The sequence below is a fragment of the Indicator indicator genome, chromosome 19, assembly GCF_027791375.1.
Source record: "Indicator indicator isolate 239-I01 chromosome 19, UM_Iind_1.1, whole genome shotgun sequence".
NCBI lineage: Eukaryota > Metazoa > Chordata > Aves > Piciformes > Indicatoridae > Indicator > Indicator indicator.
Window position 1 is genome coordinate 11,220,439 of NC_072028.1, and position 275,993 is coordinate 11,496,431.

Genomic DNA, 275,993 nt, shown 5'->3' on the forward strand with positions numbered 1-275,993 from the left:
AGATTTCTTGTTTCATCACAAAGGCCTGAATTTTCCATTGAGGAGGGAATTCAGAGATCTGCCAGAGGGATTGTGTCTTGGTGGTGTTCAGATGTTGCTTTGTGATCCTTTTTCCGCTTCTTTTCACGCATGCAGCATCTCCCCAGCAGTTTCCCTTCTAGCACTTCACACCAGGCAGGGCTGTCTGATTATTCCTCATGACAGCTGTAAAGATGCCTGGATCCATGGCAGCCCTGCTGTAGAAAATCTCCTGTGAGGGGTGAGCTCTCATTGCAGATACCAAGCCAAATTTCTGTGGAGGTCTGTACAGATGTACTGAGGTGCAAGCTGTGGTCCAACTGGACCCAGGATGGAGGTTTATCCCTGGCTGTCCCCATCTCTTATCCAATCTATTTTGTACACTGAAAGTCTAATTACATAACATTTAATACTAGGGATTGCTAATTTGTGGGATCTAGAAAGAGCTCTGTAACAGCCAAATTAAATGTGCAGTTTTCTCCCATGCTCTGCTTCCTCCTGCCTTTTCATGTACGTCTCAGACTCACTTTGCTGAAGTTCCTGCAGATCCTGCCCTCCACAAACCTGTCTTCTCATCACTGGGCTGTGCTCCCTGTGTGCCTCCCAGCCCTGCTGTTCCAGGCAGTGCCAACACTTTTGTTGGGTCTTTTCCTTCTGAAGCTCAGTAAAAGCTGCCAACTCTCCCAGGAAGGTCCAGGAGCAGGATTACCAGGTAGAGGTAATAAGGTGGAGGAATGACAGGTTTTGTTGAAAGGACAGTGCAGTGTCACAGACCCTCTGGGACAGGAGCCAGCCATTTCATGAGGCTACACCAAGACCCAATGTGGTGGTATGTGAGTCTCTGAAACCTTTCTGGGCCTCAGTTTCCCCATGTAACAGACAGTTGTGGAATGTGTGTGCCCAATGGGCTGGCAGGGCTGTGCTCTGCAGCCCCCTGACCTCACTGAGAGTCCTCCACCTCACTGCTGCTGTCCAGGACACTGCTGCTGCTCTGAGCCACTGTGGCATGTGCCACCCACGACCTGCTTCAGGCATTTGCAAAGCCCCAGAGTTGCCACAGCCCCTCACACCAGGCACTGCTCCTCACCTAGACCTGGTGACAGCAGCACTGGGACCAGCTGGATGATCCAGCCCCGTCTGGGAACGCAAAGGCAGCAGCAAGCAGCTCTACTCCAGACCCCAGCCAGCCAGTCAGTAGGACTGTTCTCATGACAGATACCCAAAGGCAGATTTTCTTTTAATTAAATATGAAAACCTATAATGCAGTCAGCATGATGCCTCTTGGTTTGTTTATTTTTATACCCCATTTATTTGCTTTTGTTCTCAACATATGCTTTCATTATGAGGGAAATTTTTATACTGACCATCTGTGCATTACAATGAATTTCAGAGAGGACTGAAGGACTTGGGGAGCAGGATAGAGGTCAGTTGATTTTTTTTTTTTAATATCTGAGTGGAAATGGGTGTTGTTTACAGTTGTGGGATAGATGTGCCAGCTAGTCCTTTTTCTTAAAATAATACTGAAATTGCAAAGTTGGCATTTTTTAGCTGCTGCCTTTAAGTTTTAGAATTAGCAGGCTTCTGAGATTAGTGAAGTGTTTCATACCTCCTGTAGTTAATGTTTCACTTTCTGTCTCTGTGCTCAGAAGAAAAAAAATATTTATTGTTTCAGTAATATTCTGCATGCATTTTAATATTTTTCTCTGCAGCCTAAGGGCAAAAAGCATTTAATTTCCCCAGCACCAAAGGTGGTGCAGTTATCTGTGTGTTTGTGTGGCTTAACTGTGGTTCTGTACCCAGCCCAGTTTCAGGTGCTGGAGAAGGGGTTAGCTCTCCCCAGGTAGAGCACCGTAGGTGTTATGAACACAAGGAAGCATGCCAGCCCCTGTTGGTGTAGTACCCAGGCCTGTGCTTGTCTGCACAGGAAAGGATAGCTGCTCTCTCCAGTCTTCTCTGCTCAACCTGCATGGTTTCAAATCACAAAACATCTTGAATGTTTCTCTCTCTTCTGAGCGCGCACTGACAATGTGACCCCACAGCCTCCCTTTGTCACACACAGTCGTGGGTGATCTCGGTGCTTCTGTACCCCTGCACAGAAAGGGAAAGTGCTGCTGCCCAGCCCTCCCTGCTCTCAGCTAAGGAGTAGGTTTAGGAGCACCGTGGAAACATGGTTATCCTGCTCATGGAGCAGCAGCACGAGCAGCAAGGGCCAGCACAGAGGGGACCCACAGGACTGGCCCTGAGTCCAAGCTCTGTGAAGGGAGCTGTTTGGCCAGACTGCTGCAGCAGTCTCTTCCCATGTGTAGTGACTCCCTCAAGCTTTTGATTCCTCTGTGTCACCCAGCTGGTAACCCTCCTTCCTCTTTGCCTTGTTGTTTTTCCTTTTGACCATTTTCTGTGCTCGAAGGTCAAGGGTTTGCCCTGTGGAAAGACAAAGCTTAGCCAAGAATTGGGAGATTTAATCTAAGTTTCTCCAGAGAGCATGAACAATCACCTGGTGGATTCCCTTTTTCCTCCATGCTGCAGGTGCATTCCCAAAGCACTAAGTTGAGCTGAAGGACAGAGGTGTCTCAAGCATTGCTCTGCTCTGTAGCTGTCCTCAGGGCTCAGTGCTGGGATGCAGGCAGGGACAGATGTGCTCTGCTTACTGGAGAAACGTGCAGTCCTTTAGCAAGAACTGCACTGGATTCCTCTCTTAACAAAGAGTGTGTGCCTTTTCCATCCTTTCCTATCATTTTCCATCTTTTTCCAGGCCATTTGCCTATGTGATATCATGCACTGTGTGCTAAGCATGTGAATGTTTGAGCAGAGAGATGCTATCGATAGAGAGTTCTCCGCTGTTTCCCACCCGAATTAAAAGCAGGTTTCCCTTCTCCTCAGGCCAATGCCAGTGGGATTCCCTGCTCAGACTGAGTGATCTCCTTTCCCTTTGCTCTAGGCTCAGCACCCACAGCTCTCAGGCGTGCCCTTCACTGTGGCTGCAGCGATGCAATCAGGATTTGCTCCCCCAGGCTCTGGGGTACTGTGTGCTGAGTGGCTGCTCTGCCAGCTGCCCCTGCAGATACAGTGGGTCTGGCTGCAGTGGGGGTGTCTGTGCAGCACCAAGACTGGCTGCAGCAGCCCATGCTTAGCTCAGGGCATGGGTTGTTCACGTGCAGGAGACCCAGGAGAGCACAGGGAGGGCCTGTGCTCTGCAAAATCAGTGTGTTGTGATGGTCTGTGGTGCCCCACGTAGGTGGCCATGAGCAGAATGTGACGTGCCTGTGCAGGTACCTTTTGGACTTCAGGCACAGCACCTTTCTCCCAGGCAGGTGCTGGCTCCTGCCTGCACTGCTGCAAAGGGCTGGGTAAGCTTTGTGCAAGGTTCCTGTGCTGGGATTGTGCAGCTGAAGCCAAGGGAGGCAGAGACAATGTGCTTGAGATTCTGTCTGAGGGGAGTTTGGGGAGGGGGAGAGGGAAAAGGGCTGTTAGATCTATCGCTGGCAATTTAGATTCAGAGACATTTCATCTGCAGTTCCCTCAAGTGTTGAATTGAATAAAACCAGCAGCAGCGGTGGAAAAGAAGGTGGGGGAAGGGCTCTGAGCACTCTCAGCTAAACAAAAAGAGACAGGCAGCTCATAAAAAAAAAGAATTGCATCCTTGGGCTGAAATACAGATTCAGAAGGAAGGGAGGAGAAGGCGCGGCAGAGCCCGACGGGCGGCATGGAGGGCAGGTGCTGCCCAAGGCTCCCAGTGTTCCTGCAGCCTGAGCAGATCACAGGATTTACTGCTGGGTTTCATGATTTTCTGTGGGTTTTTTGAAGCTCCTGTTGTAGAATCAAGCAGGAAGAACAGAGTCCCAGGCTTTGTTTGTTGTTTAAAAAAATATCTACTTCACTTTCCAGTGCTTCAGGAGAAAAGTGCAAAAGTGAAACCCTCAAGGGTCAAAAATTCAGAAGAAAAAGTAACTTGGCACTTAGAATTTTGTAAACACTTGCGGTTTGGGGCCTGGCTCGTGGTTCCCAAATGCAGTCATAGGATGTCAGAACTGTGCTCATCATGAGGTGCTTCCATTTAGGAGGGAGTTGTTGCTGGTTTTGTCCTGGTCATGCATTACAGTGTTTGTTTTTCTCTGGGTCTGGCTTTCATTCCCCAGGCATCAGGTGAGGACAGCTTTCAGAGAGAGCCACTCAGCCCAGCTGAGCCTGAGAGGAGAGTGGCAGCCATTCGAGAGAATTAGATTACAGGAGGAAACAAATTCTTGGGTCTGTGTTCCTGTGTGTGAGTGGTGACACCACTGCCATGGTGGTGGCTTCCAGCAGCTTAAGGCGCAGCAAAGCATCAGGTGTCTCAAGGCTGCCCCTGCCCTTCCCTTGGGTTAGTCCTTCTACCACAGTACTGTCTGCAGTGCTGTGGCACAGGTCACAGCTAGTGGCACCTCTCTTCACTGCAGGTTTCTTAGACACTTTGGCCCATGGGGGACAGACCTCACACTTGGGTGTCTCTGGGGTGGCACCCTGCAGGTCCTGCTCCAAGGTGCTGCCCTTGCACCCTGCCATGATGGCAGTGCCTGCCCCATACTGCCAGAGGGAAGGGAGAGGAACTGTTCTGCTACAGGAACAGGCAGACTTCCCTCCTTCAGATTTCCCGGTCTCCATCTCACTCAGCTTGTGCTCCTCGCCAGCCAGGTCTCTTCCCTCCTACAGAAGAGGCAGTTACTTTTCACCCTGCTCAAGCTGTTGGCTCCTTCCACCTAGCCTGCAGTCACCCCAGGGCTATGGGCCCTGCTTTTGCCTCCAGCAAGCGTCACGTTGACTGTGGAGAGAGTAAGACTTTTCCTAAGGTGCTGCCTTACTGTTTGATCAGGTGCTGCAGCAGTTCAGTCCACTATAGCTGCACAAAAATCCTCCACATGGCCAGGCCAGCACAGCACTTCTGCAAATGCAGCACAGCAGCAGGACAGCTGTCAGCACTTACTCTGGCACAAGGCAGAGCTCTAACATGTTTACTAACTTGAGCTTACTGACATGTCCTAATCCTCTCCTCTTCCCCACTGTGGACACAGCACATGGGCAAGATTTGTTCCTGATCACAGCCCAGAATGTCCTTGTGTGTGTGACCTGTGGGCTGCCAGTAGGGCTACATGGCTCAAGCTTTCACCAGCCAGACCTTGAGGCAGTTGATGGGGTGCTGGGTTTTTACCCGGAGAATATCCAGGCCTGCTTTGAGTCTGTTAGCTATCAGTACAATGCCAGGAACTGTGTTGCACCAGCATTTCTAGCAGTACTGGGGGGACAACAAGAAAGCTGCTGGTACATAATCTCAGAGCAGGCACCAGGTGCTTGGGCAGGACCTGCTCATGCTGCTCAGGTCCCAACCCACTGGCTCAGAAACAGGTTGAAGTAGCTGGGTGGTCCTCTTGGAAGGTATTTCTTCCAAAATGTGTTCCTGCCTCAGGTAGAAAGGCCTTTTGTTTGCTGCCCCTCCTCTACTTTATTGATATCCTTGGCCCCTTGTACCACCTTAGTGACAGATCTTATGGCTTACATTTTTGCACAGCTGTGCTTCAGACCACACTTCCAGATGCTCATGCAGAGAGCACATGCCCACAGCCACGGCATGTGTCAGCTAGAGTGCCATGTTGGCCAGCATCACACATTGGCCAGCACACCATGCCAACCAGCATGCCGCATCAGCCAGTACACTCCCAGCACAGCATGCCCACACAGGGATGCTGGGCACCAGCACAGCACCAGGGTGTGAACAGATCCTGGTATGTGCAGCCTACAGAAGAAAGGGGTGGAGGAAGGCAGGTAGGAGGGCATGCATGCAGACACCTGGCTTGAGCCATTTCTCCATGCTTCACCCAGAGAAGCTGTTTGGGTGAACATCCTGTGAGTTGGTACCCACATATGATGTCTGGCCAGCACCATGTCAGCCAGCACCACCTGTGGTGCAGCTGGACAGCTTGGTTGAGTGCTGTGCTTACCTTACAATGTCCCCTGTCTTTGCTGGCACTGATGTGGAAGTGCAGGTGAAATACAAAGGCAAGAACAGGGCGAGGAGTCAGGACTTCTCAGGGCAGGCACCAATACCTTTCTTTCAAGTCATTTCAGCTGTAAAACAGGGGTCACGATTCTTATGTGCGTCATAAGGGTTTGGGAGCCTGATTAGCTGCAGCCTGTAAAAGACTGAAGCTGTCTTACTGTGAATCTAGGACCAGGGAGTAGAGATGTCTTACAGATGTGCATTATGCTGCCCTGATTTTATGCCTGTTATCGATCCGGCGGTTGCAAAGATACAGCCTGCCTGCTGTAGTGGTTGCATCCATTTTTAAGCACCGTTATTTTTCATGTTGTGGTCTTCCCCTACTTGGGGTGCTTCTCACTGCTCTCCTCAAAAATGTCCATTCTGGTCTGCATTTTGTGGCATGCCGTGCTCCCACATATGTGTGTGTACACCAGGGAGATGGAGAGGCAGTTTCAGCTACACTAAGCAATTAAACTCCGGTAGCTCGGGGATGAGCAGGAGGCCGTGATTTTCTTTTCCTTTGCAGTAATTGCCTCTGCAATCAGCTTTGATCACCCAAGAGCAGAGGAGATGAGTGCTGCAAGTTGACATCAGTGGTTTTAATATATCCATTTACATATACAGGAGCAGTGCAGCATACAGCTTTCCATAGCGCCTCTGACCTGAAACCATCGCCGCTCCATAGACACCTCATTTAATTTAATACTTCACCGCCACTGCGGAAGCCAGAGGATGGGGATGGGAGGGGGGATAATCAAGCCCTCACTCTCTTGCTCTCTGTGAATGTCTGTAGAAATGACATGAAAGTAATTGCTTTTGAAAAGCAAAGCAGAAATGGCACAATTGATTCCACTTAAATGAGAGGAGAAGGGGTGGGGGTGGGGGATGTTCACCCTAAACATGCCACCTTCTTCCCTGTTGCAAGCAAATCGCTTTGTGGGTCTGTGTGGGGATGAAGGAAAGGTGGGCTTGTCCCTGAATGGCACACAGGGGACAGAGGCGAGCTCAGACAGGCAGTGCTGCTTTGAGCAGGATACATCCTCTCAGATAACTCAGCCCCAAAGGCAGCTGCTGCTTCATGAAGCTATATGACATCTCCTGTTGTCACAGACGTTTCTGTGGCTGAGGAGCTGGTAGGGAGCCTCATTGCTTTGAAAATCACAGAATTATTCTGCCTCCAAAACCCACTCACCTGCCTGGTGGCTGGGGGAAGGGGTGTTTATCCTGCAAGCTGAGGAAGCATCAGTTCCTCCCCATCTCTCATGCATCCCAGATTATCCCTGTGGATAAAGCTTTGTGAGTCCGATGCTTTGGAAGCTATCCAGCCTGGTGCCTGCTGGTGGATGCCCACCCTTCCGCCAAGGGCCCTGGGCTTCCCCTGGAGCTACCTGGTGTGGGAGCTGGAAGCCAGCTGTACGGAGGTGCAGCCCTCCCGGATGTGCTCTGCCTGCCCTACAGCTGCACAACAACCCCCCCCCAAGCTGGGGGGCTGTAGAGAGGGGTTGTCCTTCTGCAGCCCAGTGCTGCAGGGTGGGCTGCAGGAAGGGAAGAGTGTTCTGTGGCTGCCAGCCCTCACTATTGCAGACCTGTGCTGTGGCTGTCCTGGGCAAGCATTGGCCATCTTGGGGTTTGTAGTACTCTTGGGTATAGTGCTGTCAGGTGGCAGCAGGCTCCCAGGGCCAACTGGGCAGAGTTATGTCCTTCCATGGATCTTAAATGTTGCTGCTGCTTGACCTCTCAGAGAGGAAGAACAAGCACTCCCTAGATGCTTCACTACTTTCTTGTCTCTTTGTTCTTCATCTCTGCATGGCAGCTAGCTGGTGTGTGTCCAGACTCCAGCCACAGCCAATGTCTGCCTTCACTGTTTTCCCAGCTGCCAGGAATTTCCCTGGCTGTCCATCAGCCTCTACCAGTGGGCAGAGGCGGCCAAGGACTGCTGTGGAAATGCTGTGCCTGTGAGAGCAAGGTGGCACCACAGTCCAGGAGATAAGGCTTGAGGCTCACAGTGTGGAGCTTGACAGCTTGGCCACAGCCTGGCAGCTGCAGACAGCAGAGAGGGAGAGGGACATAGAATCTTAGAATCATAGAATCCAATCTTAGAATCAGCCAGGTTGGAAGAGACCTCCAAGATCATCCAGTCCAACCTATCACCTAGCCCTATCCAATCAACTAGACTATGGCACTAATGTTTTGTCTGTGCTAGGCTGAATGAGGTGGTTGGTGAAATGTCCTCCATGCCCTAGTGCTTGTTCTGTTCTCTGGCAAACATAGCCAGAAACCACCACGTGGGAGTCTTGGGGATTCCTCCCAGCTTAGGAAGCTGCAGATAAGGTTGTTCCAAGGCAAAGCAAGGATCTGCAGAACATCTCCAGCACTCGATTCGACCCCTGCTCACATTGTGATGGAAGCCAGCTGTCACTGCCAGGAGAGCAAGTGCCATGCTGGAGTCTGGCTGTCCTCTGCCCGACACCCAAGCACATCCTTTGCTCATCAGAGCACACAGCGTTGGCTGCTGGAACACCCAGGCAGGTCCAGCTGCCACACAGAGCCAGTCCCTCACCATCCAGGAGCTCCTCAGTGCAGCTCCCTGCCCTCTGCTCCTCCACAGCCTCCATCCAGGTGTATTCCAGGGCCACATTCCCTGTGTTAAAGAGTGGGAAACTGAAAAGCAAGGAGGAGGAATGAAAAGCTCCATAAAGACAAAGGCAGCAGAGATCTGACACTGTATAAGGGGGCTCCTGGCTCAGCACAGAGGGAGTCTTGCCTATCACAGTGTGCAGGTGTGCCAGCAGGTATGCTGCAGATGTGCTCACGCTCGGATCCACTCCAAATCTAAAGGGCTTTGTCTTTTGGGGGCGTTTTGCTGGCCAGCTCGAACCTGTTGGAATGGGTTGTGTGTGTACAGAACACAGCTTGGAGAAACACAGGCCACTCTGCTCCTCACAATGTCTCCAATACATCTTTAATGTAGACATTAATGTCATTGTATGTTAATTACATGCAAATTGATTATTAATGTATTTATTGAATGTTGATGGCTGGGTGATAGTCTTCAGTAAATATGTTTTACTAATCAGTTAGCATTTAATTAATATCAAAAATCTCTCTAGGTTTAGTAAGACAGTGAGTGAGCATTAATTAAGCCCCTCAGTTCCTGCCTGTGTTGCAGGGTGTCCACAGTGCCACTGGCAGGGCTCAGCCATGCTCAGCAGTTCTGTGGGACATGGGCAGCCAGTGGGCCCAGGCAGCTGGGGCAGCAGCACTGCCCTAAGGATGGATGGGACACATGCCTGCAGGGGAGAAGTCTCTGGGAGATGCCATTCTTGGGGGAACCTTGCACACAGCACAACAGGTCTGAGACCAGAATCCTGAATGGGTCAGTGCTTGTGGGCTCTCAGGACTCTGCTCTTCCCATTTCTAGGAGGAGATGTATAACCTATATAGGACCTGCTGATGGGAGAAAAATATACTAGAGCTCTTCTAGAAATCTGTTCTTTGTATGTCCTGTCTTGTCCCCACAGCTCTGTACAGCAGCACAGGAACTGCTCTGATCCAGTCTCAGTGAGATGTCTGCAGTCTGTCCCATGCACATTACTTGGTTAGTGATTGCAAGAAGCCCTGGAGAGCCCCTTGCCCCATGGCCTAGGACTGCTCCCAGTCACTCCTGAGCAGGTAAAGCAGCATGCTGCTCTCACCTACAGCTGTTCTCACCTACAGTGATTACTTTTTTCTGCACAAAGGACCCTTGGTTATAGCAAAGCACTGCACAGCCTCTGGCCAGCAGTGCAGAGGATTTAATGCTGAGTTTACAAGACCAGGTAGACCAGTTCTTGACCTCTGTGGCCAGCCTTTTCTCTTTTCTCTGTCATGAGCAGGGCAGGAGCTGTGCAGGGCATTTGCCCCTACCTCACATTTTTGCACCCAAGGGCTGTGGCTCCTCTTGGCTGTCGGAAGAAGCCAAGGCAGCACCCCTGAGACTTTCATTGCAAGGCATGGGGTGAGTAGCCAAGGATGTGCTCCACCCAGGACTGCTGCAGCACCGTAAGCTCCAGCAGATCAATATTTCAGTCTTGTCATGGTAATTGCTCCTTGGTTGACATTCATGGTCCTTTCTGCTTCTTCCCTGTATAAACTTCTTACAGCTAAGAAGTGAAAACACTGAACCCTCAAAGCCTGCTCCTGTTTGGGCAGGACAAGTGGGGTGGACAACAAAGATGCAGGGTGCCAGAGCTCCCTTTCTCTTTGCTCCGTGGTCAGCAGGCACAGGGGAAATGACTAAAGGGGTCCATAGTGCAGGGTGAAGGAGCACAGAGCCTCAGCAACAGCCAGATCAGGAGCTGGCTATTTAGTTACAGTTAGAATAACTTTGGTTTTGCTCAGTTGCTCTTTGTCTCCCTCACCCAGACAGTCTGACACCCTCTCAGAGAGCAGAGGAGGCAGGTATCCTGGTGTGGCAGAGTCTCTGCCGTCCCTGAGTTGGACATATCGCTGCTGCCGCAGGCGTGCGTGTCAGATCACACCTACCATATTGGCTTCCTGTCCCCAGAACATCAGGTTTTTGCAGCTAATGTGTGCGGGGGGTGTCTCCTCCCGACAATCCCCACCCCCAGCAGCATCAGGCCTGTGCTGTTCGGGGTTTTGTTAAGCCGTTTAGTATTAATTGATTTTTTTTTTCCATTTTTTCTTTCTTTCCCTGGGCGGGTCAATAGCTGGATGCTCAAGAGCAGAGGATCTATCAACTGCAGACCAAGCAGAGGCAGAGGCAGGCAGAACTGGAGCAGAAATGCAGCCGGATCCAGCAGCTCAGCCAGGACCCAGAGGCCAGCCACCAGCTGCAGGAGGAGGCTCAGAAGCAGGTAGGAAAAGGTGCCAGTCCACTCTAGCTTGGCAGTCCAGGCTGGGAAGGGAACTGTTTTTAATGCATTCACAGCCATAGTGATCATCCACTGTTCTCATTTACATGGCAGCATAAGGAAGGGCTAAAGATGCAAAAGTGGAGTCCGTCAACTCCCAGTGAGGAGGGGAGAGTCCAGGGAACTGAGGAGACAGCTACGGCTCTGCTGGCTGTTGATTTGAGGGTGTGACTGCTGTAAGGCACAGGTGTCCTGGGTGTTGCTCCTGCTGCTGACCTGCTCGGAGAGACGCAAACAGGGTGGTGGGCAGAGGCAGTGCCTCCCAGGACAGAGCTGTCCAGGCTGGTGGTAGCAGTGACGTGTAGTGAGGCAGGAGATGAGGCTTGCTTGGATCTCTTCAGCTGGGCTGCTGTGGGTGAAATCCTCAGTTCGCTCCAAGACATGCATACAGTTAGGGTGGGAGCTCCCTCATTGCCCTGCAGAGCAGAAGCCTTCTGGGCAGCACTTGTGCCAGTCCACTCTGTGTCAGGTCTATGTGCCTCTGCCCTGCCACATCTCCTCTCTACCATCCCAGTGTTTCAGGAGCTGCAGGAGTCAGACTGTTTGCTCAGACAGCGTATCCCTTCTGCATGTTAATCTGGCTTGGGAGAATATGCCGCTCCCCTGGTTCCTCAGCCACAGGCTTCTGTGCCCCATGTCCACTTGGGCTCCTGTAGCCATGAGCAGATTTTGACCACATGTTGTCATTCAGATCCATATAGCAAAGAGATGAAGAGACCTGGTCCTGAAAAATCTCTGCAGCTACTGCTGCTGCACATAGCAGGTTTGCTTACTCAACTGTATCTGTCCTCCATTGCACCTACTTCTAATCTCTTTTGGCACCCCATAAGATAGAAACATAATATCTATTTTAATACCTTGATAGTTAAATATTCTCAGTATTCTGGAAGACTAAACCAGGTATTCTGGTCCCTGGAGTACCAGGTACCAGCATGCTGGACAGAGGAATGAGCTCAGCACAGCTGGTTCATCTGAGCAGCAGCTCAGAGGGCAGCATTTTAAAATCGAGGGGAGGATCTCCTCTTGTTAATCCAAGTGAAACCATTTTGTTTCACTCAATTTAGTGATGATGAATATGTTCATATGAGCACGACCATGTATAAACAATATCTATATTACATCACATATGGATATGATGCAATGATTATGCTCATTGCATTTGAAGGACAATAGCAGGATACTGTTCTGTTTACTGCCCAGCCATCCATTGTTCTCTGTGTGTGTGTGTAAAGAGACACAGGGTGAGGGCTGCGCTGCACACGGCGAGCTGCTTCCCGGCGGCTTGCTGGTGAGGGCTGGGTGTGGGAAGTTTGTGTGCCTTTGTCTGTGTGCATGCATGGGGAGGACAAGCGAAACTGCCAGTGTGGCAGTGCATACCTGAGTCTTGTCCTGTGTTTGTATGCAGGTGACTGTGTATTGATTTGTGCAAGGACAGCACAGCAGGACAGGAATCACACTTCTGTTTCTCCTTACAGCTACTCTGCGTTATTCCGTTCCCATCCCTCCATCCATCAATAACAAGTTCAGCTGAGCCTAGCTGCTTGGGTTTAGTGTGGAAGCAGCAGTGAAATCAGCCTTACTCTAAACTTTCTCTTTAAAAACTCCAAATTAAAGTGCTGAACATCAAGCCCTGTTTCATAAAATGTAACACTATTCTGGGTCGGAACAGTGTCCCAACCTGCCTCTGTGTTTGGCAGCAGCTTGTGCCAGTGCCTGGGAAAGAGCTCTTTTCTTCTGGGAAAAATATGAAGCTCATGATACTGCCACAATATGCTCACCCACCTTCTGCATGTGATGAAAGAGCTTCCTGAGCCCAAGCAGGAGTCTTTGTGTTTAACAGCTCTTGAGGAATTTTCCTCGTAACATGTCCAACTGTTTTTGCAACTCAGGTATCAGGCAGTTTCTTCAGTGTCTTCTAGCAGCAAGTTCCACTGTGCAACCATGTGTGGGGTGCAGAGCCACCTCCTTTTGTTTATTTTGAACCTGTCCCCTGACAGTTTCTGTTGTTTTATTGGAAGGGACTGTGAACAGTTACTCCTCAGTCACCTTCCCTGTGACACTTCATGTTTTATAGACCTCTGTCATGTTTCCTTTCCATCATCCTTCTTCCAGATAGAAGGGTCCCAATATTTTTGGGTTTTTTTTTTGAGTCACACAGAATTGCTGATAAATTTCCAGCTCTGGGGGCTTTGGGCTCCCATGACTGGCAGTCCCAGGATGCCTGTAGCAGGCTGCACATACCAGACGCCCTCTGCAAGGAATGTCATGTGTAATTTAGCACTGGGAGCATGAGTTATGGTCCTGCCCTTTAAGGAAAGGCTAGCAGCACAGCCCTGCCTGTCAGCTGAGTCCCTCACCTGATCATGAGCTCTCCTGGTGAATGAATCAGGACCTGGCATATCATTGTTTAATACAGCCCCCATGCTAATGTCTTTTTGAAATGAAACCGAGAAAGCTGTTAACCTCAGTTAGCCAGCTGTCCTCACCATGACCTGGATAAATCATCCTTGCAGGAGCTCTGAAGAACACCACTCTCACTGCTTTGGGGAATGGAGCTGGAAGGGAAGGACTGTGCTCCCAGCTTGTGCCAGAAAAGCTTCTCTGCACTGGGGCTGTGCAGCCAAAGGACTGTTCATGCCAGGGACCCTGCTCTAGGCCAGGTGTGAGGTCCTGGACACTTGAAAAGGCTGGAGAGTCCACTGGCATGCAAGCCACCAGAGCAGTCATGGGATTGTGCTGTGGTGGTTGTAGCTGGGAGAGGAGAAGGTGGATTTCCACAGCTTCTTCCACCACCCAGCCACCAGGCATGTCTTGCCATCCAGGCCCTGCTCATGACCACATGGTCTTCCTTCCATGTTTGCTCCTTTCAGATGGAGTTTCTCCAGGGCTGTTTCCTTCACCACATCTGAAGGCATCTAGCCTTCAGCTGCCTGCCTTTGTGGTGGGAAAGAATGTAAAGGGGACAATTTGATGGCTTCCCCAAGGAGATCTAGATCTACAGGGCATTTCTCTCTGCAAAGCTGTTTTGACTCTGGGAACTGTTATCTTTATGAAGGCCTCATCACTTTGTAGCTCATAGCTGCTGTCTCTGTGTGGCAGTGAGTTCCACCAGACAGGTTTTCTTTGTTGTTTCTGATCTGGTGTTTTGTTGGTGTTTTCTCCTGCATGACTGAAGAAAATCACACCACCAGCTGCATGTAAGAACAAAGCCATCTGTTCTCCATGTCCATGAAGGGACACACAAGAACTAATGGCTGTAGCCTGCATCAGGAAAGATTCAGGTTAGAAACAGTTTTCTGATGGGGAAGAGAACAAAACACATGAACAGGCTGCCAGGGGCCTGAGGATTCTGTGTCATAGGAGACCTTTAAGGACAGGACACTTGGAGGTTCCTCTGTCTCAGAACTGGAAGATCAGTCTCTTGAGGTTCTTGCCATCCTTGCTCATTTCCTAAATCTGTCCTTGCTTGTACCTTGAAATCCAGCTCTGCCTTCTTCAGAGTCCCACCATAATTTCCTTCAGTACTGATGTGATATCAGCATGCCATTTCCCAAGCTCATTCCCCTGTCTAACAAAGTGACTGCACTTGAGTCTAGGATGTGTGCTCGTCCTGCTGTGGTTCACCTGACCTCCACAAGACTTAGTCCCAGCTTTGTGTTTCAGATGGTGTCACATCTCCAGCAGTACTGGCTGCTGGGTAGCCCTGTTGGTTTGTGGGACCATTCTTCCACCTCAGTGTTCTGGTCCTGCAGGCTCGTTCACAGGAGAGGCTTGCTGGGGAGCACACACTAGTGTTTTCCCATGTAAATTCCTTACTTGTCTTCCTCATTAGTGATGTTCCTTCCGCTCTCTTCTCAGTGAACAGTGTTCTCTGTTCTGAGTGCTGTGGGCTGGAGGTCTCCATATGTGTACAGCTGACACCCTCTGAGCTGCTCCCTTCAGTCACACATCCAGCAATCTGCACTGCTTCAGCTGGAACTGGCAGGTGCTTGCTTGCTGAGCTGTACCCAGGAACTGGCATGTGGAGAGAGGGATGGATTTTACCCTTCTTACTACCTACTTATGTGGTCACAGGTTACCCAGTAGCCAGAACATGTGCTTTAACATATGCTGAAAGAACAAACAGGGCCTGAAGCCTGCCAGTGGGTGATGAAGGCTCTGATACCACCATCTGTATGACATGTGCTGCTGTGCCTCAGGCTTTGGCCTCGGCACTGCAGTTCCGCCCTTGGTGGTAAACATAAGAGTAGATGAGGCAGAGATGGGAGGGCTGATTTGCTATCAGAACGTTTGGATTCCATTTCCATTCTCAGTAGAGCAGCTGTGTGCAGTTTCTTACATGTGCTGCTTTGCAAATGAAATGTGCAGGATATGGCTATCAGACCACCTGGAGAGTAAGGTCAGCTTGATGCCATGTAGTCTTGTTGTGCAGGCAGTATGGAGGTTAGAGCCTGATGGAAAGGTCTCACCTCTGCTCCTCAGTGGCCGCAGTACACTGCTTTTGGCCTACTGCTTACTGAGTGCAGCCATGGAGAAGTGGGACTGTTTGGATATCAGTGGGTGATCCATCTGCTTCTCAGTAACCCACAGTGTAGTTCCTAGTGAGAAGTGCATCGCCCACCCATAGAGTCTCACGGCTGTCTGTTGAGTAGCAACTGTTAGCTCTAAGCAGCACCCAGGTGGCTTATTGGTGGGAAGGTGGAACGTGCAGAGACATAGGCCTTATACCATGTATCTTACACCATGACACAGAGCAGCTGGTGCAGACATCCCAGCACCATCAGCAGATAGACAAGGCTAGAAACACACACAGCCACAACAGCCAGTGGGAGCTGTAAGTGACAGCGACCTGTGTTACTTGTGTGGACACTGGTGAAGGAACCCTATCAGGTACATAGGTCTGGGGCCAGTTCTACAATGCAGATGTTAAAGAGGGAATAAAGAAAATAATAGAGCCTTGACTAAAATGGTCTGCAAGGCTGGTCTCCCTCCATGCAGCCTCTGAAGGAGCAGGCTTTGGGGCTGTGGAGAAACAGGCAGCCTCCAGGCTGTGAGGGTAATGCAGAGCCACAGCTGTTTGTATAGCTGCAGAGCCTTTAAGAGAGACTTGGGAAAACTAGCCAGGATTCCAATGAATATTTACAATTACACTGCTCCAAAGCTGAATCCAATCACAGCACTGCAGTATGCAGGCTTTGTGCATCAAAAGAAAATGAGAGGAAAGCAGGAAAGATGGAGTTGCCTTTGGAGAGACTTATAAACACAGATCTCTCTGCTTGTGGCAGAACTAAAATGGTTTATTTCTGATAGGAGCAATTTATTCTTCGGGCATTTTGCTTGATATTAGAAAGTGCCTGGCTGGTTTTTGAAGTGAGGGTCTTCAGTAGATGGTCTTTAATTCAGAATGAAGGAAAGGAATGGAAATTGTTGCAATCCATAATTCTGATATTGTGGTTGCAAACTGCAGAAATAGGGGAGCAGGGGTCCCTTTCACTCGCTGTCTTTTTGGTTGCCATGTGGAAGCAGACTGGGCAGAGCTCCCCTTGTTAAAACCATGCAACTAACATGACATTTGTCTGATTACCATGCTCTGCCACTGAACAGAGTAGTCTCACAGAGAAAGGAAAGGGAAACACTGGGTGAACATTCATTGCAGCTCAGTATTGTCCTCTTTTCCTAGTGGATGGTGTATGAAAACAGTGGTGTAGGGGAATCACTGCATGATACAAAGATGGAGGATTTGTTATTGCTAGATTGCTGCAGAGAGCTGTGTGCAGCAGAGTAGGAAGCATGTGACAAAGCAGAGGCACTGCCTGAATGACAACAGAACAGCACCAAGCAGCTCACCTCCAGGAGCTGCTGTGACAGTCTGCCCATAGTGCCCACTGAGCAGCTCTTCTACATAGTGCCAAGGGAAATCATCAGGGGTTCTCTGACTCATATCTCTTGTGTTTGCTGTTGGAAGAGATATAAGAAAAGGCTTGGCTAAAAGGCCACTCATATGGATGCTTTAAGAGGACTGACAATGTGTCCCATCAGTTCCATATACCAGGAGCTTTTATGGAACTCTGACACACTGGAGCAGTTGTAGAGGTTAGGTGGGAGAGGGGGCAGAAGCACAGGGCAGGCTGGGGACAGTATGGATCACATAACCAGCAGTTACACTTCATACTCTGACCCTGCATGCACAGGACATCAGTCACCAGAACTGCCAAAGCAGGGCTGCAGCAATGAATGCTGCCTGCTGTTGTAACATGCAGGGGCTGTGAATAATCTGCAGTCTTGGTGCAGTCCTACACCACCAAAACACCACTGCTCTTCATTAATTACAAGATTTAAGGTATACCCTTGCATTCCACCACTCAGACATTACCTAGCACAGTGGCAGCATGAGAGCTGAAAGAAGTCAGGTTAGGATTCACACTGCAGGAATGTGCAACTCCTTTGACGTGGTGAGCACTACACACACACCCCTGACCTGGGAAAGCGACATCTGAAGGGCTGGCCCCCTCCATCCCCAAGGCCCCAGCAGGCAGCATGCCTCCACCCCTGAGGAGAAGGCAGCATGTTGCTGATTTCAGACTGTGCTAATCCCTTTGTGTGTTTTGAAGATGATGCTGTTTCCTGGTGCATTTCACTTCGTGGCTGCAGAGATCCCTTCTGCTGGATGGCAATCTTAAAGGATGCTGATGGGAGGTCCCAGGAAGCTGGTCTCTGATCCGAGTCACACTGCTGGTGAAGGGAAGCACTTTGTCACATGCAGGCATGGCACAGGGTGCTCCCTGCAGCTTGGCACACACTGAAGTCGATAGCCCTCAGCAGGAACTTGCATTCAGTATTATACAGTCTAAGAGGCTTAAAATCGACTGTGAAGCTTCAGTATAGCTACAAACCCCCCTGTTTTCAGCTTCTCCACTGGGAGCTTGCTCCAGAAGGAAACAGTGCAATTTGGAGATTGATTCTTGGAATCTGGCTAGCACGTCTGTGCTGGGGCATTTGGAATCATGTTGTGTAATATGAAAAGCAGTCATTCATCTGATTCATTTCAAGTTGTCTTGCGGGAATGGCAGCTACCCAGACAAATTCCACATGAAGATGAGAAATGTGACAGAGAGCCCAGTCCTGTGTGCAGCAGAAATAACAGCACAGCTTTGCACCCACCAGGAAGCCACTGAGATCCATCTTGCTCTCTGCAGCTTATTGTAGGTTCTTATACCAGCTCCTGACAGACAGCAATTGCTGTGGCCAAAACCAGCACTCTAGCTGACCAAAGGAAGAGCAGTACAGTTACACTAATCTGGTAAACCCACAGCCTGCTGGAAAGCTACCCAAGAGTTGCTTGTGTTAGAAGCAGGTTAAAGCTCAAAGCAGCAAATGCAGTAGGAGCATGACTTGGCAGAGCAGTCTACAGGAGCTCAGGAACTGGAGTGCCTGTGAGAGTCTCCTTTTGCCCATACTGTGTACCTCTTTATGCTAGAATTGGCCAACGAGAGCTTCCTGAGTTCAGTGGTGTTGAGGGCAGACTTGAAGCAATGACCATGACAATACAGACAACTAGAGTCATGGCTGAGCCAACCTTCATTCTGCTGAAGGCAGCAAGCAAAGCTCCACAGTTCTCTCAAATCTCCCAACTGAGCAATCTGGGTGTATGCCAGGGGCCCACAGCAGTGTGTGGCTGTACAGCTCTGCCCATGTCTGCCAGCACTCCATCTCCTCACCACTCACCTCATGCTGTGGTGCAGTTGAATGCTCCCCAGGACAGGTCCCAGTTCTTCTCTTCCTAAGCCAGATACTCTTATTTCCATAGTGGGAACTGTGCAATAAGAATCACACTGCCTGGGACAACTGAGCAGGCTCAACCCTGTGTCCTCACCCAACCACACAGCCCTGAGAAGTTAAGAGCCATTGGTGGGCTCACAGTAATCAGAGTGGAGCCCAGAGGGGAGGAGTGCAAGCAGAGCTTCCCCAGACAGAGGAAGAATTTGCTCTGACTGCCAGAGCAATCTCTGGGGGGCTAGGCATCCAGGGCTGTGACTAGTACAATGTCAGAGATCAGTGCTAGAGGGCTGCCTCTCCCACATGTACCATGGCAAACACTTGTTATTCTGTGGCACAGCTGACTCCCCTAAGGAGGTCACTGGGCAGCCCCTAAGGCTCAAGGAGCCTCAGCGCTCTGCTTGCACACCCAGAAACCAGTGCCCTGTGCCTGTGCTGAGGTGCTCCCTAACTTTCAGAACACAAATTCCCTTGGACCCACCGTGGGCTGAGGTTGAGCTGCTGACACAACAGCAACCTGTTTGCTGGACATCCTGACAGCTTATCAGGGAGGGGCTCCTGCTATGGTTACCACCAGCTCTGCTTTAGCTAAGAGCAAGTGGTGTCTAAAAGCAGACTAGGCCATGACCACTCACCTGTATCCCAGCATGGCAGTGCAAAGGTAAGGGTGCTAGACCACCACGGCAAATTTGTAAGCTAGGGATTTTAGATACAGCTCCTTAGAGAAGAACAACAGGCTGATACTGAGGGCAAGATCAGTCCCTGCCTGGAAACTCGGAGCAGTGAAGAATGAAAGCTCTGCGACCAGCTGGAAGCCTGTCTAGCTCACTCATACCCACCACTGTCTCATCTCTGACAGTAGTCCAGAACTGCTGCCTTGGCCAGTGTAAAGAGGGTGCAGATACCACCGTGCTGCCCAGAACACTTCACTATCCTCCAATGATCCACAGCTCAGAGGCTTTGAAAGCAAAAATGGGGTCCTGGATTTAATCAGTGTAAGTGGATCTTTTCTCTCCCATTAAAATGTTTATTTTCTTTTTGAGAATGCATATAAACTTTGGGAGCCCACCATATCCTATGCAAAGCAGTCTGACACAACACAGGACATTAAAAAAACAGAACTATTATTTGTTTTGCAGTTGATAGCTGCTCATTTGTGGGGTGCTGCCAATTCTTGTATTGAAGGGACGATGAGAAATCATACTGCATACAATCCCTATATGCCAAATTTGATTTTATAATCCTCTTCAGTCACTTCTTTTCCAAGCTAAAGAGACTGTCTACTTTTTCCTCACATGGAAAATATTCTTTGTATTTGATCATCCTTGTTGCTCTTCTCTGAAATGCTTCCAAGTCCTTTTTTTCTTGAGCAGCAGACCAGAGGTGCATATGGTAATCACAGTGCAGCTTCCACTATGGATCTGTTCAGTGGCGTAACTGTGATCTGCTCTCCATTATTTTCTTAATAATTCTTAACAGTCACTTTGCCTTTTGGGCTGCTCCTGGGCACTGAGCAAACGTTTCCATAGAACCATCTCTCCATCTGTGTCTGGTTTTATCTAGTACAGCCCCAAGCCCTCACTCCTGAGGAGGGAATAGAGCTACAGCAGCTGGGACTGCAAGTGAAATCTTGTAAGAAAAGAAAGCGCAAAAGCCCCAGAACTTTAGCAGAGTTAAGACCACCTGGCTGTGCCTCATACCTTCCAGACCACAGAACCAACTGCTAAACATCTGAAAAACAAGAAATAATGAGTTAAGATCAGCCTCACAATACTGCAGCCCTATCCTCTTCCAGGCATATCTACCCTTGAGTCCCATCCCTGCCTGTGAGGCTGCAGAATACTATGGGAAGAGGTCAGGAGCCTGCCCTTTGCTGAAGCAAAACTTGAGGTCATATCAGGCAGAACTGCAATGAACAGCCCACATTTGCCTTGCACTTTGATACCAACCCCCCCTTAAACAAACACCCATACCTGCTACACGTGGCCACCCTTTCAACCTTGTTGCAAGGACTCCTTCCGAGATCCCACCTTCACTTACCATACCAAGCACAAAGGCCATTGTTATACAGGCCACAGGACCACCAGTGGCCCACGTGGCACAGGGACAGGTCCACATTCTTCAGCTGCCAGGTCAGTGCTGAAGAGCAGCCAGCTTTACTGCTCAAGAGTTCTGCCAGGTGGCTCCCAATAACCTTTCAGTATTCAGCACAAGCTCACCTAACCAGTGAATGCAGCTGGAGCCCCTGCAGATAAACGCTGACATTAAGTCACTATTGAAGAACAAAAATAATGGCCTGTTCTCCTAGTCCTTCTTCACGTTTTCTTTCTGTAGATTCACAGAGTGAGCAGGACCTGACCTTCTGTACCTGCAGTCAAGAAAATTTTACCACGTTACTGCTGAATTCAATACCTTGTTTGACAAAGGTAGCTTCGGAGGGCGCTCAACTGGACTTGAAGACATCAAGAGATGGCAAAAGCACTACTTCCTCCCTTGGCAGTCAATCTCTTTGCATCATTCCTACTAATTTTTTTTACCTCTGCCAGTGGGGCCAACAAAGCTTTCCATGCAGCAGCAGGATGGGACCAACTTTGTTTCTCCGTGGCTTTAAGCTTCATCTTTTCTGCGTCTTGGAATACTCCTTTCTTTTTGACCAGAGACTTAAGATCAACCATAAGGAAAGGAAGAATATGAATATCCTCTCTGCTTTTATTTCTGCATTCCCATGCCCACCCAATTGGTGAATGTTCTCACTGTGGTCCCCATCAGAAAAGCCTTTTTCCACTTACTGAGCTTACTCTGGTTTCTGCTTCCTCTCAACCTCCCTGTTTTCCTCTTATCTCTTCCCACATGCTGCTGCCACTGATGCTGGCTGGCGAGGAGGCCCTCAGCACCAGCACGCAAGTGCTGAGCAGGAGGCAGCCCCATTGGGTCTGCAGGGTCAGTCCCACACCTGCCTGTGCATTCTTGTCCTGGGTGGTAGTATTTAAACCCAAACAGACAGCCCTAGGCAGCCTGTGCCAGCTGACCCACCCTAGGCAACAGCTGAATCTGATAATCTCAAGAGGTGCTCTGTGCTTCTGTGCCCTTGAGCCTGTCCCATCTCTCCCCAAGCCCTGGGAGTTGGAAAGACAGCAGCCTCTGTATCCCCAGCAGAGTCCCCAGGCTTCATATGGCACCAGCATCTCCACCATCACGCCGGGGACAAGTCAAAGCACCTGGTGTTTTGAGTAATGGGTGAGTAATTGGCTTCTGTCAGACTGGGCTGGGTGGCTCCCACAGGCACCACTGACACTCTACTACAACTCTGAGATTTCAAAGGAACAAGTGGAGGACTTTCTTACAATGAGGGTGATGAAACACTAGCCCAGAGAGGTGGTAGAAGCCCCATCCCTGGAAACATTCCATACCAGGTTGGATGGGGCTCTAGTTCAAGATGTCCCTGCTCATTGAGGGGCTACATGACCTTTAAAGGCCCCTTCCAACACAAACCATCTGTATTTGGCTTGCACTCAGTCTGTGCTTGAAATGCAGCAGGGCAGGTTCCACCTTTTTTTTTTTTGCCACCATAGATTCCATCCCCCCCAGTTCTGTTTTTACACATCCAGGTCTTTCCCCCTTCTCTGGAGAGGACCCTCTCCCAAGAGCCACAATGTTTTTTTAATAAGTATTTTTTGAATAGCTGGCTGAGACCCTGGAAAGGATAATGAGATCATTTTCATTGTCAAATGCAAAGCCATGCACGACTTCCCTGTTTGCTATTTCTCCCCTGTAGACTCTGCCTATGCTCCTGATAATTTATGTTTGTTGATATTCCTCCCCAGCCAAACACATAGTGTGCCCTAGACAGTACCCAAATGTGATTAGACCACAGCTACTAGCTCCCTATGAACACAATTGGAAATTATCAGTACAGCCGCAGAGAAATAACCTTTAAGGCTTCATTAAAATTCCACCGACGCAAACTCTCTTTCTTTTTTCCCCCCTTTTATCAATCACGCACACCCCGCCTTTTTTTTTTTTTTTTTTCCTCATCTGCCCCTCGGGCTCGGGCAGCTCCTCCCGGGGCAGCACCGTCGGCTCGAAGAACGGCAGGACGAGGACGGATCTTGCCGCTGGGGCGGCTCCGGGCACCTTTGTTGTCTCAGAGCCCCCGCTTCGCCGTACGGCGAGAACAAAGGTGCCCGGAGCCGCCCCAGCAGCAGCGCGGCCCCGGCGGCTTTTGGGAGGAGCCGCAGCCGCCGCCATGCTGAGGGTCGCCGCCGCCGCCGCCGCCGCCATCTTGGAGGAGCAGCGAAGCGCGGGCTGAGGGCGACCCCTGCCGGGCGGCGGCACCAACAACACGAGAGGGCGAGAAATGCCGGGATCCGGAATCAAAGAATCGCTTGGGGTTGGAAAAGACCTTAACCGTCACCGAGTCCAGCCGTGAACCCGGCACTGCCGGGTCACCACTAAACCATGGCACTCAGCGCCACATCGACACGACTCTGAAACCCCTCCAGGGGTGAGGACTCCACGCTGGGCAGCCTGGTCCAGACCCTGACAACTCTTTTAGAGAATAAATTGTTCTTAATGGCCAACCTAAAGCTCCCCTGGCACAGTTTGAGGCCATTTTCTCGTGTTCCTGTTACATAGAGGATTCCAATTCCCCCCCTCACTCCAACCCCCCGCAGAAAGTTGTAGAGAGCAAGGTCTCCCCTGCACCTCCTTTTCTCCAGGCTAACCCCTGTTCCCTCAGCTGCTCCTCACAAGATTTGTGGTCTAGACCCTTCAGCTTCATGGCTATTTTTTGGTCATATTCCAGCACTTCCATGTCCCTCTCGTAGTGAGGGGCACAGGCGTCCTTTTTGCCTCCGTGAAGCTGCTTGGCTCCAGTATCCTCTATCCTATGCTGGTCTCTACTGCTCTTTAGTAGGATCATAGAACAAGTTGGGTTGGAAGGGACCTTTAAAGCTAATCTTTGCCCAACCCCCAGGGATGTCTTCCACCAGAGCAGGCTGCTCAGATATTTAGGGTTTGGGCTAAGGCTAGTGTTAGGACTAGGGATAGGTTTAGGGTTGGGGTTAGGTTTGTATTTAGGGATACAGTTTGGGTTAGGGGTAGGGTTAGGGATAAGATTAGGTGTGTAGGGCTAGGGCTAGGGCTTGTGCTGTGGGTGTGTTTGGTTGTTTGGTTTTTTTGGATTTTTTTAAGATTATTTTATCTCAGTTTTCTTGTACAAACAGCCTCGCTCTTGTCAGTCAGAGGGAGACTGCTCAGAAGCAATTTTGTTCTAGTTGCAAGTGTGTGTTTCTCAGGAAGGAGCTGAGCCACATGAGGATGAAGTCTGGTTAAGCTAAAAAGATGTAGCTATTTTTCCTGTGGTTAGAATTATTTTTAACACTAGTCATTTTTCACATGCAAGTATATTTCCCCTCATTCCATAACTGAGAAATAGTTGAAAGAAGGCTAATTGAACATTTGAATTAAATGCATCTTCACACAAGATCTCAGCATGGAGAATTTTAGCTGCAAAAATGAAGTGTCTCAGAGTTCAGTCCAAGTGTGACACAATCACATCCAAACTTTGTCTTACATGTTCACTGATGACACATGTCCTGCAGCATTCGGTCTACTCTGCAAAGAGTTAGCCAGTAATGCAAATGCTTTATTTCCAGTTTAAGTGCAGTCTGTTTCATCTTACGCTCACCACACTGAGAGAACTTTTGCCTGCTAGATCTAAGAGCCTTCTGTTATCATCTCTGCTCTCCACAAAACCACTTACACACAGATGCATGAGCAAATTATTCCTCGTTCTCCCCTCCACTAGTACCTGCACGCAGTATCCCTGAGTCTTGCATGCTGAGGCAGTGCCTGTGGCTCCTCTTGAGGCCCTTTCCACAGCTCTAACATCTCTCTGTACCATGACCCCTAGGAGTATCCAAGCCCCCACTGCCATCCAAAGACCACAGATCCTTGCTGAGACGTTCCTGTTGTTAACAATCGTGTTGACTCATGAGCCCACACCTTCCACAAGCCATTGATTAATCTCCAAAACCAGAACATCTTCCTCCAAGTCTGTTCTCCCAGGACAGGTCTTTGCACTGCTGGAGTATCTCTGCTTTGCTTCTGAAAGCAGGAGAGACCTGATGTCATCTGCCTGCACCTGGCCTACCACAGTATCCAGAGTCTCAGCAGTGGGGAAACACCTGCCTTGCAGTCTCCCCATCCATGTGCATGAATTCGTCATTAACAATTTAATCAGTTGTCTACACTTAGCCCATATCTGGGGATAAACCATAGCAGTTGCTCTATCAACCAGTGACCCCTCCCCAGCAGAGAAGGGATCAAGAAAAGGAGAGAAGACACATGGGTTGAAAAGAATGAAACAACAAAACTAATTCCAATGTCAATATAAAGTGTACAAAGGTATACTTAACCCAGCAAATGTACAGTGGTCACAATGAATGGGAAAGCAGTCCTCAGGAGCAGAAGGAAGAAGGAGAGCAGGGTCAGGAGAAGTCCAAACCAGCAGGAACTCAAACAGGAACTGATCCTCGGTAAACTTTCCCCTTTACAGTGAGTGGTTTATGGTATGAAGAACACCTGCAAGCTGGCCCCAAACTACTAATGGCCTGCAGCTGGTGCCTGGCCTATGGTTCTGTCTCAGCAAAACCAGGACATCAGCCATGTCTGTGTTTTCTACCATTAGGTAGGTAAAAATATTACTGTTTGCTCCAGCATAGGTGCTTACATTTGCAGGAGGAATTCACCATCAGCTGTGCTTGTTTTCATGCTGCAAGAGCTTGCTCACATTAAAGTGATCCCATATGAGTTTTTCTCTCTCTGTTTTTTTTCCTCTCCATCTGCTCAGTTGCAGTATATTGGGCAGTGGCATAGAGACCAAGCAGTCCGGGAACCACATGCAGAAGTGAGGCAGTGTTTGGTATATGGGAAAGCATGTGAACAAATGTGATGGCTCATATTTGGTGGGAAGGCAGAAGCTCCTGATCAAAGGTGCTTCCAGTAGAATGCTGCACTGGGAAACAAAACAAAACAAGCAAAACCACAACCAAACATTGCCCTGGTGGACTTGACCTGCACTGGTGTGGGTAGAAGTATGTGGTTAAAAGCAGACAGGATTCTGGGGGTGCATATGACTGGCACACACATTAAATACTGAAATGTGACAGCTGACACAGAGTGGCTGCGCAAAGGCATCCTGGGGAGGGGACAGTAGATAAAATGCTGTCAGAGAGAGGCAGGTTAAAATGCAGAAGACTTCTAAATTGTTAACCACTTTACATACTTGGAGAGTTCTCCTTTTAAAATACCATCCAAAACCATCAGGTGTATTACAAAGCTGGACCTCAGGACACAAGCATTGGACACATCTAGAACAGTGTGAAGTAAGAAAGCAATAAAGCCTGCCCTGCCGAGGGATTTTTTCTGTCTCCCTTATGCAAAAGCATGATTGCTGTTTTCCAAAAGGTGGCCATTTGGTGGGCTGCTAGGAAATAGTACCCAGTCCTGGAGGTGGCCAGCATCAGCTGACTGAGAAGCAGAACACCTGACAGGCCACACACAGCCCCTCAACCTACAGAAAGCTGCCCAGCAGCTTCAATGAGAGAGAGGTGGCATTTGCTCCGGGGCCACACTGACAGGTCACTCCAGATATCTTAGGATCATAGAATTGTTTCGGCTGGAAAAGCCTTCTAAGACCATCAAATCCAACAATCAACCCAGCACCACCATGGACATTAAACCATGTCCCTAAGTGCCATGTTCACGCATTTTTTTTAACACCTCCAGGGATGGTGACTCCATCACCTGCCTGGGCAGCCTGTTCCAATGCCTGGCCACCCTGTTCCAATGCCTGGCCACCCTTTCAGTAAAGAAAATTTTCCTAAACCCCAACCTAAACTTCCCCTGGCACTGTTACAGAGCTGAGCATAGGATGCTCTGACCTGCATTTTTGCGAGCTGTTTGTGTGGATGTTTGGAAGCGACCACCCCCCCCCCCACCTTGTGCACCACAGCTGGTTCTGCTGCAGCCATGGCTGGACATCTGGCTGAACAAAGAGCCATGAGTGTGTCCAACACACCACTGGTATGTGCAAATACAATGGCTGCTGCTGCACAGCTATTTATGCATTCACACAGTTACAAGCAAGACCTTAACTTATCTCTGCTTCGGCTTCCCTGTACAAAATGGGGATAATAACGCTTGCTCATTTCGCAGAAGGGCTCTGCAGTTCAGTTCATGAATATAAAGTAGATTGAGATCCTCTGGTGGAAGGTGCCAGAGGTGGACAAAGGGGTACTAATGGCACAAAGCTGAGCAAGTCCTAAGCAGTGGCTCACCCAGTTGCACTGTGTTTGCTAATCCAAGTGTGTAATCGGCAGATACACAGGCGACATGTTGGTTTGGGCTCTGTAATACACAGCGACTTCAAAGCACACTCTCGATACGAGCCCAGGCTCTCCAAGAGGGGCAGGCAGTGTCTGTGCAGGCGGCCACAAAGGACTAGCGATGCGCAGATGAATATGGAGAGCGGTGGGATAGTGAGAGCACGAGGTGGGTCAGTAGCTAAATACAAGCATGGTGCCGCTCCTTGAAACAGAAATCTCTCTCCTCCCTCCCCACCTCTGCCTGTCAGCTCTTCCAAATGAAGTCCCAGCTTTGTTTTCCTGATTTCCATTTTGTATCCTAAAATATTCACTCCGAGTTCCGCTTGACAGACGTCCCTAATCTAATCTCCATGTCTGCTTTCTAATTTTCGCAGTCAGGATAAAACAAATTGGCTGGCGTTAATTGCCTGTGCAGCGGCCTGGAGCTTTGAGCCGTGATTTACGAGCTCAGAGCAGGCGCTCTGCAACACATTTTTCTTAATTTATTTTTAATGAGTCTCTCAATTAATTTTCTTGGAAACATCTTAATGATGTTGGAGGCGGGTGTTAATGAGGTTTGTACCAGCGCCTCATTTTGCATATTTTAAAGTACTGAATGGCATCACAAGCAAGTGTCTAGGTCTAAACCAGAAAAAAACTTAAGGCTGGAGAGAGATACCCTCCTCAGCTGACACTGCTGTCTCAGCTCAGGCTCTCAAGCTGTACGGGCCTGCTGCTGACTTGCAGTGTCAGGAGGCTAAAGGTGGCCAAGCCCTCAGGGATGAGATGACTCTGGCACTGCAGGAGGGCCAAGGAGCCACAGTGGGACATGGCTGCTGGCTGGATGCTTCTCAAGTGATCTTACCAAAGGCTGAACTCAGTGCCTGGGCAGGCTGCAATTCTCCCTGACACCCCAGAGCTGGCATCCCCCACAACATGGGCACCTCCTTCCTGCTGGGACTGGTAGCTGTGGTGTGCTCCAGTGTGTCTCCGCTGGCTCACAGGGTCCCCAGTAATTGCATCAGCATGCGCCAGTGAGAGGCAGCAGCTGGATTGCCTTTGTTTCCTCTCCATACGTCAGTCTTCATTCAACTGGAGTGGAATCAAAAAGGATTCACTTTTGTTCCAGCCAGAACGTGGCAGCTGTTTAATTTCAATTAACGTGACACTGAAAAGAATAATATTACGGCAGTAATTAAAGTGAGACAACTCCCACCCCAGGACTGCATGATGCCAGCTTGCCCTGCAGAGCTGCAGAGTCCAATTTGGTCCCCTTGTCCTCCCTACAGTAGGAGCTGGAGCAGGGTTGAGCCCAACCAAGGGTAGGCACTGCTCACAGTCTCACAGCAGCCAGCCCCATGGCAACAGGTTCATCAGCACAGCAGCAGGAGTAGAGGACAGATATGGCAGTGGGTCAGGTGTGCACAGGCACCAATGGGCACCTCTAGACACACCAACCCAACACAGAGGCCTACTGCAGCTCCCTTGCTCCAGCAGCAGGCATCTGGGTCTGTGCAGCACAGCTCAGCATGGTGCACAGCAGTGCATGGCAAGAGTTGTCAGGCCGTAGAACAGGCTGACCAGGGCAGTGGTGGAGTCCCTGTCCCTGGAAGAGTTTCAAAGCCATGGAGATGCACTACTGAAGGACATGGTTCAGTGGTGACCTGGCAGTGCTAGGTTAATGGTTGGACTCAGTGATATTAAATGTCTTTTCCAGTCAAAATTCTGTGATTTCATGATCATGGCACATGCAATAACTAGCTGGCAGTGGGCATAACCCAGCGGCATGGCCAGGGCTGCTGCTGCAGTAAAAAGGGCAAACGAGGTGGCAAAGGTGGCTGCAAGTGAGCTGCACAACTGCAGATGTGTGTGTCCTGCTACAGGACAGCAGAGCTATATCAAGCCATGCCAAGCTGTGCCACCGTGTGCTGGGCAGAGCTGTGCCACAGAGCAGTGTGGGCTGCTCTGGGCTCCATCCCAGCATGAGTGAAATGTGCAGGGCCCTGCCAGGGAGAGCAACCACCTTTAATTAAAGCAGCAATAAGGCCGTGCTGGAGCACCAAAGAGGGCGGCAGTCCTGGAGGCTCTGTGCCCTGTGGAGGCTCTGTGCCCTGTGGAGGCTCTGTGCCCTGGCTGCCACTGCCAGAAGATTGAAATCTGCAGGGAAATTTTGTTCCCTCGCACTGTCAGAAATTAGAGCTAAATTCAATCATGTTCTGCACGGTGGGGGTTAAGTGGCCCTGCTTGCAGGACTGTTGGCGCTTCACCCGCTCCAACCTACCGCCTGTGGCTGCAGCCGCTGGTGGAGCAGGTCGCCATAGCAACCGATGATTTCTATTATGGTACATCTGTGTTCACCTTCTGGGCCCAGCTTGGCCTTGGAAATTTCCTGTTAGAACACATACCTGTGAGACTGCATTGAGCCTCCACAAGGGGGAGGACAGTACAGGGAGCCCCATGGCACAGGCAGATGCGTGCCCAGGACATCACTCTGCAGCCATGCACAAGGTAGTGCTGGCACCCAGAGCCCCACTCTGCTACCCTGGGGCACACAGGCTGCTGCCCTGCAGCCCCAGGCAGGATGGGCAGACTAACCACACACTGCCCAGAGCTGCCCCATCCACTCCCCCCACCTCAGTAGCCTGCGGTGCAAGGGTGAGCCAGCAGCCCCCCAGCTCAGGCACTGCAGACCCATTGCTCCAGTCAGCAAGCCCCTCTGCACGGGTGTGGTGTGTCCACACTGCTGCACACTTTCCTGCACTGGGATAGCCCTGCCTCTCTCTGGTCACCATCTCACATGGTCCTTTGGCAGCTCAGGAAATTGCACCCACACCTCCCAGCTGCAACAGGTGACCTGCAGCCCCACAGGACAGGGCAGGTCCCCTGTGGCCAGACATTGCTTGGAGGTCACTGCCTGTCATGACTGGACACTGACTCCTCCTACCAGCACCAGTCCATCCCCTGCACGCCGGCTGATTGATTTCCTGAAAGCCCTGGTGAAGGCTTCCTGCAGCGTTGCGCAGCAGGATTCCCCTCTGCAAAAGCTTCTTCCCCAGCAGATCGATGCTGCACGTGTGCCTGCCAGCCTGGGTTTCTGTCATGCCTAATGGCTGACAGCCAAGCTCATCCCCACCCCCAGAGCCCCTCATGACCTATGGGTGCTGTGCTGGGGCACCTTCAGCCTCCCCTGGAGCCCATGGCCTGTAGCCCTGCCAGGATGTCCCCTGCAGCAAGTTCCACCAGCAGTGACCTGTGCATGGTGTGCAGAGCAAAGGGGCCTCCCACCCCCAGCCACTGCTGTCACTCCGCTTGGGCAGCCCCAGGCCCAATGTGTTCACATTTACTGTAATGCACACAAGGGCAGAAGGTTTGTTTTGGGTTTGTTTTTTTTCTATTATTGATCCGGTACCTTAAGAGGGGGAAAAAAAATCTCCTCAGCTGTCTAAACACTATTGATCTGTGTTGGGAAGCCACATGGCCACAGAAGAGTGTGGGGAAAGTGAAATTTCATTTTCAACAACTCATTCCTGTTTTTTTACCCTTTGGACAGGGAGCAGCAGCCCCGGTCAATGTGGTCAATAGCTCCTCTGAGAGCTCAGGGCAGTTCAGGGGACAGCTCAAGGAGCTGCTGGCTGGCACAGCTGGCCCAGAGAAACAGTGCCAGCATGCACCCCTGCTGGCCTCACCAGCACCCACCTTAAGCTGCAGGCCTGCAGCATGTCCTGTGGCCAGCAATGGGGCCAAAGCATGATACAAGGAGGGCAGCACAGAGAGAAGGGGGTGCAAGGGCAGTGTGAGGCTGGCGACACTGAGCCATGGCATGAGGATGCTGCAAGGCTCACCACGTACTCTGGTGCAGGGTATACCAGTGGGGCAGGATGGGGCTTGCCAGATGCACCAGCACCAGGAGGTGCTCTCCAGTGAATGAGGTCACCAGGTTGTGATTCTGGGCACTGCTCCCAGAACACACTCGGGAGAAGTGTGCTGCACTCTGGCATGCTCTGACAACAGCAGGATGTGCAAGGAAAGGGAGCTCGTGCTGCTCAACATCAGCCAGCACGTGAAGGAGCAAATGTGAGTGGGAAGTCATACCAGAGCAGAGGAGCAGGTGGCTGTCTTCTCCTCACACCAACTCCCTCAGCTCCTGCTACTTTCAAGCAGCCAAATGAGAAACAAGGGCAGGAGATTCAGCAGCAAATCAAGCAGAGAACAGAGCTGACAGGCAAGAAGTACCTGGTGAACACAGGGAGCAGGGCTCAGCTCTCTGCACACAGCAGCTACTGCTGCCAGCAGAGGTGTGTGGGACAGAAGAACAACTGCTGGATTGCTCAAGGTCCTGCCAGGACAGCAGATGAGGATTGTCTCTGCACCACTGCATCACCTCATCTCCCCTGCCTTTCCTCCAGGCATCTTCAAGACACACTGAGCAGGATGCAGGAGGAAAGCAGGTATCTCACAGGCAGAACACAGAAGCAGGACAAGCAACTGGAGGTGAGATGAGTTCCTAGCACAGCTGAGCCAGAAACAGGTCTGGGCCTGAGACAGGGCCTGGGCCTATGGTCTTTTGTGCACAGGAACCACTGGGCACCTGCCCAGGGCATGGGTCGTAGACCTGCCTTTGTAGCAGTATAGGACAGGGACAGGCTGTCTTTGCCCTCTGTCAGTGTAATTCTGTACCTCATCTCAGGCTCCACAAAGCAACAACTCAACATGACCCTGCAGGGCTGCCTCCACTCAGGACTTGCCTCCAGAACAAGGAGCAGCACAAAACCAAGCAAGGATTAGACTGACAACCTTTAAACAAATAAATTCTTTGTGTTCTCTAGCAAAATCAGTGCCAAATGCCAAAGCCTTCCTGGGCCACAAGCTGTGGAGATCCTCACAGAATACACTGATCAGAGGAGCCGGGTGCTCTCCTAAGGCTCAGCTGCTCCTGGAAGTCTTTAAGCCTCAAAGCCATGGGCACTGCCTTCTCAGAGGCCAAAGCGGGCTGGGGTGCGTCGTGGCGTCAGTGGCTCCCCCTGCTCCTTCCGCCCTGGGGTGTAGATTTTAGTAGATCTGCCAGGAGGGGATAAGGGTGGTTAGTGGACAGCACAACCTTTCCCCGTACCAGAACACCCATGGGGAAGCTGGGGTCCTCCACACAGCTCACTGCTGTCATTAAGCAGGCAAGCCCTGGCCAGGCAGGGTCAGCACCCACCTTGCACTGCCCAGTGGGTTCCGTCGCTCCTGCTCCTCCCGGCGGGCACGGAGCTGCTCCTCAGCCAAAGCCATCTCCTCCTCCATGGCTGATACCTCCTCCTTGGCACGGCGGCGGTTCTCCTAGAGCAAGGCAGCAGCAGGTGAGGGACAGGCAGAGGGCTGGCCAGCAGCCGCACTCTCTGCAAGCCCACAGGCCTGTTCCCTCCATGCCAAAATACACAGACTGCACGAAAATGGGTATGCAGTGAGCGTGCTGTCTGCCAGCTCATCCTGGATAGGAGACTCACCTGCCGTGACTTGCCAGCATGTTTGATACTGTAGAACATGGGACCCAGCTCTGCCAGCCACTCTCCATCCACAGCAGTGACACACTGCATATACTCCTGCAGGGACAGAAGGAAAGATCAGGGTAGCAGGATAGCACTCTCAGGGCCTGGGCACCACTTAAAGAGCCATGGCAGCTCCCTCCCTTCCCCACTTGGTGATACTTCTCAGGCAGGAACTACATCCCTTCTGAACAATTCTTTGGAAGCTGCTATGGGCTGGACTGGGTGAGACTGCAAAGAGATTCAAACATGTCCCACATAAGCCAGGGAAAAACACTGGGAAATGGACAAATAAGAGTTGGTATAGATGAGAAAGACTGACAACTGCCCTTCTGATAGATCCTGGCACCACAGCAAAGCCTTCCCATCTCTCTCAGAACATTCCTCTTCTTGCTAGCCCTCAGATCAAGCTCACCTTGGTGGTCATGACCAGCTCATGATACACGATGTAGTCTGGTGTGTAGCCCATGCCAAACAGCGAGCTTGTAGGGTGCAGGTGGCAGGGCATGCCTGTGCGGATGTTCACATACTCCCCAATGCCCTGCAAAGAGAAGTGTGGTTGGTCCACCAGTTCCCAGAGTGGGTCTCTCAGCCCCCACCTAGCACAGAAACCTCTCACCTTCAGCTTTGCAGCTTGATGGAAATAGGCAGCACAGATGCACTTCCTGACGACATCCCAGTCAGTGCCACAGGATGCCAGGCTCATCCGCTGCTGCACCATGATGTCCTTCAGCTGGGCACGCACCTCCCGCACCTGCCAAGGTGTGTGACAGTTAGATCCCTCTCCCATGTGAGGCTCCCTCCCCAGCCTCCTTGCCACAACCTCACCTTCCGCATGGCCTTGGCATGGATGAAGTGCTGGTTGCACCACAGTGTGGAATAGTTGTTGTTCTTCCACTGCAGGTAAACGTTCAGGTAAGTCAGGTGATCACTCTCAGGAACAGCAAATTTCTCCCGCACTTGGTCACTCTCCTCCTCTCGTCCCTGAAGGGCAAGTGAAGAACAAACATAAGTTAGTCAGAGGGCAGGAGAAGGCTTCAGACTGCTGAAAGAGCAAACTGGTACCTTAGGCCGATAAAAGATGGCAGGCACAGACAACATGGAGACAATGAGCAAGATCTCAGAGCTGCAACCCATGTCGCAGGAGACAATGAGCATTTTAGAGAGTGCAGGATCCAGTGGGAACTCCACCATGAGACGTCCTGTTGAGGTCAGGCCCCCTGTAGGAACAGCAAAGGGGTCAGCAGCCAGGCAGGTCCCAGGCCCGTGGGCTTAACAGCTTGCCCCAGCAGCCAGTACCTGTGTTATCCAGGGCACCCAGGATCCACAGCTGGTACATGGAGTTCAGCATGTTGTCCTCAGGGGGTGGATCCATGAAGTGGAACTGCAGCAAGTCTTGCACACCCAAAGACTTGAGCAAAAGCACAACATTTGCAAGGTTGGTGCGCTGGATCTCGGGCACCGTGGTTGTCAGCAGCTCATTCTTGTAGGCACTCTGGGTGTAGAGCCTGGGGAACAGATGCCAAGAGCATGCTCCTCTCATTCCCCAACCCAGCCACGCAAGGCATAGGACCGCGACTCCACTCTTGGCCAGGCCTGCCAGCAGGATCTCAGGAGAAACCTCCACCCTGGCCAAAGAGTGGCCTTGCCAGCACATAAGGTGCTTGGACTGCAGCACCTCCCTGGGCACAGACCACTCTCACAGCAAAGCCTGCAGAAATCTGCCTTTGGCCTGGCTGTTATCCTCACAGCACTAAGGGCGAAACAGACACAAGTGAGCATGGACAAGGAAAGAAACCGGAACAGGTCCTGCCTTCTGCAGAGGCATGGGGTCCAAAAGAGAAGGCCTCAAGGCCTGTGTACTGCCCTCATGCCCCCAGAAGTTCAAGATAACAACAGCTCAGTGAGAAGAAAAATATGTACAACCTGATCAGAGCTGCAGATACAACAGGAAGAGGAACAGCAGTGATGTACCTACCTGAAGCAGTGGCCTGGGCCTGTTCGGCCAGCTCGGCCAGCCCTCTGGTTGGCATTGGCTTGACTGATGGGGTAGATCTGCAGCGCATCCATGCCTATACGGGGGTTGAAAACCTGCAGGGCACAAGAAAAGAAGAATGAAGTAAGAGGTTCTAGGTTACTGCCACAGAACTCCCTCAACCCAACCCCAGAGATCAGCACCAGCAAGTCTTGGCTTACCTTCAGCTTGCAGTAGCCAGAATCAATCACAAACATGATGCCATCCACTGTAAGTGAGGTCTCTGCAATGTTAGTGGCAACAATGCACTTCCTGACCCCATCCGGAGCCTGCAAGCACACCACACATCAGTCAAACCCATGGGCATGGGCCTCTGTACCACCAAGGAAGAGTGCAGAGCAGTAAGACAGAACCCAGAAGGGCAGCGGGGACTCTTGGGAAGGTGAGGAACATAAACATGCTTTCTCTTGGCCTCCAAAAAGCCAAGAGAACAAAAGGCACATCTGCACCACTCATGCTCAAGAGACTTCCCTGTACCAGCTTCCCTGCCCCACTCCTATCACAGAGCACACATCAGCACCTTCTGGAAGATCTTGGCCTGCAAGTCTGAGGGTAGCTGAGAATAGATAGGCAGGACAGCAAGAGCAGGTGCCTTCTCCAGCTCCTCAAGGTGCTCCACAATTTGCTCTGAGGTCACCTAGATACAAAGAGGGGTGTAAATATAAGATTAAAATGTCAAGGGGGTAGCGCAGTGCCTGCCCTCCTAGCTCACCTCTATGTCCTCCTGGCCAGGCATGAAGACAAGGATGTCTCCAGGAGCACCAGACAAATGGACCTGCAGGGCTTGCTTCACTGCAGCCTCCACATAATCCTCTTGTGGGGTCTGAAAGGCACAACCCATGTTACAGACACCAACAATCTCACTTGCCCTGTCCTGTGTGCAAGACTGCACATACATGGCTACTCCTCCTCTGTCCTTTGTCCACCAGAGCATACAGCACACCCAAGTCACAACCCCCTCCTGTCACAACAGAACTTCTCTCCGCAACATCGATGATACCTTGCTGAAAAGGATATCCACAGGGAAAGTGCGCCCAGGAATGTGGAAAATAGGAACGTTCCCAAAGAAGGATGCAAATTTATCTGCATCCATGGTGGCCGAGGTCACGACGAGTTTGAGATCTGAACGTCGTGCCACCACCTAGAAACGAGATTAAAGGAACAATAACGAGGGGGCATTTGGTCGTGGCTGCAGGCTGCTTCCATTAGCACTGAGACAGGAGCACAAGACAGAGCTTCCACTGTACTCTTAGAGGTAGAGGCCATCAGCATCAGGGAACAGAATGCACTGTGTTCTGTGCAGGTAAAACTCATCTACCTCGCTCCAGGAAGCCTTAATCCAGCAAAGATCTTTATACCTAGAGCTTCTGCCAGCAAGGCCTTAGCAGCACTTGGGCACTAGGGGAGATTTAACCCCTCAGAACAAGGGACCAAGATGTTGGAGCAGCGAGTGCAGAAACAGGTGTGGCAGCTCTGCTTCCCTCTCTCAGACCTGGTAGAGAAGGGCTGTTCCTCCAAATACTCTGCTTTACGACCAGCTCATGTGCCCCATGCTGCTGTCCCCAGGCTCAGGCTCTCACACACCTCCCGAAGCAGGCCAAAGAGCACATCGGTGTTGAGAGAGCGCTCGTGTGCCTCGTCCATGATGATGGCACTGTAGTTGTCCAGGTCAGCCTCTCGCAGTGACTCCCGCAGGAGGATCCCATCGGTCATGTATTTGATCACTGTGCTCTCAGACGTGCAGTCCTCAAAGCGGATGGCGTAGCCCACCTGGGAGAGCCGAGACACCAGCAAGTCTGCCAACAGTCCCAGGCACTCACTGCCCTCCAGCTGCACCCCTCAGCTCTGCCAGACTCACCTCCTCACCCAGCCGCACCCCCATCTCCTCACTGACACGCTTGGCCACCGACATGGCTGCCACTCTGCGGGGCTGGGTGCAGCCAATCATGCCATAGTCTGTGTAGCCATCCTCATGGAGGTACTGCGTCAGCTGGGTTGTCTTCCCACTCCCTGTCTCCCCCACCACAATCACAATGCTGTTGTCTCTGAAGAAAGGGAAAAAGTGTTTCTTCATGCATCACAAAGAAGGGCTTTTGCATTCACAGCCCTAGCTGGCCAAACAAGCATCATCCTCCTCAGGCAGAAGAGCTACCACTGAGCACACAAAGCAGTGGCCTGTTTCCTGGGGGCACAGCTTCAATGTGCTGCTTGTGTAGGAAGATTTCTCATATGGGTTGCTGGGAGGTAGGCTGGGGATATCCACTCTAGGACCAGCTTCCTGGCAGCCATACCTGAGGATGGAGAGCAGCTCCTGCTGCACAGCAAAGATGGGTAGATACTGTCTCTGCTCCAGAATTGATTTCTTCTTGGCAAACTCACTGCTGGCTTCACTTTTTTCTTTCATGTGTTCAGCAAACTTCTGCTCAGTCCTAAGGAAACACCAGAAGTCCTGAAGTTGCCTCTCCACACACTTTGCTATGCCTACAGTCCCCATCACCAGCTGAGCATGATTAATTCAAAGCAAGCTCCTACTTGTAATCCACTTTGCCATCTTCAGTCACCATCTCATCCTTCTCCTCTTCTTTCTTGATCCCCATAATGTCTCCCAGTTTTGTGCCTGCCAGCTCCCAGTGCTTATGCTGAGCCTGGAAGGGCAGAGAGCAGTTTAACTTTGCCGTAGCAAGAACTAACAAATAACTCTCCTCCAATTCAACTCCTAAGGCCCACAACAACTCAATGCTACAGTGCAGAATGCACACCCCATTCCTAAACCAAGTCCCATCTCCCAAGGGAGCTGGAGCAGAGCTTCTAGACGCTGCTCTGGATACATAGTGAATCACATCACAGCAGCTGCTTATGAGACAACTCAATGAGCTGGGCTTCCAGCATATCCCAGGTCTTAAAATACCAGCTGCTTACTGTCACATCTGCCAAGGGCTGTATTCCACACAGCCCAAAAACTGTGAGGCACCACCCACCCCCTGTAGAGCACAGCAGTGAACCAATGCATACCCTCTTACGCTCCTTCTGCTCCCTGTGCTTGCGCACCAACTGGCTACCTTTGCGGGCTATGATGGCCAAATCTGAGGTGGCATCTTTGACAGGGATGACTGGCTCTGGCTAGAGGAAAGAGGAATTGCTTCACTACAGAGAACTCACAAGTGTGGGGCTCTGTGTCATCAATGCCTTCATCCACAGACTCTACCTGCTTGGTGAAGACAATCCTTCCATCTAGGAAAGGGGGCACAAGGTTGTGAACCAAGAGATGCACTTTAGCAGAGTTATCTTCCTCAAAATCTTCGTCCACCTCAATCCGATGGACCACACCACTGGTCAGCATGCGATTCGTCTCCCAGCGCTCATTATCCTGCAGGAAATAATGCATCATAGAAAGCCCAGAAAACTCCATGGGAAGCTGGAGATCACACCAGATCAGGTGTGATCAAGCTCAGGTCTGAGCCCTGCACTGACAATAGGATGAAACTGATGATTCCAGACTCAGAAGCATGAACGTAAGGGAATAAAGTGTGATTGAAAGCAGCAGGGTATGGGAAACAGCCTGGGCATATGAAGCGCACAGTCAACAGGACTATCTCCAAGGAAACGCAGGACACACTTTCCACCAAGCCCCTGCCGCACTCAGAACACGCCAGGAAGCCTGGACATAATCCCACTCATGTGCTGAGGGCAGCAGCCCCCAGCATCCACTAGGCCAACAACAAACAGCACTATGAGCAACGCAGCTCACAGCCCAGAAGAATAGGAGTGCAGCCATCTACGTTTCTTCTGTCCTGGACATTGCGGCGCTCCACAGTCATCCTGACTGGATTCCACCCCAGGCAGGAGATGTGGCGCTGCGCTTTCCAGGGAACTTAACAGTTGCTCTCTGAAGTCCAGGCCAGGACACAGATTGCCCTTCCCCACCCAAGCAAGAGCTTGGCCTTCACTGCCAGCAAGCTGATCTCTGGAAGGGGAACAAAACTCATATGTTCAGAGAAGCTGAGCCCAACTCTCGCTCCTACCTCATTGATCTGCCGCCGCTGTGCTGAGATACGCTTCTGTCTCTGCTTGTGCAGGTGCTGCTCCCGCTTCTTCACGTACTCCTCAGAGGAGTAGGCCAGGGGGTTGTGAAACTCGTCATAGCCCTCATCCATCATGTACCAGTCCCGGTCAGCTTGCTGAGAGGGGAGAGGTGCAGCCCTGAGCTCTGCTATCCCTGCAGCCCAGGCTGGGCAGCCCCCAGAGCTCATGACTGGTGAGATGCTCCCCGGGCCAGGCCTTCCCACTACGCCTGGTCCAGCTGCTAAGAGGAGCCCTCTGGCCACCCAACTGCCCCACTGCTCCCACTGTCCCCTGCCCCTCCACAGTCTGGCCAGCTCAGCCCAGCAGCCCCAAGCCTGTTGCCCACTTCGCTACTCGGTCGCCTTCAGGCTCTCACCCGCTGGTCATCCTCCCACTGCTGCCGCTCTTCCTCTGTCTCAAAGGCAATGCCTTCCTCTCCGTCTCCTTGCCGTCCTGGACGGGGTGAGCCAGTCAGTTCAGGCACCAGCTCCACAAGAAATCCCACAGAGCCCAACCTCATACTGCACAGGAAACAGGGATTTTACCACAGCCCAGCCCAGGCTTCTCACCTCTCCCTCTGGATAGCCGTGGCGTGGACCCCAGGTGTCTCCGGTCATCAGCCCACTCATTGTACTTATACGAGGGAGTGGGCAATGGCGTCTTATCAGAGTACTTGCTCCTCACAGACCTGAGAACACAGCATGAGGGAAGAAATGGTGCCCACAGCCAGACACTACTTGTAGACACACCCTCCCCTTTCTGCAGCTCAGTAACTCACAGCCAAAGCCCCTGGCACCTATACCTTTCACGGTCTCTCCGGTCCGTGTCCCGGAGAGATGATGATCGGTGACTGCGCTCCGAGTCTCGATAGGAGGGCAAGGGTGAAGGAGATTCCCACTGTGAGCGGCGCACGCTGCTGCAGCCACTATCATCTTCCTCCCAGCTGGAGCGAGATGGTGTGGCTGCATCTGGCAGAGAAGATAGCATTTGATGTTCAGACAGTGACTCCAGGCACCTGGAACCACCTTACAGCTTCCAGCAGGAGTGCAGAGAGAGGGCACTCCTTTGCCTTTCCTCTAAGAGAAGGGGCTGACCCAGCAATTTCAAGAAAAACTGTCAAAGGACCACATTCCTGTCACACAAATCCAAACCAGACTCTACTACACAGGCACCAGACAGACTGGCACATATGCAGAGCTGGCTGATTGCTCCCAGACCCCAGTCAAGGTAGGACTTCTATACCTGTCCTAAGCACGATCCCGTTAGGTCTTACACCAGAACTCTATCAGGTCGCACTCCTACCTTTGGGACGATGTCTGGGGCTCTCTGGCTCACCCCTCCTGCTGCTCCGTTCCGATGAGCCATCTCTCTCTGATCTGCTGCTGTGACGACTTCTGTCCCTCTCCTCTGCAAAAAGGAAGTAAAATCAAGTGCCCAGTGCACAAACGAGCTTCCCAAGCAACAAACACAGCAAATGTCTACAAACAGACTGAGGGACAAGCGCAAACCCAAAGTAAGAAAAGTCACAAGGGTCTCTGAGCAGTTACCACGGTCCCGTTTACGGTCATGGTCCCGATCCCTGCTACGTTCCTTCTTTCGGTCCTTCTCCTCCTTGGAGGAAGCAAAGACACCATGTTCCCGACGTTCCCTTTCCCGCTGTCTACTGCGTTCCCAAAACTCCTCACTGACACCCCCTGTGTAGGAGGGTGTTTCCACATGGACAGAACGGTAATGCCTGGAAAGACGGAGCAGAAAGAAAGCAAGCTCTAAAGCACTGAGGAACAGCTGGGCCAGCGGCTGGCTTGTCGCATCCAACTCTCATTCTACCCTCAACTACAGCAGAAGCTTGAGCTTAAAAGTCCTAAGAGCTCACTAACCCTGCTGTTGCCCTCACACATGTACCCTTCTCAGCACCACTCACACCGACTGTGCTCACAATCCCCGCTCTGCCCATTTCCCCGGCTGGGATCGCGCCACGTGCCCCCACCTTCTCAGAAATCCCAGCAGATCCCACCTGTCCTTGCGAGTGCTCCTGCCGCTCCGGGCAGTCTCCTCCTCGTCGTCTTCTTCAGAGCTGCCCACCTCGTCACGGCCCTCCTCCCAATCCTTGTATGAAGAGACCCGGGACCGCTTCCCACCGGCCGCTTCCTCCTCGCGTTCCCGCCGCTTTTGGGCAGCCAACACGTCCAAGCCCAGCAAAGAAGCCCGTGGCGCCGGCGCCTTGAAAATGTGCTGCTCGGCGGCGGCGCTCCGGTTCCGCAGCACCAGACCACCGGCCTCGGCCTCCGGGCTCGTCCCAGCCAGCCGGTGCAGCGACTCCTCGCTTGCCGCCGCCGCCGCCGCCATCGCCGCCAGCCCTACTCGACCGTCAGCGGGCAGACAGGCTGCCCCGATCCCGCCGCCCCCGCCGCACTCCCGCAGCCCCACACCCGCTTGCAGTTGCCTCAGCGACGATACGCCGCCTCGCAGAACGCCGCCATGGCCGCCCCACAATGCCCCGCGAGAGGCCGCTCTAGCCACTCACACCATAGAGTCCAAGCTCGCCAGAGAAGACCTGCTGCCCGTCCGTCGGCGGACTTCCGGCGTGAGGAAGCCGCGGTATCACGTGCCTGCTGCACAAATTCCGGCCGTGGAGGGCGGTGCCGGAAGAGAGGGGCGGGGGGAGCAGCAGGGCACCCACAAACAGGGGCGAGAAGCCACGGCCGTCTCCAGAGACAGGGGAGGGGGGCACACAACAGCCCTAGCCGCCCCTGCAGACAAGGTCTGCTAGACATCCCCCAATAACGCCCTGCTGGGACCCACACGGACCGCACAGGCATACACCGCCTCCCCGAGAGGCTGGCACCCACTCACCACCCCCATCCCGACCGTGCGGTTCCCACAGTGCTGTGCACAGATAGAGCCTCCAGCCAGGTGTGGAGCAGTTTTATTTCTTAACGGCCCTGCCTCAGCCAGATGCCATTGTCTCCTTGACCCAGGACAGGACACGCTGTACATCCACGTACACGCTGTATTTGGAGGTCGTGCAGGTTTTGTCGTAGCTGAGGATGCCAGCTGCATACCAGGTGTCATCATCGGAGTCCTGCACGGCAAAGGCACCACCCGCATCCCCATAGCACGTGTCCTCCCGCAGCTCACTCATGCCCACACAGAAGGTGTCATTGCTGAGGATGGGCTGGACCCAGTAGGACCCATTCCGTGCCTCATAGTACTGACGGCACTTCTCCCCCTCTGCTACCGGCAGCATCACATATTTCAGCATCTTGGGAAAAGCAAAGGTGGCACCACGGCCCCAGCCTGAAACATAACCCACCCGCCCTGGGCGCACATAGTCCTTCTTGGCCAGGCAGATGGGCATCACCTCCTCTCCAAGGAGCACCTTCTGCTTGAGTTTCAACAGGGCCAGATCCACACTTTCTGGGTAGCTGGGGTGCAGCACCACACGCTCAATGTCCAAGGCAGGCTGTTCCTGGGTGCCCAGGAAAAGCTTCAGTGTCGGAGCAATCTCCTCTGGCTTGGCATCCTCTCTGTGGTTCAGGTAAACGTTCCTACCCGTGGTCAGCAGCCACTGGTCACTAATGAGTGTGGCCCCCGTGGTGAGGTTGTGGTGGGTGATCAGCCGGCCCTGCCAAGGGAAGCTGCCCTTTCGAGCCAGCAGGCCCCCAATGATCCGCTGCATCTGCGTGGGGGGGTTCTTGGGCTTCCCACACACTGCACAAAGCAGAGCAGGACCCTGATGAGTTCTCCAGGGCCAGCAGGTGCTGGGTACCTCCTGGCCTGCAGCAGCTCCAGGGAGCAGTACTGAAGACAGGGGGCTTGCAAGCAGTCCCAACAACCAAAGGGCTGCTCACAGCTTCCCATGTGCCCTGCCCCTCATGCTTTCCCACCCGCACTGCCCCTCAAAGCCCCAGCCCCTGCCGCCCTGCTCTCACCAGGCTCACAGACAGGCATCTCCTTGACAGCCTCAGGGCTCACCCACTCATTATTCTCATCACACTTGTATGTGCCTGTGGAGGGAAATCAGAGTCCACATGTCTGCCCTGCAGCCAGGCAGACACAGGGGTATGCAGCCACTCGTGCCTCTCAGGAGGATGGTGGGGGCTGCACTACCCAGCATAGGGCAGCCCGAAGCATCCCCTGGAGCCAGGACAAGCATGGGTGCTGTGCCCATGACATGCCTCACCATCACCAGAGTTGCTCAGCTTGTAGTATGGGTTGCAGTGGTACTTGATCAGGTGCTCCACATAGCCATGTTCAATCTCCACAGGCTTTGCACAACTCCATTCTGCAAGCAGATGATGCTCAGCTGGCCCAGAGTACTCAGCCCAAGATACCACCCCACTTCCAGCAGGTCCCTCCCCAGTCCTGCCTTCCCTGCCCCATGCCTGTTTCTTGCCAGGCTCCAGTGCTTCCACCCTTGCCCTGGAAGTACCGGTGGCAGTTGCAGTCTCCAGCACAGTCCAGGCTAGGCCAGTAATCAGCAGCACTACAGGTCTGTAGGGAAGAGAGAACACGCTCAGCAGTGGTCTCCCACCCGCTGCTCCTGCCTGTGGGTTCCACTTGGAACACTGCCCCATCTCATACCCAGCCCGGCGGTCTCCCTCCCCAGAAGGGCAGAACACCAACCTCACACCTCTAGGGCTGCCCCTTAGACACAGCCTGGAGAACTTGACTGGACCCTGTTGCCATGGAGGACAAGGCTGCAGCCCTGGGACCTGGAGTGCTTCCAGGTCCACCATGGGTCCTGCTGCAGCCCACAGCAGGGCCAGGTCACCAGCCAGACATGCAGGACAGACGCAGGACCAAGCACACGCAGGGTGCATCAGCATCACTCACCCCATGCTCGCAGTTTCCTCTCCTTACAGTAGCGTCCTTTTGCAGGTCGATGCTGGCCAGGGCTCCTTCCTCATGCCTTATATTGCCACCCCCCTGCCCCATGTCCTCCAGACCTCCTGACCCTGCTGTAAGCAGCCAGCACCTTTCCCAGCAGCAGGAGCACAAAAAGCCCCACCTGGCTCACAGCCAGCCTGGCAGCAGCTCCTGGGAAGCCTGCCAGTCCCTCTGGGAAGCTTTCTGCCAAGAGTTTCCCGGATTTTGCAGCTACAAACATACAGGGAGGGATCTGGCTGCTGACGCTGGTGCCCTGGCATTGCGACACCTGCTGAGATTTACTGAAAGCAGAGCCAGCCCCTTCCCCCTGCCTTGTGCCACCACCTAGAGTCATCCCCAAGTGGGCATCCAGCAGCCACCCCAGTGCTGGCAGTGGAAGCTGGGGTAGAGGAGCCAAGTTCCATCCCATGCCTAGCTCTGCCCAGAGCTTGGACACACCCTGCAAAGGTGGGGCACCATGGAGCTCAGCACCATCAGTGTCCCAACCAGTGCTAGCCTGGCTGGCTGAGGGCTGCATGTCCCATGCCAGCTCACTGAAGGCCCCAAGGGAATGTGGCCAAGCCAGGGTCCCCACCTCTTTCCACCCAGTGAGCTCCAGCCCCCAACCCTGGCAGCTCCTGGTCCCTTGGGCACATGTTGTTTGTCAGCAAAGGCAAGGGCCAGCCCAGCCTTACGGGAACTTGCAGCAGCAATCGCTGGCCAGTGCCCAGCTGGACGTGGGTGGTCAGCAGCAAGGGCACCAGCTACAGCACATGAGCCTGCTCCAACCAGTGGAGTCTCCTTCCAGCAGAAGCACAACCAAGGAGCAGCAGGAGAGGAGAGAGGCATCCACCCTCTTAACTACCCCAAGGTGCCAGTGTTGCAGTGAGGCCACCCCAAAACTGTCAGGAGTGTACGGGGCCAGCTCCAGCACTGAGCCATCAAAGCCTGGCCTGCTGGGGTCTTGCCAGTGCTCCTTGCCACTCAGACACTGCAGTCCCTCAGGCCCAGGAGAGATCTATGTGACTGGTCCCAGGCACATCAGAAGAGGGCCAACCCCTCCTGAGCAGGCTTCCCATCTCATGGGGTGCCCATACCCCTAAACAGTGCAGGGCTCAAGTGGTGTTCTGCTCAGTTCCCTCAGCAGCTGTGGTGTACACTGAGAGGAACAGGAAAACCCACACCATCAACAGTTGGCTTAGGAGATGGTGCCAGCAGCGGAATTTTGGCTTCTTTGATCACGGGGCAACTCTTACTGCACCCGACCTGCTGGACCAAGTTGGGTTGAATTTATCTAGAAAGGGTAAGAGGGTGCTGGCACTGGGGTTGGCAGGACTCATTGGGAGGGCTTTAAACTAGGTCTGAAGGGGGTGGGTGTGGAAACCAGTCTCCCTGGAAAGGAGGGAGGACCACACAAACTGGTGAAATCAGCAGCCCAGCTGAAGTGCATGTACACCAATGCACGCAGTATGGGCAACAAACAAGAGGAACTGGAACTCTTGGTTCACCAGGAGAACTATGATGTAGTTGCCATCACAGAAACGTGGTGGGACGATTCTCACAATTGGAGTACCGCACTGGGGGGTTATAAGCTCTTTAGGAGAGACAGGCAAGGGAGAAGAGGAGGAGGGGTGGCCCTGTATATTAGGGAATCTTTTGATGCCTCAGAACTCGAGGTTGCAGATGAAAGGATTGAATGCTTATGGGTTAAAATCAGAGGGAGGCCACACAAAACTGACATCCTGGTTGGAGTTGTTATAGACCACCCAACCAGGATGAGGAGGCCGATGAGATATTCTATCAGCAGCTGGAAGCTGTCTCAAGATCATCAGACCTTGTCCTTGTGGGGGACTTTAACCTACCAGACATCTGCTGGGAACTTAATTCAGCAGAGAGGAGACAGTCCAGAAGGTTCCTAGAGTGCATGGATGACAACTTCCTGATGCAGCTCTTAGGTGAAACTACCAGGGGTAAGGCTCTGCTTGATCTGCTGTTCTCAAATAGAGAAGGGCTGGTGGGAGATGTGATGGTTGGAGGCTGTCTAGGGTGCAGCGACCATGAGATAGTGGAGTTTTCAATATGCAGGGAAATAGGGAGGAGCAGTAACAGAACCCTCACTTTGGACTTTCGGAGGGCAAACTTCAGGTTGTTCAGGCAACTTATTCGGAAAGTTCCCTGGGTAACAGCCCTTAAGAAGAAAGGGGTCCAGGATGGTTGGACCTACTTCAAACAGGAGCTCCTAAAGGCACAGGAACTGGCAGTTCCCACATGCCGTAAGACGAGCCGGCGGGGAAGACGACCGGCCTGGATGAGCAAACAGCTCCTGAAGGATTTAAGGGAAAAAAAGAGGGTTTATCGCCTTTGGAAAGGGGGGGAGGCAACTAGTGATATGTTTAAGGATGTTGCTAGATCATGTAGAAGAAAAATTAGAGAGGCAAAAGCACAGTTAGAAATTAAACTGGCTGCTTCCGTGAAGGATAACAAAAAGCATTTTTATAAATATATTAATGCTAAAAAGAGGGGCAAGAGGAGCCTCCACTCTTTATTGGACGTGGAGGGTAACATTGTAACTAAGGATGAGGAGAAGGCTGAGATTCTAAATACCTTCTTTGCCTCCATTTTCAACAGTAAGGCAGGAGGACTTCAGGATAACTGGCCTCCTGAGCTGGTTGATGGGGTCAAGGAGCAGTGTTGTACTCCTGAAATCCATGTGGAATTAGTTCGAGACTTGTTGAGTCACTTGGATATTCACAAGTCCATGGGACCTGATGGGATTCATCCTAGGGTGCTGAAAGAGCTGGCAGATGAGCTGGCCAAGCCTCTCTCCATCATTTTCCACCAGTCCTGGCTCACTGGAGAGGTCCCAGAAGACTGGAAACTGGCCAATGTGACACCCATCCACAAGAAGGGACGGACAGAAGAACCTGGGAACTCCAGGCCTGTCAGCCTGACCTCAGTGCCAGGGAAAATCATGGAGCAGATTGTCTTGGGGGCAATCACTGCATACCTGAAGGATAGCCAAGGAATCAGGCCCAGCCAACATGGATTTAGGAAGGGCAGGTCCTGCCTCACCAACCTGATCTCCTTCTATGATCAGGTGACCAGCCTGGTGGACGTGGGAAAGGCTGTGGATGTAGTCTACCTGGACTTCAGCAAGGCCTTTGACACTGTCCCCCACAGCAAACTCCTGGCCAAGCTGTCAGCCTGTGGCTTGGACAGCAGCACTCTGCACTGGGTTAGGAACTGGCTGGAGGGCCGAGCCCAGAGAGTGGTGGTGAATGGTGCCACATCCAGCTGGCAGCCTGTCACTAGTGGTGTCCCCCAGGGATCAGTGCTGGGCCCCATCCTGTTCAATATCTTTATTGATGATCTGGATGAGGGGATTGAGTCCATCATCAGTAAATTTGCAGATGACACCGAGCTGGGAGCAGATGTTGATCTGTTAGAAGGTAGAAGGGCTCTGCAGAGGGACCTTGACAGGCTGGACAGATGGGCAGAGTCCAACAGGATGGCATTCAACAAATCCAAGTGCCGGGTGCTGCACTTTGGCCACAACAACCCCATGCAGAGCTACAGGCTGGGGTCAGAGTGGCTGGAGAGCAGCCAGGTGGAAAGGGACCTGGGGGTACTGGTTGACAGCCGCCTGAACATGAGCCAGCAGTGTGCCCAGGTGGCCAAGAGAGCCAATGGCATCCTGGCCTGCATCAGGCATAGTGTGGCCAGCAGGAGCAGGGAGGTCATTGTACCCCTGTACACAGCACTGGTTAGGCCACACCTTGAGTACTGTGTCCAGTTCTGGGCCCCTCAGTTTAGGAAAGATGTTGAATTGCTGGAGCATGTCCAGAGAAGGGCAACGAGGCTGGGGAGAGGCCTTGAGCACAAGCCCTATGAGGAGAGGCTGAGGGAGCTGGGACTGTTTAGCCTGGGGAAGAGAAGGCTCAGGGGTGACCTCATTGCTGTCTACAACTACCTGAAGGGAGGTTGTAGCCAGGAGGGGGTTGGTCTCTTCTCCCAGGCAACCAGCACCAGAACAAGAGGACACAGTCTCAAGCTGCGCCAGGGGAGGTTTAGGCTGGAGGTGAGGAGAAAGTTCTTCACAGAGAGAGTGGTTGGCCATTGGAATGTGCTGCCCAGGGAGGTGGTGGAGTCACCATCCCTGGAGGTGTTCAAGAGGGGATTAGACATGGCACTTGGTGCCATGGTTTAGATAGGCATGAGGTGTAGGGTGACAGGTTGGACTCGATGATCCTTGAGGTCTCTTCCAACCTTCTTGATTCTTCTTCTTCTTGATCTCTGGCCCAGCACCACCCATATTCATGCAACCACACTTGAAATACAGTCTGGAGCCCAGCACAGGGCACATCAGGGCTTGAGAGCTCAAATTCATGAACACACCAGCACTTGCAAAGATACTGTAGCACTTGATGACAACAGGGTGACATAGCACTGTCTCAGAGCAGCAGGTTTGTCCCTCAACAGGAGACTGCCATGCCCTGGCAGAGGGAAAAAGCAACACAATTTTGCCTCCGTGCCAACTCGTCAGCCTCAGTTTGCTCAGACAGAGGCACAGCCTGCAGGAGTGGTGGAAGCTGCCCCAGCCTGCCCATGGGACATGGACCACAGCCCAGACAGCAGGCTATGGCAGAAGAGGGCCATGCTTGAGGCCAAAGCTGCCAGGACTGCCATGGCACAGAGCACAGACCAGTGCTGTGGGACAAGGTGAAACCCAAACACACGCTCCCACAGACAAGACAGCCACCTCCAGACTGCGAGAGCAGACCCTCCCCAGGAAAATCACATCAAAATCTTGACCAGGCCAGATCAATTCCCTGTTAGAGCAGCAGTAGTCACCACACCAAAGGAGTCTCTAGGAACCAAAGAAGCTGGTGCAGGGGGCTGCAGAAACTAGGGAAGAGGCACATGACAGCCCTGATGTGAGCTGAGGGCCACTGAGAGCTGTCTCAGCAGTCCTGCTCCTCCTGTAAACAAGCCTGCTGAAGTGCTGGCACAGTCCTGCTCTGCAGGGTAGATTGTGAGAGGCTGAAGACGGAGCAACATCTCCAGGTCAAGCTGTGTTGCATAAGAAAAGCCCAAGATGTCCATAAAGTCTGGAGCAAAACTGCAATCAACGGCAGAGGCCCCAAAGACAAACCATCCTCCAAAAGCATGAATGAATAGGGCCTTTCTGTAACAAGCGACAGGGCACAGCTGCCTCCTAATATCTATGTACCAGCAGCAAAGCGAATAAATGGTGCCCAGCACCTCTCAAAGGCCCAGCTTCAGGAAAAGGTCTCTGTGAAGGGAGCTCTGATGAGCTTTGTGTGGATCCATCCCCAAGCCCAGCTACCCTGCAGCTTCTACCACCAGAAAAAATGCACTGACTGAGCTGATACTGCACAGCTAAGGAGAGCTGTGTCCCTCCAGCCTAAGGGGTGTCCCTGGACCAGCACAGAGGACACGGTAAGCTAAAAGTTTATTGACACTCAGGCAGGACCCAGGGCCTGCGGGTTGTTACAGGATCATGTGTGGAGAAGGGAGGGCAGGGAGTGCACAGCCTGCTGCAGGGCCTGCAGCGCAGAACTAAGCATCAGCCAGAGCTGGCAGCACAGGCTGCAGGATCCCTGGCAGCAGGCACGGCCAAGACACTGCTTGTCCCGCAGCTTTGGGCAGTAACAGCAGGGAAGGTGTGCTCTCTCCAGAAAGCGCTGCAGCAGGAGCCAGGGCACAGGACTGCTGCCCCCAAAAGGAGCCCTCCCCACCACCCAGCAGAGCCCGACCCAGCACTGGTGTCTGCTGGGGAGCCCAATCACAAGAAAGCCAAATTAAGGCCCTGCACAGCAGGACCAGTGTGGAGGCCACCACCCCTGCTGCACCCCACCACTGCGTCCCCAGCTTCACCCATCACTGACCCTTCTCACAGGCTTGGAGCAGGACCTCAGCTCAGTCCCAGCCTGACCAGCACTGGAAGTGTCAGTCTTGCCCTTGCTTGGCCGCAGTTTCTCCCAGCTAGACGTTGGTTTGTCAGCATGTCAGCACCGGTGATCTGCTCCAACCGCCTCCATAACGTTCCTGAACCCCTGCTCCCTAACCAGGGACAGTGTGATGGCACTGCTGGCCTGGCACTGCAGCACCATTGCTCGTGCATGAGCACGCAGCTCCCAGATCCATCCTGGGTCCAGGGCTCCCTGTGGAGGTGCCACGCCCCTCACTCACCTCAGCAGTTCCTCCAGTTCCCGCTTCACTGTCCCGACCACCAGTGGCCCATGGTACACAAGTGCTGTGTACATCTGCACAAGAGAGGCTCCAGCACGAATCTTCTCCAGGGCATCACGCCCACTGCTCACTCCACCCACCCCGATGATGGGCACCCGGCCTGCAGGCAGCCACAGGGTCAAGACAGCATGGGTGACAACCAGCACATGGCCCCAAGACCTGCTCTGCCCCTACCTTGGGTGAGGGCATACATCTCCCTGATGGTCTGGGTAGAGAGCTCCCGCAGGGGCTTTCCACTAAGGCCTCCAGCCTCCGTGCGCTGCCTGCTCTGGAGGCTGCTGGGCCGGCTCACAGTGGTGTTGCTGATGATCAGCCCATCCACACCTAGCTGAGGGGAGCAGCAGCATGAGGACACAGCTGACACCAGCAGGCCACCCTATCTCATCTCCAGGCTGCCATGCCAGGAACTCCAATGCCTCAACAACATGCCTGGGGACAGAGCAGCTGCCCCTCACTGGTTGGACTGTCCCCAAGGTCTGTGTGCACACACAGGTCCTTGCAGAGTCAGACCTATCCAAGACACTATGTCAACAGCTGTAGGTCCACCTATCCCTTCAGAGAAGTGACTTGTCAGGAGCGCTGTGGTCCTGCCTTGCGCTATGCCAGGTGAGCATAGCCAGGTGAGACTTACCAGCATAGCTCCTTGCCAGCCTGCCCTTCCCACCTCCTCACCTCGCAGACAACACTAGCAATGTCCTGCTTGTCCAGCACACTGAGGTCAGGGGCAATCTTCACCAGCACAGCTGGCTTGTGCTTGCAGGGCAGTGCGTCCCTCTCTGCCAGCACCTGCAGTGGCACATGCAGGGTCACAGAGAAGCACATGGGGAAAACCTCCTGCCCCAGACTGGGAAGACATGCACCCACTGCAACAGGCAGCACCGTGCAGGCCTTGCTCTCCCTGAAAGGCAATGCCAATGGAATGGGCACCGATGGCATAGGTCCTGGGCCAGAGGACCCACAGAGGACCACAGTGACTCCTAATGCCATGGGTTGGGTGACTTGCTAACCCCTTGCACTGGTCAGTGCCTCCCTGCTCAAGTGTCCTTTGTTGGAATATAGTGCCCCGGTGACTCCCTGTGATAGCAGCTGGTCAGGGGACATCTTGGTGGCTCTGCCTACCACTCCAGGAAGCCACCGTGGGCATGCGGTGCTGCAGCTGTGGTCCAGGATAGCTGTGATAGACACCCACCTTGGTCAGCAGTTCCTGCAGCTCAACCTTGCCCTGCAGGTCCCTCAACCCTGGGGTGTTTGGGCTGGACACGTTTACAACCAGATAGTCAGCCAAAGGGCCCAGCATCCGGACACCAGACACAAAGTCAGCTGCAGCATCAGTGGAGGTCTTGTTCTTGCCCAGGTTGATTCCAAGGGGCATCCCCGCTGAAAAATAGACATGGCTGAACCAGGGCAGCAAGACCAACTACTACCCAAGAGGCCAGGGTGCCTGACAAGGGAGACCACAGGACCAGCTAAAACTGAGATCATAGAATGGTCTGGGTTGGAAACGACTTCCAAAGGTCACCCAGTACAACCCCCCTGCAGTGAGCAGGGACATCCTCTACTAAATCAGGTTGCTCAGAGCCTGGTCAAGCCTGACCTTGAATATCTCCAGGGATGGGGCCTCAACTACCTTCCTGGGCAAACTCTTCCAGTGTTCCACCATCCTCATGGTAAAGAACTTGTTCCTAACATCCAATCTAAATCTGCTCTTCTCAACTTAAAACCATTGCCCCATATCATATCACTACAGGCCTTTGTAAACAGTCTCTCTCCAGCCTTCTTGTAGGTTCCTTTCAGGTAGTGAAAGACTGCTATTATGAGGTCTCTCCGAAGCCTGTTCTGGGAAGATGCAGCCCATGTGTTTCACAGAGGTGAGCCTGGGACTGGCCTGCTGCCACAGAACCATCCACATAGCTGCCCTGGTCAGCATCTCCCAGCACTGCAGCCTCCAGCCTAGCCACCTGGAGGAGGCTGTCCTTGGAAACCATCCAGCTGGGGCCCTCTTGGCTTTGCCTAGTCTCAGCAGACACATCGTGCCCCAAGCAGGAGGATCTATAACTGAGAAGATGTGCAAGGAGAAAGGTGCCTGGTCACAGTCCCAAGGGGATGAGGCTACCGCCCCAAGTGGGTTTTTGCTCTCCAGCTGTACCTCACTCTGGCCAGGGCCCTTCCATGCCAGGACACTACCATTACATACCTTTCCTGGCCTATAGCTACCTGGGAAACCCCTAAACCCACTCTGCAGACCCCAAGAGCAAAGGCTTGTAAGTTTGTCTCACCACCAGTGAGCCTGGACTGTGTCTCCTGGCGGGCCCGCAGCCTACACTCCACTGCAGCATGGCCGTGGCTGTTGAATCCATATCTGCGCCAGAACAGACAAGGTTCAGGGCTGGGTTAGCATCCACCAATCCCAAGAAGAACACAGGATAAACCAGAGGCAGGCAGCTTGTGCACCACCACAGGGGAGCCACCTTCAGATCCCACCTGTTAATGACTGCCTTGTCCTCCACTAGCCGGAAGACCCTGGGTCTCGGGTTCCCTTCCTGGGGTTTGGGTGTGACAGTCCCCACTTCCACAAAACCGAAGCCCATCTTGTACAGTCCGTCCACAGCCTCTCCGTGCTTGTCGAAGCCAGCCGCCAGGCCTACTGGGTTGCGGAACCGCTGCCCGAGGACTTGCACCTCCTGCGGGGCAGCGGCTGGATTACACATCGTCAGGCGAAAGCCAGAAAGGCCGGAGCCCACCACCAGGAGCCGCTACCAGGAGGGTCTCGCCCCAGCCCCCTCGTTCCACCCCCTCTGCCCTGCAGTGTGTCCTCACCGAATGCCTGCCCTGGGGACGCACAGCTCCCGCCAGCGCTGCCTCCTGCGCCCTGGCCTGGCCCAGGAGCCCCCCCCTAAACCCATGGCTCGCATGGACTGCAACAAGTCACGCTGTAACGCGAACCCTGTTCACCCCGCCGCCCCCTCCGGCCACTCCTGCCCTGGTCCCTGACCGCCCCACACACCGGTCCCTAACCGCCGCAGAGCCGCACCAGAGCGGGGCCGTCGGGACGGGCGGTCGGCAGCAGCCCTAGAGCAGCGGCGCGCAGGGCCAGGCGGTGGGCCACCTCTGGGGGGAGGACGCGGAGCGCGGGCATCATCGCCGTGTAGAGTCGCTCGTCGCCCGCAGCCAGCGCCGAGCCCAGCAGCAACCCACAGCCGCCTAGCGCCGCCGCCAGCGCCCTCAGTCGTCCCTGTGAGAGGTCGTCAGCAGCGCCCGCACAAGCACCCCACTCCCCATTACATACTAGTACCCCATCCAAATCCATCCCGGCCCCACACCCATCTCATCCCGGTACGCACTCCACACACCCATCCCGTACCTGCTCCCGCCCCGGTACAGCCCTTATCCCGCGTCCCGCCCCGGTACTGCCTGCTCTAGCAGAAGCTGGCACCAGCCCGGCCGTCCCCGTCACCCCGAGACACCCCCCGAGTCCCGCCGGCCGCTCACGCGCAGCACCGCCGCCATTTGCTCAGCCCGACACGTGTAGCGGCACTTCCGGGAGCCCGCCCCCGTGGTTGGTACACGCTGGACGCGGCCACCTAGTAGGGGGCGCAGTAGCACTCAAGGCGGGAGCGAAACGGCAAGGACGGCGCCTGGAGTGGGCCCACCCTAACTCTGCCCCGGGGACCCGGCCGGCAGAGCTCTAGGAGCTATCCTCAAGAGCCCAGGCCACAAGTGAGGCCCGAAACCCAGCAGGAACAGAGCTGTCCCCGCCACCCGTTTCCACACCCCGGGCACTCCCACAGCCGCACACCCCCAGTGACAGCGTGCCACTCTTGCTCGCAGGCCTCGACTTTATTAGGAACCAACTGTAAGCTACAAACCAACAGCTCCACAGAAAGGTTGTGTGAAAGGTTTCTGCACGGGTACAGACACAGAGCACCTCCCGTGAGTAGCGGGTCCAGCTGCCAGCACTCGATCAGAGGACAGCAAAGGTGCTACCTCAAATCCAGGGTCCCCTCCTATGCCTAGCGCCCAGCTGGAAGGCAGCCGGTGCACTCTGCCGCACAGCCAACACCTGCCCGGCTCGCACTGCTTAAACTGTACAGTGCTGCCCTTCTGTGAACAGGGCACAGACTCCCTGCCAAGAACACCAGGACAGCCATGGAGGACTCCCCAAACGAGAACCAAAGAGAACATTAGGCAAACCAGAACCAGAGAGAAGGAGATGGCAGAAGTACCAGCATCCTGCACACCCTCAAGGGGCAACACCATGCCTCCTCTGCCTCATATTCCCCACCACAGCCTCCATTAGTCAAAGGTCCTACAAAAGGGACTTAACCGTCCCCACCACACATGCCACAGAGCAGAGAATGGCAGTGTGCGGATGCTGCTGCCCTTAAGCCCACCAGGTCAGAGGAGAAAGCCCCATCCTGTCTCAGACACTATCTCTCCCTTCCATGTAGGAGGAGCACAGAGCCAGAAACAGCACCCAGATCAGTACAGCTTTCCTGTATAGCTACTCAGACTGGACAAGGCTATTCCCTGCTCCAGCCTTACAAGATTCCCTATGTCTCACTTCCTGGAGCAACAATGATCAGGAAAGTGGCAGCACTTGGTTTAAGTACAGCAGGAAGAGAGCTCAAAAAGAAGAGCGTGTTCATTTGAGGTTAATAGAGGAAACCAGTTTCAAGGGGAGTGTTTTTCAGAGAGAAGCAGCTGTCACAGGTCCTGCCCCACACACTGGGCTTACAGCCCAATTTTATGTTTTCTTCTTTAGCTCCTCAAATCTCCGAGAAAGATCATCAAAGTCAATGTCTTCAGAGGCAGAAGAGTTGGCACCAGCAGATGCTGTGGGCAGCGTGTCTGGCACAGATGGTAATTCAGGCAGCACAAAATTATCGATGGTATTGGGAGCTCCAGCTTTTGGTTTAGGAGAAGCTTCTGACTTGGGCCCAGGTCCTGTAATAAGAGAAGTATCATTTCACCTCACCATCACCACACTCTCACCAGGCTGAACAGCCACATGAAGAATGGTGGCTGTACCAAAAAGGCAGTACCAGTGTATCTGTCTGAACAGGACCAGTGGTCACACATCCCCCAGCTGCACACAGCATCAATGGGCAAAAGCACCACATTTCAAGGGTGCATCCATGGCAGATCTAGACTGCGACCCTATCTCATGGCTGCACCAGACAGTAGGAGATTCTCCTCCACTACCCATAGCCAGCAAGGGGTACGCTGTAGCTCCCAGAGGTCTACACTGTCTGGATTGCATCCTAGGGATTCAAAGTCCTGTTTTTCTCCATTCTGACACCTCCTGGAGACAGGTGCAGAATTACAAGCTGTCACATGGCTGCCAAAACTAAACATGCCACCAGATCCAGAGCAACCATGGCCCTATTTCCTTCTGCATGCACCACCAACACTCTCCACAGGACTCCATTAGACAGTCAGAAATCCTTGCTGGAGCTGGCAAGTGTCTACTTATTCCAAAATCCCTCTCCGAACGTATCAAGTGCTAGCAGTAACAAGTGATTTAGAACACACAGAGCAGGCTCACACTGGACAGGCAGACCTTTGTTATGATCCAGTCATGGATGCATGAAGCACTTTGTGAGCCTTTAGGCAGATGGACCAACAAGTAACAGCCATCTCTACTAGTCCTGTTCTGTTGTGCACAGCCTCTACACTGACATAAATACAAACCTATCCATCTTCTTAGCACCTGCTTCTTTCATTATGTTGCTGCAGAACAATATTATTTACAGTGTGTAAAACCATCACTTATAGCTGTTGCTTTCCTATTTTATTCTGCCTCAGACTAACACCTCATCAGCTGGTCTGATGACTCCAAAGTCTTCAGTTTCCCTGTGGATCTCCTTATTTTGAAAGGATACTCTCTAACTCCATGAGACTTCTCTCCAAACTCAAATCCTGCTCCCAAGATGTACCAAGTTCTATACCTCAGTTCCTCTATGGAAAGTTTCCTCCCAGGGACACCAGAATAACCACATCCCCTCTCCACTCTTGCTTCCCACACCTCCCCACACACTCACCCACCACTGGCGCAGAGGTATCCTTGTCAGCACTGGGCTCGTCGATCTGAAAAAGACTCTGTTATTACAGCTCTCTCTCCTACCAGGCACAGGCTCACAACCTGTGGAGGCACTGGGCCATAGCAACCATGCTCACACAGAGCAGTGCACACCCCACCCCTCCCCAAGAAGGCAGGCAAGGCAGGCAGCCCTGGCATCCAGTACGCTCAGAAGAATCTCTCTTCTCCCAGGTAAAGGCATCAGTGCTTCAACTTTCCTCCCCCTCCCTGTCAACCCAAGCAGCTTCACTGGCCATATTCTGGACCTGGGTAAACAGAGCACACCTGCTAGCAGGTCTGAAGTACTGCCCTCTTCATCACAGCTACTGCTTCCTTTCTTTCATAAACAACAGACAGGTCCTTGTGACCAGTAGCAAGGTTTGAAATGAGGCCACCTCGGGTCTCTGCCCAGCTGGGGAAAAGGCCTGCAGCACAGTCACTTGTATCAGTTTAGCTCCTCATCATTCCCTGTGGCTACAGTTGGTGACATCTATCCCCACCCACTAACAACTGCTGCATCTGCATCTCCTGCACTCAGGGGCTGCTGCGCAGCTTGTACAAAGTGCCAGCACACACTCATGCTTGGCTACACTCACCCCTACTCAGGATACTGAAAACCAAGCAGCACATCACCAAAAGCAAAATGGAAGGAATAATTATGAATGGAAGCAACATAGCCAAGCACAGAAAAGATTCAAGCCTCTCCTTCATTTTCCCTCAAGGCTAAGAAATGTCTGGGAAAGCAAAAGTGTTTCAATATATGTCATATGAGCGATAAACCTGTGCTCACTGCAAAAAACGAGGGTTTGTGGACTCCACTTGCCAACTGTTTATCACCATTTTAACAACACAGTAAAATAAATCCTGGCTTTCCTTTAGAGCCAATACACATAACTGAATGAGGAACTTCTCACAAGTCATACTGCAATCACATGATGATGATCTCATCACACAGAGTAGTTCACCACACCCACGAGCAATGCCAAGCACCACCCTGAAAGCTCCAAAGGTTGATGGCAGTGTGCTTTGCCTCTTCTGTGACTACCAAAGCACCCTTTTGAGCTTCCCCCCTGCTGCCTACAGACTCAGCTCAGGCACTTACAGACTCATATGTTGGAGGAGTTGCTGGAATTGGTGGTGGATGTATGTTACTGAAAGGCTGGTAGGTCCCCACCGGTAGGCCATTGAAGTTCTCCTGTACAGAGAGATTACAGCCATGCATCAGACTACTCACCTGAGAGAGTGACCATGGGACACAGCACACCTTTAGCTGCAATAAGAGTCAGAGAAAGCAGTAATACCATATAAATGCAGGCAAGTATAGAATCTGCTAAAGTTAATACTTTAGAAAAAAACTCTCAAGTATGAGGTTAGATACAGTCAGATGGAGCAACCAGACCCAGCTAACAGGACTGTGGGTTATTCTAATGAATAAGCAAGACTGAACACTTCACCTTTCAAAGCATCAGAAGTAGCAGGACTCCAGGCAATACCCTGCATTAATCAGACCCCAGCTACCTCCCCACTGCAGTATCACAAAACAGGAAGGAGGTCACTGGCTCACACTAGACTTTGCATTAGCCTTACTCATAACTCAGCAGTGCCTCAAACACCTAGATCTGGCACAAGTCCTCAGCATACTTATGCCAGGGCCAACAGGCAGCTGATGATCCTCAGCCCAGATTTTCTACAAAAACTGCAGCATTGTTTGGACCATATTAAGATTCCAAACATCCCACTGTTTGGCCACTCCCCTGTCTACACAGATATCCTGTAAGTGACTGAGCTTAGAGCACAGTGTTCTGTTCACCTCCCACCTCCACCCTCGCAACAAATCATCTCCAAGAGCCACTGGCCTGGAGCCCTTCACTTGCAGGCCTGAAGGTGGGGCACCTCCACATTCGTCTGTGCTGCTCCCATCCTACAAAACACCTCATTTCCTTGACTGAATCTTGGCACACTACCAGCCTACCAACTCCAAAGTGCAGCTCCAACCTCTGGCCAAGAGCCTGGCAGTCAGAGACTGCCTCAGGAGTTAAGTCTGGCCTCCTCTGTTCCCTGAAGGCAAAGGGGGATGGCTGGAGAACAGGAATAGGAACCTCCACACTCAACAAGCAACATGAAGCTTCAGCTGCATCACTCACAATTTCTACCCCAGTCTCACACCAACACAATGACCTTTTGAGACATCAAGCTGTGAGGTAGGGACACCCCCCAGGTAGCAGGCACAGGGCAAAGCACCACAGTCAGTCTTCCACTGAAAAAGGGAACACTCAAAGCAAAGGCACTTACCGGTCCCTTTGGAGGTGGATAAGAGAAAGGTGGATTTGGTGTTGGCATGGGCATAGGCATCATCACTGGCATGGGTACTAGTCCATCATGACCAAGCATCGGGGCTGTAAATCCACCACCTCCTCCCCCTCCAGGGCCACCCTTCTTCACATCATCTGTGAATCCCACATCAATCAGGTCTGCCTCTCCACCTGCAGGGGCTTCAGCCTGGAGAGGAGGGGAAGGATTCTGCTCACCGACACATCTCTGTTCTGATCATAGCCCTCTGAACTGCATTAGATGCATCATTTGTCACCAGACAAGATGCAATGTCACAGCCCTGTTGCTCTGGAAGCCCACACAGCACTAACAGGACATTTCAGCCACAGGAACACAGAAGGGAGCTCCAGGCTGGCAGGTGCTTCACTTACCATCACCACGGAGTCAGGCTCATAGGGTACATTGTAGTTCTTGGCAATCTCAATGAGGTACCTCTCCACTAGTATCTTGGGTGGTGCCTCCACACTCAGCTTGTGCATCAGCTGGAACACAGGAGTGCAGAGATTCAGCGGGACAGAGCTCAGCTGTGCGGCCCTATGTGCCAGGGCACTGTGGCAGGGAGCACCATGCAGCCCTGGAGAGGCCCTTCCTCCCAGCATGGCACTGCCATAGAGGAGGCTGCTGCAACCACAGCCAGGGCTGTAAGCACTCTGTCCCTTTCCTCCCACAGGCAGGGACTGCAGCACTCTGTTCCCATGCTCCATTGCAGGCAGGCCCCAGCAGCTCAGCTGGCCCACCCTACTCCACAATGAGCCACAGGCATCAGCCACTGGCCACAGGAAAAAAGGGCAGAGAGCCACAGCAGGCCTGTCCACTCTGCCAGCTCCACCAGTTCATTACCCTGTCATTGACTGTCCCGATCTGGTTTGTCCGGCACAGCTTCCCATACTCCTTGCTGTACTTGGCACACAGCTGGTCAGCAACCTGCAGCAGAAGAGAAACTCTGGGAACACGCACACCCTTGCTTTTCCCCATCACTCACTGCACAGCTCCTGTAGCCCCTACAGCTACCCCCTCCCCAGATCACCCTCGTTTCTGCCATAGAGACCCCTCAGCCAGTCCTGATGCTCCAGAGACACCTATACTGGGATGTCCATCTGCAGAGTCCAGAAACACACCCTCTGCATTAATGACACAAAGTGCTAGACAAAGGCTTCCACCAGCTTCTGGCAGTGCAACTCCTGCCCTGAATGTGTAACACCTTTCAAACAACCCTACTCACAATCTTCAACTCAGCCACTTCCGACTGGAGTCGTGGTGCAGCCCAGATCAGTGTAGATACTGCTTCTGCCAGGCCAGAGTCCAGCTCCCTGAGGACAACAGAAGACAATGCTATTTCCACACCAAGCACCTACACTTTGTTCTCCTCAATCTGCTTAGCATCCAAGTCCCCATCCTACACGCTGGGGTCCAGAGCCTTCCCTGCCTGGAGAAGAAAAGTTCTCTGGAGGCCCCAGGACACCGAGACAAGCACAGATGCCCTTCTGTACCCCACACCTCTCCCTAGGGAGTACACCTCTCTGAGCCCTGGGCCCTCTCCCACAGCACAACCTCTAGAACACAGCTTACTTCATGGACTGAATCAAGCCAAAGCGGGCTAGCAGCAGATCACAGTACAGCTCCAGGATCTCCATGGCCTCCACAAGGTAATCTTCACGGATGATGTGCTCCACACGAATCCTGGCACGTTCATCTTTCCCAGCTGCCAGATAATCTGCAATCTCCTTCCTTGCCTTCTGGGCCAGCTCAGCTACAGCAAACATCACCGAAGTCAATCACTCTGCTGACAGGGGCTGCTGCCTCTGCACCCACCCACAGCCCCTACCACAGACAAAGACATCATACTCCTCTCTCTCCTTTATGGAGCCTCTGCAGTGCAACACACTCAGCCACGGCTTGGTGGAGCCTCTGTGTCTACGTCCTAGCACAACAACTCACAGAAGAAAGGAGAGTGAGTGGGCTTTTAGCTGTTAGAAACACACCTACACCTTCAATTTTCCTGCACGAATCTTTTCGGACTCTGGGTAGGGCAGGACAGGACAGGACATTTGGGAAAGACCCCCACAGCCCCCAGGAAGTTCTCCTCCACACTGAGAGTACAGAAGGCCCAAGAGCCAAAACAGTATGTCTGTCCAGAGAGTCCACAACTACCACCCCATGCACCCTATAAACTGCACTGTAACCCTTGCCAGGAGACTAGACAAGAGGGCACATTCTGGCCAGTTCTGGGTACTTGCACACCAGGGCAGGCTGCAAGGAAGAGCAAAAGACTGACCCATGCTCATGACATTTAAGTACCACAACTCCAGAAAGACCTCCTCAAGCCTCCTGAGCCCCAAAAGCATCCTGGGTCACACCTGCCCCCTGAAATACTCACTCTTCTTTTTCTCCAGCAGTTTGAGGCGATTTATGACGAGGCGCAGGTTGACTCGCAAGCGCTCTGCCTTGAACCCAGAGCCCAACATGATAAACGCTCTGCAGGAAAAGAGGACAAGGTCACTGGAATCAAGGGCTGTTAGTCAGAACATCAGTCACTGTTTTTCCTGGGGAAGAACAGGAAGAAAAAAAAAATCCCCAAACAGCCAGACGCAGGCCTGCTATTCCTGAATCTGGTCATTTACAAATGACTGGACCTACAGCACTCACCATTCCCTTTCCCACTTTACAAACCTGCATCTGCCCAACACCAACAGGGAATAAAAACTTCCCAGATAAGACTGAATCTTAACCCCAGAAAAGACGTAAGACAGTCAAAAACTGGGACTACTCCACAAATAGGAACAGAGTTAGAAAACATAACATAAAGCAATAAGTTAAAGCTTAGGTCTATTCAATCCAGATAAGTAACATTAGCCACTGATGTGAATGCCAAAGTACAGTGAGGTTTTAAGAAACATTAAACAAACACCTACCAGCAGTGGTCTAGGAGAAGGTGATAGTGCCTCAGTTCAATAAGTTGAGCTTACTGAGACAGTGTTTTGAAGTTCCATTTAACTCTACATTTCTAAGAAGCTCAAGTGAACCCCCACCCTCACTGCAAATAGCACAGCTCCTGATGACATGTTTTCATTCCATTACTTCAGAAGGTGAGGGAAGTAAACCAATGCCTCAAGATGCCATCTGTGTCAAATATTACACAGTCAAATCTCCTCTTCTCTCTCTTACTTCATTGACAAAACTAATCTTTTTTTAAAAAAAATGTGAAGGCCATCTGCAAGAACCAAGCCAAACTCTATCCTGTTAATATGCAAGTTGTAAACCAGATGTATAATTAAGGACTGTACAAATTAAGGTTGTTAAAGTCCTGTCATCGGAAGGAAAAAGCTGCTGTAATTCCATATTCCCCACATTCTTCCTGCTCACTGAACACATGTTCTGGTGCTTCTCCAGTCTCTTATGAGCCAGTACAACCCTGGCTCAGTCCTTCAAAAAAAAAAAAAAAACAAAACACCTACCCAGGAAGACCTTTTATTATAATATTTTGTTATGCCAAGAACTGTGAATCAAAAAATGCTTTCTTAAGAGCCATCACATTAAATAGAAGGACCTTGGCTTGTACCTGAACGACAGACTGGAACAGACTTTTGGGCATTTGTTATACAAGTGTTTTACATAAGGTTTATCACTGTCTACAGTATGTCCACTTTATTTAGGTGATCTATTCCCACATCCAGACAGCTATTTCACTGACGCAGTGAACCAGCCAAGTTCAAAAGACATTGCTAGAGAAATACATATGCATGTCTGACGCCATAAAAAGTTCTGCGCTTCTGTAACTGGATCATACTCCTACAACATCAAAATAGCTATATAGTGCTGCGAGAAAGTCTCAGTACGAGTCTGTAAATGTACCGATTAGATAACTACTCTGATTAACAGTAGCCTGCTTTAACAGTTCAACTCAAAACACCGCCATCAAGCAGCTTCCAGCTCACCAGACATTCTTCCGCAGCCACCCTGCAGACACTCTGAAAAAACTTTTGTTGTCCCCACTCCCTGGTTCTCGACCGCGCTGCTGCAGAAAGACGGATCCAATTCTTCCGCCCCGTACCTCGCCCTCCCTCCCCGCCCTGCAGAAGAGCTGCTGCCCCGCGCAGCAGGGAGCCTGCGGCCAGGATGGGGTCCGGCTGCGCAAGCTACATCAGGGCTCGCCCGCGGTGCTGACCAGCGGCCAGGGCCAGTTCTGAAAAGCGGGCAGGATACCGCGGGATAGCTTCACCGATTCTGCTGCACTTTGACGAGGCTGAGGGGAAGAGACTTCCCCCGCCCCCAGCGCTGCCGTCCCCAACTACGAAGCGCCGTAGGAGTGTCCCACGGCGCGGACGTGACAGCCCTGGGCCTGCCCTCAACCCGACACTAGGAGCAAGGTACCCTCCTCACGACCAGCACCTTCATCAGCAGTGAGCTCGACCACCACACCACAGCCACACTCACCGGCCGCCCTTCCGCGCAGGCTTCAGGTACCCAAAATGGCGGGCCGAGGCCGCACCACCTCGCTGATGCGGAGGGATCCACGGGCCCGGCCCTCCCAGCTCCTTCCTGGGGTACGACTGAGCTGGTGCGGCAGCTAGGGCTGAAAAATCGCAGAGATCTCGTCCCGCACAGGCGCGGCAGAGTTCTGGGAAAGAAGCGTCAGCGGCATGAGCGAGGGGAGCGATGCTGAGGAACTAAATAATCCGGCGGAGGGATTCCTATCGAGTATACAGTGATTCAACTGAGTGTACAGTGGTCCAACCCATAGGCGCCCGCCCGGTACTCGTCCCCGGCGTGGAGGTTCCGGGAGCATGGCGTTCCGCGGAGGTTGCCCCTGCCCTTGCCGTGAGCCCCGCCTCCACAGAGACGGGACACGCTCGATTGAAGGCAGTGCGCAGAGCCGAAGGCAAGCGGAGAGGTCTCCGGTTTCTCGAGGGCCAGGCAGCAGCGGTGACGCCTCCATGACAGAAAGACGGGCGCCCGTAGCCCTGGTACTACGGTAGCGACCGCTCCGAGGCGGATGGTGGCCTGAGGTGGGGAAGCCCAGACGCCCCCGCTCTGCGGGGCTGTTCGTTTTTGAACGGATGCATGAGTTCTTAACGCACGTGGTGGTTTTGACAGTAATGGTAAAATCGTGATTTTTGACCTTGCAGGGTAAGCCAGACTCCGGTGAGCTCGGATATAGCGGGGACAGCCGCTTCCCGGCCCGGGCGCTGGGCTCGGAAGCGGTACGAATGAGAGCCTCCGGGCAGCCGGGCGCTGCCGGCCAGGACGGACCCATGGCTGACAGGTGAGACGCTGCGAGCAACCTGCAGTCGGACTCTGCCGGCAGGGCTCTGACAGCCGGCACGGTGCTGCCGCTGCCGGTCCGGGGCTTCCCGGGCCGTGCCGGGGGCTCCTGAGGCCGTGCCTGCGCCCGTGCCCGCGCCGCGCGTTCTGGCGGCGGCGCCATCTTGCCCGTCTGTCTGTCCGGCAGCCCTTTGTCTGTCTGCGGCTCCCCGGCGCCTGCAGCGGGACTGGGTAAGGCGAGCCGGGCCGGGCCCGTCCGCCGGAGGGGTCCCCGCGCTGGTTCCTCCGCCCGCGCGGGGCCGGACTGAGGTTGTCTGCCCAGGCTGGCTGTCCGGCTGCCGGGCTGCGTCCCACGGTGGTCCGGCAGCATCCTCTGGGGCGCGGGCTGGGTTCCGCCTTCCGTCCCGCTGCTAGAGTAGCGGCGTCCGTTTGTCTGTATATCCATCCTCTTTCGGGCTGGATCCCTCCTTCAGCCACCTCCCGTGTGCTGGGACCGCCGGCTGGATCCCTCAGAGGAGGCTGAGGGGATCCCCGTGTCCATCATTCCGAGGAGGCTGAGGGCATCCCTGTATCCGTCTGTCGGTGGGAGGCTGAGGGGGTCCTTGTGTCCGTCTGTCTGAAGAGGCTGACACGATCCCTGTGTCCTGCTTAGGGGTAAGTGGGTTCAGCTCCTCCTTTTGTCTGTTGGAGCAGGCTGTTGGAACTGATTCCATCCTCTGGCAGTCTGAGGATGAGGAGTTGACATTTCCCCTGCTTGTTAAGTTTGAGGGGGTCAGTGTGTCCCTACCTGTGTGAGACCAGGAGGTGCATCCTCCCCATGTGAGGTGGGGTGTCAGCGGTCCCTCCCTGTGTCCCCACTGCCTGTTCTGGCCCTGCCTGCCCCGGGAGGTCCTGGCAGCAGAGAGGATGAGCAGCACCACTGTTGTCTTCTCCATATGCCAATCTGTGGGGGCAGTGAGGCCTTTCCCTTCAAAGGATATCTGTCTGCTTGAGACCTGTCCTTGGCTGATCACACCATCCCATCAGCTGCTGCTGCTGTGTCTGGAGCTGTGACTGTGAGGTGCTTGGTTCCCTTGTCTGCCTGGGCTGGATTATCCAGTGTCTTATGCCAGTCTTCAGAGTGTGGTCTGGCCTTGTGTCCTGTTAGTCTCTCTCTGGGTGAGAGGGCAGAGATAAGGCAGGGTCTACACATTTGGTTAGGCTTTTGCCCTGTCAGCTGTGGGAATGGACAGGAGGGAGAAGGGTGTCTGGACTGGGATTGCAGTCATTAAGTGGGGCACTCTGAGTTTTCTATATACTGGGGACAGAATTGCTTATAACTTTGCCTGAGAACTGGATGAGACTGCCCATAGAGGGTGGTTTGTGAAATGCTCATGGATTGTATTGGGTGTTGGCACTGAATTCAGCTGAGGTGATGCAGAATGAGCCCTGTAGACAAAAGGGTGGAAAGTGACCAGTGACAGCCAGCTGCCTTTGGCCAGAGGCTCAGGGAGTACCAGTGGTGTGTGTGACAGGCTCTTCTCTTCTCAGGTGAGCCCTCTGCTGAGGGGACGAACACTGCCCCCAGGTCAGGGAAACATGTCCCGTCGGAAACAGACCACTCCTAACAAAGTTCACTGTGAGTATTCCGTTACACAGTATCGTGGAGTCATTGCCTTAACTGGATTGTTGTGGAGTGAGATGGGGAGGAGGGGGATGATGAAAAGGTGTAGTCTGTTGGGGAATGGTGGTTACTCATGTTTTGTCTTAGGGACTGTAAGAAGAGAAACTGAGCTCTGTGCATCAGGGGAGCTGGCTGTGTCCTGGCATGACAGGACAGGGATAGGCTTGACCAAACAACTAACACTGTAAAGGTAGGTGTGTATGTGCAGGGTCTGTGGGTGCACTTTGCATTCACACCATCAAAAGTGCAAGGTAGTGCACTAAGAAATGTGACTTTGGGGCTTTGGCCTGTTTTGGATAGCAAAAGAAGTTCTAGGTGAGGTGGTTTGTGTGTGTGGCTGAAAGCCAGGAAGTGTTGGGTTCTGATCTTTGCCCTACCACAGAGTCATCTAACTGGTCTTGGGCATGTAACTGAGGCTCAGTGTGCTTCAGTTTCCTACCAGATAACGTAAAGAAAGTCATTTGCACTTTCCTTGCAGGGAGTAGGTAGTGTCTAAGTCATGTACTGGACAGATAAATGCAGTCTATCAGATCATTCTTGAGCTGAGCTGACAGGACAGATCTCTGTTTCTCCATCATTGTCTAGACCCTGGCATTTGATAGTGACAGGGCTGAAGGTGCTGTACATCAGCACTTCGTGTGGGCAGGCTATAGCAAGGTGTTAGTGGAGCTGGGAGACGTGTGGATGTTTGGCTGCAAAGGGGAAACTGCACATGCACAGCTTCTGTCTGACGGATTGTAGCAGAGGGAAGTTGGGGGACTGAAGGTATGCCCTTGTTCATACCCAGCTCTGTGGCTGGAATTTGGTCTGAAACGAGGAAAACAAATTTCTGTTTCTGTAGACATGTGAAAGCAAGGCTGATGCGAGGGCCTTGGTATTGCTGAAGTGCCGTAGCTGTCATAGTATGAGATAGAGAACTGAATGCTGCAGCCCTAACACTGCCTCCCTTTGCTGATACTGCTGGCTTGCATGTCTCTCTCTACCTGTGCTGCCTCTTGTATAGGTACAGCAACAGGAAGCTATGCATGCTGTTCCCTGTACTAGGGGAAAACACACTGTGATACAGCCTAACACTCTGCACACTCACTGAGTGTACTGGGCAGAATTGCCTCTGTCTGGCACTTGAAAGCCCCATAGGCTGCTGGAGCTAGGCATGGGAGAGCTGACAAAGCTTTCCTTGGTGGCCAGCGTGGCTTTTGGCATCTGCACTGACTTGTGCTCTCCAATTCCTGCTTCTGGGTGCTGGGTTCAGCAGTGGCAGACTATAGCTTCGATTTGCTTGTTAGTACATCAATGACTTTGGAGCTGTCTTCCTCAGACAAACCTGGTATGTCCTGTGTTTTGTCCTATGATGCTAGTAACACATCTTGTGTCCTGATGCATTTGCTGCTGAGAGTGCTCAGATACTGCTGCTTGCTGTTCAGACTAGACTTAGATAAGGCATGCACTCAGGCTCACCTCTCCCCTGGTGTAGTCATGGTCTCTTGTGTGTGAAAACCAGGGAGTTCCACAGCTCTAAGGATGCAGGTAGAGTGTCTGTGCTGTTTAGGTGGGCTGTTTTCTGCACTCCACTGCTTGAGGGTTATGTTCTTCAGAAGCTTGTGATGTTTTACACAAAACTCTATATATTCAGCTGTGCACTGCTTTCACAGTGAACGTTCCTGGGGTTTATCTGCAGTACAAGTGATTGTATCTCCAGTTTTGGTCTCAGGGGAAGCTATCTGACAAACATGCTACTAGCAGGCATGAGGTTGAGGCTATGACATCTGGTGTGTCAGAGAGAGGAAATTCTGCGACCTGTTCACCTCCTTTACATGCAGTACATTGCTACACAACAACTATTCAACGGGAGCCATCAAGAGCTGCAAGTAGGAGCACAAGAAAATAAAGGGACCAAAAGACAGAAGAAACACGTCATTGGCAATGTCTCTACCTTGGGATGGAAAATCTTGTCTGTCTTATGATGAACACCACCAAATCATTGGGACTTCTCTGTCTATCTAGCCTGCTGTGTATCTGGAGGGCCCAGAAATGCCATGCAGTGCACTGACGAGGATAATCGAAGAGAGCATCAGCTCCAAGAACTGGGTGAGCCAGCAGAATGAGGAGTCAGGCTGAGACATAGCAGACATATTATTGAGACTTCTTCACAGGGACTGGAGTGGTTGGGAGGAGAGGAATAAATGGGACAGCAGGTATGCAGCTTTTAATGGAGTCGTCTGCAGCTGGGGTGTGATTTGGCAGGCCATGGGGCTGGGGAAGTGCTTTCTGGATTTGCATAAATACCACTGTGAATATCTAACTGGACAAGTTTGGGGGAGGACGGTGCCAACTTCTTCTTTGCATGGCCACTCCATATCATCTTCTTTCTTGGACTGACGAGGGCAAGTGACAGCTGTAGGTCTCCTCTCCATGGCTTGCTTGGTGCCACCTCTTTCCAGGGTTACTTTCCAGGCTTGGCATGGCCTTGTTTAACCTTGCTCTTGCAACAACGTTTGCTGTCCTCACTTAGCACAGAATCACTTTGGCATGCAGAGCGACTGGCTGGGAAGCTGTGTGGTTACAGGTCAAAACAGTTCTGAATGGAAGCTGATGCATAAGGAAATTCAAAATAATAAAGAAACTATGATAAAAATTGCGATTATCACCAAAAATCTCATTGTGCCTGATGGCCAGTCCTTCTACAGTTTTAACTGTAGTCATTTCCCCTTTGGCAGGGCTGCAGCACGATTGGCTCTTAATCTAATTTTGTTTTACCACATGGTTCATAAAAAACACTTGGACCTGACAAAGCAGTGACACTGGAATGTACTGGAATGTACATTGCCAATTCCACACTGAATAGAGAAATACATTGCAGTCTCGTTCTTCCTGTGGAGACACCTTAATTGGTTCAATTTGGTCTTTATTCTCTCCCAGAGTCTAAAGTATAAATGTCTAAAATCTCTAGGCAGTTCATCAGATCTCACACTCAAGCCCACCCGTTGCTGCACTGTCACCTCATCAGTTGTGGGCTGCTTTGGTGCTTGCCAAAAATCTGCTGCAGGTGTTAGCACGTGCTTCCGTTTTTTCCTCTCCCTGCTGTCCCATGAGCTGCTTTACTTTCTATTGCTTGTACCCTTTGCAAGTGGTGCTTATTTTAGGACTCTTGAGAACAGCTTTTGTTAGTTATACTCCTAGCTCTCTTTGTCTTGGTCCCAACATCCCGTTAATTGTCTTTCCTTCCCTCTCCCTCTGACATGCACACATTCTCTGCTCTTTGGTGTTCCTTGAATTCTGCCATCTCTGGTATTCCCAGTTTGAAGAGAAAGTATCTTCTAAGAAATAGCACCCAGCATTCAAAACCAAGCAGAAATGTTACTTGCATCAAAATTCTTGGTTCTTAAAGGGCTCTGTGGGCTGCTGTTGTTAACTCTTTCAATTGTGTTGTTTTTCATTTCAGTAACCACTACAGCAGTGTGGACAACCCAGAATAGCGATGGGGCAGGTGGACTAGATCCACAGTGGTGGAAAGACTTGCAGATTTCAGGTCCAGGAAAGGAACACAGAGAAGACCTACAGGAACAGGGACTTTAAATTGATGTGCAAGGAGGGAATGAAGTGGCTCATCTCTGGGAGGCCTTTCTGTTTAGGAAGGAAGACAGGGGAATGATGCAGTTTCTTTTGACCTTGCTTTATGGATTTTGGGCTGGGGGTTGTTTGTTTGTGTGTTTATTTTCCAGAACATCTGAGAGTTATCCTGCATTCATACAGTTCCAGAAGGGAAGGGCTCAGGAAAAAAATAATTTCTGGCTACCAAGTTGCTACACCGCCAGATCCTAGCAGTCATAACTGCCTGTTGCACAGTACCACAGGGTTGCCCCCCACCTCCACAACTGCTCACCTGGCATCCCAGTCATTTCCAAGATTATGGAGAGGAGAACTGGAGTGCAAAGCAGAGGCATTTGTACAATCTTTCTCTGTCCTGCATCTCCAGCTGTGTGTAAAGCAAATACAGTGACTTGTTTTGGTCAGCCTGCAGCCCTTTTGTATTTAATAAAGAAACTTCTGGAGAAGAGTCTGTGGATTCACTATTGAGCTTAAGATCCTTTACCCAATAGCCACAATCCTAAAGCTGCTCCCTGTCTTACTCCATTTCCAAACAAATGGAAGTGTATTGAAAGGGGTGGGAGTGTTAAGTGTCTGCATGTGAGCAAGTGTGGGCAGAAACAATGAAAGTATAACATTGTACCTGTCAAACATTAGAGCTCTAAAGCTTCATCGAGGTAGGACTGAGTCCATCAGTAGGTGAACAGGACACTCTTCCCTAAGTTCTTCTGGAGGCAATATTAGTTTAATACATTAAGAAATTCTGCATAAGCTGAAAACAGCTTTTTTAAAAGCTTATCCTTTCCAATCCTCTGATGGCTGTTTAGGTCCAGGCTAGTGGAGAATGCACAAGGTGTCATCTGCTAACAGCACTGGTTTGTTAACAGTTTGCATTTCTGGCTGCAAGCTGACGGTTCTCTGCCCTGCACTGAATCAATGCTGACTTGGTTCTGGTGTGCCATGTGGGAAGGCTGCTGGCAGACACAGTGGCTCTCTTGGTTGTTGTGACTGATGCCTGCGTTACTGACAGGAGTTCCCTCCTCAGTCACCTCTTGTAAAGGTCACAGCTTTTATAATCCTCCAAACTGTCTGCATAGTCTGCGTGCCTGAGCAGGAAGGAACCTGGAGGCCATTAGACCCCAGGCTGCCGCTCAGTGGAAACGCAAAGGGAAAGGTGGAAGAAAATAAACACCTCACTGCTTCCACTGGCAGCTGCAGTGGTGTTTGGGAATCCAGTTTGCTACTCTGTCACAGGTAGCATATCTCCCAGCACAGTTTTACATCTATCCTCTGTCATGCAGGTTTCCTCACTACACCACACTTTGTATTACAATACTTTTTTTTGCCTCTTGGCTCTTATCCTGGTGGTTTGTGGATATCTGCTCCTTGGAGAGGCACTGTCTGCTGCTCATACCATCTCTATCTCAGTCCCACCAATGTGGGGTTATGATCCAGACATAAAAGCAGCATTCCAGGTTACAAAAACCATTCAGTACTAGAATGGCCTAGTACTAGATGGGGGTACATATGTCACAGCAGTCATGGCAGTATCTGCTGCTTTCAGTGACAAATAGACCTGGGGTGTTCCTCAGCACCTCTTCAGCCCCCCATGGATGGTGTTCTGAAGCCTTCATTACAGAAATCTTTCTCACATTTCTGAAACAGAATGATAAATGCCTTCAAATGCTTTTGGAAACCTCCATGGGGATGTTGGGAACTAAAACTCTTCTCCCACAGTCTCGGTGAAACTTCTGAGTCTTTGAAATCTTCCATAAATTACTGCTTTTTATGGCACTGCTGGAAGTTGCGAGGTAAGCACCAGGAAGGCAGTGTGAGTATGAATATGGGGCAAAGCTGGCTGAAACTGTTCATCATATGGGAATGTACCTGTCCTAGTAACAGGACTGGTGTTCTCTCAAAGGTCAAGAATTCAATTCCCTGGTGATACTGATGTGGCCCAATGTAAATTTTCCTCTGAAGGCCAAGTTTTGACTTTTGCTTTATGTGAAAAAATGCACTGCGTCTTCCTTAGCATTTTTGCGTTTATGCTTTGAGTGGTTCTTGAGAGCTTACAAATCAGTTGATGGATTTAATCCAAAAGCTAGCCCACTGGGAACTTCAGCACCTTGAAGTTTATCCCAGTTTATCCACTGAGAGAGGTAAATCACAAGAACATCTGGAACAAAGTATTTTTTTTAATTTAATAGGAAAATTAATGGTTGCCTTTTATTGTTATTTTTGGAACCAAAAGTTCTCCTTAGCAATGATTGCTGTAAGAAGTGTTCTTTCAGAGAAGCACAAATAATTGCTTTTTTTTGATGTGTTGCCATCTCCTACTGAGCTGAGGTACTAGTGATCAGTGTCTTTCAACACAACAGACTGTAAGCTATTCTAAATAAACATCCATCTTTCTGAGTTCATTCCTTTAGCTTTCTGTTTGCAGCATATGAAGTGTTACTGAGATTTATTTTAGCCAGAGCCATCCCTGGACAAGGCAAAGTAGCAAAACAAGTTACCCACTATACAAGCAGAACACCAGCTCCAGCATAGATGCCTTCTTGAAGGGCAGCTTGTCCTCAGTCCTCCTGGGACAGAGGATGCCAAGGACAATCCCTGGTTTGAGTATCCCTGTGGAGCACAGATGAGGTGCCAGACCCTCGGGGAGGTATATTTTTGTGCAAGTTGCCTGTCAGAGCAGGGAACAGGACAATGATTTAGCAGAGCCATAGAGCACTACAGCTGAGCTGGGACACAGCCATAATCCCCGAGCAGCTACCCCCACTTAGAGCTGAGCTGTAGCTCTGCTGGCAGATAGCTTGGGAGCAGAGAAAGCCAGCTGGCTACATATGGCAGATAAATGGGATCTCACAGGGGTTTTTTTTTGTGGCTGGAGTGGCATGTAAAGAGTATGCAGAAAGCAGGCTGGTGCTGTATGTTTCCACTGGCATGACTGTTCTACACAAAGGGACTGGGCTAACATCATCAGATGCAAGCTGGTGTTGCATGGTAGGCAAGTAGAGAGGTTACTTAAGTGCATTTTGAGAAGTGACTTCAGAGGTTCTGCACAGTGCAGGTGAGAAGCCCCACACCTGTTGTGGTGGTGAAAGGAATGGAATGGCACCAGTCTGACTCTTTGTCCTTGTGGCTGCCAGGGGAGCAAGTCTTTGCAGGACTGGAGGAACAAGCCCGCCAAGCCATGATGAAGAACAACTTTTCTGGAGCTCTTGGGGACCAAAGGCCAGCCATTCATCCACTGCAAGACCCTGACTCCAGCAGCAGTGAGTTCTGCCCCTTCCAATAATGGCAAGGTAGTGAACTGGGGAGACCCTGACAAGGGGTGAGACTAAGTGATGCATGGCTTGTTGGGGGTATTCTGAGGACCTTCCTACCCATCTCGTCCTCTGGGTTAGCCCTTGGCTCCTGTGCAGGACTTTGCCAGCAAACAGCAAAAGCAGGGTTGCTCCTTAAGGGAAAGCAAACCTGGAGCCAAGGACCACCACAACACAGACTGGGCAATGACCTCACCACCAGGATGCAGTCCCAGCTTACCAGAGCAGGGTGGCAACAGCAGCAGCTCCAGCCAATGGTCTAGTGGTTGTCAAGCAAGGCAGGGTAACAGCCCAGACCCAAAGATTCTACAGCCTGAGTTTAAATGGAGCCTGTGGTCACAGAGGTTGGATAGAGAGTCCAGGTGATGCCAGCCATGACAACTAGGACCTGTGAGTGCCTTCAGGGTCCTGACACTTGGAATAACTGTTCTGTATGTTCCAGGTAGCAGTGATGAGGAAGAAACCACACAGGATGAAGTTTCTTCCCATACATCTGAAGAGGATGGCTCAATGGTGAAAGTGAAGAAAGAACTGGAGAATGCAGAACAACCTGTGGCTGAAACCCCAGTGATGAGGAAAAATGAGGCAAGTGTGTACCGGCTCTATCTTAGCCTCCCAGGGAGAGAGAAGGGTAATGTGTAACCACCTTCTCCCCCCATCATGGCTTCTTACCTTTTTCTACCTCCCACCTCCTCCAAAGAACATCTCCCAGCAGGAGGATAGGGTATGAAGGGCCCTTGGGCTGCCAGGAAGAGGAGATAGCAGGCATCAACTATCATTGTCCTGGCTGGCCAAGATGACTGTACAGAGTGTGTCCCCTTCCTTCTCTTCTGGTGCCTTTCTCTGACTGCCCCTTCCCTTCTGTTGCAGAGCAATCTTGCCTACTAGAACCATTGCACTAGCAAGAGCCTAGGTGCAAGCAGAGGCTAGGAGGCCTCTGGCTGTGCTCCTTGAGGTAGCCAGAGGTTTGCTCAGAGGCTACAATGAAGAACTTTTCAAACTGCAAGGACATGAACCAGCCCCAGCAGAACTGGGCACAGCACTTGATTTGGTCAAGGCTTGCCTGCAGGGTTGACTATATGCAAGGCCAGACAGGGTGGCTGTGTGCAGGGTCTATGTGCCTTACACCAAAGTGGCTTTTCCTCCCTGTAGGTGCCTGAGAGTTTGAATGCTGACTCTATGTTGGGGCTTTCACAGTGCCCTCTCTGCCAGCTGGAGTGTGGAAGCAGAGAGCAGCTCATTGCTCATGTATACCAGGTAAGAGAGGGTCTGAACAGTGGGAAATCTCTAGTCTGAAATCCCAAATCCAGAAACAACCCAAAGCACAGGACATCTTTGTTCTGGTCTTTGGAGTCACAGAACTAAGCTTCTAGCTAGGATGTGACTGAAGCTTACAGCAGTAAGCTGAGGGTCTCTTGGGGAAAGAATCAGCAAGGCACCAGTCTGCAAATGTGGAAAACAATACTCTATCCCTAGGCAGACTCTGCAAGCAGTTGCAGGTTGAGTCCAAGCAGTTCCTTGAGATTAAACATGAAAGCAATTTTTACATCATTCAGTGAGATAAGAAGCCTTCCTCTTAATCACTCAGTTCTTTATTTTGTACAGCGGTGAAGTGTTCTCATTCCAAGAGGCTCACCCGGATGGTTTGCTGTATCTGCTGAGCTTGCCTTGGACTGGGATGGTTTGCTGTATCTGCTGAGCTTGCCTTGGACTGGGCAGGGAGCTGGGCAGTTTGTAACTAACAACACAGTGGTTGTTTTACAGCACACAGCAGCTGTGGTGAGTGCCAAGAGCTACATGTGTCCTGTGTGTGGCAGAGCCCTGAGCTCACCGGGATCCCTTGGGCGACATCTCCTGATCCACTCAGAGGACCAGCTGTCAAACTGTGCAGTGTGTGGAGCACGCTTCACCAGCCATGCCACATTCAACAGGTCAGGGTCACCCTGGCTGGTGAGTGGGCCTAGGTACCCACATGAAAGATGAGGTTGAGTTGCCTTAAATGACACAGAAGGCATGGCTCTGGACCTGCTAAGGCCTGTGGGAGAGTTGTAAACACCCCCCATGAGATTCTCTTGAACCCTTTCTGCTTGCAGCTCTGCATCACCTGTGAAGATCTCCATGAGCTGTGCTGTTAAAAGAGCATTCCTTAGCACTGCAGAGAGATGGTACAGTGCAGAGAGCACTGGGGTCTCCAGTCACTGGAGAATAATCGGATGGTTCCCTTGCCCAGGAATCTCTTTAGAGTACTGCCCAGATGGGTTCAACATTTCCAGAGCAGGACTACAGGCAGAAATTGTGTCCTGCCTGGTGGAAGATCATCCAGTGACTGGTGTAATAGGGCTGAAAGAAGAAATCAAAAAATGATTATGAGGAGCAGCTTGCTGGGTAATTCCTGCTCTTTGCTCTTCCAACCCTGATACTGCTCTGGGCTATACTGATTCCTACTCCCAGATACTTCATTCCAGATACTTCATTTCAGATACTCAGACGTGTGTGAGCAGGAACGGTTAGCAGAGGCCTCTGTCATGAGCTGTAGTAGGGGCACTGTTCATTGCAGCCTCCTGGGTAGTCTGAGATGGGGACTCTGCTGTCCCACCAGGTCTCTGACTCTGCTCTCTCTTCTTTTCAGTGAGAAGCTGCCAGAGGTGCTCAGTGCAGATCGCCTGCCAGCACCACAGAGCGAGGGCTCCTCCAGTGTTGAGGGGAAAGACATTACCTTCCACCCGCCCGTGTACCCTGCGGGCATCCTCCTAGTGTGCAACAACTGTGCTGCGTATCGTAAGCTGCTGGAGGCACAGGCGCCTGGCATGCGAAAGTGGGCGCTGCGCCGGCAGAACGAGCCCTTGGAGGTGCGGCTGCAGCGCCTAGAGCGGGAACGCACAGCCAAGAAGAGCCGGCGCGACAATGAGACCCCTGAGGAGCGGGAAGTTCGGCGCATGCGGGATCGAGAAGCCAAGCGCCTGCAGCGCATGCAGGAGACAGACGAGCAGCGGGCGCGGCGCCTGCAGAGAGACCGTGAGGCCATGAGGCTGAAACGCGCGAACGAGACCCCGGAGAAGCGACAGGCACGGCTCATCCGGGAGCGAGAGGCCAAGAGGCTCAAGCGTCGCCTGGAGAAAATGGACATGATGCTCCGGGCACAGTTTGGCCAGGACCCCTCTGCCATGGCTGCCTTGGCAGCTGAAATGAACTTTTTCCAGCTGCCAGTGAGCAATGTGGAACTGGAGAGCCAGCTGCTGGGCAAAATGACTTTTGAGGAGCAGAGCAACACCACGCTGCATTAAGCTGCAGCCAAGGACTGTGCTACCACTGCTGCACCTGCCGTGGATACACTAGCAGGATTTGGCACTCAGGAGGCTGCTGTGGGTTAACTCTCCCTGACAGATGGTTCTGGTTTTCTCCTGAACATGGCAGGAGAACGGAGCTGTCTGCCACAGCAGGCCTGGTGGGAGCAGATTCTGAGGATGCAGTCTGCTCTAGGGGCCAAGTTACAGCCTGTGAGCAGGGGAAAATAAATTAATGTTCACGTTTATTTAGTGCCTTTCTTTACCTTTTGTGCTTTGTTCTGTTCTTGGACCCTTCCCCCTAAAGGGGTTTGGGCTGCTGCAATTCTGCTGTAGGTGAAAGCATACCTTACTAACAAGGAATCTTGTTTACTGCAGCTTGAATTAGAGAGCTGAGGACAACTCTGCCAGGACTAAATCCCTTAAAGTTTGTGCCCATAAAGAGGAAGCAAAGGAGGATGTCACATCCCTGGAAATGGCTCTGCACACTCTTTCTCTTAACACTATCATTATGTAATCATTTGTAGTAGCATTCACGGTAAAGCTAAGAGTAAACAGAGTTCCTGTTCTCAGATACCTGATATAAACACTAACAGACTGACTGAAGTAAGTCAACAAGCAAACAAAAAGTTTCCTGCTTTACTCATTAGTTAATGTTCACTTAAAGAGCATTTCAGGTTTGCAAGTGAAGAAGCTGATTGAATGGTAAACAGTAAGTCAGTAGGTCAGTTCAGTAACACTGTGTGGATTCGCTTTCCCCTTTATTCAGCAGTGGTGAGGCCACACCTGAAGTGCTGTGTCCAGTTCTGGGCTCCTCAGTACAACAGAGACATGAACATACTGGAGAGGGTCCAGCAAAGGGCCAGCAAGATCATTGGGAAAGGCTGAGAGAGCTGGAACTGCTCAGCCCAGAAAAGGCTTGAGGGAGGAGGAGACGATCTTACCATCTTATCAATCTGTATAAATATCTGAGGGGAGTGTAAAGAAGATGCAGACAGCCTGTTTTCAGTGTTGCCCAGTGACAGGACAAGAGACAGTGGGCACAAAGGGAGACACAGGAGGATCCTTCTGGAATGTCAGGAAAAACTTTACACTGTGTGGGTGATAGAGCACTGACATAGGTTACCCAGGGAAGTTATGGAGTCTCTCAATTTGGTGATATTCAAAAGCTGCCTGGACATAGCGCTGGGCCAATGGCTATAGGTGGTCCTGCTTCATCAGGGAGGGCTTGGACCAGATGACCTACATGAGGCCCTTTCCCACCTCAACTGTTCTGTGAGTCCATGACCTAACAGTAACCTGAGCTTGTTCAACTATTCCATGTAGCCAAATGCAACACTGCTCATCTGGGACTACAGATCCTCTGTGAGCAGCAGTGACTTTCAGTGGTCACTGCAAACAACACTGGAGGGTGAAATGGGGACCATTAGTAACCAGAACCACACAGGTAGAATAGAAAGTTGCTTTTGCTCCCACTCATCAGCAAAACCAATGAGAAGAACATGGAAGAGGAGTCAGCTAGGGAAGAGCCATGGAAAGCTACAAGAAGTCTGAAAAACCTGCCAGAGGGTAAGGAATTAGGAGCCTTTAGTCTGGTAAAGTCAATGTTGAGGGGGGAATTTCCAAGCCACCACACTGATTCAAGAGGTAGCCAAGACAAAAGGTCATCTTAGTCTGTGCCCATATGAAAAGGTTCCCACTGTTAATAGAAATCATTATGAAACTATGCCACTATGGAAATTAAACCTAGGCATATTTAAACTGGGAAAGGCAAAACACGAGCAGAGAGGGACTCACGGCAGGCAAAGGGGTGGTACACTCTCCATTATTTGGTTTCTTTAAGAATGACCATCTAAAAATGCATGCTGTAGCTTTGTGGTTTCCAAAGGTCAGCCCACCAAACACCGGTGTGCCATGCATCTGTGTCTTGTAGGCTGAACACCCCAGCTGCTTTCACAGCATTTCCAGTTGAGGTCTGCAGCACGGTTACAGGGTGGTCTGGATACACTGGGAACTGCTGTCTTCTCTCCAATGGCTGCTTCTCTGCATTAAGTCAGAAACAGTGACCATAAGACTCCTACTTGAGATCAGAAAAGTTAAAACAAGAAGCAAAACCTTTTGTCCAGGCTACTTAGAAACCTGCTTTTCCCCTCTTTTCTCAGATCAAAAAACTTTTGATTGAAGTCCCCAAAAGCCCCAGTTAATGCTTCAAAGGGCATCATGTTGCATTCTTTTTCACAGTTAACAAACTAACCTCAGTTCCACTCCTGTGGAAGCTTGCTACAAAAAGCATTTAATCTTCTCAACACTAATTTTCTTCACCTACCACTGTACCAACACCTTGTTTCCTCACCTTATGGAAGCTGTTTCAACACATTATTCATCACATATTGCTGACATCCAGAAGCCACCCTTTCCTCTCTCTCATTGGGAAATGGCACCAGATCTGGCAAGGATGTATTCACCCTATGTTCCCTGGATCTTTGAACTGATCTCTCACTTTTATTCTTACCTCTATTCTTTTTCATATTCGGACCAACAGAGTTTGCTGTTCTGTTTGGCCAGCAGAGATGTAGCTTCACTGTTTAATCTGCAGCTGAAACTTTCCCTGCAGTTTCACTGGCACCTGATCATCATTCCCAGGAATTCAAGAAAGACTATATAAAAGCAAAAGTATTTGAGGATGGAATTATGGCTTATAATCCACTTGTCAGCCTTTACCTTGCCCTTACCATGAGTTTCCTGATCACTATGTAAGACCAGAGAAGCCACATACTAATGATCACTGATGCTACAGACGACCAAGAAGTCTCAAACACCAAAGGAAAAGCTATTGGTTTATATATATATATATATATATAGATAGATAGATATATACTGTGTTTACAGAGTCAACAAGTTAAATGCAATATTCATAAGAGCATTAACAATAAAAATACAATCTGTGTGTAGCCAAGTACAGACTTAAAATGGTAAAACAGGAAAAAGGATCTCACCAAAAGTACAAATATACAGTACAAATTGATTTATTTAAAACAGTTACAAAAAAGCACAACAAAATAGAGATTATCCTTAGAATTATTAATGCTTTGTTAAAGATCAGGTAGGAGGAAGGGCAGGAACAAGGTTGGAGGGGAGCACCTGACTAGTTCTAAGGCTTTAGATACAATGCAGTTGGTTACATGTTAATACAGCCATTACATAACTGGGATTATAGTTGAGGGATCAGCACTTATCTACAAAGACCTCCTTGCCTTGGGGCAGCCCATGTTCCCCAGTGCCACATGCCTGTTTCTCTGCTTTGCATGGGCAGACCCTCCTCTGGAGCTAAGGTGCCAGGAAAGCAGAAAACAACTAGAATGGGGGGAAGGGAGGGGGGGGTGTTTGTGGGGTGAGTGGCAGCAGCCTTGAAGGACCTTTAGGGGCAAGTCTTGTCCTCCACAGACATATGTGGACCATGGAAGGGCCTTGACCATCAGCATTTTAAGCCATACATGGAACATGTCCTGGGCCAAACTGTGTACAGAATGTGCATTCATAGCCATCTGAGAAGCTTCTGCAAAGTTTCAGGCCCTAGGACAGTCTGAAAGACAAAGAGCAGTTGTGGGTAACACTAGGGAAAGGCACATGAACTGCTGCGGGCAGGAACTAGCATCTGGGCTACTCGAGCTGCTGTAGTTTCCTTTACAGTATTTTCTGAGTTACAAGGATTGTTGGTTCTCTAGGAGGGAAAGTGACTTCAAGTGTGGGATGGGGACAGGGGGCAGGGACACTTAATGTGAAAAGTGCATTATACTGGTGCACCTGCTGGAAAGGGGATGCAGAAGGGTCTCTGCAACTCTCCTGCTCTCCAGACAGAGCTTCCTCTGCATAGACTGGTAGTGATGAGCGCTTGTCGCTTGGAGCAAGTCTCATGTTCCTGGAGCAACAGTGTACATGCAGCCCAGAAAGAGGCCTGGCCTCTGCTAGGCAGCTGACCCACGGAATGCTTTGTGAAATGGGACAGGTGGCTACAGATACCCCTTATGGCATCCTACAGACTCCTGCCGCAGAGCGTGGGCTGGATAAGACCAAAACCAGGAGGCCTCCACCTCCAGGCAGGACAGACCACAGCTCTCCTCCCCTCCACAATAGCAGCAGGAAAACAGTACATTTCTCTGAGAAGCTGTCACGTCTCTGCCAGCAGAAAAGCCCAGATAACCATCTCATTCCACAACATCTCCTGGCTTTATCTCCTCCTTTTCCTGTAAACCTAAGAAATAAGACCCTCCCCCATGAGCTCGTTCATAGCTTTTCTGCCTGCAGCAGAGCCTGTCTCACACACTCCTTATCTCAGGTGAGCCTCAGTGCTCAGCACAACCACCACCACAGGTGCTGAGCACCAGATGAACCCAGTAAAACAGATTCAGTGATTAGGAGTCCTCTTAAGCTGGGCCAGAAGGCCAACAGTGGCCCCATCCTGCCTGCTGCCTTTGGTGCAAGCAGCCAGATGCCCAGATTCTTCACCTCAGTGCCCTACCATGAGATGTGCCCCAAACCACTGCATACGTAAGCGCTGGCAGCTGAAACATGCACACCAATGGGACTGATGGCGAGTCTGGGTAGAAGCACCAAGGTCAAATTCACCCTGGCTTGCTCCACAGAGCCCAGAACCACACTCAGCAGATGAGCAGCTAACCACAGTCCAGGCACCAGGTAAACAACAGGGTGAGCACCTTCACAGCTCTTCAGCTGCTTACAGTACAAAGTTATTTTAACCACACAGCAACTTGCCTTTTACATCAGCATCTGCCCTTTCAGGCCACTATTCAGTGCAGATGAGATCTAGGAGTAGTTACCAACACACACAAGATATGGCAGGCTCGCCAAATTCTCTGTAAAAGACAGACTTCTGTGTTCAAAGATGCACAAGGGGCTCTGCACCCTTCAGCTGCTCAGACCTTCCCTCTATGCATGCAACCAGCCTGTTAGATTCACGCACCATACATATGCAAGATCCCTTTCTTAGCTGCCTGCCACAGCTTTGAGTTCCTCTGCATGCACCACGTAAAGAACAGGCAAGACAACCTGCGCTCCTCTGCCTTCTGCCTGGTTATCCTGAGCATTAAGTACTAACCAACGGTAATTGAGGTCTTTGCGTAAGAGAGTGATGAACAGCAATGGTGAAACACAGAGGTGATGAGGACAGGCTACTGGGCCCAGACAGAACACTTTTACTGACAAACAGTGCCATGAAAATAGCATCTGCTCCCACAGCTGCTGCACCCAAGGAGACAGAATCTTCACGTGACAGCATCAGCATGACTTCACAAATTTCACATGCAGCTGGTGAGATTGGAAGCAGTGTGTCATCTGGGGGAAGCTACATGTGATACAGGCAGCATCCTCATCCTGGAGAAACCCCCGTGAGGCACAACAAGTGAAGGCATGAGTAGCATGTATCTCACCTAAGGCCTGAAGAAAAACTGTCCTGATGCAGGCATTTCAAAGGCAACAGAAATGGCTAGCAATGTGCTAGGAAAATAGGGCTGGGGCCTCGATGGAAGGGACATTCTGGAGACTCTCTAAATTTGCTTAATACCCAGGCAGAGCACCCCTGTCACACAGTCAACTAAAGACAGCCAAGTACAAGGACACATTCCTGGAGAGCATGCAGAACCGCCCTAAGACACCATCACTGCAAGCTGACTGAGTGACAGCGATGCTGAGGAGAGCTGCTGGCACAAAAGCCGTTCAGGGGAAGAGAGAAGCAGTGCCCTCACAGTCAGGCATGCTCAAAAGAAAACTTTAGGAAGGAGAAGGGAGATGGAAAAACGGTATGCTGAACATTGGGAGCAGAATCAGAACTCTAGTGGGGACCTGCACACTGAAACACTCCCAAAAGCCTGGTCCTAACACAGAGATGGGCACCTTAATAGAGGAAATACTTAACCCTACTTAAGTCAGTGAAGGCTCTTAGCCTCAACATAATAGTGACTATTTTTCATCCTAGCTAAGCAGCTAGAGTTGGTGTCATAACCAGAGAGGGCAAATTAGTGTAACTACAGGAGCCTTCACTTGAACGGAGTGTTATTACCGTAACGAGGTATTAATCTACATTTGTATTACATCTCACCATGATGAAGACTACTCTTGATCTTACTGTGTTGCTCTGCAGAGGAACTCCAAAATGAAGCACCAGAACTAACAGAAAACCACCTCAAAATACCCTGTGATGCTGTGATATTTTGAGTCCCTACATTAATCATACAACTGTACTCAGCAGAAACTTTGTACCTTGCCTGCACATGCACAACAGTTGTTTCTTGTCTAGAGCTTATTCAGGAAACTGCCTGCAGGCAAGAATTAGCCATCTGGAAATGCTGTTGTGTTTTTTTTTTTTTTATGATTTAATTACAAAATAGTCTCAGTCTTCTCACAGAAAAGGTGTATGTTTCCTATTCTTCCCTAGAGAATGCTGAATATATTTTACTCCAGCTTCAAAAAAAACCCAAACATCAAAATCCAACCAAAACTCCCAACATCATTCATCCATAGGCTAAGCCTCTGCAAAAGCTACAAGCCCAAGAGATCGTTTTTTTAAGGTATTAACATGGGAAGGAAGATTCAATTTGGTGGCAAATAATTAAATGTTTATAGCAGGAAACTGATGTATCCCATCCCAACTCGTCCCATCCCAAGTGCTTAAGTTCCGTATTCACCTACACCCAAACCCATCCTTTTGATCCTTCCTCTTGAATTTCTGTGATTCATTCAAATCCATACATTCTTTGCAAGAAGAAAGAGCAGTTGGATTCAGTGGAAGAGACATTAAACAGAACCACCAGAGAAGCATCTCCGTCCTGCCCTCAAGAGCTCCACCGGTGAACGGTCCTTTTAAAGTGCATGTGTGAAGAAAAGGGAAACTGGGAGTAGAGCCCCTTAAACTCCAGTGGGGACCCATCTCTCCCTATCATGAGAAAGGAGGAATAACATATTCAGCAATTTCATCTGCTACCCTAAGCCATATCTGCCCTCCTCGTCTCCCCACCTATCCTGAAATGCTTCTACCCTGCCCTGCAGGGAATCTGTTCCTCAGGGAGGTGTGAGAAAGCCCCAGCCTCCAACCTCTGGAATGCTCCCATCACAAACTCATGAGCACATCCCTGTTCCCTACCCCAGCTAGTCTGTTGCTGCTCCCTGAGGCACTGGAGCCCTCTTGATTCCCCAAGAGGAACTGGTCAGCCACTAAACTGGAATAAAGCCAGTCTTGCCAGTCAGAAAGCAGCCTTGCTGGTGAACCTGTCATGAAGTCTGTGCAATTTCTCCATCTGATGGTGAGGCTCACCTACAGGGGATGCCCTAACTCATAGCCTCAAAGGGATCACTTCCCTGCATTAGAACGCCCTTCGATAGACAGCTTGACCTCCTGGGGAATGAAAGAGGGACGGAGCAGAGAGGGTCGAGGCTCCTCTGCCTGCATGCTGTATCTTTGGAAGCCTGGGACTGTCCAGCTGTGCTGACTGCCAGTCTCAGGCTGAGAGGGTTCTGCATGAGAGCTCTGGACTGCACTGTCCCTATCTGTGTGGCTCTTCCTTTCAGCAGCTCTGTCAGATGGTTCTCTGGACACCAGAGCCATTCTTTCAGATCTCTCCCTAGTAGGTATCAGCTGATCTGTGAGAGGGTGGTTAGCCTGAGAAGCAGAGTTGCCATTCATGCTCTGTAAACTGATTGATATGCAGACATCACCCACCTGCAGCCTGTGACAGGGTAAAGCAAAGAGCTGAGCAGTCCGCCCTGGGCTACAGGAGGACCAGCCCTGGCCATACACAAAGAAGGGGTGCTCTGGTGGCACGTCAATGCTCACTTTACTTTGTTGCTCCCCAACCACAAAATGCAGAGTGACAAGCCCAGGCCACTGGCTTTCCTGAATATCCACCACAGTGCTGGAGTCGATCTTCAGGCCCCCGCTCACCTCCGCACTGCGAACAAAGTCTTGAGTCTGCAGGTCCTCTACCCGCTTCAGCTCCCCTGTTGCCAGCTGGATGATGGCTCCTTTCATGAAGTGAGAGGGCAAGTGTGAAGAGCTGGGTAGCTGTGACCGAGCCAAGTCCTTTTCAAGCATGCTTCCTCGAGCCTGTGCATCAGGGCTCCGCCTCACTAGGCCTTCTGAAGTAGAAAACCGGACGGGCTCAGATCCAACGGGAACCAGGACTGGCTTGCCGTTGGCTATCACCATTCCTTTGGTTAACTGTCTTTGTCTAACCGGCTCTTCAGGGGACATTACGTATGGACTCCTGGACTGGCTTTGCTCGGCAGCAGCCCTTTCCACTGCGTTCCTCAGCGCATCCTTTGACTCCCCCTGCTGATCAGGGACATTATGGCAAAGGTTTAAAGGGCTCGGGTCATCTTTCCTCTGGGCTGCCAAAACATGATAATCCTGAGATGCCAACACCCCTACCACCCTCTGAACCTCCAGATCAGCATCTGGGGTGCTTCTTTGAGCTGGCACAGAGACCTCTGTTCCCAGCGTCTGGTAACTTGAAAGGAATTGTCCATCAACCACACATCCCACTGCAGTCCCTGGCAGACACTCTTCAGCTTTACTGCTGGCAGAGTCCACAGCCTCGCTGGTCCTCCTCATCACACTATGCTCCAGGTGCCTCTGTCCACCATTAGCAGCAGCTACCTCTGAACTTAGCTGACTGTCTTGATGAGGAGACTCTGGGCTTCCTCCTGCTGTAGGTGTCTCATATGCTGAATACCCTGGTGGTAGCCGAGACATTTGATAATAAACAGGAATTCTACCTGGTGTAATATCTAATGGCTGCGTCCCAGCATGGTGCTGCATCTGGCCAGAAGGAGAGACTGCAGAAGCGGATTTGTTGAAGGTGTGGGTAGGAGAGGTAGTCTGGGGGGAAGGAGCGGCTTCTTCCGTGAAGAGAGAGGCATATGGCACGAAGTGGGGGACATGGGAGGCGGTGAGGTTGGTGGAAGGAGACAGGAGAGGACTAGGCAGGAAGCCAGGAGGGACAGCATAGGGCACTGTGTAATGCGAGCCGATGAACTGTAGGGATGTTGGAGGGATCTGCGCGTAGTGGATGGGAGGGTAAGGCACCCCCGGGTGCTGGATTATTGGTGAGGTCACATTGAAGGCAGGGGTCAGGGGGCTCACGTTCACCACAGGGTGTAGCCCCGTGGGGGAGAAGGTGGCAGGTGGCACTGCCACTTTGTAGAGCATCCCATATTGGTCCACCGTCAGCCCTGGCACTGCTTCTGTGGCCTCGCCAGGGCCATAGCGCAGCGCTGTGGGACCTAGCCCAGCTGTCCGAGCCCACTCGGGGCCCTCGCCTGAAGCCTGGGTACCCCCCGCCCGTCCCGCCTCGGTGCCGGAGCTGGCGGCGGGAAGTTCCCGCTTCTTTGGCGGGAGGCACTCCTGGCTGCGCTCGTGGCCCGCTCTCATGGTGCCCCGTGGTGTCCCGGCAGCCCCGGCCGCGACGCTCGTTCATGGGGGCACCCGCAGGGGCTGCCACACGCCGGCTCCCAGGTCCCCGCTGCCGGCCGCTGCCTCACCTGTACCAGGAACAGAGGGAGCCATGAGTGCCGGCCCCGCCACCGAACTAGGGACAGAGGGTCCCGGGAGCGCAGCGAGCCCCCAGGCCGCAGGAACAGAGGGAGCCCCGAGTCCCGGCACCGAGAGCGAGCAAGCAAGGCGACGGCCCCTGGCTCTCAGCCCAGGGGACGGAGGACGCGCGAGCCCGACCACCGGCCCCACCCCCGGCCCCAGAGCTCCGGCCGTACCGCACCCCGCCCCGCCCCGCCTCCGCGGGCCCGCCCGGTGCCCATCGCATCCCGCGGCTCACCCGCCATCGCCCGGCTCCTCCTCCGCGACCCCCATCGGCCCCGGCGCCGCCCGCGGCCGCCTCCGGCCCGACCCCTCCCAGCGCCGCGGCGCTCAGCGATGGCGTCACGCCCCGCGCGGAGGAAATGCCTCACTGACCGGCAGGGGGCGGAACGACGCGGCCCCCGGGGCTAACGTCACGGGATACCTGCAGCGCCGGTTGTCGTAGCAACCAGCCGCGCCCGCCCGGGCCCGATGGCGCCGCGCCTACCGCCCGCCCCGTGGCAACCTCAGCACCGCCGCCGGCGGGCACCGGGGACCCTTCTGGCGGAAAGCATGTCGCGATGGAGCGGCGGGACTTGCTCTATGGGGCGCAGGGCGGCGTTGCCAGGAGGACAGGCCTGCACCGAGATCTGGGCCCCGCTGGGCAGGACGCGGGAAAAGTGACGTCCTGCAGGTGAAAGACGTGCCCAGTCCCCAGTCGGAAGGGCGGTTCGTGAGGTTTTCGTCGTCTCACCCGCCTGAGATGGGCATTCCTGGCGTCTGGCTGGGAACACGGGACTCACGGCTGCCTGCTGGTTGTTCAGAGCTGGGCCTCCACTGCGCAACACTTTCCCGGCTGCTAGCAGATCCCCACAGTGTGCCATTTCTTGGCATTCATTGATTTTTAAGGCGACTAAAGATCCTGGAAAGTGCAGCGGGGACCGTCCCTGAGCCCCTTTCTCCAGTTCCCTCTTTCATTGTCGGACGCTAAGCCTCTCCTGCCCCTAAATCCAGAGCAGTGGGTCCGAGCAGCGGTGCCCCTATGCCCGCCCTACGTGTCCTTTCCGAGTGGTTCCCCCGTCCCAGTTAGAACGCAAGCCAGAGCTGCACCCCGCTCCGGCTACATGGCCTTGCCCACTGCAGGGCTGGTCTCGGAATAGTCTCCCCGCACACTTTCTACATCAGGTACTCTGCTTCGTTCCTGCTGCCTTATTAAAGGTACAGAGACGAGTCTGATGTGAGGAGAAGACCATGGCACTGTCCCCGGAGTCCCCAGTAAACGCTTAAAAACGGCAAGAAGTGGCAAGTTGAGAGTAATCTCACCGCTGCCGACAAGGGTGGCCTCTGTCCAGCAGCTGGGCCCTGCTCGCGAGCGACCTGCGCGCTCCAGGGGCCGCGGCGTGCTCCGTGAGGACCTCGCCCCGGCGCCGGCCACTCAGCGCAGCGGAACCCTGTTTGCGGGCGACGCGACCCGCCCGGCCTCTCCACGGAACAGCGCTCGCCGCGAGAGACCGCCCCGCGCGTGACGCCATCAGTGACTGCCACAGTGCACACGCATCACTGTTCGCAAGACTAGCATCTCGGGTGCTTCCGCCAAGAAAAGTAGTGCAAGTGGCCTTTTCTGTCTGCCACCGGTGGTGCCGCGCCGTCCCTCTGCTGGCTCTGCTGAGGCCGCCGCGGCCGTGCTCACCACCCGCGGCTGGTAGAAGCCAGGAGGCCGAGAGCAAGGTGCCGGCGAGCGGATCCCTCCGCCTGCGGTATCGGTGCTACGGCCGCGCTGCCGCCATTTTGAATGCCTGGCTCCTGCCGCTGCCGCTTCCTCCACTGCAGGGACCGGCCCGGTGAGTGGGGCCGTGGTGCCCGCCGTCCCAGTTTGCCTCCGCGCCGGGCGTTCGCCGCTCGTCTGATTCCTTTGCTACGTCGCCAGTCAGGCCGAGTCTCCGCTCCCGCGGCCCGTGAGGTCCCGACTGCTTGGGGCCTCCGCGTGCCTTCGCTTCTCTGCCCGCCGCCGAGCTCCGCGGCTTGGCTGCGGCCCGCGACAACGCCGCGGGCTCCTCTGCCGGCGAAGGCCACCCGATGCCCTCCTGCGGCCGTCGCCGGCGTGGCTAATCTCGGGCCACCTGCCCGTGCCGCCCTCCTTCGGCCGCGGCCTGCGCACCCCGCCTCGGCCTGGCGGCCCGGGCCCGTCCCGGACTCTGCCCCGCGCTGCCGGACTGGTCCGCTGCCTCCCCGGGCACAGGCAACACTTCGTACGTGCTTCTGTTATTACCCGCTGGAAAGGTGTTGCTGACAGGATTCTTTCTCAGCCCCTGTTACTGGTACTCGGGTGATCTTGTACCGCTTTCCTTGACGTGGAAAGCGTAGACCTGCTGGAGTCCTGTCAGTGCGAAGTGTAGCATGACTGTGTCCATGCTGGAGGCCTTTGGAGCCTAAGAAGTAGCTTGGAATTTTGCGTCCATCTTTCTTTTGGTATTTTATTGTGCGTGCTGCACATCTGCTCAGAGTGTTACAGTTAGTGTCTTTCTAATAATTACGGTGCCTGCGTGTTGACTGCATGGATTCTAATAGAAGCAAAATATCTATAAGCTCTGTCCAAAGGCATCTGTAATAAACTGCAGGTGTTGGTTTGAATTAGTGTTAGGCTACTTGTTGAGAATCAATTGGTAAAGACAGTTTCAAATCCTTTCCTCAAGATTGTTTGAATTGTCACTCTTAAGAGCTAGAAGACAAATTAGAAGGTGTGTTGTTTTATTTTTTAGAGTAAGCATTGTTCTTTAAGTTTAAAGGGAGAACAGTTGTGTGTTTTATTGTGTGGTAAATGATGATTAATGATGTATTTTAGTTTCTGATACCTGAAATGTTAATGGAACAGTACAGAACAGTGGAATACTTTTGGAAGGGTGTATATGTATGACCACTTTGGATCATATCGGCTTAAACAAAGTAAAATATATGTGTATATTCCTCTGTGTAGCATCCCTAGCATTTCACATTTAAAATTACAGAGATTTGTGTTTTCTTCTTCTCTTTTTCCTGTTCTGTTCTTATGTGATAGAGCATGACTGGTTTTGTGTGCCTGTTCCCTTCCCTTTCTATAAACTACACTTGTTATTTCTTCCTTTGTTTGCAAGGCCTGTACCATTGCCAAAATCTTTCTTTCACCTACTTGTGCACTCTGGTATTTGGCACAGGATATGAAAACTTTACTGGGTACTTCAGAGTTCAACGAAAGCAAGAGAATTTTTTTTTTCCTGAGGGGTTCAGTGTGAAGCCCTTGATTTGTCTGTGGTGGGGCAAAGTATTCAGAGTTGAGAAAGGGAAAGGAAGTCTGGGGTGATTGTATTGTGAAAGGATCCAACTTTTCTGTCTCCAGTGTGTAAGATAACTTCCAAATTTCGTGCTCTTTTTTCATGAAAAACAGTCTCTTATTTTTGTTAGTTTTGTTTGGTTTGGTTTTTTTTTTTTTTTTTTTTTTTGTTTGTTGGCTTGTTCTTGTTGTTCCTGTTTCTGCTGATCTGGTGTTGTTCCTGAAGGTAGTATGACAGAGGTCCTGCAGTGCTTTTGTTGCAGTGTCCCGGTGAGAGAGTAAGGGATAGAAAACTTTGCATTCCTGATAGCTCTTCTTTTGTACAGAGCTTTGCAATGGCATCATTATAAAATAAAATGAGATGGGCAAGTTTGTCAGGCACTAGTGTAAAAACATTGTGAACAGCAGCAAAGGAACTGAAGTTGTCCATAGGCATGCAGACAGGCTGCCCTGGTTAGTGCAGTTGAGGTTTGGAGAGCTGCCTTTCAGATTGTCAGGGCTCATAAAAATCTTAACTACTTCTGAAGCTGGTTCATTCAGTAAAGCTTCTTGTGTCTGTTCAGTGTGAATTCTTGTTTCTGTTTTTGAGTTAGCAATGTATGATGAGGAGGGTGTTAGGTCAGGAGATGAGTTGTTTGATTTCTTTGTCTTTTTTGTAATAACAGAGCAAACTTTCCTGACTGAAAGTGAAGTTAGTTTGTTGGTGGTGATACTCAGCTCTTCCCTGTGGAAAGGACCTTTGTAGCAGTATTGCTTCATTGGGCGGTGTTGCTTGATTGGATGAGGGTCCCAAAGTTAATAATTGAATGTATTGATGAGGCTGTAACTCAAAAAGCAGTTATAGTAGCATGAGTGCAAGTGAATCTGCTAATGTCACAAGGAGTAGTATTAGCTTTTATCTGCTGTTTGGCAGAGATGCTATAGGTAGAATCTAGGACCAGAGCTTCCTAGGACACAGCTGAAGTTACTTGTTAAGTTTATGTAATAATAAATGTAAAAAGGTGGCACCTTGTCTTTCATCTGGCATTAGTCAAGGTAAAGAAAGGTGTGGAGGCTTAAACTAGTAGCTATTTTTAATTCTTTCAAAACTTATTTTGCTTTAACTCTACAGGAAAGTGAACAGGAAGTAAAATAACCAGATTACCGTAAACACCAAAATTAGTTAGGAAACTAGAAGCAGGTGATAAATACAAAGGTAATGTGGGTCAGTGGTGATAGAAGTATAGAAACAAAAGCTGGGAAGTCTATAGTTCTGGTCTTGCCTATCACACTGATCAGCCCTGTAGATGTGCTAACACTTCTTCCAATGCTTCATTTGTTAGCTTAAAAAAACAACAGGAAATTAAAAAAAAGGGAACATCTTATTTTCTTTTTTTGGCAGGGGCTGAGGTTAATATCTGTAATGTTTGAAAGCTCAGCAGACCTTTTGATGCCAGTTCAGGAGTTGTTTGGTGTGTCTATGCTGTTGTGCAGTAATAGAAACATCCAAAGTGCTTGCCTGGTCTCACTGCTGTGGCTGGGCTGAAAGCAGAGAGACAGAGGCTGGAGGGCTTCAGACTGAGGTTCCCTAACAGCAGCAGTGGAACATCCTCTGCCATTGTCCTGTATCTCCTCTTCCTCTCAGCTTCTGAACAGCATGGCTTGCCTCTTGAATACTCTTGTGCTAAATAACTTGTCATCACTGCTTCTGAGACTATTTTTTAGCTCCTGTTTTGAGGCATTTTTCCTTGCTTGACCTCTTTTATTCTTTTTCTTGCCCCACACTGTCTTTTTAGATGCTTTTTAATATACTGTAATTTTGCAGTCTCTTGCTGCCTTAATTTCTTTGATATTCTGATGTTACTTTCATCTTCTCTGTGGTCTCAAATAGCTTTTTCTCAAGAGAGGTAATTTTTCTGGTTGGAATGTTGTATGGCTGGTTGCTTTGTCTCTTTTTTTGTGTTCCCTTTGCCCTTCTTTGCCCTTCTTGATGATGATAGTGCTCCTTGCTTAGATGTTTAATATTTTCTGTGTAAACATTGATAACATTAGACCATATACCGATATCCCTGCTTTTGTACACAGCTTCATCTCTATTTGCAGTGTGAATTTCTGCTTTTACTGCCATGTTTTTGTTCTAGTATCTGATAGAACTGTGAAGCCCACTGATAGTAGTATGGAGTCGAGGCCATCAGGATTTGTAGTGAACCACTGCAGCTATTCTTTTCTTGTAGTCCAGATGCATCTTTTGCTTTTGTGTACAGGAGGCTTGATTTGGTTGTAGGGTAGCAGGTAGGAGAGTTTTGCTGCTTATTTCAGTTGGGTGTTGGGTCAGGCTTTAATTGTGTAACTTCCCAAAAGCTATTTCTGCCTGAGGAATGTGATTACTTGTGCATGTGTTAGGGCGGGGCAACTTTTTTACTTTAGATGTATTTGAAAATGTTTAGGTCCTCACTCTTGGGTTGTTCACTATTTCTGAACTTGGTTCATCTTGCTGTTTACAGGAAGAGCTCTCACTGGGTATGTATCTTAGTTGAACTGAAAAATCAGTTTCCCTAAACAGTAAAGCCCTTCTGTGAATAATTCCATGAGCTTTGGTGGGGTTTATGTCTTAAAGTTTCCAGAATTTTAGGCTAAATAATAATGGAATTTAAAACCATGTATGTTAATTTATCCTAAACATGTTCTTAGGCAACTTTAAATTTCATTAATACATTTGAAGGAGTGGACTTGATTTTTATATTTTCTTATACACATTAGCATTCCTGAATAGTTTCTAGAGGGCAGAATCTCAGTTCAATTAGGTGTTTAATGACAGGAAGTCCTTTTGTCTTTACATTCAATTCCTGATAGAGTAATACACCTTGGTTGAAGCATTTAGGCATTTTGCAGGTGGGTTTTGGTACTATCAGGTGGTTCTTATAAAAGGTTATTAGGTGAATAATTATATTTGAATATGACTGTATTCTAAGAGAGACTTGTCGTAAAGTCCCTATACTTTTGACATAATGGTATGTTGAATAAAATCCTTAACTTTAAAACATAACAAGCTTAACATAAAAGGGGAGAAAATAGTGATTTAGAAGCATAATTTAGATGAAAGTAAAATGGTTTTTTTCTCTTGATTAATTTCTTTAATTTTTGGATAATTTGGATAATAGACATGGGTTGCATAAAGAAGGAATGCCCTTTTTTATTGCTTCAGGGAAGACTTCATGAATAGCAGAGAGAGGAGAATCCCTAAGCTAATACCTCTCACGTGATCTGGAGACTAGGAGATGAGCTGGAATTGTTTTTTTTAAAGGAACTTAGATGCCAGCCATCAGTGTCACTGGAACTAATCCAAGTGAGGTATAAAAATCTTTCAGAAGCTTTGATCTTGATGGTAGGTTACTCTGAGGATAGCCTTCAAAATGAGACAGGGAAACAGACTTGGTGAGGTGTGAGAATTCTGCATTCCATCCAGATGCTGTAAATATTAATTGGTAGGCTCTTACCAGGTATCCAGAGATCATCCATGATTTCTAGAGCTTGTTGTTAGCAAAGAAGTGGCAGAAGGACACTGCTGCTGCACACAAGGAAAGAGGTAACTGCTTGGAAAAATTACCTTCTTGTTAATGTGCAAAGAACAAAAACAAGTGCTTGTGAAAATGTTAACAAACCTTGAAGAACAGGACCTGCTACTTTGAAGGAATTTCTAAGCAGCATTTAATCAGCTAAACATCAGGTCTGTTACTACTAGATTACATAGTCGCCCTCCCTCTGTTAGTCATCTTGTGCAATAGATGCATTTTTGTCATGTAGAGTAGTCTGTAAAATTTAATTTTTCGTGACGATTTGCTATCTGATAGCTTTGTAGTTTTCACGTGAGGCTGACTTTCATAGTGTGGATTTCAAGATTCTGTCTCATTTCTAGATAAATAATATAGTCAAAATTAGATGATCACTTAAGTGTTTTAATCCCTCTGAGCTCTAAATGGTTTAATCCTATTTATTCTTTTCTTTTGTAATTATTTACTGTTCCTTTTGATTTAACTCTCACTTTTAATCTGTTTATTGATATGTAGCCATAATTCCTTCCTTTAGTAAAATGTTTAGTTGTACGTCAAGTCCCTATAAGATTTTAGTACTGTAACTAGCATCCTTGGCAGAGCTGTGCTATGGTTATGCTGCCTGTTATCCATATTTTATTTATATGATTAGGAAAATCATAAATACTTGCTAATAAATCATCTTCTAGGGCTTGCTGGAGCCTTTTTCTGTTTTGTGCTTTTTTGTAGAATCATAGAACCACCTGGTTGGAAATGACCCTAAAATCATCTAATCCAACCTCAACCTAACCTCTCCCTGTACATGACTGTTACACCACGTTCTTAAGATCCTCATCCAGTGCCAAGTACAGTGGCATGATCACTTCCCTGCTGCTGTGGCCAGTTTTCCTGATACAGGCTGGGATGCTGTTGGCCTTCTTGGCCAGCACACTGCTGGCTCACAATCAGTTGGCTGCTGACCAGTACCCCAAGTCCTTTTCTGCCAAGGTAGTTTCCAACCACTTTCCCCCAAGCCCATAGTGTTGCTGTTGTACCTGCAGAATCCCAGGGCAGTCAGTATTATCTGTGCTATATGTGTGGGAACTGAGCCAATGAGGTAGTCTTGAACTGATTTGCTGGTGATGATGTGGAGGCCATGTCTGACTGTTTTTCAGATGTGACAAAGTGTCTGAGGGATACAGCAAAAAGGAAAAACTGCTTAATACCTTTTTGAAGTTTTTTTTTTTTTTGTGCTATGTGTGTAAGCAGATTTTTTGATCTATTTTCCTGTCCACACTCTTCATCTCAATTGCATAGTTCATTTTCTCAGTACCTCAGCATGGAAGAGAAACATTTTTAGTTTTGAAATGTTCCAGTGACACCTAAAGAACCATGTGCCTGGAGCAGACTCCGTTTTGTTGTGCAGTATAAGAATATGACACATAGAATTCTAGGCTAAGCTTCTATTAACTGATAACCAATGTGTAAAGAAAACATATTCATAGGAAAAATATCTGCATTATTTACATCAATGCTTTATATAGAAAACTTTACTGGGATTCTCATGTTCAAATCTTTGAAAGACTACTCTCAAACTAAAATGCCACAAGAATACTTGGACCTAAGAGGTAAAATTAGTAATAAATTGCCAAGAGAAAGTGAGTTCATTAATATATCTGAAGGAACTCAAAAGTTGTAAATCTGTCACTATCTTAATCAATGCTTTATTTACAACAAGAGTAGATGGTAGTTTGTGTGATGCCAGTTCTCAGAAGGGCTCCCTGGGAGATGACCCAGGAACTGGGTGGCTCTTTGCAGGTTCCTAGAAATGAGTAAAGGTCATCTGGATTATAAAATTGTGAAAATTTTCATAAATCTTGGTAGAGCTCATAACTAACATTTTTTTTAATTGCATTAGAGCGCACATATTTTTTTAAGGGTGATCCTATAACTAGCCAAGGAAAAAAAAAAAGTGACCAGACTGATAGAAAATCTGTTTGCTTTTGTAATAGGAAATTATTATATTGAGCGGTGTTCTGTGAAACGGTGTCACTAAGCATGTTCCTAAAGCAGTCTGGAGAAGAGGGTTGATAATCAGGTGCCAGTTTCACCCTCAAGCTGTGATACCTAAGGAAGAATGCAGTAAGATGGTAAAATGAATTCTTTGCCAATAAATACAAAGCAGTGCCTGCACTGAAAAGAAATTGCTGCAAAAATACCCAGTGAGAGGCCCTAAGTAAGTTGTCACTTCAGCTGGAGGTCTTACAGCTTTCTGTAGGATCTTTATTAAAAAGGTCAACTCAACAGCAGCCAAACAGACAGAATGAGTTTGAACATTTTGAACTTTCTATCTAGATAGAAAAGGGGAAAAAAAAATCTGTGTGAACTCACTGTGCACTCATTGCTTGAATACATTTTATAGGTCTGCTCTTTGTTTAAAAAGAGAAAGGAAGTGGAATTCTGAGAGGTACAGAGTGATATCAAACAATTGTGCAGTGGCCTCATACAGGAAGAGATTAGAGAAGGACTCTGCTGACTAGAATGGGAGGTATCTGAGGGGGAGCTACAATTAAAGGCTGCAAGATCATAGGTGCTGTAAGATCAGTTAATAAGTGATGAGTACTTACTTTTCACTGTGTAAGACTCTCATTTAGTACCCCTTACTTGATCAGAGACCAAAAATAAATTTTTGTGGAATTTGTTAAACTGTGCAAATTGTTAGCATGGGTATGAATGGGAAAACGATTGGATGCTTTCACAAAGTGCTTAGATCGATCTGTAGATCTGTGGAGAGGTGTTGTGCAGGAAGATAGTCTGTGGTTCAGGAACTCCCTTGAGTTGCAGGAAGTCTGGGAAGCAGGGAAGATGCTGAGGGAGATGCATTTTATTCATTTCTTTCCCTGGTAAGAATGCACCTGGTACTTACCTTCCTGGGGCAGGTTACTGGTCAGCTTTATGCCTTACCTGGCATAACAGCTGCTGTCATCTGCAATTTCCCATTTGTTCCCTGTAGTACATAAATACAAGGGCAACAGATACTTGATCATGCAGTTTTCTGGTAATACTCTCACAATTTTATTTAAATTGTTTGGGTATATGCATATTGTGTCATGTGAACAGTCATACTTAATAGGAAATCAGGAATTACCCAAGGTATGTTACATTAAAGGTCTGTCAGCATTGTGAAAGTCTTTGGAATACCTCATAATAGATAGATCTTAATCTCTTCTGGAATGTGTCTGGATTTAAGTGTTCTCATGTTCAAGTTTTCTTTACACCTGCAGTACGTACTGCCTGCACTTAACTTGAAATGTCTGAAACCTAACAGTGAGATGAGATTTCTGCTCTATTAGCATGCAAAGGAATCTTAAAGTTGATGAAGGCAGAAATCAGAGAATTTCTTGGTAGTAAGAGAATGCTTTCTTGTGGAGGGGAAGAAAAGCTAACCCAATATATTGGGTATGAATTACTGTGCATGGAAATGCTAGAAAAGTGTATGCACAAAAAAGGAACCTCAAGGAATAAGCATGTGAAGTGATTTGTATGTGAGAGAGAGACGCACACTATTTTATGCAGATGGGTGCCAAGCCTGTTTTATGGGAAGGATTCAAGGTATATTTTTTTTTTAAAAAGCTGAATGATTTAATATTGGCAAAAAGGAGGAAAAAAAAAGCAGAGTATGGAATTACAGTTCAAGGACAGGAGTACTGAATGTTGGAAAATAAATCATAGCTTTGTCTTTTGCCCTTCGTGTTGTCCTCCATCAGAGCAGCTCTGAATTGTTCTGCCTTTATCAGGAGGTGTGTATGAGATACAACTGCTCTTAGGAAGTAGTTCAGATTGGACTGTGTCTAGTAATGGCCTCTTAGTGTGTTACAGTTAGATGAAAACAGGAGGTAGCCTCATAATTTCACTGTCATCTGATTATGAGTCTCTTGTTTTTATAATTCTTCCCAATTTTCCAGCAATGGCTTGTCAAAATCAGTCTAGAACCATGTGGCTTGTGTATGTAATAGGTAATTCCAAGCTTAAAAAATAGGGGCTTTAGGCATCTTGCAGAGTGCCCTTTCTGCATGTTTAGGTGGAGACACACGTTATGTTCACCTGCAAGCTAGCTCAAAGTATAGCAATGCCTGTTTCTAATGTTCTGGGAAGGCAAATGGGAGGTACAACGAATTCCTCTGTTTTTCAGATTTAGATTTAACCATGCTACTGAAGCAGTCTGCATTTTATTGATTCTTCTACTTGAAAAATTATAGAGTAAGAATTTTTAAAAATGGAAAAAGAAAAGGTTAAAGCATGGGACCATTGTGAAGCCTTTAGGTACAGTACAAGGTTTACAGCTCTCTTTCTTCTCACAGAGGATGCCAGCCCCCATCAGACTACGGGAGTTGATCCGGACCATCCGGACAGCAAGAACCCAGGCAGAAGAGCGTGAGATGATCCAGAAGGAGTGTGCTGCTATCCGGTCATCCTTCCGAGAGGAAGATAACACATACCGATGCAGAAACGTGGCAAAGTTACTCTATATGCATATGCTGGGATACCCTGCACATTTTGGACAGGTGGGTCAGAGCTGAGTGCTTGCTGTGCACATGCCAGTCAGCTTTGTGTGCTTTGGGCACATTGACTTGTTTGGAGCATTCCCAGCTGCAGTTTTGCTGTCTGCTCTTTGGGATGTACTGGGATCTTTCTTCATGTATGCTCTGAACATTCATTAGTTACTTTTTATTTTGTTAGTACTGTCTCTTATTTGGAGACATATTTTGTTATAAAACTTAGTTAGTCAGGTTTTGCAAGACTGCCCGCTCCTCTTAAACCACAGCCCATTACAAACAGTTATGTCTAGATGGGCTTAAAACATCCCTGTGGAGTTCTATGTCATGAAAATATCAAGTGCTTCAAACGAGGTTCTTTACCCTTTTTTTTCTAAAGCAATCTGATCTAGACAGATAAGAGCTAGTCTCTTCCTTGGAGTAAGGAATTGGTGTAACTTATTCCCCTTTTAGTGAGGTGACTTGGAGAATGCTGGTATGAGTTTTTTGTCTTGGCTGTTTTTGACACAGTTAAATTGTGGAAAAGGGAGACAGGAAGATGGGAGTTCTTGATATGTAAGATGTTCTTCAAGTTCAGTTTTGCTTAGAAGTCACTAATTGTCTTGTTAATAGTAATCTAGCCTAGGCCTTCCATAAAGCTAAATAAATTAATAAACTTGTATCCCTTAAAGTGGGTCCCTGCCTTGGAAGTCTATCCATTCTTAATTAGATTTTCCAATCCTGACATGACTTACTGAAACAGTCAACTCAAACCACTGAAATAAGATTCCAAATAGTCATGGTGTTAGGGAGCAAGTCTGGGCTGTGCTATTGCATGTAAAGTATGCATTCTGCTTCTACATCATTGGTTTCTTCTCTTGGGGTAATGGGGTGTTGCATAAGAGCAAATGAATTTTTGTGTTTTCCCATTTGTAACGCTTCACATGCCCAGACTTCCCAGTCTAAGAGAGAAACTTTCCATCACAAAAATTAAGCATCTAAGAGCTGTGAGAAACAGGAAAAGTTATACACATAAGTGTCATCTAGAATTTTTACATTTGACTCTGTTTGGAGCAAGTTTAATTTTTTTTTCCCTTGTTATTCAAGTATTTAATCCCATATATGGAAGTTTAGACCAGATACCTAATAATTAAGTTTGTGCTTTGGTCAGTAATAGCAAATTACCTCTTTGCTCTCGGTGGAAGAAGGCTAAAACAGACTATTTGTTATCTCCTGTTGCTGAGGTTGCTACAGTTCAAACAGAAGTATCTGTGCTGAGTATTTTGGGAACAGAGTACCTCACTCTGTGGCCTTGGTTTTCTGTAGTTACTAGCTGTTCTTTGAGGTAGGTGAGGAAGGCTGAGCAGGGGTTTTAACAAGTATTCTCCAAGTGAGTAAGCTGCAGACCTTTTTATGTCCTCAGTGCTTAACACTAGAAGGAATCTTTCAGAAAAAAAGTTCAAATACTGTGTAGTTGGAGTAATGCTTGCATGAGTGGGGGACCTGCTGAAGACACATGCTGTTCCAGCTGAGGAGTCTTGTAGACAGACAGTCCAGCATTGTAGACAAGAAATACATTTTTGAGATTGACAGGATAAATATGCTGGAAATATGTTTTGGTGAAAACAGAAAAGAGGCAGAGGCTGTGGTAGACAGTTTCTCTTAAATGTGTAAGCAGACATCTGACTTCAGCTAACAGTGTGAATGGGGTAATGAATAATAAAAGAGAATTTAGAGAAGGTATCGGAAGTAGTGAATGGTTCATCTCCTTCTTTCCAAGTCAGGAATCCTCAGCTTTGACTCAGGATACCTTGTACAGAAGTAGGAGCATAAATATCATATTTAGCTAGTGTATGTTAGATGCACTGGATGGCAGACTGGCTCTTCAGTGTGCATGAAGGCCGTGTGTGCAAGTTTAGAAGTTGTCAGGCAGCCTGGGAGAATGATGAAATAACTTTGTTATTGTCATTATTTCTACTTCTCCCCCCCCACCCCCCCAAAAAAAAAATCCTGTTGTTACGAGTGGCTATGTCAGTAAAAACTTGGGTAAGTTGTAGTTTGGCTATACACCTGTATCATACCTGGCTTTCCTAATGTATCTGTTACTGTACTGGTGTAGCAGATTTAATTGTTCATTTGAATGAAATGGATATAATGGTATCAAGATTTCTGCCACTAATTAGACCTAGTAAGAGCTTCAACTGATCATGTTTCTCAGTATTGGCATGTATTTGTATACAAGTGAAACAAGAACTCGTCAGTCTTTGACAGGGTAAATTTCAAACTCAAAAGTGCTAGAAATCTATCTTAGACTATCTGTTGCAGTCATTAGTTTCCTTCTGTTTTCTTGTAGTAGTTTGTCTTCTGCCTTTGTTGGCTCTTACAGTCTAGCTTAGATGTCATCTGTTCTGCATTGTGTTTTTGCAGAGTTGTGTAAGAAAGTGTCTTTTAAACCTGGGTAAGAAAATTGGTTCAGAGGTGCATTATTCTCTTGCAGAAAGCACTGGAAAGAGAAGAGTTCTTTATGTAGTGTTCTGTACCTTATCCCTGGTTGATCTTGCCCATCTATGCAGGTTATCCTTGTGGATGACTGATCTTATTGTTCAGAGGTGTTTCTTTATTCTAGTGTTCAGCCCCTTTAAACCTAGTAGACTGAGCTCGCTTTCTTTCAAACTTTTTTCTTAGCAGTTTGCCACCTTGCAATGGCTGACATTCTTATGTGATACTTTCTTAGTTGTCACATAGTTGAGTTGTATGTCCTGATGCTCTGCATCTGTGAGCACTTGGTAGTGTTCTAGACTGTAGCAAGCACCGTTGTTGTCACTTCAGCTTTCATTTTCTTACCAGTAACCTGTACAACTTTACCCTCCTGATGCGTATGCTTCTTGCATCTCACCTATGTCTGTTGCTTTGTTCAAGCTTCCTTGTAGCTAGGGATGATGAAAGACTTTTCATGACACCCAGTATTTTTGCCTCTGCATGCCCCCTCACTTCCTTCAAAACAGATCTGTTGCAAGCTTTGACCTCCACCTTTAAACTGACTGTATGCTTACTTGCTGCTCCAGCTAATTGTCAAGCAGGCTTACAGGGTGTATTTGAAAGGGATAGGTCCCTTACCTGGTTTGAGAAGACATTTTTGAAGTAGATAATTGATAAGTTACCTGTTAGACAAAAGTATTTTAGTGCATAATACTAATGCCAGAATATCTGTGGTTGATGGTTTTTCAGGTGTTTTTTGTTTTGTTCTTCTTGTTGGTTTTTTTTTTCAGTACGAAAGTGATAGTTTTAAGAAAAAAATTCTTAATCATCTGGGTGCAAGCAGCACCTGTGCAGGTTGTCTTGGGGATCTCCTTTATGCTGTTGAGCACAGTTGACATTTCTGTGTGGTGAAGGAAGCTTGTAGTGGTGACAGTGCATATGATCTTAGTCTAAATTCAGGTGTTTAGATAGTTAAGTTATGCTGCTCTGCAATCTCTGTCTCTGACTGTATCTAAGGTTTACCTGGCTAGCAAGTTAATTACAGACCATAAAAAAGAAATACTGGTTTTGACAACTTAACTTAACGTTGATCCTCTTCTGGTAGGTAAATGGACCCATTTAAGGCCTGGTTCCGAAGTTTTCAGTACATATCAAAAACTAAACATATCTAGATTTCCATATCTTTACTGTTTTGTTTTTAATGATGAATCTCTTGTCACTAAATACGTTACATTTTACTTTTGTGATCTGATATGAACCCACATACCTAGTATATCTGAGGTTATGGAATGCCAACAGTGTCTGGCTACTGGAAGATGCCAGAGCTGCTAATGACTCGTCTGCTGGCTTGGTGGATGCTTTGGACAGGTCTTTAATTTTCTTTGTTTTCTATATCACCAGAATGGGAGTAAAATACATTTTTTAAAATGCATTCTGAGAGACATAAGTAAACATGAAGATTGAAATTGTTTCTTCTCTAGTTAAGAAGCAATTTAAGCTAAATCTGTCTTTTTGTTCTTGTTGTTCTTTTTTCATTTTTTTCCAGTTGGAGTGCCTCAAGCTCATTGCCTCTCAGAAATTCACAGACAAGCGCATTGGGTATTTAGGTGCCATGTTGCTGCTGGATGAGAGACAGGATGTCCATCTTCTTATGACCAATTGCATCAAGAAGTAAGGGTACCACCTCTCTCTCCATCAACACATGCTTTGAGGTTTCAGGATCTGAAAGTACACTCCTGACAGTGGTATTTTGAGCACTTAAGCTTTTTTCCCCTTTGTGTTTAAAAAATTACTATCTTCAATTTGTTGTGTGCTGTTGATCATACAAGACTGTTCTAGTGTTGTGTTCTGTTGGATGATCCTGCTTAGCTTCCATAAAGGGAAGAGCATATAAAACTGCATTGGTCCTAAGAGGTGTATGTGCCAAATAACCCATTGTGTAACTGCTGTTACAGAATGGCAGTACATGTTTCTGGAGGTAATGTTAAGATAAATAAAATCAGGGAGATGACATGACCAAGTTGTTCAGCCAGTGCAGAAGACCTCCAATTGTTGTAAAGAACTTGCTTCTGTTTCTATAAGTTAGTTACGCTCCAGCTTGTAGTGGAAAAGAGCCAGGCCAGCAGTAATGCAGCATCAGTAAAGGTCCACGCGTCTTTTAAATATCATTGAATCGGGATGTTTCTATAACACTGTTAAAATGTAGGCTGGACTGACCAGCTGTGTCACAAAGTCGTATCTGTTGCTGCAGCCATGTTGTCCTGTTTGTTTGCTTGACTTCTGCTGATGAGCTCTGAAGAGTTTCAGACTTCAAGGATCAATGCTCTGTATCCTTCTTTCTTTTTAAGTTGGCCTAGCAGTCCTGATAAATGATTTTCCTTGGAAGCAAGGCAGCAACTTGGGATGTGCTGTCTGGCATTTTGCTGAAGTCAGACAAGAAGGGATGGGAAATAATCTCCCTTTTTTTTTGTCTATTTTTTAAACTTTTTCTGTCAGGAAAATGCTATTAAACTGGGGCTGGTTTACATTATAGTTTAGTAGATGGAGATTGGTGCATTTCTAACACCATTCCTTTTCTACAGGGATGTGAACAACTGGGCTCTAGTTGATTTATGCAGAGGACTTCTTAGTTGTGTGTGGTGTTAGAACATAAGTATTCCTCTTTAGTTAGACTTTGGCCTCAAAGTGCTTGGAAAGAAACTTGACAAAACTGCAAGCATCAGGATCAGCTGGACAGGAGCCTTGGACTTTGTGTCCAGGAGAGAAGACACATTTGGCTATTTTTCATTGAAATGCAGTATTTCTGAGAGTCTTCCATTAGAACCACCTTGCTAGGTTAATAACTCTATTGGTTGTTCATGCTAAAATGAGTTCTTGTGGTAGGGGTGTAATGAGTTTGAACTGCAAACGGGTCAGACTGAAGCTGAGCAAAACCGGTGGGCAGCTTCCCACCACCTCAGTGGGTTGTTTATTGATTTCTTCTTTGGCTTCTGTATCTGACACTTTGTCTTGATTTTATCTAGACATTAAGGTGCTTGATTTAGGTCATTGTCAATCTGACCTTTTTTTTTTTGATACAAAAAAAAAAAAAGAGCACCCTTGTGGAGCACATACTTGCTATACAGACAACTTCAAATAGCTGCTAAGATTTGTTAATAAGAAAAATAAAACCCCACAACCCATTTCATGGCATGCGCTGTCTGTTCCTTCATCTGCATGTTGCCATAGCTGCTTGGTGCTACAGCCAGAATACTGCCTTGTTTTTTCTGCACGCTGTGCACATTTACATACTTCTCATTTCCCCAGCTTTCCCACCATGCAGTCTGCAGCTCCCACCACCCAAACCAAGAAGCATATTTTCTGCTATCAACACTGAATCCTCTGGCAAAATTAGGGCAAAATAGTCTGACAGAAAAGTAGCACAGAAGTACATTTTATAGGCTGTGGTATTGCCATGTGGAAGCTTTATTGTCTTGTACTTAAGTAGAGTCTACTCTACTGTTAGGTGGTTTAACTTCTTACTGACTGCATGTCCCAACTTAGGCAAGTGAATAGTTAAGATTGCTGAGCAAAATTCCTGTGTGGATTATTTTCAAGGTATGCAAGTGGTGGGTTTTTTTATTCAGGATAGAGGAGATTTTTACACAGATTTTTGTGTAATGTTTGGTTTGTAAATACAGAAGCAAAATTCTGTCCTAGAACATGTTTCAACTGGGACAACCCACAGCATCAGTTCAGGAATGTATTTCTTGTTAGGTTCTTTGCTTCGTGTGGATTCCAAAATACAGCATTTTACTTCACTTCAGAAATTCTAATGGGGATTCTGTGGGGTTTTCCCTCTTCTCAGCTCAATCCTTACTTACTTACCTGTTAGTTTTAACCAAGTGTTTTGTCTTTATAATTGAGGATTCTAAGCAGAAATTGTAACAAACACTGTGGTAGATGCACTTAAAGCTGCTATTGCTTCTAAGTCATAGCTGAGAACCTAGGGGGTTCTTCTAGGCCATGCGTGCAGCTGGTTAGATGACTGTAGATATAGATGCCCTTTTTCCCTTGTATGTTCAGGTTCTCTGTGCATGCTGATTGGCTTTTTTTTGTTCTTTACAGTGACCTTAATCACAGCACGCAATATGTGCAGGGGCTGGCACTCTGCACTCTTGGCTGCATGGGCTCCTCAGAAATGTGCAGAGATCTTGCAGGAGAGGTGGAAAAGCTCCTCAAAACTTCAAACTCCTATCTTAGGAAGAAGGTACTTCAGGGAACTTTTGAATGCCTTGCTATGGATTAAAACTCAAGATTGATTGGATACCTGCTAATACCTGGAATTGTAGATGGCTTGGATCACACTGGCTGAGTATTTTCCCAGTGTGCAAGACAGATAGAGGTCAAAACTCCCTGTCCTACCTATGGCAGGAATATGTGTAAGCCTCTAAAAGACAGGCCTCCAACAGGTGAGGCAGTTGTTTCTATTTTATGCTCTCTACCTTAAGGTTACTGATGGTGATGTGAACACTTGCCCATTCGCAGACATTAACCCCAAAATTCTAGTCATCAGTTTTATTTCTATATCTTCTCAGGTAAGTCCAGATAAACTGTGATCATTGACAGTATAGGCTGATGTCTTAAGAGTTGAACCTATTTAATCTCTTCCATTGATGGTGATGACAGCAGTATGTAATGTAGAAAGGCTAAAGACTTAAAATGGGTCTCATTTCCATAGCATATTATAGCACCTGCAAAGTGTAATCACCCCTATTTTTTTAAATTTATTTCATTGCTAAGTCTTGAGGAGGGAGGAGTGAGAGTGAAATTTAGCAAGAGATGCTCTGTTACTTCTCTGTCTAGTGCCAGATCTAGAGATTGGAGAGAAAACACTGCTAAGAGGTATTGCTGTATTCTGGGAAGAGGCCCACTTGATGGTTGAGCAGCTACAAAGAATAGTGTGTCTTGTTGCTTCTGTAGCCTAGAAGCAGTGGGCAGGGTTTTTGCAGACCCATCACCTGCAAGAAAAAGTTATTTTGTGGGGAAGGAGATAATATTCAAGGGAAAGAAAATGAGCCATGGTATGACATAAATGTAATTGTTTGCTTCCAATGCATTATCCTCTCCCTAGCAACAGAAAGACAGACTGAAGTAGCCCTGTTAAAGGCAGGGCTGCTTTGCAGTTAACATAGGTTCTCAAGTGAGTAAGGTAAAAACCATTGTTAGTGGGAGCATTACTTTGTAGCTCAGTACGTTTCTCTTTCCCTCTTCACCTGTGATAGTTTTATTGAATTTTTCTGTGATGCTGTTTAGTGACACTTGTGATAGAGAGAAAAATGTATTGTAAACATTCCAGGCTTTTCTATATCATGAAATTTATGACAGTTCTCACTGTTCTGGATGTTCTCAAGACATGTATTGGTGTTGCTGCAGTGTGTACTAACAGAGCTGTTCTTTCTGTACAGGCAGCATTGTGTGCTGTTCACGTCATTAGAAAGGTGCCTGAACTCATGGAGATGTTCCTGCCAGCCACCAAAAACCTGCTGAATGAGAAGAACCATGGTAATGTCCAGGGCTCTACATGGCAAGACTGTGCCATTCTTTATGTGATGCTGTGCTTGCCACCTAAGATCTTTCTTTGGAAGGGACTTTCTGAGGTGTATTTGTATGGTTTGTTTCTTCCCATTTCTATGTGGTGAAAGCAAATGTCATTCAGAAGAAAGGGATTTGTATTACTCTGCTAGTCAGCAAGGTTTTTACATGGCATAGATGGTGAAAGGAACTTCTCACTATGTTTTGATACACTTCAGAGTGGGTGGAATGGGAAAGTTTGTGATTTTTATCCTATACACTGCCTAAAGGTACTCTAAAGTGCACTTCTTAAGGCTTTTGTTTGTGTGACTTCTGTTAGAATAGCACTAGAGGATTCTCTGAAATTGTTTTAGCAGGCATTCCCAGGTCTGAGAGATCTGAACTGCTGTTTTTCATCAGAACTACATCATAAAACAGATTCTCACTTTAGTGGTCTTTGCAAGTTTATTCTGTTTTAATGCATTTTATCGCACAACTCCTTCTAGAAGATTATTTAAAGATAAATATTAATGTAAGGCCTTGACTAATTTGTGTCTAGCCTAGTGCTCATTTCCCAAAGTATTAGTCCTGTGGCATATCTGCAGTGAATGTATGCCTTGGAAAATAAGTAGATATGCTAGGAGTTTTACAGTAGATATTTGCAGTGCTGGAAACATTTCATTTGCTGGGGTACTGAAATAGGAGAGAAGATTGGGATGGATGAGGATCCTGACACCTACAATGCAATTAACAGATACTGTCCTTCTAGGGTCTTAGGTTTTTATAGATTCATAGAATGGTTTGGAGAGGACCTTAAAGATCGAGTGCACCTGTTCCTGTTATCATCTGACTGTATATTTAGTATGCAAGTTTCTGCAGCAAAGTCCATTTTCTCTCCTTCTCTGGCCTTCAGTTGCAGCATTAAGATGTGAGCACAGTGCTAGCTGCCTTTCTTTGGGCATGGCTGAAAGCACAAATGTATTTTGTGATAGATACATGGGATTCAATAATAATTTTTAGAATATTTTTCTGTTGTTTCCTTAGGATCTTAGACACATGTTTGGAGGTATTGAAATTGTTACATGTAGACGCTTTTCTCTTTATTTTGCTCTCTCACCTTTAGGTGTTCTTCACACATCAGTTGTCCTCCTTACAGAGATGTGTGAAAGAAGCCCAGACATGCTTGCACACTTTAGAAAGGTAAGTGTGAACTGATAGTATTTCAGAGTATTAGTGGGTTTGTTTGTGGTGAGTTGGGGTTTCTTTACTTTTTGGCTTGTTGTTGTTTTTTTTTTTACCAACGCATTCTCTTAATCTCCCTAGTAAAACCAGTGTGCAGGTATTTTAATAAAATCCTTACAACTGTTTGGGTGAAGAATTCAATGATACTGTCTGCTTCTTATCCATTAGAAAAACAACAAACAAACCCACAAACTACTAAGTTAGCAATTTTGTGTTTATCTAACCCTAGTCCCCTTCAATAGGTGGGTTAGTTACAACACCAGTCTTAAGACTGCGCAGTATGAAACCCATCCTAAGGTTAGATTTAAAGTGTCCTTTTTGATGTTCCATTAGGGTTTTTTGTAGCTAATTGCATAGTGACTTTGGAATCACAAATGTGTTAAACATAGAGGCAAAGGTGAAAAAATCAAGCTTATACCAGCACTCAAATGCCTAAACTACAGCTGCACAATTTTGAAGCACAGGTCAAAAATACCAGTGGAAGTTGTAATTCTGTAGATACCTCATCTCTTGTGCACGCTGTATTATATCATTTTCCATCTTAAAAGTTTGAGAACCAACATCACTGTTCCTCCTCTGGTAAGGAATGTTTCCTTATCCCCCAACCCCAGCACATATTTCCTCATACTGTTTGTTATAATTTGCTGCACAGTAATATTGCTAGATGAAAAGCTACCGATAGAAGGGCATCTAAAAACCACATTGGTGGTCATTCATTCTTCTGGGGCAAAGAAGGATAAATTGAATAAAGCTGGTAGAACAGAACTGGATGGTTGTCCTCAGAAAAGTCTTAAAGGTGCTTATTTATTTGCATGCCCAGTTCACTGTTCTGCCTTGGCTTGTCTATATTGTTAGGGATTTCAAACAGTACTGTATCCTTTGATGCATATGTGCATTTTGGCCTGCATCTTCCTTTGCTCTGATTGTATGTGTCAAAGTAGGAATGGAAGTGAGGCTAGGGTCATCTTGGAGGTAGCCATCCCTGCTACTAATTGATCAGTTAAGATGATATTCATGGGAAAAGACAGGAGCTGAGCTCAAAAAATTTAGGTGCTAGGTACATTCTTATCTAGCTATCTTGTAGTTGTTTATGCTGTGAATGGTGTAACATGGATCCCTAATGCCTGCTTCGTCTGTTTTGTCCCTTTTGTCTGTTTGGAATCCTGCTCTGTGTTAGAATGAAAAGGTAAGAGTTAATTCTTCTAGACGGTGCATGCTTGCATTCAATCTGTAGATGTTTCTTTTGAGGCAGTGCCTCTTAATTACACATTTGTGATTGATGCCACATGCTTAGATGATTTGCACTTGTCTAATGCTTTTTGTGTGTTGGTCTTGTCTTGTCACTAAATCTCAATACCCCTGGCAGCCCTGAATCTCAGTTGTGGCCTTCTCCAAACATGAGCTTGCTTTCCTCAAGCTCTCTCGTGAGGAATACTTTATGGAATTTTTTTGTGCCTATGCAAATTGTAGCCCTGGACCTGAATCAGGGGACAACTTTAGGCAATCCTGACAGGGAGCAGGAGAGACTGTTACTTAGTCATGTGTAAGTGGCTCATTGTGTTGTAAAGAGCTACCGAGTACAGCTGCATTGATGGAACTTTTCATGGGTGTGATTTGATTACAGAGGATTGAGGGAGGGGGTCATAACCGATCTCCACGGCTGTAATGTTTCCCTTTGTTTGTCTTCAGTGCTGATCTCTCTTGCATGTTTGAAGGGCAAGGAAAATGATATTTAGGGCTCCAGGAATGCTCCAGCAGGTCACTCCACTTTGGTTTCTTCTTTAAGGCAGATAATGGGAAATTAATGGATCCTTTTGTTTATTTTATGAAATGCACATTTTCAGAGGAGTTTGTAAATTCCAAGGAGTGAAGGCAGGAATAACAAGAGGTGATAGGGAAACTCAGCTGGTTTTCTTGCTGTACTATACCACAGATATCCAGGACTTTAGTCCAGAAAGCATTGCCTATTTATTATGTCCACATGCAAATGTTGTGCTTTAAGTCACATTGTGCTTTTGACACCTGCTGCTGCTATCTATTCTAAATCTGACACACTGCCTTGGTTTGATGTTGTCAGAAGTGGCAACATTACAGTAAGGAATCTCTGATCTGGTCAAAGTTCAGCGTGAATGCAGTCCCTGACCCACAGAAGGCATCCTTGAATGCTGGAGCAGCCCATCTGAAGGACAGGAAAATGTATTAAGTCTTAAGGTTGAATTAGCTGGGAAGAGTTTTGTAGAGTATGCATGCATGGAGCAATTGTCATGCATAGAGCTGAGAGAAAGAATGATGCTGTCCTAGTGCTAGTCATGCTTCAGGAATGAGAAGTCCAGAGTGCAGGCATTGTAACACCTCACTCTAGTTTGTCGCCTCATCTCAGCCTGTATGTGGATTATTTTAATACCGGCACTGACAGGAGTAGGATAAACTTCTGTGGAAGGAATAAAGCTTGTAGAGATCTACATCTCTATGTTGTCATCCAGGAGTGATTTTTCTCTTACAGCTTAATGAAAATGAGTCCAATTTCTGTCTTTCAATCTGAAGATTTTTTTGTTAAATTTTATTTTTTAATAGGATATATTGGAAATGGGCTTCCATTTAATCTCCAAAACTGTTTTGTTACTCATAGTTGTAATGAAGGTTTTCAGAGAGAATTGGTGAGTCTGCTATAGCTTGTCTGCTGCAGTGATTGGCTTATTGCCACATTCTGCCCTGCACTCGTTAGTTGCTCAGCATGTGTGAGATACTACAGAGAAATTCCGTTATGGTTTCTGAGAGCTACCCTGATGAATGAAGTTCATGGCTAGAGGTGCCCAAGATGGAGGGAGTGACTCAAACTTTTGTAAATAGGTAGCTTTTCTTCCAAGTCGTGTACAGATCTTGAAAGATAACTCATGGATAGCTGTCTACTAGGATAACAGTGCCATAAGCACTCCTGAAAGTTTTCTTTCCTTGCAGAGTTGGAAAGAACAGTGCAAGTTGATATGATTTTGTGCTCCCAAATCTGACATAGTCATAGTGCTTCCATCAGTTTCTATGCTGTTGTGCAGAACCTTTCTACCAACAGTGAAACAAACAATTTGGCCAGGTTAATGTTGCTGTTCTTGCTGAGGCTTTTGGGATAAAGAGGAGGAGAATAGATGGTGGAGCTACTCACAAGGAAGAAGCACAACAACAGAGCCCTGAGGAAAGGCTGGATGGAAATTCATTCTCTGCCCTATTTAGGAAACTCATGGAGAGGAGGCAGATCACAAAGATCTTTTTCCTAGAAGCTAAGTTGTGGAGCGTGGAAGGAACTTGAATGAATTCTTAATGTACTTTGAAAGATCAAATCTCTTGGCTATGACTGATGCTTCTAAGGAAAGATACACTAAAAATGTACGTGATGTAAAGCCCCCAAGCTAAGTCGTGGAGTTACACCAGTTTAATAGTCTCAGCACATCCCCTTTTCATGAGGGAAGGAATTTAAGTTGATATTTTCTCTCAGGTCTCAACTGCCAAGCTCTGATAGAGTATTTTAAAGATACAGTATGGTGCTCAGGGCCGAGCTTAACTGTTTCTAGTTGTGCTCTAGCTAAGTTGTAGTTGCTCCTAGAACATCAGCTCTAGTTGTGTAGGTTGAACTTTGAGGAAGAATCCATAGACTGACTTGCTTTCAAATACAAGATTTGTTCTTGGACCTCTACTTCACAGTGTGGAAAAACAGCATCCTAACAGGAAACCTCTCTTCTTCACAGCTTGTTCCCCAATTAGTTCGTATTCTGAAGAACCTTATCATGTCTGGATATTCACCAGAGCATGATGTGTCTGGGATCAGTGACCCCTTTCTGCAGGTAAGAACTGATGCAAGCAGTGATTGATAGCTTTAATTCTAGTACTGTGTTTCAAGTCAGGTGTGATGAAGTGGTTACCTCAGGGCAGCTGTGCTGATTTTAAGATTTTTTTTTGTCCTTGTTAGAGCTGAATGTGCAAATGCTCTTCATCAACCTTAGCGAAAGACACCTGCCTTAGTTTAAACAGCATTTGTAGGGCCTTATGTGTAGTTGTGACAGAAAGGAAAAGGAGCAACTGGGATTGGTCTTGCAAGGCTGTGGATAGTGGGGGGAGTTCTTAACAGGTCTGGCTAATGGGGAGAAAACATAGCATAAGCCTCTTCTTGTTGGTAAAGGTCTTACTAAGGATAAGGGTTTTGCTTAGGCATGGAAATCAGCAGGTTGCTTTGCTTCTCTGGCACTCTTCAGGAAGTGTACTGGGCATTTCATGGCCCTTGTGTAAACCACTGCCATCCAATGAGCTTTTCTTTTCTTTTGTCAAATAGGTACGGATCCTGCGGTTACTAAGAATTCTAGGGCGAAATGATGATGATTCTAGTGAAGCAATGAATGATATACTTGCACAGGTGAGATCTGCAAGGTTGATGAGCAGCTTAAGTTTCCTCTTCTGGTTTCTTAATAATTTGGATTTAGCAGCACTTTTTAAGATACAGCTGCTTTCTCTGCTGGGTTGACTTTTGCTGCAGGAGACAAATGTTCATAGGTGTCATGGCTCGTTTGCTAGGTACTGGGTTGTTTCACTGCCTGTTCAGCAGAACAGCACAAAGGGGATCAGTTCTGGATGCCTTGGAGTAACTAACTTTGTCTCTTTTCTCCAGGTTGCCACTAATACAGAAACAAGTAAAAATGTGGGAAATGCCATTCTCTATGAAACTGTGCTGACTATTATGGACATAAAATCTGAGAGTGGACTAAGAGTAAGTTATGCTGTGGCCTTTTCTTTCTAGGCTTGTGTAGGGTGATTTCTGTGGAAGATGTGAAGCAAAGTTGTCACACACAAAGACAGCTCTGCAAATTGATGTACATAAGGCTAACCTCTTCAGAAAGTGGTGGTTGGTTGGTTGATCTGTTTGTTTGTTTGGTGGTGGTTTGTTGTTGTTGTTGGGTTTTTGTTTGTATTTAAGTAACACAAATAATAAAGAAAAACTTTCTGCAGCTTAGCTTTTCCTCTGCTTAGGCAGCTTCTAGAGCTGTTGATATTATGCTTTCTGCCGAAAGCTGCAGTGGTAGCTTTCAGATGTTGCCTTTAAAATTAATGTGAAACAATGAGGATGACCAAGAAGGCTTTTTTGATAACTGACCTTCCCTAACTCTTTCTGCAGGTCTTAGCCATTAACATCCTGGGCCGTTTCTTACTAAACAACGACAAAAATATTAGGTAAGTTGTATGACCTGTACTTGGCAACACTCAGTTTAAAATGTGTGAGGTGCAGTTACACAAAGATTATGCTGAAACACAGATTTCCAGCAGACCATACTTGGAAGTACCTTAGTGGGGTTAGTATGAATGTTTGCTTCTTTCTTGACGCATTCTTTTCTCTGTGAAAATCTTTACTGTGGCCCTGTCCATCTTAGTTGATGAGTTTGGATGTATGATCTAATTCTTAACATGTGGTGCCCTAATCTAGTCAAGTTATGTTTTAAAAACCTGTGAATATCCTGTCTTGTTGCAGCTGGTCTGTGGTGTATTCCAATCAAAGTTGGCACTGGAGATCTGACAGATTAGGCAAAGTCTGTCTGATTGTGTGCTGTTGTCAAAAGGAGGTTTGGTTGTGCCTTGGTCATTCTATATCTGGACATAGAATTGTTGCAAATGCTAGAATTAAATCCCATATCTAGGCATTTTGATTACAAGTTATAGTATAGGTAGAAGACTCTAGCCTTGGGAATTGCTACTCACACTAGTTGGAGTGTATGATCTGCAGAGGTCTAATCTTTAATTGCTTTGTCATTTTCAAAATCTACACAAAGACTGGGCAGCTGACATGAGCCTAAGAACTGGGACAGGTGCTTGTCCAGGCAGCAGGATATTGTTAGGTATGCTGCAGTTTAGTGTGGCAACTCACTTTGGGAGACAGGCCAGGCAGTCCTCTGGAAGATTTCCATTTGTTACTGAGTATGAGAGAACCCTATTCTGTTGCAAAATAAGACTAAGGGGTTTTGTGGGGGGAGTGTCTATGTATAGAATGAAATTCCTGCTGTCAGCTGTTTGTTATGATATGTCCTTGTTGCAGATATGTAGCTTTGACGTCGTTGTTGAAAACTGTGCAGACAGACCATAATGCAGTACAGCGGCATAGAAGCACTATAGTGGACTGCCTGAAGGATCTGGATGTCTCCATTAAAAGGTAATTGAAATATCAGTCACATAGACTCATGGTTGCCAGCCTATGGGAAATGAGCAGGGCACAAGCAAAAATGACACTAATCCTGGGGAGATGTCAGTGAGACTACTATTAATGTCTAGTGTGGTTCATACTTCAAAGAAGGTAATGAAAATGTGTAGCCACCTTCTTTGAGAAGATGCACTTAGGTTTTATGCATCTAGTATTGTGGTTGGCCTGAATTTTTCCAAAGTGGAGTCTCAGAGGAGATCAGACCGTGTGCTCTCAACAGAGGAGGGAAAGCCCCTTAAAGTATCCTTATCAAAACTACTCTGGCATGCTCCATACTGCTTTTCTTTCCCAGTTGAACAGGCAGTACTGTGGTGTCTTAAAGCTGTCCAAATAATGTGTTTTGGATTCAATTTGATTAAGCAGTGATAGAATTTAGACTTAACTTGATTGTTCACATAATTTAATTACAAACCATGGCCTGTTACGCATTCTTAGCGTTCATCTGTCATTTAAATGGCAGTATGTTGCTACTCTCGTGGGCAGTGGAAGAGCCTGCAATCGTACTGTTCACTGCAGGAAGACTTTTTTTCCTGATAGTCTAAACTCTGTTTCTTCTCATTATTTCATATGTTCCTTTTACTCATCGTAGTAACTTTCTCCTGTTTGTCAGACACTCCTAGTTGCTTTTGGATTGTTTAATCTCACTTTTACACAACTTACATGGAATACTGCTCTTCTAAGTTGTGTCTTTCAGACTGTCAGTTGCTTGCTCTTTCTTTCACAATTCGCTTCCCATCATTATTCTTTCTATAACTGATCTGAGCTCGGTGCAGTGTGTGACATGTTGTGTCTCGTGAAATCTGCCTGCAGGCCAAAATTTCAGTGAGCTCCTGTCACATCATGACTATACCTTTAAAATTGTTCAACTTTGTTTTTTCTGTCATGTGAAGTTGCTTTATGCCATCTTTGAATCCAGTCTAGATTTTTAACAGCATTGCTCAATCTATGTATAGAATAGGGAAGAAATTGGATCTGTCTTGCTAGGAAAATACAGGTAGGCTACAAACAGAGCTTCGTATCTGAGTGCAATTGGAGGATGAAGCCTTTGAGTGATCCATCAGCAGAGCATGATGTTGCCATGCTGACACTCTTGCTGCTGACAATGCACTTGTCTTCATTGGAGCAATATATTGACTGGATGTCACAGTCCCCAGGTTGTGAGTTTCAAGGGCTGAGACTTGAGGGAAGGACTTGATACCTGGTTTTATATCTGCAGAATGTCCTGTTCTCATCTTTTAACTATTGCAGGGAGTCTTTGGTCCATGCAGTATAATTCAGAATAGCTTTGCCATTTTAATTTGAGTCTTTTTATCTGGTCAAACTATATGATTAAGAACTGTGCCCAGAAATGTGCCATGTAGTATGACTGAAGGTAAGTAGTGTGTTTTGAGATAAATGCCTGCTATTAAGATTGCAGAGTACCTGTGTATTTATATATCCTGCAGTATTTCTATATCTGCTATAATGTTTAACTGGCAAGTTAAACATGAGAAACCTGTAACCAGGTACGGTTAGGTGTAAGGAGTTGGGAACTAATTGGAGGGATGATGATAATTTTAATGATAGTATAGGTCTTCAGTGAGCCACAGATCTGGGTAACAAAAGGTAAGAATTATGTATTTCCACTGTAACTCTGAAGACTTCTGTGTCTTCTAGGTCCCTGGGTATTAGTTTGGTAAAAGGCAAAATAACACATTTACGGTTCACAATTCTGTAAAAGTCCTCCTTATTGCAATAATATCCACGAAGATGTTGAAAAGAAGTGATGTCTAGATGTTCTCAGATTCTTGAGAACGAATAGCTTGGGCCCAATGCCATTGGATTGGGTATCATGCCTGGTGATAGTTGGTGATGTTTCATGTTCATTGGGAGGAAAGAAACCTGAGCAATCAGAAAAAATAACTGTCCATGTAGTGGTAGGTTAGCAAACTTGATCAAGATAGAATCAGTGGAACTGCTGATGGTTTGCTGCCAGTAAATAAATGATGACAGCATAATTTGTACATCTTAATGTCATGATTTTAATGAAAATTGCTGGAATTAAACACACCCTGAAGTCTGATCTATTTGAAGAAAGTATATGTTGCAAAATAGACTTTTTAGGCCTTCTGGCATAATTTTGAATGTAGTACAAGCAGTACTACAAGCAGTAGAACAGACAAAGTCCAGTGCTGTGAGGATCTTTCTTGTCTTCTAGTAGGCGATGTCAGTGGCAGGCATAGATTAAAGTTCCTGATAATACGAAGAATCCACAAATTGGAGTTTGGTTTCTGGATTACACCAAATGCTCATTTTTAAAGAAGAGTCCCAAGTTGTTCAGTAAGGCTGTTTTAATCCATAGTTACAGTGCATTTTAACATAACCGATTGCCAGCATTGTACAGAAACATCTGATGATGGTAGTCTGTGGCAGTTTGGGCTGGGTGCCCCCTGCCACTGCCGCATGAGATACACCTCTGGTGTCCTGGGTGCCCACCCACAGGGGTGGACACAGGAAACGATGTATTTCTACCCATAAATCCTGCACCCTATAAGGCCATCTGCAAAGTCATTCTCTTCCTCTTTCTTCCCTCTCTGCTCCCCTGGGAGATGTCCTCTCTTATCGGGTAATGCCGGGGGAGTATCCTCAAGGCCTCTTAGGCCTGTCTAGGCCTAATGCCAGGAGGAGAATGGAGGGGGGGGGCAGTCTCAGACCTGGCCAGCCTGAGACTTGCCTAGCAGCGGGAGGGGGAAGAAAGAGCCCTGGGGGGTTTGGGTTTACCCTCAGGTGGGAAGAAGGGAAGGATTGGGAAGCTTTGGGAATTCTGTGAGGGGTTCTGTACGCTTTGGGATACTCTTTGTCACTATGCTTTGTGGTTTGTAGTTCTCTGTAGCTTCACCAATTCGTTTTTCCATTTAAACTTTCCATCACTCTCCAATCCGTTTGTGTGAGTCTCATTCTTTTGTCCCTTTCGGGGGCAAGAGACGATCTGTCTGGCCCCAAACCAGCACATAGTCTTAATTCAAAAAATGTCAGAAGAGTGGAAGAGCTGTGCTAGAATCAACTACAGAAGCTTCATGTAGAAGGGCTAAGGATTATCTTCTTCTTGATGTATGTAACAAGGAATACCAAAGAGCCAGTTATCTCTGTAGTTGTGGTATCAGCTTGGGTAGAAGAAGGGAGGAATGGGTTCTGAGAAGAGCACTAGGGTAATTTTGAGTTATAGAAATCTTATGTAATTTATCTGACAGGATACAATAAAGCTTTTCAGTTAATGTTTTAAATCTCTATTGTACTTGAATCTTCAATATAGGGAGATTGAAACTGCTCTCTTTTGGATCCCTGAAGAGATCAAAACTGCTCTCTTTCCTGAAGTGGGAGAAAGCTTGTGGTAGCATGGATTACTTGCTGCAGTGTGTGTCAGAAATGACCAGCATGCCATTAGAAATATTTGAGACAGACTTTAATGCTGGTGGACTCTGGTTGCTGTAAGATATTTCTAGCCTTTAGGACATCTAGAGAAGTGTTTTTAGAACACCCCACACCAACACTGCTCCTTCTGAGGTTATTTTGGTGGGGTGGGTATTTATTGTCTGCCCATGAACAGGAGAATGCTGGTACATTCAATGTGAAGGCTGTTCTCACAGGGGTAATAAATGTTGCTGTCTTCTTAATTAAAAGGTAAGGGTGTTCTAGTAGCTGGACTTGGGTGTTGTTGGTTGTCTTTTTTTTACTTCATTAGGTGAAGATACTCTATTGGTTTTCTGTCTCTTGCCCTAGGCGTGCAATGGAACTGAGTTTCGCTCTTGTTAATGGGAACAATGTCCGTGGAATGATGAAGGAGTTGCTGTATTTCCTGGATTCCTGCGAACCAGAGTTCAAGGCAGACTGTGCATCTGGAATATTTCTCGCAGCAGAAAAGTATGGGGTCAACTTACTTGCTATTAAGTTTTGTACATCCTTGGAATTATGAGCACTTCGTGTGTTGTTCCTCTCCCTTCTGTCCCCCCAGGACAGAATATGTTGATCATCCCTTCTCTATTTGCTGATCTGTGTGTGGTTTGTCAGTTTCAACCTACTCTGGGGAACAGGATGCACTATCGTGTCCTGTATGCATAGTCCTCATATCACTAAACCACTCTGGTATATTTATTTCTGCTGGACTTTGGAACAGCTGTTGTTCTGACATCCTGGTCCTGCCTACCCCTCCACACACACAGATTTTTCTCTGTTTTGATTACAAGAGAGATGATCTCATTATTATTGGGCCATTGTAATCAGCAGCCTAACTTTGAGGTACTGTGTGTACAAGGTATGGCTGTGGTACCATATGCAGACTTGTATGTTCATTCAGTTTTCCAATGTCAACACTAATACAAAAAAAGTCTTAAGAACATGAAGTGTGTGGTGTTTTATGTGGGAGTGTTGTTTTGTGCATGTTTGGTTGATATGTCCCCCTCAGGAAGCTGGGCCATGAAGTAACTGAATAGGGAGGTTCAGATGATGACTGGTTTCTTGCTGATTTTGAAGGCCAGCAGTTACTGCTCTAACCTGTTTTTTTGTGGGTTTTTTTTGTTTTTTTTTTTTTTTGTTTTTTTTTTTTTCAGATATGCTCCTTCCAAACGCTGGCACATAGACACAATTATGAGAGTCTTAACAACAGTAAGTGAAACTGCCTCTGTGTGCTCTACAAAATTAAAAAACTGTTATATAAGGTTACTCAGCATCAAGTTGGAGATGGCTATAAAGGCTGGCAGTTAACAAATGCTACAGCAAGTGTCCTTAGGTAGCAGTGACCCAAGGCAGCCAGTCAGAAATACATAAATTCAGTAAATACGACTGAGTGGGGTTTAGAAGAAATGTGATTTCGGAAACACACAAGAATACAGAGTGTGTCAGAGTTCGACTGCAGTAATCACATTAAGCTCTTGTGCTGTCTGTGATTCCAGCATGCAGCACTTCCAGAGGAGAATGAGCACAGCCTTAAGTGACTTGCAAAAACAAGGTGAAACCATTTCATGGAGTTTTTCCAAGCTGAATTTGTCAAAGCTTTTTGATGAAGCTCTATCAATAGCCTTCTAGTGTCTCTTCTTTGGGTTTAATTATTACTCTTTACCTACATGAATTTCTTCATAATCATCACAGCTGAAGTGGAACTGAAGTAGTCTTTTGGCAGAGATCCTGATAACTTGGGTAGGCAATGTGTTCCCTGAGGTGAAAGAGTGGAAAGAGATTTACTTTATCAGTATGAGTGTTCAAATTTGAGAAGCTCATCAAGAAGTGAGTCTGGCTTGTACCCAGTTTTGCCACCCTGAAAGAGAGAAATGTAGATTCCTCTGAACTGAGAATTAATTTCCATTAGAAGATTGGCTGTGAGAATTGCTCTCAGATGACTTCCTTTAATAAAGTAACTTCCTTCTTTTGGCTGTCAGAGAAACCATTTATGAAGTTGTATTTGTGAGACTGCCTACTGCAGATTTACAGATAAATGTGCTTTCTAGTTTACCAGACTTAGGAGAACTAACACAGAAAGATGTCATTGTGGTGGTTGACCCTGGATGGACACCAGCTGCCAACCAAAGCTGCTGTATCATTCCCCTCCCTCAGTTGAACAAGACAGAGAAGATGTAACAAAAGACTCGGGGTGAAATAAGGACAGGAAGATCACTCACCAGCTACTGTCATGGGCAAAACTCAGCTTGGGAAAATTAGTTTATTACTAATGAAATGAGAGTGGGATAATGAGAACTAAAACCAAATCTTAAAACACCTTCCCCCCACTTTCTTTCTTCCCAGGGTCAGCCTCACTCACAATTCCTCTACTTCCTCCCCTGCAGCAGCACAGGGGGACAGGGAATGGGGGTTGTGGTCAGTTCATCACATGTTGCCTCTGCTGCTCCTTCCTCGGGGAAAACTTTTCCCCCTTTCCCCTTGCTCCAGTGTGAGGTCCCTCCTATATGGTGCAGTCCTTCAGGAACAGTGCTCCAGCATGGGTCACCCATGGGATTCAGAGGTCCTGTCAGGAGCCTGTTGCAGTGCAGGCTTCCTGGAGGGGTCACAGCCTCTTTTGGACTCCTCCTGCTCCAGCATGGAGTCCTTCATGGGCTGACCCCTGGCTCACTGTGGTGCCTGGAGCACCTCCTTCCCTCTCTTTCTTCACTGACTTTGTTGTCTGCAGTTTTCTCTTGCACATCAACCATGAGGCATTTGGGGGTGAGGAGGCTGACTTTTCCGTATAGATCAGATGGGTTTGTGAAGGATATCAGCAGATGTTGGGTGGTCCTGAGAAGCTGGATAGCAAAACCTAACAACAATTCTTTTTGCAGGCAGGAAGCTACGTTCGTGATGATGCTGTTCCTAATCTGATTCAGCTAATAACTAATAGTGTGGAGATGCATGCCTACACTGTGCAGAGACTCTACAAAGCCATCCTTGGTGATTATTCCCAGGTAATACCAAATGTGACCAGCCTCAGTTTCCTTGTTGTACTGCAATAAATGTTTACTAAGCATCTGAAGGTAAGTCAATGTGACACTGTCTTGCTTCAAGAGACAGTTTGCAGATGAGGCATGTCCTCTGTAAATTTAGGTTCTTTTTATTTTCTCTAATTCTCTTGTGGAGTTCTTTACTGAATTGAATATTCCTGTTTCTTCCGCTGTGGAGACCTTCCTTGGCTTGAAGGAGGGCTGAGCTTGTTCTGAGAAATAGTGGTGGTTTAATTTGTCATAGAGGCATCTGATTTTTTTTCTTCTAACAGCAACCCTTGGTGCAAGTGGCCTCCTGGTGCATAGGAGAGTATGGAGATCTTCTGGTGTCTGGTCAGTGTGAAGAGGAGGAACCAATACAGGTATAGCTTGGGAAAGAACAACTGTGTGCAAACTGAGGCTAGAGTTGCTTGATGCTGATTATGTTAGGGTAATGTTTTCAACTATTACCTAGCACTGGTGTCCCTTGATGGTGATGGACCCTGGGCAGGAATTGCCTTGCCATGCAACAGGCATGGGCTATGTAAACACCATGAAGAGTACAGCTGCACCTGACAAAGCAGTGGTTTCAGTGCTAACCTAGCTTGTGGGATATCTGCTAGGGCCTTGGCTGTCTGATTTGGTGATGAACCTGCTCTTCGATCCGTGGAACAGGAACTGTATTTTACAGCTAACACCATAAATCTTCACCTAGATGCAGCTGTCTCATGCACTCTAAATGTAGTGGTATACAGGCTCACGGAGTTGTGGAGGAGGTACAACATAGCCACTAAGCAAGAGACAGGTTTTTGTAGTGTGCCCTGGAAGACTTGCTGCAAAGCTTCTCTCTGTCTCAGCCTAACCTTTCTGTACTTTTCAGGTAACAGAAGATGAAGTTCTTGATATTTTAGAAAGCGTCCTGATATCTAATATGTCTGCATCTGTTACACGAGGCTATGCTCTCACTGCCATCATGAAGCTTTCCACAAGGTTCACCTGCACTGTCAAGTGAGTTCTTGTTGATGTTACATTGCAAACATGCTGGCATCACTTGTCTGCAGTAGAAGTATTCCTTGGTCATGTTCTTCTTCCATGGTTTATAAGAGTTGTTTTGTTGTTTGTTTGCTTTCATAGTCCTTTGCTTGCAGAGTGGAAAACTTCCACTGGTTCATACTGGTTTTCTCTGTAGTTTTCTGCTGTGTAGAGATTTAATCCATGTTGTTGTTGGCTGTTGATTGAAAACTCCTTTATGGGAAATTGAAGTCCTTACTGGTAGTAAACTATTCTTTCCAGTTTCTTTTTTGGATGATGGAGAGAAAAATAGCCTTGTTTCATGCAGATGGCTTCTCAGTGTGGGTAGTTAAGCTTTCTTACGATACACCCTGTGGTGGTATATTAATCACCTGCTCATGTTGTGAAGGGACAGTTCAAAAATGGGTGTTGGATAGACACTCCAGAAAAACAGGGTTGACTGCTGTTTTAAATGAGTTACACAGGACACCTGTTCAGCAGAGGCCAGATAGTGTCTTCTGGATGACACATGCTAATTCCTTCCTTACTGGTGCTAATTCCATGGTGTGTTTTGTTTACTTCTCCCTGCTCCCACACAGTCGCATCAAGAAGGTAGTTTCCATTTACGGCAGCAGCATCGATGTGGAGCTACAGCAGAGGGCAGTGGAATATAATGCACTTTTCAAGAAGTATGATCACATGAGGTAAGTGCTGATGGGGTTTGGTGTTTGAAAAGGATCATGATCATCTGCTTTGATCCCCTGTGTTCGACACTTTGTGTTTTGAGGGCTTGCTTTGGTGATTTTGGTAGGATTACAGAGAAGCTAGAATTCCTCCCTCATCTAAAGAGTTAGTGAGGGTTTTAAGAGCCTGACCTATCCTGGAAGATTGTTCTGTGATCAGAGGCTTTCTCTGGCCAAAATATTTGCCTTGCTTATGAGCTTGAACTTGACTAATTTTTACTTTAAGGTATTGTGTCTTGAATTTGCTAAATGATTAAGTATCTGCGTTAGCTTTTACCATGCTAGCGTTGCCATAGTCATTAGCTTCAGACTTATTTTAAAATACCCTTGCAATAAATGTGCAGAGATTGACCAATCTGACCTTCTAAGCTGTGCTCTGAACTTGAGGTAATTCTTCCAACTGTTAATACTTCTCATTTTTTTAGAAGACGTTTGAATTTACTGTGTCTTCTTGTGGTATCTATTTTAAAAGCTCAAATTCTGCACGCAAAGGCAGTTTTTCACTGAACTACACAGCATCCCTGTCTTACAATTTAGGAGCATGTTCTCTTCTTTACACCTTATGATTGAGAGATCCCCATTCAACATTGCTTTGCTCAAGTGATTGTTTCTTTATGAGACATTTAAAATCCCATATTTGTTTGCAGTAACTAAGCTGTAATTCTTTGCAGAGTAGTCATTAATCTGCTGTGTGCAATATTTAATTTTGATAAGTAGGAGTACCACAGATTCCATTCAGGGAGGATCATAAGATTGGAGGAGATGGTCTGGGGGTTAACTTCATCCACTCTTGAAATCTTTCCATAACGTTCCACTGAATTCAGGAGCGGCTGATTTAGACTCTAGATGAGAAGACAGAGAGGAAATGGATGCCACTGGACTGAATACTGCCTATATTTGTAGGAGCCTCCAAACATTGTTTCAAAGGCTCTTTGAAATCACTTTTTGCCATAGGTACCATGCTATTCAGTATGTGTGGCACACAATGCTCTTGTGTTTTCTTCTTTTCTCACCTGTGGAATCCATGGAGCAACTCAAATTGTTCATGGAAAAGTCATGTTAATGAGCATGGGCATGTGAAGCCTCATGAATGGAGAAAAATCTACCTTGACCATTCAGATGACAACATCTGGCAATCAGTTGTCTTTTGATCAGATCATAGTGTCTGCTGTTCATAGTTTTGGGAAGCACTGCATTTCAGAAAAACACATGTGAACTTCACTCAGTTTTTCAGCAGAGTATCTGTGTTTTTCTCCCTAGTATATTCATTACAATATAAAAGTCAATGTTTAATAATTTCTCCTCATTAGAACTTTGTTCATTGTCGGATTTTTGGCACTGGAACGCTTTTTCAGCCCAGGCAGTGTATAGACAGGGTAGCTTGCTGCTGTTCCATACAACACTTTGTGGCTTGATCTGGAAAGGTAATGGCCTTTCTTGTATTACAGACTAGTTCTTCCTGTACAAGTTTTCCTAGTTTTTTGCTCTGATGTCAGGATTCTGGATCCTGTGCCTCCTCTTGAGTCTCTGTATCAGTTCAGGAAGATACTCTCAAGGGATGAACTTAATCTGTTTGGAAACTTAATTTGGCTAAATGAGAATATGGTGATTGGTTTTCCCAATTTTGTCACCTGTTTTAAGCGGTTAACCCTTCTGTAAAGAGAAGTCAAATGAGCTGGCTCTTTAATTCAGCTGCATATGGAACAGAGTCCCATATCTGTGTTAATCCCCATTGTTCAATTATTTAATCTTTGCCTTGGGTTTGTTATCCTAGCCCCACAGTAGAAATTGTATCAAGTACTAGGGAAAAACAGGAGGCCAGAGGACTTGTTTGGCTTTCGGCTCTCAACTAGCGCATTTACACTGGCACAAAATGCCAGGGATTACTTCTGACTACCTCAAGCTGTCATGCAGTCTTACAGTTCCCCCTGCATTGGAGCTAAAAGGAAAAGGCAGGTTGCCCTGTCTATATAATCTCCTGAATGCCTGAGTATTTGGATTAGGATCCAGGAAGATGGCACAGTGTAACTATGTCAGCTTCTTTCAGGCCAGCCCTTCTTGAGAGAATGCCAGTAATGGAGAAAGTCACCACAAATGGCCCTACTGAGATTGTACAGACCAACGGAGAGACAGAGCCAGCAGTACTGGAAACCAAACCTCCACCCCCTGGATTGCAGCCTGCTAGCCAGGTAATGGAAACTGATCTAGGATAAGTTTCCACTGCCTGCCAGAATACACTACTAGCCACTTCCACTAGTAAGATGAGACCATCTCCCTCCCCCTCTCTGCCTCTTTGGTAGTTCTGGCCTGGTAATGATTGCATTGTCTCTGATAGTTCTAGTGTCAAGAACAGGGTCGTGGAACAGGTTGTTGTGGGGAGTCCAAGAGCAGAATGGGGGTAAAGCCATCTGTCCCCCAAACAGGCTCAGTATGCACAAACTCTAGCCTTCTCTATCTGTGGTCCCAACAGCAAGGAAACTAGATCTCTTGTGGGGCATGGGACCATATCCAGACTAAGAACCTCTCTGAGTGGTCAGCAGTACCTATTAGTCTTCAGTCCAAGAACAAGTAGATTTCATTACATTTGCAAGGGAATGTACCAGGATTTTGAATATGTAACTATTACTTCTACTCTCTAATTAGGCAAATGATTTGTTGGACTTGTTGGGGGGAAGTGATATAACACCTGTAATCCCCACTGCACCTACAAGCAAGCCAGCTTCTGCTGGTGGGGAGCTCCTTGACCTTCTGGGAGACCTCAACATAACAGGTGAGCAGGCTGCATCTCTTAAAAGTCTACATTCTCAGTCTTGGGATGAGATGAGGGGCTGACTAGTTCTTCAGTGTATATCAAGTCATAGTCTTCACCACTTACTCTCACCAAAATCCATATTAGCATACAAGTAGAACTCAGGGAATGAAGTCTGGTTGACTGGTGAGGCTTGAGCATTTTCATACTCCAGCCTGGGAACTCTCTGAGCCTTTACAGAGAGGACTGGGAGATGAGGAGTTCATTACATTAAATACCTGCTAGCTTAAGAGGATCCAGTCCTTGTTAGTGAAAGCAGAGGACGATGAATTGTAGAGTTTCACATAAAGAAATATGCAATAGTTGATCTTTGGAGAAGGAGTAATTACTTCTCATTTCATGACAGCTAAGTAATAATCCTTCAACATTTCTTGTAGGTTCTCCAGTATCTGCCCCTGCACCCCAGATAGCACAGCCTCCGTTCCTGCTTGATGGACTTTCATCACAGCCTCTCTTCAATGATATTGCTGCAGGTTAGGGGCATGTAAATCCTTAGCCCATGGTGCCACAGCACCCAACTAGAAGAGGAAAAAAGGGGTAGTAAATAAAGGGGGGAGTCGGAAGTTAAGTGTGGCACAGATAGCAGGAGGAGGGGATGTGTTTAATCATTGTAAGAGTTCATGTCTAGGGTAAAGTAAATGACATTCTATGATGCTGAGAGTGATGTCCAGTTTCTGTAGGTCATGCTGTTTTGTCTTCGACAGGAATCCCCTCAATTACTGCATACAACAAGAATGGGCTGAAGATTGACTTCACCTTTGAGAGGTCAAACACCAACCCCAGCATCACTGTAATCACGATACAGGCCTCCAACAGCACAGAGCTGGATATGACAGATTTCGTTTTCCAAGCTGCAGTACCAAAGGTAGAGCCACTTAGGGCAACTACAGTGATAGGTTGGGGGTCCACTGCAAATACTTCCTCATCAGTGCTTTCGTACAGACAGAAACTTGCAGCTTGGTAAACAAGGTTGAGCTGTCCATAGTTTGTCTTCATACTCAGTTTGGTCATCCCTTTCTGTTCTGAAAGTAAATGGCACAAATGCAATAGAACACCAGCTCCTTATCAGATTGGACTACTGCTTGGACAACATTTTGGTTTAAAATCACCACTGTCTGGGAGAGCTGCTAAACACACAGAAAAATATTGGGTTCAAAAGAAAAAAGTGAAGGCATGAATCTTTCCCTTTTTTCTTAGTTTCTAAGAAATATACCATGCTCTTTGCAGCTATGCATACATGAAAAAAAGTTTTTTGAACCTATTGTCTGCTTATAAAATTCAAGTGAGTTTCCACATGGTTATTAGTGATGGTCCTCTTCTGAGCAGTGAATTGCCTCCCTTTCCATTTAGCTGCAGCGCAGAATATGGGAGACAGGCATTGCCTTATTTCTGGTCGAGCAGACTGTTGAAGTGATTGGAGTGTTGAAGACTGGGAAAATACATTCATGTCTGGGATTTCACCTCCAGGAATCAGTCACGCTCTAGATTTAATTTTGATAAGTTTCATACCTGCTGTAGAAAGGAATGGGCCTCCTGAAGTTGCAGGTGTGCCGAGCAGTCTTGACTGTTCCCCTGCATGTGACACACAAAACAATGCATCACTGCTGATCTTGGAGCACTACAGTAAGCCCTTACTCCTTATGTTTGTGCTGCTTGTTTAGACAGGTGGTGGGCTGCTGAATATTTTGTTCTTTACATACAGGAAACTGAAGAGCTGATTATTCAGGGCCAGAAACTGAACTCTTAACTTGGTTTCTCTTGGTGCAAACAAATCAGTTTTTGTTCTGCTTGATTGAGCATCACATTGCTTCCTCTTTGCCCTTTTTTCAGACGTTCCAGCTGCAGCTTCTGTCTCCCAGCAGCAGTGTCATCCCTGCATTTAACTCGGGGACCATCACACAGGTCATTAAAGTCCTGAATCCACAAAAGGTGAGTGATTCCACGAGCAGTCATTAAAGATACTGTCTTAGGATCATGCATTTAGTGGTTAGTTAGGGATGCATCTCTGATGAGAAATAGGGAATGAGGTTGTTAATCATGTCTTTTTTACTGATAGTCATTTTGGTTAGGGTTAGGAAGAAGTTATATAAAAGATGGGAAGTCTTGGGGACAGGTTTGGCCTTCTCTTTGGTTGTACCACTAAAACAGCTTTGCTATCTTCTTGAATTTTTAATGTCTCTTGCTTTGAAGTAGTGACTGAACAAGGTTTTTAGATGGCTTTTTCTAGAGGGGCTCAACCCATTGTTTGTATGAGTTGTAAAAGTAATATCTGAAGGGCAAATATCTGGCCACATAAATATATTCAACGTTTGTGTCTGCTTTCTGCAGTGGTATTACTTGAAGTGTTTGTTACACGAAAAATAGCTTAATCCTTAACATTAACAAAATTGTTTCTTTTCTGGAGTGGTGTAATTTGTTTTTAATATGAAGAGTGTAGTTTTAAACAGTTGATGGAAAGAATCTTTAGGTGTGATTTAAGCATAATTCCATTTGCTTCAAAGCCTTCAGAGACTGGCTTCAAGATTGAGGTACAACAGACTTGAGGGGTGGGAGGGGTATGGTCCATGTCCTCTTTCAAGAGGCTTTGAAAGTATTCAGATGAAATCAGGAAAGAAAATAAAATTGAGATCACATATTTCTTCTGTTGTGGGACAACCTTAAGATCTGAAACCATCTTAAGATTTTCATAGATTAGCACTTCTGTACTGCTTTAGATCTTAAGTGTTCCTGCTGAGCTGATGTGCAAATTAGGGAAAATTCTTCAGTCTCAGCCCAAGATTTCACTGAAATGGCTGTCTTCTAGTGCATATTTTTTGTGGTTTCCAGGCATCTCCCAGGTCTGTGTAGTGTGTGCTCCCCTTGGCCAGTATTAAGGCACAGAAGCAATAATTCTTTGTCTTGTATGCATCTGGCAGGAATTTCTGTGATGCTGTTAAGCAGCTTTCAAAAATCACCTTTAAAGTTTGTTTCTGAACTTGTCAGGTGTAGGAGTTTTCCTGTAAGGTGCCAGAAGTCTGAGTAGATCCACCCCATACAGAACCCCTAAGGTGAAATACACCTAGCTAGTGGGATGCATTCTCATTGGCACACTGCAACTCCTACGAACGCTCCAGGGTACAGAGGTGCAAAGCAGTGTTTTACTGCCTGCTTTCCTTGCTTGCTGTTTTGTAACTCTTCCACCTCTGGTATTTGTGCATCTCTTACTGCCCTTTAGATTGCTGCTGCCTGAAAGTGCAGCTTTGCAAGAACTATCCATGAGATAGAACATTCCGGATAACTATACTAAGGGAGGCAACCTTGGGAAGCCTGGCTGTTTAGGAGGTAGCTGTTTGTCCTGTCAGTTTGTGAAAAAAGATCTGTTTGCCTGGACATGAACTGTCCTTATATCAGATTGAAAATGATGGAAGCAACACCAAACATAACAAAAACTGACAATGATATTATTAACCTATTAGTGATACAACTTTGGTGGTGGGAGCAGTTATTGTCCTCCTTTCTTCCTCCTGCTGTCCCTTTTGCATATTTCCCTGTAGGCCTGGGGAAAAGAGCCAGAAATAACTAACTTTTTGCTTTTAAGGTTTTTGGGAAACTTTTTTTTTTTGAGAGAGAGAGAGAACAGGGAACCTGGCGGGAGCACACTGTGCTTGAGCTATTATTAAGGGTCACCTAGTATCTGGATGTCAGCCAAATGACAGAGGGTAAAACAACTTCTGTGCTTCTGAGCTGTTCCATCATTTACTCACTCTGTTTCCAGTCTTCCTTAGGCTATTTCTTTCACAGTGCTACTAATATGGAAAATTGTACCTCTTTCTGCAAGCTGAAGTGCAGATCGCCAGCGTTTGGGTCTGCCTCCTGCTTTTTCCCATTGCTAACTGGGATTTCAAGGCAGTTATTTTTGTATTTAAGGATTTCAGTGCATGTGAGAACAGGACCAGTGCAGAGAGAAGTGTGGGTAGAAGCTGTGCTATAGCTTTTCTGAGAGGTTATACCTGATCTGAGAGTTACAGTGACCAATTGACATCCTACCAAATAAAGCATTTATCTGCAGCGTCGTAGTTTACCATGCACATCCTTCCAGCAAGCTCTTGTGAGAAACTGCAGAATCCCAGCATGGTTGGGGTTGGAAGGAACCTCTGGGGATCATCTAGTCCACCCTCCCTGCTAAAGCAGGTTTGCCTAGACCAGGAAAGGTCTATGTTTTGTATTCATGGAGTAAAGGAGGGGAGCTGTATGTGGAGGGGTGGTTGCTGACCCTTAATGGAGACCTGAATTTGTTTTGTGTTGTTGTTTTTTGTTTTTGCCTTTTCTCTTATAGCAACAACTACGTATGCGGATCAAGTTGACATATAATCACAAGGGCTCAGCAATGCAGGATCTAGCAGAAGTCAACAACTTTCCCCCTCAGTCTTGGCAGTGAGGCTCTGGCACCATTCTTATTCTCACCCCACCCAATCAAAAGAACTCTGGGAAGAAGGTTGTGATCCTTGGCAATCCCCCAAACTGCACTGTGGGCATGGGGAACAGATGAGACCTGCTGATGAGGAGGAATTTTCCTGAAGTGATTGCTGACTTTGAAGCATATCTGTTAAGACTAATCTCCTCTCCTCCGCTGATGAGGCTGGCAGCTTGTGGAGGCTACTGTGCACTCCCTCACACATGCGTTCACAGCCAGAAGCAACATTCCCTCCTCCCCTCCTGCCCCCTCCCTCCTCGCAAAGAAACAAAGCCTGGTTGGAAGAGAAGTCTGGAATTTCTAGCAGGGAAACTTTCTTCTCTCTGCAGCAAGTGAACAGCTGCCCCTTCTTTCTGCTGTCTTTTTCCTCTGGGGTGGGCAAGGCGTGTTGTCATTCATTACTAGCTGGATTCCTTCAGGCATTTTCATCTGGGGCTCAGACTGGGGACGTGGGGAATGTCAGGCTGCCCTGCCTCTTTCTTCTTGTATCGCCTGGGTCTGAAGGGGCTGGAGGCTTCTTGCAGCCTATTCAGTGCATTATTGTATACACTCACCTCTTAGTTATGTGATACATACCAAGAGCAAGTTAGGGCTTGGGACTTCATCTCTGAACCTCGGACAGTGTGGGAAAAGAGGTGCTGGTGACAGCTGATAAATTGCTTTGGTGCTGTACTTGGAAATGAAGACCTTACACTTGAATTTTCTTTCTTTCTTTCCATCAGTAGCTACAGCTGTACAGATTCACAGACAGTCTTCTGTAGCTTCCCCAGAAAGTGCAGTGATGTATGAGAGATGTAGAGATCCAAGGAGCAGCTGGTTTTCTACCACAGATGGTTTCAAAGTCTTTTAACCCATTAGTTGTGGTTTATGGGTAGAAAAGACATATTCGGTTTTGTTGATCTGTCTTTGAGCAAGGGTTCTGTTCCTGCTGGGAGACTCATCAGAAACTATGCTGCAAAATTGCTCTTCCCAGTTATTCCAGACCTTCTCCCCACTTTGATTTCTAGAATCTGTTGTAGATCCCCTGGATTCCATTTGAGTTACTTCTGACTGGGATATTTGTGTTGTATCTGTAATATTGGCACTGAAATAAAGACCATGCGGTTTAAAGAGACCTTTTCCCATTTTGTTACTTGATTGATCCTTGTAGTTTGCTCCTTGCACCCCTTCAGTAATGTGCTAGTTCAGATTCAGACTGAAAGTAACTGAACAGGTTTTTGAACAGAAGCCAGTTGTTGGAATGTTTAGATCTAAAGATGTCAGGTCCAGCATGCTTTGAGGAAAGCTTTGCTCAGTGTCACTTCCTAGTGTGAACTGCTGCGGAGGTAGTTCAGTTCTGTGAATTCTCTTGGAGGCAATGTAAAGGACATAAAGCACACTGTGGCAATAGTGTTCTGATGTTCAGCACTCTTCAGGGAAAAAGGAGGATATATCTTAGATCTTAATCCATGAGTGTGCTGGTAAGCTGAAGGTACTCTAGCTTTCTAGCCCAGTGCTTTTGCAAAAGAAGCAGTCAGTACAGTACAGCTGCTTTATTTCTGTTCCAGGACTCTTCAGATAGTGATCGTTCAGTGTTCTGATGGCAAGCTTAGACATAGCCTTTTACATCTGCAAAAGTGCTAACACTAGGCTCTGGTCCTTGCCAAAAACACGGTAAGAGTGGTGCACAGTGTACTTAGGGAAAATTGAAGACCTATTCTTTCCTTGAATTCGGAGCAGGAAGCCACTAAAGGTTATTCAGTCTGCTTTGGTTTTAACTGCATTGAGTTATATAATGGAGGACTGACTGTCGCTGACTTCAGTGCTGATCTTGTATAGTGGAACAAGTTGAGCTTCTCTTGGAGGGCATTTTTGCTGCCTTACTGAATAAACAGGTTTGGGCCTTTGAATAAGAACTGGAAGTGATATCAACATAGGGTTATAAAGTCTAGAAGAATCGTGTATGATTTCCTTAAAAGTAACTCTAGGTTGTGGCAGGATCATGCCTTGGGTCTCAGTGGTGAGATAAATACTGTGCTTCAGCTAGAAGTGTATGTATCACGAAGCAACCAATCTGCAGAAGATGAGTGTATCAATGTCCATTTGTGGGTGCTGAATATTTATCTTTTGGTTTCACTGCAGTTGTGGCTATTCACCACCCCACTAGCTCAGACTCTGCAGTGTTGAAGGCTGAGTATGTTCAATTTAAACTCCAGTGAGCTCTGAAGTTGTCCCAGACGTGAAAGTAATGGAGAGTCTCTGCCTTAGTTTCTGAGCTGCCCATAAGCTCTCCCTTCTACTCACAGAATTGTGCATGGTCCCTTGGACTGAAAGCTGGCACACCTCGATCTCCAGTTATTTTTTTACTGAGAAAGAGCACTGCTGCAGAGACCAGATGGGGAGAAGAAGGTAAATATGCTGCAACAAACTGGCCAAGTGAGACACTAGTTTGGAACAGCTTATCTTTTCCCTCTTGTTGCACCTGTTCTCTGTCCCCTAGAGCAGCTGGGTTTTGTGGTTGGTCACTGTCTGGTAAGCCTGTAGGGTAAACTCCTACAATGCTCTTGAGTCCCTCAGCCACTCTTGCACAGTACTTCACTTGGGAAACAGGTGCTTGTCACATGCTTCTGACTTGAGCTGAAGGAGGCAGTGCCCATACCTGAAATGCATTTTGCTTGAAGCCATCTCTTCCTTACAAAGTAATCCTTTGTAGCAGCCAAACATTGCTGTTGCCCTTGGAGCTCTTTCATTTCCCTGCTGAGAGATGGGTCCTAACATTAGACCAGAAAGAAGGCTGGGTTTCCCACCTTCTCTTACCTGCAGTACTAGATACCATTGCTCACTCCTGGACCCCAAAGTGCATCTCTAAAGCTCTGTGCTTCTGCTGCTGGGTTTGGTCACTGGAGAGTATTCACATGTCTGCATCTGAGATACTCTAAAAATAGGGCAAATCTTTCTACCAGCTGAATGCAACACTTCTTACAGGTCTGGTCCCTTGATTCAGTGTGAGTGGAATATAAAGGGAGCAAGACACAGACTCCATGACTAATCTTGCTAATATCTGCTAATCTTACTAAATATCTGCGTTGGAGACTTTGGAGCTGGGAGAGACTGAATGTCTGTTTTTTCAAGTGAATGTATTTTGAGTCAAAAATGACAGAAAGGATAGGGTCCATAATGAGCCTGAAAGGAGAGGAGACATGGAAAGGCCCTAAGATTTGACTGTGTCCAGGTTTTGATGAGACAAATTATGGCCTTGAACAACCTTTTGAAGCAATAGCAGTGAGGGGACTGCCACCTATACAGTACCTTGGAAAAATATCGCAGAAGATGCCGAAACAGCCAGGAAAGGTGATTCAGTGCCTTCCCCACGGCTGGTACTAGCTGCAAGATGGAGCAGCGAAGATGGCTTTTTTTAGATCTGCTGGTGTGCTTTCTATGTGTTCATTTTCTACTTGGGGGCTGTGAGGGAAGGAGCTACTGGAGTGCTTCCCTCTGAACTTTCACTCTATTCCTGTATATTCCTTTTTCTTTCCTGATGTTGTAATTTACATTTTACATAGAGGCCCATCCCATCCTTTGACACTATAGTACAAAAAAAAAAAAAAAACCAAACACACCGACCAAACCAAAATTCCAACAAACCCAACCAAATTTCAAGTAAAAACATGCCATTTGAGCAGGGAGCCCAGTGGCATGCTATCTTCTGCAGACCTATTTTTGGAATGTGAAAAATTTCAATAATTGCTGAGTCTTAGGCTGAGTGAGGAGCATAACGGATGTAAACATTTACATGGGATGCATTAGACTTCTGCTGTGTGTATTGTCTTTTGGTTGAAACAAATTATGAAGTGACTAATAAAATGAGTCAATATTCAATGATTTAAAACTGTGCCTTGTTGCTTTTTGCAAGTGCAGTGGGCTAGGACTTAACTGGTACTTACTGTTCAACTGTGACAAGGTCAGATGATAGGAAATAATAAAAGGCAGAGCTTGAAAAACTGTCCAGGAAATTTTGGAGAGTGAAAAGAGTGAAAACTACAAAATGCATAAACAGCTCATGTCAGCTGCCCCATCTCCACCCCAAAAGAGAGGTTGTTAGTTACTAGCAGCAGTACCTGTCCAGGTGCTAGAAGGGTGTGATGAGATGGGAACACGGTGTTGTTTTGTTTTGTTTTTTTTTTTTTTCTGCTGTTGTCAGTGTGCCATTGGAATTGGTTACAGTTCCCTTTCTGATTAAAAATTCCCCTCTTACACTCTATGCACCTCTGGATAAGGATTGCTGTAACCTCATTGTCTGTTCACATGCCTGCCATAAGGTTCTTCTCATGTTCCAGCCACAGTAACTTTTTTATTAGGTAACTTTCCATATATTTTCTGACACATCACTGCACTGCTCTGCAGAGTAGAGTCTCTGCATTGCCCTGTGTCTTTCCTTTATGGACATCCTGTTAAGACAGTGTAACTGCAGAAGTACAAAGCTGTCGCTAGAGATGTGTTGTAATCCTGCTTGTCTGTAAAGAAAATCCAATGGAATTTTGATTTTTAAGGACTTTATTCTTCACAGCTTGTCTGTAGTCTGGCAGCATTAAGAAATAGTTAGGTGGCTATCCCAGTGCCTGTCTTCATTTAATGATGTGAATCAATACAAAGTGCTGGGGAGCACCTTTAACCTTGCTGAGAAGAGGGGTAGTCTGTCAATTCCTTGTTCTTCAATAGGAGAGCCCTCCAGATACTGTCTTGTTCAGAAATGGGTCAGAAACTGCTGGTTTGTGTGGCAGTGCAGAGTCAGTCAACTTGGGTACTAGTTCTGTTGTAGGACAGAGCCCTGGAAAGCTATTCCTCGGTGTTCCTCCTGGGCATGGGCGATGCTGTGCACATCAGCTGTGCCCGGAAGCATATGTGTGCTCTGTGTCCATAGTGCTGTTTAGCAAAAAGCTCTGATAAACCAGGAAAAAAGACGTGAAAGGAAACTTAATACAACTGAGAGTGCTTGGTGCAGTAACAGTAGCAGGGGTGACAATCTGGAAAGCAAGCTCAGACTTAACTCTCAAGTAAGACCAGGAACGAGTGTAGCAAGAAAGAAATACGATGACAGGCTGATGTTTGGAACCATTGGTGGTTGTGGGGAAAGTGGGAAGCTTCAATTTTTATTTTCAGCATGCTTGATCCCGTTCTGGCATGAACATCAGCACTTTCGATGCCTTTAACAACTTCTGGTAAAAGGCACAGGGAATAGATGGTCATTATTAGCAGCCACAAGCTAAGCCCAAGCTGGCACGATGGACCTGCATAGTATGGGAGGAAGGTGATGGTCGGGTACACTTTCTGGCTGACTTCAGCCTTGGGACGCTGGTGGTAACACACTGGAGGTAAGCGATGGAAACCGTGTTGATGGAGGGTTTGGGAGAAGGCGGGTGAATTGTTTCCTTGCCTGGCTGTGAACGGTTCATGCCTTGCACCCCTCCACGAGGCAGCTGTATAACCCGCACGGATGAACCGGCGTTTCATGCTGCTCAGGAGTTTTGTGGCCTGCCGCTGGTGCTGCGGCCGTGTGCTGAACGCTTCCACGGCTCTGGCTTGGCGCTGGCTCCGCAATGCGCTGGGCTGGTGTGGTAACGCCTCACCGGAGCGCTGCCCTTCGCCAGCCCCGCGAGGGGCTGCGGCTCGCCCTGGATGGAGGAGCTGGGATCGGAGCCGGAGCCCAGCGGGACCTGAGCCGGGGGCGGTGGAAGCCCGCGCGCTTCCGGGGAGGGACCTGCGCGGAGCCGGGGCGGGGCCGCCGCCGCTGCCCGGGGTCTCGCCGTCCGGCCGGCGATGGGGGAGGCTGGGCCGGGGCCGGCCCCGGGACCAAGACCGAGGGAGACGCCGCAGCCGGAGGAGGACGAGGCGGCGGCGCCGGGCGGCCCGCGGGGGAGCCGGACCGGGCCCCGTGGCGGCATCCGGGTGCTGAAGGTGAGGAGGGGGCCTGGGCCTGCGCCGCGCTGGGCTGGCATTTCAGTGGGGGGTGGGGGGGAGGCCACTCGTTGCGGCGGGGCTGCCTCGGCTTCTTGGTGCTGCCCGCCTTGACCTTGGCGGGATGACCAGCTGGGGCCGGGGTCTCCCCATGGCCGCGTTCCGTGACGCGACCCGGCCCGGCGCACTCTCCAGGCCGGCGCAACCGGCTCCCGAACGTAGCTAGGCTCTCGGGGTCCGGCCGCCCCCGGGCCTTACCGCGCCCGCGGCCTGTGCAGCGGGGCTGCCTGCGAGCCCCGCGACGGGGCTCGGAGCGGTCAACTGCGGCCTTCGAGGGAGGAGGAGGAGGAGGAGGGCAGCCAGACGCAGAGGCTGCAGCTGACGCTCGGGTTTGTGCTGTCTCGCAGAGAAACGTGAAGCGCAACGGGAGCAGAAGCTGTTTGAACAGGAGTCGGTTTGGTTCCCATGAGAGGGGCTGGCTGAAGGAAGACGTAGGACGAGGCTGCGTGTATGTGCATGGGCGAGATTCTGCAGTTGCTGCTGCTTCAGATTTGCGCTTGGTCCTCTGCACAGTGGACACCCCAGCATCTGAGATCTGTGATGGAGAAGGGAGGAAAAACCTCTTCTTGCAACTTCATGGAGACCTGGTCAGGTGAGGACTGGAAAAGAATGAATCTGCTAGAGAAATATTTGCTATAGCCTTGCAGGGCTACACTGTGTGCCTGCCCATATAGCAGGGCAGGTATGGAGCAGACAGAGGTGATAGCAGCTGGGTACAACCTTGAGCAAAGCAATTGATAAAAATGAAGTAGTAGTGTGCCTTTTACACATCTCTTAGTTAAGCCCTAGGTGTTTTAACTGGGAGTGTTTGGCTGGTGCACCAATTACAAATATCCCATTTCATAGGTAGAGGCTGCAGTTGATACACATCTCTTATGTTCTGCATTATGGACATTGTAGAGTTGAGAAAATGTGAGCTATATAAGAGGCTGTAAGCAAATTCTGAGTCAGCAAAACATTTAAGGTACTTTAACAGTTATGTTTTGTAATATTTATGCATTGGTAATTTTTTTTTTAAGAAAAGTTTCCAGGTAAATAATTAAAGGCAGAGAGAAAGATAGTGTAGTAAAGGTTATATAAAGAAGGCTTAAGCATCAGATTACACGTTTTATGCTTGCAGTTGATTTAGGCTGAAAATAGACAGCTCAGGGTTTAATATGCATGAACTTTATGCTCCTCTAGGTTTACAAGTTCCTATTAGGTTTGTTAGGATTTAGACATTGCACTTATTCTTCTGGGGTTAAGATTAAGTTATAAAGTTGCCACTCCTGTTCTTGGGGCTTACTAGAAGGCTGAGCAGTATAGACACTGTAGGCTGAATAGAGCTAGTAGCTTTTTTTTTTTTTTTTGTAGTGAAACGGAAGTCACAAGTTGCACATGTCCAAATTTTAAAAGGATGGCATATGTTTGATCAGGTCTGGAGGGAGTGCTTGTGGCAATAGATGCAGAGAATAGGACGTGGTTAAAACTTAGTATGAGGATAGATGGACGCTTGAATGTACCTATCAAGGCAGCTGAAAATCTCCATTTGTTGCCTGAAGAATTTATAAGGAAATTGGCTTATTTAGGACTCTATACAGTGAGATTTTCCAGCATGTAGAAACAGCAGACTCTTTACTTCAGGTCATGAAAAAGGTATAGGTAAAGCTAGTAGATATGTTTAGAGAGGAACATTTTGACATTTTTTGGTTTATGAAATGGCTTTTCTGTTTGAATTCTATTCAGTGTCTGTCTCTTCTCCTGGTAGCCATGCCTGTCTGATTTGGGGCAGGCTTTGCACCAGATTAGGGACTTAGCCCATTACCAGTGTTTTGGAAGCACATACCAAGTTGTAAATGTTTGCTTCCTGCTCTTGCTGCCTCTTGGTATGTCTAGCACTTTGTCAAGCTTCATCTTAAATTTCATGGGGGGGTTCTTGATTATGGAGTGTCTGTTCTTTGTGGTTCTCAGAACATATTTGCCACAGAAGAGATCCTTGGATTACTTCCTGCTAGGGCTGTTCTCAGTAGTGAAATGGGAGTTACCAGTATTGCTTCAGTACTATCTGCGTTAGTAACAGGAAGCAGGCCCAAGTGGTACCTGCTTGCATGTCCACAGGAAGATGACAGAATGCTCAAGATATCCCCATGCCCTGCTGAGATTATTCCATCTCTGAATAAAGTTTGATGATTATTTAATAGTATGTTTGCAAGTACAAATTACTGTGTTAAGTGTCTGATTGCATTTTACCATAGGTACCTTTATCTCCCAAACAACTCCTGAATTTTTTGCCCTTTTAATATCAGTAGGTGGCTTGGTTTCAGAAGCTGAGTATGGCAAAGGTTAATGAGCTGCCTGACTCAGAAGACTAAAAGCTGGACAGTAAACAGAATAATAACAGAAACATTATTTTATATTCACTTTAAACACTTAGTGATGTCCTTGTGATCGTTCTGCCTTTCGGTTTTGAGTGTGTGTCAGAGAATCAGTTTCTGTCAGAATATTCTTTTTTTTTTTTAACTTCCACAGTGCACCTCAAGGATCTTTAGAGTTCTCCTAGATAGAAACTTCCCTTTCCTATTCAGGAATTATACCTTCTTGCAGAGGGTAGAATTAAGCAAAAATAGCACGGATATCGTCTTTGGTTTGAACACCTTTCATGGCGAAAATTTAAACTACCAGATTTGAAAACTTGTCTCTTGCTTGTGAAGAGGAGCTACTGCTGCAGCAGGAGTTGTGGAACTGTTACTACTTTTTGTTGGCTTTTCTATCTCCTTACCTTTTGCACTTGCACTTAACGGAGCTGCTTCTCTGACTAGTAGAAGTGGCTGATACCTGATACGTGATACTGAGGTGGGTATAACAGCCTGTATCAAATAGCAGCTGCTGTGACAGCCAGGGTGCTCTCCATGTGTGCTTGCATTTAACGTGTATTGCACTGGGTGCAAGATGAGTTTTTACGTTTCTAATGTGATCATATACCAGTTTGGGTTTCACACCACATTGCTTTCTCTCAAAGGGAGAAAGCTTGTAATTGTTGCTTCTGGAACCTGTCAGCCTTGATCAGTTTAGTAAGGAAATTCTGTATGGAAACTGCCATTACAGATACTGCGTTTGGTTTGCACTTTCTTGGCCTATTCTAGATTTTGGTAGTGGATCACATGGCTCTTGCAAGAACTTGGAACAGTGATCCATTCAGTCAGGTGTCCAGAACATCTCTAAAGGCATTTGATGAATTACTCCCTGGTTTGAATACAGTCTGTAGGTAATGAGCTGGTTTGTTCACTGCTCTTTGTACAGAGCCCTTTGTGATGAGCTAAATGCCTGAACCCTGCACTGTGTTTCCTGGATCACAGACCCAGCATATAGCTACTGCTGGGAGAGTCACACTCTCTGGCTGGGGAGCTGGGAGTCAAATACTTTTCCCATCAGGTCTTCATGCTTGATGTGTGTGTCAGTGTGAGCTGAAATTCCCCCCCCACTGACAATAACCAGGCTAGCCCAGTCTGGAAGCAAATGAAAGCTGTATTTACAAAGCAGAATCTACAATCTATGATGAAATGCAATGAATATGTACAAATATACAAAATTCACAACATTCACAAATATATACAATCAACAGAAAAAGCACAACCAATCTTCCTTTGCTTCCCCCCAGAGGGGACCCTTCCCAAAGGGGCCTCCCTCTCCAGGAGCTTCCCCTCCAGACCCCCCCATGGACAGAAAGCAGAGTTAGTTAGAGCAGAAGGTTGTTAACTTAGCTGCCAAGGTCAGTGTGTGTTATCTTCAGCCAGAAGAGAAGAAGAAGAAAACAGCAGCCAGACAGCCCAGCAACTGCCCCCACTGCAGAATGCAGAATGTGCAGAATGCCTACTTTGTTTTGGGTAATAGTTCTTAAACATTTCTATCTATCCAATGGAAGTGTTTAGAACAATCAGTATTTTGCTTTCTTACACCCAATAGTGACTTATTTACACTCTTTCACTTTCTCTGTTCTGAACTTTGCAAGGAAAAATTAAAAAGACAGTTTCAAACCATCACAATGTGTGTATGATCTGCAGAGTGGCCAGTCATTGCATACTCATGACTTTTTAGGTGTAGATTTTTCTGTAAACTCAAATTGTTTTTCCAAATAGTGAACTTTGAACAACTTGCAGAGTTGTGCAGACAACTTGAAGAATTCAGAAGACTTTACCTATTTGGTCAGGCTTTTGTCTTCCAGCCAGTGATAGCAAACCTAGATGATGAAATTGTGCAGACTGCACTTTTGATTGGTTTTCAGATAGGAATGGTAGCATGGCCAGAGAGATTGATGTGTGAGGCAATTAGACTTGAATAGGTATTACTGCAAATGTTCCTTTGTATGTGGCTTTTTTGAAAAAGGAACGAGACCAGGGGCATTGTGTTAACATGTTATCTTCAAGAAGCACATCATTTGACTTTATGTGGACAAGATAGAAAATTAAGGGGTTTTCAAATTAGCGTTTTGCAGTTCTTCACTTCTTGCTGAATTGAAAGATGAGAAGGATAAAAATAATGAAAAAAACACAGGTCTCATCTCTAGAAGAGGCAGTTGGGATACTATGCAGCTTTTCCAGGAGGGTAAGCCACAGTACTGTACCTCAGAGAGTGCTGAGCAGCCTGTAGAACTGTGATTCAATTTGTGTCATGTGAAACGTGCTTATTCTTTTACTATGTCAAGGTTCTTTCTGAAGTCTGGTGTGCTTAGTGCACACTCAAGAAAGCCTCAGTCTGTTCAGCAACCAAATTGTAACATTTGAGTGTCTTGTTTAGGGTTTTTTCTATGATATCTAGATGCAGTCTATTTGAGGTAGCTTTTTTGTGAGTGACACTCAAGCATTTATGGTTCCTGACCCACAGATCACACGTTGGAAAAGCTATTTAGTGGTAAGTATAAGGCTTTAATAGCAGAAGGCTTGGGATCCAGAGGTAGTCAGGGAAGACTGAGGCAAGCTATTTGGAGAGCCAGTCAAATCTCTCATACTCTTGGATTCTGCACTGAAGGATGCAGATGCATTAGGGTTTAGTGTGTTGGAAGTCAACGTTGTTTGGTGCAGTCTACTCTTTATTCCAGTTTCTAGTAGCTAGGAGACAGACATTCAGGTTTGTCACTCCAAGATGACCTCAGAAAGCTCTTTTGAAAGCTTGGCCTCAAGACCACTGCTCTCTGTAGCAAAAAAAAAAAAAAAAATTAAATGGTAGCATAAACCTCAGTTACAAATTTGTGTAAGTTCTTGGCTCTAAGCTTCTAGATCTTGATAGAATGCCCTAAAAAAGACTGAGAGCCTGCATTCAAACTGAAGAAATCTTTGCAAAAGTGAAGCATTAGTAACTTTACGCTCTCATGAGCCAAGCTCTTGTCTTGTGTCTGTCTCACAAAACAGGGAGAGAAAGGCATTTCATGAATCAGCTTTTCATGCTGGTTGTACAAAGGGCTCTACCTTCCCTGATCTTACTCCAGGAGTCCCAAGAAGATAAGCAGTGTCAGAGGTGATGCTACTGGCTGGTGATAAGCACTGTTTGAATTTCTGTTCTCAACTGCTGTTTTCCTATTCGGGTGGGATTTATTTTTGTTTTGGTAGATGTTTTCCATTTTATTTTGGAATGCATGAACCTAATCCTTGTTTATAAGCTCTCTAAAGTATTTCAAAGTTTGAGTGAGCACAAACTGAAGCATAGGAGATTCCCTCTGAACATCAGGAAACACTTTCCAGTGTCTGGGTGATGGAGCACTGGCACAGGTTGCCAGAAAGATTGCAGATTCTCTCTCCTTCAAGATACTGAAAACCCAACTGGACAAAATTCTGCATGACAATGTCTAGATGGCCCTTAATGAGTGGAGGGTTGGACTAGATGGTCACTCCAGAAGCTTGTTCCAAGTGCATTGAGTCAGTGATAAAAAAATATTTTTTTTTTTTTTAATTCAGAATTGTCATCTCCATGTTACTAATGCTAATGTATGGGCTGACTTTGGAAAAAGTACGTATTTAAAGTCTTCCATTACTGTTCTGTGTGCTTTCATGCCGTACCTACCATGGAGATTAAACTCATTTTCTAGTCAGTGTAATGGGATAGAAATATCTGTACTGAATTGTTGGCAAGTTGAACAGCAGTAATCATCTGAGCTCTGTAATTTGGCATTACATGCCTTAAATTCATGTGGATTCTGATCATTTGTTCAGTTTGTTTTGGAAGAATCAGGTGAATCTGGCTTTCACAATTTTTTTCCCATCAAAAAAGGTATTAACAAGTAATTGGGCATGTGGCAAAAGCTGTCTTTATCATACATGTATGTCACAGCATCTGATTTGGTTAACAGGAGGGAATAGCTAGGCCTGGGGAGGGGTTCTGCTTTCTGCTGAAATTCATGTGAATTTGCATTAAACTACACTGGTGAGCTGTTAATTTCCTTTTCTTTACTGGTTTAAAGAAGGGACAGAAAGGAAAGGCACTTTTCCAAATGTGTTTTAGTATATATTTTAAAAAAGCACCACCACAAAAACCCCCAACAGGCCAGCAGTAGCAGCAGCAATGGCCTGCATTGCTGACAGTCCTCTGATTACATCTTGAACTTTAACTTGATCAATGACTATTATTCTGATGTATCAGTTTTGGAGTATATGTATGTACATGTCACATTGTTATCTCTGCCATTGCTTTTGCTCACATTGGAAGCATCCCAAAATTAGGATAGCTCCTAAAAATAAACCCAAAATGATGACCGGTGATAGGGATTGGTATATGAATAAAGAAGGTTTTCTGCTGGTTAAGGCAGCTGATATTTCATAAACTAGAATTTAAATCCTCGCAGTCCATTCAAGGAAGCAATAACAGCAGATTTCCAAGCAAGCTGACTCTATCAGGGAGCAATACTTTGGGTGGATTTGAAGATACAGATCAAGGTTTTCCTTCTTTGTCTGTCAAATAAAGCCTATTTATGGGTTGAAATTTGCCCTTATCTTTCTGATTATCTCTCTGTGACTAGAGACTGGAGTCTGCAAGGCCTAACATGGTTTATTAACCAGTAGAGGCTCCAAGATACAGATTTTGAAGTTTGTGAAAGGGCATAATTTCATATACAGCCTTCTGGCTAGTAAGCTGTTACATTGCCATGTGAAAGAAAAGGGGGGAGAAAAGTTGCCCTAATGAGGCTTAGCAAACCTTAAGCAGTAAGAACTAGTTTTCTGGATCAGCTGCACATTAACTGCATTGTTGTTTCAGACTAGAAACTGTTGGTTTAGACTATAACTTTGAGGGTAATCCTGTTTCTGATCCAGAGGTCCTATGTGTGAAGTGAAAGAGTTGCAGTGTATGTGCTTGAGGTACCAGACATAATTTTCCTTCTTGAGGTGTGCCCTGTTGACTGCAGAAATCTGGATGACTGTATACTTGTAAATGTTGCATGGTATACTTGTAAATGTGTGGTTTATGAAATCAGACCTGCCTTAATTAAGAAATGGCACTGATAAAGTCGTCAGTAGTAGTGGAAATATTGTAGTATAATCATTAAAAAGAATCAGAAAGGCTTTTGTTCTTCAGTTGGGAGGAAGTGAAAAGATTTGGTACATAGAGAAATAAAATATTTCATGTTAAGACGTGCAGTATAAATGATGTCTGCCAGTCAACAAAGTTCACTAGAAAACAGGTCTTACCAAACAAACTTGAATTTCATCCACTGAAATTTCAAGCTTAGTCGCCAAAGGCATTAGTCATGTATTGCAGAGTGTGGTGTTGTATGGGGCTCTGAGCAACCTGATCTAGTTGAAGATGTCCCTGCTCATAGCAGGGGGTTGAGCTGGATGACCTTTAAAGGCCCCTTCCAACCCACACTGTTCTTTCTCTATATTCTGATGTCATTGGTAGAAAAGCAGTGCACAAACCAATGAAACTCCCTGGGTGATACCTTACAAACTGGAAATGGTTATGCAGTGTAAGCATTTTTGAATGAGGAGTTACTGTATTTCTGGTTGAAGAAAGATTCTTGTATGGCTGATGCCTACTGCTTTTCCCTTGTGCAATGTAATTCAAGTGCTACTTGACAAGCAGGAAGCACAGACCCCAAGGATCCATGCTTGCCAGACCTTTTCAGGGGAGCAGAACCTGTATGTCAGTATTCCTTACGCTTTAGCTGTGATGAGACTCCTTTAATGTTTTTGTGTTCTCAAACGACTTTCTTGTATGTTTTGACAGGAGGCTGGAGCCCACAGAAAAACCCCTTCAGATTGTGTATGACTACTTGGCTCAGTTGGGTTTTGATGATCCCGTCAGAATGCAGGAAGAGGCAGCAAACTCTGATCTCAGCTGCATGATTCGCTTTTTCAGTGGTAAGAAATTGTGTGTGTCACTGTCACTGTTCCTGTAGCTTTAGCTGTGAGTTCAAACTCAGCTGAGGCCCACATCCCTGAACTATTTGGCTTATAGATGGCTATGTCAAGCACCCAAAGTACCAGTAAGCATTTCTTTAAAAAATTAATTTTCAAGATCAATGTGAAAACCATTCTCTTGTTTTCTTAATCCGTGTCTATGGCTTGAGAAAAGACAGCACCACAGCTCCTCTGACTGCAAGGCAGGATAGAGTAATATAAATACCTGCAGGTTCATGTTGCTTATGGGTATGAGAATGATTGCAGAAAAGTTCAAAACAGAAACATTACGGCACTGGAGCATCTCTTACTGAGAGAGGCTGAGAGACCTGGGGCTCTTCAGCCTGGAAGGGAGAAGACTGAGAGGGAATCTTATCAATGCATATAAATATCTTAAGGGTGGAGGTCATGAGGATGGGGCTGGGCTCTTCTTGGTGGTGGCCAATGATAGGACAACAGGTGATAGGGCAACAGGTACAAACCAAAACACAGGAGGTTTCACTGGAACTTAAGGAGAAACTTTTACTTGGAAGGTGCCAGAGCACTGGACCAGAGAGGTTGTGGAGTCTCCTTCTCCAGAGAGACTCATAGGTCAATCAGGTCAGACATATTCCTGTTCTTTTAAGTGACTGTTTGGGAATCTTTCCTAGCCAGTAAGATGGTATAAACAGTAGACAGAATCCTGAAAAGCATCTGGGAGATTTGTCATTGTCTTATAAAAACTGAGGTCAGATGACCTAAAGTAAGTGTGGATTAGAAGGCTGAGGCAGAATTCTGCTTTGCTGTTTAGTCATAGCTTAACACTGCACACAACACAGCTGTAACAGTCAGTGCTGGAGTCCGTTCACTTCAGTCATCTTCAGGGAAATAACTTTATTCTGTAGCTGATTTTTCAGGCCTTCCTTTAAAGCCCAGTAGAAGCCACTTATTTGGTGGTTACTGTGATTTTAGCTGACTCAACAAGAGTTTGAAATTGCTTTTCTATTGCATCTGAATGAGGGATGTTTGGCAAGGATGTAAATTTGCCCCAGTCTGTAATTACCAGCAGATTAAAACACACTGTGTGGCAGCTGTTAAAATGCTGTCCTGGAAGGCATTCCTTGGTGGTTTGTCAGACATTGCTACCCTGACTGAGGAAGTTGCTCGTCCTCTGCACGAGATTCTTTATTTAATGTGCAATTTGTCTTTATTTGTTCTTTACAATAACCAATCTTGAACAGTACAGCTGTGTTGGTATTTGTAGTCACTGCTGCCAATGAAGAATAAATGGAGAGTAAATGCCAGTGTCCCCTTTTTCTTCAGAAAAGCCATGTCAAGTGGAGCAGTTAGATCGCATCCTGCTCTCTGGTGTCTATAATGTACGCAAGGGAAAGACCCAGCTGCACAAGTGGGCAGAGCGCTTGGTGATGCTCTGTGGTACGTGCCTCATTGTGTCCTCTGTGAAAGACAGCCACACGGGGAAGATGCACATCTTGCCTCTTGTTGGAGGAAAGGTGAGACTTCTTTTGGATAGCTTCCTGTGGCTTAGAAAGGAAGAAGGGGTTATAATGATGGGTATTATTCACAAGAAGTTAATATAACAAATTATTGCATTAACCTGTGCAGAGAGTTGTACTTCTCTTTCTACTTGCTTTGCTTGAAAGTAGTCTTAAAGCTAATAAAATGGAGAGACACTAGTTCTGCTTTCACTTTAGCCAGTCCTGTGAATGGGCATTCTGGAAAATTATTACTTCTTGGATTTACTTCAGCAGAAAGCTGTTCAGAAGGATTTGCTTCTGTGTTTTTCTCCAATAACTTTACTACTGTCTTTTCATCAAAAATATGATGTTACTGGTAGTTGGTAATGCCTCACCCCAGGCTTCAGATCTGCTGTAATTGGGGTTTAGGCAGCCTGTTTTCTTTTCAACTCTCCCTTTGCAGGTGGAAGAGATGAAGCGCCGGCAGTACACGCTTGCTTTCACATCTGCTGGAGCACAAGCCCAGACATACCATGTCTCCTTTGAAACACTGGCAGAGTGCCAGAGGTGGCACCGACAGGCGTCCACGGTGAGGCCCGGGAGGCTGCAGTGCCTCGGGTAGTGGGGGGGTAAGAAGGGTTTTCTGACACAGGCTTGATATGCAGGCTAAGATGAAGCTAGGATGCTGGAGAAAGGACCCTAGGACACTTGCCAGTTTTCTCTCTCTTAGGTGCTTAGGATTACAGAGATTTTCTTTTAGCCTTCTCTTCTTTCTCTGCCTGTGCAATATCGAGTAGCAGTCCTGCATTTTTTTCACCCCCACTGCACTTCTTGAGAGTAGCTAGTCACAGGTCAGTCACAGAGTAAACCCTGGGAACTGACTGACTTTACAGCCACAGAAACCCATAAATGGCACACATTGCCATACTTTCATCTGCTTTGAACTGTGCCCTAGACTGGCATAGGGCTACCCTGGTAAGTTTAACACAGAGATCATAGGTCAGCAAGGGAAGTGTAGCTTGTTCAGAGTTTCACCCTTATTCCACATTGAAGTACAATTAGATGGTTATAGCTTAATGCTAAGCTACACTTCGACCTCAAATATATATACACACACATATAATACCATGAAATGGGCAATAGGTTCAAGATAAAAGCAGGTCATGAAATCTGGAATGAAGCACCAAAGACTTTGAAACAAAGCACACTTAATGAATGGAGATCAGTTCTTTGCAAAGACTTTAAGAAACAATCATTTACAAAGTCTTTTAATCATAACGTTACTAACAATCCAATATTATACCTTGAATAAGCTAACAAAAGAAAGTTGGAAGAAGTAGCTAGGCTGTGCAGGGGTTCTGAACCAGAAAGTCAACTGCTTCCTGATGCTACTTGCCCCTTTGGAAGGCACTCAGAGATTATGCTTTCTCAGCAGTTCCTCAGCCATAGGCTGGTTTTCTCCAATAGGTTGTCTCTCTTACAGTCTTAGCTTTTACTCGGCACCTATTGCACATACAGAGCAGGATTTTCTGTGTCCTAGTTGGTATCCAGATATGCATCCTTGTCACAGGGTTTGCCATTAGTGGCAAATGGTATAACTCATGCTCCATGGACTCAGATTCCTGCATGGACTCTTCCTGGTGGGTACAAGGAGATTCTTTCATATTCTTGCAAATTGTTTACTACTTGCACTCTTTGGCCCTGCATTACAGCAGTTTGGTTTGTTCTGGAGAAAATTTGTTGCACAGCTGCAGCTCATTCTTCTTCTTTTCAGGTTGTGTCTATGCGACTTGGCATGGTTGATCTTTCATGCTACAGCCTTGAGGAACTACCTGAGCACCTCTTCTACAGTCAAGACATTGTCTACCTCAACCTACGACACAATTTTATGAGATCAAGTGGAGCAGGGAGTCTTGACTCTCTTTGCAGGTCTGCAAAGAAGTAATTTTCTTCTACATTTGGAGTTCTTGATATGTGTATCCAGGGATGAAGAGGAGAGGGAGTGTGTTGGCCATTTTCATGTGGGTTATAAAAAAGGATGATCTTGGGGAAACTGAAAAATGAGGGAGATAGGAAGTTAAACTGAACAGCACAGGCAGGCATAACCTTCCTACAGTTCACAGTGTTCATGACCTCCCTTCCACAGTCTTTGTGCTAAGTTTGATCCGAGATGAGCCATGTGGTGCAATGTGCCATTTGTATCAACAAGATGCAATATTAATAGAAGGCTGCTTGCTAAACAGAGAGTATCTTGGTGGGTAAAATAAAAGGTGAGGGAAAGCATAATGCTGTTGTTGTGGGTAAGTGTTTGTAGGAAGATCTGAAAAAGCCTGTTTTGGTAAGTTCTTAATGCACATTTGGAATTGGCAGAGGGCCTGCAGCTTTGCTTTGGGAACTGGTAATGATCTGCTTTTAAGAGAGTAGCAGTTGTGTGGTGGTATGAAAGCATGACATAGTCAGGTAAGTGAAGGAGTCTTAATAAATGTTCATTTCTGAAAACCATAACAATCTAGAGAACGATTAGTCTGTTGATATCTATGCTAGCCATGCTGAAAAGAATTGAAGGAGTCACTCTTTGAAAGTCGTTAGGAAGCCTGAAGTAATGCTGTCAAATGGCTCTGTGTTGGGGACACGTTGTGCCTTAAGAAAAATGAATTTGGAGAAACTTTGCAAAACAGCAGGGCTTGGTTTTGTTTTTTTTTGTTTTTTTTTTTTGTGCGTGTGTCTGTGTGTGTTATTGTTTAGTTTACCTCTAGGGGCCTGTTACCAAGTGATTTCTTCCTACAAAATCATGAGATACCTAGGTATCTGTGAGAGTATACAGGAAAAAGACTGCTTCCTCTGGGAGTTCTTTGCTGTTTCATTGGGAGCCAATCTAGTCTGGTTTTGATTCCAAACTTGTTTAAATGGTTTCTAACTAATGAATTGTAATAGATTCTATTATTGGGAAGACTGCTTAAAATAATTTAAGATTTTGCTTTCTGCTTCTCTCTTCAAATACATTGTATGATGTTGCAAACCATACTAGAAATTTATTTTCTAAAATGCGGTATCCTTGGTTCACAGGATCAGCAAAGGGGCTTGAAATTTCTTTTGACCTTGCATGTAGTCATCAAGAGATCTGACATGTCAGAAACTCGACTCTTTCCCTGGCAGTGACTATCTGATGAAGCTGAAATCCTCAAACAAACAAAAGCCATAAAAGAAGCCCTCACTTCACACAGTCTTGAATAAACAAGGTAGCGTTAGGTAGCCCACTTAAGGCTGCTCATTGCCTTTTGAGAAGATGTTCTTTGTGAGGTTTTTAGGCTATTTAATAGGTCACAGCCTCCAAACTTACTCACTTGCAATAGATGTTACCCATGCCTAGAGACTGACAATTCTGAACAGCAGAATTTTTTACAATGATCAGATCTCTTACTCTGAGGAAATATTTGAAGCTCTAGGAGTCTGATTAGCTATAACTGTAATTAGCTTTCACAAAAAATAGTAACAGAAAGGGGAGATGTTAACCAAAGGAAATTGAATAACCCCACTGTTGTGTTTTGTCTCCTGGCTTATTTTTTATGCAACATACTGCCTTTGCTGTGTCTCCTTTTTCTGGGAAACGTTACATATCTGATCTTCATTGATAAGTGTTTGTGTGCATGCACATGTGCTTACACATGCACGTCCATTACCATTCCAGCTCACTGACACAGTTATACTGGGATGCTTTGGTGACAGAGCAGCATGTTGTTTTAAATTGGAAGTATTTTAGGCCAGTACAGGCTCCTGAAGAGAGGAGGGTCATGGCATTGATGATTTGTTGCTCTGTTTCCATACCTCTTTGCTGTAATCTTGGTGTGTCCTGTGAGAGCACAGACCAAAACCTGGGGACCCATAACAGTTTCAGGATCCTTGCTCATTATTATACATGATTCATGTATACAACCTGAATGTGAGTTGGGTTTGCAGTCCATTCCTGCATACCTACTGCTTGAGAATATTGGTGCAAAGGAAAAGGAAGAGAAGGGGAACCCAAAAGGCTTTTGAGTATTGTCTTCCTCACTGCATACAGCAGTCTACTCGAGGAGTCTCTGAGTTGTTCCTTCCAGCTTTTTGAAACTTTAATGCCCTTTTTTGTGTTTGATTTTAATATTGTTGCAGAGGGGTGCTTTAGTATTGTTGCATTTAATGCCATGCCTCTTGGGTAGCTTCCCACTATACTCTGCTACTGACTAAGAGCTGCTTGGTGCTAAGGACAGGTGCCATAGAAAAAGCTGTTGTAGAAATCTAGAGAAAACAGTTTCATTAAAGCATTTCCTGGTTCCAAAGCCTGAGAACTGTTAACTATCCTAAATCTCTTAAAGTAGACCAAGTTAATGAGTTCAAATCTGTAGGTTTGTGCTCATTGGTTCCTTCTTTTCCGTTATGGTTGTAAAGTTCAATGTGCAAATTCCTGATTTTTTTTTTTTGTATCATTGTTAGATTTTCCATCATACAATGTGTTCCCTTTAGGAAGGTTATTACCAGTGCAGCATCTTCAGCTTTCAGTTGCGTTGCAAGTGAGTGACTCTCTGGCTGCAAAGAAGAAATGCCTGTGCCCTTATTTTTATAACAGGGTCCTTTCTCAAAGCAAACAACCCATGTCCAAGTTTTGGATATCCCACCTCTTTAAAAAACCAAAACCAAACAAAAAGACCTCCCCCATTCAAAAAAAAAATTAATTATAAAACAAAATAGAGAAATACAATGAGATGATTCTAAGTATTCTGAATCTGAAAAAGGAATCACTATAAAGAAGAAAAAAATTCAAAACTTTTTCATCTTACACTCCAAAGCATCTCAAGTTAAAAGTAGTATTCTCCTTCCAAACTATTTAACCTTGGTTTTGTTAACTATATTAAAAACATTTGCTTCAAAATAAGAGCTACTTGCTATTGTCTAGTAAAAAAACATGATAAGTGGAGCAGATGAATGAATTACATGTTTCCAAGAAGTACTTCTCTGATACCTCACATTAGATTTGTAGTTGTCTCATAAAAGGATGGGGTTGTTGAAAGGAGGTGGTTACAAGGTGGGGATTGGTCTCTTTGCCTTGGTAATAAGTGATAGGACGAGGAAATGGCCCCAAGATGCACCAGGGGAAGTTTGGATTAGATATTGGAAGAAACTTCCTGACTGAAAGGGTTCTCAAACACTGGAACAGGCTCTCCAGGGAAGCGATTGAATCCCCTTTCCTGGAGGTGTTTAAAAGACACAGAGATGTGGTGCTGAGAGACGTGGTTTAACACCAGACTTGGTAGAGTTAGAAAATGGTTGGACTTGATGATCCTAAAAGTCTTTTCCAAGCCAAATGATTCTTTGATTCTATTATGTGGGGAAAAAGACTTTTTTTTTTTTTTTTCTTGTGTGAAGAGGTCACAGCTCTTGTAAGAAGAACCTCTGGTGCTTCACCCCATTGCCACCCTTAATTTCTTCTCTTTATTTGGACCTAGCAAGGGGATAGGGTGAGCTGGAATAGGCAACCATCTGTGAAGCATAGGTGGAATGGTAGTGACTGAGGGATGTGTCAGTACTTGTGCGGCTGTACCTGTAGTACAGTCTGCCAAGCAAGTGGCACTGTAGATGTGGAATCTCTTCCAAGGACTTCTGGGTAAAGAAGGTCTTAGGGCTTCTGTGCTAAAGCCATGGTATTTGATCACTTTTAGTGTTACCACCAAGATAAAAAAAAAACCAGTAACTTAAACCCAAATTTGTGTAGAAACCCCCACAAAGAGGTAGCTGACTGTATCACCAGTGTATAAAGACTTACAAATTCTTTATCACTGGTTTTATATGTTTTTGCTTTGAGACCACGGAGATTTGTGAATTAACTGGTATTCTTGCCCGTAGGTTTTCTCAGTTGAAGAGCCTGAACCTGTCTCATAATAGACTGGGAGAGTTTCCTGTGTCACTGTGTGAGATCTCTACTCTGACAGAGCTTAACGTTTCCTGTAATGGACTTCACCATTTGCCAAGCCAGATTGGCAAACTGTTGAAGTGAGTATATTCTTTTTATCTGTGCTGCTTTTGAGCACAGCTCATGTGAAGGTACTGCTTAGGGAAGTAAGATTGCTTGGGCAGCCTGTTCTTCCCTCAAAGACTGAATGATGGATTTGACTCCGTCAGAAAGTCAAAAACCATGTTCCAATAAGGATGTCCAATAAGGTTTGTTTTTTCTTGAAGCTATCACAGTATGTTTATGTAGTTGCCATTTTAAATCACTGATATGTAGGAGCTGGCATTCATAATTTGTGACTTCCTGCAAATCTTACTAGCTATGCAATATATATTAGTGTAAATCAGTTTTCTGATGGAGAAGATTAATGGATTTTGGACTGACTTAGGAAGACTCTGAACAGTATTTTGCGATGCCTTGAATCACAGGCACCACCTTGCTCAACTGGAGTAAATATGAAGGCTTCTAAATATATGAATATACTCTCACTTAAAGTTTAGTAAACTTGAACCAAACACAGTGTTTGAGGTGCGGCCTCACCACCTGTGAGGGTCTGTGGTTAAGTTGTACCATAAGTGCCATAGGTACGAATAAGGTGCTATAACAGTGATGTCAGAGTCCAGCAATTGGCTTATGAAGGTGCAGTTGATTTTTATTGCTCCTTATGAGATAGCTCTGTAGATAGCTCTGTACTGTTACTGCTGTTGGGTTTGGTTTTAGTTTGTCATAGATCTTTTAAAGATAGTCCAGCATGCTGAGTGAGGAGTTCTTAATTTGTACTAAACCAAGTAATGAAGTAAATATCTTTCGTTTACAATATAAGTAGTGATTTTGCATAGAATTAACTTAGAATCTTTGGCGCAACTACAGGTTTACCTCCAAAACAATTTAGGAACTATTCGGTATTGCATACATGCAGTTCCACGTGTAATAAAAGAAACTCCAGTAACTTTGTGTATAAAAATAAAATTGGATATTAGGTACTTTTGAAAAAGCCACACTGAGACAAGCTAGCCATATGAGGATATTTACTGAAAATGCTAAATGTAGTGTTCACCTCTTTGCTGAATTATTTTGTTGCTCTTTTTCACTGCTGCAGTCTCCAGACCTTCTGGCTTGACGGGAATTTCCTCACCTCCTTACCAGAAGAACTGCAAAGTCTGCAACAGCTCAGCTGTCTTGGGCTTTCCTTCAATAACTTCTGTGAACTGCCAGCAATTTGTGAGCAACTTGTCCTCTTAGACAAATTAGCCCTGGCAGGGAACTCAATAGAGACCCTGGACCTGGCCGTGCTGAACCGTATGAGTCACATCAAAAGCGTGGACCTGAGGTAAGGTGGGGGGAAGCTTGCACATGTGTATAAACTAGATTGTACAGCAGAGGAGCTGTGTGGCTTCTGGTATGTTTTGCAGTAAAGTAGGTGTGCTTTTTTTTTCTTTTTCTTTTTTTTTTCTCTTACTGATTCTTCAGCTTTTAGGGAGTTCTGTTTCTGAGGGCACTTAGAGAAGCAAGGTTCACTGAGCAATGCCTGAAGCCACTGAATATGACGCAGTAGCTCTTTGATCTCTCCTACCCTTTTTTGCCCTCCCTCCTTCCCCCCTTAGAGATGTGATCCCAATTCTCCAGGCTGCCAACTGCAGAGCTCTCCAAAAGGGACAAAGAACTCTTTGTCTGTGGCAAGGCAGCCTAGTACCCAGTCTCTGCATTAGCTTCCTGTACAAGTAGCTGTCCCCTGACCTGGCTTCTAATTTCTAGGCTGATCTTTGGAATTTCTCAAATAGTGGGGAATGAGTGAAATGGTTTCACAACAGTATAGATGAAGGAAATGTTTTTATTTGTATTTGCTACCTGCCATTGCTCCTCACACATTTCCCTGAGCTCACCTTTGGCATTAGCCTTCACCAGAACTCTTCCGTTCCTCTTCTTTTCTCTCTCTTCTTGCTGGCATTCAGTGTCCTGTTTTCTCACTTTGTAACTCTTATCTCTGAGTGTTTAGGCTGAACAACCTGAAGAGAGCAGCAGCTGACACTCTGGAGGGGAACAAATCTGTAACTTACATGGATTTACGAGACAATCAGATGACAGATTTGGATCTGAGCTCCTTGGGCAACCTGGAGCAGCTGCACTGTGAGAGGAATAAATTGAAAGAGTTGACACTGAGTGGCTTCTCCCTTCGGGCCCTCTATGCCAACAGCAACTGTACGTCTCTCTGTCTTCTTCACCTGCCCTCTCCCATACACAAAAAAAAAATATTTACACTGATGTTACAGTAGTGAGACCATATGTGATGGTCTTCTGAGGTTAGCTCCCAGGGATCACATATGCATGGATGTGGGCAAGCTGTGTAACAGGGGGGAGGTTGTGGTGTTGAGTAGCTGTCCAAGAAATTTGGATTTCAGTGAGATTTGTTTGGGAAAAAAAAAATATGGTTCTTCCTTGTTGTGATGCCCATGTGGCAGATGGAGAAGTGGCATATTGAGATGCTCTAGTGCCATATGGCAGATGTATTACGTGTGAACTCTCTCTGGAGAAGGACAAGACCCTGAGTGTCTATAAAGACACTCGCTGCCTAGCTAGTCTGTCTGGCTCTCTTTGCTGTTTTCCCTCTGAAGCTATGCAATCACAATTATTTTCTTTTACTTCATCAGGTCTAACAGCTGTCAATATTTATCCAGTTCCTGGTCAACTGACTTGTCTAGAACTCTCTCAGTAAGTGCCTATACACTACAGAATCTAACATGATCTGCCCAGACACATTTGCTGTTCTCTGGAGAAATTTTCTGAAGCTTTTAAGCTTTAGAAAGAATTGAGAGCTATCAAGGGAGGGCATTCCATCTTCACAATAGAACTGGAAAGCCCATTGCTAAAGAATGATGAAAGTGTCCCAGACCAGAAGCCCCTCTGAACCAGTATGACTTGTCTAGGTAACTGGCAGTCCTTCAGCTCTAGGCTGTAAAGAGCAAAAACTGCCAAGCAATTTTTTGAAATTGTAGCAGCTTACTGAGCTGAATAGGGGGAATCTGTCAATCAGACATTTAGAGTAGCTGCCAGTGATTTCTGCCCTCAGCTTTGTTGCCCTTGGAGTAGCATTGTGATATCTGTAAGACAGAACGTCTAAAGGACCTACCCTGGCAGGGGAGTTGGACTCAAAGATCTCCAGAGGTCCCTTTCAACCCCTAACATCCTGTGATCCCCTTTTGTTTCAGTTCTTGGCTGACACACAATAGCAGGATAGCATAGGGTGGCCTGTTCTGCTGGTGTGAGTGCTGAACAAAAGGCCTAACCATCAGAGCCTTGCATCAGTGCTTTCTGCCAGTCTTGCACAAGCTCAGAGTGCATTACACAGCTAGCTGTGAGATAAATTCCCTGTGACTAGCCCAGGTGCTGTTCATTTCCTCCCTGTTGTTTTTTTTTTGGCTGTCACTAGTGTCATGCAGCATTCAAACAGGTTTTGTTCCATACAGAGTGCTGGTGTCTAACTTTTCTTTCTTGCTTTTCTCAGCAATCAGCTTCAGTGTGTTCCAGACTGGGCCTGTGAAGCAAAGAAACTGGAAGTTCTGGATGTGAGCTACAACCTTCTTGTGGATCTTCCGTCAAGGTCAGCAAACATTCTTATACAGAGCTGAGCTTTCTTCTATAGTGAGCTGCCTGGGGAGAGAAGCAGTGCTGTTCCAGTTGCTTTGTTCCTTGTTGTGCAGAGATAAAGTGCACTTGCTTTCCCTGTGCAGCACTGAAAAAACTCTGTATTCAGATGTTGGAAAGAAATGGCTTCTAAATCAGCTTCTTGAATAACAGAGGCCAGGTAATTTCATCCTGTCTTCTGGCTTCTGCTGCAGCTATTTGCACATGAAGTGGAACACACTGCTATGATTTGTTTTACCATAGTGTCTGTGATCACAGGTCGTGGATGATGCCCTAATGCCTTTCATTGCCCCACATGTCATCTCTTACCTTTTGTGGTGAGATACCAGAGAGATATAGCTGATCTCAAAGGTAGCTTTCACAACACATCATCAGCCCACTCCTTTCTCCTTGTTCCCATTCAGTTTCTACAGAATTGTGGTAAAGGGGAGCCAAGAACTAATATAACTTTGCAGGTGTTTATAGTGACTTCTTCAAGGCACATGGAATATCATGGGAAGATGCAAAGCACAAAAAGAAGCCTAGCAAGTGTGTTTGGTGGTGGTGTGGTTGTAATGAATGAGAGACAGCATCTAGGGTAAGCTACATTGAAATTGAACAGGAAGATGGATTACAGTGAAGGAATGCAGAGAGCAGGTTGAAGCAGTTCAGAACAGCAGGCGTAGGAAGTGATCTTAGTAGTGGCATTCTAATGGTTGTCAGAGACAAGTCGGTGTATACATCAGAGGCAAGAAAAGGGTGTAACAAGGATGTGATAATGAGAACTTACAAAAAGAACTTTAGCCCTACCACTGGATGAAAAAAGACCAGATTTTAAGTATGTTATGCAAAAAGAACCTGCAGAATTCAGACACAGGAATAAATACTCTCAAAATAAATTTAAGCATTTTTAGAGATTCCTGGAATGTACGGTATTACTGTTATTATTAAATATTTTTGTATATTTACTCATTGAGGATCTTTTCCAGTATGTGCTTCTCATAAACCCTGTTTGTGTACAGTTAGAACTTTGCCAGCATTGATTTTTCAGCCATTGGTCAGGTTAATCCGGCAGACTAAATCTTAAAGAGGCTCACATAAAGGAGTATAGCTCACCATGAGATTGTCTCTTACACTTAGTTGTCTGAAAACAGAATTGTATCAAGCTGGTGTGCAACAGTGAGTTCTGGAAGAGTCAGTTTAACTGAGTAAGGAAATTGGTGTATCTGCATTTGAATAACTTTTTTCTCCCCAATGTAAGCTTGGAGAAGCCACGGCATACAGAAAGAAACTGAACTGGCCCACATGGCACAGCACACTAATGCAGCTTTTGTATTTCTGGCTTCCAAGCTGTTCTGTACAGGGCCCTCAGAATGTAATCCCAAATTATCACCTCACACAAACAGGCAGGATGGTTCTGGACTATGTCCAGGTGTGTTCAAATACCCTTTCTCAAAATTCCTGTGGGCAGTTCTCTGCAGTTTGTAGGGATAGAGGCTTTTCCTTCAACAAGCATTGCAATTGTGGAGAATGTGACAACAGCCTCAGCAGTGATACAGGAGTGCTATGCAGCCTGTTAAAACTCTGAATTCAAGTTGGCACAGTGGCCTGCAAGTGAAAACAGTCATTTTAAATCCATCCTTTGTGACTTCTCTGTTTTTTATTCCTATCTGAGAGAATGCCAGGCATATGCACACAGACTTACATCACAAGTTACTGATCTGCAGTAGCACAGAGGGATCTGCAGTAGCACAGAGGGAAATGCAGGTACACTTGCAAGCATTCAGAGTGACTGAGGCACCTTACCTTGTGTGAGTTCCTGCTTTGTTATTGCTTACATTTTATGGATCACTGTATTTTCATTTTTTTCTGCTGTACAGTAAAATGATAACAGATTAAATACTACCTTCTCACATTTTGTTCATGTGAAGAGGATTGAACCAAGCTGATAGAGAAAACCTTGTGTCTTTTTAGGATCCTCAGCAGCTTGAGCCTTCAGAAGTTGATGGTGGGGCACAATCGTCTGCAGAGCCTTCCTCCTCTTCTAGAACACATTCCACTGGAAGTGCTGGACCTTCAGCACAACCTGCTGACTAAACTGCCAGAGACACTCTTTGTCAAGGCTCTGAAGTGAGTGGCAACAGCAATCATCTTTTGCTTGCATTAACCTTTGGAACTGTAAAGGCTGATAGTGACATCTGCATGACTGTCCTTGCAAGGTGCCATTTGCATTATCTCTTATGAGACATGCACTTCAAGGAGGTAATTCAGGTGCCATAAGGGAAGGTGTCAAGCAGATTTATGGGAATCAGTCCATGTTACAGGAAAACAGCCAACTGAAAAATTAACTTCAGTTGCAACTGTTTCTCAGATCATGTTACTGTCTGAAGAGCTTGTCTTTAAAAGTAGTGCATAAAGTCAAGTGCAGAGGAAGAAAGCCATACAGATTTTCAGGTGTTGTGGCAGAAAGTACATCAAGCCATTGGAGAGCAGCAAGAGAGACCCTTACAAGGGAACAATCATTCATAACTGTCTATTCAGACATGAGTCAACCCTTCTTTTAAAGACTCTGAGTGAGAGTTGATGTAGCCTGCTTCCTGCCAGCATTACTCACCATCTCCACAGGCTCTTCAGTACTCACAGTTCACTGTAAAATGCTGTGTGTATCTGCAATGCTAGATAGCTAGTAAGTCATTAGTAGGCTCATAAATCTTACTGTGAGTAGGGATGTTATGGTGTGTTGTCTGGCCTTCTGTCTAATGCTGTTGTTCTGTCTGCACCAGCATTTTTATAGCTCCTTTTCCTGCTGGTAGGGGAGTGCTTTAAATTATGTGAAGTCTGATTTTTGCACTTGCTATGGTTAGCCTCAGGTACCTGAATGCGTCTGCAAACAGCCTGGAGTCCTTGCCCTCTGCATGTACAGGGGAGGAAAGTCTGAGCATGCTGCAGCTGCTTTACTTGACCAATAATAACCTCACAGATCAATGCATCCCTGTCTTGGTGGGACACCCGAGCCTACGGATCCTGCACCTGGCAAACAACAACCTACAGACCTTCCCTGCAAGGTAGGTAAAGCTGGTGGGCGAGACGGTGCTCACCAGAAGGGTATCACCTGCCTTACTGCAGCTCTGTGTGAATCAGTGCCTGTGGCTTGTGGACAGAAGCCTGCCCTTCCTACACACACTGAGGAATAGCATGCAAAGGGGGATTGGCACAAGGTACTGTTGGCTGCAGTAGTTCCTGTCCCTCTAGTTGTGATGGATGTGGAGACAGGGCATGGGGACAGTGTTTTTCCACAGCCTCAGGGCTGCTGGCATGCAGCTAGATGTGCTACGGTTTTTCACTTTTCAGTCTTGTCAGAAGACCCTCAGTCAAGCTTGCCTGTGCAAGCTTTGCCATGATTATTCCTGGTACTGGTCAGGCTGAGCAACCACTTCCATGTAAATCTGTTTTTTCCTACAAAGTACACTGACACAGCTTTGAGGCTTTTTGCCAGTTTTGAAACTGAGACACTGCAATCTTCTGATCTAGTGCTTTACAAGTCAGGGGTGAAGGATCTGTTGTATAAATCCAAGCCAGGCTTGGGGACCTCAAGCTCTTAGTAGAGCATCTCTTAGGACTTTTTGTCTCATAGAACGAAAATGTATCTCATAAAGGGCAACATCTGTGGATACCTTATCTGTGGGTTCAGAGGTTTTTGCACATAATATGCAGTATTCTTTTGTTTCCCTTTCAGCAAGCTTAGTAAACTGGAGCATTTGGAAGAGCTGAATCTGAGTGGCAACAAACTGAAAACAATTCCCACAACAGTGGCAAACTGCAAACTACTTCACACACTTATTGCACACTCTAATGAAATCAGCATCTTCCCAGAGATCCTGCATTTGCCCCGAATTCAGGTATTTATGTGAAGAAGGCAGAGGAATATCAGGGGAAAGTTTGGGATGAGAATGAAGAGTAAGTGGGGGAGGAGCTGGAGATCCCAGGATTCTGCTTGATCTGTCCAAGGAGAAGGCACAGAATATGCCTCCTCAGATCAAAGATGGCTCATCTCATTCATCTTTGCCATCCATCTCTATGTGTATTTCTGGGTTCCCATTTGAGACAGCAGGGAGTGTTAAATAGCTAGACAGGTTTGTTTATATAGGCCTGCTGTTGCCTCTAGTGTGAGCTGTTCTTCCAGTATTGCAGTCCTGGCTATTGCAGGTTATATGTATTTGCTGCTTCTAAATAGTTTTTCTAATAATAGGTCAGGCCAATTTTCATGACCTGCTTGTGGGACCCAGTCAGTAGTGGGGCCATGTGATACTGGGAAGGAGTACTGGAGTAACTGCTCATGTGACAGAACAAAGAGTATTTTCTTTCTCATTGTGGGTTTTTTAATGCTGCAGTTTGTGGATTTGAGCTGCAATGAGTTAACTGAAATCCTAATCCCTGAGGCACTGCCAGGTGCCTTGCAAGAGTTGGACCTGAGTGGAAACACAAACCTGGTGCTAGAGCACAAGACACTGGACATCTTCAGGTGAGCCATGGAGATACCAAACCAGTAGTGACCTGGGAAAGGTAACCCTTTCCAGGAGGGAAAATGGGATAGTAAAGTGTGTATCACAACACTGCATACTGTAACGATGTTCTCTGCCTGAGGCAGCTGAAGTTTTCTGTCTTTTAGGAGCGAAAAGTCTAAGTCTGGGTCCAGGTCATCAGACCAAGCAAACAATTTCTCACATGGTAGGAGGTTCTCGCATAAGCAGCCAGACGTCTTCAGAAGGCCAAGACCTTAAACTCCTCCCCTTGGTGCAGTTCTTTACACAGGCTGCTGTCTAAAACTCTAGACTGGACAAGGTCCTTTGACCACAAACTATTTAGCAGATTCTAGAAGAGAATGACTTCTGTTCTTCTCCCTCTCTCTAGTCACATTACCACGCTGAAGATTGATGCTAAGCCCTCCCTCACAGCAGACACAGCACTCACTTCTACCTTCTGGAGTCATGGAGTGGCTGAGATGGCAGGCCAAAGAAATAAGTGAGTATTGTGGTCTGCTGAGTGCTGGCACTGTCTTCTCAGGGTGCTAGGTGGAGTACTGCTAAGCACCCAAGAAGGCCTCATCTGCTCAGAGCTCATCCACCACTCTGTCTCTCCCGATCTCTTGCGAAGTTGTGAAGCATCCTCAATGTCCTTTCCCTCAGTTTTCATGCTTATCCTGGGACTCTTGTGCTTTGCTTCCCACCCATTCTTTCTCTTTCTGGCTGTGTCCTTTGGCTTCTCCTGAATGTGGTGAAGGAGGGTCCTGGAGAAATGGAATGCAACTGTACATCTCATGGGGCAGTGAGCATAGGGACAGTGGCTTTGCTGCCTTGCAAGAAGAGCACTCGTGGCAAGGTGTCTGGTGGGTGTTGTTTTGGGAACTGTGTAAATGTTTTGAGACATTAACTGTGCTTGTGTGCTTCTCTTAACAGGTTGTGTGTGTCATCCCTGGCACTAGGGAGCTTTGCAGAGGGCATGGAGGCTGTGTATGGCATGTTTGATGGTGACAAGAACGAGGAGCTGCCACGCTTGCTGCAGTGCACCATGGCTGATGTCCTCCTGGAGGAGGTGCAGCAGTCAGACACCATGTTCATGTCCAACACCTTCTTGGTCTCCCACAGGTAGGACAGGGAGCAAGCTGGTCCTGGCGGGACCTGCATGGGTATTTCGCTTCATATGTTAGGTGGGAGGGCTGCGTGTCAATGGAGTCTGGAGCCTTCCTGCATCTTCTCCAACAGGAAGCTGGGCATGGCTGGGCAGAAGCTGGGGTCCTCTGCTGTCCTTTGCTATATTCATCACGATGTGGCTGATGCAGTCAGCAACTTCTCTCTGACGGTGGCCAATGTGGGGACGTGCCAAGCCGTTCTGTGCCGAAGTGGAAAACCACTGCCTCTCTCCAAAGTCTTCAGCCTTGAACAATGTTCAGAAGAAGCCAAGAGAGTCAAGGAGCAAAAAGCCATTATAACAGAGGTTGGTTTGGATCCTCTTTATTTCAGCTTCCACCCTTCTGAAAAAGCTTAGCACAAACACAAGAGCTCTGCTGCCTTTACTGCAGGAGGATGGCACGAAAGTGTTGGGATGACTTGTCTGTTGCTTCCTGCTCTGCTTTGTTTGCTGATTAGCTATTCAGAATGACACGTGGCTAGAACACACATTGTGGCTTAAGAACTACAGGCACAGGATGCCAAGGATGGCCTGAGGAGAAGGGGAAGAAAAAAAATAGGTGTGGAGCTAAAGAAGGTCCCTAATACTGTGCATGACTTAGGTGAGTGTGGAGATGAACCACTGAGGAACAGAGCAGGGCCTGGGAAGTCATCTTGTCTCAAAATTAACGAAATATCTTTGGTGTTTCTTGAGAATTTTGACTCAAGTTACCTCTCTTTGGATTTCCTCCGTGTTTTACTCAGTGAAGGTACAGGATTAGCGGCCATTGAGACATGCAGAACTTGGATAAAAAAAGTATATTACAGGTAAAAATTCTTAACACCAAGAAAAATCAGAAATGTTTATTGGGTTTATGCAAAATTATTAAAAGAGTTTCTGGAGAATTCTGTAGTGTTTAACTTTCTAAAGAGGAGTTCCAAAGAACTGGATGATATGTTCTCAGTGAAGATCTGAGATCAGTGCCAGTCAATACTGGTTTTGTGCTGAGTGTTTTCAAAAGTATCAGGGTGTTTGATAGAAGTGTTTCTGACAGGGACAATCTGTTAATGTGGTACAGCTCTGCAAGATGCTGTGTTCTGTAGCACTCTTGATTGTAAATAGTTGTAGAATCAGTGTAGCACATCAAATGGTTTAAAAACGAAATCATTGTCCACAGACACTTCCCTGCATGTAACCTCTGCTGGTTTTTAGTATGCAGCAGCAGCAACATTTAACACCAGAGGATCGAGAAAGTAGCAGCACTGAAACGAAATTCAAAACAGTGTGGGAGCTGTGTACTCTGTATGCACTGACATGGAAGAGGGGCTGAGGGCAATTTTCTGTCCAGGAAACTTGAGCCAGGCTGACCAGGGGACTACCTGGCAGGAACAGGAAAGAGATAACACCTCCTGGTTACAGCAGTAGTGTGAGAAACCTACTTGTTCATTTCTTCCTCAGGATAACTTCAGAATGTTAAGAGAGTTCAGTAAATGCACAGAAATTCATGTCTGGACAACCTGCCTTGCAATGAGAAAGCAAAAAGTCCCTGTCTTGCTTGTACTGAGAAAACATTTCATGTAAGACTCATGAGTTAGACTCTGGTCCACGTGCTGCAGGAGGTCTAGCTGCTCATTCCACTGTAGTTTGCTGCAACTTCAGACTGTGACAAAAAGTCTGGGATAAAAGTGTGTTACTGCCAGTGTGAGTGATGGGTGATTACTGTAACTGGTGATCAGGCACAGTGAATGTCTGTGCTGTGGTTCCTGGGCCCAGACCCCCTTCTGCTCTGCTCTAGCTGTGTACTGGCATTTCTCAAGGCCCCTAGCCAGTACACATGCAGGGGAAGGATTGTGATCCAAATGATCTAACAGCAGATCTAAGGCTACTGCCTCTTGTTTCTCTTGTCTGCAGGACAATAAGGTGAATGGTGTGACTTGCTGCACTCGGATGCTGGGCTGCACATACTTACATCCCTGGATCCTGCCCAAACCACATGTCAATTCCATTCCACTGACTGTACAAGACGAGCTGTTACTTCTAGGGAACAAAGCTCTCTGGGAGCACCTTTCCTACACAGAGGCTGTCTCAGCTGTGCGCCACCTACACGACCCTCTGGCTGCTGCGAAGAAACTCTGCACTTTAGCCCAAAGCTATGGTTGCCAAGACAATGTAGGTGCAGTGGTTGTGTGTCTGAACATCAGTGATGACAGCTGCACGTGTGAGATGCATGGCCTCACCCTGCCAGGTTCTGGGGGATTTAGTTCCACCTCTACCAAGCCGGCAACACCTTCATCTAGCAGTGGAATTGCTTCAGAGTTCAACAGTGAACTGTCTGCTTCTGAGGTTAGCAGTGAGGTGGGTTCTACTGCTTCAGATGAACACAGTGCTGTTGGTCTTGATGGCAGTTTGCTACCACGACAAGAGCGACGTTGCAGCCTACACCCTGTACCCCCTTCAAGCATCTTTCAGCGCCAACCTTCTAGTGCCACCTTCTCTAGCAACCAGTCTGACAATGGTCTAGATAGCGATGATGAGCAGCCTGTGCAAGGTGTGATGACAAATGGCAGTAAAGTGGAGGTAGAGGTGGATATCCACTGCTGCAAAGGAAAGGAGCTGCTGGAGTCTGAACCTCCTTCTGCAGAGTATAGCTCCTCTGCTCCAGGGCCAGAGGATGACTCCGGGCTTGTCCTTGTCATTCAGAGACAGAATAGTGTAAACAGCAACACTGTGCAGAGAGGGGTCAAGGAAAAGTGTGAACTGCAAAAATCTCTTTCCACATGCTGTCTCTATGGAAAGAAGCTTTCCAATGGCTCCATAGTGCCCTTGGAGGAGAGCCTCAACCTCATTGAAGTAGCCACAGAGGCACCGAAGAAGAAGACAGGCTATTTTGCTGCTCCATCACAGATGGAGCCAGAAGATCAATTTGTGGTGCCACCTGATCTGGAGGAGGAAGTGAAGGAACAAATGAAGCAGCACCAGGAGAATGGAGCAGATCAGGAACAGAAAGAGGAACATGCAGTGACTTTGCCAGAGGAGTTTGACACAGCTTTGTAACCCTAAAAGTACTGCTCCCAGATCATCTGTCCCAGGAAGTTCTGACCCATAAGGGCTCTCTTGCCCTCCAAGGGGAGCTGGGATCTGCAAGGAGTACAGGCATCTGCTGCTTCCTTAATGGAGTTGAGGAAGAATTCAGTGTGCTAAGGTCTGGGCTGTCCACTTTTCACTGCAGAGTCTCAGTTGTTTTGTGAACACTCAGACCAGCAGCTGAGCTCTGTGTTAGGGACTGTCTGGAAATTGTGCAGGCACTAGGAAATGGGCAGGTGTTCCAACACCTGTGTGTAGCTCCTTGAACCCTGAGGTTCTGCCAGCTCTGCAGGAAAGGAGCTGGCCTATGTGTGTAGGGGGTGAGGGGGCTGCAGTGTTCAGTGTTTGGAGTTCTGTGACTATTTCTGATGCAGCACCCCCACCCCCTTCCACCCCCCAGCAGCTGACATTGTTATTCCTTGAAAGAATACAGCCAGTTGCAATGAAGCTGACCCAAGAATGGTTTCCTACATTAATTGCAAGCACTTTTATTGATTGCACTTATGCTGTTCTGCTCCCCTTCAGCCCAGCACTTTATTATTTAGGGTTAGGGGAGAGAGCACTCCATGGCAGGTGTGGTGAGGGCTTTTCCCATTGGATATTGTTAGGGCAATACCAGGGTACCAGTGTTCTGATGAGCACTGGTGCAGGGTAGAGTGAGGATTATGATGCAATCAGCCTACGCAGGATGAGAAAATACACAGCTGAGTGATAAGCAGATGCCTATTGATGCATTTTACATGGAGCATAGAAAAGATCAGTTCTGGACTGGCTGACTAAGGTCATGTGTAGAGCTAGTGCTTCTAGCTGCAGAGCACAGACCCAGCTCAAGAGCAGCTCGCCACCTCCATTGTGGATGCTTCACAGTCAAGGCTTCCTGTGTCTGGAAGACATGAAATGAAAACCAGGAGCTCATGGTTGTTGCAGTGAGGTACTCGGCCCAAGGGGAAACCAGAGTGCTCTAAGAATAGTGAGCAGTGGGGCTGTCCTTCACATGCTGGGCAAGTGTTTAGTGCTCTCACCAACATGAACCTGTTCACTGTCAGCTACAGCACCTTAGCTTGCCTCTGAAAACAGGAGTCATATTTTAAATCCACAGCAACCTGCATTTCATGGTACGTGCCCAATTTGGCCGCAGGCAAGGTGGAAGCATTCTTGTTTCTGCTTAGCTTTCAATGCAAAAGGAAAAACCAGAACTTTTCACTGTAATGACATCTTTACCAGCACTGGGAGATGCTTACAACAGTCCCACTGGTGGTGAGCTGGCTGCTCTGCACTCAGCAGATGCATTGTGTTTCCATTAGGATTTTTGGTGCAGGATGTAAGGTGGCTGCCTACATCATCATCTTGTGTAAGGGTCATGAAAAGACCACTGCTCCTGTAGCATGCAGAGCTCTCTTCCTTAGCTGGCAGAGAGCTGGACAGCAGCTGTCCCCATCATGTCAGTGGTGCAATAATCCTGGCTGTAATGTGGGCTAGTGCCTTTTCTTCTTTATTATATTTATGAAGAAAACTTGAAAGTTTCTTCTCAAGAGCTTTGAGGGGCTTGAGTTATATATTTTTGAATCAAATTCAGGCCTTGCTCAGAAGGAAATACTGCAGACTACTTGTAGGATTCTGTCAATATAGATCTGTAGACAAAATCTAATGGAGTTCTACTGAGATTTCAAAGCACCTTGAATTCCTTGTCACTATGAAAAAAACATATTTTTACCATGCATCAGAGGACAACATTTTAGGATATACCTTGTACTAATTACGACACAATCTTGAAACAGCCCAAGTTTTTCCAAGGTTTAAACTCTCTCAGATTTTGTTTAAATACCTGTTTCATTTGGAAATGGAGGGAAAAGCTAATTCTTAGAATCACAAAACCAGCATAATTTTAATCCCTTAGGCAGAGAAACAACAGCAGAAAAGATTAAAAAATAAAACTCCAAACCTCTTTCATGTTCTCTTTATATGAAGTATGCAGAAAAGGCTCATCCCAGTGTATTTTACTATCACTTTTAATTCTGGCACTGATGATAACTTGACCAAGTATCTGTGCCCAGGCCAAGTTTCTGATACCTGACAGAGCTGCAAAGCAGCCTCTGTCTGCTGTGGGACTGATGCAGGAATACACTCCTCTTTCTGAGTAAGACTGTGATAGACCTTGCATTAGGAGAGTGACAGATGTCAATGCAAGTCAGCTTTCCATTTCCTGCACTGATGTGGAAAATCCCATGCATACTTACCAGTCTGAACCAGTAACATTGCTTGGAGAGCTGGCAGTGCCACAGGGAGATAACTCTGAATAGTTCTCCTGGCTCAGTGGGGAAGGACTAAGTGAAATAAACTCCACAGGGGAGTGTGTGGATTTCCGAGCTGCTCCTCATAACAAGAATGGCAGAACGGAATGCAAGGAATTCCTACTCAGCCTTCTTCTCCAGTGCTGTTTCTGGTTCTGAAGCAGAAAGGGAGTTTAATAGAGCCAGCTCCTGTTTTCTGTGGATGTGAACTGTCAGGACAGAACACACCTTGTTCTCTTACACTAGATAGAGTCCATGGCTTTCTGTGCTTCAGCCCATACTGTGAACTGTTGTCTCACTCTGGGCACCACAGCCTGAGCGCTTCCCTCCACCACCACCTTTTGTTTTCCTGCCTTCTTAGAGGCAGCAAACTTCTCCTTTGTCTTCCTCGCCTTATAAATTAACACCACCTTAGATTTCAAGCTCCCTAGGAGCACTGCTTTAGGTAGAACAGGTATGAATGGCCAAGTCTCATGAAGGACTCATAGCAGGGGATAGAAAGTGTTTTCCCCATTCTCTTCTGGTTCTTCAGTTTGCTCCCTGATTTTTGGACGTGGTTCTTGCACAGATACTTCCTTGCCACAGAGCAACATTACTAAGAATGTCCCATTCATTAACAGGCTTGCTGTTAGAGGTTCTCAGCTCGGTGTCATGAGGCTATCATGTCCTTGCTGTGAGTAATGCCAGACCTGCCACGCTCCATGCAGCCACAATGAAGCTAGGCTAGTGAGTTGGTTTGTCCATCTCTTCAGTAATTCTGTCTCTGCTAGTAATAAGCATGCTTGCTAAGAACAGGTGCTCTAAAGGCACTGACCTGTCTGGCCTGGTCTGTCCAGAAAGACTGCTGTAAAAGGAATCCATAAAGGTTACACTCAGTGACAAGTAGTAGAGAGGGGGGGGGGGCAAGTACTGAGGATATGAGGGATAGCTTCTAAGTTGCTGCCAGCACCAGTAACAGGCCTGGTGAAAGCAGCACCATAGTCTGTTGGGACCTGATCAGAATCCTCAGCTAGAAGAGGGGGTAAAATCCTGTTCCAAGGAGCAAGTATTTCCCTTTCTTGGGGTGGGGCAGCTGTGAGGTCCTTCTGCACTCCTTCCAGATGGTGATGGCTTTCTTATCACCTGCCAAAGGCCTTCAGGCAAGAGGTTCACCTCTTTGGTTTTGTACAGTCATCATCTGCTGTTCCATTGCTGTCTGAAGACTCCAGTGTATTTTTCACTCTTTTTTCATTTTAAAGTGTTACCTTTTTTTAACCTGACTCATATGACCCAGCGCATGTTAAACCAATACTGCAGTGCACCATTTACTAAATAATCTTTTTTCTTTTTCTTTTTTTTTTTTTAAGGAGGATATTTTCTGTATCCCACTCCAGCATGCCCCTGTAACAACCTCTGGTTTTATTGTGTATGGGAGTAGGTTGTCCAGTGAATGCATCTTCAGCACTCTGGCCTATGTTTGTATTGCTTTGGAGAGGGAAACAAGATTGCTGGAAAACACTATTCCATTGATTCTTTATTCAAGTTGTATAGAGCAGTCCAGGAAGGAAGAATATTTTTGCATCAACTTTTCAGCTGACTTAGCAATAAAGATTTTTACTTTCATCTAACTATATATATATATTCTGATTCCATTACTGGAGGGAATTTGTGCAGTACTGCAGTCAAATGTGGCTAGCAGTAGTCTTGCTGTGTATTCTCCTTCACTGACCCCTGGGTGCTGCTTTTCTTAGCAGCCTTCCATACTTGCAGAACACTCTGAGGGTGGGATTTATAATACCAGTTACTGGGCAGCTTTCTGTATCCTGCCAGAGGAATCCTGCCATGTGAACTTGCTCTAACTAATACTGCACAGCTCTTTCTTGCTGCACAGCTGCAGCAAGCAGGAAACACAGAGTCATTAAGAGAAACAGGACCAGGACCATGGTGGACTGTCCACATATCCCTGCACTGAGACACTCCATGCACCTAGCTACAGAAAGGGAGGGAAATCAAACCCCAGAGTAGCTTGTGTATCCCTGTTTACAATTTGGTTTATTTTCTATCTCCAGTTCCAGCAATTTGGTGATTGTGAGGATTTAGTCACTGGTGCCAGTGCCCTGGAGATACATCCAGAACAAAGCATGTTTCTGGGGCGTTTAGTTTGGTGCTTGGGTTTGGGTTCATTTTTAAATATGGGCAGAACTGCTAAGAGCAGTGGTGGTTTCCTCTTCATATGGACAACACACATAAAGGGCACCGCTCTGAAGTGATACTTTGTTCTGAGACATGATTTTGTGATTCCAGTGCAATTTTTCTTTTCCCTGTTAGATTTCCTATAAATTATTTTTCAAAAAAGTAAACTTCACCTTTTTTTTTTTTTACAAGAGCAGTACCTCATTTCCCCAACTTGTATATTAAAAACGTATCTTGAAAACATTATTCTATTTTAAACCACGTTTGAGCACTTAAAAGCTTTTTGTCATACTATCCCAACAGAGGGCATCTTTTTCAGCAAAATCATTGTATACAAATTATACGAAAGATCATTTCATACAAAAATGTGCCCTCTCCAGGAGGGTTTGAAAATGCATTTGTGCTACTAATTAGGCTGAGTATATTCATTGTTTTCAAGTTATGCTTTACAAATGCCACACTCAGACTGCTCTGTTAGTTCTCAGAGACGTACACAAAAGCAATAGTTGGCAGCCTCAATCAACTGTGTTTTGGCTCCATCACTTTTGCTCTTTGTGAAGACATTTTCAGCTACAGAAAGCCATTCATCAGCAGAAGTACATAGTAGCCATACTTGTAGCAAGACCTCACTGGAGAACAGGATACCCAACAGAGGGGATGGGAAGGCTACCTTTGAATCGGGCAGCTCACTAGTCAGCTACATAAGGTCATTCTCTGCTATGGGACAGCCACCAGATGAAGCCATCCAACTAACTTTTGTGTCCACTAAAATAATGCAAACTCAAGTTAGAAACAGCTTGACTACTGTATTTAGAGCTGTACTCTCTGTGTTCTGCTGCAGCATTAAGGATGCCCTGCCTAGAAGCAAGGAAAAGCATATTGCTTTGTCTCAGGATAAGGACGCTGACAAAAATCAGCTATTACTGGAGTGGAGAAATCATTCTAAAGCTGGTATGATTGTACTGGTTTCTGCTTCAGTTTGTGAACTGTTCTGTACCCCCTGACAGCTAGGCCTGCACTGAGCAGGTATGCCATGATAGCTATGCAGCCTGCGAAGCCAGTAGCAATCTCTGCCCCATGCAGGCTGCATCTAAACCCCTGATAGCCTTTGCTTTGATAAAGCTGTTCTCTCTCTTTGCACACTGATGAATTATAAACCCCCAGCAAAAAATGGAAGAAATAGTATAGAGCAGGCACCATGCCAATTACAATGACGATGTCCAAGATGCATTCAATTAGCAGCCAGGTTGGGAAATGCCACGGTAACCGCAGAACACCAAGCAAAATAAGAAGGCAAGAGAAGACCAGGAGACACCCTCCCACGGCCATTGCAGCTCTTGCGATTGGCAGCTTTTGTAGGTAGAAGCGCTGGTCGAGCTGCTGGGCTTTTTCCCCGTCTGCTCCACTGAAGCCGCTGTACGCCCCGCCAAAGTGATAGTAGTAGACGCCCCCCAGGCTAGGTAAACCCGTGTAGCCTCCCGTCGAGCTGCCGGACACGGAGGTGCAGGCCAGGAGCAGCACGGCGAGCAGCACCTCCACCACCTGGCACCAGGCTGAAAGGGGAAGGGCAGAGGTGGGCCCGCGGTCGGACGGCAGCGAAACGGCAGCTCCCGGAAGGAAGCCATCGGGCCGCTCCCGCGGCCGCCTCCCGCCCCACTCACCCCTGCCCGTGCGCAGGTAACCGCAGCGGCGGCACTCCAGCAGCCCCGGCGCGGCTGCGCAGCTTCCTGGCGGCCCCTCTGGCCCTACTCCAGGCACGGCACTGAAGGAGGACTGCGGCGGGGACGGCAGCCACCCAACCGGGCCCCTCACGGCTGCGTGCCCACCCCGCCGGACCTCGTCCCGTGCCCCAACCGAGCCCCTCACAGTAGTCTGCCCGCCCCGCCGGACCCTGTCTCGTTCCCCGATCGGGCCCCTCGTGGCCACCTGCCTGCCCACCTCACCGCCCGCCCGCCCCGATGTTTCCCGGCCGTGGGAGCTGCTCTGCTCCGCCATGGTCCGGCGTGGCCGCGCACCGCCGGCGCTGGGACCAGAGGGCTGGGTTGGGCGGCCGGGCGCGCAGCTGGCACCGGCTCGGTGCGGGATCGCGCTGCGATCGGAGTGGCGAAACCTCCGACCCTTCCGCCCGGGGCTCGCCGCAGCCCTGCCGGGGTCCTCCTCGGAATGCCGAACGCTCTCGCCACGGCCGAGCCCTGCCCCGCCCGAGGGAGGTGTTCAGGAGGTGCGTCGGGGCCGCTCCCTTCGGCACCTGTTTCGGAGCCGTTCCCCCTCCCTTCACGCAGACTCGATCCCCACAACCCTTGCGGCGACGAGGTCTTGAAGTTCCTCCCCTGCTATGTAACAAGTACTCGTGTGACTTGTTAGAAACTGAGCACCGGCTCATTTTCACAAGTGCTGCGGTTTTTTGACAGTGTCTGCCACCTCGTGCCTCTGTGAACCTCAGTCCTGTCCCTGTTCCCTTCTCAAACCCATGTCCCAGCCTTTTTTGTCTTTGTTTGCACAGCAGTGGCACCATTCCTTTTGTTCTATCAGCTGCCTTCCTCTGCCTTCCCTCTACCTTCCTTAACTCCCTCAACCTGGCTTGTGATGTGGTGATTGGATCTCTGCAGCAGTAAAGACGTGAGTGCACCAGGGTTTTGTAGCAGTCACAGCAGCATGGCTGCCTCTGCCTTGTCCTGTGCTGTTTTTGTGGCTTCTCCAGCTGACATAGTGTGGAGACTGTGTCTCTAGAGGACAGCAATCAATAACTTGGGATCTGTTATAGAATCATAGAATGGTCTGGGTTGGAAGGGACCTCCAAAGGTCATCTAGTCCAAGCCCCTCTGCAGTAAGCAGAGGCTTCCTCAACTAGATCAGGTTGCTCAGAGCCCTGTCAAGCCTCATCTTGAGTATCTCCAGGAATTGGTCCCCAACCACCTACATGGGCAACCTGTCCTAGTGCTCCATTACCCTCATGGTAGTGTCCTGCAGTGCAGCTGCCAGGTCACCCTCTTCAAGCCACACTCAGGTAATTTTCTTTAGATGTATTACCTTACATTTATTCAGACAGAACCAAATAGACCTCTTCTGTGTCTGTTTGCTGGAGGCCACTTCAGACAATATGATGTGACCTTTCTACTGGCAGCTCCATTTCCATGCACAATTGTGCCCTGCTGCCCAGTGGGACTGGCTGTCATCCTGTTCCAGGAGGCTGCTGAGCACAGCCACCACCTTCTGGCAGAGGAGGCAATGAGCTAATGATTCCTTTGTTTATTGGTGGTTGCTGGAGTGAAAGCAAGTGCCCAAGATCTCAGCCTTGCACAAGTGTCAGCATTTCTCAGGGCTGTTAAGGGCCCAGCTGATTCTGAAAACTCAGAGGGAAGCATAGAAGATTCCACAGAGGGAATGCTTTGATCCAAGAGTTTGACCAAACACTAACTGGAAAAGCTTTAGCATTGCAAAGAAATACTTTTGTGGCACTTAAGAAAAGAGAGACTTTTTAGGGAAACAGGGTTATGCCATGAGGTCTCAGATACAGTGTCTGAATATGTGCCTCAAGAGGTCCAAATTTGTCACTGAAATGCAGAAATACATTTCCTTCATCTACAAGACTGGTGGGAACAGTGAGATTGCTTCACCCTTCTGTCCTTGCAGGAGCAACAACCCTACAGCTGATCCCACAAGGAACCTAAAAACTGCAGTACTTCTGCACCGCAGTACTTCTGCACCTTGGCACTGCAGAAAACATTTTGCCTGACTCTATGAAGGACAGAAGATCTGAAAACTCGTCTTAAAATCTACTCAGTCTGGGGATAAGAGAGAAGCAAAACAAAATCATTTTTTGTCCAACCCTCAGTTCAGATAGAGGGGATAGGAGTTCTGTGATGACAATAAACTTGGAAATGGGGAGATCATAGGAATTTAGGGTGAGGGCTCTGGAGATAAGGCAGATGCTCAGCAATGAGGATGTTGTGCACTCCTTTTGGTATGCATATATTGCATGGTTCACATTCATGTGCCAGAACCCAGGCCTTCAAGCCATCATGCACACAATGAGCCTTAGTGATCCTTTGTGTACTTTCAGGATTATGAGCAGTGCCATTCTGCTTAGTAGAGCTTCTAACGGCCTTGTGAGGGACATGAACAACTAGGGTGAATAATCATGAGTCAGAAGAAGAGATTAAACAAATGTTTCTCATACAGAGTACTGCTTCTGCAACCTGAGCTGAAATTTTCTTTGGAATTCAGGATGTGCTGGAATTACTTGATTGAAGACAGAGCTGGGAAACCATGCTGTTGATGCTGTGATGCATTCATGTTGTACTAGTGTGTCTGCTGCTAACGGGTGAGGTACAAACTTCAAGGTATTGTAGAACTGGGTCAATCTTATTCCATTTTCTGCTGCTATTTTGATAATTGTTTTTTAAAAAAAAATGCTTTGCATCATCTCACTCCTCCTCAAAGTACCACAGTTGAGTTTGGGCAGCATTACCGTCTGGGTTCCCATTCTCACTGCAACAAGTAGCAGTCAGCAAAAGAGATCAACAAGAAGCTGGGGACACCAAAGTTAATCTTCACCTCTGCTTTGGCTTCTCTCTTTTTTTTTTTTTTTTTTTTTTTTTTTTTGGCTCTGCTGTTTCTGCTGCACTAAAGGGAGGGAAGGGCCTGGTCTGGCTTGCCATGAGCCCAGAGGTCTGACCTGGTTCAGTGCCCTCCCTGGGAACTTGGAGGGTGAAGTGGAAGGAGCAAGTCATGAGCTGCCTCATATTTCTCCAGTGTGAGGCAGTTGAGAGCTGCAGCACAATCACTGCTGAACACCACAGCCAGATTTATTGACTGCCCCACATAAATAAATAACCAGGAACAATGAGAGCAGCACAATGATGATGCAGCAGTGCTGCAGGAAAGAACTGGAGGTTATTGTGAATGACAAACTGAACTCAAGTCCACAGTGTCATCCTGTTGCGAAAAAAGCTAACATTGCTAGGGTATATAAACAGGAATGTCATGTGTAGGACATGTGAAGAAACTCTTCTGCCCACCCCCTCTGCCCTGGTAGCTCTCCAGTCTTGCGCATTGCGTGTCCAGAGGCAAGTCTGTCAGCTGGAGGGGATCCAGATGAAAGCAAAAGAAAGCTCTAGAAATGCAACCCATGAGAAAAATGCCAGTCCTCTCATTTGACAGAGCAGGCGTTTGTTAACAACTTGCAAGCCTGTCAAATAGGGAGGTATCTTAACAGCTTGCAAGCTTGTGAAAAGTTCCTGCCAAGAGGAGGAGGATTTTTTTTATTTCCCTGTCTGTTTTTGGCATGATCAGAAAGCAGTGAGCTTAGCTTGAAGCAAAAGGGATATGACTTAGGCAACCCCCTCGAAAAAGACAGTACTTCTTCCACACACCCCAACTCCACCACTTTGTAAAATGATGAGCAGCTGCTGCCGGAGCAGATTGCTTGGCAGATGGTGGATTTCTATCACTGGGGCTCAAATGCAGTCATGAGAGGGGCTGGCATGTCTGTGCTCCCAGAGAAAGAGGTGCCTGATACTGCCCAGCTGGGGTGGTGCAGACCTCCTCGGGCACATTGCAATGTCAGGACTAGCCAACACTGTGTTCTTGTCTTGGTTACAAGTGCAATGGGCTGGGACAATCTGGCACTTCCTCAGTTATAAGTGCAGTGAGTTGGGACAATTGGGCACTCCCTAAATTTACCTGAAACTCCTGTTCCCTGGGAAATTCCTGCTGCCTGGGTCATAGCCCACTCTGGAAGAAAACAAAACTACGTGACAATATTATAGCCAAATGAAAACAAAGCAAAGCAAAACAAACCAAAAGAAAAACAAACAAACAAAACTCCCCCAAAACAAAACAAAACCAAGCAAACCAACCACACCAAAACCAAGAAAAATCTCACCCAAACCAAAACACAAAAATAACTTGACCAAAGGAACAATAATCCTTCAATTCTATAAATATCAATCCTAAGTGAGACCCTTAGAGCTGTCTGGGATCAGAGAAGGCTTCCCCCTGAGCTGGGAAACTCAGGGGAGATTTCCTGAGGACTTCAAAAACCAGATTTTGAAGAATAGATTCAAAACAAGATTTTGAAGAATAGATTTCATGAGGATTTTCAAGTTCATCTACAGAGCGATGCCAATGAAGAGAAAGGGTTCAAAGATGTTCAACTGGCAAATGCTGCCTAAGGAGAGCAGTGATTCACTACAACTGGATTTTGCAAAGTTTCAGATATAATTTCTCTCTATCTCTATGTATTCTTTGTGTGTGTTAATCTCTGTATTTCTGTGTGTAGATATGTCTCTCTGTGATAGATTTGACTGAGAAACTTTGCTGTAAGTCTGGGGGCAACCTTGCCATTTTTGAATCTTTAAGTCCCTGTGTTGATTATAGCAAATGTTATTAAATCACTCTGATAACTGGCTGATGAATAAGCATCTGCTACCTCAGGACCTTTAAAGTGAGTCATAGAGCGAACCTTGTCTTCAAACTTTGTTGAGTTGCACTTTTATAAATTCATATTGAAACCATTTCTGTTAATACTGTTGATGCTGATTCTTTACATGATCTAAATACCTCATCCACACCACCACCCCACTCACAGCAAGCTCACAGTGTCGCCTTGCCCCACAAAGTCACCATACCCCTTTCCGTCTCTTCCCCATTGGCTGGTCAGTGCCCCTGTGGCTTCAAGGCCATCAAGGGGGCATCTGCCACAACAAAACGTGCGACAGCTCAAGTCTCTGAAGTCATAACTCAAACACAGTTATGCACTGACATAATGTTTACCTGTAAGCAAAGGTAAGCAAGGCTGAACAAGGTGTTTCTTTTCACTGCCTGTACCCAGGAGACGTTAATGCTCACACTTTGTGGAACCTTCCTCTCAGCATCTGTGTTTCCTCATGGCTGTTGGGCCTGTAGCTCACCAGTGACTCCAGCTCTCCGTGAATGAACCTAGAGTGCACTCTGTCTCTCAGCATGCTTGCGAGGGACTCAGCGCCCAGGGTGAACGTGCAAGGGCCTTTGCAGCTGCTGGGCTCCTTCCCCTCCACGGAGGGGCAGCAGTCCATGGCTGGGGACAGGAATCTGGATGGTCCCGCACAGCTGGTATCAGGTTGCAGCACTGCGTTTCCAGACACTGGTATTGTGGGAGGCTCCCGGGATGTCCTGAAAGTATTCCATAGTTTTCTCGACAAACTGCAGCTGTAGGAGAGTGCACTCATTAAAGCAGGTGCGCTAATGCAGCTGGTTTCAGATTGGCCCACAGCCTGCAGAAGAGAGCTCTATCAGGAGCTTAGATGGAGTGTCACTGCCCCTGATGCAGCACCCTGCATTCATGTGTGTTGTGAACAACCTCGTCTGCTTTCAAAAGAACTGCAGTGATCAGACAGGTCCTGAGTGCCACTGCTCCCCTCTCCAAAGTCCTGCTTACAGCCTTGGCAAGAGCACTCTGCAAACTGCTTGCTGCACACAGGCTGCTGTTCCAGAAGTGACACCTCTAGCTAGACTCTACAACTTGGCTTTCAGTGTCATCCACCATGCAAGGGGTGGGTTGGACATATTTGTAGAATATGGAGTCCTGAGCTGCGTGCTCATGCTTCAGGCCTTGGAGGCTCTGTGCACCACAAGATTGTGGAGACCAGAAGACCTCACATGAGCATCCAGAGAAGGACTGGAGTCCTGCAGAGAGAGGAGAAAGAGGTACTAATAGCAGGAGAAACCCACTGACCCCATTGCATACCACCCCTTCATCTGGCCAGTTTCTCAGCCTTGTGTAACTGGGTCTACCTATGTCTCCAGAGCCAAATTTGTTACCATCTTGGCAGCAGACTTCCCCCATGCCCTCCCCTGAACCCCACTACTGTGTGCAGTATTACAGGTAGAGCCTCAGTTGCATCATCTGCAGGGCTGCTGCTAAGCAGAACATGCGGTATCGTCCTTGAGCCCTCCCAGCGCTGTGTTTAACCCTGTCAGGGCTGCAGTAGGGCAAAAGTTGAGACCGGGTGGGGAAAGTGAAGAAACAAACCCTAGGCCTCCATGAACTTCTAAAGGTTGGTCACGTAAGGCGTCTGTAAAAAGAAGGGACAAAGTATTCTGGAACTGTGCAGCATTCAGTAGAGAGTCCAAGTAGCTTCAGTACAAGACATTTATCCATGAAGTGTTTTTAAAAGGTGTTCTTCCTTGTCCAAAGCCTGTAGTGGGGTGGCTGCTGTGGGAGACCTGCCAGCCAAGCTGGGACTGGGGACCCTGGCTGGACCTGCTGCCTGCACTTCACCAGCTCCCAGCCTGCCTCCAGCCCCAAGTCCCTGGCATCCATTGTGGCCTCAGTAATGCCAGCTGAGGCACTGTGGCCAACAGCAGGTCATGGCTCCCCAGCAGTGTCACCTCAGCACCAGCACTAGGGAAGGAGCCAGGGCTTGCACCTGGGGAGATGCAGCCTTTTAGCTGGTGGTGTAGCGAGCATGGATTGAGCACAAGCAGTCCTTTCTTTTACCATGCAGGAGCAAGTGTAACGAGGCAAAAATCACAGTGACTGCTGGCTTCTGCAGGGAAGGTGCCAGCAGTCTTGTTAGAAGATTAGCAGGATCCCTTTTGTCCTTGAGCAACTCTTTGATCTCTGCACATATACTGTCAAGGCAGCAAAGGAAGACTTGAAGCAGCCATTGGAAGACAAGGAGGGTGCAGATGATTCTCTTATTTATCCCAGACCTGCAGGAGTGAAGGGACAGGGAGGGACAGGTTTCACATCACTTAGCAAAAGAGGGCCCTCTGAAAATGGTGTCACTGTACTTTGCAGTACTGTCAGAGAGAGAACTGCATCATTTCTGCTAGCTGCCAAAATCATGAGTTTACTTGGGCCTTGCAGCAACCAAAAAAACCCAAACCAAACCAACAACCAAACCAACAAAAAACCAAACCCAACCCAAAACCAAACCAAAACAAAAACCAAACCCATAGCAATGTGAGTTTCCTTTAACACTTCAGGTCCTGGTGCCTCCAAGACACCAGCTAGGAAAGTGCCAGCCTGTGGAGCAAGGTATCTCCTCGTTATAATGATTCCACATACTGTGCTTTCTCAGCTGCTGCATTGGGAGCCCAGAGCCTTTGAGATGAGGACAGACTGATGCTTTCTGCAGGTTTTGGGAACCATGAATCCACTCTTGGTGCATTACAAAGTGCTAGGGCTGGAATACCTGGACTCTGGGAAGCTTTGCCCCCCACAATCTTTGAGGACAGAGGGAAGTGGTCCAAAGGGAGGCAGCCCAGGGCCTCCAGGAAGCCAAGCTGTGTCTCTGTGTGGTCTGCCCCCAGAAAGAGTTAATGCACAGGCAGGTTCCAGGTGTTTGAAGTGAACATAGTTGCAATGGGGAGGAAAGGGCAATTTTGGGTGGGGAGAGCAGCCCTCTCTGTGAGCCAATGGCTAAACGATTCAGTCCCAACGCCCAGTTTTGGGGATTATTTCATGGGCAAGAATTTGCAGGAAATTCCTCTCAAAGGGATTTGTCCTGAATGAAAAGTAGGACTGGACCCCAAAGCTTGCTGGCGTCTCCCTCTCTGTTCTGTGGAAGGTAAAGTGCTATACTCTGGTACCTTGGCTTTTCTAGGGGGAGAAGTGGGGCGATCTTCCCTGGCTGCCTAACTGGAAAGTGTCCATTGTGCCTTTGTCTACAAGAGAACCATGTTGTGGGGTGCCGTGAAGGCTCTACTGGGATAGACTCTGCACTGTACATTTGAGTCTCAGCCCTGCTGTTGAACTGAGATATGTGGTTCATTCTTTGCTCATTTTTTTTTTTTTTTGCAGCCCTGCTGCACATGTCTTTAGCTGCCTTTCTTTTGGTAGAAAGGAGACCCAGAAGGTACTGGTAGCAAAGGAGCTGAAATCTTGTTTTGTGGCTCTGTTAGATCAGCCTGAGTTGCTATAACTAAGTAGTGAGACGCTGTTGGCAGAGTAAACTACAGCAGCATGGGGCATCTCTAGGTGCATGCTTCACTGAAGCAATGAGAAATTTGTTGAAATGGCAAATTTTGCCTGAACCAGGCAATGCCACAAGTCTTCCAGCTCAGTTTCTGCAGTAAGGAAAGGGTAGCTTTGTTGTGAATGTCTGTGAGCATTGGGATAACTAACTACCGTCAAGAAAGGGCCACCATTCACTGAATTGCCTTTCAGTGGAGCAGAGAAAGAGGGTAATACAGAGAACAAGCAATTTGTGGCAGGCTTACAAGACTCTGTGCCAGTATCAGCAAGAATGGGGGCAGTAGCTCAGGACATGTCTGCCTGCTCAGTCCCTAACCTTCTTCAGGTGGAAAGTCCTGAGTAAGCAGCAATTCATGAGTAAGGCTTTTGCTGGCTGGGTCTGGCTTGTGCTCTGAGTATACATGCTGGGGTGTATAAACACTTTTGTGTGTATTTTGGGGCCTAAAAGGCAGCTCTTTCTCTGCTGTGCCTTCCTTGTTACCCAGACTTGGGCAGGACTACAGGTCCTTTGCCACTTCCCCAATTTCCCTCTTGGCCACACCAGTCGTGCTCCATTTTCTAAGCACAATCTTTTGATCTAGGCTCTCTGTTACTCTCTGTTACTCTCTGTTGCTCTGCTGACAGTGGCAAGTGTCTGTAACCTATACCCTGCCGCTTCTCAGTGTGTCCTTATCACATTGGACCAGAACTACCTTTTTAGCATCTGAGATTTGATTTGCAGAGTGCTGCGTTTCTGTCTGCGGACTGGAGAGATCTTCTGGATGTGAACACATGTAGTGGGCTGATGGTTGTGGCTGCAACTTGTGCTGAGGGGAGAACATGACCTGGTGGCCAGGTGGTCTGGCTCTTTTGTCAGAGGAACATTTGAATCTGCAGACAAGCGGAGACTACAACATGTTGCTAACTCTGGGTTGCTAGATTTAGCAGGGCCTGCGCCTCCTCAGCATGGCAAGTCTATGCTAGGCACTGGTGCAGCTAGCACACAGAGGTACCTTTTTCTTTCCTTCTGCTTTGTGCTCTCAATTGCATGTGGGTTTTCACTTCATCCTGTCCCCATATACAGCCCTGTTTGCTGCTGCTAAGGTGTTGATAGGCAGTAAGTAGGGTCTATGACTTTCAGAAGTTTTACTTTTGGGGAGTTGTGGTCTGTGGCCCCAGACAGGCATGTGTTAACTAAGCCCAGGAAATCCACTTCACACTGACAGCTCTCAGGATGGACTCATACCTGATCCAAGTGAATGGCCATGGAGATCATGCCCCTATGCTGGATGTTCATCTCAAGACCAATGGGAACAACATATCCCTGGGGAAGGTGAAGAGCCGGAAGCCAAGATGGGCTGTCAGGGCTTCTGAAATGTCAAAGAAAACTTTCAATCCCGTCCGAGCCATCGTAGACACCATGAAGGTGGAGCCCAACCCAAAGAAAGCTATGATCTCCTTGTCCTTAGGTGAGCATACTGCTGTGGCTGAAGTGTCTGGGTGGTGGGGTTAACCGTGTGGCTGGCAGATTGCAGGGCACTGAAGTACAAAGCTTCAGGGATAGGCCATACAACCATACAGCTCTATGCCTGTCACAGATGAGTGAACTTTACTATTTCTCAATCTTTGAAAAGGAGACCCAACTGTCTTTGGAAACCTTCCCACAAATGATGAAGTCACACAGGCTGTGAAGGAGGTTTTGGACTCTGGACGTTACAATGGCTATGCTCCATCTGTTGGTAAGCTTACACAGCTCTGCAGATGCTGTCCTTTCTCCCCTAGCCGTTACAGCAGGCAGGGTTTGCAAACCCAGATTGGCTCAGTGCTCTGTCTTCCTGCTGGTAGTTTCAGCCAAGTTCCCTTCTGATCTGCCTTGACCCCAGGACTCCCTTTGGGCTTGACAGACTACCTGGGCCTTGTTTGCAGTTACAGCAAAAAGCATGCACAGATCATAGATCACATCTGCCTCAAAAGACATTCCATGTGCTGGCAGGGACAGCTGCCTCTGTGCCATCAGTAAGCAGTGAAAGCCACATAAAAGCACTTGTCCTCCTGCAGCTCCCTGGCTAACCCCTGCCATGCTCCTGCTGGTTCTGTGCCCAGGGCATGGTGGGGCCAGAGCCTGCCTCCCTGCCCATAGCCTGTCACTGCTCTTGGCCTGCCTGGCCCAGCCGCAGGCTGCACAGTGCTTGTCCTGAGGCAGGACAGCCTCTTGGGACAGCATCAGAAACAAATGAGCTTCCCCTGGCTGGGTGGCAGCTGTGAGTCCTGTTCTTGGAGAAAAAAAAAAAAAAAACAAACAGGGGGAAATGGTCTGTGAACCCCTCTCTTCCATGTGTGGTTCCTTTTTCCCTAGGCTACCCATCCTGCCGGGAAGCAGTGGCCGCCTACTACAGCTGCCCAGAGGCACCGCTGAAGGCCCAGGTACTGATGCCCAGCTGAGGTACTCCTGCTGGAGTGAGCAGGGTGCTGCTGCCCTTGCCTAGACCACATGGCATGAAGACCCTGCCCCAGCTCTGTCTCTCCCCTGCTCATCTGTGGGACTGAAGGCTAGCCCTTGACCTTGTCCCATAGTGGCCTCCCGCTACTCTTATTCCCTGCCCCAAGCCCTTGTCTGCCCTCAGGAAGAGGCTGAGTTTTCCAGCTGGTGGAGATTGCCTGGGACTCATCTTTTTGGCTGAGAAGCTCTCACCTGGCAGAACCTGGGGATTACATCACTGCCACATGGCTGGGGCACTTCAGAGTCCCCAGGCTTTCTGCTGACTCCTGTGTACTCTTTGCAGGATGTCATCTTAACAAGCGGCTGCAGCCAGGCTATAGAACTTGCCTTGGCAGTGCTGGCCAACCCGGGCCAGAACATCCTGGTGCCACGGCCTGGCTTCTCCCTCTACAAGACTCTGGCATTGTCTATGGGGATTGAAGTCAAACTCTACAACCTCTTGGTAAGTGATGGCAGGCATGGAAGGGGCAGCTCTGACATTTCTGCCTCTCAGAAATACCCTGGCCCTGCTTGGGAAGCGGGTGAAGATAACCTGAGCAAACCTGGGCACCCTATCACACCTCACCCTGTGTGGCAAGTCTAGTTCCTCAGCTGTTACTTCCCCTTCACTTCACTAGCCAGAGAAGGCCTGGGAAATTGATTTGGAGCACTTGGAGTCTCTGGTGGATGAGAAGACAGCTTGCCTCATTGTGAACAATCCATCAAACCCCTGTGGCTCTGTGTTCAGCAAAAGCCACCTCCAGAAGATCCTGGCAGGTGAGGCTGACTGTGTGTTGTATCTGGATGGTTGCAATCCAGTGTCCACCCACACTGCCCATGTCTCAATCACTGCAGCACCACGGCTCAGGGTTTTGTTTCTCTGCCCATGACTGACTTTGGCCCAGGAAGCAGGGCTTTCTCAGTGTGAAGGTGTTGCCTTTTCTGGGCAAGAACATGGAGAGCATGTCTTCTTCCTCAAACAGTGTGGCCTGGACTGCTCATTTCTCCACTCTGGTTTTGCAGAGGGAGAGTGTTCATAGGGAGCCCTATGCTTTCAGACACCTGTTCATTCAGCAGCAAGGCTTTGTTGCCTGCCTCCACAGGTAACAGCAGAACTAGGCTCAGCCAAGACAGGATTGAGTTCTTCAAATGCTGAATAGACACCCTCTGCCCTGGGACAGAGCTTCCCTCAGAGCCCTGCCAGGCCCTGCAGCAAAGATCAAGTCTGCTCTCACAGAGCTAAATGCCTTCTCTCCCACAGTGGCATCAAGACAGTGCATCCCCATCCTTGCTGACGAGATCTATGGAGACATGGTGAGTGTCAGTTGCAATCCTTGACACCCCTGCACTGCCTGTCTGATGCACTTGCCCTTTGGCCATGGCACCTAGGTCTCCAGAAATGAGTGACAGCTTCACTCCCTTATCCTGGAGCTCTCAGTCCTCTGGTGTGCAGTCCCAGGGATACCTCTCCTTTCCTCTTCCCAAGTGGCTCGTTTTCATGTGAAAATGGGGGACCTATCACCATCAATTTCCCATCACTTCTCTGCCTCCTGTCTTGTGCCTCATGCACACCCCTGCAGTTCTCACAGTAAGAGGCAGGGACAACCATAACACAGTCTCCTGTTGCAGGTATTTGGTGACTGCAAGTATGAACCCATTGCAACTCTCAGCACAAATGTGCCGATCTTGTCCTGTGGTGGCTTGGCAAAGAGGTGGTTAGTGCCTGGCTGGCGGATGGGCTGGATCCTAATTCATGACAGGAGAGACATCTTTGGTAATGAGGTGAGAACTGCTCATTGTCACTGTCTGCAGGGGACCTAGAGTGTCTTCAGTGTGTGGATCACCAGGGCTTTAACTGATACAGGCATGTGCTACTGCTTTGCTCTCACATGTCCCTTCCTTACTCCATCAGCTCCCATATGTGGCCTTCTACCCACATCTATGATGTAACACACTCCTTGTGTCTTTTTTGTGAGCTTCTAATTCCTTAGCTTTGCCAGTGTGCACTGAAGGTATTGCATGGCTTATCCAGCGTGCAGAGTCCGTATGTAGTCTCTATGCGCTTCTGTACTGTTTCTCTTAAAAGTAAGATCAAAGCAGCTTGCAGTGCTGCCAGTACTTTATCTGGCTATTTGTTCAGTTGTGTTACGAGGACAACCGTCTGCTGCAGTGACCTTGCAACCTAAAGAGCTTTCTGCAGAGGAAGAGGGAGAAGAGGACCAATTGAGTGAGCAGAAGAGCTAACGTATTTTGTCCCCTCCCTGCTTTGAAAGGGTAGATTGTGGGCCCAAATCTAAGGGGGAAATGCAAAGTGGTATTTGGAACAGCTCTGGATTTATTTGCATTGGCTATATTCTGGCCTGTTTTCAGTCAGATTGTGAAGCTCCAAAGGTTGTCTCTGTTTGCATTACAATTCACAGCTTAGAAACAGAGAATGATACCAAAAATAGTCTGTGAATACTTGACATATAGTCAAGCCAATGTTCTTTAGTATTCTGTGCTCACTGAAGAGAGGGGTCTGCACAGCTGTAGCAATACAGAGAGTAGTCCATGGGGCTGCCTGATTCCTTTAGGGACACACAATCTGAGCTGCAAATATCACCATGTTTTCTTCAGATCAGGGATGGCCTTCTAAGACTGAGTCAAAGGATCCTAGGACCTTGTACTCTTGTCCAAGGAGCACTGGAACATATCTTGCAACGAACACCCCCTGAATTCTACCACAACACACTCAGCTTCCTGAAGGTAAACAGGCTGTGACAGGTCAGCATGGTTTGTTCAGGGGCTGTCTGGAGGTAGTCATATCTCGCTAGTTCATCATCCCATCCCTCCCCACCTCAATGCAAGGTGCACTTGTGCCTGTGAGTAGGAGAGGCAAATGAATCTGTTCTAGCAGGAGACATGGTAACTGGGGCAGAAACACTGGCTGTGCTAAGTCTCAGAGAGCCCAGCAGCTGGTGGCCCAGGGAATGGGACGTTTGATACTGATTTGCTGAGCTCAGCTCAGTCACACTTGCTATACTTAAGGGCCATGATCATCCATACTGTTTGCATTTGTTGTGCCTTTATTCGCAGTGGGCAAACCTGTTTATAGTCCTCATCCAGAGCTTGGCTTCCATTTGCTGAGCTGCTTCCTGGAATTTCTCCTGTTTTGAAATTTCTCCTTTCTGCTTTTCAGTCCAATGCTGACCTTTGTTACACTGCCTTATCAGCTATCCCTGGCCTTCGGCCTGTCCATCCTTCTGGAGCCATGTACCTCATGGTAAGTGAGGAGAGTGCCATGCCATGTCCAGATCATCAACACTCATGCTAAGTCTCATTGCCAGTGTTTGTCAGTGGTTTCAGACTGGTGCTTGGTACCTGGTCTCCTTTACCATGGATTTCACATTGTCCTGTGCAATAGACATCTCTCCATCGCTACAGAAGGCCAAAATATTTGGTCCTCTTTTCACATAACTGAGGCTGGTACATTTCACTCACTTGCTCTTGCATACAGCTCTGACTTGTAGTTTGTAAGACAAGGTTGTTTTACCTGGATTTGAAGCTAATTGGCAATGGGAAGCCCCTACATGACAAGTCAGATTATCATACCTCCTGTTGAAGATGTAGCCTTCTTCATACTAACATATCTGTCTTCTGCCTGTGCTGTTGCCTCTTTTTCTGCCTTTTTCCATGCTTTTCTAAAAAAAACAAAACTTTCAACAATCTCAGTTGAGGCATTCAAATATCATCCGTTCAACTCACTTTTAATAATTTTTTCTCATGTTTTCCATCAGTGTCTCCAGACTTTCAACAGTTTTTAAAAATGTGGACCCACAACTGGAGAACACTGCAATATCAACCTAACTCAGGTTCTGTAGATAAGTCGTTGTTGGTTGGCTCCACTTCCACTCTTACTTAGAGCTACATAGGTCATTCTGTTTATGCTCTGTGTAGAGGTATAGCTCTAAGATTCTTTCACAGCTAAGGTATTTCTGCAATATCTGAACATTTATTTCAAATCAAGTAATTTAGTAAAATTTATCTTCCACTGGATCTTCAGATCTTCTGCATTGCCATGTTAACCATCGGACTTGATGATCTTCAAGGCCTTTTCCAACCTAAATGATCCTGTGATTCTGTTCTATGCAACCCTGCAGGTTGAGATTGAAATGGAACATTTCCCTGAGTTTGAAAATGATGTGGAGTTCACTGAGCGACTCATTTCAGAGCAGTCTGTTTTCTGCTTGCCAGCCTCGGTGAGTTCAGCACTTGAGAACCTGAGGCAGCTGTGTGCCCAAAGCAGGGGAGAGCAGCAACAGCAGTTTGTAGCCCTGAGCTCTGGGGACTAGTGGGTTGTGTGCAGGGTCCATGGTCTGTAATTGTGTTTGTTCTGGCTCTGAACTCCTGGTCCTGTGTGTAGGGATGGGGATTGGCAGTCTCTGGCTCACAAGCAGCCCTCAGTCAGGGTGCCAGGATCTTCTTGGTTCCAGGCTTGCTCTGTATTTCTCAAGTTGACAGAGCTATATCACTGAACCCTGTGTACCTCCTGTGTACTTGCTCAAGCTGCTCCCTCAGAGGCCCAGGATTGCTCATGTCTGTGTTTCTTTCTTCACCATTTCTCCAGTTCCCAGCCTCTGTGGGCACAGGGATGGAGTACAGGATCATCATCTATGCCCTGTTCCTGCCTCCTTCCATCTCCACTTCCAACTCTGAACACAGATGGGGGCCTTGAATACTCTCCAGCCCTCTCACTCCTTCCAACCCATTCTCTGGGTCTCACATAACCCACAGAGTCCTGCAGCCTGCCACTCTCACAGCATCACATTTACACAGATGCAGATGGGAGATTTGCTTGGAACATCAAAACCAGTCCCAGACAGCAAGAGTCCAGACCTTCTGCTCGCCAGTCTGTCCTGCACCGACCATTTTGACTTGCTGACACAGCACCTAGGCACTAAGGCAGGGCTCTGAAACTATAACACTATTACAGGATGTCTGCTAGCTCCATTCTTTCTCATTTCAGTGCTTTGAGTATCCAAACTTCTTCCGTGTGGTGATCACCGTGCCTGAGGAGATGATCTTGGAGGCTTGCAGTCGCATTCAGGAATTCTGTGAGATGCACTACCAGGGTGCTGAGGGAGGGCAGGATATGGAGTGTGACAAGTAGCCACAGCTGGCCTCCTGCCTCTGCCAGGCTAGACCTTGTGTGAGGCAGGAGTTGGGCAGGCAGGGCTGCTTCCAGCCAGCCATACATCCCCCTGCCTGCAAGCAGCTGTCATCCTGCTGCTTCACCTTTTGTGCTCCACAGACCCCTCAGCACTACGGGAAGAATCAGCCTCTTCTCTCTCCTCCTCCACTGCAGCTTGCACAGCCTCTGGCGTTCAGTGCCCATGGTCTCCATGTACTCTGCATTTGCACCCTGTGTTGGTCTCTGCTGCCTGTGAACCAGCTGCAGGCGGGGGCACAACGACTGCCCCTGTGCCAGGCTCCATGGCCCAGACTCCATGTGGCCAGTAGCTTCTGTGCTGGCTGTGCTTCCCTTTGGGGACAGGAGAAGGCTGCTATCTCAGAATAGATGTACCCACCTCTCACTTACCTGTGTTACCCTAGGAGGCCAGAGCTCTTTATACCAAGCCCTTTGTGCAACAAAGGGAGTAAGTTATTGTGACTTTTTTTATTAATAAACATTCTAACATGCCAATCCTTGTGCTGTGCTCCTCTTGCACCAGGTATTCCTTGGCACTGCCTGGGTCACCGTTGCTCTGCTCATGGTGCTACAGTGCCCTAGGCCTACCCCTGCCTTGCAGCTGGCTGTCCATGGACTACCCTGTCACCAGACCCTCAAAGGCACCCAAAAGGCCCTGAGGGCAGGTTGAGCCCTGGCAGCATGGCATAGACCAGAGCTGGATATTCCTGCTGATGCTGGCAGCTCGCTGTGGCAGCCTGGCCCCTTGTCACAGAACAGCCCTGTCTGCATCTGCCTGCTGGCCCTCATAACCCTGGAGGTAGTGGCAGGCACTGGTGCCCACTGCTGCAGAGCCAGCCCTGCCAGATGCTGCTGCCTCTGTGTTCAAATTTCATCCTGCAATAACGAAGAAATGGGTGGCACCCCATGAAACGTTTGTACTGTGCAGGATGTTTGTGATATGCCAGCATTATACAGCCTGTCATATCACATATATGGCCCCATAAAGTAATAAAGTGTTCTGATAATTCCGTGGAAACAGGAGGAGTGCCTGTGCAGTCAAGAGGTAGTATTACTCATGGGCCAGCTCAGGGACCAGGGAGCCGAAGAGGCAATATGGAGTGTCTCATGTCATCACCTACAATTCTGTTCACCTGTCCTCCTGCAGAGTCGGGATCCACAGGTCAACTCTGCATTCCCAGGGGCGGGAAAAAATGAGCTAGCTCTAGCTTACATACTGACAGATGTCTTGCCAGATTCTGCAGATACTTTGTTGCAAAGGCAGATAAACAAAAATCAGTCAGTACATGGGTTGGTTGCAAGGAGAAAATAGTAACATTAAGTCAAGTACTGGAAAAGTTGGTGATATTGGAGACCAGCCAGGAGATGGGAAAATGTCAGGCAGATACAGTCAAGATGTCTAAAGCAAGGAATCAGCAGTAAAATGAAGTAACTACAGCTCTGATACTGGTTCCAGAGAGGGGGAACAGACTGCCCTAGACTGGCAATTGTGAATGGAACACACATATTCAAGGGCATTCACTGCTCACAAAGGGCAGGAACAGAAGTAAAAATTATGTGACAAGTAAGCAGTGATGGAGGTAAAACCTACAGCTGCTTGTCTGAAAATCTCTTTGCAGAGAACTTAGAAGCAAGCATAATGGAAGGAGTCTCACCGGCCCTGAGTGATTACATACACAGATCTCCATGGTATTAGAATAATAAATAATGAGGGACTGTATGATTATGGAAGACTTTCAGCTTTTCAGGCAGACACTGGAAAACAGACATTGCTAATAACAAGAATCAATTGTTCCTGATGTGATGAGGAGATTTGTTCACTGAATTAGTGAGCTAATAAGAAATAACACTACTCCCAAATTGTTTTGGCAAGTTGTGATGGTTTGAAACTGTCTTTTTAATTTTTCCTTGCAAAGTTCAGAACAGAGAAAGTGAAAGAGTGTAAATAAGTCACTATTGGGTGTAAGAAAGCAAAATAACGATTGTTCTAAACACTTCCATTGGATAGATAGAAATGTTTAAGAACTATTACCCAAAACAAAGTAGGCACTCTGCACATTCTGCGTTCGGCAGTGGGGGCAGTTGCTGGGCTGTCTGGCTGCTGTTTCTTCTTCTCTTCTGGCTGAAGATAACACGTACTGACCTTGGCAGCTAAGTTAACAACTTTCTGCTCTAACTAAACTCTGCTTCTCTGTCCAGGGGGGTCTGGGGGGGAAGCTCCTGGGAGAGAGAGGCCCCTTTGGGAGGGTCCCCTTGGGGGGAAGCAAAGGGAGATCGATTGTGCTTTTTCTGTTGATTGTATATATTTGTGAATGTTGTGAATTTTGTATATTTGTACATATTCATTGCATTTCATTGTAGATTTTAGACTCTGCTTGTAAATACAGCTTTTCATTTGCTTCCAGACTGAGCTAGCCTGGTTATTGTTGGTGGGGGGGGAATTTCAGCTCACACCGACACACTTTTTATTTTTGGCGCCCAACGTGGGGCTCGATTGCTTGTTTGATTTATTTCTGCTCAGATTAGGAAGCAAAATGAAGCTGTTTTGGATTTTGAGTAATTTTATTTCATCTATTATCGGTGTGATTGTTTACAGATGGGCTGTTTCCTGCATGATAGACAAGATTGTGAGATATGTGGCATATAAGTCATTTCTTTGGGTTAAGAACAAGTTACTGAATGTTGGTGAATTCTGTTGTGGTCTTATTGGGCTAAGAAGCTATGGTAACTCAACTATGGATCTGCTAGCAGACACATATGAGTTTGTTACTCCTCTTACAACTACAGAGGGTCTTTGTAACCAGTGGTACCCTAGATATCTTGTACTAGCCTTAATTTTAATTTTGTTGCTTCTTGGAATAATCATATGGCTACTGATAGCACTGTATCAAGAAAGACATAAGGCTACTTGCTCTTCCAACTCTGCTGTGAATGTGAAAACCAAGCCAGTAAATTTGGTTGCCACTATCACCAGAAAGCGTAAAGGAGCTGCAGGAGGAGATGCAGATGCTGCAGGAGATGGTGCAGATGGAGATGAGGGTCCTTCTACTCAGGGTCCCTCTCTTAAGAAAGATCCTTCTGATGAGGAAGAGAGGGTTAGCCTTAAAACTCTGGTAGACCTCTTGAGACCCCACATGGATGATGGAGATGTAGGTCAGGATGTAGACCCTAGTAGATTAGCAACTGCTGGTAGTGCCTCTGAACTCAAAGAAATTCAACGGAGGATTAAAATAGGATTATGGGGACAGCGACCTCAGGATGATGATGATGATGATGATGAGGATGACATACAGTCAGCTAATGCACCCAGACAGGAAATTAGACATGTGAGGAAGGATTACATCAGAGAAGATAATGAGCCAGTCCTGTCTTGGCTAGCCAGGTGTTTTGATATGGGAGCCCCAGCATTGGTGGCAGGCGACAAGTCAGCCTCTCAGTTGGGGATGCTCTCAAAGGATACAGGCATAGACAGGCACCTAGGCAAGTGCATTGGTAAAGTTTCTCTGTGGGCACGCCTCCTACTGGCAGTCTCACTGAGGTACCCCAGCAGAGATGATTTACCATGGAACCCTAAGCCTTGGACCACAATAGCTGAGGGAATCAAGCGTCTGAGAGAATTTGCTGTGAGAGAAGTAATGTATGGAGATCATAAGACTCTGAATCCTGATGAAATTCCTGTTGGAACAGGCCTTGCCAAAAAGCTCATTAAGCTTGCTCCTCCTAATTATGCTACTATTCTGGCAAGCAGGATTGTGGCAAGAAATTATGGTGGAGCACCTCCTACTGTTGGCCATTTCACTGACCAAATGAGGCAGTTGGAGGATAGTCTTGCACGTACTTCTTTGGTTTCAGCCATTGAAACTCTGTCTGGAGAGATAAAGAATTGCATGAAAGAGCTGAAGGAGGAACTTAAAACCTCCATATCCAACTTGATGAAGGGGGATGATTCTGATTCCTCTTCCTCCAGATGGATACAAGTTTCAGCTGTTAGGAACAGACGTGCTCCAAGAAGGCCATTCCAGAATAGGTCAAACCAAAACAGACAGCAGAGGCAATCACGTGGCAGTATCTGGATAACTCTGCGTGATCAGTTTGGTGAGAACATGAACAGATGGGATGGTCAACCAACTTCTGATCTTTTCAAGAGGTTACGGGAGCTGCAGAGGGGCAGATCCCGAGGTAGCAATACCAGGAGGGTAGCTGTCGCTTCCTCAGTTTCCCAGAACAACTCTGATAGCTCCAACAGTGATCCTAATTCTGGTGCTGGACATTGTGCCGGCTGTACATGTGGAGGTAATCCCCACCATTAGGGGTGCCCTGCCTTCCGCCAGGGGGAGGTAAGGGATAATGGAGATAACAGAATCTATTGGGATGTGTACATCCAGTGGCCTGGCACTTCAAAATTTCAGAAGTACAGGGCCTTGGTTGACACAGGAGCTCAGTGCACCATAATACCATCAAATTATCAAGGGGGAGAATCTATAACTATTCAGGGAGTCACTGGTGGATCTCAAGAGTTGTTTAAGATAGAGGTTGATATAAGTTTAACTGGGAAGCAGTGGAAGAAACATACTATTGTAACAGGTCCTAATGCACCTTGTATTTTGGGAATTGACTTTCTGAGAGAAGGGCGTTTTAAAGACCCTAAGGGTTACAAATGGGCTTTTGGAATAGCAACTGTAGAAATTGATGGAGGAAAATTGAAGTTGTCCATTAGACCTGAGCTTTCAGATGAATCTGCAGTTGTGGGACAACATGAGATAGAGGATGTAAAGCTGCCGGTTGCTTCTCAAACTGTGCATCACAGACAATACAGAACCAACCGTGACTCTTTGGTGCCCATTCAAAACTTGATTCGTCAGTTGGAGAGTCAGAAGGTCATCAGCAAAACTCATTCACCTTTCAACAGTCCAATCTGGCCTGTGCGAAAGCAGAATGGAGAGTGGCGTCTGACAGTTGATTTCCGTGCCTTGAATGAAGTAACTCCACCCATGAGTGCAGCTGTACCAGACATGAGTGAACTCCAATATGAGCTGGAATCCAAGCAGGCCAAATGGTATGCTACCATAGACATTGCTAATGCTTTCTTCTCTATTCCCATAGCAGAGGAATGCAGGCCTCAGTTTGCTTTCACCTGGAGAGGCATTCAGTACACATTCAATCGTTTGCCCCAGGGGTGGATTCACAGTTCAACCATCTGCCATGCAGTGATCCATGATGCTTTGGAGAAAGGTGGAGCTCCAGAACACATTCAGTTCATCGATGACATCATCATCTGGGGTGAGACTGCTGAAGAAGTCTTCGAGAAAGGTAACAAAATCCTTGACATTCTCTTGCAAGCTGGTTTCGCTATCAAGCGAGACAAGGTAAAGGACCTGCCAGAGAAATCCAGTTTCTGGGAGTGCGGTGGCAAGATGGTCGCCGTCACATCCCAATGGATGTGATAAACAGAGTCTCCACCATGGCAAATCCCATCAACAAGAAAGAAACTCTGCGTTTCTTAGGCATAGTGGGATTTTGGAGACTGCACATTCCTGGATACAGTCAGATTGTGAAACCTCTATATGATGTGACTCGAAAGAGAAACAGTTTCCAATGGGGTCCTGAGCAACAAGCAGCCTTTGACCAGATCAAGCGAGAGGTAGTCCAAGCGATGGGTCTGGGACCTGTCCGAGCTGGTCCAGACATTAAGAACATTCTGTACACAGCCGCGAGTGACAATGGTCCAACCTGGTGCTTATGGCAAAGAGCTCCAGGGGAGACACGAGGACGTCCTCTTGGTTTCTGGGGTCGTGGCTACAGAGGCTCAGAGGCAAACTACACTCCAACAGAGAAAGAGATTTTAGCTGCTTATGAAGGAGTGAAAGCTGCTTCTGAAGTGATTGGAACTGAGTCACAACTTCTAGCTCCTAGATTGCCAGTTCTGAATTGGATGTTCAAAGGCAAAGGTTCTTCACCACATCATGCAACAGATGCTACCTGGTCTAAGTGGATGGCTCTGATAACACAGCGAGCTCGAATGGGAAATCTCGAAAGGCCTGGTTTGGTGGAGGTGATCACAAACTGGCCAGAAGGCACAAGCTGTGCTAAACCTCCAGAGGAGAGAGTAGCTCGTGCTGAGGAAGCTCCTCCTTACAGTGATCTGTCTGATGATGAGAAGAGATGTGCTTTGTTCACAGACGGTTCCTGTCGTCTGGTTGGGAACAAGCGGAGATGGAAATCTGCAGTGTGGAGTCCAACGCGCAGAGTTGCAGAAGCAAGAGATGGAGAAGGAGAATCCAGTCAATTTGCAGAGGTAAAAGCTGTCCAGCTAGCTCTTAACATAGCTGAACGTGAGAGATGGCCAAAGCTTTATCTCTACACCGACTCGTGGAGGGTAGCCAATGCCTTGTGGGGTTGGCTGAAAGACTGGAAGAAGAATGGCTGGCAGAGGAAAGGAAAGCCAATCTGGGCTGCAGATCTGTGGCAAGACATTGCTGCTCGCATTGAGAGAATCCCAGTGAAAGTGAGACACATCGATGCTCACATTCCTAAGAGCAAAGCTACTGAGGAACAACAACACAACCATCAGGCAGATCTAGCTGCAAGAGTTTCCCAGGTAGACACAAACTCTGATCCTGATCCTGATCTTGACTGGAAACACCGAGGTGAGCTGTTCTTAGCTCGGTGGGCCCATGACTCGTCAGGACATCAAGGCAGAGATGCAACCTACCGATGGGCTCGTGACAGATCCATTGACATTTCCATGGATGCTATCACACAAGTCATCCATGACTGTGACATTTGTGCTGCTATTAAGCAGGCAAAGCGGATCAAGCCCTTGTGGTACGGTGACAGATGGTCCAAGTACAAGTATGGTGAAGCCTGGCAGATTGACTACATCACTCTACCTCGTTCTCCATCTGGTAAGCAGTATGTGCTGACTATGGTAGAGGCAAGCACTGGATGGCTGGAAACTTATCCAGTTCCTCATGCAACTGCACGTAACACCATTCTTGGTCTGGAAAGACAAATCCTGTGGAGACATGGAACTCCAGAGAAGATTGAGTCAGACAACGGAACTCATTTCAAGAACAATCTTGTAAAAAACTGGGCCAATGAGCACGGCATCGAGTGGATATTCCACATTCCCTACTATGCACCAGCTGCAGGGAAGATCGAACGCTACAATGGTTTGCTGAAAACCACTCTCAAAGCCATGGGGGGTGGATCTTTGAAAAACTGGGAGAAACATTTAGCACAAGCAACCTGGTTGGTGAATAGTAGAGGTTCAGTGAATCGAGCTGGACCTGCCCAATCAGATTTGTTGCGAAAGGAAGAAGGTGATAGAGTTCCTGTTATCAGAGAAAAGAATCTGTTAGGCAAAACTGTTTGGGTATTTTCTCCTTCAGGAGAGGCCAAACCTGTCCGAGGGGTGGTTTCTGCTGAAGGTCCTGGTCACACCTATTGGGTGATGCAAGAAAATGGTGAAATTCAGTGTATTCCACAAAGAAATCTAACTTTGGCTGAGAGAGGTTAAATTCAGAGTGTTGCGCAGATACAGCATCGCGCCCAAGAGGAGAGTTCATGAGATCTACGGTGCACGAACCCTGAGAGCCCTGAGTCACCTGAGAGTCCCTGTTCCTTTCTTCGCTCCATCTGCGAGGAAACAAGCTGTTTGCTGTTTTTCCTGTGATTTGACTCTTTTGAATCATCTACATCTGAGATAGCCGGAATGGACTATGGTCTTTATTCACCTATTGTTGTAGATATTATTTTAAATTAGATAAATGATAGTAGCAGCCAATGGAATTGTTTAGAAGGGGTGGACTGTGATGGTTTGAAACTGTCTTTTTAATTTTTCCTTGCAAAGTTCAGAACAGAGAAAGTGAAAGAATGTAAATAAGTCACTATTGGGTGTAAGAAAGCAAAATAACGATTGTTCTAAACACTTCCATTGGATAGATAGAAATGTTTAAGAACTATTACCCAAAACAAAGTAGGCACTCTGCACATTCTGCGTTCGGCAGTGAGGGCAGTTGCTGGGCTGTCTGGTTGCTGTTTCTTCTTCTCTTCTGGCTGAAGATAACACACTGACCTTGGCAGCTAAGTTAACAACTTTCTGCTCTAACTAAACTCTGCTTCTCTGTCCAGGGGGGTCTGGGGGGGAAGCTCCTGGGAGAGAGAGGCCCCTTTGGGAGGGTCCCCTTGAGGGGAAGCAAAGGGAGATCGATTGTGCTTTTTCTGTTGATTGTATATATTTGTGAATGTTGTGAATTTTGTATATTTGTACATATTCATTGCATTTCATTGTAGATTTTAGACTCTGCTTGTAAATACAGCTTTTCATTTGCTTCCAGACTGAGCTAGCCTGGTTATTGTTGGTGGGGGGGGAATTTCAGCTCACACCGACACACAAGTAGAAGACAGTAATGGAAAAATAACCTCCAATTATGTGGACACAAACTGGATCTGTTTGAATTACGTAGAGAGAAACAAAGGTCAAGTGAAATGAGGAGCACAACTACTAGGATGTGGATGAGGCTTGTAACTTTCCTAGACTAACATTTCTTCATGTTCAACTCTGTCTTTTGGAACAAAGGGGAATAGTTGATTGCACTCAGTAATGGGGATTTCATGGTACTTGCCATGCAAGGCTTGTGATTTGCCTAAATGGCTTCTGCTGGTCCAAACTGCTACCTCCTCACTAGCAGCATGCAAAACAAATAATAAAACATTTAAAAGTATGCTCTGTTGCCTGGAGGTTGAGCATATTTCATTACGATTTTCCTGATGCCTACCACCTATCACTCCTGATGTCTGCATTTATAGCTCATTTGCCTTCGCTGTATACCAAAGTCCTCAAATCTGTGTGCTTGTTTTGCTCCTTGCCCAAACTATTCTGCTGTGCAACTTTTGGGATGCATCTCTCTAAGGCAAGGGCCATTTCACTCAAGTCTTGCTACTGCCATCTGAAATCACAAAATCATAGAGTAAAAGCCAGAGTTCTCACCCCTGTGAAAGAGATGAGCAATTGACATACAGTGCCTTTTCTTTTCATTTTCTTTTTTTGTTTGTTTGTTCTTTTTTCCTTTAAATTTTTGTTTTAAGATTACTGTCAAGTTTTTTTTCTGCAAGGACCAGGGGTTTCCCTGTGCATTTCAAAACACAAAAATGTAGCAGTACTCAAAACCCGGTGATCAGTACTGAAGATCATGCACGGCACTTGTGTGAGTAGCCACACGGTAGTTTTCTGTCACACTCAATCCTGCAGAACTTCCATCTTTCCTCTGCATCTCTAGTGGTCCTAGAGAGAAAACATCTGAACTCCCTCTGCTCTGAAAGGGAGATTTTCCTGTGCCAGGCATTCACCAGTGCATAGTCATCACATTGACTCTCTTGGCAGCTCTCCAGTACCATGCCTTTAGGATGCAGGAAATGTGAGTCATCCCATCACATACCCCTTTCAGATCTATTGCAACACCAGGAACTAACTGATCTCTCTAAATAAATATCAAGAAACAAACAAGAGGCACTTGTCTTCTAAGTCAGCCAGGAGGGCAAGAAAAAGTGGCAGTGCACCAGTCCTTATCTTTAAGAGTCTAAACGTGTGTGTAAGTTGGAGGATGTGGTCTGAGCCAGGCAGGATGTTGCAAGAGAGCAAACTTTCCTTCACATTTTAGAAGACAACTTCCTGCCTGGACATCTCTGCCTGGAATCCTGTCATTGAATGAAACATTGCTGTCTCCAAAGGAGGGTTCTCCGAAGGAGGGTTCTCCCAAGGGCAGGGCTCTTGAGACAGATAAGTTGATATGTTGAAGAAGAGAGAAGAAGGCCACAGAACATATGAAGGTCTTTCATCAGTCTGAGTCCCTTTATATGTTGCACAGGGTTGTGATCTCTCTAGCATGTGACAGATGGCTCCAGGGTTAATATTCCTTTGATGACTTTGTCGTGTGGGCTCCTTTAGCAATCAGTGGAAAGGGACAGAGACTTCTGTAGCACGATTCCCATGAGCTCCTTTAGATGTCAACATAATATAAGACAAGTAGTATTCTACAGGGCATACAAGAGGAAATACAGCTTAAAGACTGTGAAAAGGGCAAAACTGCTCACCCTGTCTTTTGATAAAAAATGGTGGTGTTGCCAAATAAAGTTTTTATATGTCAGGCTCAAACCAGAGAAAAGTAGTTCTCACAACATGCAACCATTTTCTCACTGTCAGGGAATACTGTTGATGCCAAAAGTATCTGTGAGTGCAAAACATGACTGGACAAGTGACTAGAAAAAAGAAAAAAATCTAATCTGTGAAGTGCAAAGACAAGCTTGAGCTCAACTAATTTTAGACAGCTTCCATTGCAGGTGTCTATTCATAAACATCATCCCTGACTCTTGTCACAGCTAATATAAAGAAGCAAGAACTTGTAGGACATCATCACTCAGTATCTTATTTTGGACACTTACATTCAGAAAGGTGAAGCTGATGGCAAAAGACAAAGCATGGAGTTGGTCAGCTGAGCTGGCTCCACTGCTCTAGGTTTCTCTCATCACACTGTCTCTTAGGGAGGGAGCCTTCTCCAGTGTCAGCACTGAGGAGCTACCTCTAGTCCATACCTCTGATATTGCTCCTCAGGCTGCTCCCTTTGCTGCTGCATGGGGTCAGATGTGCTCTGTGCATGTGTGCTAGGGAGCAGAGCACAAGCTGCTGGCTTCTTAAGGTTATAAAAAATGGAAAGTCTGTCTGTGTAGGCAGTTCACAGGAGGAGGGGAGAAAGCAAAATTGTGACCAGCCATCATGTGATGTGAAAGCAAGAGGTCTGAGGAAGGCAATATGAGGCTGATTGCCACTGGGCAAAAGCTAACTGCTATCTGCCTTTGTTTGGCTTTATAAAACTTGTAAGTCAGATATATGAGAATGATATCTGTTGTTCAGGAGCAAGAGGATTACTCCTTTGCTTCCCACAATGTGCAAGTCTCAGGAAATGTAGTGTGCCAGGACAGTGTGCCCTTTCAAGCCTTGTGTCCAAAGAAGAGTACATCTTCCTCTGTGCAACTTTTCATGCCATGGAAGATGCCTTCTGGAAAGCTCAGACAAGTAGTTAGCAGTTGGGATCTGTGCAAGAGGAAAACAATCTGCTTGACCCTGTGACTAAAGGACAGTACAGCAGTGTTCAGTGCTGTCATGAAGCCTGAATATTGGTGCCAAAGGACCAGCATGTCTTGGACAAACCATGCACAGATGGAATAGAAGTTCATGCAACTGCTTGTTAGGGAGGAATAATGCTTCAGCAAGAGCCCTTCAAAAGAGCCTTTACAAACCAGCTTTGTAACAGTTGACAACATATAGGTAAAGCCTTCCTACAAATGGTGTCAATGCAGCACCTAGGAACATGTAGCTGAAATCAAGGTCACACTGAACACTGCATGGTTCTCTTTTCAGAGGACTGCGTGGACCACTGCCAGCTTCTCACTTTGTTTGCCAGCCCAGGGTTACCAGGGCTTGACCATTTGTGTTCACAACATGGCAAGTGAAAGGGAACATGACCTGCCCCATTCAGGTTGTCCCTCCTGTTGGAAGAACCAGCCTTGCCCAGATTTTTTGCTTCTGCTGTCTCCTATACTCCACTTGCCTTCAGATCAAAAAACACCATTGAGAGAAGGTCTATACCTCTCCAGACAGTGTGGCAGAAATGAAGAGAGATGAATAGGAATGACCCAAAGCAATTGTCTCTGCATGGTTGCAGAATACCATACATTTCTCTTGAGCCTACTGCTGTCCTGCTTCACTACCTTACCTGGCACAGCCCCACTGCAGCTCCAGCACCCTTGTGAATTATTAACAGGCTACGTCCAGCTGCTCCTTTGATGGCTTCTCTTTTCACACAATTTTCTTTCCCAGGTCCCACATGTTTACCTCAAGCAAGGCACAAACAAGAGCCAAAAAGGCTTTATATGAATCTGCATCTCCTGACAACACATTGCCTGCAATGCTCTCTCTCTGCACTACTGGTGGGCAAGCTGGTCCTCCTTGCAACAAGGATTCCTGTTTGTTCTTTGCTCTGACACTCCACAGACATTCCTGTTCCTCCTTGTACAGAAGGCAGCCGCTTTTAGGGCTTGCAATAAGACTTATGAAAAAAGCACCTCTCAATGTCCTTTATAAATTTCCTGGCCTTTCTCATTTACTAGCAGTGCCCCTGCAGGAGCCTGCCATTGCCATGCTTTGCTGCTGAATGCAGGGTGGAGTTTTCTAGTTTAAGGCTGATCAGAGTAGGCGGCACTGTAGAGTAGTCAGTCTCGGAGCTGGAACATACACAAATGAAGGGACAGGAGGGAGGAGGCACAGGTACAGGTGAGATCTGAGTACATATATCTATGACAGCCAGCACGAAGGCAGAATGCCAGTATGTGAATGTACAGCTGTTGGTGTGCCTGCCTGGAGGAGTGTGTACCACAGCAATGCACACGTGTGAGGGCAACTTGGCTTGAACCAGGTCTGGTGGTGCTTCAAGAGGACTTGTTAAGGTGAGATTTTCAACCATTTCTTGGTATCTGGTGTGGATGCTCTGGTGTCAAGAACTGTATTCATTGTTCATGCTCACCAGCCTGACCTGGGAGATAATTTTTGTAAAACAGTATAAACATATAGATGCCAGTAAATTGCTGCATGATTCCTTCTGCAGATGGAAGCTGTTGCTCTAGCTCAGAGAGTAATTCCTGCTTCTTCAAACTGTCTTCTCAGTGCCTGTTCTTGTTATTTCCCACTAGTGACAGTCGTGCCATCTGTTCTGACTGACTGAGGAGGTGTTACTTCTAATTTTGCAGAAGCTGATCAGGCCACATTGAAGAAGGGTTTGATAAAATTATGGGCAACCACCAGATCTATGCCTGCAGCTACCCTAGCACCAGATCCTCTTTACTACACTACTGTCACTCCAGCAGTGAGGAATCTGTGCAGGTCTGGAGAACTCCCCCAGGCTTGCAGAGCACTCAGTGGTCTGCATAACACAAAGTATTTTGTGCTGTGCTGTCACACACACTTCCCCTCCAGACATGCACAGATGCAACAAACCTGTACTCTGGGGACATGCTGCCCATGCTCTTAGTGTGTTTGGTGGATATGTCTTCTTGGAGCTGCTTGCTGCTTTCTGTAGTGCTTTCTTTGATGACATCAAGCTTCTTCAAGGCCCCTAAGTGTTTCTGAGAAAGCTTAGAGATTTGTTCATTTTTATGGACACCCCATCTGCACAGATAGGCAGATCCCAGTTCTTTGCATTCTCTGATGTGTGCTGTCAGAGACTCTCATGATGACTCTGGAATGTCATAATTTTCAGTAATTTCCATTCTTCATCCATAGTGCCTTGAGAGTCTTCCTTTTCTTTCTGCTCTCAGCCAAAGCCTGGCTCATTTCTCTGTCAACAGACAGTAACAGTGTGCCTTTTTTTTTTTTTTCCCTTGTTCTGCAGTAGATATTGTCTCAGTCATTCTGGGCTAATCTTTGCAGCTCTGTGATGGCTTCATATTCCACTTTTGCAATAGAAATTAACTGAATCACTTGTGACTCTGGATATTTGCTTAAAATGTGTTTAAGTTTAAGACCTTGGTTCAGAAACATCCCAGCTGTCATGACTGAGAGGTATAGTGAAAAATAAGGTCATGCGATTGGTATTTCAGTCATTAGGAAATGTGAAATTGAAACTCTACTGCTCTTTGCTGCTCCTCAATTCCACACATTCATTTCAGTCCTTCTCTGCTCTTTGTGGGACAGACTGGTCAGGGCAACATTCATGAATACCTCTTGAGTGAGAATGAAGAAGCTGTTGAGGCTGTGGCCTCATATGAGACCATTTCTATCAAGACCAGTAACAAGGATGGTCTAAATATTCTATAAAATGTCTAAAACGTTCATCTGTCCCACTCTGTTTTGATTCAAGATAAAAGCACACCCTTGCTTCCCAAAAGAATCTGGGTTCCTTCTCTCAGACTGTTCACACAGGTTTCCAGAGAAAGAATTACTTCTGTGGCTTTAAATCTGCCTGAATATCTTAATGCCAGTGTTCATGTCTTCTCAACAGAGTTCTCACTCAAGTGTTTCTGGCTATAGTCCAGAAACTGTCAGGACTATATTGGTGGTGCCAGATGGAAGTGATATCATCAAAGTTCATTTGGAAGCCAGGGCTTTTGGTAAACACCGATGTATTCCTTTTAGAGAAGGAAGCTGATACATGACTTATTTTTACAACAGTCTTTGTTTGCAGTGTTTCCTAGGCTTGGTCTAAATGGCAATCTCATCAGCTTCTTGTCAGATCTAACACTATAGTCCATTTGTATAACAAAACACCCCAGTGAGCTTCTTATCCAAGAGACGAGAAGCATGTTGTCCCTTGCTAAATGCATGACCCCATGCATGTTTGTAAGCCTAGATTAAAATAAAATTCATATTGAGGTGGCACTTACTGGCACAACCAGGTGTGGTTGGGCTGAGTACTGTCCTGTTTCTGAGAACTTCAGATTTCTGCCTTATAAATCCTAACCTCAAAACAAATGCAGAGCAGGTAGATTAGATAAACAAGCCAGTTTATGCTTATATGCTGGAGGGAAAGATGAGTACTGTTCCTAACTGGTTAATAGCAGTGACTGTAACTGGAAGACTAAATTTCAGTGGTACAGGAACTGAAATCGTGGGAGCAGGCACGTCTGTGCACTTTAGTCTGAATGCTTTGCTGCAGAGGGAAATTGAGGTAGGGCACATAGAAATTTAGGAAGGGAAATTTTGCCCGGGAACATTGATACATTACCATGATAATCATGAGAAGCATGGTAAGCACATAGTGGGGAGGCATCATCTGTATTGTGGCCAGCTGGAGCTCTGCTGCTTTAGTAGAGGGAGGCAGCTCCTCTGCGTGGGCATGGCTGCCCAGTCGTGGGCTGCATAAAAGCAGCATCTAAAGCTGTTAAGGACCTAGGCTCCAGCGCTGCTCTGTCCAGGCTGACTTCTGTCTTGCCATTCAGCCCTGAAAATCCTGCTCTCCCTATCTTATCTAGCTGTGGAAGCACCAGGAAGGAATGACTATGACTGAGAGCCAGTAAAGTTGTTTAATCTTATCTCACCTTGGGAAATGTAAAACAGTTGTGCTGTCCAGAGTGGCCTATCTCCACTGCAGCACAGCTAAACTGCCAGCCTGGCACATGGGGATGGAGGAGAAAACCATACTGTGGACTTCTGTGCTACATGAGGAGCTGGTCCCCCATGGCAACCAGTAGTTCATGTATCCACCTATACACAAGGCACAGCCAGGCATGGCTGGGGCAGGAGAGCACACAAAAGAGAAGCAGTTGGCAGAGTATGCCAATTAAGTGAATCCTTTCTGCCTCAGATACCATCCCTGATGGTATACTTCCTGCAAATTCCTGTGCCAGCCAGTACTCAGGCTATGAATTGGCCCTAGGCAGCACAATGGACATGTGACTAAATACACATTTGTGTGTACCAACTTATTTCAGTACACTGAAATAACTCTTAAACTTTGATAAAAGTGCAGACAAGCTTTCCAGTGATCTTCTAAGACTGCACTATAATGGCTTGTTGATAAGTAGCAGCATTGTTACAGAAAGCTTTCATCCCTGCAGTATTTATGTCCACTGCAAAGAGACCTTGTCCTACAGTTGTCACAGTACCACTGGTAGTATGGCAGCTTTTGAAAGCCCTGAGCCTGTAGAGTAACTGGCAGGAGCCTGATGCACCACCCCCTGGCTTCCTCATGATCGTGTGATGCTGTACTTACTGTCTCTGCAGGTCACATGCAGCCATGAGGTCTAGAAATATGCAAATGTTCTTGATTCTGGCAGTTTTGTCCTTCCTTCTGATCCACTTCCAATTCCCACGCTGCAGCAGCAATACCCCCATGAAAAGAAAACCTTCTCCAGTTCACATTCTCATTCTCTCCTCCTGGCGCTCAGGATCATCCTTCACTGGACAAATCTTCAGCCAGCACCCCAGCGTCTTCTACCTGATGGAGCCTGCATGGCACGTGTGGGTTAAGATGCACAAGAACAGTGCCAGTGTCTTACACATGGCAGTGAGGGACCTAGTCAGGTCGGTCTTTCTGTGTGACATGTCTGTGTTTGATGCTTACATGTCTAGTGAGAAGAAAAAGTCTGATTTATTTCAGTGGGAGACAAGCCGAGCCTTGTGCTCCCCCCCTGCCTGTGACACATTCAGTCGCAGTGACATAATCCCTGCAGGCAACTGCAAAATCATCTGTAGCAAGTACCCATTCAGCAAGGTGGAGGAAGCTTGTAAAACCTACAGCCATATCGTCATCAAGGAGGTTCGATTCTTCGACCTGAAAGTTCTCTATCCCCTTCTCACTGATCCATCCCTAAACCTCAAAATCATTCACTTGGTCCGCGATCCTCGGGCTGTGTTCCGGTCCCGAGAGAACGCGAAGGTAGACCTGGCACATGACAGTAACATTGTTGCGGGGACGTGGGGGGCGAAGGGAGAAATGGGACTTTATAAGGCAATGGAAGTAATCTGCAAAAGCCAAGCTGAGATTTACAAGGCTGGCAGGCAGGCCATTCACAGCTTCCTGAAAGACCGCTACTTGCTGGTTCGCTATGAAGACATTGTCAGAGACCCTCTAGCAAGGGCTGCTCAGATGTACAGGTTTGCAGAACTCCGTTTCACACCAGAACTTCAGAAGTGGTTGCACAACATCACCCATGGGAAGGGGCAAGGCACACAGGCCTTTGAAATTGGGTCCAGAGATGCCCTGGGTGTATCCCAGGCCTGGAGGAAGACCCTTCCCTTCCAGAAGATAGAAAAAGTACAAAATGTGTGCAAGGATATGATGGACTTACTGGGTTACCGCCTTGTTCAGTCAGAAGAAGAGCAAAAAAATATGTCACTGGGTCTTTTGTTTGACCAGGACTCCACAGAGTAACAAACTCTGCAAGCAGAAAAAGCTGCTCTCTGCATCTGCTCTCTAAAGGTTGCAGAGTGGTGAACTGTTTACTACAACAGAAGAGGATGGGGGTGCATGCAAGTGTGTAAGAGTGCGTGCATGGATGTAGTGTGCAAGGATAAGGAATAAGAGAACTCCATCTGCACTCACGAGAGCTTCCTCAGCAGCACCGGGTCATTCTCCAAGGCCCCTGGAGGCTCAGCCACAATGCAGAGTGAAGTGATACAAGTATTTTCCAAATGAAGTCCATGCTTTATGTGAAGAGGAAATATGTGTAGGTTGGAGCAAACAGAATGGCAAAGGAGTGGTACCAGCTAGTAGAGCTCAAACTCCTCACAGACTAAATCTAAATACTAGTGAAACCACATGCAGCAGTTTTATGGCAAAGGAAGAGGAGATACAAATTGGAAGCTGAATAAAGAGAACATTATTGGTGTGCTGTCACCTGGAATACATAATGCCAGAAGAGACACAAGGATCACTGCACATTGGTTTCTGGAAAGATCCTTTTCCAGAATGGCTGTTTTCAAGCCCAGTTTTCTTTTTGCTCCATTCCTGTGGCTGGGCAATGTTGGGGAAATGTGTTTACTTACTGTTGTAATGGGGAAAATGGAATAAACCAGCTATAGCTGAAAATAAAAACTCCTGAGTTTGCATATGGGGATCAGTTTCTGGGACTATATGAACCCATGTATTTTCAAGCTGAAATAATTGTCTTCTAGCTTTCAAAACCAAGAGTAGTTGTTCTTCTGGGAGTTCTCACAGTCCACGTGTGACTTAGAAGAATTCATGTCAAGGGTGAGAATTACAAGGTAAGGACACAGGTTCCATACTAAAATACTAGAACTGGGAAGACAGGTTTAAGGCAGTGGACTGAAGAAGCAGAGGAGAGAACAGGAAGCTATCATTTTGAATCGCTTGATGGGAGTATTTCCTGTCTTAGAGCACAACAAAATGATGTTTAACAGACTATGCCATTCCCCTCTATCTCCATTGGAGATGCCATTCTCCCACCTCTACTGGGGATACGTAGTTCAAACCTGAGCAACAGAATTATTTATACTTGTTTTTAACAGAGTTCCTAAGTCAAGGAGAAAAGCTCATTACCAGACCTGGAGAGTGAAAAGCCTACAAATGCCTCCTTCTAAACATCCTCTTTCATGTGTGAATTGCAGAGTCCCTTTAACATACATCCATTTATCATTCCATTCAGATGTTGCTCCAGAGCTGGAATATTTCCACTACCCTCTAGACAGCAAGGTGGCAGGTCCTATGGCAGGGTCACAAGTCTCAACAAAGGATGAACCTCCATTCTGAGGATGTGTATCCTTGGAAGAAGATGATCAAGGGAAGACCAGGCATTGGAGGTAGTCTGAGGAGATTCCACACAAGCTCAGGGCATTCAGGGCCATAAGAAGCTGGGTTTCCCTTTCATCTCCACCACCACCACACTGCACCCCCTCTCTTTGTTGGTCAGCTGCCCTCCTCATTCCAGTGTTGTTCTGGGGAGGAATGCTCATACTAAACTACTAGTGGTGTCCCCCAGGGATCAGTGCTGGGCCCCATCCTGTTCAATATCTTTATTGATGATCTGGATGAGGGGATTGAGTCCATCATCAGTAAATTTGCAGATGACACCAAGCTGGGAGCAGGTGTTGATCTGTTAGAAGGTAGAAGGGCTCTGCAGAGGGACCTTGACAGGCTGGACAGATGGGCAGAGTCCAACAGGATGGCATTCAACAAGTCCAAGTGCCGGGTGCTGCACTTCGGCCACAACAACCCCATGCAGAGCTGCAGGCTGGGGTCAGAGTGGCTGGAGAGCAGCCAGGCGGAAAGGGATCTGGGGGTACTGGTTGACAGCCGGCTGAACATGAGCCAGCAGTGTGCCCAGGTGGCCAAGAGAGCCAATGGCATCCTGGCCTGCATCAGGCATAGTGTGGCCAGCAGGAGCAGGGAGGTCATTGTACCCCTGTACACAGCACTGGTTAGGCCACACCTTGAGTACTGTGTCCAGTTCTGGGCCCCTCAGTTTAGGAAAGATGTTGAATTGCTGGAGCATGTCCAGAGAAGGGCAACGAGGCTGGGGAGAGGCCTTGAGCACAAGCCCTATGAGGAGAGGCTGAGGGAGCTGGGACTGTTTAGCCTGGAGAAGAGAAGGCTCAGGGGAGACCTCATTGCTGTCTACAACTACCTGAAGGGAGGTTGTAGCCAGGAGGGGGTTGGTCTCTTCTCCCAGGCAACCAGCACCAGAACAAGAAGACACAGCCTCAAGCTGCGCCAGGGGAGGTTTAGGCTGGAGGTGAGGAGAAAGTTCTTCACAGAGAGAGTGGTTGGCCATTGGAATGTGCTGCCCAGGGAGGTGGTGGAGTCACCATCCCTGGAGGTGTTCAAGAGGGGATTGGACGTGGCACTTGGTGCCATGGTTTAGATAGGCATGAGGTGTAGGGTGACAGGTTGGACTCGATGATCCTTGAGGTCTCTTCCAACCTTCTTGATTCTATTCTATTCTATTCTATTCTATTCTATTCTATTCTATTCTATTCTATTCTATTCTATTCTATTCTATTCTATTCTATTCTATTCTATTCTATTCTAAACCTGACAGAAGGGCATTTGGTGCCCTCTATAGAAAAATGGCACTTACAAGACAGCTGGGTGATCAGGCCCAGTCAGCACAGGTTTATGAAAGGCAGGTCCTGCCTAATTAATCAGATCTCCTTCTATACTAAGATGGTCCACCTAGTGGTCTACCTGGAAGCTTTACAACGGGATCTGGGCAGGTAAGATCAACGGTCCAAGGCTAACTGTATGACATTCAACAAGGCCAAATGCCGGGTCCTCCACCTGGATCACAACAGGATGTGGGGGGGATGTATGGTTGGAAAGCTGTGCCTTGGAGAGGGACCTGAGGGTATTGGTTGACAGTCAACTGAATGTGAGTCAGCAGTGTGCCCACATGGCCAAGGCCAATGCCACCCTGGCTTGTAGCACAAACGTGGTGGCTGGCAGGAACAGAGAGGTGATCACCCGCCTGTACTCAGCACTGGTGAGGGCACACCTTGATTATTGTGTTCAGTTCTTGGCCCTTTGCTATAGGAAGGATATTGAGATGCTGGAGCGTGTCCATGGAAGGGCAATGAGGCTCATGAAAGGCCTGGAGCACATGGCCTATGAGGAGTGTCTGAGGGAGCTGAGGGTGTTCAGACTAGAGAAAAAGAGGCTCATCACTCTCTAAACTGCCTGAAGGGAGGTTGGAGCAACCACTTCTCCTTGGTGTCAAGTGACAGGACTAGAGGAAATGGTTTCAAGCTGAGCTAGGAGAGGTTCAGGCTCGGTATTAGGAAATATTTCTTCACTGAAAGGGTTATCAAACATTGGGATGGGTCTGCCTACTGCAGTGGTGGAGTCACCATGCCTAGAGGTGTTTAAGCAGTGTATGGACCTGGTGCTTAGGGACATACTCGAGTGTTGACCCTTCAGTGCTGGGTGGAGTGTTGGAATAGATGATCTTTGAGGTCTTTTCCAAGCAGATGTATTCTGTGATTCTAAAACGTTTACTGTATTCAGTATCACAAATAAAAATAAAATACAAAATGGGCCTTTTACTTTATTTTAAAGTACTTCTGAAACTCCAGAATGTTGCATGACATTTTCCATCACACTTGCATCTCTGAAATGACTTTTAAGTTCCTGACACAGTTGATGCAGATTCTCCTCTGCTTTGCTAACTTTTCCTAAATGCTACCCACTTTGCTACGTTTTCAGCTCCAAATTTTGCTATCAATTTATTCCTGACATGATCATCTTTTTGCAGCTCCAAATCATGCCCTCTTTCTAGTGTTGCTCTGTGGAGGAATGCTCATATTAAACCTGACAAGGGCATTTGGTGCCCCCTATAGCAAAATGAGTGTCAACTGCAGAGCTAGACCTCATCTGCATGTTATTAAAAAGTTGCACTATCTCCTTAAAAACAGAAACATGCTGCTGAATTTTAAAATGCTCCAGGCCGTAAGAGAAACTTTACGTCTTTGAGCTACAGAAAGAGCATTCTTGACACTCCCTGATAGTTCAGGGACCTCAGGGAAAATGGAAAGTCCGTATGTAAAGATTCTCAGTGTTAGACAATGTGTTTGCCAGTTTCTGCAAAGGTAAAAGCACTGTATGTGGACTCAGAATTGCACGTCTGACTGTGCTGTAAAGGACAAACTCATTCTTACAGCAAGAGTCACTCAGAATTATAAAAAGATACAAGGCACCTCAACACCTGATCTTTTTATGCTGTGGCCATTTAATCTGTTCTACCTCTCCATCTGAAACCTAGAGCATTTTCAGTTAAGTAAGACCACCGAATCAGGAGGTTATGGTTCTGCTGACACACGAACACTACCCAAGCTGCAGTGGGAGGTTTGGGCTGCATGAAGTGACGGCTCCCCTGTTCATGAACCTGGGCACCTTGAAACACAGCTGATTGTAACAGGTCAACACACCATAAATGGGTTAGCCTGCCTGCTTCACCCCCAACACAGAAGTGAGGGAAATAACACACAAACTCTGGGTTGAGAGAAAAACTTTTACTGAGCAAATCAGGTAATAATAATACAATGCACAACTCCCTTAGCTTCACCTATTTTCAGGGAGGTAAAAAAAAAAAAAGGCAGGGGGACCTGGGGAAATAAAATCAGGGACTGGCCAACTGTGACCCATCTTGCTGCCAGACTGGAAAGAACTGAATTTTTCAGATTGTGGCTGTTCATTAGCAAGGGTGTTCTCTCTCAAACATGACAGGTGAGAGATACCCAAACTCTGAGTACACTTCCTTACCTTGTATCTCATACCTCATACATGGTCCTGAAAGCTTGTCTAATTCTTCCAGCTAGAGTGTATGGCCTCCTACAAGTGTTATTTTGCTGGACTAAGTAAGCTGTGACTCCTCAGTCTGTAGCAATGCAAGCTGGAGGACACCTATTCATCATTTTTAAAATCACAAAGCAAGATGGTAATGCTATTAAACAAACTCTGCAGTATTAGCACTGGAGAACATATGCAGCAAGTACCAACAAAAATTTAAGATGCCTGTCTACTGACCTGTGTTTTTACCTGAAAGAACCCTGTGAAGATTATTATCACAGTGACCATTTTTTGGCAATTCCAAGTACACAAGGACCTTCTGAGACATCTCAACATTCACATAGGAGCCCAAGTAGCTTATCCTGTGGCATGAATGCTCTTGATTGTTGCTTTTGAACAGCTACATATTCATTGTTATTGTCTCCTTAACAACAATAAAAGGTAATAAAAACTGGCAGAGCAGGTTATTAAACGACCCTCCACAACAGTTTGAAGACAAATGGACAAAACAGAAAGCTGCTATTGTGCCCTAATAATGCATGAGAGGTTAGAGGACTTAACGCCCTTCTGTCAGTTTTGATACCAGCCCCGTTCAGAATCCTTTGCATGCAGCAATATACAGTTAGGAGCACAAGCTAGTTTATACAATAGATACACACTTTAAAGCAAATTCTTGGTGAAAGTTTGATATAGAACCTTTCTCTAAAACATTTTCTATTTTAAAACTGCATCAAATATTAAAAAGCAAACACAAAACAAGCCTTTTATAAATATTTACAAGTATTTCTGAAACTTCAGAATGTTGCATGACTTTTTCCATCACATTTGCATTTCTGAAATGACTTTAAGTTCTTGCCACAGTTCTAGATCTAGATTCTCCTCTGTTTTACTAACTTTTCCGAAATGCTACCCGCTTTGCTACGTTTTCAGCTCCAAATTTCACTATCAATTTGTTTTTGACATGTTCATCATCTTTTTGCAACTCCAAATCATCCTCTCTGGTCCACACAGGGTACCCATCCAAGCGCTGCCCTGTCTGCAGAAAGTATGAAGTAGCCTCCACTTCACCTGTGTTTTTCAGAAAGGCCTGTGTAACAGTGTGCAGGTCCACGCTGAACTTCTTCATGAAGTACTGCATAGTTTTTACTGCTTCTTCTACCACACTGGCAGAAGAGCAAGTGCTTGCTGGTCCTTCTAGCTGAGCGTCAGGGAGAGCCCACTCCTGCGATCCAGTTTCCAAGCTAGATGCTGTTTCTTCTGTGGGCTTTCCTTCTCCAACTTCTGTGGAAAGCTCTTGTGAAATGTTTGAAGTATCACTTCCTGACTAAAATTAAGAGGAGTCATCAATTTGACATGGTATTTTCTGGCAAGCTTTTTTATCACCACTACCCAACCACCTTCCGCTGTGACTGTAAAGCATATAAAAGCCTCTGAATTTTACTATGCCTAGCTGTTTCTATTACTAAAGTGAAGCTGTATACATTAACAAGGATATACATAAAAGCATGAACTATATGGAAGAATTTGAACAAACCAAATATTAAAACTAAAAGTTAATGCAACTAAAATTACATTTTACGCCCGATGTGAAAGGATGGCTTCCATTTGCCAGTAGTTTTTGATGTGACAACTCTGATGTTTATTTCATAAAACTAACTTGTACAGGAAATCAATCTAAGAAAATGTCCCAGTGAGGCACCATTCATCATAAGCCACGCAGTTCACACCTCACATAAAGCACCCTTTCAGCAGAAGGGGAGTCGTAGTGCAGCCACTTAAGAAGTTAATACGAGTTACTATGGGGCCACACTGCGACAACCAGGACTAGAAGCAGCTGCAGCAAACAGTCTACTCCCCTGCCGCCCCAGAGGCTCACCTCTGCGCCATCGAACTCCTGATTCGCCGCCTCGAAAACACCCGTGTTTTGTGCGGGCTCCTCCATCTGCTGGGGCCCTGCGGAAACACGCGGGCATCGACTGCCGGGCCACAGCGGGTGCGCGCCCCGCCACCAACCTCCCCTCTCCCCCGCCGCCAAGCCCGGCCGGCGCCCTCCAGCTCACCCCCGAGCAGCGGCCTCAGGTACCGTAGGTAGCGGTCGCGCATGGCTTGCCAGCTGTGCTGCGTCAGCCCCGCCCGCTCCAGCTCCTGCCAGAGCGCCCGGCCGCACACCCGCGCCTCGCCGCGGCCGCGCACGGCCCGCAGCAGCGCTGCGTCCTCCGCCTTCGTGAAGGCCCGACGCCCGCGCGGCGAGGCGACGACGAGAGACCTGGGCGGCGTGGTGGGCAGCCGGAAGGACTCCAGCGGCAGCCGCTGCTTGCGCTCCACGCACTCCGTCACGTACTCGGTGGAGACCGCACCAGCGGGCGCGGCCTCGCCGGGCTGCGCCAGGAGCACGGCTCCCGGCTCCTGTACGCGGCACAACCGCCCGCCGCCCGCCAGCACCAGCGGTGCCAGGCGCAGCTTGGCCAGCCCCGGCCGCACGTAGAACCTCATCGGGCTGCCATCGTCTTGCAGGAACAGCGACCGCGAGCACGCCGCAGGCGCGCCCCAGGGACCCGGCCCCGCCATTGTCACGCCCTGCGCGCAGGCGCGGGCCTGCCGGAAGAGCGGGCTAGAGCCGAGAAGATGGCGGCCGTGGCGGGGCGGGCGTGCGAAGCAGCGGAGACCGAGTCGCACCTCAGCAAAAAGTGAGGGAGGTTGGGCGGGCAGGTGGAGCCGGGCAGCGCCGGGCTGGGGAGGCAAGGCAAAGCAGAGCAAAACAAAACAAGTCAAGGCGAGGCGAATGTTCGGCTGACCTGGTGCGCGTCTCTGCCATGCTGAGCCCTGCTGCTGCGCGGCTCCGCTGCTGGGCCTGGAGGGTCGCCCCAGTGCTCCGATGGCGCCAGGCACTTCATGACCAAAGCAGGTCCGTGCTTTGTGGTCTGGCTGAGGCCGTCCTTTTCCTCATGAAGTCCTGGTCGTCAGGGTCGGGAGCCGCGGGGGGCCGGTCCGGGCCGTGAAGGCGGGTCGGGAACTCTTAAGTAGCGCCTAACTTCTTGCAGTGAGAACTTGGGTGCTGTGTGGTGTTGCTAGGCTCTTACGTGTGGCAAGCGGAAAAGTCCTTGGGCACATAGGCACGCACCGTCAAGGATGCTTTACATAACGCTTAATTCAGTTTTAACTTTTTCTGAATATTTTTATTGCATATATGCGCTTAAAACAGTTCAACGAAGAAAATGCTTAAACGTACTTAAGGATTATTTTGACTTTTGGGCAGGGTTATTTATACAGTAAACTTTTGTCAGAATCCTGTCATGTGTTTCTGTGTAGAAGTATCAGAGTACCTGTTGCATCTGGTTTCCTTCTCTTTTATAGTGAGCTGAAGAGACGTTTAAAGGCTGAGAGAAAAATAGCCGAAAAAGAGGCAAAGCAGAAAGAGCAAAATGAAAAGAATTCAAATAAGCCATCCTTGACTTCTGACTCTGAGAATAACATTGGTGCTGATGAGGAAAGCTTGGATCCCAATGTGAGCATCTGCCCTCATGCTTTTTAGTATTCTGAAACTAAGTGTTAATTTATATTTGATGTAAATTCAAGAAGAACTAAGTGGTTAAGAGGAGAGAAACCTCCATATTCCGACATAAGTGCAGCTGTTTTAATTTACAACCTGCAAAATGGTTTCAATTTCTAACAAAATATTTTGGTTTTGTTTGTTTCTGGTGACAGCAATACTACAAGATTAGAAGCCATGCAATCCAGCAGCTGAAAGGCTCTAATGAAGATCCCTATCCCCACAAATTTAATGTGGACTTATCCCTCTCGGATTTTATAGAAAAGTACAGTCACCTGCAACCAGGAGATCACCTGACAGACATTACAGTGAGAGTGGCAGGTAAAAGACTTAATCTGGGATACAGAAAGATGGTCTGCTGTTTTGCTAAGAAAAGTCTTAGCTGCTTTTAATGATGGGGTGGTCTCTTTGAATTTTGCTGGTCCTCCATTACTCAGTCTTGAAGTCCCTAGCCGACTATTCAGGACATGTCCTTTTGGAATGTGTAGACCTATGCAACATCCCATAAAACTACAAGATGAGACTGCGATCTGTGCTCCAGACCCCAAAGTTCATATGGTCTTTGGTGCGCTGGTATTAGTTTTGAGACTTTAATTGTTTGTTTTTCACATTTAGTGATCAGTTCAGAGCTGATAACGCTTTGTCCTAGTGATAATACTGTGGGGTTTGCCCCTGTACCCTTTCTGCTAGTGACTTCCTGATGTCCCCCATGCTTTGATCTTTAGGTCGAATCCATGCGAAGCGTGCCTCTGGAGGGAAGCTGATTTTCTATGATCTCCGTGGTGAAGGCGTCAAGTTGCAGGTCATGGCAAATTCCAGGTAAGTAGAGGTATTCCTAGTACTGTTCTAAACTGAACTGCATTCTGGGGCCTAGAGAGCTGTAGTTGGGCATTCTATTCCTTAATCTCCTTAGACAATCCATCTGTATGTTGGCTTAGATAGTGTTTTGCTTAGGATGTTGTGGTTCCCTAATAGAAGAATCCTTTTTCTAAAAGCATTTGGTCTGTGGGGGAGAGTTGCAGGACAGTTTGGAATGTTGAATTTTAATCAAACTTACTGCATTGGTTTTGTATCTGCAGGCTCTACAAATCTGAGGAAGAATATTTCCGTATTAACAACAAGCTGCGTCGTGGGGACATTATTGGTGTAGAGGGGAATCCTGGGAAAACGAAGAAAGGGGAACTGAGTATTATTCCATATGAAATAACTCTATTGTCTCCATGCCTGCACATGTTGCCTCATCTTCATTTTGGCCTCAAAGATAAGGTACTTGTCATACTTGTCACTCCTGGAGACAGTTTGGCAGATAAGTCTGAGTGGATGATTTTTTTAATATCTGCTGATGGTATCAGTCAACAAAGGAACATCTGTTTTGTTGGGAGACTTTTTTTTTTTTCCTTTGGTAGCACAGTTTGCATAGTGTATTCTGAAGATATTTGTTTTTTCAGGAAACGAGGTATCGTCAGAGATACTTGGATTTAATTCTTAATGATTATGTGAGGCAGAAATTTATAACCCGTGCAAAGATCATTACATACATTCGAAGCTTTCTGGATGAGTTGGGCTTCCTTGAGGTAAGACTTCAGTGTTTATTTCTCTCTGCATACTAAATGTTTAGAGCTTCTCAGCTTCAAGGATGTTTTACGTTTGGGCTGATGTGCAAAGTATTTACAGAAGTGAGAATAATTACCTCAGCATGATGTGCTTTATCAGTTTAATGTAGAGTGAGCCATTCCTTTCCTCTCTTAAGATTATTCCTCAGTTGGTGAGGCTATGACTCATGAAACTTCTCTCAAAGTAGTACTTCAAACTACTGCTGTGTGGCAGTTTAGGCTGGGTGCCTCCTGTTACTACCACATAAGCTACACCTCCGGTGTCCTGAATGTCCACCCAATGAGGTGGACACGGGAAACGGTGTATTTCTACCCATAAATCCTGCCCCCTATAAATCCATCTGCAAAGTTGTTTCTCTTGCTCTTTCTTCCCTCTCCGCTCCCGTGGGAGATGTTCTCTTATTGGGTAACGGTGGGGGAGTATCTGAAGGCCTCTTAGGCCAGTCTAGGCCTAATGCCAGGAGGAGAAAGGATGGGGGGGGGGGGGCAGTCTCAGACCTGGCCAGCCTGAGACTTGCCTAGCAGTGGGAGGGGGAAGGAAGAGCCCTGGGGGTTTGGGTTTACCCTGAGATGGGAGAAGGGAAGGATTGGGAAGCCTTTGGGTATTATGTAAAGGGGCTCTGTATGCTTTGGGATATTCTTGGCACCATGCTTTGTAGTTTTCTTTAGTTTCACCAATTGCTTCTCCATTTAAACTTTCCATCACTCTCCAATCCGTTTGTGTGTGTCATTCTTTTGTCCCTCTCGGGACAAAATGTGCTGGCCTCAAACCAGCACATGCTGCCTCTTCCCTCTTTCAATAAATTAAGGTGAAAATAACATCTTTAAAATGATGTTTTGTCTCTGGAGGTAACTGCGAGTTTTCCTGTAGGTAAAATTGGTTTTACCTTAAGCTCTGTCGGGGAGTAGGTTATGAGAAAATACTACTAGGTCTTCTCTCTCTTACATCCAGATTCTTGGTTCTACTTTACAGTTAGCAAAAGATTAGAACTTAATGTGGTTTATTTGCAACTGTTTTAGCAACTGAATCTGTAGTCTCCTCTGGACCTCTCCAACAGGTCCATATCCTCCTTGTACTGGGGATTCCAGAGCTGAATGCAGTGCTCTAGGTGGGGCCTCCTGAATGCTGAGCAGAGCTAGTCACAATTATTTTAATGCAGCTCAGGATATAGTTGGCTGCTGGGCCATTTTCCATTCATTCATCCTCCAGGTTGAACTGATATTGGGGACTGACCTGACCCAGGTGCAGGAGCTTTCACCTGGCCTTGTTGAACTTCATTATCTGAAAGGCAGAGATGATTTTGTAACAATGCCACAGCCCACTTTTCTTGGCTTTGATAACATGAATCCAGGAGGTTCACATTTATAGTAAATAACAATGGTTCTTGATAGCAAAAAATGTTGACTGCATTGAAGACCTGCTCTTCAGTTCAGAATTTGTCATATACTGTAAGGTCAAATGATAAATGAAATACAGATATTTTTCATTGGAGCTAGCTGTGGTTTGTTTGTTTGCTTAATCTACAGAGTTCAGCTTTGGAGACAGATTAAAGCAGGGCATTGAGGTAGGAGCCTAGAAATATGACACTGTTACATTAATATTTGTATTGTTACTATTTTACAGATTGAAACTCCTATGATGAATATAATACCAGGTGGAGCTGTGGCAAAACCTTTTATCACATACCACAATGAGCTGGATATGAATTTATATATGAGAATTGCTCCTGAGCTTTACCACAAGGTAAAACACAAGGCCTTTATGGCTAAGCCTATATTGTCCAAACTGTTGTGATCTTACTCCAAAAAAGGAAAAAGAAAAAAAGGTAGCTGAAACAAAGATTATTCTTGAAGAAAGGTAGACTCGTTGGATTGGGGGAAACCAAATTTATCTTGAATGAGATGTGTGAGGTTGTGCTGCAGTTGTGTGTGTTTGAGCTTTCTTTAGTTCCTGTGAAAAAGTTAAGTGTCTTTACTAGAATTTTCTTCTGTTTAGATGTTGGTGGTTGGTGGCATGGACAGAGTATATGAAATTGGGCGTCAGTTCCGGAATGAAGGAATCGATTTGACTCACAACCCTGAGTTCACAACTTGTGAATTCTACATGGCTTACGCAGACTACCATGACTTGATGGAAATTACAGAGAAGTTGCTTTCAGGTGATGTATACAATATTAATTAAAAAAAAGAGTTGCATATTATGTGGCATACTCCTAAACTTGAGGTTCCTTTTATAGGGATGGTGAAACATATTACTGGAAGCTACAAGATCACTTATCATCCAGATGGCCAGGATGGAGAGGCCTATGAGATAGATTTTACCCCTCCCTTCCGGCGAATTAGTATGGTGCATGATCTGGAAAAGATCTTGGGAGTGAAATTTCCATCAGCTGAGTGTTTTGAAACTGAAGGTCAGATGCTCAGTATGAATGTCCTATAATTCTTCATTAACAGAAAAAGTGCTTAAGGTGTTGGAGTTCTCAGCTTGTGGTCTGTCAGCGTGGCATTGCTTTTCTCTGGTTTTATTTGTTACCCGAGAGTCTAGAAAGAAGCCTTTGTGCTTTGCAGTCTTTGGCAGGATCTGACTCTTCTGCCTCTTTGTTGAGTGTAATTGATGGCTGTATATTCAAGAGGCATGATCTGGGGAGTTCTTGATCTGTTGAAGAGAGACAGCTTTTTATTTCTTCTGTCTTTTATGCTATTGAATCTCCATGCCTATGTTCATGGGTTAGGACTACACTTATTTGTCACGTTATCTAAAATGCATATGTTTATTTTACTCCTGGAATCCAGAGCCATAAGGAAACAACTTACATACACTTTGTAGTAATCTTTTTTCCTTCTATATTTTTTCCACCAAGTAATAATGCCTAGCTCTTGTGTGGGGTTGTGCTTAATTGTTGTCAAGTTTCTGGAACATAAAGTAACTTACATTTTAGTGTAAAATTATTTCAAAACAAATTACCATGTTTACAATTTGACATTTAAGCTCATGTTTTCCTTGAGGTGTATCATTAATATCTTACAAATCACTCTGATACATATTGAAGGATGCAGGAAGAAAAAAATACAGTTATCTGGGTAGCTTTTCTAATTTTTGTATATAACAATTTCAGAAACTCGCAAATTCTTTGATGACCTTTGTGCAGAGAGAAATGTTGAGTGTCCACCTCCTAGAACAACAGCCAGGCTTCTAGACAAAGTAAGTCAAGGTGTTTTTATAACCCTAATGTCTTTTGAGGATATGTCTGTATCCAAAGAAGTCTCTTCAGAACAAAAGTTTTAACTGTATTGAGGGAAAACTTACTGAAATACATTTCAGCTATTCCTATATCACAATGAGAAAATTTGCTGTGTCAAAATATTTTTTTTGTGTTGTCTTCACCAAAATGTAGTTTACTGATGCCTGCTTAATGGAAGCATTTAATGGAAGATTTTAGTTTAGTACCTGGTTTCTTGTGCTTAAAGCAGATCTGCCACTTTTTTCTGTGAGATCTGTGCTTTTGCATTTACCTTACCAAACTGGTAGGCTTACCATATAGTTTTATCACATGTATTTCAAGTATTCTTAACCCAAAATACTGCCTGGTAGCTGTTTCTCTGCTGATTTTCATACTGGCCTTCATTGTAATGTCCAAGTTTATGTAAGTTATTTTTTTTTATATCCAATGTCATTTTTCTTACCTAAATAGGACATGGACACTCTGTTAATAATGACATTAGCATGGTCAGGATTATTATTAGTTGAGAAATTTTCAGTTTTATAATACCTTCTTCAGCAGTGAACAGAAGGAAGGTAGGATGTTTGGGGAAGGCCCCACTAGGAAAGTGAAACTGCATTCTACATAATGGTTTTGCTTTTGTTTTCCCAGTTAGTTGGTGAATTCTTGGAAGTCACATGTATCAACCCTACGTTCATCTGTGATCACCCACAAGTCATGAGTCCTCTAGCCAAATGGTAAGAGACACAGCCAGTGTGTAATAATGAAACCATCCTCTACTTCCTTGGGGCAGGGGGGGAAGTAATAAAAAAAAGCCATATATGTGGAAATAGAGGTTTTAATATTCATAGATCTAATACCAACCAAGACAGATATTGGTTCCTGAGCTGTGAAATCCATCATCCACCGAAGAGGTGTGCTGATGTTTAGTAGTTTGAAGTTTGTACAGCTGTTGCCCCTAAGCATGGGCAATCTTTGTGAAGTAATGTGTGTGCCCTTCTGTAAAGATGTTTATTTTAACGTATGGTTGTTTTGCCTTCTTGACATAGGCATCGCTCTCATCCGGGGCTAACAGAACGCTTTGAACTTTTTGTAATGAAGAAGGAAGTGTGTAATGCATACACAGAACTTAACGATCCCATCCGGCAGCGACAGCTCTTTGAGGAACAGGCCAAGGTATGATGCTTGATAGTGAATCAATGGTATAGGCACATAAGCAAAGGACATTTCCTATGTCTATTCCAAATCTGTCTTTAGTCCCTACTGCTTAAAAGGCTTGCTCCTACTTTGAGTGAGTGCTTCTCGCTTAACTGAAAGCCTGTTTTCTTTTAGAGACCTTGCTATCTATGGTAAGCACGTCCAAGCACTGCTGTTGATTTAGTTTTTACTAGTGCAACTTTGTATTGAAACATCTTCCCTTTTATTCTGCCTGAAGTACTAAACTGACAAGTACTAAACTGTGCAAAATCTCAGGTTGAAAGTTATTTTTCCCCAGTCAAACTTTTCTGTAGTCATACAAGATTATATTTCCAGGTTCTTAAATAAATTTTCATGGCTGGTAAGACTTTGAATAGCAAGTAAGAAATAGCCTGATTTCCTGATCTGAGTAATTTTAAAATTGGCTCACTGCTACAGACTGGAAATTGTTAGGCCTACAAATTTATTGTACTAGTTTTCTCTACACAAGCCTTAGAAAGGAGTGACTGAAATTGCTTTTGTTGTTAAGTGAATATACATATCCATGAATGCATGTGTGCCCATGCCTGATTGAGGTTAGATGATTGGGTCTGCACAGAGTTCTTGTTCTTTCTACCCTTTCTAATGGGTCACAGTGTCTGAGAGGATGAAGTAGTTGTCAAAACCAGGAAAGTTGACTTATGTCAACTAACTTATTGATAGTTCCAAAATAGTCAGCCAGAGTGAATAACGTTACAGATTTTTCACCTTTGGTCTGTTACATTTGTTTGCTGCAGTTGAGTATAGCCAGACTTTGCAGACGTATGATTATACATATTGAATAAAAATTTGCCTGAAAATTTAATGTTAAGGTGGAGATTGAGATGGAAGGATGGTAGTTTGCATTTCAGGATTTGAGACTCAGGCAGTAAAGTTTGCTTTGCAGAAGACTGGTAGAAATGTTTGTGGAACCTGTGAGCAAAGATATTTGTTGTTTCAACACTTACACACATGGCATTTTCTAAACAGGAAGAGGGTTGGCTAGTTTGTGTTTTGACACTTGGAGGCTGGCAGGGTCAGATATATCAGTTACAATCTCAGTGTAGTGTTAAATTATTCTACTTGTAAAAAAATAGTCCCTGGACATTGTTTCATGAAGCAACTACTGACAATTGAAACAATTATTTGTCTTAGTTGCTTCTGCAAACATTAAAGGTTGCAAGCAATAAAAGAACCTCAGAAGCCTTTGAAAGCAGTTTGGTCTGCCGTCGTCTGCTGCTGTATGGTCCTGAAGATTCTTTGATTGAAGGGCTTTTGCCTGAAAAGGAAACTTACAGATCAGGCAGGAGTTGGGCCTAGAGCTATTTGTATAGGGCTTTGGTTTCATTGGCTGCTACAAATACCAGCATTCCTCCTTTTTGGGTAGGGCATTGGCAGACGTGTTACTATCTAACTCTCTACAATCCACCTTTTACCATTTAATTTTCTCATCTAGGCAAAAGCTGCTGGTGATGATGAAGCCATGTTTATTGATGAAAACTTCTGTACTGCACTGGAGTATGGCCTTCCTCCTACAGCTGGCTGGGGCATGGGAATTGATCGCTTCACCATGTTCCTCACAGACTCCAATAACATCAAGGTAAATGTGCAAAACGGCAGTGCCTGCTGCTGCCTTTGTCAGAGAGCAGGCCTGGGATTCTGCAAAGCAGGCCATGAACAAGCAACAGGCAGTGTAGCCATTTGGGATTCTTTAATCAGAACTGAAGAACTTCACCACAGAGAAGTGCTCCTTTGGTGCACATGCTTATAAATAAACCTCTGCAGAGCCTGGACCTGCAGCGTGGCTGTGCCTGAGCACAGCGCCCAGCGTGTGCTTGTGTCACGCTGTACACGGCCGCACTGGGCAGCTGGGTCTGGCGTGCGGGGGAGCTGGGAAGAGCCAAGGGAGGGCTGTTCGCACAGGACCTGCCCAGCGGGTCTTGCTCCCCGCGCCGGGGGCGCGATGGGGCGGCTCTGGCCGCGTTGACGGTATTCCGTTTCGCAGGAGGTACTTCTCTTCCCTGCCATGAAACCGGAGGACAACAAGAAGGAGGTGCAGCCTGACCAGCCTGGCGAAGGCACTTCTGTATGAATCCCGGCGCGGTCCGGCCCGTTAATAAAGACGCTGCTTTCACGGCCTGTCTCCGTGTCTCTCTGTGCGCCTGCGCACGGGCTGCGGCTCCTCCTCCCCGGGCTGGCGCTCCCGGCGGGCCCTGCGCACGGGGAAGCGGCTGCGCGGGGCGGGGGCTGGAGAGCGTGGGCTCGGGCAGCGCGGCTGGCGGGCCCGGCGCGGAGTCGCTGTACTGTTACTCTGCAGGGTAGGGTGTTGCACCCTGAGTGCTGCAGCGGCTCGCTCGGGCGCTGGAACTCTGCGTTCCCCGGTCAGTGGGGCAGAATGGGGGCCTGGAGGCATCGGAACGAGTGTGGTGGTGCCGTGCCTCCCGCGATGTGAAGCAGGGACCACATGGGGACGGCGGTGTTGATGCACGTCGCTGCAGAGCGGGAACCTTGGGAGCACAGCAGCTTCACCTGCTGCTGCACTCTGAGGGTTCTGTCATTGCTTTTTATTCCTAGAGATTGTTTTCAAATCTTATTTCATATGGTGCATTTCTTACACGTAATCCTGAAAGGGGTGATGCGAATTAGGCCTTGGGTATTGGAATCTGCTCCAGGAAGGTGTCAAGCAGAAGAAAGCGATAGGGTTTGATGAGATGAGGGTTGTTGATCAGTGTTGTGATGGAATCCAATTCCGTTTAGAGCCTGTGCTTGCATCGGGAGCCATGTGGTCAGCTGATGAAATTGCTGAGCTGTGTTACCGGCATTATAGGACCAGACTCCCTAAGCAGGGGAAACCAGATCCAAAGAGGGAATGGACTTCCCTGGCAGCTGTTGTCAAAGTGGAGTCTGCAACTCAAAGAGAGGTTCTTGCTAGTCCAGGGAATTTGCAGGGTAAGACTGAATTGATGAGTTGTGTGGACTGAGGGGGAAGGGGGAGAGGAGGTGCCAGTCCTTGATGCTTTTCCCTTTTTCCAAGATACATTTAAAAAACCTCAAATGTACACTGTTTCTTGTCCTGTTTCTGTCTCCACCTAAATTCTTTACTCCTTGTTACTGTAAAAGCTTTTACAGCTTCAGTCTGAATAGAGATAGTTTAGTGAAACACCATTCTTCTCAGACTGCAGCTAATGTAAACTTTGGCAAAAGTGTGTTCAGTTACTGTTGGAAAGAAGCCTAGAAAGGTCTCCATTTACTCTTCCTTGACAGATGCATTATTACAGTGTGTGTTTGTGTTAGTTTGTCATCTTTTCCCTTACTGGCACTGTGTTGGCATGCAAATTATATCCCATGCTTCTTTCTTACATGTTTGGGGAATCCTAGACCAGTGTCCCTCTGTTTAGCATATCAATCCTGTGTTAGTACTCCTGCTATGGAACATAAGAATTTTTTTCTAGCACTAATGCTTCTGCCTGATATGTTGAGTTCTCCAGCTGATGCCGTTTCCTTTCTGGAATGTCACATGGCCTTTCTCCTTGTACCTTCTGCATGAGAGCAATGCTCCTGGTGACAAGTTTGTTCAGTTAATGTTTCTCTTCTCAGTAACCAAGGAAGTTGTTGCTATGGGAACTGGAACAAAATGCATTGGCCAAAACAAAATGAGAAAAACTGGTAAGTATGGTGTAAAATCCGTGAACAGACTACCTGTGTGCTACCTTTGTTCTTGCTACTGTCATAGAGTCAATGAAAATGTCCAAGGCACTGAGCTCAGACTTGTGGACGGAAGCCAAAAGTGTAAGGGAGAACTCGCCTCAAAGAAAGGGCACCAGGCAGCCAGAACGGCTGCCCTCAAAGTCTGCTGCACTTGCTACCTTGAAGATGAAGAAACTTCTTTTTATGTGGAAGTTGTAGTTTAGGCCCTGAGTCTGCATATTTAAAAACTTCATAACTAAAAGCAAACCAAAACATAAGCAATATAAGCGTGTTTCAGTCACCTATTACACTCTGATTTTATTGTAGTGTGTTGCAAAAGATATCACTGTTGAGTTAGGGTAAGGGTGAAACCAGGTGACCTGTCAGAAAAACTTTAAGCTTCTAGAAAGAGAGGACTCCTATAATCTGGCCTTTTATTCAGGAAATAAAAGCCAATCTACAGATCCTGTTCCTTTAGATACTGCAGTAGGACAGCACTGCAGGAAGTTTGAGGGTGAGATGTGGTAAATGATTATTTACAAAGTAATTTAAATTGTGGGACATACAAGAAGAAACTTGAATGAAAAGCTTGACAAACACTTGAAACTTTCTGGGTGTTTTGCTTAAATAGTAAATCTTGATATTCTAGGATTAAGACAATCGATCAGGAAGGTTTTTGAAGGAATAAGATAATCACAGAATGTTAGGGGTTGGAAGGGACCTCAAAAGATCATCCAGTCCAATCCCTCTGCCAGAGCAGGATCATCTATACCAGATCACACAGGAATGCATCAAGGTGGGTTGTGAATACCTCCAGAGAAGGAGATAGAGAGATAGGAAGCTACTATTTATTCAATTCTAATTATTTCAGGTATTAGAAGAATTAAAATTTGGTATTTAAACAAGTCTGACTTGTCATGAGATGAAGACTTACATCTTCATTTATGTAGGCTGACCTCCTTTTGTAGCGATTGGAAGTTTAAATATTTTGCAATAAGCTAATGTGTTAAACTTTCAAATGCTAACAAGTCTGAAAAACTGTTGTCTCTCAAATTGTTCGCTTTGTTCATCTCCTTTTCAGTAATGGTGCATATTGTTCTCATTTGGTTATTGCTTTAGGAGATGTTCTGAACGACAGTCATGCTGAAATTGTGGCCAAGAGGAGCTTCCAAAGGTGAGGTGTGATGTTCACATGCTGCTATCCACTGCCTCTTGAGGTTTTTTGTTGTGATAGAAATGGTTTTGACCTATAGCTGAAATAGCCACCTTCAGATAGGAGAGTAGGTAACGTTTTTTTTTCCCCCTCGTTATTAGCAGTTTAACCTAATTTTTACACTACTAGGTGTTGCTAAGGCCCTTTCACAAGGCTTTTTTTCTTCTTCATTCTTGTAGAGACTATGAAGAAGAAGGATCTGATTTCTTGTAATGTTAATGCTAGTGTGATGTCTAGCTGTCAAGGGTAGCCTTTTTGCTGTTTCCAACATACCAGTCTTCTTGCTCACATTAGATAAGCTGGTTCAAGGAACTAAGCCAGGAGAATAGTAATGGTATTAAAATGAGTACATTTCTTACAGTTTGATGCCACTAAACCAACTCAGAGAATCAGATGAACTGCAGTGCTTGTAAAAATAGACTGGGAGGAGGAGACCTTAGGTATATGACTTCGGGAGGCAGCTAACTCCACTGAATTGAACCCCTTGTGGTCCGTTACTGAGTGCCAATGATGTGTTTGTGTTTATGGAGTCAGTTGGATCCGATTTGTCTGTAGAAGCATAACTGACTGGCCCCTCAGACATTTCATTAGGAAAGAACAGTGTACATACCATTTTTGTTGTTTTCCCATTCATCAAAAATGTAAATGTTTCATGAGAATTTTCTTAACAGGTATCTTCTCCACCAGATGTGGCTGGCAACTTCCCATCAGCAAGGCAGCATCTTTATTCCAGGAACAGAAACTGGGAAATGGAAACTCAACCCAAATACCATATTTGTTTTCTTCTGCAGTCATACCCCATGTGAGTATGCAGGAGTGAATCAGTTTTAGGGCTCCCTCTAGCACAATCTTTTCTGCCCCTTGCCTTTCTTTGGTTTGTCTTTGGTCTGGAGTGAGTGAGGCAGTAACTCAGCATTATCAGTATGCCCCCTAAGATGTACTCGACTGGTCCTCCACAGATAGATTTGGTGTTCTATCTCACTGGATGTGATTCATGGAATTCAATAAATCACAATTGCAGAATGTTAGGGGTTGGAAGGGACCTCAAAAGATCAACTAGTTCAGAAGTTCAACCCCCTGCCAGAGCAGGATCATCTAGAATAAGTCACACAGGAACGCATCCAGGTGGGTTTTGAATGTCTCCAGAAGAGGAGAGTCTACAACCTCTCTGGGCAGCCCATTCCAGTGTTTTGTCACCTTCACAGTAAAGCTTTTCCTTATGGTCATGTGGAACCTCCAGCTTGCACCCATTCCTCCTTGTCTTATCACTGGACATCTCTGAGAAGAGCCTGGTTCTGTCCTCCTGACACTCGCCCTTCACGTATTTATAAACATTGACGAGCAGTACATGACCTCATTATATAGTGGAATATTTCACCATCTCTTTAAAAAATAATGGCTACTGTTTTCTTTTCCAGAAACTGAACAGGGCTCCTGTCATATGCTGAGTGCTTTGCTTTAAACATTGTCTCTTTGCATTCAAAATTTAAGGGAAAACATTGGCATTTACCGTAATGCCAAACCCCCCCACACACACACACTACCTACCACACAGAAAACTCCAAAGTTACTAAACAAAAGGCAACAAAAAACAGGAAAAAAAACCCAAACAACCACGAAACAAAAATAAACTTCCACTACAAACAGCCAATCAAAAGCCTTTCCCCCCAGCCTTTTGTGGAATGCAATTCAACTTTTTGTTTTGTTACAGAAAATGTAGGAATGTGACTTCTTGGTGTTATCGGTTTGTTGTTTGTCTCAATGTTACCATACTTTCACTGGTGTGATCTTCAGCTGCAAGCCTGTAGCCACAGCAAAGAGCTAAGCACTCTCAAAATTTGCCTGCTCAGTGCTTCAGTAGCAAATGAGCTGCTCAGCATTTTAATGATTTTGATAGCGTTGCTGGAATATGCTGTGATCGTTTTCTTTGTTAGTGCAGTATGAGAACAGAACCTACATCAAGTTCTGTAGCAAGGATAATCTCTTAACTGCCTTTCTCTTACATGCTGGTCAGGCTTTGTTTGCTTTAAAATGGACTTCAGAATTTTGGTTTAGAGCTTGTTTAGTGATACAGATCAATATCCATCCTGATTTGATAGCTTATTCTTTAATTATTCTTTTGAGGTTTGTATTGCTTAGTTGATTAAACTAGTTTTATTGTGAGTCATCTAATTTCCTTGTAGTCTGTCAAATGACTTTGACACTATTTGCTTTATAATTTTGGGTTTAAATTTTGCTTTTTAAAATTATTTTTTAGGTAGAATGCAAAACTTGGAATTATATCGGCTCAGATTTCAGTGAAGTCTGATTCATCATTGTACAGGGCAATGTTGTTTTCATAGTTAAATTTTCATGACTGTGCATCTGTGAAAGCTAGTAGTAGTTTAATACTACTGGTGTGATGTATTCCAATAATGAGATGCATTTCCAGCCAGTTTTGATATTCTTTCTTTTGTTCTAGGTGGAGACGCTTCTATTATTCCAATTACTGAGCAAGAGAACCAGCTTTCCAAGACAGTGGCTAGAGCTGATGTAGCTGAACAATCAGCAGAGTGTAGAAGTAACCATGATCATTTGGGTGCAGGAGATAAAAGGAAATCAGAGAAAATGCCAAGTAATCATATGATCAAGAGAATGAAAACTGATGATGATGGTTATTGTCCTGTCATCACTGAAGACCTGACTGCTCAGCAAGTGTCTGTGAAACAAGAAGATGACAGTAATCCAAAGAGCTGTGAATGTTCTGCAGAGGTGCCAGCAGCTGATGAAGAGGCTGGCTTAGCAAGAGAAAAGGTAGTAGATGTTTATAGAACTGGAGCAAAATGTGTGCCTGGAGAGCTAGGTGATGCCAAAACACCTGGGCTGGGGTATCACTGTGTGGGATTATTACGAGTGAAGCCAGGTCGTGGTGACAGAACATGCTCCATGTCCTGCAGTGACAAACTGGCTCGCTGGAATGTCTTGGGATGTCAGGGAGCTCTGCTGATGCACTTCCTGCAGCATCCAGTGTATCTGTCAGCAGTTGTGGTGGGGAAGTGTCCATACAGCCAAGAAGCTATGCAGAGAGCAGTTATTGAAAGGTAAGTGCTCTTTTGGAAGTCAGGTAAGGAGTGTGGAGACAATGAGTTATGGAAGACAATGTCACACAAATATCAGATCTTTGCACCAAAGTAATTTGCAGAAAATCTGAATTTCTGCAAATACGCTTTTTCAGAAAATAGCCCTGTGTAGTATGGAAAAAGGTGACTATTGCTAACAGATCAAACTTGAAGATTCCCAAAAGATTTTCCATTAGATTCAGGATTCTCTTGATTGTCCCTTCACAGAACAGGCAAAAGCTGTTACCCACCTAAGTTTTTCTAGAAGCCTTCCAGCAGAAAAAGCAGCCAGAAGGACAGAAATTCAGCATAGTGAAGATTTTTAGCCTAGTGAAGTTGAACTTGCCCTCCTCATGATCTTATTTCCTCAAACCCTCAAGAAAATTTTTAGTTTATTCGGTTATCCATACTCCACAAGGTCATTCCCAATAGCTGCAAGTTCCCTTTTATACAATGGTGTTGGTGAGGAAAAGCAGTTTTTGTTTCTTGCAGGGTCATTTCTAAAATTAAGTTAAAAAGTCACCAAATCCATCTGTCCTAAAGGTGAAATGACTCCCTGTTAGTTAGTCCTTGATCAGTCATGGCAGTTGGAAAAAGTTCTTGAAGACTGGAGGAAAGCAGATGTCACTCCATTCTTGAAGAAGGGCAAGAATAAGGACTTGGGTAGCTGTAGGCTGTTCAGCCTCCTCTTGAGCCCTAGGAAGTAGGCTCTAGAAGCCATTTACAGGCAGGTGACAATCAGAAGTAGTCAGAATGGACTCACCAAGAGGAAGTCATGCTTGACCAGCTTGAATAACTTCTACGATAACGTGTCTGGCCTTGTAGGTGAGGGAGATGTGGCAGATATTGGCTACCTACACTTCAGTAAGGCTTTTGACACCACCTCTTGTAAGACCCTCACAGAGAACCTGTTAAGTACAAGCTGGATGAGCAGACAGTGAGATGGACTGAAAAGTAGCTGAACAGCTGAGTCCAGCTGATCAGAGGCTGGAGCATCTTGCCTATGGAGACAGACAGAGAGTTGGGGCTATTCAAGTCTGGAGAGGAGAAGGCTCTGAGGAGACCTTACTGTGGCCTTCCAGTATCTTAAGGGGGGCTACAAGAAAGCTGCTGAGGGACTTTTTAGGGTGTCAGGACTAGTGGTAGGACTGGGGGAAATGGAGCAAAACTAGAAGTGTGTAGATTGAGATTGGATGTTAGGAAGTTTTTCACCATGGGGGTGGTAAGACACTGGAACAGGTTGCCCTGGGTGGTGGTGGAAGCCCCATCCTTGGAGGTTTTTAGGGCCAGGCTGGATGGGGCTCTGAGCAACCTGATCTAGTGTGAGGTGTCCCTGCCCATGGCAGGGGGATTGGAACTAGATGATCCTTGAGGTTCCTTCCACCCCGACAATTCTACAATTCTATGATAAATTTCACTAAATCCGTGTGGGACCAGACTCAAAATCACTTGCACTTTTCTCTGCTTACGTTAGGTGTCAGCACATTTCACTTTTACCGGATGGTTTCCTTGCTCAGGAGGTGAAGCTGCTGCAATCGAATCTTCAGTTTGAACACAGCCGTCAGGCAATCCAGGAGGCTCAAGCTAACAGCAAAACAAAACTTGTTCCTTGTAGTGCAGGTGAGTTAAGCTGGGCTGATTGCATAACTGTATGTAAAAGTCCAAATAGAAATTAAGTGGTTTTGTTGGTTTCCTGAAATGGAACATCATTCATTATCATTCATAGAGGTGAAGTGTGACTTTTAGCAAGAGATTAATTGTTAGTAATTAATAACACTCAGCTTGGCCTCCAGTTCTGTGTAGGGAGTATTCAGTCTGAATAAATACTTGGCTGATACTGTAAAGAATTTCTAATCTAAATAAAGACTGAAAATAACAAGCAAAAGAAAAAGTTCTGAGGTCAATAAGAAAACAAAAAAAAATATCAAAAGGCTTCTTGTATCAGTTTTGTATTCTCCTTGGTAACGAGCAGAACACTCTTGCCATGCTGTGTTATGCTTGTAATTGTTCCAGAAATCTGTGAGTGCAGAAAGAATACAGAGCAGTATAGTGTAAGGGTTTAATTGACAGAGATTTTGGACATTGCATTTTTTGTCACAGTGATGAATGAACATGCAAGTCACGTTGTGATTCAGCAACATTTGGGGGAAAAAAACAGTGGAACTGCCACTGTATGTGTATGATTAAGCAGTTTCTTTAAACTTGGACATTCTCCTATTTGTGTAATTTTCTGACTTAACTGGAGCTAGAAGTTACTCTGTTACAAAGAGCTCATGATAAAATGGAATGGAAACAAAGGGTTCCTTAATGGAATTCATTACATTGGAGTTACTTATAGGTGCTAAGAAGGCAGATACTCTGATACTGTGAGACAACAAAATCCATCACTGAAAAGTGGTCTCAATTCATGTAACAAAGATGATCTGAAGCTAACTGTGACCAAATTCCTGTGTGTGCCTGTCTTTCTGAACAGTTGCTCAGGTCATTCTGTTAAGTAAAGATGGATGGTGCTTTATCACACTTTTTTGCATCTATGAATTGTGCCAGGTTGATATTTTTCTTGAAGGAGCTAAAATCAGAGTAAACTCTGGACTCAGGGCTGTTTTACACTGAGTGTTGAAATACGCTCAATAGGAACATTTCAGATGGTATTTTTAAAAAGAAAAATGTGTCCTGTTTAATATTTTTACACTTGTGATAACTAGGAAGAAATGAAAGATAACATTTTCATTTTAAGTACATTTTTATCTGCTTGTCCTCTAACCAGGTGGTTTTACATATTACACACCTGGAGAGTTGAATGTTTAATACTAGTTGTGTGTGTTTAACGTTACTTGATATTGCACAGGATTTGCATGGAGTAAATACAGCATTGTACCTATCCCAGTACAAATACAATTTATACTTATGAGTATGGCAGCTGCCTCCTGCAGCTGGATCATAACACAAGTGTGATTAACATAACCAGTCTCCATAATATGCTTTATCATGTGTAGTTTTGAGCATATTGAACAGCATGATGGTATCATGAAGGAGAGAAGCTCTGAAAATTGTTTTTAGAGTTAATGCATGTGCAGCTGGTGTGCCTGTTAGGAACACAGAGAAATGGGAGAATTCAGGGAACAAAAATTGTCTCAAGGCTGTAGAAGTTAAAGGAACTGTTGTTAGGCTATGGAAGGACAGATGAGGCCTGTAAATCAGTTGTGGTTTCCTTAGCGTGCTACTGATGCTTTGCTAATTATTTATCAGTCTTTGAAATATGATGTGCAGAGCTTCAGCATTCAGAAGTTTACAGTCTAAGATGGTAATAAGGTTACCATAATGGGGGTAAAGGATAAAGTTGGTGGCATTTGTTACCTCTTCTAACAAATTATTTTGATTATTAGCTAGTAACGTTTTTCAGCTGAAGTCTACAGGTATTTGATGTGTATCAATTGTCAAGCATAGAGAGAAAGAGTATACAAAATACAATAAAATAATAGTACACAATAAGTAAGGAAAACAGAATGACTGGTGCAAGTAATGTGGGGGAGTATTTCACAGCCTGATAGGAAAAGAAGCAGGTGAACTTGGAAATTTCTTCATGTTTGTCTGGACAGGATGCACAGAAAAAAGTAGAATCTCCCTAAAAATTGGAGGGTTAATAAGATGGAGACCAGATATTTAGAGGCATGGATTCTTGCAGGATGGGATTTAAGATGAAAGCTCTGTGTCTATGCACATACTTCATTTATTTATTTGAACATAATATACCTGTTCTTTCAGGTCTGGAATCCTGACTCTAAAAAAACATGGCCCTCTTTCTAGTCTGAATTATTTTGGGATGCAGCATGTTATTGTGTGAAGACATAGACTGAAAGGAACTGTTAAGTTCTGCCTTTGTGATGGGAGCATCTCCCTTGTTCATAATCCTTTTTTCTACAGCTATCAGTTGGAGTGCAGTTCCTGAGCAACCTCTGGATGTCACTTCAGATGGCTTCCGGCAGGGAACAACAAAGAAGAGGATTGGGAGCCTTCAGAGCAGGTGTGCAAGTGTTGTGATATCTGGATGAAGACATCTTATTTGTTAGCATATATGCCTCTGTCAGCTCATGTGATGTGGAGTGGATTATCTCAGCAGAGAGAAATCTAAGAGTGGGAGAAGGATGGGAAAGTTAGGAGGAAAAGGAAGAGTCACTGTGTAAGGGAGAAAAGAGTAGTAGTGACAAAAGCTGAATGAGGGTTAAAAAGTGTATCCTATTTCTTTGTCACTGTTGATTAAAGAGAGCATGGTAGGTAGTGGCAGTGAGGGGCTATGATCAATTTGAATTAAGATATTTATTGGTAGAAGTTAGCAGAATTTTTGCTTTGTGCTTTTGGGTTGATGGCTGTGAAGGAAATGTGTGTTGCAAGTCCTCTTTTTACTTCTTTTCTGTAAGATTCGGGCTGTGACCTTGGGTGTATGATTGTTAGAAGTGTTGCTTTGAAATGTGATTTTCTGCCTTAGAGTTTGAAAGTGTGCTTGTAAACATCTGCAGGGAAATTTCTAGTTCTGTTTTACAGTTTGTTCACTTAAGGTGAGGTGAGCAAAATTATCATTGGTCTGGGGAAGTTCAGGTTGACAGCTGAGGTCATGTTTTGGTTGTTGACTGCTTATACTACCAATGTGTCCGTAGTCACATTGCTCATTTTTCTCAGATGTTTTGGGAGAAAGAAGGTAATCCTGACAGTAGTAAATAAAATTCTTAGTAGAGCTTGGACAGTTCTTGTGGGGAATTCATTCACATGCTGGTGAGTTGAACATTCAGAGTTTCTTGAAGTTAAGCCTGACTTGGCTGAAGTTTATCCTGGTATATCTTAGTATTTGCAAATTTTCCCTGGAGAGAGAAGAACCAGGAACTTTGTGATTTGTGTCCAGTACTGATGTCTGGGGTATTGTTAGCACAGATGACCTGGTGAGTTAGTGTGTCTTTAGAGACAGGCTTTGTGTGCACTGTACACTGTTGGTTTTCAGTATGTGATGTGTAACGTATTCCAGAAAGATCAGACAAAGCAATCAGCCTGTTTTCTCTCAGTAGGCTTAAATTTGTTGGGTAGCATTTGTGTATCAGCTCTAAAACTTCAGAGCTGTTTGCCAGCTGCCAGTGTGCGCGAAACTGTAGGAACTTCGTGTTGAGAGGTGCTCTCTTTTTTTTTTTTTTTTTTTTTTTCTTTCCTTTTCCCCCACATATGCTCAAAATTCACTAAAAATGTTCAAAAGGTATTAGAGAGGGCCTACAAGACACTGTCATTGCAAAGGTCTCCTTTCCTTAGGAAATCAGGATTAAAAATTATGTCAAGAAATAAGTAAACTGTTTACACTTTCATAATAAATGGTCACAAAAGGAACTTTTATCATTAAAATAGGGAATTTATAACCTTGTTGAGGGGGATGTGTTTAGTAATAAAGAAGACTTGTGTTTCTACCATGTTTTTATTCCCTCAAGAAATCTCAGGATGATTGGTGGGGGGTGGTGTTTGAGGTTTTTCCCCACCTCAATGTGCTAGATAACACTAAATATCAAGGAAAGTAAAGATGACTGATTAAAAGGAATTGGTAAGTGGAGATCTAATATATTCATTTGTTAATGCTTGATTAACTAAACCACCAAAAACTACAATATGAACCTTTGACAGATTAATACTAAGATGAAATTTTACATCATCTTTGCATTCTACTTTTTGAGTTTTTAACATATTAGCAAAATAGGAAGGGGGTTTTGATTGGTGTTTTTTTTTCAGTGCTTCTGAAGAATCAGCTTGCCCATATTGTTGAACTGAACCAGTCACCGTGAAGAGAAGTGAATTTAATAGAGAAGATAGCTGTGGCTTTCAAAAACAAACAGCTTTTCTGACCTCTTTGGGAGAAGAGAAGGGCTGAAAGCTGACAGGGATGCATATGATATCTTCAAAAGATTTTTGAGATGTCATTTCACTTTATTTCTCAATGAGCCTATTAGCATTCAGCTGTGCTGCAGCTGTCGTTGCATGTGTCACTGTTGTGAAAAGGACAGCATTGTTCCAGATATTTCTGCTGGTTCTTTTATTTGTTCTGAATAATACAAAGTAATACAAAATTTGCCAGTTTGAACAAACCTTGGAAGCTTTCTCTGCTTGTTTGATCGGTTCTGGGACTGGGCTGAACGTGCTGTAGTTTGAGCTGATGGTGGTGCAACCCCACACAGATAACAATGTGGGGACATTAAAGCGTTTGCTCTGCAAACTGACAGAGTGCTGGCTGGGACAATGGTGGCAATTCTGCTCTTTGTTAATATAACATATTAAACAGGGAAGGGCAGGTGGGCAGCTCAGATGGGGTAGGAAAAGTTAAATTGAGAACACCTTTGTACATTCTTTTATTTCTAATTTTTCTCCATCAGATCCAAGATCTGTAAAGTGGAGCTCTTCCATGTGTTCCAAAAGCTGGTGGCAAGTATTTCACAAGAGGATCTACCAGACACTCTCCGGTAAAGACATTTTCATTACATTTAGAAGAGTGCATGTATCTTAATGGAACTCAAGAATCTCATGAATCTCTCTTTAGATAACTTCCTGGCTAAAATTTGATACTTGAAAGCTATGGCATGTGTTTGATGGGTTAGGAAGACTCTCTTTTTGGCTTTTTTAACCATCTTCTTGGTGAAATAGCTGTCACATCTCTTTTGTTGACAGAAGAAATTGCAGGTGGTTGGTTTGCTTGGAGTTAGGGTAACAGTTTTGGGCAGCTCATCTCATCTGAAGGCTTACTGCTTCTCAAGAGTAAATTCTGTTCCTGATCAATGGAGCCTTATCCTTCTGTTATACTAGATCAGCTTCTGTTGGGCATCTCTGTAAGCCTCTTCAACTTGCTGCCTTGGCAGAAAAATCAACTCTCTTTTATTTTTTGGTGTGAGTTATAGTGATCTTGTCTGAAAGTGCAGTGGACATGCAGAAGGAGAAGTGAAGAGAGAGATGAAAGGAGAAAATACTATCTTTTTGAAAATGTTAGATTAGCTCCCTGCAGCACTGTGCTTTTGGTGTGTTCAAACTCCCCTATCCTAAAACTGTCATGGAGTTACTGATATCTGGTTGGTGTTTATTAATTCTATCAAATGCCACTTCCTAATTTCACAAGAAGGAAAAGTTTGAGATAAACAAAGTTTACATATTTTTTCATCTAAATGTATGGTAGAGTCAGAGCTAGTGAGGTGAGATAATGTGCAGGGCTATTTCTGCAGTGTGTGTATTACATAGATGGAGACTTTATGGAAAAGAGGCTTTTGTCTGAAGAAGCTATACTTGGAGGTTTCTTCTACATTATTAGAAACAGGTTTGGTTTATCAGGCTGGAGTTTCTTGCAGTCATCTTCCAATCAAGCATTGCATTGCATGCATTAAGTATTTGGTGGTATTCTAGCCTGAACAGCTACCACAGAGCAGGGCATAGCTTCATATATACAGAAGCTTCTCTCTCACTTGGGCTTAGAGAAGGTTCAAAATCCATTGCCTTGGAAGGTTCATGTTGTTTTAGATACGATTTTACCAGCACTGGGATGCAGTTATACCAGCTGTTGGTCTGCTTTAAGTGCTTGTAGCTGATGATGGGGATGGCCCTGCAGCAGTCTCTGCTGCTACTGGCTACAGATTCCTGTTTTCTCCCTTGTATCAGTAGCACTTCTCCAAACTTAGGGTGACCAAATTTAACTAGCTAATGTGGCAGAAATTATTTCCTTGCCTTCTCTGTTTTCTGTTGGACTAATGAGCTGAACTGGCTCATAGAAAGCTAAGAAAGATAGTCAAACCCATGCAAGGGAAGTAGGAGGTAAGTGTGTTTGGAAGCAGGGGAAATAGGCCATTTCTGTCTTTCATGGTGCTAAGACATTAGATGAGATAAATTTAGCCAAAATCAGCACACTCTGGATCTTTAATTATCAGCTCTTATCTGTAGAAGCATCCTATAACTATTTCAAAGTTTTGATGTTGTTGTCTGAAAAACAGATTTTCACGCAGTGTGCAACAGCCAGTATACACAGAGAGCTCAAAGACTGATCTAGTAATAAAGTTTGGATGCTAAGGAGTCACCCATAAGGCTTGCACACCTCCCCAAAATTTCCCACATGCTGTATACAATTTCCTATCACCAAACTACCTGATTTGCTTTACAGCTTCTTCACCTTAAATTAAAACATGTACCAAATTGATAGCACATGCTCTGAGAGGGGTGGTCTTGCAGTAAGGGGCTTCTCAGCTCAAGGCTGTGCTTTAGTATTGTGATGATATGCTAAATGAGTAAAGTTCACTTACTAGGAACATAAGTTGTAACAGTTTTACATCTGCAGGGTTCAGTGATAAATGTTTCTTCTGATGACAAGCTCTTGTTTCATTAGGTTCTGATGTCCTTGGTGTCTTTTTACAGCCTTTTGTTTTACTTGGATGGGACCTTCCAGCACAGGCTAGGCATCATCAGTCTGTCAGCAGCTCTTTAAGGACATAGCTCCTAGCAAGTGAAGCTTGCCCTGATGAGTGCAGTATATTTAACGTAACGTCCCTGTCACGTCAGCATTTATTCAAACAGTTCCACTTGGATAACAATATCAACATGAGCCATGCCATTGCTGAAACGGTTTAAACTGATTCTGTAGGTAACAATACACCTCATTTCCTTAATTCAGCTTTAAGCATGAAATTATTAGCCTCTTTTGGGTGGGAGTTTGTCCTCACTGTTTAGCCATTATAATTTCCTCAGAATGGAGCGTGAGCCAGTGCACTGTTGGGTAGGTGACTTGTTGTGTTGATCATGTGCTGCTTACATAAAGACACTTCACCTCAGGGCTTTTCTAGACTCCAGTGGCTTTGTAATTTCCGTTTGACTTTTTTTTGTCCTTAACCATTTTTCTGTCTGGGCTTCTCCTGATAAAGTCCAGCTGATCAGCAGATGTGGCTTCATATTTAGGCTGTATTTATAAGCTTTACCTATACACTAGAGGTGCAAGCTCACCAGTCAGCTTTGTCCAAATGCTTTTCTTTGAAGTCTTTGTTTTTCCTGCTCTTCACTTAAAAGGCAAAATAAATAAATGTCTTGCACTGCTGTTTGCACCTTCTTCCCTTTCCTTCCTTTTCCCTCCTTTCCTCCTTATAATCTAAATCTAAGAAATCCCAAATCTCAGATTGTTTCCTCTCAAACCCCTGTGTATTTAGCTGCTATCCCACAAATATTTGACTGTAGTGTTACATTGTCCATCAGTCTCCTTTTCCATCTTTGCCTCTAAGTTCCTGCCCTGCCTCTTCTAGATCACTTTCTGGTGTCTTGGCTCCCATCTTTTCTGTTCCATCAAGGGAGTCTTATTCTGTAGTCCTTTTAGATATCCTGAGCAACTTGTCTCCGTAGTTGTAGCGTCTCTTAGGGCAAGGATCATCCTTTACTTAAGCCTTCCTTCATCCACTCTTCCCCACTGTCAGACCTAGGATACTGGGGCAGTTAACTTTTCATGGAACTAGTATACTGATCCTGATGTTCTTCTCTTTTCTTTCCTGTGTATAAAACTGCTTCTGCTTTTTGTGCTTTCCTTTCCCTTTAATTCTAGACTTGAATTTTTGTGCCAGATTGAAGAGCCTTTTAAGTAGCCTTTTTTTGCCCCATCAAAACACCCATCATAATTATCTCAAGACTTATTTTTATATTTTTAATTACTCTATTGAGCTTCTATGTATTTTCTTCGTGATTCTTTCCCCCTCCTCCCCTCATCTTAAATGTCGTTGGAAAAAGCCACAAAGCTAATTTTCCAGTTTTCAATGAGGTTCTGAAAATCCTGTCTCCTAAGCTAGACAGGGTAATGCAGTAACAATGTTCCAAATGCTGCAAAAATTTACATTACTCTTAAAACTCGTCACTTTGTTCTGTATTTTTGTTAAGAGTGTCAGTCACAAAGTTTGTCTGCAATGACTACATTTTAGTTGAACCACTGAAAAAGATACTAACTGTGTCAGGCCAAGTGTAGCTTCCTGGGACACTATCGTTATAGATTTAGAGCAGGTTTTTAAGTACTGAAGATCTGTGAGCTTTTGCCCTCTGAGAGGTGATTCATTAATTTTGGTGTAAGAGTAATGTCTTGGCTGATGCCTTGTGCTTAGGTCAGTATTCTTCATGTGCAGTATGTCTGTAATTTCAAAAGCACATTATGGATTGAATGTAAATGTTTGACACTGGACATGGGGTTAAAAGTAAGGTTTGTTGCTGAGGAGAAACTATTGCAGCAGTGTGTTGCTTTTCTTTGCAGGCTGCCTTGCTTGTGGGCCCATTTATGCTCAGCTTTCTTTGTGGTTGAGCACATGAATGTTTTCCAGCATAATAGTGACTTGTGTAAAGCTTTTTCCAATCGTGTGATACCTTTCATACTGAAAGCTGTGGATCACCTCTCGTGTCTTTGGCATGCAGCCATCAGAATCACTCTTACCTCTTGCATAGTAGCATAGGGGTGGGATTGAAATAGTAAAGGGAAACAAAAGGAATGTGGTCAGGCAAACCCGGATAGGCTGGAGATTTAATGATCGTACTGGGTTTTGCCTGAGGCAGCAACCTGGTGTTCACTTCTGCCAAAAAAAGTCACAGATTCTTCATTACAAATTCTCAGAGCCTTAATGGCCCAACCAAAGCTGAAACAGAGTCAAATCATGTGAGGTTTTTAGGCGGATGTAATGTACTTTGAATTTGAAAACATTTTTCCTGTGTGTATGTTGAAAATGTCTTAGAATCTTAATGCGGAATTGGCGCATGAATTAAATCTGTTTGGTTTTGGTAGCTTTCTGAGGCAACTGTTTTAATCACAGAATCAGAGTGGTAGGGGTTGGAAGGGACCTCTGGACATCATCTAGCTCAACCCCTCAGCTAATACAGGTATGCCTGAATCAAGTAGCACAGGAACATGTCCAGATGGGTTTTGAAATTCTCTGGAGAAGGAGACTCTACAACCTCTCTAGGTAGCCTTTTCCAGTGCTCAAAGTGAAGTTTTTCCTTAAAGTTAAGTGAAACCTGTCTATCCTGCTTTTGCGATAGCTATGCTTTACCCTTCTTAGCTACTGCAAGTTTCCAGACAAGGATCTGTGGAATAATCTATGTTAGAAAAATCCCATGTGTCTCTTCAATTGAATCAGACTACCGGATATGAGCTGAAGAGGCCTTGGTTTGCCAGCAGACTCAGGAAAAAGAGCAACTTTTAGCAAGGAATAAATAAAGAACAGCTGGGCATTGGAGCCTTTCTCTTGGGTTAGTGGCAGGGAATATAATAATAATAAAAAAAAAAGGCATCTGTCTCTATCTGAATCTGTATTTATGTGTTATGTTGCCTCAAGTCTTCTCCTCATAACATGTTGAGTGTATGAACTTGCCATGCCACATGTGGCTGACAGACTGTTTGGCAAAGGAAGATGAAAGAGGTTAAGAAAGGAATGCAAGGAAAGGAAAGGAAAGGAAAAGAAGTCTTGATGGAATTGTCTTGGAGGCACTTGCGTTCTGATATTCTAGACCTAAATTTCCCTATTTTCAGAATCAATGGGATAATGCCCCCTGCAGTGACTAGCAGTTCTGCTGTGATTGTGGGGAGCAGGTGCTACACAAGGAAGGGGAGCAGAGCACCAAAGCTGCTCAGCATCTTTTTACTTCAGGCATAAGATAAAAAAATTTCTGCCTTGTCTCACTCTTCCCCATAATTTTATGTTATAAAAGAAAAACTGTCCTGTTTGTCCTTGTCCCCTTCCAGCCAGCAATCATACCCATTCTTCTAGTAAAACAAGGCCACCCAGTCCAGAGCACCTACCTAGTCACCTTTTCTGCTTCACTTCAGCAGTTTTTGCTGTCATGGAAGTTTTCTGTAACCTATTGTCACAGTCAAACACTGACATGCGTGTTGTTGGAGAGTGCATATGGGGCAAGATTACTGACAATGTCTAGACACAAGATCTTCAGGGCATGGCCCTCTCCAAGTCTTCTTTAGAAGCACAAGAAAATTTTACTTTGTAGTATGAAAGAGCTCATAGGGCACCAGCACGTTTTCAGATGTTTTATTGTTCTTCATTTTGTGACATTGAATCCAATGGGATAATAGAATTTTTTTTGGTGTGTATTTTCTGTCAGGATGAAGACTCTAGAAACCTACTGGAACTACAAGGAAGCTGCACTGAATTATCAGGAAGCCTGGAAAGTGCTGCGTAGCCAAGCCCTGTTGGGTTGGATCAAGAATGCCAAGGAATACCTGCAGTTTACATGAGAATACATGCAAAGATGTACATCCAGCAATGAACCCTGGTGCACAGCAGAGACACCTAGGAAAAGGTGTCCTCTAGTTCATGTGCTGTAGGGAGACAAGTGAAAAGGAAAGCAATTTAGAAAAATCTTTATTTTTTGTTGAGTTGGAGCCCGTTTTTATTGAAATACAGAAAAGGATTGCTGCAGACAAAGTTTGGAGCTGCATAAAGCAATATACCTCCAAAAGAAAGGAAGCAGTGATGTGCTGTCCTCTGTTCTCTGAGGATGTGATCTTTCAGCCGTAGTCCATTGCAACAGAAGTAATGTCAGCTGAAACTGAAGCAGTGCAATGGAAGGAAGGCTGGTATTGTAAAATTTTATTACTGCTTTTTTTCTTCTACTCTTCATACTGTTATAGTTGGTTTTGTGTTGCTGGGACAACCCTAACATATAGTAAATAATATTTTTATAACTCTTGGCTCTCCTTGTCCAAAGCCTGGTAGAATTTTCCATGTCCTCTGGCCCCATTGCTTCTAACTGGAAATACTAGTTCTGTTATAGAGTCTTCCTTCTGGGAGTCTGTCACATAAATGACTATTTATGAAATATAGCCAGAGCAGAAGAGTTCTAGGGAGAAGGCTATGTCAAATAATACCACTTATGATATCCTGTGCATCTCTCTTAACTTCAGGACTTGGCCAGATAATCCTTTCATCTGCTTTGCTTCTGTGGGCCCAAGAGAAATCTTCTAAGTTACCCGGTTCAAACCTGTCAATCCTGTGTAATTTCAGGCAAAAATTTACCAACCTTACAGTGTTTCAAGCGCTGTCTGTCCCCCTAGCTCTCCATGGTTAATTAAAAGCAGGGATGCCTTAGCCAGTTATGTCACTGTTTCCTGGCAAGTGTTCATTAATAGCTTGGCAGAGGTGGAGGTGCTTTGGGGGGTGCTGGAAGTCTCTTGCAATCTTTGCTTTTATGCTTTTTTTTGCCAGATGATACCTGCATGGCAAAACAGTCAACATTGCAAGCTGGGGGAAGCAGCAGGTTATCCTTAAACTTCCTGTACCAATTTTTGCCTTCTATGAGCTAGTCCAAGACTATGTGTGTGCGGCTAAGCACACTCCCTTTTTGTACCTTTTCTGTTGTAAACTACAGTTCATAAAACATTTGCACAAGGCAGGATGAATAAGTGGATAATTTAGAACGTGAGTAATGACTTGAGTGAGTAATGTCTTGATTTTCTGTTCTTATTATATCTTCTGTATCTTACTATAGTTTTGTATTTCAAAACGGGCACAGCAGTCCTCCAAACAGCCTCTTGCTGTTTGCAGTCGACCTGCTGAGCTGCATGTGGGACTGAGCAGTTCGTATCACATTAAAGTCTGAGAATTGATTATTGCAAATCCTTTCACTTCACACTTGAGTTGTCTTGTCAAATAAGAACAGTTCACTCTCTTTTGTTGAAGAAATATCAAAGAACATGATTCCTGTATGTGTAAGCCTGTCCTCTCAAATCCAGCACTAACATGCAGAAAGACCAGTTGTATTGGTGAGGGGGGAGAGTCACTGTATGTGTTTGTAGGGCACAGGGCACTATGCAGGATGGTGACTTGCATTAGTCATTGGAGGCTGAAAAACAGCCAGGTGCTACTGCCAATGGGTTACACAGTGAACTGCTGAGGAGAAATGGTAGCAGGTAATAGAGCAAATAGTATTCCAAAGGCAGAGTCCTGTAGTATACTTAGAAATAACTAGCAAATTTCCAGGCTCCTGAAAGCTACCTTGTCTTTCCCTGAAATCTTGCAGGAACTATACCTTAACATACCTATTTTTCCTTTGTTGATTAACAAGGACTGTAGTGAACCTGCTGACCAGACTGGAATGTTCCCATTTCCTGTCCGTCTGCAATATTAAAATGGGTTACATAAGGCTAGTTGTTCTCTGGTCTTGGCAAGAGACTAGTTTTCAGAGAAGCAGTTATATGATGTAAATTCTTTTAATTCTTTCCTAAAATTTAAGCCTGGCTGTTAGGAGAAATTGTTCTTTATAAGATTTTGCCGTGCATTTGTAAAATACTTTTGAATTGTAGGCTGCTGCCTTCTGCTACTTGTGAAGTTTACAAGTGGTTTTAGAGGTGCTGAACACTGATATTAACCTCACTTTATGGATAGATTGAGGATATATTTAAGCCTAGAGTGAGTCAATAAATACACAAGGATAAGGAAAGAGCTAAAACAAAGCAGCATTTAAAAGGCTGAAGGGCTAAGCCTGCAGGGTCTTAGCTGGATGGATTGAAAGCAAATATTTGCTGCATCTGTTCAATCCCAAGATGTCAGGAAATGCTGTGGGTAGTACCAAGAAACATCTCTAAAAATCCTAAGGGAAAAAGAGAAAAGAAATAACACAATTTCTGCTCTTAGAAGTAGCAAACCAAACTTTCATCACTGTGAGCAGATCTTTGGAAGAATTGCTCATAGAGGATAGCAGCTGGTGTTTTCCAAGCTTGTAGCTGACATTGAAAAACAGATAGGCAAGGCATAGGAAGGACAGTGAAGCACAGAGACTTTGCCACAGGGGAGTGGAGTTTTGTGTGTGTGAAATAGGGGGAATGAAGTACCCACAGTTTGTGGTTAATGAGGACAACCCAACAATTGTTTGGCAGAACATACGAGGCCACGAAGATTCTCAAGGCATGTGTACAATGCTCTGCAGAACCTATTTGTGTTACTCAGATAAGTTCTTGACTTTCCCAAACTAGTATGGGGACCAGTGGTCCCTATTTACCAGAACAAAGCAACTGTAGTTCTTATTTTGGGTGGGATGTCTTTAACAGCTCAACTGTTTCAGTCACAGAAGGCAGGGCAGACTGCTCAAAAGCAGAGCACAGAAAGAAACAAGTGGTGTTTTTGTCCAAGTACAGAAGTAAGCAATCTGGGCTGGTGGGTGCAGTTCCATGAGACCACATGCTAGTGTCCCACTACCTCTGAAAATGCAAGGGTTTGATCTTCGCATCATGCTCCCACTGCCCACTCTACACAGGCTGGAGCACTTACTGCCCTCAGTGCGTTCAGAGTAAATTAACACTATTCAAATTACTGTCTTTGTAGAACAACAAGCCTAAAACAAGGTGTAGCTTTTCAGTAGAAGTTAAATCAGTATGAGGAAAGAGCGAGCTAGGGCTGCACTGTGGAGGGCAGAAGTAAATGGAGCCAGGCTTCCTTTCACTTCTTACAAGCTATTAGCTGGATATGGAACTACACCTGAGAAAGTGCTTGAGGTGTGAGCATGGAAATAGTTACTTTAGGAAGCTGCTGTTAGTAAGAAGGAAAGAAAGGTGTTGGAGTGAAGTTGGGAACCGAGTGTAGCTGAGGAGTCTAGCAGTTCTCTCAAAGCATGACCATCCCAAGAATCTGATAATGTTGTTGTTAAGAGGGTTTCAGCAGTGGTTTTCAGGTAGATGCAAGGTAATTTTTGAGGAAAGATCATCTGAATTCATCTAGGACTAGCTTGGTGAGGGAGATGACGTTTCAAGTTAGGCAATGTAGAAGTGTTGCTGTAGGAATAGTGAGTTCTTATTTTTCTGTTCAGTCTATAAATTTAAATGCCTTCCCAGTCCTGAAGGGTTAACAGAAAGTGAAGATCATACAGGCCCCAAATGCTTTTAATAACTGGACTGCTGACAATAGTACTATTGTACTACTTAAAGGGATGCATTTCACCTGTGCATTTCAAAAGGAAATCTCTTATGTTTTATTGCCATTTTAAGTGCCTGTGCAGACGAAAAGTAAAGCTACTGCTGTAAGTTTATCCTTCCATTCTCTGGAATTACTTGTGTACCTGCGCTCCCAATAATTACAGAGGCATTAAAGAGAGTAGTTACTTTTTTTTTTTTTTTTAGAGGCTTATTAAGGGTATTCCAAAAGTCACCTTGATCATAACATTGAGAATAAAACTTCATCTTCCCTTGGTTTGTTCAGATATGTTTCCATGTTAGCATGTGATGATTAGCTTTATCTAGCAGTTTTAAGTTACCTTTCTCTCTTGATAACAGCTAGCAAAAAATTACTTCTTGATAACCACAGACAAACTGTGAAGTTTCAGCTTAAAGGAGACAGAACATTTTCCAGTAATAAAACGTGATTGAAAAAAAATCACAGATGAAACCACATTCCTTTATTCTGAGCCAAAAATTCTGCTCAGTGTAAATATTTACGTAAATGCGTGGAAAGAGGCAGGGTGGAAGGAATTCAGGATGGAAGCCATGATGGAATGTTTGCTACAGCAGTGCTCTATACATTGCAGTGCTGTTCTGAATGAAAGGCTTACTGAAAGCAGCAGCACATTTTTAGATGCAGTAAGCACATGCAGCACTGTTACTGTTGATAAGCCTCCAGAATAGTGTCAGCACTTCACAGGCTTCTCTCTTCTCAGTTTGGAGTCCTTCTGCCAGTACCTGTGAATAACTAGAGCCAATATAATTCTAGGCATACGATGACTTCATGGGAGTTTGATTTATTATGATTTAAGCCTGGAAATTACAAATTTCAACTATTCAGTTTAAAAACTAAATATTCTGAACTGCATAGCATGAAAATGAAGTAAAACTTTCATTAGGAATCTAAACTATAATTAGTATTTCCTTGCTGGTTTATGAAAGTCACAGTGATGCTATTTTTCCAACCCAGTCTTATTTTTTTAATAGTAATGCATGAACTCCAGTACTGAGCAGCTAGGTCAGTTAGGTGGTTTCACTGCCCACCCCCCATCATTCAGAGCCACAAGTGTGCCTCTGCCTGTAGGCAGAGGTAGCTCTGTAACCATGGTAAGCCCATTTGGAGAGAAGTTGAGCGCCTCACAAATAACAGCTTTTGGTTTTGTGACAAAGCCTCTCACTGTGCTGCACACGTGCTTTGGCAACAGTGCTCATAAACTGGAGGAACTGATCTTCAATTCTTTATCCTGCATGCAGCATTTCAAATTCTGCATCAACTGAGTAGACTGAGAGAACAGTTTGAAGGGGAAGAGACTTTTAAAGGTCATGTAAGTTCAACCTCCCCTGCAGGGTCCAGGGACATCATCAACTAGAGCAGGTTGCTCAGAGCCCCGGACAACCTGACCTTGAGTGTTTGCAGGGATGGGGCATCTACCACAGCTCTGAGCAACCTGGGCCGATGTTTCACCGCTTTCGGTGTGAAAAACAAACCCAAAGTGAACCACCCAACCAAAAAATCTGTCCTCATCTTTCTTACAAGCTCCTTTTAGGTACTAAAAGGTCTCCCTGGAGCCTCCTCTTTTTCAGCCTGGCCTCACAGCAGAGGTGTTCCAGCCCTCAGATCATTTTTGCAGCCTGCTCTGTACCCGCTCCAAGAACTTTGTGTCTTTCCTGTGCTGAGGACTTCAGAGCTGGATGCATTACCTCAGGTAGGGTCTCACAAGACTGGGGGGGTAGAATCCCCTTCCTCAGTCTGATGACCACACTTCTTTTTATGCATCCCTGGATACAGTTGGTTTTCTGGGCTGATTGTCAGTTCATGTCCAATTTTTCATCCATCGGTAGTCCCAAGTCCTCTGCAGGACTGCTCTATCTGTTCATTCCCCAGCCTGTATTGATACTGTGGGCTGCCCTGACCCAGGTGCAGGACCTTGCACTTGACTTTGTTGAACCTCATGAGGCTCACGTGGGCCCTCTCCTTGAGCTTGTCTAGGTGCTATTGTTTTAACTCTTTAATTATTTTTCTCTGCAATAACTCATGTACAAATTATACCTTCCATTTCTCCAGCTTTCTGGTCTCCTATTTGTATCATTCCTTCTCCTGGGTGCCCTTTACTTATGTGCTATGTGCTTGTCACCTAGGTCCTGCTTTCCAAAGCCCATGTATTTACTTCTCTGTTGACAGTCCATGGCAGGCATTACTCTTCTGATGAGATCTAGTAGCTCTGAAACTCTTGGGTTTGGAACCTACAGATAGATCTTTGTTTCTTCCTTGTACCATCATCCAGATGTTAAAGGTTCAGAAGCTGTACAGTGTCTAGTCAATAATATAAGCAGCTGTGTAGAGTCATAGAAATCATAGAACTATTTCTGCTGGGAAAAACCTCTAAGATCATCGAGTCCCAACGGTCAACCTAAGACCACCAGTCCTGAAGTGCCACGTCCAAAGTTCTTGAACATCTCCAGGGATGGTGACTCAAACACCTCCCTGTGCAGCCTGGCCACTCTTTCAGTAAAGAAATTTTTTTTCATATCCAACCTAAACCTCCCTGCACAATTTGAGGCCATTTCCTCTTGTTCCATTGCCTGATACTAGGGAGAAGAGAATAACCCTCACCTCACTACAACCTCCTTTAAAATAGTTGTAGAGAGCAATGAGGTCCCCCCTCAGCCTCCTCCACACTAAACAATCCCAGTTCCTTCAGCTGCTCCTTGTAAGACCTGTTTGCCAGACTCCTCCTCAGCTTCTTTGCCCTTTTCTGGACACACTCCAGCAACTCAATGTCCTTGTAGTCAGGGGCCAAAACTGAGCACCGGATTTGAGGTGTGGCCTCACCACTGCTGAGTAGAGAGGCATACTCATTTCCCTGATTTATTTTTCATACAGGCTAGAATACTGTTGGCCTTCTTGACCACCTGAGCATGCTGCTGGCTCATGTTCAGATGGCTGTCTACCAGCATCCACAAGTCCTTTTCTGCCAGGCAGCTTTTCAGCCACACTGCCCCAAACCTGTAGCATTGCATGGGGCTGTTGTGACCCAAGCAGGACCTTACACTTGGTCTTTTTATAAACCTAAAACATCATAATGTAACTTTCTGGCCAAAGTTAAGGTAAACAAATGACAGCACTGCCTCTTTGTGACAGGAATTTTTATTGTACTTCTTTGTTAATTGAGAAAGAAGAACATACTAGCTCAATTCAACACAATCAGCATCTTGCTCCTGCTTCAGAGAAGCTAGCAAATCCAGTGCTCCCAATAATAATTTCATGTTTTTATTTTTCTTAAGCTAAACACCTCAAAACAGAATAAATGCATATTCTTCTTTTCATTTTTTTAGCAGCTCAACTACTTTGCTTTATTATTTAATCAGTGTAACCAAATGTATCCCTCAAAGGAGTGAGCCTCTGGGAATTCACAGCCATGAGAAAAAAAAAATAATGCACAAAACCAAAACCCCCATTTTTTGGGATAATTTAACAGTCTAATAAAACAAGACCTATCAATATATTAAGAAATAAATCCAGTTACAAACTCATGTATATAGAAGGAACTTCTGTGGATGTCAGAACAGAAAATGATCAGTTATTTACAAGATACACAGCAGGATGGTATAGTAGCCAAGACCCACCATTCAGAAACCAAATGTGTTCTCTCCACTGTAGGCAACATACAAGAATCCATCCTCATCCTTTTCCTTCTCATAAAGTTGTCCCATAGTTAAGCTTGAGGAGGTGGAAAAAAAAAAAAAAAAGAGGAACAGTTTGCTTGTGTCATGACAGTTGAAAATGGTAACAGTTAGAACCTCACATAAATGAGGATTCATAAAAGCTAAAACTTGTAAGTCTGCATGTAAATTAAAATACCCAAATGAGGATCTGTGAAATGCAGTTTGCTCCTGAGATAGGGAAATGATCCTGGGCGCTCTGCAGCGTGTCTAGCCTTTAGTTACTTTGTCACAAATGCATTTCTCGGAATCCTTGTTTAACTGCAAATTTGTCACTGCACGTATTTCAGGTTCTGAATCGTCCATTATTGATTCTGTGACTAATGCCACAATCAACAGCCTGATACAATCATCCTTCCACACAGCTGCATTGTCTTGCTTCTTGTGTGAGCAAGCTCATTTCTCCCTCTACCTGGTGTAGTCATCAATGTTCAGCTGCTCTCCAGTCTACCAAACTTGAGCTTTTTGGACTGTTCTTTTTCTGACCAGGTTGTTTTGGGGAGTAAAAAATTTGTTCTCTATATTGTTAAAAAGCAATGACTTAAAATGCATAGGCAATAAATTGCAAGTTAATAAGAAGGAACCACTTTTTCAGTGGATAAGGTTTTGAGCAATTGATCAAATTAAAATTCTGGTCAATTGAATAGGGATATGACCCTTCAGAGTCTAAGCAGTTGCAGTCTTTACAGCAGTATTTGTATTTTGAAGACAAAAAGAAACCCGAGCAATTACTTAGCCAATGCAACTGCTCCAGCCAACTACCTACAGAGGAAACAGGCAGTTGACATCAATTGGCACAGATGACCTATCCTCAGCTCACCTTTCTCTAACTTTCCAAGGCAGAAAAAGCTAGTGAACTGAAAGATGTAGATTAAATGATAGTGATAGGGAAAATGATCATGGCTACTCAAGAGAGGAGATGGGAATTGCTGCAGGCAGTACTTGAAATGGAAGAGAATTGGTGAGTAGTGGATAAACTTCTGGGTGAAGAGAAAAGAATGTCAAGAACTAGTGATCTACGGAATAAACTCATGCTGCAAGAGGAGCAAAGCGATTAATAGATTACATTTTTGTTTATCTGTTAACAAGTTAACATTTTTATGTTCGTGTTGAAGGTTCAAGGCCCTGTTTTTCCAGCAGAGATGTGGTATGTCATCATGAATTTGAGATGAGACAATGTGCCCCTTTTCTTTCCTATTCCTAGCAGTTCTACAGCACTGTTAAGAAAATGACATACAGGCATTCCTACTACTTTTGGAAGAAAGCAAGCAGATAAGCAGAAAAAGATAGTTCTCACAGGTCCTATCGTGTATCACAAAGTAAATAAAAGTATTCTTAAGTGAGTTGGGAAAAGTTACCTGGAAGGACTGTAACTGTTACACAGGTAAGAATTGGTAAGAATGTTTTATCTAAGCCATGTAACATCAAGACTTTTATTTCTTCAAATACTATTAAGTAATCTCGTACAGACTCTTGTCCAGAGAACAGTTGTAGTAGCTGCTTCTGCTATACATTATTGTGTAGGTAGACAACAATGAAATTTATTCCTGTATCAAAGCAATGTGAAAACCATTTCTATAGTCATTTTGTGTTTTGTATTTATAGAAGAAAGTAAATAATTTTAAAAAGAAGTAACAGCAACTAGTCTGTAACATCATAATTTCTTTGTGAGCTAACAGGTTAATGTTTTTTCAGAATGATTTATGACATTCTTCTTTTGAATATTTAAAATGCAACTTTTTTCTTATACTGTTAATCTAGGGGTTTTTTCCTTGCAGCGGTGATGTAAATGTTCTTGCACTCACCCAAGGTTGTCATAACTCCAGAGCTTGCTCTCTTGCCATAGAAATAAATAATATATTTTTCAGTCACCTTTCCTTTCAGACTAGCTCAAGAAATGTTTATCAAACTCATGAGAAAAAAACTAACATGGTGAGATTAAGATGTAACCATATACCACGTAAAATCACCAAATAAGCCTCAAAGTGAGGAGCTGCTGTCCCCTCTGATATGCACAGGCTTGCTGAAATGGTTCTGAATACCAAGTGAATGGCCTCTCACCTGGATTGTGGGACAGTCTTGTCTACAAAGAGGAATATTGCTTTCTCAGACGGCAGTTGAATCCTCTTCCTGATGATCCACATAAACTGGGCCACAGTGATGTCAGATGGAACTAAGTACTTCCTCTTGTCAATATCAACAATCTGAGATCCCGATACCTTCTCCACTATGACCTGTCAAGTGCAAGTGTAAAGGTCAGGCTTTTCAGGGTCAGTATGAACACTCAGCTTTGGAAATTTGCTTGCTGCTACAGGCTTGCAACAGTGAGCAGAGGAATAAAAAGGGTTTCTTGACCACAACCAAATGAAAGGTAGGACTGGCTCAGCACTGTAAAACCCTGAATTTAGAACTGCACTGAAACCTGTGTTCACATATACAATGGCTCCAAACTTCCTGTGCCCAGGATTGACAGTCATGGGGTAAAGTGATGCAATATGCCTAAAAGAAACCTGTGACAGGAGAGTATATACATCTTTTAACTTTTTGTTAAAACTGCAGTTTGGACCCTAAATTGAACAGGAGCCAGCAGTGTGCCCTGGCAGCAAAGACTCATAGTATCCTGGACTGCATTAGGTGAAGTATTGACAGGCAGGTCCAGGGAGGTGATCCTTCTCCTGTACTGGCACTGGTGAGGCCACACCTTGAGTGTTGTGTCCAGTTCTGGGCTCCTTAGAACAAGAGGGATGTGGATGTACTGGAGAGAGACCAAAAAAGGGCTTGGAAGATGTTTTGGGGATTGGAGCATTTCTTCTCTAAGGAAAGGCTGGGAGAGCTAGGACTGTTCAGCCTAGAGAAGAGAAGGCTCAGGGGCATCTTATCATTGTGCAGAAATATCTTGAAGGGAGGTGGCAAAGACCAGGGTGTTTGGTTGTGGGTTTTTTTTTTTTTTTTAAGATTACTATAACACACTAGGCATTCTACCTTCACAATGTAGAAACTGAAAGTCAAGGCTGTTGCTGAACTGTTTCCAGTAAAACTCATAGATACCTTTAATCCTTAAATATCTTTAACCCTTAAGCCACTTGATTCCCACTTGCCACTTTAAAATTGCAGTGCTTAGCAAGCATGAATTTCTTTCAGTTCCCATTGTATTCTTAAAAGACCTAGCCTAGGACAGAGGCAGACTGTTCATGTATTATCTTAATAGGTTTGAACGAATAAAACATCTCTAAATCCGGGTAGACAGATACAGCAGCTGAGAACTGGTCCCTTTTGCCTACATCACTCTACATGTAGGCTATAACCTGGAAAGCAGGACACATGCATTAAGTCTGAAAAACACTTTTAACTATTAAATGACTATATTTGGTGCAAACTATTTCATAAAAGGTATGTGGCTCCACCTGAATCATCAAGCAAGAAAAGCACCACACTGCAACTTGATATTTAATTCCTGCATCCATCCACACCTTGCTGTCCATTCCTGATACACCATCTCTCAGAATTTCAGTGTGTCTTTTTTTCCCTAGGGTTACGAAAGATGTTCTTGAAATGGACAAGTGGCTAAGTCTGGAGATGTACTGTCTGGAACATGCTACAGTCCATATATAAGCGAGTAGTTAGCCAACCAGAGACTGGCAAAGATGAGATCAGCTTGCTGGACTGCAACTGAAGATGCTGTGACTAGAGGCAACTTTGCAGCAGAGAAAGTCAGTAGGATTACAAGTTCTTGCCTGACTGTGCTGTCTAGGGGGTAAGTTATTTACAGTTATTTATCAAGCGGTCAGACGTGCGGTCAGATTGGATGTGGGAAATTTTACTCACAAGCAGGTAAATTGAGAATGTGGCTATGTTACATAAAGATGTGAAGTGTGGTCATCTAACTGATACATGATAAAAGGAATTGTGAAGAAGAGAGGTCATTCACTATTTAGCAGGTACGTATTAATGCAGACAGGAGGGGGTCACCACTTGCACTGTCTCCTCAGGCAGCAAGATTTGTATGTTGTGATTCAGAAGCCTAGGACTGCTTATACGCATGGAATACATGAGGGAAAATCACCTTTATAGAGCCAGGATGGAAGATTGTCAAGGTGTAAAGATTTTATGGTCTTTCTCAGAATCAGGCACAGAATGAAGCTGCATGGCACTGACAGTGTTTGCTGGGATCTAATTGCCATTAGAAGAAACTAGGGCATTGACAAACCATAAACATGCCTGGCAAGCATTCAGAAAGTCTGGCACTCCTGCTTACTTGTCAATATGCACTGGGACAGAGAAGGGAATGTTCGATTAGGTAGATGTGTTTGAGGCCACTTTAAAACACCTAAGGGCACAAAAGGGAAAATGAATGTACTTAGCAGGATCTGACCAAAGAGAGGGCAGGATGGAAACAGCTTATTCACGTTTGCCTCTACATACTCGAAGCTGTCTGGGTTACTCACCGGGACACGGTCAGGGTATTTGGCTCGGATTTTTGCCGACTCGACACATCTGTGCTCTGTGAACAAAACTCGTAATTAGTCGTTGTATAGTAATATTACCGTCAGTGTCATAGGCAGAGAGGGCAGCGCTCGCAGGGCCAGGAGCCTAGGGGCATCGAGACCCTCTACCCCACACCCGAGGGGGTCTCCGATTGTTCAGAGAAGCCGCCCCCACCCGTCGCGCCACCCTTCGGCGAGGGCCGCAGGCACCTCTCCGCCTACAGACAAGATGACCGGCTCGGGGAGCCGACCGGAGAACACGGAGTCGGGAGGCCCCGGGGCAGATGGCGACATAGCAGACTGAAGACAGCGGGGCCGTCGGCGAGCAGCCCTTGGGCAGGGCCCACCCTTACCCAGCGCATGGTCCTCCTTGAACATCCACTTCATGGTGCGGGCCGGCGGGATGCGGAGCCAGCGGCGGCGAGGCCCGTGTACGGGCGGGCGGGGGAATCGTCCCGGGCGGCCGGGCCTGTAGCTGTCACGATCCCTGGAACAACAACAACAGCCACGGCTCGGCAGGCGGGACTTCCGTCTCGCCAGTTCCCTAGCAACCACCCGAAACGCAGCGCTTCCGCTCGCACGCATCGACGGGCGGGTCTGGAGCCCCCGGGCCTGCAGTCACCGGGCGGGTGCGAGGCTTGTCCGGGGCGCTCGAAGCCGCATCATGGGCTCCGCCGCCGGGGCAAGTGTCCCCGTCTCCGTCCCGCTGCTGTTGCTGGATGCTGTGGCGCTTATTGCAGTCGTCGGTGCTGGAATGCAGCAGCACACGCTCATTGGCTGACACGCCCGCTCCCCCTGGGCGCTCTAAATGCTGATAGGCGCAGCGCCCCGTCAGTCCCGTGCCCCGCCGTTGCCACGGTGAGGGCTCTGCGCGGCTAGGCGGCTCGCGATGGCTGGCGTGGAGCTGTTCTCGCATCCCGCGCTTCACACGCGCTACCGGGCCGGGCTCTGTTCCGCCGCGGCGCTAGCGCTGGGGCTCATCACGGTGCTCACCTATGTGCCGCCACTACTGGTGGCCTACCGGAGCCACGGTGAGCACCGCTCGACTCCATGCGGTACAGCCCTGCCCGGTGCGGCACGGTCCTGAGGCCTCGCGCTGTCTCTGTCCACAGGTTTCTGGTTAAAGCAGAGCACGTACCTGGAGCAACCCACTGTGTGGTTCCGGTACGAGCTGCTCTTCGTGGCCACCACGGGGCCCGGCCCGGGCAACTTCTTGGCGTGGAGCACGTTCCCAGCATTCAACAGGCTCCAGGACGACCGGCTACGAGTCCCATTTTTGTCGGTAAGCCTGCGGCCCGGGCCGCAGTGACGGTGGGAAGCGGGACTGGAGCGTGGGAGCAGGGGATGAGTGGGAGCAGTGCCTGCTAGCAGGCAGCCTGTCATGCAGCGGTGCCTTCAAGTAGCAGCAATTTCATGCATCACCTCGTGCCTCGGCAAAATTCACCTGGGACAGGTAATTTTTAACTAGCCCAGTTCTCTGTCCTTTCAGCGTTATAGAATCACAGAACCATTTAGATTGGAAAAGATCATCAAGTCCAACCGTCTGCTACTAAACCGTGTCCCCAAGTGACACTGCTGATTTGCATGAACACATCAGTTCACTTTCCTCAAATTAGTTGTGCCCATGCCCACCATGATTTACCACGACGTGAAGTTTACAGGAATTGGTAGCTAGCTTCTGGGTTTGAAAGAAGACAGTGCCTTGTAAAGCGTGTAGCCTCTGTCCCGCAGCCATTGTGCCTCCCGGGCATTCAACAGTGGCAGTTATTTTCCTACTTTATCTCTGTTTTGTGTCCTGTTTGCAAACAGATGAAGTACTGGGCATTTGTGGCACCTATGTATAGGAAGCCTTGACTCACAACCAGCAATTGGAGTACAGAGGCCGTTAAGAGGCAGGCTGTAATGGCAAAAGGCAAAAGTCTGGCCACAGAATCACGGAATCCTAAGTCTGACCATCTGGCACACACTAAGGTTAGGCTTTGTAGCATGCAGGGGAGATGGTTGCAATGGCACAGGGCAGAAGAGAACTCTGAGTCTGATGAGCTTTCCCTCCCTGGGGCACATGTGAGACATTGTATACAGACAAAATTGCAGGCTTCTTGCTTGCCTCTAGTCCTGTGTTTATAAAGTGAAGTGGTTTTTTAATTGCTTTTCTAACTATGCAGTTTATTTGCTTGCTTAATATGTGCATGCAGTAGTTGTGGAGATCCCCTTTTTTGTTTTGTTGGTTTTTTTTGTTTTTCTTTCTAACAGAAGTTCCTGTCTGTAAAAAAAAAAGCATATATTGTTATTGATTGTTTTAGGCTAGAGAAGAAGACAAAAATCAAGATGGCAAAATGGATCAGCTGCATTTTAAATTGGAACTTCCACTACAACCCACAGAACATGTAGTTGGTGTTCATCTGATTCTACTCTTTTCCTACCAGCTTTATGTGAGCATTTTTAGTTTTATTGTGGCATATAGACTCTGTAATATTCCAGTAGTAGTTATGCAAAGCATGAAAGAACCTTTTCACCAAGAGATTCTTATCAAGCACAGCCATTAAGTCAGCGATTAGTATCACAGAGAGTTCTGATATTCACAACACCTTCATTGGACAGTAAATGTGAAAATTTTCCTTCAGATTGAGTGGTTAATAAGAGCTAAGGAACTTCCTGGTTTGCTCTTTATTGGAGAGCAGGAGTCCTTAGCTGGTTTTGACTGCTATTTTAAAGTGTCTCCAATGAACATGTTTAGTAATCTTGCTGCTTTTCATATTATAGCAAGTTAAATCTTCCTCATTAGCCACAAACTGTTGGACTTCACCAAATTTGTAAAATTAGTTAACTTACAAGTAAGGCAGTTTATTTTAAAAAAAGCAATTAAAATTTCTTATTCAGTGTTCCCTTGTTTAGACTAATGTGACAATCTGAAACTTTGGAGTTAGGAAAAAAAATCAAATCCATGCAGAAAATCTGTAGATACAAAGAGGTAGAAAAGTGTGTTGTGTTTTCCCCTTCCAGCCTCCAGCTAAATTCTCTTTTCTTCTGTTCATCATTTCAGAGAATGTCAACATTTGTGATGCAGAGCATGGGTTTTCTTCAGTTTTTTTCTCCTGTGCCAGGGTCTCAACTCTACGTAAATGGAGACCTGAAATTGAAGCAGAGGCAACTACTTAACCATTGTGGACTGGATACCAGATACAATGTGAGGAAACTTATTTTTTCCTCCTCCCCAATTTCTGCCCCTCTTTATCTTCTTGGTACCATAGGTAACACCCTAGTTATTTGTACTCTTGCACAGAGTGTACCCTACAACTTTGGAACTGCTGTTTTCATGTCAGGCTGAAAGGTGGAAGAGATTTTTCTGCCAAGATACTCGGTCTGATATTTATGTCCCTTCCTTCAAGGGCACGGTTACTCTGAGTAATAAATTCAGTAGAATTTCAAAGAGTGGACAAGTCACGCAGGTATCTCTTTGTTGTAACAGGTGTCTGTGATCAATGGCACAAGTCCTTTTGCGAGTGACTATGATCTAACAAACATCATTGCAGCATATCAGGATAGAAATGGTAAGCCTGAACGTAGTGCTGCGAAGTACAGGCAGCAGTAGTTAGCATATTGACAGCTGTTCTGTGAGGACTTGAGTTCTGCGTTAAGGCTGAACCTTAACATCCCTTAACCTGGGTGTTTTCTTTCCCTGTTTTAGTGACAACAGTCTTTTCAGATCTCAACCCTGTTTGGATGACTGGAAGAGCAACAGATACACCATTTATCATTAATGCCACTATTCGTTACCCAGTGGAAGTTATCTTATATCCTTTGAAAACTGCATCAACTGTGACATAATTGGGTTGCATCATTTGGGCCTTCCCATATAGGCCAAACGAAAGCTCTTTTCTTGTAGTCTTGCTGCTAAACTTTTCCTTTGTTAGCTAAGCAAATGCTATAGTTCTGGAGTTAACTGAATTCCTTTTTGCCTGGTCCTCCAGATGGATCTGCTTGCATAACCACTTTGTGCCCTTCTCTTCTGTAAATCTATGTTGCTTCTCAGCCTTACTAAACTGGCCTTTAAGGCCATTTCTTAGCCATTTGCAGTGAATATCTGTAGCAAGTCATGCCTTTGCTCTTGCAGTACCTGCTGTCTCAATCTGTCCTGGATACCACTAGCAAAGCATGATACTGTATTCTGTGACCTAAACCAAATCACTAGAAATTGGTGTGCAAGGTAAGCTCACCAAATAGTAAGCCCTGTAGTGGACATGGCAAACTTCTTACATGCACAGACAGACGAACTTTTGTTTTCTGCAAAATGTGCATTAGATTCATTAATCCTTTTCTCAGGCAAGAGTAAGCCTGTGTTAAAAAGAATCTATATGGAGCACATTCTTTATGAGGTTTGGTTAACTGCCTAAATATTACCAATAACCACTTTCTGGTGAGTCAGGGACAAAATAGGCACTTCCTATGGAATTGATTTAACTGTCTTCTGCAACAGACATTCTCTTGCAGCTTTTGTTAGATACCATGGTAAAAGGTGTTTAGGACTCTGTGGGCCTCAAAGGCTTTCCGTTTGCCACAAAAAAAATGGCATCCAATGAGTTTGTGTCTTTCTACATCCTTAGTTCTTTTGTTTAGGTTCTGTAGTGGTAGTATCAGAAGCTTTTTCATTAACAGTCCTTGACTTTCTTTAAATATCAGCCAGGATTTTGGGAAATTATTAAATTTGCCTGGATCCAGTATGTCAGCATTCTCCTTATTTTTCTTTGGGCATTTGGTAGGATTAAAATGTTTGTGTTTCAGAATCAGGTGTTGACTACAACTCCAATATTGCCAGTGTCTCCTGTACTGTCCTACAAACAACACCAGTCCTGAGGAGATGCCTGAGAACACTTTGAAGAAATGAAGTTCTTTATACGCTTTGAGAGATCAGAACTTTGTGTATTCCAAGTATGTTCTGTTTGTGCTTCCTTTTTAAAAAGTACGTGTTCATCTCTTTTTCTTGGAACACTGCTTTGGGACTGAGAATTTTAATACTTTTGACAGTTAAAGAAGACCCTACTTGTTTGGGTTTTTTTGAACCAGAACACACTTCCAAAAACAGTACAAAGCAATGAGACTGGTTTTGCATGACCTGTGCTAGAAATATACAACAGTAACAGACCACTTTTACTGTCTTGTAAATTCATTCACTGCTGCTCTGCCAAGAGTTATTGTATATGCATTTATGTGCATTAAGAAAGGAAAAAAATGCAAGAAATGTGAAAAAATTTATTGGATGAGTTAGAGTCAGAGCCACAATTCTGCAACTATGGCTATCCATGCTCAACTGTTTAATCAACTGATTAAATTGGATGATTGGTAGATTCAAGACTGTTGCTAGAAACTGGGTTGTGGGTGCAAGGTTTGCAAAGTCACTTACTATTGGTATTACTACTGTAGCATTAGATTGTTAATTTGGAATAGTAAAACTGAAAAGTCTGATATTTATGTCAAGAAAAATAACAAAAATATACCAGAAAACCTTCAGAGTGCCAAAGCAAGTGAATTATTACTTTCAGAACTTAAATGATAACTTAGATAAAAATTGAATCAATTATAATAACCAGGTAAGCGCTTGAAGACTGTGTCCACATTCTTGATGGGGATGGTGGTGGCAGGGAAGATTACTTAAATTTACTTTCTCTTTCTAGGCTTACCTTTTATGCCAGACAAGCTTAAAATGGAAAAACAATGAAATTTCCATCGTGTTTCCAGTTTTGCAGTTAAGATTTAATTCTAGCAAAACAACATTAGGGCAGGAGAGACTCTAAAACAATCTTAGGTGCTAGTTAACAAAGTCCTGTGTGTCCTTGGTTGTCTTGAACTCTTAAGAGATGGTACAACTATGAAAGGTGAAAGAGCAACTTGTACAGCATTATCCCACCTTTCAGCCACTAGAGTGCAACATCCTGGCAGTTTGGACACCTGCCTCTTCCTGTGTTTTTCTCTTCCTCAAAATGGCCAGTTTCTTTTTGAACTTCTGTTTAGACTTATTTTAAACTTTTTGGTTATGCAGCTTGAATTTCTCCCAACTTTTACATGTTGGATGGACTCCAACCTCTTCTTCAGTGCAAAGGAAACACTAACATGAGGACCCGTGTCTCAACATATAGTAGATCATTGCAAGGAGCATTGACTCTGTGTGCGTACGTACATGAACTCCTCTGTTTGATCTTTGAAGTCTGTACCTGGCACCAAGGACTACTGATAATGTTACCAAAATCGGCAATAAAACTAATGCAGGGTTTCACATTAATGAGCAGGTGTTACTTTATTACAGAGTTGTGCACCTTTGGGTGCTAGAGGTACTCCTGCAAATCTGGCACACCAGCTGAAATTCACTGCAGATACTTACACAGTGAAATGCGAGTAGTTATACCTCATACCAACACTGCTAACCATCCACTGGTCAGTTTCATGCTTGCTTCATATTAAGGGTCCAGCTTCTCTTAAATTTACTATGTGTGCTCACAAGGTGAGGAGTTTACTTTGAGCAGGGGTCTCCCAGCATGGTCTCTAGTGGTCTCTGATGGTCTTCAGGAGGGGAATCTTTCTTGAACTTTGCTTGAACCTTTGAATTCTTCCTTCTGTAGTCATAAGTTAGATCACATCTTTGTCAGGTCCTGGCCCATATCAGCCAGTTCGCACCAGTCTTGAAGGACACATCATCTGTTAAGGGAAGATGTATGTATAAGCTTTGGTGATAAGGATGCAAAGACTGTTAGTGACTGGCAATAAGGAAGTGGGTAGATTGGTGAGATGGTGTAAAATTGTATTTGTAACCACTTTTTCAACAATACCTAGCTTTGTTTCACAGTGCACGGAGTAAAAGCAACTGTCTATTGCTTTTCAGTGTTCCTAGGCACTAGACAGGATGAATGCAGGAGCCTGTGAACTTGCTGTACATCTCAAGCTGATGTACATATGTTCTGCTGTAGCCACAGCTCTTCTGCCTTGCACTGGTGTGACTGTGTGTGTTAATTCAGAAAGTTCTTTGTGGTGAAAATCATCTTGACCAAATATATTAGCCTTTTCAGACAAGTCAGTTCTCTGAATGAACTTGGTATGTGTTTGCACAAGCATTAGGTGAGCATAAGTAAGGGAGAGAAATCTCTGGAGAGACCACAGAATCCCATTTTAAGGGTTTGAGCTGTGGTGCTGCCACAAAAATAGAATGTGTAAAAGGTCCTCCAACCTGAACAGAAACCTGTTTAAGGTAGCAACTAGAATGTGAAAAAGGATAATGCCAGAAAACAACAATCATCCTGGGAGACTCTATTATCCCTATGTCACTTCTCTTACCTATTGCAGCTTTCCACATTAAGTTACAGGAAATGTTGCTGCTCACAGCAACTGTTCAGTGAATGTATGTGAGCTAAGGAGTGGTGAACAGGTCTGGTTCAGGAAACACAGAGGAAAATGTTCTTATGTTCTCTTTTCTTTTAGGAGAGAGCCGATAAAAATCTGAGAATGTTTAAGTTAAAAGGAGGAAATAAAAACCCAGTTAATTGCTTGTAGCAGTAAGCTGAAGTACATGGAAAAAGCACATCAGAGAATCCACTGCAGCTAGCATTAAAGGAATGTTAAGAAGGAGGAGTCTTTCTCAGAAGGCTTTCTGTAAGGACCTTTAACATGCTAAGTAACAGAAATGGCAAAATACTGCTGCAATCCACCACAGTGCTACTACACACATTTTCTGTGCACACAGCAATCTAAATGTCATTCTTTGAGGAAGCGTAGAGGACCGTGTTAGGATTAATCAATTACCATAAGTGGTTCTGTAAGAGGCAAAAGTAGCTGGTTGACAGTCCTGTGCCTAAGAGTAAGTGGGCATGTGGACATGCAAGTGTGCAAGAGTCATGCTTCAGGAGTTTTCTAAGGGGTGATGCTAGGATGAAAGGAGCCACCTCAATGTTTAGTTCCTAACTGGGCAATAAGCCTGTTTATGGGGCAGGACCTTTCGGTTCTCACACTACACAGGCGAGGTGCGTGGCCTTGTGGGGCTGCGGCGGGCGTAGCGGGAGGAGGACGCGGGCGGTTGTCGCAGGAGGTTCCATTTGCTACCGGCGGGGGCCCCCGCTGCACCCGCCCCGCTCCATCGGCCGGCTGCAGTGATTCGCGGGGCGGGGCGGGCTGCAAGGCCGCCTCTGCCTGGGGATGCTCTGAGTGCGGGGCGGATCGGCACTTTTTCGGGCTCCTCCCGCTGCCCCGGCACCTCGGCCACGTCTGAAAGCGGTTCATTGTCTCTGTAGGCAGCTCGGATTCGCGGCGGTGCCGGGAGGCGGCGGGAAGGTCGGTGAGTTGGGGGAGGGTGTCCCACAGGGATCGTCGCCCCGGTCGGCGAGCCGGGCGATGACAGATTTTTTTCTTTCCGGTGCCGAGCAGGGGTGTTTGTAATCACCTACACTGCGTTTTCAGGGGATGCTTTTAAGGGGCTCGCACATGGCCCGACTCCAGAAGTAGCGGTCATAGCCGTTGCCGCGGTGTTGACGCCGCAGAGTCCCCAGCCGAGCAGTGCTTGTGGTGTAGTCAGTTCTTGACAGAGGTAAAGCTGTTGAAAAGCAACTTAGGCGACTTTTTTTTTTTTTTCTTTTAATCCCCAAGAGAACATGGCTGATTCAGGTTGAGGTGTTTTAGTTTGCTGCGCTTAGATGGCGAAATCAGGTGCTTTAGTGAATATTTTCCGTCATTCCGGGAAAACCCCTTTTTTCTACCGTATCCAGCCTCTCTAGGTGAAAGCGACACTGGAATAAAGAATTTGTTGTTAGTTGCAGCGGTTGCATCACTGGGGGTACACAGAGCACACCCCAGCCCATTTGTCCTCAAAGTATTGGAATTTGAGGACGCTATTGTACAGGCAGGCGAAGCCTAAAGTAAATGAATAGTGTTCAGTCACTGCAAGTGTCTATTTGTCATTCCAGTTTTGCCATTCTTAAAAATAGTAAAAGTTCCTAACAGAAATTGCAACTGAGCAGACCTAATTTATTGAACAGCGGTCCTTCTAGTAGCTGAAAACACTTCAGCCTCTATTGCACGGAGAAAGAGGTGGTTTAAGGGTACGCTTCAACACTGCCATTTGTTCGGGCTTAACATATCTGACTCCAAAAAGTATAAAAAAAAATAAAATCCCCAAACCAGTATCTTAAAAAGAAAAAAAAAAGAAAAAAAAGTTTATGTAATGAAACCTATGGTGTGTTTCATCAGATTATAAAACATTTAAGCCTGATGATTACCTGTAAGCAACTCTTCCAATCTCATTTTCCACTATACTGTAAAAGGAAGTACATTTTTTAATGCTAAATTAACATTATCATCTGAAATGTTAATAAAATGTCAGAATTCAAAATGTCTAATTGCAGTACATTTACTGTACTTTGATTATTTCTGGCTCAGTTCCCCTGTGTATTAAAATATTTAAGCAGGCTTATTAATTATACTATTTAGCGATGGTCATCTGTTGGAAAGACCTTTAACTCTTTTTGAAGTACCAGTTGTTATAGAAGGCACATTCCAAACGAAATTTTTACTTCCTCATTCAGATACCAATCTGCATATTGTTGGTGATACAGTAAGCTTTTGACTTGGGAAGATGTGTTGTTTCTAGCTGTGGAAGAACACTGGAAAGTGATTTTTTTTCTTTTAAGGTGGGTGATTTATAGTAAGAATTGATAGTAAAATTGTGCATTTGTCTTGGACCAGCTTTGTCATGTTCCTGCATCTCATGGAAGCTCAGAGAAGTAGCCATTCTAGTGACAGCTGCATTGGTGCAATGTCTTACGAGCAAAGTCTGTGTTGAGTAAGCTTCTCCATAAGGTTTGGAAGACCTTAGATGATCTTTGCTCTGATTATCACACTGTGAGTAACTGAATATCTTGCTGTGGGACAGGAAGGCAAGTTGATCAGCCGTACTCTTGGACCTAAGTTATTTACAATCAGCAGGTGTTTGTGTTAAAGGAAGAGCCAGGGAGCTGGCCTGCCAAAGAGCTGATGGAGGCAATCTTACAAAGACAGCCCTTCTTGGGCTCCAACTAATGAAGCAAGGCTAAAATAACATAAACACCCAACTTCAAAACAGATTTTGGGAGCCCGGGTGCCCAAGTGAAGACCTTTGCCTAACTAACTGCTATTTTAATAGTGACATTAACACCCCTCAGTATGCTAATGAGCCAAACTGAGTACACACTAAACATAGTTGATTATGTTACTCAACTTTCCTGCCAAATCATGATAAACATCACCTAGAAGGCAGGGTCAGACAGGGCTAATGTATAAAACCCGTAAGAGGAACATATCTCAGCTTTGGGGCCACCAGTACCACCAGCAGCAGCACTGGAAGGGAAAGACAGAGACAAAGGATGGTTGATGGATTGTGTTCCTTATCCTCCACCCAAGACAGGGGACACCATTCTTGGTAAGAATTGCACCTTCAATATATGGCTTAGCTTTTGCTAGCTTTTCTGTTTTATATTAGAGCTATTGCTCACACTATATTGTGTTGGATGCTATCAACCTGATTCATTAACCTGAGATCGTCTTGCAGTTAGTGCCTTTATCACTGGCAATCCCAAACCTCTTGTATCTGTCTCTTTAATAAATTAAACCGTTTGAGTGTTTTATCTTTCTGAACTTGTGTCAGAGCAAGTCTGTGTTGGGGCACTTGAAAGAGAGGCAAACCTTAATTTTGCCAAATAGTTTCAGTAAGAGTCCTGGGCTCTGAGACAGGCAGGCATTGGGATCTTACCTGTAACACAGCACACATCTGGCACAAACATTTTCATATTAATTCTATAAAATGCACAATGACATGTACTGTTGCCAGTCTTTTCAGTCAGTAATGAGGTGTTTTGGTGAATTATAAGTACATAAATGATAATTAGATTCAGTTCATGATTGCTCTGAAAGTCAGCATTTAGTGTGACAAGCATACAGGACAAAATAATTTTTGGCCAGCAAAAGGTCAGACATGTAATATGGCATTAGCTATTTGTTTTTTTCAGTGGAAGAGATCAGTCTGGGAAATGAGTTACATTTTTACATTTTGGGGAAGTCAAAGTAATTGCTGTGTAATCTATAAGGACTTCGATTTTTTAAGTGCTGCATTAACTGTTTTAAATAATATGTGCTGGAAATTTTCTCAGACACAAAATGGCCAGGGGCAGCTTTAACAAAAACAGCTAATATTCAGTTGCTCATAAGTTCTTTTAGGGGAGCAGATACTTGTAATTCTTCTCTCAGTTATTTTGGTTTGTTCCAGACAGATTTTTCAGTCTTCTTGCAACAGACCCAGACCTGTTTGTTCTGAGGGAGTCTGTCATCCTAGCCTTTTGTCCCAAGCTCAAAGATAGCCCATGTTTCTTTACAGCTCTAATGTCAGGCACTCTGATTCTGTCTTTCTAAAGGTCTTTCTACTATCACACACACACACACACACACAAAAAAAAGCAACATAATGGGAGAGTCTTTTTTGTTGTTGTTTTAGCTATGAAGTTGTTTTTTGTTTCTTCAAGTTGAGTTGTATACTGAAAGGGAGTTTATTGTGCAGTTGTGCTACTTTTACTGCAAACATCTGATTATTCCACTGTTACTTGTCCTGTGTAACAAACAAAGAAAAGTCCCTGAAAGCAAGAACTAAATTATCATCCACTGCACAGTTTTATCTCTTTCCTCATTCATTCATTTCTAGCATATTGGATCTGAAGGGTGCTGTTTAGAAAACAAGTTTTTTGGAATCAGTACTACTGCCCGCTGTATTTTTACCCTGCCTGGTAAACCTGGATAGCTTTCTGTAGTGTATCTAATCTCCTGGCAAGTAATGGTGGATGTTAGTGGCCCCTCAGCTCAGCATTGTCAGAGCCAGATTAAGTGATGAAAAAAAAATCATTGCTCTGTTGTTGACTTAATTAATTTTCTTTGCACAATATATGAGAATATTTACTCTGGTGGAGATCCTGGGTTCATCTAGTCTAGGATCTTGTTTCCCTTAGCTGTTGGTGGACCAGTCCAGTGACAGAGCTTGACTTAAGACTGTCAGCTAAACCATGTGCACAGATGCTTTTCAGATCATGTTTTGAACATTGGCATCGGCTTGTGAAGAGACAATTCTCCCTCAAGAATTTGTTGGAATTAGACTTTTGATTATTCTGCTGTCTGCCAGAGCTCCTTCTAAAGAAATAATACCTCAAAAGAAGTAATACCACTATTACTTAAAAGGACTAACAACCTGCTGTTATTGTGTAGCAGTATTCGTTATAGACAAAAGCATGTATTGTGATACCAAGTACTGCAATACTTCAGACATCTCAGCTGAGGGATGTACAAGGTCTTGGGAGTGCTCTCTGCTGCAGCTTTATGTCCCTCATAGTCTGTTTTTTCAGCCTCTTGTTTTTCAGCCTCTCAAGACTCCCTTGCTACTTGTGGTTAGTCTGATTTCATGAGTCAATGGGGAGGTGCTTGCTAGATGGTTTGGTCACTGAGATGGCAACTGAAGTGACAGTAATGTTAGGACATCTGGTCCCACTGTGCTGCTTCGTTTCCCCCCCAGGTTTTAATCAGCAGGCCTGCTTTCATCAGGCAGGTGCAACCATAAGGAAGCACTGCTGTGAAGCAAAGAAGGAAGAAAGGAGGCAGGAACAAACCCCTTTTTAGCTCTCCTGAGGGAACCTTGGCATAGGCAGGTTCAGAGCCCCTGAGCTGTAGGTGGAGGAGGGCACTGGCAAACAGAGAAGCAAGGCAGTACAAAGCAGGTCCTGGACTAGTGCTTCACCTTTTAACGAATCTCTGGCATATTGCCTTTCTGTGCTGTAGTGAGCCAGCTTGCCTAACAGCACCCTCTGCTGAGTCCTGCAGTGGAATAAATAGAGGAGCAGTGGGAGCAACCTGTATCCCAAGGTCCCATCCTTCACGATTAAGGCAATGATATGTAATCTAACCAGTAGATTTAGAAATACACTATATAGGTATGCATATCTTCAGCAACTTCATGAGAAGGATATTCAAGGACTGCTTTCTGCCTCAGGTGACATTTGTCAAAAATCACAAAAGAGCTTGGTGGGTTATAAAGCAGCACAGTAGAGAGGTGTAAATTTAACCTGGGCTGAAAGCATCTTAACTGCAGAATGCAATTACACATAGTAAAAGATTATTTACATGCAAATAGAATTACAAGTGCCCGGTGTGAGAAATGCAGAAATAAAAGGCAGTGTTCACAAAGAAAATCCAGTTAACTGGATGTGTATTTGGCCTCATGCACTAGAAACTGCCTGAGAGAATACTCTTGGAGATGCTGCATTTTGTTTTGCAGTTACTCATTTCTTTGTGATGTCAGAGTGTATCCATATTCCTCAGAAACATCCCAACTTTCCTGAAAGGGTAGAAGATTTATCTTAAATACTGAAAATGGGTATTTACTTAGTATTTTACTTGGATATTGTGCTGCTTCTTGTGGTTTATATCATACTGAAGAGTAGGAAAATACTTTAGATACAGTCATTTTACATATTTCTTGTGGTTCTTACGGTGGGCAGACTAGTTCAGACACAAATTATGGAATAATACTCATTAGCTTTTTTTTTTATGGTACAGTGTTGTCTGCAACAGTACTTAGGTGAGAATCAGAGCAAGGAGAGGCAGTCAAGGCAGATGTAAACAAAAAAAAATTGGCTTTTGGTTTTACATCTGCATGTTTTTATTCCTCACTCTCCCATCCCATGCCAATAAGATATTAAGAACTGTTAGTGTTTGCTTTTCTGCAGAGGACTCTTGATTAGAATGGAGCAGTAGTTCTGTGTAGCTAGACTTCTTTAAAAATCGTCATTTGGTCTCTAAAAGCTATGTAATGGGTTAGACTGCAAGGAGCCACAGAGTCACAGAATGTTAGGGGCTGGAAAGGGCCTCTAGAGATCATCAAGTCCAGACCCCCTCCTGAAGCAGGATCTCCTAGGGCATGCTGCACAGGAATGTATCCAGGCAGGTTTTGAAAGTCTCCAGAGAAGGAGACTCCACAGCCTCCCTAGGCAGCCTGTTCCAGTGCTCCATCACCCCCACTGTAAAGAAGTTTCTCCTTGTGTTGGGGTGGAATCTCCTGTGTTCTGGCTTGTACCTGTTGTTTCTTGTCTAATCACTGGGCATCATTGAAAAGAGACTGGCATCTCCATCTTGACACCCACCTCTCAGATATTTATAGATGGTGACAAGATCCCCTCTCAGTCTTCTCTTTTCAAGACTACATAGCCTCAGATCTCTCAGTCTTTCTGCTTAGGACAGATGTTCAAGTCCCACAATCATCCTCATAGCTCTCTGTTGGACTCTCTCCAGCAGATCCCTGTCTGTCTTGAACTGAGCAGCCTAAAACTGGATACGGTATTCCTGGTGTGGTCTCACCACCGAACAGTAGAGGGGGAGGAGAACTTCCCTAGACCTGCTGGACACACTTTTTAAATGCAGTCTTACTGCAGAAAATGGCTAATATTTTTCAGATGAGCAAAAGGCTTGAAGTAGTTATGGCTCACTGGCTTTCAGGCATATGGTCTATTTCAGGATAACTCCTTGAACTAGCAAATGAAATTGCTCCTCCACCTTTGCTTAGATCTTTTATCTCTGCTTGGTGAAGTATCAGTGCAGGCTGCTGGATTGCTGATAATCCTCAGAGCATAGAGAAATTTGTGGATGCTTCTGTTGACATAATATGCAAACCCAGTATTTGAACAAGGCATGTTTTATCTATGAAGAATGTCCATGCTGAATTAAACCAAAGGGTTGTCTATCTGCTCTTGTTCTTTACAGCAGCAAGTGGTGGATTGCTAAGGAGAAAGTTAAATCACAGGAAATGTGATTTCTCCCAGTATATCTCCTGGATGCAGGCAGATACCTTGGGCCATCTATAGTTTAGGGAATTGCCAAGCCACTGGCTGTAGCCTCATCTTTGCATTTAACAGTTCTTGAGGGGCTCTTCTTCCATGAATTACTTTCAATTCATGTAATCATCTGTTGAACTCATATACTCTTGCTGCCATAGCATTTTGAGGCAGAGTATCACATTTTTATGATGCAGTATGCAAAAAGATTTTTGTCATGAGTGGTCATTTAATGAAATTCTCCCAATTTTCCTGTTTTGAGCAATTGTGAGAGAGTGTTTTTGCAGTTGCTTTCACCAGCCTAGATCTGATTTGTCTGTCCAGGGAGACTTTCTTGTAGGCTGAGGAGTGATAGTCACCTCAGTATTCCTTTTACAGAAGTCACTGACTGTCCTTGTACTTGGTCTTCACACTTTACTGTATTCTGCTAAGTTGTCGTGAAGATTTTTTGTGGGTAAATTAACATGCAAAATATGATGCTCTAAAAAAAAGTAATTGAGTCAGTACTTGGGATCTCAATCAAGTCTTGGAGCTGCACCAAGGGTCCAATGATTCTACAGCTGACATTTCATGGTTTAGTGCCAAGGTATCAGTTTATAAACCAGACTACACCTGTCATTCTTCAGTTCCCCTAAATAGAGCCTTTATATGGATTGTGCTTCAAAACACAAAAGCCATCTTGCAGGTTATTTGGTCCACAGACCAGGCCCTGCTACACTGTTTCCAGAGCAGAAAAGGGGAGACAGGGCTGCTGTTTATGTGCCTTTCTGCTTGGATATATTAGTAGCAATTTCAGTGAATAGACAGATACCTGGGGCATGCTTCTTTTGTGACTTTGAACCTGGCTATTTATGGCTAGGTTATTCGGTGGCACTCTGTTACATTTGTTACTATCCTCTTGAAGTGAAAATAATAACTGTTACTGTTTAGAGAGGCCAGCTGAAGTATGTGCTGGATGAGTGGGCAGTGAAGTGGATTGAAAACAAGCTAAAGGTGTAATACTGATTAACCTGAAGACCTGTAAAACCTGATTCATTTGAGACTACACTGTTGTGAGTTGTTTCAGTGCTGTTGAGCTAGGTGAAGAAAAGCTGGGTAGCTTTCTTCCAGCTGAAGACTGAAACAGCTTGGCAGAACATCTGATAAGCATTGTGACTATGCAAGAGAGAGTAAGGGGCCCATGGAATTCAACCTAGTGGGTGCTACTGCTGTCGTGTGTCATGAATACTCCCACACAACTGATGAGAATGTGGAACCATTAAAGAAAAGGGCCTCGCCTCAATGAGCAGCCACAAGCAGTAAAAACTTGGTGATAACCATAGTTTTATGGTTGCTGTTGCTAAGCTACAGGAGCAAATTGCATGGTTAAGTAGGGAGCATAAAACAATAAAAAGCCATTTTTAGCTGAGTGGGTTTAAATTAAAGTGGATGTAAAAATCACACAGAACTTTGTGTCCAAAGAAGAGGAACAAAGCTGATGAAGGGTCTAGAGTATGAAGTCCTGTGAAGAGTGGCTGAGGGAACCAGGTTTCAGCCTGGAGAAAAGCAGGCTCAGGGGAGACCTTCTCACTCTCTACAACTCCCTGAAAGGAGGTTGGAGCCGCGTGGAGGTTGATCTCTTCTCACAAGTAGCAAGCAATAGAGCAATAGGAACCAGTATCAAGTTGTGCCAGGAGAGGTTTAGATTGGATATTATGAAAAACTTCTTTGCTGTAAGGTTTGTCAAAACCTGGAACAGGCTGCCCAGGCTGTGGAGGAGTTACCATCCTGGAAGGGATTTAAAAGATGTGTAGATGTGGTGCTGAAGTGTATGTGTTCATTTAAGGTAGAAGACATTTCTTTGTGTTGTGAAGAGATGTTTAAGCAGTGGAAGGAGCCCAAACTGCCCATTTCACTTGCTTGCATGTGAAACTCTTGAGATGACCTTCATACACAAGGATTCTTATTTTGCTAATACCATGCCTGCTAACATATACTGTCTGCTTACAAGTGGATTCTGCAAAAGTGAGAGCATGAAGGGTTAGGTGCCAAAATCTTCTAGTACAATGTTGCAAAGACTACATGTGGCTTGAACTTAAACTTCAAACAAAAGTCCAGTTGGGGTCAAAATGCCTGAAAATTCCCAGAAGTTACAAGCCAGGCTAATTCTAACTCACAAATGAATAATTCCCATGTAAACTCAGGGTGTTCAGTCACAGGGTGTATCTGCTCCAGCCCAAAGACACACATCAGCTGCTTTTTCTTTTTAACAAGTGCGGCCAGATGTGGCTTCAGGTTGTGAGTTTTCACTCACCTCCTGCAGTCTGGAAAACGGATGGTTGTGCACGTGTCAGTTGATGTGGCGTCATACCTACCATCACTGCAGGGTGCAGTGCTCGTGTTGGGTAAGCCACAGTTACTGATGTTCCCTTCTACTACTTTTAAGAGATAGAAGCCCTTGCAATTATAGACTCAAATGGAAATACAGGGAGCGATTCGGAATTTTTTTATTCCTTGGCAGTGTTTACCAGAATGCAAGTTGAGGACTTTGTGTATTTTATAGATTTTTTTTTTCTCAACAGTTGAGCTGCATCAACCCAAGGATTTCTTCAGTATCAAACATTTGATCCAAACTTATTTTTCTGTGATCTTGCTGTCACACCGTACTTTCAGCTTCAGACACCTGTCACCTGCAGGTGGTCATCCCCAGTGTCTCTCACTGAGGAGGGAAATAGTGCCAAATACGCACATGCATATTTGAGGAAAGGTTTTGGTAATGCAAAAATTTGTATCATGTTTTATCATTGCTGTGCCACAAGAATGATGGTTCACCAGCATTTTTTTTCCTCTTTTTCAGCATTTGTTACTGCTTTTCCTCAGTGAGAATGGCAAGGATTCGGATTCCTAGCACAGTCGTTATACTTTTAATGGCAGTTCAAACTGGATTCTTACTCTTAATGTACGCCCGGTACAGTAACTTAGCGCCTCGCTCTGAGCAGAAACCATCTCAAGTCCACATTCTCATTCTCTCCTCCTGGCGCTCAGGATCTTCTTTTGTTGGTCAACTTTTCAGCCAGCACCCCAACGTCTTCTACCTGATGGAGCCTGCCTGGCACGTGTGGGTTGCAATGTACAAGAACAGTGCCAAAGTCTTACACATGGCAGTGCGGGACCTGGTCAGGTCGGTCTTTCTGTGTGACATGTCTGTGTTTGATGCTTACATACCTTGGAAAAGGAACTTATCTGACCTTTTCCAGTGGGCAGTGAGTAGGGCTCTGTGTTCAGCTCCTGCTTGTGACTCCTTTCAACGTACTGACATATCCAGTGAAACAGCATGCAAGACTCTTTGTGGACGGTATCCATTCAGCCGAGTGGAGGAAGCCTGTAAAACTTACAGCCATGTTGTCATCAAGGAGGTCCGATTCTTTGACTTGAAGGTCCTCTACCCGCTTCTCACTGATCCATCCCTGAATCTCAAAATTATTCACTTGGTCCGTGACCCCAGGGCAGTTGTCAAGTCACGGGAACAATCAGTCAAAGCGTTAGCCCGTGACAATGGAATTGTTTTGAATACCAATGGCACTAAAGTGGAAGACAGCAAATACAAAGTAATGCAAGAGATTTGTAGAAGTCATGTTCAGATTTATGAAACGGCTACTCTAAAACCACCTGACTTCCTTAAAGATCGCTATTTGATGATCCGTTTTGAAGATCTGGTCAGAGATCCGCTACCGGAAATTTCAGAAATGTATAAATTTGCAGATCTTAGCTTGACTCCCACGCTCAAAAGCTGGATCTATAACATCACACATGGAGAGGGACCGGGGAAAAAAAGAGAAGCCTTCAAAATTACATCTCGAGATGCAGTCAGTGTTTCACAAGCCTGGAGAAAAGTTCTTTCCTTCCAGAAAATTCAGCAAATTCAGGAAGTTTGCAAAGGTGCTATAAACATGCTTGGCTATCAGCTGGTGGATTCAGAAAGAGAACAAAAAGATCTGTCATTGGATTTAGTGTTGCCTAGACGGCAATTCAGTTGGTCATCATTTAACCCAAAGCAATGAGACATTATTTTAAAAAGATCTGGTGGAGAGAGGGGTAGATGGTTGAGTATTTGTCATCTCTGCAGAGGCAATTTGAAAATCCTTGGCTGATGAGTTTAACTGTCTTCTTGACTGATGAATGGAAGGAGTAGTTGTTTTTTTTTCTGAGTTTCTTACACTGCAAAAACGAAAAAGCAATACAAGAAATGCCATGAGATACTTGTCAGATAGCAAATTTATGGCTGAGCTGTGCTGTTCTCAGCATTGTTTGAAAAATATAATGTAAGTACTTTCTATTAAAAGATGAATTGTCAAAAATGTCTTCATTTGATAATAGTCCACTTCTGGTTTTATGCTTTAAATATTTAAGAATCTCAGTTCTTAAGTTTTGTATAAATGGAACAAAGTAGAACTAAATTATTTCGCTTTCTTCCAGAATTGCTTCACTTCCTTCTTTTGCTTCAACATTGTTATGCAGTTGTGTATTTTTTTCAGACTTCTTGATATTTTAAATTTTAACATAAAAGTTCTGCAAAAGCTGGGGCTACTGTAGTGGTTCTATTTGAAAAGGCATAGGCAGAAACTTGTTTTGATTTCTTAGTGGTTTCCCTGGAATGGCAAACTTTGCAGTCAGATGCTTGAATGTGATGTTCACATAGAGTGCAAAAAGCAAGAGATGAAGAAATTTTGAATGAAATCACTCAGCTTGTTAATGCCACTCCAAGTGTGTGTTCTAGCCCAGTGACACAGAATAGGCATGCTCTTGCTCCTGCAGCACAATTCTTACTATTATCCTCTCTTCAGCACTACAAGTTGTCACCAGTGAAGATGACTAAGAAATTTAAGGTGTCTTGGAAATCTGCGTATTGATTATACTGCTTTATGGAAGTGATCAATTCAACTTTCATAGGACTGGATTCTTCTGGATTGTCTGGATAACAGAAATGTTTGTTGGTAGTGCGCATGAATTGCTGCTCAGTGTGGCAGGTGGGTTCAGTGGAAGTACAGCTTAGTACAATCCTATGTGTTGCTTTTTGCATATGGTCACCTTTGAGTGGTGGCTAAACCTGAGCTTATAAACAGCAACTATAAAGTTTTTGTGACGTGTCTTATGGTTCTGCTGCACTCTCAAATAAGAGAAAGTGTTTCAAGCTCTGGGCAGAAATTCTCCAACTTCTCTCAACTGTTTTCTTTTCCACATGTGCTTTGTTTTTTCTTCGGTAAAACTGAGGTTTTGGAGATCTTCTTTTGCAATTTAAAAAAAAATTCTTTTTTTTAGAATTGAGGGTTTGTGACCTGGGTATTGTACTTGTTAATTTTGCTGGCTTCAGTATTTATCAGTTAGGATTTACAGTCGTACACATTTACTGCTCAAGGTATAGGTGTTAAAATCTAAACTCAGCCATATGTTGTAAAGCTCCAGCAACCATCTGGGTTCTGACATTTGCAGTTTTTCAGCTAGAGTTCAGGGTTTACTGTTTATTGTTAAACAGACAGGTCTAAATCCTGAGATAATAAACTGTGGACTGTTGATCTCGGAGAGAAAGGCACTCACACTCCACAAGGCATTGACCAAAATTCCATTTAGAGAACTTAATGCCAGAAGGAAAAATAGGTATGAGTAGTTCTGTGTCCTTCAGATGCTGAGAACTCTGATTTGCACAGAACCAGAGGGATCTTCAATCAAGGCTTGTCATATCTTGCAGAACCCCTCTGTAGGGAGGTTCTACCAATGTCTTGGTCTTTAGAGCTCTTAGAGGATTTTCTTAAAATAATTCTTTTCATCATTTCTGTCATCAAACAAAAAGATGCTCACATGGGAACTTGCTGCTTTACTTTATGATAATGATATGCTAAGTGGGAGCTGCCAACAGGCTCCTTTGATGCAATTAGACAGCTAAGTTTATGTGGCTAGCAAGGGATATGTGCAGCACCACACAGGCTGGAAGTGAAGTTGGATGTGCAGGCCTGCACTTTTCAGGTTATGTGCATCATTAGCAACTTGATTGTACAAGTCTTTTTAAAGGATTGCTACAGTAATGTTCCAGCAACCTGTCTTTCAGCTCTGCCCTCTGATCCAAGGCCTCAGTTTAATATGGTGCAGGCATGATGCACTGAGTCAGACTGCTGAAGTGGCAGGTGATCTGAGAGCTGTGCAGGTTTATTGAAGAGTCATAGTTCAGGGGTAAGGCAGAGGATGAGGTCAGGGTGTTTCTCTCAAATCTTATCGCTGGATGAAAAAGAGTAGGAGAGGCTCATGGCTGTTCACTGACTTTCCAGATCAAGGGCTGACCCTTCCCCACCAGAGTGATGAACGCTGATCCAGTAAAGACTCTTAAGGCGGTCTCACAGGGGTCGGGTGAGCACAGGCATCCCGTGTGGCAGGCCTGTTCCCAGGTGTTAGGTGTATTAATGAGTAACTGCTTTATTTTTTTACACTTGTGGTTGGTTATAGGACCTGCAGTGCTTGAGGACAGCATCAAAGGAAGGGAGGCTACTTACAGCTTTGAACAGAGAGTGAGACAGTCTGAAGGTGTCATAAGACTGCTTTTGGGTCAATGAGGGGGTCCCGGAGACCACCAGTGCCATTCACTTGGCTGCTGGGGATTTATGCATGCTCAGACCTGTTAGTGGCATTTCCCATTATCTCCGGACCAGGGCCCCCGACCCCAGGATTGCATGAGTTCTCTAGGCTTTGCCTATAGCACTCTGATATGTACCTAGTGTGTCTGTGGCAGAGGGCGGGGGACTTTGTGGATGGTGCTGGGAGACAGGGATTCTGGGAGTCACTGGGCCGCCTGCTTTGGGCTGGCAGTGCCTCCCGGGACCTCATGTTGCCAGGCTGTGTTAGGCAGAGCCGAGTCGCGCAGCGTTGCTGCCGTCATGCGTACGGAGTTCGGTACTGCATGCAGCTCGGGATCTGTTCATGCGCGGTGCTGTCCCGGTGCTGCACGCTGCCGTCCAGCGGTAACGGCAGTGCGAGGATGATGCCTCCCGGTAAGAAAATACTGCGGCCGTCCCACATGCGTGGCACTGCCGGGCGTCAGGTGCGAAGAACGCGGAACTGCAGCGCCAAGGCCACCGCTGAGGTGACTGAGGCCTTTCGGCGGTGCGGGGGTGCCTCCTGCCCGCTGGCCGCCCAGGTGTGGCGGGACAGGAAGCTTCGCGCTGCTCGCTGCGGCAGGTTCCGGGTCCTCTAGAGGCAAGCCAGGTCAGGGCCGGTCCAAGGAGTTACCCGGGAGCTGATGAAAGGGAGAGGGGATGGAAGAAGAGAGGGGAAGGGGGGAAGAGGCAGGCGACTCCTCCGGGCGCAGCCGCCGAACCCCTTCCCACCTCGCTGGAGGTCCCCTTGAGTCTCTCCCCAGCTCCACTCGCCCCGTGCAGCTTCCTCCAGATCCAGCAGCTCCTCTGAAGTCTGTCCCGTAGTCGCTGGGCACTCTCAAGCCCTGTCCTGATGTGGCAAGCTGGCCCTCGATGTGTCTTCAGAAGCCCGTGCAGAAGGGGAGGCTCCAGTCAGGGCAAGCTACAGTAACAACGATGTTGTTTCTTCTTTCCGTTTTCCAGAGGCTACGCTGAGGATGTGGTTGTCCATTCTTCTCATGGGGATGCTGCTGACTGCTCCCATGTGTTGTCTTTGCCTAGCCTCCCTCTCCCTGCATGAGGACAAAAAGGGAAAAGAATGAAGAAAAATAAGCGAAGTGATTAATCAGCTCAAGCACCATCAAGTGTGGGCACTAATATCAGATAAGGAAATGCTCGTTTAAGGAACATCCTTAATTTTATCCAGGAAGCTGGCAGTGTTGGATAAACATTTCATTGTCCTGAGGTGAATCAATACCATAGGAGGATAATGTGGGGAAGGGGATGCCACTCTCCAAATGACCACCACAGACCGTGTGCAAGCACAAAAGTATTTTGCCAATGCAACAAAATGAAAATATGCCTGCATTAAAATATACTTGCACAACCTTATGAATATGTAATAAGTAGGAGGAATAAAGGTAGATAAGTGTTACTATGTAAAACTCATGTGTAAATAACCACTGGGAATCCTCAGTGATGTGCAGGCTTTGGGGAAATATCTCCTAGTATCTGGCACTGAATCATCCGAGTCTCCTCTGTAAACAGATTTTTTGTTTCAAGAGTCTTTTATTTCAGGTAATAGTGATCTCATTTAGAGGGGTTGATGATGGAGCAGGTGAGTAGGGGATGGGAACATTCTCCCCCAAAAGGATGCTTGCAGACCTGAATGCTTGAAATGCCTGAAAATCTTTGGGAGGGATTAAAAAGTATTTTAAACTGTATGTATGGGTGTGAGGTGTTGAAATAGAGAAAAAAAAAACCTGTATTTTTTGTATAGATTTTGAAAAATTGTATTAATTTATATATTAAAAAGGATTTTAAAATAAACCCCCCCTGTATCTACTATATTGTACAAAGGATTGTAGAACATAAGAAACTGTTGCCATGGAGTTAGCACGCGGACATTGGAGCCAACTTGTTGCTATGGGGTTGGCACAAGCGTAGTAGCCCCGCTCGTTGCTTTGGATCGGCGCTTGCGCAGAGGGGCCAAGCGTCGCTGTGGCAGCGAAGCCACGCGTTGCTATGGAGTCGACGCCAGCGCTGTCGTGCCCTGTACTGTCGTGCTTGCTGCTGCCACCAGGTGTCTATGATTGGGTAATGCAGCTTCTGAGCCCCACAGCTATTAGATGCTGGTAACGGCAGTCGGTGCTACTTTGCCCTGCTGCTGCCGCGCTCTTTGCTGCTTCTAGGTAAGGAAACGCTGCGACTGTCCCATGTGCGCGGTACTTTGTATTCTTTCATGATGCATTTTTCAGCTCTAAAAGGTGCTCAGTAGCAGTTTGTTTGAAAGTATGCACTACGTGTACGTTAGTAATTAAGCAGAGAGACAAGAAAAGTTATCAGTACTCTTTGAGATATGTAAAATTCTCAAGGATATTAATTTTTATAAACTCTTTGAGACTTAATTTCAAACACTAGAGGAGTCAAGAAATGGTTTTGTTTGTGTTTTTTTTTTTCCCCACAAGGTTTTATTACTACAAAGGCTTATCTTTTCAGTAATCATAGAATCATAGAATCAAGAAGGTTGGAAGAGACCTCAAGGATCATCGAGTCCAACCTGTCACCCTAAACCTCATGACTATCTAAACCATGGCACCAAGTGCCACGTCCAATCCCCTCTTGAACACCTCCAGGGATGGTGACTCCACCACCTCCCTGGGCAGCACATTCCAATGGCCAACCACTCTCTCTGTGAAGAACTTTCTCCTCACCTCCAGCCTAAACCTCCCCTGGAACAGCTTGATAATCACCCTTGAAATGACACTGTGTTACAGTTTATTTTGTTTGGTTGGTTTTTACTTTATCAAGAATCAGAGCATGAATGCCTTTGGGTTTTTGGCTAAAATCTTATACCTCAGATTGCTTGTTCTCTTTCTAGGTGATGTGTTTGTGCCCTTCTGAAGCAGCTGTGTTTAATGAGCTAGAGCACAGCAAATCCAGTAAAACATGAACTCTGCATGATCAGCACTTAGATGAAGTGGAGGGTGAACTACAGACTGAAAGAACTTCCTATTTTTCTTTTGGAGTTGTAACATATCATCCCATTCTGCTATAATAGTATTTACTATTTACTGTATTGTTGAATTTCTACAGGATGAGGCACTTGGTGACTTATTTGTTGATTAATGACAAATGTCGAATATTTTGTCTCACTGTCCCTTCTTAAGAATGTTCCTACCATATTTCAGGTTCAAAGTAGGAATTAATTTGAACAAAACAACTGTATTAACATTATATTCAACCTAGCTGAGCAGGTAAAGCACTTTACACAAGAGAAGGTCAGGATCATGCTTCTTCCTTAGCTGTATTTGCAGCAGAACATTGCTTGTTCTGAACCTGTGCTACCCAGTAAATCACTGACCTGTGAATAATAGGGAATAGACAATTCATAAATATTTCTTGAAGTTAAAGTAAAGCTATTGTTGTTGCCAGTAGTGTTTTTTAATGTAACAAAATTAGATACTTTCACTTTTCTAAAAGTGTTCATTTAGGACTTTTAAAACTCTTGACAAATTTACATACGGTAGTATATCCTTGTGGCCCACCAAAATTAAGTTTTTATTTTAACATCCCCTCCTCCCCAAACATCCCAAGAAAACTTCCATATCCTTTGAATGTTAATACATTTTGAAGTGTGGCTTTATTAAAAGATACTACCCTGTAAAAATCAAATTTGCCTACCAGTTCCCTCCTTTGTGTTGAGTATCTGCTTTCTCTAGCAACAAAGAGCAACTTTACTTTTTACTAGATTTTGGAAATGACACTGGGACAAGAAGTGTTAGTTTGTTTGTTTATTTGTTTGTTTTATAATTAAGAGAAGTATTTATTGCATTCCAACTATTACATTCTGCTGTAGTTTATGGGAAGGATCTACTTTAAATGGTACAGAACAATGCTGGTTTTAATTATATATTTAATTAAGAGTCTGTGGACTAGAAGACACCTGTTAAAAGCATTTGAGTTAACCTGCTTTAACTCACTGTCCATTACCCTTTTAGGCTGCTGCTTCATAAAATAGAGATGACAGAAGAGTAAATGGAGGCAAGATTGCAAGAAAGCTATAGAGGAAGGTCATCAAAAGAGCAGAGCTGGGAAAAGAAAGGTGAGATTAGGGTAAAAAGCAGTGCTTGATCCTTTTCCATTTTTGTCATTTACTATTGCTTAGGTCCAGATATGGTAAGAAGATCCTAGCTGATCTCTGCAGCATTTTAGGTATTCCACACAGATGTGACTCAGCAGCTGTTGTAAGAAAGGGCTGTGAAAGTGGGGCATAATCTGATACTAAAACTTCATTGTAAGGAAAGCAGATGATCTGCTGCCTGAGCAGTCTTTTACCCAGAATTATTTACAAAATAATTCAATCAGAGCTAGAGTGATTGCCTTCACTTTGTCACATCATGCCTTCACCTTGTCACATCATGCCTTCACACAATGTGAAGGAAGATGATGAATCCTTCATGAAGGCATCATTCCTTACTGATTCCTTGGGCTGTAGAAACAAGACTATTTTCTCAGTATTCCCATGTATAGGTTTTCCATATGCCCTGATTGCAGCCATAAGCTTTGGTTTCTAACTTTCCAGTGATAATATGCTTGAGTATCTTTAACATGTCGGAGCTTGAAGTGGAAGTTAGCCAAATTAAAATATTAGGTTATGTTTTTATCACTCAAGATTCTTCAATTTTCAGAGATGAAGATGAGCTAATTACTGGTAGTTTCTGCCTTTGTAGGTAGTGTATTCTTCTGTATTACTCACTAAACAAGAATATTTATCATAAGAAATGTCAATCTGACTGACACATGTGCTAATTCTGATATACAGTGTAAGACATCTCAAACAAGTGCAGACACCAGTGTTTGGTGGTGTCACATTGTTCATAGTTATTTAAACATTAGCTCCAAAGGATGCTCTGTGTAAACCTGTTTTAAGTAGGCTTTTGTTAAATGAGCAGATGTGTGATATTTAAAAATTTGGTTCCTATCGCTCAGGAGCAAACTCCTCTCAAATCTAGAAAATCTCCGTGGAAGAGTGTTACACTGAATTTAGGTCAGTCCAGCAGGCTCTCAGAGCTACTGACCTTGGCAGATGTGGGCTCCCTGATTTTGTAGCAGTTGTCTGCTCCAGACCCTGGAGACCTTAACATCCTGAGCCATAGGGCTGCAGTTTGTATGATGTGCTTCCCAGAGATGCAGAATCTGGAAGACCAGGTTTCTCAACAGCTCTTTAGGTAGGATTGCTGAAAAGCTCACCAGATACCTGCCTGGCTTCTGCTGCAACCTGGCCAGAATTGAATCAGATATGTTTTCTTTGCCAACCTGCAAACCCTGACAGTGTAAATTCTGTGCTTCTGATTTGCTGTGACAGAATTAGTTTGAGATTCTGAAACAGAGAGAAATTTTATGACCAAAAGACATTGAAGTTCTTGAGAATTGTGCTTATAAATAGGAAGTAGAAGCATGAATGAATTTGTAATTTGTGTACTGCATGTATACAAATAATCGTAAAATACTCAAGAAAGGCTTATGAAGGTTTGGTGCCAGGCATACACTTTCATTGTGGTTTGTGTTTTCAATGCAGTCTGCTTCACACCTAAACATTTTAAGTAAATTACAAGGGTAAAGCATAGTTTTGAGGAAAATGGATGTTTAGTGAGTAGTATAAAGTAACTTACAGAAGTCGTTATTAAAAAAAAAAAGTGAAACGACTCGTTTTGTGCCAGTCAAAAAAGTCAAAATTCTGATTAACAGAAAAACTTTATCATGTGAAAACTCAGGGGTTTTAAAGAAAAGCTTTCCTGTAAAGATTTTCAGGCTGTTTACTGAGATTATTGTACAGAAGCACGGAGTGTTAGGGACTGGAAGGGACCTTGAAAGATCATCTAGTCTAACCCACCTATACCAGATCACACAAGAATGAATCCAGTAACTTGACAAGTAGTAAGGCCCCAGTCAGGGAAAACAGAATAGACCATTAGATGTTGCTCAGTGAGAATTTACTGGTACTCTATTATCTGATTTCAACAACACCTCAGATTTCACTTTTCTTATGTGTATGTATAGCTCACTGAATTTGATTATAAGTTATATAGGAGATGTTTCTGACTGCCTAAGTGCACTGGTTTACATAGACTGTTGTAATCAAAACATTTATGCTAGCCTTCTTGGACTTGTATATAGAGCACTATGCTTAACAGCAGGAAGGGTCTTTGAGCTGTTTGAAATAAACTGGAAAAGAATTTTTACAAAATTCTGAAAGATATTGAAAATATCACCAATTTTTCAGTTTTGGAGGAAGGATTCTGCTCTTAGCCTGACAGAAGGTGTTTCTTGTATTCATTTGACGGTTAGCTTCCAAGAAAAAATTGTGAAGTGTGATGAGAAAGCTGCATAAAGAGCTAGGAAGGATTAGACAACAGCAGCTGTACTCCTGAATAATTTAGGTTTAGTTTGCAAAATTATACAGGAAAGGATTATCACTTACACTTGCACTTGACAAAATGGAGCTATAAGAGTTGTTATAAAAAGTGACAATGTGCAAACCATCCAAAATAGCACAGGGACTATCATTTTGGGCTAGATCCTGCCGATCTGTGTGCCAAGACACTTGTAGAATCACGAGTGAGAAGCAAACAGTGTAGAGAGAGCTTCCTTTGTCTAGACAGGCAGGAAAGCAAAACTCTACTGTAAAGTTTAAACTAGTGCTTGGGAGTAATATCTGTCAGATGTAAGTACCAGGGAACATATATGTCAGCTGGCTCCAGATGGGTATATTAATTCTGTTAGTTATAGTTATTTATAGTAAAGGATCCTAGGGGACTTCCATCCCCTTTCTCCCTCTTGAAAGTCAGCTATTGAGTATGTGGCTGTTGAAAGCTTCAGGCGTAGGTGGCTTTTGATCAAAAGCAAAGTAAATTGTGCCCCTTTTGCCTGAGCCATCTTGCCCTACAGCTATAAGGTATGCGTAAACCAGGAAGCAACCTTCTTTCCTACCTCAGCACTTGCAGTGCAGGTCCATAAGTCTAAGGCAAGCTTTTCCTCAGAATGTTTCCTGTTTGTCTTAAAGGAAATCTAATTTGTAAAATGCATATTCGGCATCAATTACTTGAAATAGTGTTTCTTTTAAAAATTATATTGACGCTACAAATGACTAAGGTAAAAAGACTATAATTCAGTAATTTTCAAACTTTAATGGTGATATTTAGTTTTACTGGTTAATTTTACTCATTTATGCAAAAACCACAGTACCATTAAATAAATGTTGGATTCCATTTCTTTCATTACCAGAAACGTTTTTTAGTTAAACTACATTTCACCTAAAAAAATTATTTTATGTTTACAAATCTGGGGTATTAGCTGATGAATTGCGACTAGAGATATAACTTTAGGCCAGTGACACTGCTCAAGTAAAAGCCGAGGGTAAAAGTGAGATTTTACAATAAGGA

General features: G+C 46.0%; 17 protein-coding genes and 1 non-coding gene across 24 annotated transcripts; 10 read left to right on the forward strand and 8 right to left on the reverse strand.

The window, feature by feature from the left end:
* Nucleotides 1-31,887: 31,887 nt before the first annotated feature.
* Nucleotides 31,888-49,531, reverse strand: DHX38 (DEAH-box helicase 38). Of its 2 annotated transcripts, none has more exons than XM_054389766.1 (27): nucleotides 49,462-49,531; nucleotides 40,726-41,027; nucleotides 40,259-40,446; nucleotides 40,014-40,118; nucleotides 39,514-39,679; nucleotides 39,281-39,399; nucleotides 39,088-39,164; nucleotides 38,672-38,827; nucleotides 37,855-38,016; nucleotides 37,662-37,769; nucleotides 37,182-37,294; nucleotides 36,941-37,078; nucleotides 36,508-36,694; nucleotides 36,234-36,419; nucleotides 35,650-35,790; nucleotides 35,362-35,472; nucleotides 35,170-35,286; nucleotides 34,811-34,918; nucleotides 34,593-34,705; nucleotides 33,914-34,122; nucleotides 33,680-33,834; nucleotides 33,443-33,598; nucleotides 33,234-33,368; nucleotides 33,030-33,155; nucleotides 32,576-32,671; nucleotides 32,287-32,408; nucleotides 31,888-32,144 (listed from the first exon to the last, which is right to left on the reverse strand). In XM_054389766.1, the coding sequence occupies exons 1-27, from the start codon at nucleotides 49,480-49,482 to the stop codon at nucleotides 32,060-32,062; spliced, it is 3,702 nt and encodes a 1,233-aa protein (XP_054245741.1). In that variant the 5' UTR covers nucleotides 49,483-49,531; the 3' UTR covers nucleotides 31,888-32,059. The 2 variants fall into 2 exon arrangements, with proteins under 2 accessions (XP_054245741.1, XP_054245740.1); XM_054389765.1 differs by lacking the exon at nucleotides 49,462-49,531 and adding an exon at nucleotides 47,272-47,292 and having other exon boundaries at nucleotides 40,726-41,030.
* On the reverse strand, nucleotides 41,631-43,587 carry LOC128973453 (haptoglobin-like). The gene is made up of 5 exons (XM_054389767.1): nucleotides 43,548-43,587; nucleotides 43,144-43,205; nucleotides 42,895-42,996; nucleotides 42,644-42,718; nucleotides 41,631-42,422 (listed from the first exon to the last, which is right to left on the reverse strand). The coding sequence occupies exons 1-5, from the start codon at nucleotides 43,550-43,552 to the stop codon at nucleotides 41,659-41,661; spliced, it is 1,008 nt and encodes a 335-aa protein (XP_054245742.1). The 5' UTR covers nucleotides 43,553-43,587; the 3' UTR covers nucleotides 41,631-41,658.
* DHODH (dihydroorotate dehydrogenase (quinone)) lies at nucleotides 49,482-53,160 on the reverse strand. The gene is given in 9 exon segments (XM_054389504.1): nucleotides 49,482-49,501; nucleotides 49,567-49,664; nucleotides 49,794-49,953; nucleotides 50,028-50,181; nucleotides 50,526-50,639; nucleotides 51,043-51,230; nucleotides 52,130-52,212; nucleotides 52,335-52,534; nucleotides 52,885-53,160. Coding segments are annotated over 9 exon segments (1,293 nt in total).
* A 529-nt stretch (nucleotides 53,161-53,689) lies between these two features.
* IST1 (IST1 factor associated with ESCRT-III) lies at nucleotides 53,690-62,732 on the reverse strand. The gene is made up of 10 exons (XM_054389575.1): nucleotides 62,698-62,732; nucleotides 60,641-60,738; nucleotides 59,833-60,013; nucleotides 59,486-59,573; nucleotides 59,104-59,187; nucleotides 58,635-58,745; nucleotides 58,225-58,431; nucleotides 57,035-57,127; nucleotides 55,895-55,940; nucleotides 53,690-54,797 (listed from the first exon to the last, which is right to left on the reverse strand). Exons 2-10 carry the CDS (start codon nucleotides 60,726-60,728, stop codon nucleotides 54,598-54,600), a joined length of 1,098 nt encoding a protein of 365 aa, XP_054245550.1. The 5' UTR covers nucleotides 60,729-60,738; nucleotides 62,698-62,732; the 3' UTR covers nucleotides 53,690-54,597.
* Nucleotides 62,733-65,053: 2,321 nt separating this feature from the next.
* On the forward strand, nucleotides 65,054-75,674 carry ZNF821 (zinc finger protein 821). 4 transcript variants are annotated; one of them, XM_054389910.1, is made up of 6 exons: nucleotides 65,054-65,143; nucleotides 71,929-72,058; nucleotides 72,552-72,696; nucleotides 73,267-73,362; nucleotides 73,870-74,036; nucleotides 74,735-75,674. In XM_054389910.1, the coding sequence occupies exons 1-6, from the start codon at nucleotides 65,104-65,106 to the stop codon at nucleotides 75,387-75,389; spliced, it is 1,233 nt and encodes a 410-aa protein (XP_054245885.1). In that variant the 5' UTR covers nucleotides 65,054-65,103; the 3' UTR covers nucleotides 75,390-75,674. The 4 variants fall into 4 exon arrangements, with proteins under 4 accessions (XP_054245885.1, XP_054245884.1, XP_054245887.1 ...); XM_054389909.1 differs by having other exon boundaries at nucleotides 72,552-72,690; nucleotides 73,258-73,362; XM_054389912.1 differs by lacking the exon at nucleotides 71,929-72,058 and having other exon boundaries at nucleotides 65,054-65,147.
* Nucleotides 75,675-82,493: 6,819 nt separating this feature from the next.
* ATXN1L (ataxin 1 like) lies at nucleotides 82,494-84,831 on the reverse strand. The gene has a single exon (XM_054389524.1). The coding sequence runs from the start codon at nucleotides 84,829-84,831 to the stop codon at nucleotides 82,753-82,755; it is 2,079 nt and encodes a 692-aa protein (XP_054245499.1). The 3' UTR covers nucleotides 82,494-82,752.
* Nucleotides 84,832-87,194: 2,363 nt separating this feature from the next.
* Nucleotides 87,195-131,113, forward strand: AP1G1 (adaptor related protein complex 1 subunit gamma 1). 2 transcript variants are annotated; one of them, XM_054389882.1, is made up of 24 exons: nucleotides 87,195-87,221; nucleotides 96,150-96,353; nucleotides 100,348-100,472; nucleotides 102,909-103,050; nucleotides 104,249-104,345; nucleotides 105,478-105,554; nucleotides 106,774-106,782; nucleotides 109,334-109,429; nucleotides 109,915-109,995; nucleotides 110,248-110,346; nucleotides 110,752-110,807; nucleotides 111,664-111,777; nucleotides 115,585-115,725; nucleotides 116,412-116,466; nucleotides 118,131-118,253; nucleotides 118,562-118,651; nucleotides 119,149-119,276; nucleotides 119,879-119,983; nucleotides 122,070-122,211; nucleotides 122,666-122,792; nucleotides 123,209-123,304; nucleotides 123,536-123,696; nucleotides 124,662-124,760; nucleotides 127,147-131,113. In XM_054389882.1, the coding sequence occupies exons 2-24, from the start codon at nucleotides 96,153-96,155 to the stop codon at nucleotides 127,246-127,248; spliced, it is 2,466 nt and encodes an 821-aa protein (XP_054245857.1). In that variant the 5' UTR covers nucleotides 87,195-87,221; nucleotides 96,150-96,152; the 3' UTR covers nucleotides 127,249-131,113. The 2 variants fall into 2 exon arrangements, with proteins under 2 accessions (XP_054245857.1, XP_054245856.1); XM_054389881.1 differs by lacking the exon at nucleotides 106,774-106,782.
* LOC128973566 (small nucleolar RNA SNORD71) lies at nucleotides 112,848-112,934 on the forward strand. Its single transcript, XR_008489290.1, has one exon. It is a non-coding gene; the product is annotated as a small nucleolar RNA SNORD71 (small nucleolar RNA).
* Nucleotides 131,114-133,065: 1,952 nt separating the features above from the next.
* Nucleotides 133,066-161,461, forward strand: PHLPP2 (PH domain and leucine rich repeat protein phosphatase 2). The gene is made up of 19 exons (XM_054389608.1): nucleotides 133,066-133,218; nucleotides 133,626-133,870; nucleotides 141,469-141,602; nucleotides 142,944-143,134; nucleotides 143,562-143,687; nucleotides 144,873-145,027; nucleotides 148,976-149,122; nucleotides 150,181-150,411; nucleotides 151,078-151,280; nucleotides 151,730-151,790; nucleotides 152,584-152,679; nucleotides 154,677-154,832; nucleotides 155,567-155,767; nucleotides 156,439-156,601; nucleotides 157,094-157,224; nucleotides 157,614-157,724; nucleotides 158,159-158,347; nucleotides 158,465-158,696; nucleotides 160,281-161,461. Exons 1-19 carry the CDS (start codon nucleotides 133,081-133,083, stop codon nucleotides 161,421-161,423), a joined length of 4,053 nt encoding a protein of 1,350 aa, XP_054245583.1. The 5' UTR covers nucleotides 133,066-133,080; the 3' UTR covers nucleotides 161,424-161,461.
* Nucleotides 161,462-166,858: 5,397 nt separating this feature from the next.
* On the reverse strand, nucleotides 166,859-167,911 carry MARVELD3 (MARVEL domain containing 3). The gene has a single exon (XM_054389505.1). It carries the CDS (start codon nucleotides 167,909-167,911, stop codon nucleotides 166,859-166,861), a length of 1,053 nt encoding a protein of 350 aa, XP_054245480.1.
* A 7,523-nt stretch (nucleotides 167,912-175,434) lies between these two features.
* Nucleotides 175,435-183,979, forward strand: TAT (tyrosine aminotransferase). The gene is made up of 12 exons (XM_054389605.1): nucleotides 175,435-175,473; nucleotides 177,086-177,328; nucleotides 177,494-177,598; nucleotides 178,216-178,283; nucleotides 178,643-178,801; nucleotides 178,977-179,115; nucleotides 179,600-179,652; nucleotides 179,968-180,120; nucleotides 180,955-181,083; nucleotides 181,517-181,600; nucleotides 182,478-182,576; nucleotides 183,344-183,979. Exons 2-12 carry the CDS (start codon nucleotides 177,094-177,096, stop codon nucleotides 183,485-183,487), a joined length of 1,368 nt encoding a protein of 455 aa, XP_054245580.1. The 5' UTR covers nucleotides 175,435-175,473; nucleotides 177,086-177,093; the 3' UTR covers nucleotides 183,488-183,979.
* Nucleotides 183,980-194,336: 10,357 nt separating this feature from the next.
* LOC128973515 (carbohydrate sulfotransferase 4-like) lies at nucleotides 194,337-200,451 on the forward strand. The gene is given in 6 exon segments (XM_054389844.1): nucleotides 194,337-194,378; nucleotides 194,381-194,524; nucleotides 194,527-194,595; nucleotides 194,597-194,695; nucleotides 194,698-194,755; nucleotides 199,313-200,451. Coding segments are annotated over 6 exon segments (1,551 nt in total).
* Nucleotides 200,452-205,081: 4,630 nt separating this feature from the next.
* On the reverse strand, nucleotides 205,082-207,888 carry TERF2IP (TERF2 interacting protein). The gene is made up of 3 exons (XM_054389506.1): nucleotides 207,381-207,888; nucleotides 207,197-207,273; nucleotides 205,082-206,644 (listed from the first exon to the last, which is right to left on the reverse strand). The coding sequence occupies exons 1-3, from the start codon at nucleotides 207,886-207,888 to the stop codon at nucleotides 206,210-206,212; spliced, it is 1,020 nt and encodes a 339-aa protein (XP_054245481.1). The 3' UTR covers nucleotides 205,082-206,209.
* A 57-nt stretch (nucleotides 207,889-207,945) lies between these two features.
* KARS1 (lysyl-tRNA synthetase 1) lies at nucleotides 207,946-217,041 on the forward strand. Of its 2 annotated transcripts, none has more exons than XM_054389598.1 (14): nucleotides 207,946-208,007; nucleotides 208,675-208,825; nucleotides 209,026-209,191; nucleotides 209,596-209,689; nucleotides 209,950-210,136; nucleotides 210,319-210,444; nucleotides 212,108-212,227; nucleotides 212,480-212,642; nucleotides 212,721-212,894; nucleotides 213,600-213,685; nucleotides 214,356-214,441; nucleotides 214,754-214,880; nucleotides 216,376-216,519; nucleotides 216,925-217,041. In XM_054389598.1, the coding sequence occupies exons 1-14, from the start codon at nucleotides 207,946-207,948 to the stop codon at nucleotides 217,009-217,011; spliced, it is 1,773 nt and encodes a 590-aa protein (XP_054245573.1). In that variant the 3' UTR covers nucleotides 217,012-217,041. The 2 variants fall into 2 exon arrangements, with proteins under 2 accessions (XP_054245573.1, XP_054245572.1); XM_054389597.1 differs by lacking the exon at nucleotides 207,946-208,007 and adding an exon at nucleotides 208,134-208,225.
* Nucleotides 217,042-217,699: 658 nt separating this feature from the next.
* On the forward strand, nucleotides 217,700-235,187 carry ADAT1 (adenosine deaminase tRNA specific 1). The gene is made up of 9 exons (XM_054389739.1): nucleotides 217,700-217,868; nucleotides 218,517-218,585; nucleotides 219,726-219,780; nucleotides 220,491-220,621; nucleotides 222,281-222,899; nucleotides 224,392-224,537; nucleotides 226,842-226,941; nucleotides 229,316-229,402; nucleotides 235,044-235,187. Exons 1-9 carry the CDS (start codon nucleotides 217,700-217,702, stop codon nucleotides 235,174-235,176), a joined length of 1,509 nt encoding a protein of 502 aa, XP_054245714.1. The 3' UTR covers nucleotides 235,177-235,187.
* Nucleotides 235,188-242,016: 6,829 nt separating this feature from the next.
* Nucleotides 242,017-247,506, reverse strand: GABARAPL2 (GABA type A receptor associated protein like 2). Its single transcript, XM_054389634.1, has 4 exons — nucleotides 247,430-247,506; nucleotides 247,038-247,093; nucleotides 244,654-244,826; nucleotides 242,017-242,590 (listed from the first exon to the last, which is right to left on the reverse strand). Exons 1-4 carry the CDS (start codon nucleotides 247,461-247,463, stop codon nucleotides 242,500-242,502), a joined length of 354 nt encoding a protein of 117 aa, XP_054245609.1. The 5' UTR covers nucleotides 247,464-247,506; the 3' UTR covers nucleotides 242,017-242,499.
* Nucleotides 247,507-247,965: 459 nt separating this feature from the next.
* TMEM231 (transmembrane protein 231) lies at nucleotides 247,966-251,930 on the forward strand. The gene is made up of 7 exons (XM_054389852.1): nucleotides 247,966-248,107; nucleotides 248,189-248,358; nucleotides 249,380-249,508; nucleotides 250,120-250,263; nucleotides 250,546-250,627; nucleotides 250,765-250,870; nucleotides 251,750-251,930. Exons 1-7 carry the CDS (start codon nucleotides 247,966-247,968, stop codon nucleotides 251,928-251,930), a joined length of 954 nt encoding a protein of 317 aa, XP_054245827.1.
* A 12,774-nt stretch (nucleotides 251,931-264,704) lies between these two features.
* Nucleotides 264,705-265,989, forward strand: LOC128973253 (carbohydrate sulfotransferase 5-like). The gene is given in 2 exon segments (XM_054389507.1): nucleotides 264,705-264,767; nucleotides 264,769-265,989. Coding segments are annotated over 2 exon segments (1,284 nt in total).
* Nucleotides 265,990-275,993: the final 10,004 nt, after the last annotated feature.

Excerpts from the sequence above, each read along its gene's own strand:
- LOC128973453 (XM_054389767.1), bottom strand. Across the intron at positions 42,719-42,894 it reads GCTGAGCAACTCTGGTGATG|GCACATACAAGTGTGATGAG; the intron begins GTGAGGCATGTC and ends TTCCCTCCACAG. Across the intron at positions 42,423-42,643 it reads GATGCCTGTCTGTGAGCCTG|TGTGTGGGAAGCCCAAGAAC; the intron begins GTGAGAGCAGGG and ends TGCTTTGTGCAG.
- DHX38 (XM_054389765.1), bottom strand. The coding sequence starts at position 47,292 with ATGCCTGATGCAGGCCAGGAT. Across the intron at positions 37,295-37,661 it reads AGCAGAAGGAGCGTAAGAGG|GCTCAGCATAAGCACTGGGA; the intron begins GTATGCATTGGT and ends CTGCCCTTCCAG. Across the intron at positions 37,079-37,181 it reads GATGGCAAAGTGGATTACAA|GACTGAGCAGAAGTTTGCTG; the intron begins GTAGGAGCTTGC and ends GTGTTTCCTTAG.
- IST1 (XM_054389575.1), bottom strand. The coding sequence starts at position 60,728 with ATGTTGGGCTCTGGGTTCAAGGCAGAGCGCTTGCGAGTCAACCTGCGC. Across the intron at positions 58,746-59,103 it reads TCGGGACAGTCAATGACAGG|CTGATGCACAAGCTGAGTGT; the intron begins GTAATGAACTGG and ends CCTGTGTTCCAG. Across the intron at positions 58,432-58,634 it reads AGCCTGACTCCGTGGTGATG|GCTGAAGCCCCTGCAGGTGG; the intron begins GTAAGTGAAGCA and ends CCTCCTCTCCAG.
- ZNF821 (XM_054389908.1), top strand. The coding sequence starts at position 71,886 with ATGGAATGGCACCAGTCTGACTCTTTGTCCTTGTGGCTGCCAGGGGAG. Across the intron at positions 72,055-72,547 it reads AGACCCTGACTCCAGCAGCA|GTAGCAGTGATGAGGAAGAA; the intron begins GTGAGTTCTGCC and ends TGTATGTTCCAG. Across the intron at positions 74,037-74,734 it reads AGCCATGCCACATTCAACAG|TGAGAAGCTGCCAGAGGTGC; the intron begins GTCAGGGTCACC and ends TCTTCTTTTCAG.
- ATXN1L (XM_054389524.1), bottom strand. The coding sequence starts at position 84,831 with ATGAGAGCGGGCCACGAGCGCAGCCAGGAGTGCCTCCCGCCAAAGAAG.
- AP1G1 (XM_054389882.1), top strand. The coding sequence starts at position 96,153 with ATGCCAGCCCCCATCAGACTACGGGAGTTGATCCGGACCATCCGGACA. Across the intron at positions 103,051-104,248 it reads ACTCCTATCTTAGGAAGAAG|GCAGCATTGTGTGCTGTTCA; the intron begins GTACTTCAGGGA and ends CTTTCTGTACAG. Across the intron at positions 119,277-119,878 it reads AGGTTCACCTGCACTGTCAA|TCGCATCAAGAAGGTAGTTT; the intron begins GTGAGTTCTTGT and ends GCTCCCACACAG.
- PHLPP2 (XM_054389608.1), top strand. The coding sequence starts at position 133,081 with ATGGGGGAGGCTGGGCCGGGGCCGGCCCCGGGACCAAGACCGAGGGAG. Across the intron at positions 133,219-133,625 it reads GCGGCATCCGGGTGCTGAAG|AGAAACGTGAAGCGCAACGG; the intron begins GTGAGGAGGGGG and ends GCTGTCTCGCAG. Across the intron at positions 143,688-144,872 it reads GGCACCGACAGGCGTCCACG|GTTGTGTCTATGCGACTTGG; the intron begins GTGAGGCCCGGG and ends TCTTCTTTTCAG.
- MARVELD3 (XM_054389505.1), bottom strand. The coding sequence starts at position 167,911 with ATGGCGGAGCAGAGCAGCTCCCACGGCCGGGAAACATCGGGGCGGGCG.
- TAT (XM_054389605.1), top strand. The coding sequence starts at position 177,094 with ATGGACTCATACCTGATCCAAGTGAATGGCCATGGAGATCATGCCCCT. Across the intron at positions 177,599-178,215 it reads TGGCTATGCTCCATCTGTTG|GCTACCCATCCTGCCGGGAA; the intron begins GTAAGCTTACAC and ends CTTTTTCCCTAG. Across the intron at positions 179,653-179,967 it reads ACGAGATCTATGGAGACATG|GTATTTGGTGACTGCAAGTA; the intron begins GTGAGTGTCAGT and ends CTCCTGTTGCAG.
- TERF2IP (XM_054389506.1), bottom strand. The coding sequence starts at position 207,888 with ATGGCGGGGCCGGGTCCCTGGGGCGCGCCTGCGGCGTGCTCGCGGTCG. Across the intron at positions 207,274-207,380 it reads CCTGAGGCCGCTGCTCGGGG|GGCCCCAGCAGATGGAGGAG; the intron begins GTGAGCTGGAGG and ends GTGTTTCCGCAG. Across the intron at positions 206,645-207,196 it reads AGGAGTTCGATGGCGCAGAG|TCAGGAAGTGATACTTCAAA; the intron begins GTGAGCCTCTGG and ends TCTTAATTTTAG.
- KARS1 (XM_054389597.1), top strand. The coding sequence starts at position 208,134 with ATGCTGAGCCCTGCTGCTGCGCGGCTCCGCTGCTGGGCCTGGAGGGTC. Across the intron at positions 209,690-209,949 it reads CAGGTCATGGCAAATTCCAG|GCTCTACAAATCTGAGGAAG; the intron begins GTAAGTAGAGGT and ends TTGTATCTGCAG. Across the intron at positions 212,228-212,479 it reads CTCCTGAGCTTTACCACAAG|ATGTTGGTGGTTGGTGGCAT; the intron begins GTAAAACACAAG and ends TCTTCTGTTTAG.
- ADAT1 (XM_054389739.1), top strand. The coding sequence starts at position 217,700 with ATGTGGTCAGCTGATGAAATTGCTGAGCTGTGTTACCGGCATTATAGG. Across the intron at positions 218,586-219,725 it reads AAACAAAATGAGAAAAACTG|GAGATGTTCTGAACGACAGT; the intron begins GTAAGTATGGTG and ends TTATTGCTTTAG. Across the intron at positions 224,538-226,841 it reads ACTTGTTCCTTGTAGTGCAG|CTATCAGTTGGAGTGCAGTT; the intron begins GTGAGTTAAGCT and ends TTTTTTCTACAG.
- GABARAPL2 (XM_054389634.1), bottom strand. The coding sequence starts at position 247,463 with ATGAAGTGGATGTTCAAGGAGGACCATGCGCTGG. Across the intron at positions 247,094-247,429 it reads CAAGGAGGACCATGCGCTGG|AGCACAGATGTGTCGAGTCG; the intron begins GTAAGGGTGGGC and ends TTTTGTTCACAG. Across the intron at positions 244,827-247,037 it reads AATACCCTGACCGTGTCCCG|GTCATAGTGGAGAAGGTATC; the intron begins GTGAGTAACCCA and ends TGCACTTGACAG.
- TMEM231 (XM_054389852.1), top strand. The coding sequence starts at position 247,966 with ATGGCTGGCGTGGAGCTGTTCTCGCATCCCGCGCTTCACACGCGCTAC. Across the intron at positions 248,359-249,379 it reads TACGAGTCCCATTTTTGTCG|GCTAGAGAAGAAGACAAAAA; the intron begins GTAAGCCTGCGG and ends TGATTGTTTTAG. Across the intron at positions 249,509-250,119 it reads TCTTTTCCTACCAGCTTTAT|AGAATGTCAACATTTGTGAT; the intron begins GTGAGCATTTTT and ends TCATCATTTCAG.